A 223092-nucleotide genomic window follows, 5' to 3' on the forward strand; every position below is an offset into this window, starting at 1 on the left:
GGTCCACCATCTCTTTGGTCCGTCCAGGCACCCTCCTTGAGGCCAATAGCCGAGTTTCCGAAATGTGGGCCCCAACCAACACCAAATTGATGTCAGTAACTGGAGAAAAGTTTAAAATTTTAGGGAAAAAGATGGTGACAGTTCGAGCGGTTGGAGCATGAGTTTTGGCTTGCCAACATCCATGATCCGTGTATCATTGGGCTGGACCTTTTGAGTCGTTGGGAAGCTCAAGTCGACGTAGTAGGAAAGACCATAATCCTGGGCAAGGAAAAAGTGGAGCTCAAGTCTAGTAGGGAGGAGAAGGCACAGCCTGATCATCGGAGGATGACAGCAGCAGTTCAAAAGATGCCAAGATCTTGTGCTCCACAAACGGCATTAGCACCAACCCTTCCAGCTTCTTCCTCTGCAGAGACTGCGGAAGCCATCCACCAACTTTGGCAGCGCAGTAGTGACGGCATGGAACCTCAGCAAGGCCAGCAGTTGAAATGTCTGCTTGACGAGTATAAAGACATTTTTGCTGCCAGGGATGAGGACTGTGGGCAGACTGGACTTGTCCAGCACGCTATTGAGACTGGTAACGCTCAACCCATACGTCTACGCCCCCATCGGTTAGCCCTCTCCAAGCGGAAGGTCGCAGTTGAAAAGATCCAGGAGATGTACAATGCTGGAGTAATTGAACCATCAGATAGCCCCTGGGCAGCCCCCGTTGTCTTGGTCAAGAAGAAGAACGGTACTTGGAGGTTCTGCGTGGACTATCAGCGCCTGAATGCAGTCACCAAGAAAGACTCGTATCCTCTTCCTCGCATTGATGATGCGCTTGACAACATTGCTGGGTCCAGTTGGTTCAACTCCCTTGACCTCGGCAGTGGATACTGGCAGGTGGAATTGGCCCCGGAGGCAAGACCAAAGACAGCCTTCACCATTGGACAAGGACTGTGGCAATTCAGGGTTATGCCTTTTGGACTCTGCAATGCACCTGCTACGTTCGAGCGACTGATGGAGAGAGTTCTGGCTAACGTGCCCCGTGACCGCTGTGTGGTGTACCTGGATGATCTGCTGGTGCATGCCGCTGACTTCGACAGAGCCCTGGCTAACCTAGGTGAGGTTTTCACGGATATAAGTCAGGCTGGGTTACGGTTGAACCCTGCAAAGTGTCATCTGCTGACCAGAGAGACTGAGTTCCTTGGCCACATTGTCAGTACTCGTGGGGTCGCCGCCAACCCAGAAAAGATAGCTGCAGTTCGTGATTGGCCTACCCCTGCAAATGTCGGCCAGTTGCGAAGCTTCTTGGGTCTGGCTTCGTACTACCGACGGTTCATCCAGGGTTTTGCCACCATTGCCAGCCCACTCCATCGTCTCACAGATAAGGGCAAAACATTCAACTGGGATGCTGACTGTTCCGCTGCCTTTACTCAGCTCAAGACTTCCCTCACTGAAGCTCCCGTCTTGGCATATCCTGATGGGCAGCGGCCCTTCATTGTGGACACGGATGCCAGTAATGTTGGCGTTGGGGCTGTCCTTTCACAGCAAGGGGAAGATGGAGAACGAGCTGTGGCCTATTTCAGCCGGGCACTTAGCAAGGTGGAGAAGAATTACTGCGTCACCCGTCGTGAGCTGCTGGCCGTGGTCCTGGCCCTGCGTAAATTCCGGCCATACTTGCAAGGTAATCACTTCCTTATTCGAACTGACCATGCTTCGCTCACCTGGCTCTTGAGTTTCAAGAACCCTGAAGGTCAAGTGGCTCGATGGCTGGAAACGCTCCAAGGTTTTGACTTTGAGATCAAGCACCGTGCAGGAAAGCTCCATGGAAATGCTGATGCCCTCTCACGTCGCCCCTGTGCTGAAGCTGAGTGTCGGTACTGTTGCCGAGAGGAAGAACGGGACCATGTGGCACAAAGGGTGATATCGGTGCGCGCCAGCAGCAGGGAAGAGGATGGGTTGGAACTTACACCTCCAGAGCTGAAGCAACAACAGGCCGCTGACGCAATCTTGGCGTCGGTGAAGGGTTGGTTGGAGGCCGGACAACGTCCAAGCTGGTCGGAGGTGTCGGCTTTAGGACCCGAGGTGAAGGCATACCACTCCCAATGGGGCAACTTCGAGGTCCACACTGGTGTGATGTACCGGCGGTGGCAAGCACCAGGGGGAGGAAGAGACCTCCTGCAGCTCATGGTGCCCAAGGCTCTCCGGCCCAAAGTTCTTCTGCATGTCCACGGCTCGGTGGGGGCAGGACACTATGGAAATACAAAGACCCTACATCGCCTTCGGAGCCGGTTCTACTGGCCAGGATGCAGACAAGATGTGGAGCTGTATGTCCACTGCTGTGATGACTGAACTGCCCAGAAGGGGCCAACACAGCGGTCCCATGCCCCACTCCAACAGACTCGCTATGTCTTGGTGGCCATGGATTATTTCACCAAGTGGCCAGAGGCCTACGCAGTACCAGATCAAAGTGCCATCACAACAGCAGAGAAGTTGGTTGACGAGATGTTCTCTCGGTTTGGAGTTCCTGACGAGCTCCACAGTGACCAAGGGCAAAACTTTGAGTCCCGGGTGTTCCAGGAGGTCTGCAGACGGCTGGGGGTGAGGAAGACAAGGACCACGCCGCTCCACCCACAGAGCGACGGTTTGGTGGAGCGATTTAATCGCACTCTTGCCACTCAGCTTGCCATCTTGACGAGTGAACATCAAAAGGACTGGGATCGTCACTTGCCCCTGGTTCTGTGGTCATACCGATCTGCAGTGCAGGAATCCAGCCAATGCACTCCTGCTGCTCTGATGTTCGGGAGAGAGCTGCGGACACCAGTGGATTTGGTATTTGGTGCCCCGCCAGAACCTGAGATTGCTGGAGGAAAGGAGATGGATTACCTCCGCAGACTGAAGGACCGACTACAGGTGGTACACGACTACAGTCGGCAGTCTCAAGACAGTGCTGGCGCCCGGCAAAAGAGGACCTATGATACACGCTGTCGAGGGCGTGCCTTTGAGCAGGGAGACAAGGTGTGGGTTTACTGTCCGGTCCGCAAAAAGGGAGTTTCCCCTAAGCTCCGCAGTCACTGGCAAGGACCTGGTGAAATAATTGACCGCTTGTCTGAAGTGGTGTATCGGGTGCGGCTGCCAAACAGAAGACGCATGGTGGTACTGCACCAGGACAGACTTTCACCATACCGTCCCCTGAGTCCTTCCCCAGCCGGTTGTGATGTTCCTGAAGACGGCACCTTGAGCCCCATGGACCCTTACTCTCCATCTACACCTGTCGCACCTAGACGGCCTACCCGACAGCATCGGCGACCTGGGAGGTTTAGAGACTTTGTGCTAGATGTTGGGGTTGTTGGGGACGACTGACCCCTCAGGTGGGGGCTATGTAGCGACTGGTGCATTATGGGTCCTCAAGTTCGGCACCATGAGTGAGAGGTGTGGGAGAATTAGTCCCACTCACCATGTTTTACATGTTTAGACAAGCTCTGTTAAATAAAAGGCACCTGTCTGTGGCAGTGTGGGAAAGACACCCATGTTCTTCTTGCCTGACGCTCACTGAAGCTTGCTACAGTATTGTAACGTTGTTACGCAACATCTGACACCTCTAGGTTAGCAAAGAAGAAAAGTTCAAAAATGACTCCGTGCCTCAACTCTCTGGACCTGTTGTCATCGATCTGAGATTCCATTTGTTCGTGGAAAAATATTCCCATGTTTCTCTTGAGTGGACGTTTTATTCCTCGTCACGATGTAACCAGGCTACATTTATATTTGTATTTTCTTGCCAGTGACTCCGCAGAGCAGAGTGGCGCAGCGGAAGCGTGCTGGGCCCATAACCCAGAGGTCGATGGATCGAAACCATCCTCTGCTATTTTGTTTTCGTTGTTTTAAAGGTTTGCAAACAGAAAAAGAAATAAATTAAAAAACACTTATTCACATTTGAAACCCTCTGTCCAAAATTATTTTAAACTGTCGAAAAAGATGTACACTAACAGGTTAGTGTTTTGTTTTTTTCAATAAAATAAAGTTTTGCAAACTTTTTGCGATAGTTTGCGTCAAAAAAAGAAAGCTCATGTTAAACTCTATCATACGTTTTTAATTTAACGTAACACTTTACCATTACTTTCTTACTTACCTCTGCTACTGTTGACCTGGCGTACATCGCCCCCTGGCGGCTTCTTGTATAATCGCTTATAGAGTGAACTCAAGTGCGTAACTGTATATGTAACTATAACTACATATGTATTTGTTGACACCTTTAAACGGCACTACATGTGTTCGCATAATCATGATCCTTCATGAGACACATGATTACTATACATTTAATAATTTATTTATTTTTGTTTAAGATAGTAAATTAGGTGTTAAAAAATGATTATCCGACTGCAGATCCAGGCATCTGAAATACTTCGGTGCAGGGTGGTAGAAATCTCTTTCAACAGGGTGAGGTTTGACCTTCTTAACTTTTATGACCACCCGGGACAAGTGATCCTCAAATAAGAAGATGGATGGAAACAGAGACAACCAAATCTCCACATCAAGTTCTTTAATTTCTTTTTAAACGCATTGTGGTCTGGTTAAACAACGTAATATCTTCTGTTGCGAGGAAACTCATTCTGCTTCAGTAAATAGTGTTTACAACAAATCATTTCGGTTTCAAGTAAATATCGTCGACGTACATTTAATACAGTAAACAGGCAGAGCAGCAGCCTGTGGCCATGCATTGTTTATCAAACACACCAATATTACAAAGTGTCCACCGTTATCATAGTGTTCGTCTTCATTTCAAGTCATATTTTGCAGCTTATTTGTTAGTTTTCTACTTGTTTATAACACAGTGTGGATCCAAAAATAAAGCCAACGTTTAACTGGAGAAAGAAAAAGTGGACTCTCGAAGAAGATGACAAGCCCGTCCTTAGAGAACCCCTAAAGAATCAGCTGTAATATGTAAAGCTCCATCAGCTTTTCTTCTTTACGACCACGGGAAAAATTTAATAACAGGGATGATAACTCATCATAGTTCAGAACCTACTGTTAGTATTCACTATTTTTGAGTTGCAAACGTAAATTATAAGGGATTGTTTTTTAATATAAAAATGATTCAATTATATCTGATAGAACAAAGAAGACACATTTCCATGTAGTACAACTTCTAAAGAGTTCCCACAGCTCAGCGACATTTAGCCACGTGTCCCGAGAGATGGTGCGAGCGTGCAAACCTCCTGAGGCAGTTGGGGCAGGAATAAGGTTTTTCCCCGGTGTGAGTCAACATGTGGGTCTTGAGGTGCCCCGACAAGCGGAAGCTCTTCCCGCATTCCTCGCACGTGTGGGGTCGAAGGTTGGAGTGAATCCGCCGGTGCTTGCTCAGGTCGCCGGAGGAGATGTAGCGGCGCTGGCAGTCGGGACACTCGAAGGGTTTCTCGCCGGAGTGAGTCCTCTTGTGCTTGGCCAGGTCGCCCGACTGAGTGAAGCTCTTGTCGCACTCGTCGCACTTGTAGGGCTTCTCGCCGGTGTGCGTGCGCTGGTGGTTGCGCAGGTGCGAGATCCGGATGAACCTGCTGCCGCACACAGTGCAGTGGTACGGTCGCTCCCCGGTGTGCGTGCGCAGGTGGATCTTCAGGGCTCCCACGTCGGTGATCTTCAGGCCGCAGTCTCCGCACTGGTGGGGTTTATGGACGGCGTGGATCTTGGTGTGAACCCTTAGGTTCTTCCTAGTGTTGAAGTTCTTACTGCAAATTTTACAAACAAACGGTTTTTCGTCCGAGTGCGTCTTTAAGTGCAGATTCAAACTCGCCTTCAGTCCAAATTCTTTCCCGCACTCCGGACACGAGAAATCCTTGTGCCCGGAGTGGGTCGTGATGTGGTACTTCAGGTGGTGCAGTCGTAGGAAGGCTTTGCCGCACACGGGGCACTTGTGAGGCTTCTCGCCGCGGTGGATCTTCATGTGCTGACTCCAGCCACTCCGCTCCATGAACTTCCGGCCACAATCTTTGCAGACGAACGGCTTGTCGCCCGTGTGCGTGCGCATGTGGATCTCCAGACTCTGAGGCGTGGTCACTTTCTTACCGCACTCTTGACACTGCACACCCACGTCCAGGCAGATGGGCTTGTCCTCCGTCTCTCCGTGATCCGGTTCGTGACACAGATGCGGCCCTTGACCCCAAGTGGCTTTGAAGTCCTTCCCGCATTCGGTGCAGGCGAGATGTCCGCCCCTGATGCCCACCGACATGTTGTGCCAGCGCTGACAGTGATTCTTCAGGTTCTTTAAATACTGGAAGCTGCGGGCACAGGTCGGGCAAGGGTGGAGCCTCCGTGGGGGGGCGGCGGGGTGGACTTCTCGGATGTGCGCCCTCAAGTCGACCTTGGATTGGAAGCTGCTGCTGCAGACGGTGCACACGTGTTTGGGGAAAAGGCCGATGGTGGAGATGCAACTTTTCAGCTCGGAGAGATACTCCTTCTGGTGGACCCACTTCACGTGGTTCTCCAAGAACTCCAGGTCCGTGAAGGAGACGTCACAGTGAGGGCACGGGAAAACGTCGGCGGATGCGTCTGAGAAGACAACAAGCGGATTAAAACTCATGACTGTGCTCTTCTGCGAAGACAAGATGGCGCTTCTCGTTGCAAAATAATAAAACAATTTACAATATTAATAATGAATTTTTTAATTCAATAATACATATGTAATCGCAATATTGTTTTTCTTGGTACTGTGGTTTTTTTTTGCTTTAAAAGCATATTTTATGTTTACCATAATTATGTTCAGTTTATTTAAAATGAAAATGTTTAGTTCCATTAAAAAGATGCTGCACCAGATTTAACAAAATCCATCTGTAGTCCTCAACAGAGATGCAGACAGTTTACATAAAAAATCACATACAAATAAAGCAAAAACACAATAATATACAAAAACACAGTACAATCTAATAATGTCCATGACGGCCGTGTGGTACTATCAGTGCGAGCAGGACTTGTGGTCTAAAAGCCAGTCTCTGACAGCCTGTGAAAAGCGATGAAAATCTGCTTTGTTCCTTAGATTGTCTGGTAAAAATCTTATCTTTTACTTTTCAATAAATGTATTCGTTTTTTTTTATTACCATGCAAATATCCAAAGTGTTCTGGCTGCTAGATGGCAGCTGTCAAAATAAAATCCCACTAGACCCCAGCAAGAAGACTGAGGACAAGAGGATACAGTCGACCCCAGCAGCTTTTGAAGCTGATGTTTGGACATATTTGAACGAAAGCTTAAAGTTACAACATCGTCAAGATCCCAGTACAATACAATATATTGTTAAATATATTGGTAGAACAAGGATACATTTGTAGTCTATTGTACAGCCAGATTCTTGCAATACACCCCACCCCACCCCCCTAAACTTTGGACCTTTCGTTTTTATTGACCATTGTTCTCAAACAAGTAAAAGAGCAAATATTTTTCACACCACTACCAAACATTTAACCCTCATGTCCTCGGGGTCAAGGTGAACGACCTCCCTGGCTTCCAGAAATACATATGCAGTGGTGGGGAGGTTGATCACCTCTACACAGAACACAAGGGATACAACAAACACATTCGTCGTCAGGCCTCCGGGACACTTGGCGGTAGAGTGGTTGACTCGTGGTCTGAGAGGTTGCGGGTTCGATCCCAGTTCCGGACAGGATTGTGGCGTTGTGTCCCTGAGCAAGACACTTGACACTGAATGGGTATTGTAACTTAGTGTAAAGCGCTTTGAGTGCTGAATAAGCATAGAAAGTGCTATACAAGTAAGAGCCATTTACCCAGAGGCATCACAACATTGTGACACACAATGAAAACGTTTCCAGGTATTATTCGATCAATCAAAACCACAGATCTCTGCCTACATCAGATGCTTAAAAATCCCATTAAAAGGGTATGAGTGACTCAAAATGTTTTTTAGTCAAAGGTTTAGAATTTTAAAAGTTGGGCATTTTAGCTTCTGAACTACAAAGGAATAGATGACAATCCACCATAGGTACTTTCCACCTCTGTCCAAGGATTCCCCAGTAAAGATCAACAGGTTATCAACCAGGTGTGTCTCACCTGTACACGCCTCTTCCTCAAAACCGTTCGCGTTTCCTTCATCTTCCTTGATCCCGGTCTCCTCTTTGACGGCTGTAAACTCACACTCCTGCACACAGTCTGACTCGATCTCCACCTTCAAATACTCCACGTGTGTTTGTGGTGAATCTTCCCAGTTTGACTTCAGTCCATTCAAGGCGGTTCCATTTTGCTCTTCACTGATCTGCAGTGAAAAAGGTTCTTCTTTGATTCGGACAAGACTCTCTTCCTGAGATTCCTGCTCCAGGACAGCATTATCCGAAGCACCATTCTCAGCGTCTGTGACTAAGGCGGTCATATTTTTTGGAGAATTCATTTTCAGTTGACAATAAAACGGTTTTTTCCGAAGATGATCGTCGGCTAGCTGTTAGCACATGTTAGCATCGTCATCGCAGCAGCAAAACCCTCGTTATAACGTAGCGTTTCCGTAGAAGTAGGTTGACGTCATTGGAACTCCTCGCGCCGCGCATAGAACAGATTCCATTTACACATTTTTCCGACTCGAAAAACGCCGTGTTTACAAGCGGGCTACATTTTTCATCAACAGCGATTGTAAACACAGGAAGTTAACGAGACCGCTTCCGGTTCTCGTCATTCACTTTGTAGCGGCGGCAGCCATCTTTAAATAGCCAAACACACGTGAACTGAATTATTATATCAACAATAAATTAATTAATACACAAATATTTATTATCTTTTAAAAGCTTTTTATACAAATTAAAGGAATACTGTAGCAATGTAATATTTGTAGGAATATAAAGGGGATAATGTTATTCTATGTTAGTCATTGTCCTTTGATCTGTGCTCTTTATATTTGCACTATGTTCTTTTTCATTTGCACCTTGTTCATATTGAACTTGATTTACCTTTTACTGTCTGCTATGTCCTGGAAACCTAATGTACCCAAGGAGATCTCCAGCGGTACGAATAGCTTTTACTATCTAATCAAACTATATTCAGTTCTTAGATGTATGTAAAGGGTGTGAAAATAACAAATATAAGGTAAGGTAAGGTATATAATATATATATATATATATATATATATATATATGGTATATAGTGTGTGGATGGAGTGTCTTCATTACTAACAGGATTCTTCGCTGCAAACATTTTTTGTGACATTCACAACACTCATGGCAAGATCTAATACTTGACAGAGGTATGGCTCAGAGTGTATCACAGATGTCGTCTGTACGGCTCATAATGAAAGTATCACAAAAAGACATTCTCACAGATTTATTTCAGCCATCTCAACACAGGTAATCTGACACAACCCTCTGTACAAACTGTTCCCTTCTTTGAAAGCAAATTCAACACAAATTATGTACAAAATAAGTGTTTTTTAAAATAAGACAAAGCAACACAAAATGTTTGTTTTTGCAATTTATCGGCTATAAATAGTGAAGTGTGGAATTAAGCTAGTTTAAATATTCTGAGGACTCGTGTTACAACAAAGTTTTTTTTTGCACAATTGATAAACTCCAGTAGCACCAGTCTGTGTTTGGCTTGTGACACCGTGTGCCATCCATCCACTGATTTCGACTCTTAAAAGTGTTTCACTTGAAACTGGGACACGTTGCCTCTATGCAGTGCAAAACAAGAACACATCTGAAATGAACAAGATATCCACTCTCAATTGTTACCTTTCACCAGGAAATGTCCTACCACTCATTCTTCTACTTTCATTCTTGTAACATATTTTCATTTTTAACACATTTTGAGTTTAGCAGAAAAAATGAAATTACATTTTTTCCATGTATTCATACAACATCATATCTAAATCTTGTATTCATGAATATTTAAGTGTAGTATAATCTGGCAGGTCCCATACTTTTTTTTAAAATCTGCACTTGACTTGACATGACAAAACATTATCACATAATGCAAAGAGACATCTCGACCTTAATAATTCCTCAAGTTTGATGATTCAGAAACAGGGGGACATAACATGAACTACAACCTCCTTCACATTTGGAAAAAAATAATAATAAACAAAATGCATACATATGCTTAAGCCAACATGTGATCCAGTCTCGTATAGCAAGTATTAAGTGAACGCTTGACAACTCACAAAGAAGGCAAGAAGTGAAGGCAGAAGCAGAAATGTAAAAGCATTTACATGAACCAGTAACATATTTATGTTAATTGAATAGTTGTTAAAAACCCGCAAACACAAACTAATAGAGATTCAATTTATGTTTTTGTATTAAAATAATTGGACAAAACATTTTTTGTGGGCTCCAAGGGAGAATATCGAGCATTAGTTATACTAACTAGACACCGTTTGGTGACTAGTCAATGGGTCAAATGGGATTTTATAGAATGCAGTGTCTAACATTCTAGAATACAAATATATTTCGCACTGCTTACATAAAAACTAAATCTTCGCGGTTGTCCGTCCTAAACGTTTGCCTTCTACTTCAATTTGAACTGAGAAACAGATGAATACGTTGGTGGTATTAAATACTTTTAAATGCTTCATCTCATGTTGACCTAGATACAAAAACAATCTACCAGGCAACCTCGTTTCTCAGCACTGACTCTGTCGGCCTGTGATTGTCAGCCTCTGTGGTTTAAAGCACAAGTTGGTTCCAAGAGTGAATAATTCCCTCACAGAATTAGCTTCAGTCTTCGCACAAGACCGACTGTCGGGTCCGTGTCAAGACTGGACACCGGTGTTTTGCGTGTTCTACTGCATTCTAACAACAGCTGGCCAAGTCATGTGACGCACCAAAATACAGTAGAGCAATAATGAACACAAAAAGACGCTTTGCAACACACTTATGTACAACTCTGGTTCGATCTGTGCGGGTGACCTTGTAACTGCTAAACTTTTTTTTACAGCTGCATCTTCAAAATACATTTTTTTTCAACCATATTCTCAGTAGTTTGAAACAATTCATGATACGATGGCGTTCATGGTATAGCTTTAGTTTCATGGCATTTTGCAATATCGTCACTGAGCAGAGAGAACCATGTTTGTTTTTCTTTTTTTAAAACAATTCTAACTCTGCATGTTTTCTTTTCATTTATCAGAGTTGTATCAGGTTTTCGACTCTAAAAGCTGCAGGGAAACTGTTGTAGAATCTATGAACTAGATAAGGTGCTTGAAAAACATTTGTGGAAACAGAATTTAGTCTACATGGCCATAGTGGTGAGGTGTTGATGCAGACCTTTGCGCCCCGCACTCGTGCCGGGATGCCCCCCTCCGTTACCATGACCGCAATATTCTTGGAGGTTCTGACGCAACGTCACCAGTGCAGAGCCCAAACAGGCGCGGTTTGGAGCCAGAACTCCTCCGGGCAGCTGGAACAGCACCGTGGCCACCCCTGCCATGCCGTCGTCGGTGGGTTCCAGGGTGATAGGTCCCACTTTAAAGGTGGAATAGGAGAAGCCGATCAGCTGAGACAGAAACGGGTCGGACCGGCAAAAGTGCTGATAACCGCTGTAAGTGGACGGATGGTGGTGGTGGGAGGACTGGGTGCCAGTGGTGGTGCTGGCGTAGTGGTGGGTGTTAAGGTAGTGCAGCGGCAGGTGCTGACCACTGTTACCGCTCCCACTCATGGTCAGGTGGTGGTGGTGGTGACCGGTGGGCCCCGAACCCATTTCATGTTTGTAAGACACAGCACCGGCTCGGCCCCTCTGTCCAACCAACACTCCCCCTAATTTTCCTGTGCGGGTGTGTGCGAGCGACACGGTGCCGCCGCCTCCTCCTCCAGAAGTAGGCAAGTAGATGAGCTGTGGCTCGTCAGGCTCCAAGTATATGGTGAGTTTGGCAAAGGGCCTCGAGGCCATTTTGGTCATCTCCTGGATGTGACGCCTCTGCTCCCGACGGAAATCCAGGAACTGCTTGACCTTCCACAGCAGGACGCAGACGGACAGAAAGAGGAAAAAACAGGAGAAAAAAACGGAAAAGAATACAAAGAGGTCTATGTGGGCTTGGTCTTGTCGCAGAAAGAGCAGTCCCTGGGACTCCCCCTGCCTCTCCTCCGTGCCCACTCCTCTGAGAGCGATATAGAAGCGGCTGGACTTCAGGGAATGCACTTCGTGTGGGAACGTGATGACCACGCGATCCCGGACACTGTGTACAATAAGCACAGTCTGTGGTTTCCACACCGTGATGTAGGTGATCAAGGCTTTGGAGAACTCCTTTCTGATTTCTCTTTCAGGACTCTGAGTCTTGGCCTGCAGCTGCAGTGGATTGTGGGGGAACATAGAACCTCCCAGGTTGGACGTAGAGTTAACATTACCCTTGATAGGGGAAGGCGGCGAGTCTTTCTCTGCTCCGGTGGTTGTTCCCCGAGTCACGGATTCTTCCTCGATTTTAATAGTGTGTATCCCAGAGAGCCGGTCCACGTCGACAATGAAGGTGTCGTGCGAGTTGGACACATAAACTTCCACCTCGCCGAAGGTCACGTCTATGGTGACCCGGATGTCTACGTTGGTGAATTTGGGCTGAGCCATAAAGAAGACGGTGCGGCCTCTGGGCAGGTTGCGAATTGTCGGGTCGTGGAAACAGTTGGTCTGAGACGTGGGGTCAAAGCAGTACTCCGTGTCTACATTTAACTGCCGATAACACTGGCGGCCGTTCACCGGGGTTCCATTGAAGGAGTCTTTGCACTTGGCACACTGGAGGTATAAAAGAGGGGGTCATTTGGTTAGACAGGCAAATTGTTTCGTGTGATCAATTTCTGCACCGTTGGCTCACCTGTTGTCTGTAGCAGTCTTTCCGGTCGTTTTGAGGACTGCTGAGACAGGATGAGGTTTCTGTGTTGTTTTGGCAGGGACAGCCTGTGCCATCGTGCTCATTGCAGGTGTCGGCATGACCGTTACACTGACACCTGAGATGACACACACTCTTAGGAATAAGAATACATTCTAAAACATTAGACCCAAAGGCTTTTGACTATCTTTTACCAATGGATTCCATCAATTATTGCCTCATCACAATTCAACCTGGCTCTCTGGAGTAGTCCTTTATATTCTATATACACCAGGCGGTCTTTGAACGTCTCTTTTTCCCCGCCCATCATCTCTACACTCTAACTCAGTTAGCACATCATCATCATGATTTGTTGGGTATTTGTTTTGGAAATACAATTACATTTAATTTAACTAAAACACCCCTTTTTAGTGGATGCATTTATTTTATATTTGAATTGTATCAATTTCCGATCTATGCTCAAAATAATCCGTCATTGAATGCATCACTGTTGTGTCTGACTCACATAATCTCAAATTGTGAGTTGATTGTCGCTTGATCAACCAGTAATTGTGAATAAAAAAAAGAAGAAGAAGCAATTATTTCTTCGAAGAATAGTCAAAGTGGGATTTGATCCCATTCTCTTCCTGGAGATTTCATTAAGATCACTTTATGAACAGATTGTTTTATTTTGAAAGGTTAACAGATGTTTGTTTAACTGATACAGTTCTTTACTTCCCTCATGATTTATTGTGGTCTGACTGTGACAACTATAACAGCCTTGATGAGCTGCAGCATAGACGGATCACAAACAGGCGTAAATTGCTTAATTGATCAGAATATTAGTGGATCTGTTGCTATTGTGACTTAAAACAATGCAGATGCAATACAGAAGCATCCGGTGAAAGATGCTAAACCAAGAGAAACAACACCGAACAATAAGGTTTCACTTACTTATCACACTTCCCCTGCAGCAGAAAGTAGCCACTGAGGCAGCTCTCACATTTGTCGCCAACACTGTTGTTCTTGCAATTCACACAAACGGCATTCTCCTCTGTGGGGCCTTCTAACACCCACTCTTTAATCTGGTGAAGAGGGGAAGGAAAATCACATACAGAAGAATACTCAGAATCTTTGATCACAAACAACAAACCTTGTTAGGGTCTAGTGAGAATAGTCCTGGATTGTCAACAGCTTTTTTGTGTTCTTCTCTAGACAGGCACACGCCACTATTTCCTTTGCAGAACTCTCGACATGGGCGACAGGTGCCTCCACCTTTGGCAGAACCCACAAAGAGTGGCTTACACTTCTCACAGTGCTTACCCTGGTGTGCGAGAAAAAAACAAACAAATACATCAAACCAATTCATATAAAAGCAATAATTTTTAAGGTGTGTTGATAAATACTTACGATGGTGTTATTGTGGCACTCTATGCAATCATCTGGTTTGTTGACACCTGCACAGTTGCTGTGCTTATTACAGCTACACTGTGAGGAACAGTTGTCCCCTACGAAGCCAAAGTGACACTGGCAAACTCCAGGAGAGACACAAGTGCCATTGACACAGCCTTGAGCACACACCGGCTCACACTGTCCGGACATACTGAAAATGAAATAAGGAAAAAATATTTTTAGTGGACAGAAAAAATGTACTTTATGGTAATAGAAACAAGAAAATCACACAGAGAATGCAAGCTACCACAAGCAATTCATTTGCACCAATGATTTTCACTCAATACTTTTGTTGTCTGTCTATCTATTCTTTAGGATGTTTTTGTAACTTTGAAAGCATTAACTCTCACATACAAATGAGCTTTGATTTGATTTAGATAGCAGTGAGCAGTAGCGTCGAGGGACACACACTGAAAGAAATGAGCCTAACTTGTACTGCTGCTCTCTCTGAACTGTGGAACAAATTTATTAAAAGATTCTTGAATCCAGATGACAATATCAAACACCACAGTTCGCTAACAGACGGATGTTGACAGCTGTAGTACTTGCAGTTGGTTTTATTATTTCTGAAACCTAATAAATTCATGGACATTCGTGATTTTAACTATCATTAGAGTGTAAATTCTCCTTCTACAAATTTTTTAGTCAGACCCAGTAATAGTTTTGCATCATAAAATGTCAACTGATTATTAATATGCATGTGATTTTCAAGTGTTGAACCATACCTGCTAAGGATGTATCCGTGTTTACATGTGCAGTGGTAACCCTGTGAGAGGTCGTGACAGTCTTGGGTGCTGTTGCAGTGGTGATGGCCATTAGCACACTCGTCCTCCTCTGGACAGTGAAGGAATGACCAACTGCTGTTTCTCAGCGGACAAACTCCCTCACTCACACCTGGAAAATGGGTAAAAAGCATGCAGTTGTATAGTTGTTTTTATTTAGCCGTCGTAATTATGTATTTTTGATTCATAATATTAAGGTATTATGGTTGATTTATAGAACGTTAATTATTTTTTTCCATAATTGAAACAAAATATTAATAAAATTATATACGCCTGTTCATCTTAATAATAACATATGTTTTATAAATTATACATTATTATACAATAGATTCAATATAAAGTGCAGGCAATAGAAACGTTTTTACCATCAAGACCTCCTTGCATGCATCGTCCAGCACCATTTCCCCCTCTTGAAGCGCACCAGCCACACTGAGGCCTGGCAATGCACTGGGAGCACTGGGAAAGCTGGGAACACTGAGGGGAGCAGGAGTCTCCTCCTGCTAGAAGACGACCACACTGACCCGCTTCACATCTCAATGGAACAAAGGATGGACTCATGCACTGCATTAAAATGAAAGGTTAGTTTTGGCAGATGTTTTAAAAAAAACCTCATTAAAAACATTTAGTGAATAGACATGTGTTCACCTGCTGAAGAGCCATGCTCCACACACAGTGCTGCCATCCTCCATCGGAGCCTCGTGAGCCCAGACAGAGGCTGCAGTTTGAAAGAGTGTGGCAGGGAGGAGGGCAGGGCAAAGGTGGCGACGACTCCACTTGCATCGGTGACACATTGAGGAGGGCATAGCTAAAGCACGTCCAGTCATAGGTGGGATTCACACTTAGAATCCGCCTCGTCTCCCCTGGAAAAAAACATTTTGTTCTTTAATAAAACCTTGTTTGAAGAAGTTTACTCCAAAAAACAACAACATTATCACTCCTATAGCTTAGATTATATAACCTAGATGGAATAGATTTCTAAGAACAAGTTGCATCTTTGGCAGGCACCCACCAGAGAGATTTTGAGATCCCTGATGTAGATGCTTTAGTAACTGAAGACTAATAGGAACACTAAGCTGCACATAATGAAAGCACACAACAGAGGAGAGGCTGGGAGAGAAAATAAATAATAGATAATATTGTATTAATATCATTGAGATCATGTTTAGGGTTGTTGATAATTCAGGTGTGAGCTTCAACTGAGAGGGTCTTGATGGATATTTTATTTTTCATTTATACCATATTTTCAGTGTCATCAACCATCATAATCATAGAAGAGTGTACTGTTACACAAACACACCTGTACGTTTGAACTGCCGTGTCCACATGCATTTCCCAGAAGCAGTGCACTTGGGGCAGTCAGAAGCCTCACAGCTGGTTTCAGTACAGTTGCTGGACAGGAAGATCTCCCTCTGGTTAATGCGACAGTCATGTTCAGATGTACAGCTGACGGAGCTGCTAATGCACGCCCCCTCTGGACAGTTTGTGCACCATTTACACTGCAGTGCCGGCTGGAGATAAACAATTGAATAAATATTCAGGTTAAAATATCATCATCTCTATTGGATGTTTCATTAATGATTGTTCAGTCAAGCAAGTAACCTGTAACGCATTGCTGAATGTCCTTGGATGTCGTGCAAGACATTCACTGCATGTCTTCAGTCTGCGGCATTGGTCAGGCTGGCGAGGAGTTGGGGAGCACGGGGATGGACCGGTGAAGCAGCCAAGTCTGAGGAAAGAATCCGTGAGAATATTAAATTGTATTGTTAATAAAATGTTGAGTCATTACCTCTCAGCAAGGTCAGAAGAGGCACATGTTCCCCTGCACCACACGCAGCTGCCAGTTGTTGTGTTGCATGTTTCTGGTGTGGGCATCAGTGAGCAGGGGTCAGACGGGACAGTAAGGATGAGAAGGCGACCTAATGTCACCCCATTGAAGCCCCCTGATATAAACAGACGACCATCCCAGTTTGCCATGGCCAGAGAAACGGAGCGATTCACTGCATCACCGACAGCAGAGACTGAAAAAGAAAATAAATATTTATTTATTACGTTTCACTTTGGTCCACACATCCTGCACATGTGCCCTATATGAGAAGAGGCTGCGGAGTACCCGGGACCACCAGACTGTGGTCCTGCTTTGTTGGCAAACCATTTATTATTACCTATATTATTTATTATTTATTATTAAACCTGTATTATTTGTCTAATGTTAATTGGTTCAAGATGGTGAACGAGTATTGTTACTTTATTATTCCCACATATGTTTGTGTATAAACATATTACGCCCATTCCTAGTACTAAATGGAATGATGAAAGAAAAAATCCTTGATTTCCTCACCTGGTTGTAACCAGGTATTACAGTTCACCTGGTACAGGGACACCGAGTTACTGTAGTCTTCCGTTTCAGTTCTTCCACCAATAATGACCATGGTATCTTTGATCAGAGCAGCTGCGTGGAAGAACCGAGAAATTGGCTATTCAAAGAAGAGAGGGGAAAAGATTAATGCTTGCTTGTAAGATCCCACTACAATTGTCTGGAATATTTATAATGATTATTTTACCTTATTTCCCTGTGATGGGACCAGTAGAGACCAGGTCAAGTTGGGGTAGTACAGGCTGTATAGCTCTCCCGATGGCTCCACAGTCTCCACATGGAAACGATAACCACCAAAGACAAAGATGGCATCCGTTTGTTCATGGTAGACAGCAGAGTGACCATATAAACCTGTGCAAAAAAAGAAAAGGTGTTTGATTAGTTTGATGTTCATTGTCCTACAAATGGAACATTCAGACCAACATGTTTCTGTGTTATTATTATCAATATTAAGGATTTAAAGACTAAAATAAAACTATTTTTCACAAAGTCATTACCAACCTGTTGGTGGCGTGCCCATGTGTGGGGCAATTGTCCAGTTTCCAGTTTGGGGATTGAATTCCAACAAGTGGTGGTTAAAGCCATTTTCAGGTGAGTAACCGCCAATCAACAACACCGAGGTGTCACGACGCACTGTTAAAGTGTGGCCAGCTATGGGTGGCAATACTGTGCTCTGTTGGACAAAATGATAAAACCACGTTACAATGAAACATTTAACATGCGACTATTAACTCAAACTCACCTTATGTTCTTTCCACACCAAACTGCTGAGATTGAGACTCCAGGCGTCCATGGCGACAGAGTTCTGAGTGACCCCACCAACTACTAGCATGAAGCTGTGGCTTGTTGCATGATTGTCAGGGTTAAAGGTCGTAAGGAGAGCAGAAGCGTGGTGGTATCGTGGACTGGGAGTGGAACCTTCTTCCACAGTGCTTGTCAACATTTGTGTCCACCGCCTCTCAGAGACAGAATATCTACAAAGTAATAAGGCAAACATCATCAGGACTTGAGCAGGAGAAATGCTAAAGGTACAGTTTTTAAAGGTACACTTCTTTGCGCTTGATGGAGTCTACTGACTCCTTTAAGAAACATCTTACAAGACGTTTCTATTTGTTCAGGCTTTTGCTTGAATTTCTCGTGTGAACTCCTGTGTTGTTCTCAGTATTATCTTGATCTTTAAAGTATGTACTTTTTTGAGTATTGTTTTGATTGTTTAAGCGCTTTGTGACCCTGGTCTCGAAAAGCGCTATATAAATAAATATTACTTACTTACTTACAGTACCACTCAGCTTTAAAAAGTTACTGGTAAAAGTAGTAAAATAGAAGTCTAGTTTTAAACATTTAATTAAATGTTTTATTAAGTACATGCATGGTACTTTAGTGTTGCAAGTAAAATCTTTTATGAAAATAAGAAGAACAAAATGGTCATATATTGAAATATCTTTCACCACCACAATAACTTAATAAATAATCATTTTAGCCTACGTACCTGTAGACATTTCCTAGAATTCCTTCAGTGAGGGAGAGTCCACCATACATCCAGAGGTTTGCCTGAGGGCCAGACACCAATGAATGGCCCATTCTGTGAAGGAATCTGTGGGCCTGGTTCTGCGTTTAAAAAAAGGTTCATAAGTTTATTGTCTTCTATTAAATATTAAAGTCTAGTTTTGTGGTAAGTTTTTCTCCTACCACAGTCATCTGTGTGTCCAGCAATGTTTCCCAGATGAGGCTGTTGGAGTCCCGAAGAACTGAGCAGTCAGACCCTGTCCAGTTGCTTTTACAAACACACACTCCAAGAGACTGTGGAATAGAAAAGACATGGTCAATTTACTTTAGATTTCAGTACACAGAAGGGGCACATTTATTTATTTATTTTTTAATCAGAGGTAACACACTTACGACATTACAGGTGCCTCTACCCTCTGTGATGCCACAGTCCTGTGGACACATCACCCTGTCACAGTGTGGGCCACTGTATCCTTGAGGACACTGGCAAAGACCAGCTATGCATTGGGAAACACCAGGACACAACGGGGAAGAATCATCATCATCCGAGCTTCTGTGACATCGGCGCACCCAGAAAGATGCATTGAAGCCTTGAGGTTTGTTTGAAGACACATTGGCTTCAAAGTAGACCGAGATTACTCCTGGTGGAGAAACCAATGGATACAAATTATTTTCTGCTAATCCACCATGATGGGGTTTTTTACAGCAGCTGTTTACAGATAAACTGGAGGCTAAAATGATTCTACCTGAAGTGGCCTCCACAGTAACTTGCTGTGTCCGTGTAGTTCCACAAAATGCTCCAATCAGATTGTGATCCGAGTGAACGACTCCATTACTCAGAAAGCGAGGAAGGCCATCAAAAACATACACATATGAGCTCTGTGGTGGAAAAACCACAGGTTATGATTTTTCACAAAGAACAGAAGTGTCTGTACATGTGACATACTTTGGTGAGCACTTACTTTACAGTTCGTATGGGAATCTGGGTGCAGTGTGAGAGCTATAGGGGGACAGAGCTGTCGGGGCATACATGGAGAGAGTTTGTCCGTCACAGAAAGGACCCAAAGACAATGGGAAAGTCCCCCCTTTCCTTCGGTTCCACTTCTCCAACCAAGAGATGAGGAAAGAGGAATGGTCAAGGATGATGTCGAGGAGAGAAGCACAGAACGTCCCTGGCATTGGCGGTAGCATGTTCCATTGTTCCTGATGAGAAATAAGCATGATGAAGGGAGAACATCTTCTTCTTCTTTAAACATATGTGAAAAGGACAAACTAATATTAGGGTGAAGAACTTCCCAATCCCTTTTCAAGTAATAAAAAATATTTAAAGTATTTTTGGCATTTAAAATGGTACAGTGTACTGTAAAATGTTTCTAAAGGGAAAATAATTAGCATATATAGAGAATCAAATGATATTTGATATGATAAACAATAGCCAGGTACAAAAATACACAAATTCCCCTTTTAAACTAAATGTTTACCTGGGGTCTCCATAGTAACCAGGTAGACAGGAGTCGCAGTGAGGTCCGTGGGTGTTATGTGTGCAGTAACACTGGCCAGTCTGGTTGTGACAGAAACCTCGTAGTGGATCTCCATGGCCATTGCACTCACATGACACGCAGCCACTGCCACCAGCGAGTGCTGAACCAAAGCTACCTGGACGGCAGTGTTCACAGTGAGGCCCTGTTGTCCAGTCTAAAAATGAGGGAAAAAAACATTATAAAATCTTTGAACTTTAAATGTACTCCTTATATTTAAAAAAAATATGGCCTTACCTTGGCATTCATCACAGATACCAGGTGCAGTGATGCAGGTGGAATGGAAGTTACATCCACAGTCCACATCACATTCAACACCACTCAGGACCAGAGTTGCAGGATCAGATGTCCAACCAAGAGAGCACTCGCACTCAAACCTTGGGCTGCCGCTACATTGGCCTTCACGACACTCATTATAGCAGCTAGAAACAAAACATGGTGAATTTAAATGAGCCTTGTTTTTACCAAGTCATCATCTTAGAACATCTTCTTACGTCTGGTTGCAGTGCAAGGTCCCGTCTCCCATGTAGCCCCTCTCACAGTGGCACTCATATGACGTAGGAGTGTTAATGCAAGTGGCAAACAGGTGGCAATTATGGAGACCCAGTCGACATTCTTCTACATCAGGGCAGGTGGGGTAAGACCAGATGGCATCTTGGTCTCCATCCTGGATGTGCTCAAGTTCCAGCTCCATTTCAAGGGGACGAGGTGGAGCAGAGGTTTGTGGCTCAGGACTGAGTTGAAAAAAGAGCCTTTTTTGTGATCCTGGGCTCCAGTCAGTGCTATTATGGTTCTTCATTTTTAGAATGAATACGAAACGACATCCCTTAAACCCAAGTAGTATACTGTTGATGAAATCCAGCCTTTCCCCTGATACATGTAGCGAGACAAGTTCCCATACAAAGACAATGATATAAACCCTGCTAATCAAACTATTCAAGCTTATATTCCTAAATATCAGAGTATTTTATGTTATCACCATCATTGATGAAAAAACTATATTCATACTATACTATAATCAACAAGACAGTTGGTTTCACAAGGAAAATGATAGCTTCAAAATAAGAAAGCATTCCAATCAGTATTTTACTTTATCTCAGAATAGGTTCACAAGACAGACATATTTTCATAGAGGCAAGGATTCATTGGGAAGCTGGAATAAAAAGAAAAGTCTTACTTTGCTGCACGAACTTCAGCGACAGCCACACTGCAGTTATATACCGAAGAGTCATCAATTCCTGCCCAGTCTCCTCTCAGACATCTTAGATGGGAAAATGCAACGATTAGCCTGTGTATTTCAGCCATAAGCCACAAATATTATTGTCAAATGGACTTTAATACTTACTTTCCGATTGTGGGGTTGTTGTAGTCGCCACACCAGCCGCATTGGAAGGTCTTCAGGCACTCGGTGCAAGTGTTTATTGATGAGCATTGTTTACACTGAGGAACTGAATGAACACTAAAACAAAGAGGAGATCACATTGTTTTTATATATCAGACTGACATTTTATAGCACTTTGTAATAAGTACTGTTTGCGTAAGAGACATTTTCAACAAAAATAAAGAAGCAAGAATAAAACACCTCATATTACCTGTCATACCAATCCCTGCACTCTCCAAATGGGTACTTGGTGAGGTATGCAGCAAAGTAGAAGCAGGCCTGTGCTGATTCACACCAAGCACACTGGCTGGAGTTAGAGAGGCACTCGCCGCACGTCTTCCTCCTTTAAAAAATGAGATAGTTAAAAATACCATAAAATAACAAGAAGAAATGTGATCTGCTGTTTGCTTGGTAAAACCAAAAAGTAGGCGTGTTCGAAGATCATTTTTAAAAAGATCATACTTGTAATTTTTGTAATTCAGTTCATAGGAGAACTTACTGATTGCAGACTTTTGGACAACCCCTCGGTTCACGGACGGATCCATCTAGCCTTCCTCTTCGGCTGCACTGATAATCACCCTTTTTGCTGGAATTCATCTGCCACTCACAATATGGGTCCTGAGGGTTAATAAAGCATTCAATTAGTAAAAAATAACTACAAGCAAAAACACTTTTTTTTACATTACTAACATAAATTACAATTTAGAAATAACAACAAACAGGTGACACAGAGTCACATATACTCCTATACCTAATTCCAGTGAGCGAATAATACATTTGTAAAATGATGGTAACCTACCATTATTTAGTGATTACTTCATAAACAATAAAATATTAAGCCTTAATAATGCTGTTCAAAGAGAAAGCAATAAATTACATGACATAGTCATGATGTACCTGAGTGCAAGTTGTACAGTCTCTATATTCTTCACACAAGGTGCAGTGCTGGGGTGCAAGCAGCAGATGGCGCTGAGATTTCTCTTTTCCATCTCCCTTTCCTTCTTCTGGACAGGGTTCAAGGTCTGGGTTTTCACGCCGTAGACAACGGGACAAAGATGGGCACCAGCCACACGACTGATCAGAGAGACACGCCAGACAGGACATGTACCCGGAACAAGAGGCCGAGCGATACGGTTCCAAGAACAAGAATGAAATCTCCTAGAGAGAGGGATAGTTTTTATATTAAAAAAAATGGATAAAGTCGACTATGATTGTGCCTCAACTTACACTTCCTCCAGACAGGGTTCTGTTCCAGGTCAGGGCCATCTCACTCGTCTGTCCTGAGCCAGAGTTGTTCAAGTAGCCCTCCGCCTGAACAAGGTAATGGTTTCCCCTGGTCAGGTTAGAAAACAGTCGGCTTCCATCAGGGCGAGTCAGGGGTTTTAATTCTTTTTCCTGTTGAGCTGCCCAGCGGCCAACAACTTCCTACAGAAAAAAAGGCAGTAGAATGAGGATGTTTGATGAATGGACAGCATGGAATAAAAACATAATACTTTAAAGACAAAAAGACAAAATATAGAACAGGAAATACGCTCTCCATTCCTCAAATAAGTACATGAAATAAATAGCAAGTACTCATGCAAAATCCAGACCTAGTCTTTTTAGTTTACTACAAGGATAACCAAGCAATATATAGGACATGAACATAAACACCAGCATAGGAGCATTTTTATGTTTATCAGTACAAACATGTTTTGGAAATATTGTGCACTGTGTTTTTCTAGACTATGAAGAAACAATGAATAAATAAATTCAACCATCAATTTATTATTTAATAATGGATAATCTCACCATTTGAGTGGAATTGGGGCCCGATCCCACTCGAGCTTCGAAGTGCAGTCTTTGGATCCGAGCCCACATCGACACAGTCTCGGTGGGAGGTGGAGTTGGAGGAGGAGCTCCCAACAATGGGTGGATGAAGCCCCTGAACTGAAGGGCCATATCCATTTCAGCTGCCGGGGTGAGGATGATGCTGGTGGTGCGGACGATAGACACCTGGCAGGAGGGGAGGATGGTGGAAGGGAGTAGAGGATGGGGGTGGATACACATCAACGCATTTCCTACAAATGCCTAAACAACTCTTACAAACTATAATGCAGGAAAGCCTAAAGCAAATACAACAGCAGAAGGAACAAAGAAAAAAAGACTATTATTAATAGCATGATTTAAAATGTTTATTTTTAAATAAAAACAAAGGGTGAGAGGTAAGACAGAAAACATTAGCACAAAGATCTTCATTAAAAGAAGCATTTATGATGCAAGAACTGATCTGAAGAACATGGAGAAATTAGGAAATATAAATGAGGAAGATCCTTTGAGCCCGACTTTGCAAAATAAAAGTTTTCATTGTGAAACGTTGACCGTTAATTTGTTGGAGCAAAATAAATAGTTGTTCTAACACTAAGAACTTTAAGATATGTCATTTACAGACATTACGCTTAATTTGTTATATTCAGATTGTTCTTTGATGATAACGAGCATTGAATACTCTGTATAATGGAATACATTTTCTAATTTCAGATGACTTGAGAATAGCCTTTACAAACACTTTCATGTTGCAAGAAAGAAGTAAGGAACAGAAAATATTGAGGTAGTCACACCTAGGAAAGAAGCATCTTAATAAGACTCCGTACCTTGTCAGGCTGGGAGTCGTTGCGGGGGTGCTGGTAGGTGAGCAGGTGCAGTCCTGGGACATAGTTCTCGGTGCGACAGGAGTGGAGGGAGGTTAGGAAAAGGGTACGCTCCCCCCACCAGCCATACGCCCCTGAGATCTGGTCCACACGGCACACACTTCGCTCTGTGAGACCGAGAGGAAGAGGTCAGCAGACAAAAATACATCTGACCTTCAAACAATCTGAGAAAACTAAACAGGAAAATGACCACTAACTGATATTGTACATGCGTTAGAGAGAGAAGAATTTTGTGATTTAACTCCACCAAAGAAATGTGATTCAACAGGCAGGAATTGCCAGTCAGGTCACAAACACGAAACTGGTGAAGCAACATCACTAATCAGCTCTGTCACATGGCCAATATTAGTGTATTCCCTCACAAAAAACTTGTTATCAGCACTTCCCACTGCCCTCCTTCTTGTGCCTCACCTGACACTGGCAAGCAGGATTCGTTCTGAACACACCATCCAAATTCACCAGGAGCCCGAGCCAGGGAGGCTGGTGTGCCACTGAATACCAGACAGGACTGACAGTCAGAGAGAAAGCGTGCCAGACCCAGACAGCCGGTACTGCCACACTGCAAGAAAGTTTAACAACATGGTGCATTAAATTGATGCGAGGAGTTTGAAGGTATATAAAATAGAAACATTTTGAAATCTTTTTTACCGGGTAAGTGGGTTGGTACTCTCGACAACGACCTTCACACCAACTGCACTCTGGATTCTTCAAACACATACTTTCATCCAATGCCTCAGAACACACAGCATCCTGGAAACAAAGCAACAAGTAACAGCCACTTTTAGACACTTCAAGCCTCTTTTTAGCAAAATACAAATTAGAAATCCAGTCCAGCATTCCCTTATTTATCACCCTGCACATTTCCTTTGTTTAGCTCTGCTTATCTGGCCACAGAAAATCTAGAGTCATTCTACAGTTTTCTTTAAAGAAATCTGAATTAAAATTTTGTTACTTTTTCAGTAAACAAACCATCATCATGGAGCATGAATTTGATGTCAAAAGGGGCGTTGATTAAGTTTCGGTGCTTACAAAATATTGAATAAATTCTGGTGATATGTACATAGTGATTTCTCTCACTAAAAAACTAGTAATTCATGAAATGATAAAATAAAACAAAAAGATTGACATAGTTTAGGTTATGGACAATATCTGAGCTATGAGTGAGAGTATCTGGATGTTCTGTTCCTGTTAGTCTTTGTATCTTTGTCTTTGTTGTTTTTCTTTCCTTGACCTATGTTCTTTGTCTTTGTCTTTAGACTTAGATTGTGTCATCTTGTTCTTCCTCTTTATGTTCTTCTTATTTTATTTTTTATGTATTATTTTTTATTGTTTATGAAAAATTGCTGGCTATTGTAAAAAAACAATTTCCCAAAGGAGACCTCCTGAGGGATCAATAAAGTTTTACCTTACCTTACCTTATGAAGTTGTTGACACATAATCAGAGACATTTAGATCATTTTAATCAGATAAGAATACACCTAAAAGCAGTTTTAACAAGGTCAAGCTCTGATATCCATGCCAAAAAGAGACCTTGTGTGTTTTTCCCTATTCTAATGTTGATTCATTCTTACACTTACCCTATCACCTTGATCACTACTGACAAACAAAGGAACTTTGAAAGCCATCAGGTCTCCACGAGCCACACCACTGTAACCAGATGCAATCAGGAGCACTCGTCCCTCCATCACAGCAGCTACATGCGAGTAGCGTCCTTTGACACGTTCTCCGCCTAAGAGTAAACCAAGCACGTTCGGTATAAAAAAAAAAGATAACAATGGAGAATGTGTTGATAAATGCAGAAAGAAAAATGTCACACCAAGTAGCCATCTTTCCCCGGCAGACACCCATTGATGGCAACCAAGATGGTAGAAAAATATTTCCTCATCATAACACTTCTCTTCTTGGTAGTGAATGTGGACATTACCCCCTAAAAAGGAAAATTAGGTTAATCCAATGATTGTATGTGGGTGGAAACAATACAATCATGAACACATGAACTTACCAAAGACCACCATGTAATTCCCAATGACAGTTGCTGTGTGGAAGGCTCGCTCCCTGGGGCCTGTCGTGGGAAACCGGGATCGGAAGGATGTCCAGAATCGCCTTTCCACGTGAAATACATCGGTGTTGTTTACCCGAACACTAAACCTTGAATATCAAAGAAAAAACAGGTGATTATTATCGCTAAATACCTAAATTGAACCAATTTCATTTTCTTAAAACCATTCAACCCAAAAATAACTTGAACTCTTTTATACACAAGAGCTTTAAATATATGTTTGTCTCTTGTGTACCTGGCTGTGGTGGGTCTGTGGCCTCCATAAACAAGCAGGGTCTTAGAAGGTTCATGATACACCATAGTGTGACCAGCAGTGGCAGGGGGCTTCCCACCAGTAGGCTGAACCGCCTCCCACAATCCAGAGCCACGAAGGCTGAACCGGTAAAGTGACGCAGAGAACATATCATCCTCAGTGCGTCCTGAAAGAAACAGAGACAACTTAGGCATGTTGATAAAAACTATTTCACATGAGGCTAATCTACAATAGAACAAGAGCCTTACCTCCGAAAACATACAGGTAACTGTCCACAATAGCTGCAGCATGATTGGCTAGTTTTGGAGCTCCGTCAGAATTTGAAAAGCCAAGCTGTTGCCAGTCATCCTGGAGTGGTCGGTACATCCATACATCACTGGCTAGGGAACGGTTTGCGAGCTCACCTCCAAATATCACCATGTTACTCATCCACTCCACAGCTGTGTGTGAATGACGAGCCACCTGACGGATAGAAGACACAAACCGTTTTAAAATATACACTTTTATGATTTGGAAAAACATATGTTTGATGATATGTTTTATTTAAAAAAATTTAATGAACAAGTAGTAGGCTAGTTTTCTTTCATGTTGTTCATAACCTTATTTGATTATCGAAAACAAAAGTGTACTTACAGGAGAGTGACCATATGATCGGCTTTCCCACTGATTGGACGTAAAGTTGTACTTGATCAAGTCTCCAAGTGCTCTGTTCAGGTCGAAACCTGCAAGAAAAGATGATGATTTAAAATGATTAAAAAAAAAACATTCATCAAAAAACATACGAGTGATGAGCGGTTAGATTGGTTTTAATCATTTGGTTGAAACGATGTTGCACTTACCTCCAAACAAGTACATTGCACCGGTGGAGGACAAGTACGTGCCAGCAGAACCCGTCCTTGGTGGGGCGTATGGGTTTCCCTCACTGACACGCCACCATTGACCTGCTCCACTATCATCCTGAAGACCAAGTTGGCAGCTGGAGCCCAGAAATCCTGAACTACACATACAGAACTCTCCTCTCTGAGATGAAAAAAAAAAGGCAAAAATTGTTTAAAAGTGACTTCACTTATGCTTTGCAGCGAGATCTAGTCTTCACACGTACTTTGTCACAATGGCCATTCGAAGAGCATGTCTGAGAGCAGAGAGGTGCTGTGCAAGAAGCTCCTCCCCAACCTTGATGACAGTGACACTTTGATGTTTGTGAATCGCATCGTCCGTGACCACCACATGCCCCAGGGCACAATGAGAAAGTGTAGGTTGCATTGAAGCCCAAAAGGTTATAATTGGCATCGCTGAAGAGATGGAGCAGCATCTATGATATCAACAACAAGAAATATTTCCTTTAAACACAAACACATCATTTTTATAATTTAAATATAAAGCGACAAAACAACCGTTTACCTTGCCAGACTTCGCTTCAATAGGTTGGGGCAGAGAGTTTCCACTTAGACTAGCTAAAAGCGGGCTCTGGTACGAGTCTCCATCATAAACAAACAGGTAGTCATAGGTACACTCCGTGTCCATGAAGGTGAAATTCAGAACAATGCGATGGCTGTTGCTTGGTGCTGTAGATCATATGTAAGGAAAACACAGAATAACTTGTATATCTAAATCATATTTGAGTAGAAGATTAAAAAAAAAATGATAGCAGGTGCATATTGTTATGGGTCTGAATGGTTTTAACTCTAAAACAAATATATAAAACGCAAAAGCAATGTCATACCTTTAATAAGCCACTCGCAGTTGCCATTGACGGAGTAGTTTCCAGGTCCATCTGTTATATAGCCCGGGGGTCCCCTCAAAACTTGCCTGTGGCCTTTGCAGTCACCAGCCTGGCAGACAGGTGACATCAATGCCAACAGGAGGAAGGAGACGGAGAGGGAGGAGGCCATCACTGGCACCACCTGCGAGCATGAGGGAAAATCAAATATGAAGACATGTATCCTTTTGTGTTGGTGCCACTTTTCATATGTAATATAGCAGGGCCGGGTCTAGACAGGCATGTATGAGGGGGCAGCCACAAATCTTGAGGGGGCATTGTGCTGTTACTTACTTACTTACATGTAAGTTTGAGGGAGCACAACATTTATTTGAGGGGGCCAGGCCCCCTCTGGCCCCTGCCTGGACCCGGCCCTGTAATATAGTGTTTAAGTATATTGTTCAAGTTTCTGCAGTGCAAACTGGTTACATTCATTAAGAACACTGACAACATAGAGGTGTAATTTGAGGGTAGACAGATAGCTGTACTTATGATGATTACGGTTATGATTATGATAGATATGCCTATTGCTTCAAAAGAGTTTGTTTTGTTTACATTTCACAAGGGCCTAAAGAAAAAATGAAATGTCTTCACTTACACATAAATGAATGCACAAAATGGAAAAGTTTATTTCTATCAAAGGTCTCTTAGATGAAGTGTTGTTTTCCAACTACGATGTACAATTTGTGTCTTTGAAAAATAAAATTAACTGTACAATTGTTTATATTTTATTTACAATTTTAAGTTTCAAAGTACATGTATTAATATTACGTCAATTGCTCTTAGAAATGTAAGTGTTGTTCCGTTTCATTCGTCATTGGTTTGTTAAATATGTGCTTATATTTGATTTAGGGGGAAAGTTCTAATTGAGTGAAAAATCTTTGTAAAATAACGGATTTTTATCGCTTTAGCATAGAACTAGAATCCCATACCTACTGTGTTGTCTCCTCGTAAATGTGAGGATTTAGATAGACGTAAATAGTATCAACAAACACCAATAAGATTATTATTAACCACCGTTTATGGTTTAAATTATAACCGATTTGTTACCCAATAACATAATATTAGAAATGCATCAACACTTGTTGTAAACGAGCAATAATAGCAGCACGGTGATACATTGATGCTAATGCAGAGATGCTAAGCTAAACTAGCTGGAGGAAAACCAGCACCGTTTGTCTCAGTACTCACCAATTCCCGTCTCTTCTGTTCCATGTCGATTTACATTTTCGTTTTCCTTAAAGACGCGACATACTCTCGAGCCAACTGATGCAATTTTTTTTTAAAAAACCTACTACTAGCTGGGTTAGCAGGACCTCAACAGACCGCTAGCTCGAATAAAAACAACAGCTAGCTACTAGCCTGTTAGCCGCATCCAGATGCGCAGTCGGTTGCTGCTGCAAGATCAGCCATTATTGACGCTAACCCTCATAATGGAGCGAGACCCGATCACAGCATGCGTCCCCAATACGGTCCCGACTCTTAGCAGGGAAGCATTTGACCATAGCGATGTCCACTCGATCGGGTAAGACGCACGGATGCCCGTTGTTTTGGTGCTGACGGTCTGGTCTCCAACACAAAAGCCTCCAGTGCCATCCAGTGGAGGAGAAACAGCTGGAACGAGTCAGAGGGAACGTTTGCTCTCTTCACCTGACTTCAGTAAACAAATGAAAAATTTGATTCTCTAAATATAACAGCAGTTTTCATATTCCCTTAGTGTGTAAAAAATCACATTTTATCCATTTTACTATTTCATTTTTTTTTTTTAGATGGATAGACTTTATTATTATCGCCTGCAGTTGATACAGAACTCTGCAGTGAGAATTCTGACCCGCTCTAGTAGAAGAACTCACATTTCTCCGATCCTTAAAACTCTTCACTGGCTTCCAGTTTCTTTCAGGATCAACTTTAAAATTCTGGTTCTTACTTTCAGATCTGTTCATGGTCAGACTCCTCCTTACATCACTGATCTGATCCAGCCTTACATCCCAGCTCGGGCTCTGAGGTCTGTGGATCAGAATCTACTGATGGTTCCTGAACACGGTTCAGGACCATAGGAGAGAAATCCTTCCAGGCTGTTGCTCCTAAGCTTTGGAACGATCTTCATCTCTCTCTGTGTTTGATGATCTACTGACTCCTTCAAGAAACATCTTAAGACGTTTCTATTTGTTCAGGCTTTTCCTTGATTTTCTGGAACTCCTGTTGTGTTATCAGTTTTATCTTGACCTTTAAAGTATATACTTTATTGAATATTGTTTTGATTGTTTAAGCGCTTTGTGACCCTGGTCTAGAAAAGTGCCATATAAATAAAAAATACTTACTTACTTACTATTAATCCCTCTGGAGATCTTCATCGGGAAATTATTTACAATTTTTTTTTTAACCCTTGTGTTATCTCAACCTCCATCAGTGCATCTATTTTTCTGTAAGCCAGGGAGGTCGTTCACCTTCACCCCGAGACAAGACAAAGGGATACCACAAACACATTTGTTTTGGGGGCTTCAAGTCACCCTGAGACAACACAAGGTTTAAATATATAATACCAAGTAAAAGATGCACATTTTTTTATACATTTCATAGAAAAATAAATTGAAAATTGTTTTTGTTTTTTTATATTAATTTATTATATTCCAGCCACTTATAAAAGGAAAACTCTTAACTTAATTACAGATCATTCAACTGTAATGTATTTGGCAATTAAATAACAATTTAAAAGGGCTTTCTGGTATGATAGGAAACAAACAACCAAGAAAGAAAGAAAATATAAAACGGAGAGCTTTTAAAAGTCAGCATAATCTTAATTCTTGTGTGGACAACACAGGTTGCAGTTGAGACATATTTATTGTATCATCGAATTTGATTTACATTTAGCGACATAACATTAGGTAGATAACATCATTATACTGACTCCGGATAAGTGGAAAGAGACAAAAGCAGTAGTGTGACACTATCAATTCAATTAGCTACATAAAATGTATTGGTGCTCAGTATCAGCAGAGTATGTTTTCTATGTAATGTTTAACCAAAAATTACTAATAAAAAGGCAAAGATGGCTTGCCAGAGAGATTTAAAGTGGACTTCTCCACTGTGCTCATTAAGAAGTGTGCACAGCTATTTTTCCAGGGGCCAAAGTCATCGGTTTGCTCTGTAATCCTGGCCCGAAAATGGGTAACATTTCTTCACTAAACTCCGCTGTTAAAGTGATGAGGTGCTCTTGTGTTCCCCCATCCCAAAATGACACCTCCCCTTTATCCATGTTCAGTTTAACGCGGATTCTCTCCGGACGCTTCTGCAGCTTCAGCTCGGTGCGCTCCGGGGTCAGGACCGTGTACACTCCCTTGCTGAACGCGATAGAAAACACACCCCGTGTGGTGCATACGGTGAACTTCTTCTTACGGGCCACCGACTTCTTACAGACTCCAACCATCCACTTGGGATGGTCGTCGACAATGACGTCCCACTTGTGCTTCCCGGAGGTGTAACCTTCAGCGCCGAGTAGAAAGACGCAGGGATTGAAGCGTTCATAGTTGTCCGGGGCGGTGAGTCGCTCTGGGCTTTCTTTCACCGTGGTGAGGTCGGCACTCAGACACAGCCACGGAGAGACAGAGTTGGGGTCGAGCAGCACTGGATCTGCAAGTCAAGGCAAGAGCATTAAACCTTCACTAGATGATGGTCACATTGAGAAAGTCTCATATAATTTACTCACAGTATTGGACATGGGCTTTCATGGCCAACCACACTTTGTAGCTCAAACAGCCCACATGCTTGTTGACATCTATTAATGAGCTCTTAGGGAAAATGGGGTCGTTTCCAGTCCATATAGAACTACAAATGCAGAATAAACAGATAATATATGTAGTTTAAAGTTAATATAGTTAAAAAGTTAAAATTAAATCAATATTACGTACCGTTTTTTTATTTCCTGGAAATTCTGCGATTAAAAAAAAAACAGCCCTTTGATTAACCAAATTCATAAAATGGTCCAAAACAAGAACTAGAAATAATGTTCTGTCTTACCTTCGTCAGTGGCAGATCCTCATTTCCCATTTCTTTCTTTAAGTTGGTTATTATTTTATTCAAGGCCTCGACATCTTTCTTAGTGGAGACTATCATATCATCTATGGCAGCTCTCTTTTGAACCCTTTCTGCTTCGAGAGCTTGTAGACGCAAGGCTTCTTCTTCTTGGAGGATTTTGTGAATCTTTTCAAACTCCTCCTTGATTCGACTTTCGGCCACCTCAACTTGATCCTAGTAAGATAAAAAAAATAAAAATTATAAACTGCTATAGCCAAATGATATGACACTGGTTACTGCTCCTGATGATAAGGTTCCAGGGTTGAGTCAGTACTTGGGTGACTTAGGTCAGTCTGTCAAACTGAGCCTGAGAAACCTGGGTGTTGTTTTTGACAAAGACATGTCTCTAGTTCAACACTGTAGAAAACTGACCAGAAACTGTTTCTTTCAACTGAGAAAAATCTCTAAACTTAGGAAAATGTTGTCACAACATGATCTGGAGCTTGTAATCCATGTGTTTGTGTCTTCTAGCCTGGACTATTGTAACAGTTTGTTTTCATGTCTTAACAAGAAGGATTTGTCTCGCCTGCAGTTGATTCAGAAAACTCTGCAGCAAGAATTCTGAGCCGCTCAAGTAGAAGAACTCACATTTCTCCGATCCTTAAAACTCTTCACTGGCTTCCAGTTTCTTTCAGGATCAACTTAAAAAATGTATTGAGTATTGTTTTGATTGTTTAAGCGCTTTGTGACCCTGGTCTGGAAAAGCGCTATATAAATACAAATGACTTACTTACTTACTAAAAAGGCAACTAATGTGTTGATTTAAGTGTGTCCTTAATATATCTTGGACCTCTATCGTTCTGTATGTGTCTGTTTGTACAAAACTGTCCTTTATTAAAATATTTACATTAGGAAATGTGCTTAAGCGCCGGCCACTGAACGATACGTTTTTCTGAAGATTTAATCTATTTTGCCCCAACCACACACAATCTGCTTTGACTAGTCAAGCATCAAGGTTTGTCACTATGTGTCATCAATCCAGGAAGTCTCCACATCCAATGTACCCCTTGAAAGTGGGGCGTGATTACAGCTGGCTGGAGGAGGAGTGAAGCCATTATTATGTCATAATGGACTCCTCTCTCGTAACCTCTTGTTCGCCCAGATTTCAGACATTGTCATGATGAGGAACTTAATGCATCTATGAGAGGAAGTCTTCAACATTTCAAAGATGTGAGTTAGTCAGGGGAGTTGGGTTTTCACATTAGATTTACACAAGAGAGAAATTGTTGGGTTGTAACTGAGGCTGTTCTAATCCGATACTATGAAAAAATTGGGGAAAAAAACAACTCCATCAAACACCAGCATTTTATTCTCAGAGGAGCAGAATGATTTTGTATGATGAATGTGATACTTTAGATGTTTGTACTCAATTTATCAATTACGATAAAAGTAGACATTATTATTAACTGAAGACTGAGACAGCAGTGTCTGTATTTGTTATGACAGAGCTCAAATAGACTCACCTGGATGTGTTTCCCTGCATCGCCAAGGTCATACATCAGTTTCTTGTGGGCAGCCATTTTTGTCTCAAAAATCTTGACGAAATAGCTCAGCTCCTTCTGCAACATACATGGCAATATACACTTAGCCAGATGGCATGATTCAGAAAATTTTAGTTAGTAAGTCTTATTTGTAAAGTGCCCTCACAGACCAGGGTCACAAAGCGCTTAAATAAAACGGCAATAAAAAAATACATAAACATTTAAAAACTTTAAAAGGCTCTGAAATTCTGAGAATTTGGGGGGGAAATGTCAGTCCTCCTACTAGAGCTTGTCGGAATTCTATATAGAATACATTTTTTTACCAGTACATATTTTATACCGAATAAATCTTCCTTACCAGTACATTTTGCCATTTCGAGAAAACCCAGGCCCTATCAACGCTATACTGCTGAGATCCATATTCAGTGCTGTGATACTACATTTTACCATATTCAGTGAAAACACACACACTGGCAGGAATGTGAGCAAAATACTTTCACAGCCACCACAAATATAGTTGACAATAATAGTATCTATAGTTATATAACTGTTATAGGAAGCTTACTGTAGATTACTCAAAAACCTTTTGTACAAGGACAGAGTGCAGCAATAACTTTTTGATCTTATTAATTTCAGGTATTTTTTATAATTATAATAATAACAATTATAATTGTTGTTGTTGATGTTATTATTATTATTATACAACACAAACAATTAAAAAACAACCGTGGGATATTTTAATCACCTTTAAACTAGCTTTGAACTTCGGCCTCATTTTTGCAGCCAAAAATAATGTCAAAGAGTTGAGCTGTGGAGGGAACGTCTACAATGGTGCACATTGGAGTTGTCGTCTTACTTTCCATCTGCATTGAGATGCGTGTCCTTTTTTTTCCAGACCAGAAAAGAGGGAACTTTTAGATACAATTGCGATTACAATAAATAGAGCACATAGTCTTGACTTTTGTTTTCAAAAGTATCGTTTCAACGTTCTAGTTACAACTCTGATGGCACCACATGTATGTCACTTATATAAGACCTCTATATCTTGTTACTTCCCTCATTACATGTGTATATCTTTCTTTGAAATCTATCTATCAATTTTCCTGCAATATTTCATTAACATTTTGTAATAACTCTTTAATTACAACTCTGATGGTCACCAAACTAATGTCACTTACAAAAGACATGTTACGAACTTCGTTACCTTTTCAAACGTATCTTTAAAATCTATATTTCAATGCAATATTTCACTTTCACTCATAAATGACCTCCATATCATGTTACTGCACTCGTTAATCTTCACTTTTCTCTGTGAAATATTTTGTTTAAAGGCAATACGTAGTAAACATTCTGTAATAACTCCTGAGTTGCAACTCTCGGGTTGTCAACAAACTTATTGAAGACCTCCATATCATGTTACTGCACTCGTGAATTATTGCTACTTCACTGTCTCTTGTTCAACACTGCAGAAAACTGACCAGAAACTGTTTCCTTCAACTGAGAAAAATCTCTTAACTTAGGAAAATGTTGTCGGAACATGATCTGGAGCTTGTAATCCATGCGTTTGTGTCTTTTCGCCTGGACTATGGCAACAGTTTATTTTCATGTCTTAACAAGAAGGAGCTGTCCGTCTCTGCAGCGAGAATTCTGACCCGTTTAAGTAGAAGAACTCACATTTCTCCGATCCTTAAAACTCTCCACTGGCTTCCAGTTTCTTTCAGGATCAACTTTAAAATTCTGGTTCTTACTTTGAGATCTATTCATGGTCAGACTCCTCCTTACATCACTGATCTGATCCAGCCTTACACCCCAGCTCGGGCTCTGAGGTCTGTGGATCAGAATCTACTGATGGTTCCTGAACACGGTTCAGGACCAGAGGAGAGAAATCCTTACAGACTGTTGCTCCTAAGCTTTGGAACGATCTTCCTCTTTGTGTTTGATGATCTACTGACTCCTTCAAGAAACATCTTAAGATGTTTTTATTTGTTCAGGCTTTTCCTTGATTCTCTGGAACTCCTGTTGTGTTATCAGTTTAACTTGCCCTTTAAAGTATATATTTTATTGAGTACTGTTTTGATTGTTTAAGCGCTTTGTGACCCTGGTCTGGAAAAGCGCTCTATAAATATAAATTACTTACTTACTGTCAATGGCAGTAAGAAGAATGCTGGCTCTGAAAGAAAAGATTAAGTAGTATCACTAGTTACCTTGCACTCCTGAGCCCCGTCTTTCAGGGGCAACAGCTCATGTCTGGAGTGTTGGGCCGAACATTCCACACACACTGGCACCTCGTCATTCCTGCAGAAGAGCTCCAGGGGCTTCAAGTGAACATGGCAGCTCCCCTCGGGAGGACGACAGTCGGTCAACAGGTGTCGGTGTCTCAGGTATTTCTCGCTGACCTCGTTCAGGAGGCGCTCCTTCACCGGCTGGTCCTCCTCGAATCCCTTCCGACACAGCGGACAGGAACGACGACCCGCTGCGCTGCTTTTTTGTAAACAACTGCGGCAGACGGAGTGTCCGCAGGGCAACAACATGGGCTCCCGGAAGATGTCTTTACACACCGGGCAGCTGAGCTCTTCCTCGAGAGGAACCGCCATCATGGACTCGGCCATCGCTTTACTTTCACTTTCACAAACAGTCCTTTTCTAGACAGAAAAAACAGGTAAATATACATTTCAAGTAACCCGATCATTGACCAGTCAGCGAGATGCAACGTAGCCTTTAAAAAGACAAAGAATAAGTTAAATAATCTTACTTTTAAAAAACAAAACAAGACGGGCACCTTTTCCTGCTCGGGCGCTTCAGTCAGTCACTTCCGTGTCACTCCTGCCCTCTAGCGGCAGATGTGTGCGTAGGTAAGAATAGAATAGAATAGAAAAGCTTTATTCATCCCCAGAGGGGAAACACACTTTTACAAGAGCGCAGTTTAAAAAAATAAAGTGCAAGGAAAAAAATAAAAATAAAAGAGATAATACAAAATAAAATAAAAAAGATCTTAAAAAGTGTAATAAAAAGTAAGAAGAAAGAGGGAGCTGTTGTAACCAGCTGCTGCTCGTGCGGCGCCATCTTGAGTTAAGTTAGTGTATTTATGTTTTCTTAGTTTATAGTCATGTTTCTTTAATATTCAAGCCAATAAATCACATCTCGCTATTTTTAAATTTGCTTCAATTAGAAAAACAATCAACACGGAAGTGGCTTTAATAAAAATAAAAAAAAAGAGTAAAATCCCCCCAAAAAACTTCCAAAACTTTTTTTTACTTTCAAAAAACGACTTTATTTGATAAATATGAGTTGAATAATATGATAATACATTACTTACAACATTAAATACATTACTTATATTTTCTTATTCTTCTATCTTCTTATTTCTTCTTATATTTAACTTGCCCTTTAAAGTATATATTTTATTGAATATTGTTTTGATTGTTTAAGCGCTTTGTGACCCTGGTCTGGAAAAGCGCTATATAAATAAAAATTACTTACTTACTTATAATTTTTCGATTTACATTTTTTCTTTTTATTAATAATAAAGAAACAAATATATCTCCATAGAGGCACAAGTTTAGTTTCAGCATGACCCTGAACATCATAATAAATAAAACAATCCAACTGAACCTATGTTTGAAAACTCCTTAAGGAGGGAAGTTGCTGCAGTAGATTTGGCATTTTGGGAATTCACTCAACTATGAAGATCATATCAATAAAAATACTGCTGTAAATGTGCTTTTTTTTAATTGTCGGAGAGCAGTGCCTCAAGAGGAAAATATGAACAGTGTTAATATTAAACAATAAAAGTACAACACACAGCGATTGTATTTCTAATCATATAGCTTTTCACAAAATGACAGACCTATAGTTCCTGTTTCATGTCCTCTTTGCTTGTAAACCAGTCTGAACCCTCGGCAGAAATAATATTATTCAAGTGCACAATGATTATAGCTATTTTATACTAAAATTGAAGTAGTATATTTAAAGGTTACTATTGACCTTCTATACTTCAAAGTATTACACTGATGTATAATGCATTCAGTATACTTATACTCAAGTATACTTTATATTCATGAGGGTTTGGCAGTTATGTTATTTACATAAACCTGTTGTTGTTATATATGTTATATCTAAATTAGAATTTTTCGTTTATAGTTTCACCACAATTTTAGCTCATTGGTAAATGATCAACACCAAATAAGCCATAAGACCCTCTGCTTAATATGGCACTTTTGACAGCAACTACAGGGATTTCCTGTCGAACAAATGTTAGCACCCTGGTGAAGATGTGACACTCCTGGCCACATCCTGACACCAGTTAACCTGCCCAGATCAACTTCTACAGCTAAGGTACACTTGCACAGAGCTGTGCCAAATCACTTTATATATTGGCTCAGTCTTGAGGCGTACCCTGGACTCTATAGAGGAGGTCATGTGTGGACTACAGACAGCACCTGTCACCTTGAACACAAGTGAATAAAAATGTATATCAAAGGTGAACATAAGAAGTTGTTATTTTTTACCTCAGACCACTAATGATCACATCTTTGATTTAGCTTTGAATTTTTTATTTGTTTTAGTTGTTGCTGTTCAATGTTACACCTGAAGAAGAGCATAACAGAAGGTGTAAGACTGTTGAACACTTTACCTACTGAAATTAAACACTTATTGAGCGTAAAGGTCATTCATTTGGAAATAAACATGAGCGAGATCATGTACTCACAGAATAGGAATAAAAAAAAAAAAATAAAACATCAAATTATTAACAATGTGAACAAAGTTAGCATAAGTAAAATACTGCTCCCATGAAACCCATTAATTATCATAATGCATACATTGTTCACAAGACATAAACACATGACACACATAACTATCACTTAAATAAACACATGATTTACATACTGTTCATGTGATAAAACAATGATCACATGATATACTGTGTAAACAATTCCCCGAAAGAGACCTCCAGAGGGATCAATAAAGTTGTATCTTTCTTTCTATCTAAATGATGTTAGGTCAAGTAAATAGTCTGCTCACTGAAATAAACACGTATGATGGGAGAGATAATAAGAACGGTTATTCTCTCTTCTCCTTTTTAATCTTAAAAAAACATCTTGTCTGACCAACAGTTGTTCATCGAGTACAGCTGTAAATTGTTTGAATACAGCAGAAAATCCTTTGATTTGATTTTTGAAATATAATTAGAATATGACAAAACAAAAATTGTGTATCACTAAAAGTGTAATATTGTGTAAAAAACAAATCATCTTAAATTGATGTAAAAGGAAAATCTGTGATCGACACAAATCAATATAAACAAATAACGTGTTCCGGCTTGTACATCTGGCTGTAAGAAGTAGTTCAACACAAAAGAGAACTAACAAATGTGATAAGGAAACAATGTTACATTTTACTGACAATGGTGAACAAAATCTTTCCCGCTTTAAGTTTTATAGTTCCGCATGTTATCGTGCAGGAAGATTGCAGATCAAAGTTTTGTGTCATTTCAAACCCAGATGCATTTACTTTCATCAGTCGCTTACTAGAGGAGACATACACATGTGCAACTGAAACTGGAGGTGCAAAGAATAGCAACAAAAAAAGAGGAACTTTGGAGTGAACTTTCAAGGTGCAAAGAAACACATTTTAATGCAGCGCTTTCCATAAACTACAAGTCAATTTATACAGAGCCACAGACATGATAAATAGAAATAATACTTTGCGTGATTCGTGGCCACTTGTTTTTTTTTTTAACTATGTCATAGGCTCCATAACTTAATGACTGAACAGTAAAACCTAATATCAAAACCAAAAGAAACACAACAAAAACAATAATTTTGATTTACTTATACACTAAGGATTGAGAATACAGAAAACAACAGAAAATACTATGCTCTTGATTTATTTCCTTTAAATAAATAATGAAATGTCGATTGCTAATTCATTAAAAACATGTCCCTGAATATATATTTCTTTTTCCCAATTAAATGTGGTTGAAATTCGAGAACATAAGTAAGTAAGTAAGTAATAGTTATTTGTATAGCGCCTTTCCAGACCAATCAAAAACAATACACAGTTCTAATACGTGCGTTAAAAGGCCAAGACACATAAGACAAACACAGGAGTCCCAGAAAATCAGGGAAAAGCCTGCATGAATTAAAGTTGACTTAAGATGCTTCTTGAAGGAGTCAGTAGATCAGTAGACCATCAGTAGATTCTAATCCACAGACCTCAGAGCCCAGACGGGATCAGATCACTGATATGAGGAGGAGTCTGACCATGAATAGATCTGAAAGTAAAAAACAGAATATTAAAATTGATCCTGAAAGAAACTGGCAGTCAGTGAAGAGTTTTAAGGATCGGGGGAAATGTGAGTTCTACTACTAGAGCTGCTCAGAATTCTTGCTGCAGAGTTTTGTATTAACTGCAGGCGAGACAGCACCTTCTTGTTTAGACATGAAAATAAACTGTTACAATAGTCTAAACGAAAAGACACAAACACATGGATTACAAGCTCCATATCTTGTTGTCACATAATTTTCCCAGATTTTTCTCAGTTGAAGGAAACAGTTTCTGTTCAGTTTTCTGCAGTGTTGAACATGTGTTGCTTCCTTTACTCTGATCACATCCTCTTCAGTCAGCTGCGGAATCGAGTTTTGTCTTTCTTCCTTTTACACGTTGTTTCACTCTACAACCAGTGAGAGATTTCAGAACCTCACATCGCAGCTCCGTGCTCTCCACCACAGCCATGTCAGACTGGGTGAGTCACTTTGGTCTTTAATTTCCTCAGGATAACTGAGAAAGGCCAGTCTTCTAGAATGTCTAAATGATTTGTGTTCATTAAGAATGTTTTTTGTAAGTTTAGTTTAGTAAGAAACAATTATATTTCCATTCAAAAATTGAAAAAACATGGTTAAAATTCAATATATACTTTCATTAAAACTTATTTATGTTAAGCGTTTAGTCACTTTGTAGGAGCCAATTTTTAAATTCATATTCCATTCCGTTATTATTTTTGAGGGAACAGTACAAAGAAACACAATAAATAAAAGAGGCACAGAAGATTACAAGTGTATTGTTATTTTCTTGTAGCAAATTGAATTGAAAAATCTCAATGATGTTCTTTTTTTTTCAATTTAGAACGACATCTTTAATGACAAAACTTCCATTTCTCTAAGTGGTGACCTATGGTCCTTGGAGTCAAATGACACTTTACCTGAAAACTCAACTACTGCAACAAACATCTGTGCGGGGGAAATGGGGGGCGACCATTTGGATGGTTTGCATTTCGAAGCAATCTTTATCCCTGTCATCTACTCATTGGCTTTCATCGTGGGTATCCTTGGAAATGGACTTCTTTTTGGAGTTTTGCTGACGAGCAGAAGAAACTGGAGTGTCACAGACACCTTCATTTTCCACCTGGCCGTGGCTGACATTCTGCTGCTGCTGACGATGCCTCTGTGGGCCGCAAACGCCGCCCAAGCTGGCGGTTGGGGGTTTGGATCTCCTCTGTGCAAGTGTGCTGAAGCACTTTTTGCAGTAAGTGCTCGTTTAGATGATCTCCTCCAGATGGCGCCACACTTTGGCATTACTAGTTCGCTTCTTACGCATTTACAACAGAGGCCAATGATACAGTAGGCACTTCTGTTTTGTTTGTTTGTCGAATATTGAATGTAAAAAAAACAAGGAAAAAAAAACAGGAGGAGTGGTTGTATTTAGGAGGGAAGGAAAAGTTCAATCTATTGACATAATTGACAAATATAATGCAGAACAGGAAAACATTTAAAAAGTAAGTGAGTAAGTAAGTAATTTTTATTTGTAGATCGCTTTTCCAGACCAGGGTCACAAAGCGCTTAAACAATCAAAACAATATTCAATAAAATATATACTTTAAAGGTCAAGATAAAACTGATAACACAACAGGAGTTCCAGAAAATCAAGGAAAAGCCTGAACAAATAAAAAGGTCTTAAGATGTTTCTTGAAGGAGTCAGTAGATCATCAAACACAGAGAGAGAGGAAGATCGTTCCTAAGCTTAGGAGCAACAGTCTGGAAGGATTTCTCTCCTCAGGTCCTAAATGCTGGTGAGAACAGGGATGTCCTTATAATAAAAGCAATAATAACAAAATATTATTATAACCCACAAAATGACGAGTCTGGACGGTAAATATGCTTACATTTAAAACACGTTTTACTTTAAACTTTTCAAAAATAAATCCATTAAAATCAGTTTCAGCTTCTTCTGGTGCCAATTAAGATGGCAGTGAAATTCTTTAGAGATTAGTTAAATATGTCAGAATAGAAATGAGAAAATAATTTAATTGATTGTTCGACTACAACTATAGCAACTTTTTAAGAAAACAAACAACAAAAATATTTTTATATTATCAATTCATATTGACTTCAAAATAGCGACTTGTGATACTACAGGTAATATACACAATCCAAAGGTTTTTCTATGGTAAATATTGCTGATTTAAACTATACAAAATACATGTTTTTTTCCTCAACAGATCAACTTCTACTGTGGAATCTTCCTTCTGGCCTGCATAAGTCTTGACCGCTACCTATCCATCGTCCATGCTACTCAGATGTTCTCTCGCAAGAACCCTCGGTTTGTCCAGGTCAGCTGTGTGGCGGTTTGGGTCCTCTCCCTGCTCCTGTCCATCCCAGAGTGGATATTTAAAGAAGCCGTGAAAGATGAAAAACGGGGCGTCACGCAATGCATCTATTCGACCATTTCTGGCTACCTTTCAATAAAAGCATACCAGGACTTGCGCTTTGGTCTGAGGCTGCTTTACCACATTGCTGGTTTCCTCTTGCCTTCTGCCATCCTGATCTTCTGTTACTCCTGCATCTTGTGGCGCCTTAAATGCAGCTCCCCTGGAATCCAAAAGCAAAGAGCTTTCAAGGTGACTGTGGGCATTGTGCTTGTGTTTTTCATCTGCTGGACGCCGTATCACATTGTTCTGATGGTAGACACACTTCAGTCACTCTCAAACGACCGTCTTTCTTGTGGAAGAAAGTCCTCTCTGCAGATAGCCATGCCCATCACCGCTTCCATCGGTTTCCTCCACTGCTGCCTGAATCCAGTTTTGTACGCCTTTATAGGAGTGAAGTTTCGACGTCAGCTCCTTGACGTCATGCGGTCTCTCGGCTGCAAGCTGCAGATAAAGTCTAAAAGACAACTGACCACAAGAAGCAGACAAAGTTCTGTTTGGTCCGAGTCAGCTGACACCTCTAACTCTCTTGCTATCTGATACACAACTACTTAACACATACTTCTTTAATATCCTTTTTAAATGTATTAATCTTGACTTGCATTGACTGGACTTGGTTCATAAACCTAAAAATATATTTCTTGGAGTTGATGTCTGTCAATTACCTCTGCCAAGGAGGGCATGTATTTTGGTTCTGTCGTTTACTTGTATGACTCCTATTCATCCTGGATTATTTTTTTGTTGATTTAGAGAACATTGGTCAAACGCCTAAATATGGCCAATTTTTATGTCAGTGTTTATGATAAAATGAGGTTCATAGGTTATAAATGTCAACAATTCAAAGACTCCCAATAACAGTAAAACTTTTAGATCACAAAGGAATTTGATGGGATGTTCTGATGAAGGACAACAAACAGATAATTAAGATAGTTGTAGCCAAGAATAAAGAGACAATATTAGTTAGTCAGCCTGTATATCTGCAAATACACAATGTAATCTGTTTTTCTGTACACTGTCATCATTATGGTCTGAAATAAAATGGTTTTCTTCCTCAATCACGTGACTCAACACAACTTTATTTGACATTTCTACAAGTTATTAGCTTTAACTAATTTAAAGGCGTGCTATTGTCATGTATATTTTTCTGATCATGGGTACTGGTACAATGTGAAAACTCCTTGTACCGTAAGATAAGAAGCCTTGTCTATCAATTTCAAATAATGCCTTTGCTTAAAGGGCAACTGAAGTGAAGATTTAAGTGTCTCTTAAATAGATCTTGGACCTCTATTGTACTCATCAGTATGTGTCTGTTTGTGTTTACATTAGAAAAAGTGCTTAAGCCGCGCCCACTGAAAATGCTTTTGAATTTTTTCTTTCTTTCTGGAGATAAAATCTGTTTAAACATAACCAAACCAACTCTGCTGTGGTTGGTCAAGGGTTGAGGTTTGTCACTGCATGTCATCAATCCCAAATCTCCACCTCCAAGGGACTCATTGTATTAACAAAGCGGGCGTGATTACAACCTTATAACCTTATATTTTTTTCGTAATGGGCTTCATCCCCATTTACTAAGATTTCAGACTTTGTAAAGTAATACATTCAAAATATGGTCATGATGAAGGACTTACTGCATGGAGAGGAAGACTTTAAAATTTGAAACATGTGAGTAAGTCAGGAGAGTTTTCACATTAGTTGCCCTTTACAAGCACCATACAAAATTGACCATTAACAGGTTTTCTTCAGGCACCTGTGGGTATATTGTTCACACCAATTTTTTATAATATAATTTTTTTTTCACTTAAATGTATGTTGCGCAAATGTCACAAAACTAAAGTAATGAATATGTACTTTCTTGTTAGTCCTATAAGGTATATTCAATTCAAAATGTTCCTTTGGGGAAATCAAGATCCCAATAAAAAAAGATATCAGGGGTTTCAGCCTCTGTTATTGTTACATCTGATCAAAAGTCGTATGTGATTCTACTGATTAAATCATTACAACAAAAAAGTGGCTAACCATATTTTGTTAGTACTAAGTCGTAGTGTGTATCAGATGAGGTTGTTTCATAGAGGAACAGAGAAAGCTTGTATCGGAACAGGAAATCAGCAGAAGCTATAAATTTAACTCTAACTATGGTGATGCTAGAGACACATTTGAATGTTATTTTCCTATTGATCTTTATGTCATATACATATATGTAAATTCAGTTTTCAAAGTAGGTGGTCACCTCAGAACTTCCAGCTACCTTCAAAAATGAAGTGATTTTCTTTTTCCAATTTAGAAAAAGATTGAGTTTTCTTGATTCAGGAAAATACACATTTGTTTTGTAATAAACAGAGCCCAAAAAGTTTGTATTAAAATAAATATCATTACTTTTCTCAATTTAAGTTTTTCAAAAGAGTTGTCAGTGGTCTGTCATTTTTCCAAAAGACAGATTGGGAACAGTGGTGTGTTACAGGAAACGCACTGTAAAAACAAACTTTTTACCCCACAGTCTCTCTTCATTCAAGCATCAAGTTAAAGACCTGTGTCCGGCTTCATCTGGCAGAGACAATGTATTCTCACGCTGGTTTTCATCCTTCTTTTGAGACTTTGCATGACCTTCACTGGACAAGCTCATGATGAATCGAACACTTTTAGTCGCAGGGTTTTGTAATTTCAAAAAATTCAAAGAATTTTTTTTCTTGTGAATCATCTCAAATTTAAGAAAGCTGCAAATGTTAATAGCTGTGTTTGGCTGGTGGGATCACGCATAAAAATTGATCTGAAAATAGATCCTCGTCAATAGACACTTAAATGCTGGTGTGAACGAGGATGTCAAATTACTTATAACTATGAGATAACTCACTCATCCACTAGGTGGTGTATTGCTCCTCATCAAATATTTATTTAAAAAGCCAGTCTCAACAAAACAAGCATTTACACAACGTTTATTTTATTACCACATTGTTCCTTTAGTGCAACCTGAGAAAGATTGAATTATTCTACAAGCATTACTTTATGACAATTTCAATACACAGGCATCATCATTCTGTATTAGGAGGATTCATTTGACCCAGTGTTGACATAACAAGGTTTCCTCTGCCTCTAACTGGATCACCTGACTGATGATGTAGGATCACCTGACCGATGATGTCACAGCTTGTCTTGGGTGTCTACAAACCTGTGTTGCAACAGTGAAGTGAAAACAGAAAGAATGTGGGATCCACAGACAGGGGAAAACCCACATGTGCACGGAATTTACACACATCCACACACTTATGGGAAGTGGAAAGAATTCACAGTTTCATAATAAGTGTTTAAACACATAATATGTGTGAAACGACACTGATAAGAACACAATGTAACGCTCGTCTTAATAATGTCATCTGCATTGCAATGATTGCGTAACAGCCACACACGACCCACATGACCCAATCGGCGAAAAAACTCTTTATTTTTTCCAAAAAGAAACACACTTGTGAACACCAATGAAACATAACATAGAAAAATAAAAATATGACCTCTATTACAAGGGTAAAATAAATAATTAAAACACAGTGTAAAGTGACTTAAAAGCAACGCTAAATTTAAAACCAGACAGTTGTTTATGTTAACATATTTGTCTTTATCAGCCGTTTTTAATTTTAACGTGAAAGCCTTTACACTGTAAAAAAAGGAAACTGTTTAAATGATCTATATATACAGTGTAACATATTGATAAACTGACAAACCATTTTAAATTCATTCATTCATTCCTTTAAAACCAAAGTATCCCTTTTTTCTATGTTCAGTTAAAGAAATTCAAATTAAGTTTCTTAGTTCTTTAAAACAGTTAAATGCAACGTGAAATGCTTACATAAAAATAATAAATAAACAAACAAGAAACTTTTTATAATAGCTACAAAAACACCGTCCACAAGTGTAAATTGCAACTGGACCGCAACGATGTTACATCTGCTACATGGTAACTCACTTGACTCCTCATGAAGATATCTTTCTTATACATCCTTCCTTTCTTAACAGACAGACATCATAAGCATCTGCAAATGCAACACCTTCCTAATTTAATGCAACGATTTTTCTGTCACATGACCGTCAAACTGTTAAACAGCAGAGGGTCAGAGACAGTGTTTACATATGAAGTTCTGACAAACTTCTTGAAGTAACCCGAAAGATAAAAAAATTTGGCAACGGCAAATAGGAGACATTTTCAGATGCATTTTTACATCAAATGTCACCTTAAAATGTTTACTGTAGTGTCCTATTCAACTGGGAGACTTGCAGCCCCCTCTGACAGATGACTGAGCTCAAACATGTGAAAAACATTTTCAGCTGGTAGTTCACTTGATTGTATCATCATGTGAATACAAGCTGATTAAAAACTTTATCATAAGTTAGCTGCGTAGATTCCACTTAACATGATTCCTATTGAGGTAATGTCCAAGGATAATATTGGACATTATAGTGGTCTTTATTCAGGACCTAAATGAACCTGAGCCCTACGATAAAGAAGTGTTGGGGTTGTGTGAATGCCCATAATATCCCAAACTCACAACAAAAGCAACTTTCTGAAACTTGCGTCAGTGAGTTCACCACTTCCTTTGCTTCAGTTTCTTCATCACACTGACTTTGACTTTTGCGACCTATTCTGCAAATAGTTTACACTACGATTTATCAACATTAACCCCTCATCTCCTCAACTTAAAAACACTTTAAGATGAAATGATTCAGCTTTTTAAATACATGAAAAAAATGAATTAAAAATAACCAGGAAAGAAATGATAACCCAAGAGACCCTGCTGGTTGGTCGACAAACAATGTTAAACTGGAGATTAGGAAATTAATCTATGATTCAGTGGAAAGTGTAGGTGGCTGACCTTTACATGACAAGCTATTGTTTCCCACAAACCCATTAACAAATTGAAGAAGTACTGTGTGACAGTGACCAATTCCCCAAAAGTCCCCTTTGTCATGATGACACAACACACTTGCACTACAGAATGAGCACAAGACACGGAGTAACACTGAGTGAACGATGATTAAATGTTTCCATCAGCACTGAGTCGCCTTCACCGGACTCTCCACATTCATCTGCTCGAGCTCTTCCTTGTCCACGTTCTGGCACACCAGCGGCCCCTCGCTCAAGCCCAACTCCCACAGAGAGCCTTTGAATTCACCGCACCGGTGGATAGCGATGGTCTCCTCCCTGAAGTTCTTGCAGAGGCCGAGATACAGTGCAGGTCTAAGGCATGCGTGGAGACAGCCGAGGGCGGCGGTGGCAGCAAGATGCTTTCCGAGGGAGCTAAAAGTTTCTTGTTGGTCCTTCGCACCGTTTCTGGACGTGTCGAACAGGAGCAGAATGTTGTAGGGAGTCCAGCAGATAATAAAGACAAGCACCGAGGCGTGAACGATCACCACGCTGCTCCGCTTTACTAGACTTTTAGCGCTTTGCTGAACCCAGAGCAGGATGCTGGAGGAGCAGACGACGAGGGCGGCTGCAAAGCTCAGGACGTGATGAAACAGGCGAGAGGGTCTCTGCCACTCAGGGAGATAAAAATTGGGTACGCACAGGGCTCTACTGTCGTCCACTGGATCTTTTTTGACTTCGGTTGAACCCAAATCCGGGACGGTGAGAAGCAGGGAGACCAGCCAGGCGACCAAGCAGCCGATCAGTGCATTCCGAGGGGAATTGAGAACGAAGAGGCGCTTTGCATAGATGATGGATAGTACTTGGTCCAAACTGATGCAGCTGAGAAGCAAGAATCCAAAAAAGTAGTTGATCTGTGTAGAACAACAATGAAGATGTAGTTAGGTCAACATTAGCATTCTTAGGCGCCTGAAAGTCTCAGGAACACTAGAAAGTCCACAGAAGCATCGCTTTCTTGTAATTCTTTAGCCACACTTGAAGGTTATAAATCAGGTTTGCTTTTAAAAGACAGTTTTTAATCAAAAAGTTTATTTAGATTTAAATGTATTCAACTGTACTGTGAAAATGACCAAAGTTAAAAGCAAAAAGGTAAATTATTTCATTTTTGTACGAGTCTTTAAATGGGTGTAGTCGAGAGAAAACTGATGAACACATAGTTACTATTAAACATAAAGGCATAAAATAAGGTGTATATACTTTTTATTTCAAGTTAGTTATCCCATAAATTAATATTAAGCTTTTTTTCTGCTGAGTAAACAATAATGTTCTTCAAATGTTGCTCATACTCAGCAACCACAGAAAGCTTCATGGAATTTGTAAAGCAAGATGTTGCACGAAATCCATTTCCTTAAAATCAAGTTAACAATGAGACATTTTTACTGAGCAAAGGTTGCACTTTCATTTCACATTCTCTGCTGAGCAGTTCAAGGAAATAATGTGTGCCAGGATTAACCGACAGGCTCAATCATGTCAAACACTAAAAGTGAAAGTGAAAGTCTGCACCATCCTTTTAATTGAATGCAGTGGAATATGTTCCTCAACATGTCATCCAAGTACTGAACAGAAACACATCTATTTCAGACAAAAAAATAGGAAATCCTATTTGACTTACGTTAAAAACGGCTGCGATGAAGCGGCAGAGAGGGAGGCCGAAACACCAGCCACAGCTGTGAGAGGCCTGGGTGGCCCAGAAGGGAAGGGTCAGCAGCAGAAGGAGGTCCACCAGACACAGGTGAAGGACAATCGTGTCCGACATTCTCCAAGCTCTCCTCTTCTTCACGAGAACGGCCAGAATCAACCCGTTTCCAAGCAGACCGACTATTGTTATTAATGAGTAGACGACCGTGAGCCACACTGCCATTCCCTCCGGAGCATCATCTTCAGGATTGTACTCGTAGTCTTCATAGTCAATGCTGTGGTTTTCCCGAAACACTCCATCGGTGTCCACATCTATGCCGCTAAAATTCATGTTCGTCGCCTGTGGAGAGAAGAGACCACACTGGGATGAAGAATGCTGAAAATGCCTGAACTCAACCCTCGTTGAGGAGAAGCTCCACCCAGTCAGCAGCTGTGGGAATCCTGCAAAAACCTCAACTTGAGGCTTTTATCATCCAGTACGAGTCACATGGTATGATGTCAACGTGTGAGGCAACACAACGACGGGAAACACAGAATCAATGATCTGTGGGGAGTTTTTTTTCTCTTCCCTTCTTTTGAAATGTACTTGGCAAGAGTACAGAGTAGAACAGTGATAAAAACAAGGGTTGGTCATGTTTAATCAAGAGAAGTAAAGACTGAGAATATTCAAAATGAAGTTAAATTACAATGTTTCATCTTAAAGGAGTATCAATATTTAAGTTGATATTATTAAAAAAAAGAAAAAACAATCAGTTATACATAAAGAGAGGAGAAAGCCATCAATTTGACAAAGTACAGGAGAATTAAAAATAGTAGTTCCTCAGTTTTACAGTACTTCTAAAGATGGTTAATTTATACGTGACAGTGGATATGGACATTGAAACTGCTGTTTCCGTCACACTATGGTTCAACTGAAACAGATGTTTTAAGATTTAATTCTGTGTCATAAATTTAGAAAATCTTCTGAGAAATGCTGCATCATGACAGTATTTAATTAGTTTTATGAGTCATATGTTCAGTACACAAATACATTGACTATTCAACACTATTTCTGAACTACATCTCTTAAACTTAAGCTCAAAAGACGGAGAATTTGTACATTTCCTTTTAACATTTTCCAGTTGAGATCGTGTCAGATACGGTTTCAAATCCTCATGTTTGTAAGGGTTCAACTCCTGCCTATGTATTGCTCATTTTAATTACATTTGTGATTGAAATTAAAATGAAAATGATTTAAAATGAAATGAAAAATGCTAGTGGTGATAGAGATCAGATATGATATATTCTAAAGTGTTTCCCGGGCCTTCACTGGTTCCTAATGACAAGTCAAAGCAAGGGAAAGCAGTGACCCAGAAAAATGGTGTCATTGTCAGCCAAGTCTAACTAATGAACTTTGGCAGACATGATGGTCTGTTGCTTAATTCAGTGCTACATGCTTTGTTATGCAGACCTTGGTTACTTGACGAGAGCGCCAACCAACAACAAGTGAGTTTCCCAGTAGAGCCACAGAGCACTGAAGGAACAATTGTGTGCAGTGACTTGAATCACATCTTCTTTTATGTTGAATGAATATTGAAGGTGTTTTCATCTTGGGGACAGTTAATGGTTTGACCCACACACAGCATAATCTAAAGCTTTTATTTAGTAAATCAGCTGCAATTGTTGAACCCGTGACAGATTTTTGGCCTCATTACACATGTGATTAAGAAAATGTTTCACACAACCACATCACAGTGAATCAGACTTTAGTTCTTTTTTAACATCCTAAAAATCAATTTGGTTTAAAATATGTTATCACACTAAAATGGGATTTGAATATGTGTTTATTAACCGTGATCATGAACAAAAGTAATCCAGCCCTCGGTGCTCTCTTGTCCTTCTATGCATCTTTTGTGAATCACATTCAGACTTGTTTTTAGATTTATTAACATAATTTGTGTTGTTCTAATATATGATTATACTGAGTGTGATTTATACTAAAAATGTTATTAATTTTAAAGCAGGAAAGACTCTAAGAACATTTTTATTTGCAAAGTGTTATTACAAAAGTATTATTATTATTGAGTTCTGGACTTGTTGTGATCACTAAATAATCGTTACACTTGCAGAGTTATTTGTATTTTGTTCTTAATGGTCACTCTTAGTATTTTGTTTCACCAAGTTCACTTCAACTTCTTCTTATTTTTCAGGTTATAGGGAAACAAAGTTTAACTTTTATCTTTTTCTTATTTATTGTATTGTTGTATTGTTATTATTGTGGTTATACCTTTATTGGTATGTGATGTGACAGGATGGTGTGCGAGGACTAGTACATTTTATAAATTGATTGATATACTTATAGTTGTAGTAACACAAGGGAGAGGGGGATGAAAGACCAGTGGAGATATCAGGGAATAAAAAAACGTGAACACTGAAATTAAAAGTAGAGTTAGAGAATAAAGAGTTACAGTAATGTTATGGGTTACAAATCTATATATGATGTAAATCTAAGCATAATTAGGTTGAAAAGGTCGTAGGATGGAGGTTGTGGTATTTTCAGAATTTATTTTCAAATTGCAAAGAGCAAATTTTTGACAGTCTGCAAAATTGCAGAACAATGAAACCACTCTTTTTGTGTGTGTGAAGAAAAGTAAATTCATATTCATTCTTTGTTTTATTACTTGAGAAACATTATGATCTTGTAAAATGACTGAGATCTTATGGTCAAATACATCTTTCCTGCACTTCACAGATGTTTTTGTGGTGTTTCTAACATTTTTTTTTTCAGAATCAAAGACAAGCTTTATTGCCGGTAATGTACGAACCTAAAGTACAGTATTTTGTTGTAGTCAAGTAGAAAAACGTTTTTAATGTAATGTTTAAACGTTACCATGGCAACTAGAAACCCTTAGGGGTAAAGGGGCAAAGAGTGTTTTTTGTTGTGCTGAGGACGCTGTTAATAAAGTTGCTTACAAGGTGTATTATTTTTTTTTTTACAAATAAAAACATATACTTGCTATAAACTATATAACATTTTTTTAGGCCGTTTGTTTTATATATTTTATTTCTTACACACGAACTAAAACACAAAGTGTGTATTTCAGACGCCAGGTTTCTATTTTACTGAATTGAAACGGGCTAGAATGACACAGAAATTGAAAGATTCGAGCTAATATTGATCATAAATATACGTTGTTGGATACTTTAGATGTGTCTAGTCAACCTTCTTGTCAACACAGATGTGTCCATTGACGGACAGCTTTTCAATCCCTCCATACATTTTTGTGCGCTGGCTAGGAAAATTAAAAATCGATTCCCAACCAATATTTGGGTATTTAACCATATATTCTGTTCATACATTTATGGATATTTATAAGAATAAATGGACAGAGAAGCTGTCGTCTTGAGAACACGAAAACACACAACAGGAACAACAGGAACTACACGCAACTCACAGGAAAGAGTCATGCGACTAATACACAGAAATGACTCAGGTTTATCCATTAAAAGGCTTGAAATAAACAAGAACTCGCTTACCGTGTTTGGGCTTTTATCGCTGTTTTGGTTTCTGCACGTCACGTCGTGCCGTGCATTGCTCCGTCGACGAGATTTGTCAGTTTGAAATGATCAACTTACAGTTCCGGTGAGTATCTCTTCAAAATAATATATATTTGTATTTATTGTAGCACTGAGTTTAAATACATATATATGTTAAACAGTGGTTAAAAAAATGGTAATATATATTTTGTGAATCACCCCAGTTTCCACCAGAATGACATTCGTTTTAAAACAAAAGCGGATATGCCGTACTCTTGCACACATTAGCTCTAACTTGACTACAGTAACGCGCCACACAAAGAAAGACTGTGGTGCAGTAACACCTACTTCCACAAGATGGCGTAACATACTGTCCTTGCCAGTGGTAGAGCTCAAGTCGTGTTAATAGGGTTTTCATTAAAATATATATATATATATATATATATATATATATATATATACATATATATATATATATATATACATATATATATATATATATATATATATATATATATATATATATATATATATATATATATATATTTATATATATATTTTTATATATATATGTATATGTATAATTTTTTTTTTGGGGGGGGGGTTTGGACAAAAAAAAAAAGAAAACACTATTAATATATATATATAATATATATATTATATATATATTTATATATATATATATAAAATATAATAAATATATATCAAACCTAAAACTCATTCAATGAGACAGTTTGTATCCATACATACTTTTGTTAGTGTTGAACCCATTGAGTACATACATACGTCATAGGATACTTACTACATTTGATGAAAACAAAGTTGTTTTTTATCTAGTCAACCTTTTAGTCAAAACACAGATGTTTCCATTGGCGGACATATTTTTCATCGCACTTTCTCAAACAACCCATTAGCTGCTTAAAGTGTATTTTTAAAATAGATTTATCTCGCATGTGTGTGCTGGCTGACCATAGTGAGTTTAATGAGAGTTCCAACATGTTTTTTAAAAGGACATATTATTTATATTACCAACGTCTAGTCGTTCAAGGATGAGACTTAATCGATTGTTGAGGGTTCAAACTTAATAATAATAATAATAATAATAATAGTAATGTCTATTTGTATAGCGCCTTTCTAGACCAGGGTCACATAAACTTAAATCAACATCACAGCGGATGTTAACATGAATTTCACGAGAAAATGACGGTTGTCAAATTCTTCTCCCTCTGCAAAGATCATCTTCTAACGGAAATGTTGACTTAATAACCGAAAGCCAGGTTTAACACTGTGATATCGGAGAGGTTAAAAAACAGGAAATAACACCTCTCATGCAAGAGGGAGATAGCAGTAGAAAGAGTAAAAAAATATTTATGTAACTTCAATTCTGTTTAGTTAACAGAAAGTGGACATGTTGGGTAAAAAAAATGCTGAATGATTTTTTTATTCTGTAGTGATTGGTTTAAACTTTGTAAAAAAATAAATAAAAAAATCTTAAAACTCAGGCATAAAACTGTTATTTCAATGATGTTCTTCACTGTACATTGTTTTTTATATTAAGTACCAAGAGACCTTTAGCAGGAATATACGATCAGACACTTTATTTTGGTTTGTAGACAAATGTACACGCGGAAAAAATGGCAACGGTGACATATATAATATATATATAACAGTGTAGTTAGACAATTCTGACACTAGAGGGCAAACCACTAGATCCATGAATACATTGTTTTGAATTAAACCTCTTTTAATGCATGATTTCTTGCTCCATATCAGATTAAATAATTGTTAATCATTGAAAAGCAGATGCAAGTCTTTGATTTTTAAGCATTAGCGATATATTAGAAAGTAGGGAAGTAATAATAATTATTTGTAAAGCGCTTTTCACGGACCAGGGTCACAAAGCAACCTTTGATTTTTGCAAAATGAGTTTCAAACCATTGGTTGGTGACCCCTAGTTTTAATCTAATAATTTAAAATATTCAATAACTTCATGACGCAGGCAATTGTGTGCATTAACTAAGAAAGTAGCTTAATTTAAACCTAACCATTTCTGTTTTGCCCAGCTCCCCATATATGTGAGTATCTGCCTTCTTTCTGCACACACTATGAGATAATACTTCATATTATGTGTGTTAAAAATCTAACATGTATTATTTTAATGCATTTTTAAAGAAATTTAAATATTATAACCGAGTGTTTTGAAAAAAAAAGGTGATTTAAATACATTTAGCAATGTTCGAGTTATATGTAATATGTTATTTAATTATTTGTAATAATATGAGTTTTCAAATAAATGCTCAAAACAGATAAAAATACAGAACCTCTGCTGGCACAGATAATGTAAAGTGACTGTTAATAGATAATAAATATAAGTCAAATAAAACAGACCAGAGTACACATTTTATTATTAAAAAAACCCACAAACGAACAATAAATCAGCATTTTCCATGCAGCATGTATAAATGCAGCATTTATGGCATCAGACAAGCAAAAAATGTGATTAGGAACTGTTTTTTTTTTTTACAAGAATGAGGAAATCAGGCTATTTCTACATAACCTCAAACACACTCTGCCTTATCAGCACATTGGATATGATCTCACCCTATTTACAAGATTGAGTCAAATGAGACACGATAATACTACTACACCCTTATAGTATCATATTGTTTGTTGTCGTCTGTTATCCTGACATTTCTACCTAAGTTCTGATCAACATGTATTAATGTTAACAATTGTTTGCCTGTATATAAATTCACAGATTTCAGAGTTACCTAAATGTAACTTCACTATTATGAGTACGAGCCAGCCTTCTTAACAAGGTGGGCTTCAGATAAATCAATGTTTAAAAACTCATTAATACAATGTACAGTAACGAAGGATGCCTGGTGTATGAAAAAAGGCGTTTTTTAACCACTTAAACCATGACTGAGTACGTGTTCTCACTCTCCGCAGAACTACACGACCCGGTGGATTTCCGAAGCCTCCTCTGCTTCCATCCCTCCATCCCTCGCCTTTTTCCCAGAAGCCCCTTGCACATCCTGACCAGCTCCCTGCGGAACTTGATGCCCACGAAGCCGTAGAGCAGAGGGTTGAGGGCACAGTGTGACAGACCGACGCTCTCCGAGACCAGAGTCCCGATGTCCATCACGCGGTTCCACTGACAGTGTCCGCCCACCAGGTCCAAACGCTCCAGGCTGTCGAGGAGCTGGAAGCCGGTGTAAGGTGCCCAACAGATCACGAACACCGACACGAGGGAGACGATGAGGCGGAGGGATTTACGTTTCTGCCGGCGGGTGGCGTTGCACAGCGACCTGAAGATGCGTATGTAGCAGTAGAACATGATCAGCAGGGGCAGCACGAAACCTAAGACCACGCTGACCAGCTTCAGGCCCACCTGCCACTGCCGGGAGTTGTCGGTGAACCAGATCTGGCACAGAGCCGGCATCGGTCTGTTTAAGGTGTTCCGGGTCACCACCTGCTTGAAGGCGATGTCGACTCCGCTGAGCCCCAGGCAGCCCACCCAGATGAGGGAGCAGGCGATCTGTGCGTGGCACGTGTTGCGCTTCCAGCCGGAGCTGACCGCGTGGACGATGGCCAGGTATCGGTCGAAGCTGATGCAGGCCAGGAAGAGAATCCCACTGTATCGGTTCAGAGAGAAAAGGGCCCCGGAGATCTTACACATGGTCAAACCGAACACCCACTCGTGACTCCACTGCACGGCGAACAGCGGCAGGGTGAAGGCCAGCAGCAGGTCAGAGATGGCCAGGTGAAGGAGGAAGGTGTCGGTCAGAGAGAAGGCGCATGCGCCGCTTTGAGATTTTCGGTATCGCCTGATCACACAGAGCACCAGCAGGTTGCCCACCACGGCCAGGATGAACACCAGGATGTACACGGGGGGTGAATATCTGCGCGCGAAACTGTAGATTTCCTCCGGCAAACACGGAGATGAGAGATCGGTTTTGCTCGTCTCGGGGGACCAGGTGACGTTGTCCTCATAATCGAAGTCCTAGAAGAGACAAAGGTATTCCTTAGAGTCCGGTCCTGAATCATGAAATTTTAATAAAAAACGATTCAAAGTAAAAATAGTATAAAAAAAAGAAAACATAAAATGAACAAGATATGAAAAACAAATAATTATCAGAGGAAATAAATCAACAATAATAATCTAAATATATAATCTAAATTATACTGACAGTAGGTAATGTATTGTAATAATGACAATATCATGTATTTTTTTATTATAATATTTTCCATTAGCGTTTTGTGGGCTTAATGAAAGAGAATTTTTAGTTGTTCAGACATTAAATGCATAAATCACTTCCAATTCAACCCACTCACCCAATAGTCTTCTGTCGTGGTCATAATGGGATCCATGTTTGCAATAACACCGTCTGCAGCATCAACAGAACACCGTAACGCTCTAAACCAAAACGTCCTCTTTTGCTCCCGTCTATCTGAGCCACTAATATGTGAGGATGAGAAAGAAGAAGTTTGAAATACAGGAACTGATTCCTGAGACACACTTTGAACAGATGCAGGCAGAACTGTAGTGGGAATGGATGAGTGTCTCAAGGAAGTTGTGACATATATTTTAGAAAAAACAAACCAACCCCAGACACATTTAAAATGTTGAGTGCGACGATTGTTTTCTGCGGATTTTGAAAAATGCAGATCATAAGAGAACTGAGAAAAAATAATAATTGTGGCCTTAAAAGTAGAGATAACAATGTTTTTAGGAAACATTATAGAAACACATAGTTAAAACGTGGTAAAGCATACAGCATAATAAATAAAGTGAAAATCTTGTACATTTTATTTCAGAATTAAAAAGGGTGTTCACTCTTTCACATCAAGGAGACATCACATCTCTACCAAGTTAACTTTGAACTACAATAAATGAACAATAACAACCACTTTTGCCAAGAAATGTGCATGAACGTTTTCATGTTTGACCATTTTTGCATGAGCAGTAACATAGTTGGAGGACAAACAAGTGAATGATGATACCTTCAAAAGCTTTCTATATCCAGATGGAACTATAGAGCAGTACTCGGGTGACTTAGGCCAGTCTGTCAAACTGAGCTTGAGTGTTGTATTTGACAAAGACATGTCTCTAGTTCCACACTGCAGAACAATGACCAGAAACTGTTTCCTTCAACTAAGAAAAATCTCTAAACTTAGGAAAATTATGTCACAACATGATCTGGAGCTTGTAATCCATGCATTTGTGTCTTCTCGTATTTTAACAGTTTATTTTGGTGTCTAAACAAGAAGGAGCTGTCTCGCCTGCAGTTAACACAAAACAAATTCTGACCCGCTCTAGTAGAAGAACTCGCATTTCCCCGATCCTTAAAACTATTCACTGGCTTCCAGTTTCTTTCAGGATCAACTTTAAAATTCTGTTTCTTACTTTGAGATCTATTCATGGTCAGGCTCCTCCTTACATCACTGATCTGATCCAGACTTACACCCCAGCTCGGGATCTTAGGTCTGTGGATCAGAATCTACTGATGGTTCCTGAACACGCTTCTGGACCAGAGGAGAGAAATCCTTCAAGACTGTTGCTCCTAGGCTTTGGAACGATCTTCCTCTTTCTTTGCGCTTGATGGATCTACTGACTCTTCGAAGAAACATCTTAAGACCATGCAATGTTTTTTGGTTTAAAAAAGAACGCCAGGTTTAAACAACTGGCCAACAAGATCAATTTGTTTATCCCTGTATGACAAATGGTGTTGGAAGTGTAATGCGATGAAATGTCGGTCGTACGATGACAGAAAATCAAAGGTGGGGTCAAAAGGTTTTTAGATTCTGCTCTTTTACGAATGGTGTTAAAAGTATGATAGCATTTTTAACATTTAAATGTGTGTATTTACAGTATGTGAAGGAGATCCAACGCACATTATCTCAAGCTGACAATTAGATTAAATTTAACTGGAGTAGGAGCTTGACAGAAATTCCGATGATAAGCATCTATAAAACATATAATGAAAGGTAATAAATAGCCATATATATATATATATATACAATTTATGACTGCCTTTCATATCATATAAATAATATATCATTTTAGGCACTAAACACATCAATATAAAGCGTCATTAGTACATTAGTACAAGTAGAGTAAGCATAGCATAGCAAGAAGATATTTTGTCCCACAAGTTATTTCAAATCATTTGGATTGAAATGTAATACATCATATTATTGCCTTTTGAAAAGACATAAAGCTTTATTTCTTATCAGGATCTTTTACCATTGTTTTGAAAATGTTGAGGACTTTACAACATTTTAAATAAACCAAAACTGAACTTAACACAGATGGACACAAAAGCATACATAGCATGACTATAAAAATCACAACCAAAAACAATTAAATAAACCTGTCTTTACACAATTAAAAAAAAAAAATTGACCTAACTCATCAAGGGAAAGCTTGACCTTTGAAAAGACAAAATGTTGTTATGACATCAAAATAAGAATGATTCCTTATCCATATATATTCATCGGAAAGAGTTAAAATAATCAACGTTTAGAATCCATGCTGAGTTTTAGATTCAGAGACGAAAAAAAGAGGAACAAGGATGATTCACTCAAACTCGTTTTAGCAACTTCAACAAAAGTTAGTCGAGTCCAAATCCCAACATTTGATTTGAAGTGAGGAACTGAAAAGTATTGTGGTCACGTACCAAGGGTCTTCTTGTAAATCAGACACTTGTGAAATATCACAAATGTTTTCCAACTTCTGCTCTGTTCAGGCATCAGAAGGAGGACAGCGTGAAGAAGGGCACGTTCTTCTGAAGCGTCGCTTTTGTCAGCCTCTGTTTGGACAATGAACACTCCATCTTTATGTCACATGACCGTTGGTGACAGCAGCAGTGTCGTGATGCAGAGTCGTGAAGCAGAGTCGTGAAGAGTTTAAGACACGTCTTTGTTCATCTACAGCAGTTGGGGACTTTTTTTTATAGGGGCTCCTTAATATGCAGGGATGCAGCCGTCCAGCCAAACAAAACTAGAAGCGAATGAATATAAAAATTATGATTCAAAACTATATTCAGCGCATCCAAAAGATGAATGTTTAACCTGTGTATCTGACTGATCTTGAGGACAAACTTCTCGCCAAAGCTTTTGAAAATTACCTTCTAGACTATTGACCTCTCAGTGAAGGTTTAAGGGTGAATGGTCAACTTCATAAGGTCAAGGAAAAGAAGGTTCAAGGGAGGCTCAAGGGGGCAGACGATCCCCAGTAGTTTACACATGGCATGGTTGCCTTTCTTTAGAAGCTTAACGGGCTTTCCAGATACTTTTTTTTAGGATGGAAATCCTAAAACATGTTTGTTGGTTTAAAAACACATTCTATTTGCATTTTGGATTAGTGTGTGCTTGCATGATTTGAAATGAGAATGATAGTCAGTGAGGAACTGAAAGTAATAGCAACATAACAATTAGTTGCGTGTTTTCAATAAGTTCTTGCGACAATTTCGGACACAACTTCATTTTCGTTTACGTGATTTGGCTCAAGAGAGAAGGCAAACAGCACCATCTGTTGACGAGAATCAGGAACAACATTTACAATAAGGCCATCCAACGTTTAACCAAAACTGTTCATTCAGTCTGAGGACTTTATGAATTTATATTGGTGCAATCGGAAAATAGAAATAGAATATTACATTTTCAAATGTTGAAACTTTAAATTTCCTTTTTGAAATGTTGTTGTTTCTTTTGCATTAGTTCCTTTTTGAAGAATGTAATTCCACTTTTTTCATATGGAAAGGTTTACTAAATTGATATTGGTTAATTAAATTCAATGATTAGTTTATTGAAATGTGTTCAAGTAAAAAATGTAAATACTTTCAACAATTCAACTTTGTTTCTAAATTTGTATCCTTACAAATCCAAAACTATTTATATTATTAAAAGATATAATAGTGCAACCATGATTGACTGAATGTTTGATCAAATAGCTCTGTACTCTTGTGGTGACACTATTTAAGGTCAACTAATGTGAAAGTGAAGACCCAACTTTGACTCACTCACATGTTTCAAATGTTGAAGTCTTCCTCTACAAGATGCAGTAATTCCCTCATCATGACCACGTTTTAACGTATTACTTTATAAAGTTGTCCCCCATCTGAAATCTCAGCGAACGAGGGGTTACGAGACAGAGTCAATCATGATGTTAAAATGGGCTTATGTGTTCCTGCTTCCTTCTTTATACAACAAGTATCTTGGAGGTGAAAGTGGGATTGATGACGCTGTGTGACAAACCTTGGTGCTTGACCAAACATTTTCTAATGTAAATAAATCAATTTAAAGAGATGTTTTGTACAAACAGACATATACTGATGAGTACAATAGAGGTCCAAGATCAATTCAAGGCATTTAATCAACACTTTAGTTGCCACAATAAAACAAATTCAACCTTAAATATATAAATTATTGGATTAACCACATTGCAATTTAAAAAAAACCCAACAAGTTTCAACATTTGAAATGTTAAAACCTTAAATTATTCTAATGGCACAGATAAACCTCCCTTACTTTAATGCAAAAGAGAAGAGAAGTTAAATTGATTTTTTAGTTTGTGGAATCTCAAGATAATGGACATCAATCAAAGTCAATGTGTCAGGGAGGGATTCAGCATAATTATAATTTTAACATTTCATTGCAAAAAAAAATGTGTCGGTCACTGCCTGAAACCTTAGTTGTGGTTGCACAATTTTAAATCACACTTTCCAATAAAGATCTGGGGAGAATATGAGAAGATCACGAGGTCTTTGGTTGACCCTATGATGACATCTACTGTCCAAATCAAAAGCCCTTGCACGTGTGCAAGGGTCTGTCATCAGGCCTGCATGTGCTCAAGTCTCAATAGTTTAGACTCAAGAGGGTCAAAGTTCTACAAGATCTGTTAAAATCAGCCTATTAATATTAGTGTTCTTAGTTGAACTTGTCGGGTGCAGTCGTTAACCATACAAAAGATTGAATCAACACAAGCTGGTATCACACGTTTCACTCCACGTGTGCAGCCTTTAATTACACAATGTATAACATCTCATCGTTGGAATCCCATCTATGGCTTCCACTGGGAAGCGCCGCACCCACAAGGGATGAAAACGCCATAAATGTAAACATCCAGGAACACAGATTGGCACAGAGTGCCTGGTATTGTTCTTACATTGAAAACACCACCAGTTCTGCACTTGCTCTCGACTCTCCTATTTGAACAGGGTGGAACTCCCCAAAACCAAACATTTGACTCATTTCTTTTATGAGGCTTTTGCACCTGCCCCAGTGGTCATTGTTTGTCACTTTATATAAGTGAACTTGGATTGGGCGAAGGAGGGAGTTTAGAGGGTTATAAGAGTAGGAACACAAGCTACATGTTAAACTGCCTCCAAGGGCCGATGAACTTCTCTAGGTGAGACCCTTTTTTGTCATTTCTAATGATATATTAATTTTCATTATATTACCATAAACAAAAGATTACAGTTGGGGATAAAAACAATGCATTTCTTAATGCAGTATACACACAGATCTTGTATATGGAAATTAAAATGTATTGAAAAGTTGCTTCAAAGTCATGGGCAGGATCATTTTCTAAATTGAATTTTAGGAGTATGTGAACATGGAGTTACCACTTAACGAAAGAGGGAAAACCAATGGATGCAGTAAATGAGGAGAAGATGAGTATAGATGTGACGACGCACAAACTGGACTCGCCGCGGCTGCTGACACATAAAATAATTCAGGAAAACTACCATCGTAACTACAGAGCTCATCAATTCAATTTAGACGTATTCTATTTCACATGGAAAACTTACTTAACGCTTTAAACAACGATGACAAATCAGAGACGCATTTTGATTTGTAATTACAATGAGAGAGTTTCCATCTCTCTCTGTCTGAATACTTTCTACTTACTTATACTTTAATTCAACATATATAGGTAAGGTAAGGTAAAAACTTTATTGATCCCTCCTAATAATACCTTATTATTCATGATATATATACAGTATATATCTATATATCTATATATTTATTGGGATGTGGGTCTGAGGAGACAAAAATGGTTAACCTTGACTGGAGTGAAGTGAAACTTAAATTTGAGCTGCAGCCACAAACATAAAATTCAAATGAATTGGTGGTTTTGTTTGTTTTATACCATAGAAATGGCGTTCCAGTCCAACGTCATCCACTCCCAGCCTCAGGTCACCATCACAACCTCACAGTATTCCTCTGCAGCATCTGACTGGAGCACAGGTTTATGCGACTGTTGCGACGACTGCGGAATCTGTAGGTGTCAATGTCGGGGGTTACGATAGGAAGGTTGGCAAACACTTTAAACTTCCACTGCTGCTGGTTCTTTCAGGTATTTGTGGGACCTTTCTTCCGTGTATTCTGGGCTGCCAGGTGGCTCAAGAGCACGGGGAGAGCTGCTGCCTGCCCTGCCTTCCCGGCGCCATGATTGGTCTACGGACCAGCCTGCGCCACAAATACCACATCAGCGTAAGTTCCTATTTCGTTGTTGACCAGAGACACTGGTCCCACATCTGCATTCTTAGGAACAAGAACAGACAAAGCTTCTCCATTTCTTCACGAACATTGCGTACTGCATTTGAGTTTTATAATGAATATTCAAAAAATTCCACCATTGTCGAAGAAACGCTCATGACGGTTACCCTTTTAACTTTTCTTCAGAAACATTTCAAACAATATTTATTCATACTTTTTATACCTCCTTAACCAGAACACTAATGGAAAAACTTTTATGATACTATAGGGAAAATTCCCATGATCTTATTACATGTAAACATTTTAGTCAAGAAACATTTTTCTGTAGTATTTTTCATGTAATCTAATTTTAAAATAGTCCATCCTACAGTTGGGCACCACTGGATCAGTTACCTATACACAATATATCTTACAACACTGATACATCTACAGATTCCCTTCGTTAATATTTGGAAAAATATTTTCATGACTACTTTATCAACACTGTTGGGAACCAGATTCAAGTCACATATTGAAACAGCTTTATTCAACGGTTTTAAATGTATTGTAAAATTCTTGTTTTATACATTTTGTGTGTTATTTGTACATTTTGATATTCACCAATATAATCGCAATATTTTCCACACAAACGGCACATTTGATTCATAATAGATGAATAATAGGACATTCAAAATGAAATTATTTGCTATCAAACTTAACTTATTTTATAACAATGTGCAGGTCTGTAACTGACTGACTTACTTAAAATATTAAATATTTTCTATGTAGGCTCAACAAAATTATAGTTCATCAAGTCTTGATTTTTTTTAAGTCTGCAGAAATTGGAAATAACATTTTTCAACAAACTAAAGTAAAATTCTACAAAGTTGTTGTGCGTGTTACTGTTCCTTTTCTATTTAGATCGCAATACAGTATTCACAAACGGGGAGTGACGGTGTTTTGACGGATGTGACGTATCACGTTAAAAAATATAACTTTTTCGAAAAAAGAAAAAACGATTTAGTGATTAACGATCGTTTTGTTTAATTTTATTAATTTACAAAACACAACTTTAAAAGCAATTGGAAGAAAACTATTAACTGAACCAGTAGCTTAATAATTAAATGTTAAGTACTTAATGACATGCAGTGAGGTTCATGAATGAAGTCAAATATAAGAAGTGGAAAATAGCATATTATTTAATTATTCATACAACAACATGCAACTCATAATAGTTAATATTAAACCATCATAATTCTCTTATATTGACACTTAAACAAACACACACAGGAACACATTTGTTCGACAAACGTTTATGTGAATATTGTTGACCTAATGAGACTCCACACATACAACAACAACAACAAACAGTGGAAACAAAACTCATTGTCACAATAATGTCTAAATAAATTGTTTCTTGTAAGTAAGTAAGTACATTTTTTTGTATAGCGCTTTTCCAAACCAGGGTCACAAAGCGCTTAAACAATCAAAACAATATTCAATAAAGTATATATTTTAAAGGTCAAGATAACACTGATAACACAACAGGAGTTCCAGAAAATCAAGGAAAAGATGTTTATTGAAGGAGTCATATCACTCATAAAGTTGTGTTTTAGAATGAATGCACTTGTAAAAAACGGTTGCCAACACTATAAAACAACGTTTTACTTTAAATTAAAACATCTTCATCTGTGACCGGATGTCTCTGCCTTGTTGCTGACGGAGTCAGAGAGGCCAGTGCGCATGCTCTTGTGAATACTGTAATTGTGTTAATCCTGTAATGACAGTTCTTATATCAGCAAAGTTACGCTTTCTCGGGAAAGAGAGAGAGAAAGAGAATAAGCCAGCGGTGCTTCCAGCTGTATTGCCGATATAATAAACCGAGTCAAATTTTTTTAAATCGGGCCATCGACCGATTCGTGGTACATTAAGATCAGTCCAGGGGCTTGTGTATCGATGCACTCACATCTTTTGAATCAAAACCGATTTGTATTTGATGTGTGTCTCCTATCAGGGCTCTGTGTGCGAGGACTGGGTGGCGATGGCCTGCCTGCCTCCGTGTGGACTCTGTCAAATGGCACGAGAACAAAGGATGAGAGGGTGAAGAACAACGAAGAATGTAATTGAAAAATGAAATGATTAAAGATGCACATCAAATGAAGTCATTTGTCTTGAAACTAAATATATTGTTCAGAATTGACGAAAAATAAATATCAATTGTATAATGAGGCAGAATTGTGTATATTTCATTATATATTTATATTTTTGGAAAACCAAGTTCTTCATTAATAAAATCATTAGTGATGTAAATGGTGCTTTGCTATTGTATATATAAATGGACAGAAAACAAACACTTATATAATAATTGCCTTGTATGCATGTGTGATTGGTATTGATGCTTCCTAAATACTTGGTGGTTTTGGACTCAAACCCTTGTGTTATCGCAGGGTCAAGGTGACCTGAAGGCCTGAAAGAAAATGCGTTTGAGGTATCCCTTGTGTTGCCTGTGTTGTCAAGGTGAACAACCTCCAACACTGCATGTGACAGATAGGTCGTTCACCTAGACCTAGAGGCAATATTACCAAGGGTTAATGTACCAGTCTGTCCATGAGATATGAAAATCAGTTGGTCCAACACAGTGACATTGTTATAGATCACGTCCCCATGACCAGGTGTGTGGCTTTGATCTTTGAGTTACATTATTGTGTGAAGTAGCATGGTCTTTGCTATTTAAAGTGTACGTAAATTTGCTACATTTCTTGTCCCGGGAAGTATATCTGTTTCAATGGCAAACATTTTCGATTATTTACAATGCTAAAGAAAACGCTTACCTTCGCTCATTCAAAGCCCTGCATCTCCAATATTTGGGAGAATGACGAATGCTTCGTAGGTTTGTGACCTGAACACAGACAATTCCCAACAAAACAAAGAACACTCAATGGAGTTCATGACTCCACATTGCAGGCACTGAAATCAGTTTAAGGTTATCCAAATATAGAATATTCACTTATCAGATTTCAAAGATTGTCTGAATTGTAATAAGTAAAAATAAAAAATTAATGAAAGTGTAGCATAAATGAGTTGAAAGAAAATAAGACTTATGACACATCAAAAAGTCAGAAACAATATAAGTTCTATGTTAACTTTTTTTATCATATGCTTTGCCATGTAGTTTTTGTTTATTTTGACAGGTGTGGAAAACACCTCTGCTACAATCTCTACTTTGATAAGATCTTCAGTGAAAGCTTCTCTGTATTCCCTTATTAGACAATAAATTATCCAAACAGTAAATCATATCGGAGCAAGTAAAAATCTTGTGCAGCACTTCAGTCTGTTGTACGATAACAAATCTAAACGTATCGTCAACTCCTGAGTTTGAAGCAGTCGATTCACCTGCACTTTAAGATCGTATACAACAATATTAATATAGTGGTATTGTTTTAGCCGAACATAAGCCGTCTTTATTTATATTATAATGAATTTAAGCAATATATCCTAGGGACAGAAATTTGACATTTTACCTTAGTCTTTCATTTGGAGATTTCAATGTGTACTTTAAGGGTATAATATAATGGTTGCTGTCCAAGAGTTTTTCTCTTTAAGGAAATGTGACTTGCTCGAAAGTGGTTCTGTTTATGCTTCTGATAATGAATCTGGTAAATTACCAAAAGATGAAAAACATGAAGTCAAAAAAGGCGGTTTACCAAACCCAGAGTAACGTGCTTAAATAAAGGAAGTAATACAAGCATTGCCTCCTCCTTAACTTAAGACCGAGGTTCACATCCCAGCCGGAGGCTCAACATAGAAGGTTCTGACAAAAGAAGGTAAGACTTTCTCGGCTAAAGCATATTGCATTTAATGTGACTCGATTATGATAGAATGGTTATAATAATAGATATAATAGAGGAAAAACTTTTCTGTTCTTTGAAGTAGCTAATGGTTTTAGACATAACCTTGAAAGTAATAAATTATCATCATAATTATTTGACCTCAAAAGTTCAACTGGATTCTAATTTTTAATGTAAAAATAAAAAATGTAAAAGTCAAAATGCAATTTATTTAAAATATCATGAACTTTGTTTGAAGTAATGGAATCGTCCCATAGAGAAGTGAAAAGCTGCTTGTGTAACAACTAAAAACGTTTTTATCCATTGCTGAGGCATTGACACACAATTTTTAACAAAGGTATTAGAAAGTTCTTAGTTAAGATCAGGCCAAGTCACAGGAAGTACTTACAAGTCTGATTTTCATTTTCTCATTTCATTCTTTAAGGCTCAAATTATCTTAATTATTTCTGTAATTGTCCTCCTTTACCAAACAAAGTCTAGTATTACTCGTACTGTAGACATTTATATTATGTGTATTATGTATAATATTGTTTATACACATCCTTTACAGGGGGCTAGTTGTGTATTTAAACTAAACCAAGTGGAACAATATTGGAGATGAACCATTTGAATAGTAGATTGTACGTCTCATGGGTCAAGCATGATGAGTTTGGAGTGAGAAAGGAAAAGAAAATATATTACCTTTCTAACATTACTACTACTACTACTACTACTACTACTACTACTACTACTACTACTACTACTACTACAACCAAGGCTACTGTTCAGATTGTTCTTTTCTCAAGTTTCCTGTAACATATGTATTTCTCTTGTTGCCGTCTACAGACTTGATTCAACTCAGTAGCATTAGGGGAAAACCTACCCAGTGGAAATCAGACGGCAGCTTCAAGGTCAGTTAAAGCATTACCAGCAACTTATATCTACCAAATGTTTGTTTGACAAAATGTATGTTGAGATTAATGAGCCACAGCTGCGGATCTGATCTTTCATTTTTTCCAAATTAAATAATGTAGACCTTACACAAAACTTTTCTTCAACCCTCAGACATCTCAACAGCGACTTAAGAGGAAACATTTCTAAGGACGTGTTCCGACAGCAACAAGGATCCAAGATGGCGGCTGTTGACTGGCAGCTTTTTCTGGCAGTTCTTCTAGCTGTCATCCAAAGTGCCACATGTTACGGATACAGGAATTGCATCGAGGTGCCGTTGTCAAAAGGAAAAGCATTCAATTGCTTCAAGCGACCAGCAAGGCTCATCTCCGACTACGTTGAATACCTACCAGCGTCCGTCATCAACCTCACCATCTCACTGACACCTGTGAAGAGTATCCCCAACAGTAGCTTTGTGACATTAACAAACCTTCAAAGTCTACAGTTGAGTAACAACAGCATTGGACAAATAGATCTATACGCGTTCAAAGGTCTGTTCCAACTGCAAAACCTCTATCTATCTTGTAACAACATTTCTGAGCTGAAGCCGGCTGTGTTTGAGGAACTTCACAACCTCACTTTACTGTTGCTGGCAGGTAACAAGTTAAAGAAGCTTCCGGAAAGAATTCTCTTCAAGCTCGTCAATCTTAAAACATTACATTTGTCTCACAATCTTCTCGATGATTTCTCAAACATTGCAGGTTCATTATCCACTCTGAGAAATATCACCACGGTTGATCTTTGTTTCAACAAACTAGCTAATCTAAGGCACGCTAATTTCTTTTTACCAAACTCTCTGGTTTCATTATACATCTGTCGGAACAACCTCAATACATTGGGATGCCATGCCAACTTCCTAGGTGCGGTCCGGGTCTTAGATTTGTCGTATAATTCCCAACTCAACAACCAAGCATTTTCGGGTTTGGACTTGAAACCCTTGAAATATCTTCGAATACGCAACACCGATGTGAACATTGTGGATTTTCTGAACACTACTAACATTCATGTGGACAGTGTAGACTTCACCAACACAGGTATCAAAAATGACAGTCAGCTAAAGAAGCTCTGCTTAGCTCTCAAAAGCAAAGTTCAAAATATCAGATCCCTCCTTCTTGGTAACAATGGGCTTGGATATCCAAGTAACAGCTCACTGTACCATTGTCCGCCAATTGAACAAACTTTGGATGTTTCTGGCAACAAAATACAAGATACAAAGTGTTTGAAGTTCCTTGACAGACATCAACAAATTCACAGCTTCATAGCAGAACATAATTACATCACAAAGCTCCAATCATGTGAAAAAAAGGGACCAGTTTTCTATGATATGGAATTAATGAGTTTCCGTTATAACCGCATTATTGAGGTGAAATATTGTTCTTTCTGTAATGTTCCACGATTGAGGACTCTCAACTTGAACATAAACAAGATTGTAACAATAGACTCTGAGGCACTTAAAGGACTGAAGTGGCTTCAAACCCTTCGTCTCGACAACAACTTCTTGGCCGATCTGGGAAAAACAACTTTTCAAGATTTGGTCAACTTGACAGTCCTGAATTTACGCAACAATCGCATTTCAGTTATTTTCGAAGAGACCTTTAGCAAACTTGAGAATCTTGTTACGTTAGACCTTGGTGGTAATAAAATAACCCACAGTTCTGATAAAGGTTTTGATGGGCTTAGGAGTCTGACACATTTATATCTCAATGGAAATAATTTAAATGATTTTAAAGGTACACTTAACCAGGCATTCTTCGACACATTGGGAGTGCTGGATTTGGAAGGTAATAAAATTTCCTTTCAAAGCCACAAAACATATTCACCGTTTGTTAATCTCAGCAAACTTCAAGATTTGAAAATGGGTAGACAGAGGCCTCATGGCCTTACATATGTACCTCAAGGATTTTTCAAAGGTCTTCACTCATTGACATCTCTGTATATGAACGAAAATCAGATCATAGACATATCTCCGGATGTGTTTGATGACCTGACCAGCTTGAAATTTCTCACTCTGTCTGCCTGCTGCACTGTCGACGTACAACTTAAACAGGGGACCTTCAAAAATCTAAGGAATCTATCAAAATTGATAATAGAAAATACAGGCATGGAGTACTTGTCCCAAAAGGTTTTTGGTAATCTTACCAATCTAAGTGTGCTTCAGATAAACCGCAATGGGATAAAAAGCATTGAGGTCACAACATTAGAGAGTTTAACAAATCTTCAGTACTTGGACGTTCGTAACGTCCCCCTTAGTTGCACGTGTAAAAACAGTTTGCTGCAAAACTGGACATTGAATAACACCCAGGTGCAGGTGGTGGATCTCTACAGTCTCCCATGCCAAAATGATGAAAAACACAAATTCAGCAACTTCGACACAAAGGTCTGTTTTAAAGATATTGGGATGCATCTTTTCCTCTACACATTTGTGGCGATTGTTCTGTTCACTCTCACCCCTTTACTCTATGTCAAACTCTACTGGAAAATCAAATTTGGCTTATATGTTTTACGATCCTGGATCAGTGAACAGTGGCGCAGAATAAGGGAGGAAGAGGAAAACTGTAAATATGATGCCTTCATTTCCTATAACTCTTCTGATGAACATTGGGTTATGAACCACTTGCTGCCCAACTTGGAAGGAAACGGTTCATCTTTTAAACTTTGCCTACATCACAGAGACTTTGAACTGGGCCGTGACATCGTGGACAATATTGTCACTGCCGTTTACAGCAGTCGGAAAACGATATGTGTTGTCAGCAAAAGCTTTCTTCAGAGCGAGTGGTGTTTGTTGGAAATCCAACTGGCCAGCTATCGACTCTTCGATGAGCACCGCGATGTTCTCCTGCCAGTTTTTCTGGAGCCCATTTCTGAGCGACAAATGTCATCTTACCACCGCATGAGGAAGGTCATGCTGAAGAAGACATATCTACAGTGGCCTGGGTCGGACTGCACAAACCCCGATGAAGCGCAAAACCTGTTCTGGACAAAGCTACGGAGGGCAATGAAAACTGGTAGGCAACTCATGGCAGAGGAGAGTGACGACAATCCGAGTCTGGGCAGAGAAGAAAATGACAATTTTGAGTATTCCCTGTAATCTTAAAAGAAATGCCTTTATATTGAGGTGACAGAGGGCAAGACGCAAGGCGACATCATGACATAATCAAACTTATGTGTGCAGCTTTTTTCATGAATTCAAATTCAAACATCAAGTGCACTGCTATAATTTGGTAGGACTATTGAACAGCTGCTTCTATTGTAAATTGGGATTCATTTCACATGACTTTGTATAATTCTCAAGCAATGTTCCATTCAAAAACATTCTCATCTTAAAAGAAATATTACATGTTTGAATGATGTCTTTAATACTATAGAGTATTATTCCGATACGATCCCCACAACACAATTTACTTCCTCTTAAAATGCTTGATGATGTTTGCGGTTGGTTGAATGGATTATGGTTATTGAAAGTAAGCGTCTATTAAAGCAATATATTATACGGAGCATCTTTAATAGCTTTTGTGTTGTCGAGTCAGCCTTTGTAGGAGCAAATATAACAGGCAACCCTCAAAACAGGAAGACACTCCGCCAATTTAAGGTTTTTATTTTTTTATTTTCTTGAATCACCATGTGACAATTGTGATTTTCTTTTACAGCCACAAAACGAAATGTCTTAACATTTGGCATCTGGTTCATTATGCTGCACTTAGATATATAATAATGTGTGTTCATATTTAGCATGTTTCAAAAAAAAAAAGATACATAATTATTTCTTCTTTTCGGAATTCAAATGATAAATCTATAAAATTAAAGCTTATGTTCTGAATTGTATTGATTGAATAATAAATAAAAAAAATTCTGTGGACTGTTGGGTATTTTTTAATAAAGTCTCATTTGAGGGAAAGGCCAGGGCTCTGGGCTCAGGGGGGAAGTGAGAGAATGACTATTTTCCAACATGGATTGTGTTTAAAAATGATTATACACTCTACGTATACGCCATACTTAAATTAATGCTAAAAGATAATCAAAATATAAAGTATAAATTACTAGCTTCATCTAAGAGCTTAAACGTTTGAATAGAAAAAGAGAAAGTGCGTTCGATCGATCGTAAAGCTTGTATTTTGTTTGACTTGAAGTGGTGAATAAATGACCCGTGACACTGTGCATTGACCATTTTTCTCCACAAAGCGAACAATTAAGACCCGGGAACAGGAAGTGATGGCGTGTTGGAGCGACCGGAACGGACTCCAGTTTTGACCGTTTTAAATGGTGCCGTGACTCGGATTCGTAGTGGAGTCTTGGACGAAAAGAACAGCGACTGAAGTTTTCTCAGCCAAACGAACGGGCCCAAACTAAGGTAAGCAGAAAACCTCTTATATAAATTTCTGCATTTAGTTTCGTCTGGCTGAGTTAATCGATGTCTGAAGCTGTGTGAGTGGAATGGGTTGTGAATTGGTTCCGCTTGTAAGGCAAACAAAAAGATAGCTTGTTGTTGTTGTGGTGTGGTTTGGTTTTCCATTACTACTCTCGTCTATATAGTAACCATAGATTGAAATTGTCATGTTTTGGTGCTTTCCTGTTTTATTTTCGGTTTCCTGTTTTGGTTCGTGTTTTATTTTGTGTCTTGACAGACGCTGGCAGGTGCGCGGCTGGGGGTGATTGAATGGCGGGTTTTTCCCACAGAAAAGGAGCGTCGCGGACCTGAAGAACTCGCCAGAGAATTGAGTTTCCAGACTAGGTTGGCATTCATAGATTCTCTCTGCTCGTGTTTCCTATGAACGTTTTCCTGAAGACCCCTGACGTTGTCAGCGCCTTGTTTTGCTCACGTGAGTCTTTTTCCTCTTTTGTTTTAGTTCCGGATCTGAGATCCCGATCTCCAGCCGCGTCCTGCCTTCGTCCCGAGTTCCTGATTTGTTTTTTGTTTCGGTCCCTTCCGACCGCCTGGAATATTAAAAGACTTTTGCTTGAACATTTGCTCCGGGAATATTTGTCCACTTCCGCTTCTGGGTCTCCTGCCGAGTTCCACCCGTGACAGAAATTGGCTTGGGATTCTTTCGAGTGGCAATCTAAGCTCCATTGGCACGTTATAGAGGCATTTATTTCACCCCTTTAGAGACCGCTTGAACCCCGAGAGTATGAATGGAATGTTTCCTTTAAAAAAGCTTTTCTTAGTTAAATAATCAGGTTTTTAATAGGTTACGCTGCCTTATGAGTACTTATATTATGATAAAAAACAAAAACAAACTTTCTTGATTAATGCAATGTTAATGCTAATGTGTGTTTTTATAAATAAATAAATTTATAGTTAAGCTTTCTTGAATTTCTATTGGCTAAAAAAGAGAGTTTTTTTTCATGTAAGTTTGATGCTGCGAGTTTATTTTAAAAAAGAGAAAAAATGGCTTACTTGGTCTTTACCAAGTTATATGGAAAAGTAGTTTTACGGTCAACTACCATAGACTTCTATTGGTTAAAAAGGCGTTTTTTGCTTGTGAATTCATATTACAAGTTTTTTTTTAATAAAATTTTTTGGTCATTATAATATAAATATTCAAGCGTGTTTTGTGAAAAAAGCATTTCTTGCGAGGGTTGATGCCGCAAGTTTTTTGAAAGGGTTGAAATACTCTTGTTGTTTCTTATGTTACGTTAAGTTTTCTCGCCATTCTGAGACCAGGTGAGGGCAAGGAGCTTTCGCCCCTTCTGGTCGATCATCTGGAGAGCTGCGTGGCGGTCGGATCTCACGAGTGATGAGCAGGTCAGGACCGCCAGCGGAGCTTGAGAATGTACTGGTCGCGGTGAGTGATGCGGTGCCGACGCGTGCGCAACCTGTTCTGAACTCACATCAGCTCCGGTTAGATTCTCCAGCACATTCCTCCACATCTCGGGTTTGTCAGCTCCTGTGACACTAAGGAGTGCTCGGGGAGCTGGGGAGACTTCCGGGGGGGAAAGGGTACAGAGCCAGATTTTTATGTATGAGAGTGGGGGTTCTAGTGAATCCAGCTCGAGTACATGCTCTGTTCATTCAAGAGATAGAGAAGCGGCTTGTGTGATGCCCTTTCGTCTACGGCCCGCTCTGGGACATTCGCGGGGCAGGCCAGAGGACAACCCAAAGTTCGTCAGGGCTGTGGTTCTGACAGAACATTATTCGGCTTGGAGTCCCCTGGTTTTACCTAATTTCAGATCTCAGAGGGAAGTAATCAGGCGGGGCTATGCGCTCCAATTTGCCCGGCAACCCCCGCGTTTTTCAGGGATTCTCTGGACACGCGTGGCGGAGCAGGAAAAATTATCCTGTCTAAGAAACGAGGTCTCTACTCTGCTGCAGTAGAGCTGCTTCCTGCAGCAGAGATGATGACAGGGTTTTACTCCCGGTACTTCCTTGTGCCAAAGAAGTCCGGGGGTTGGAGACCCATACTGGACCTCAGCTATTTGAACAAATTCATAGATACCCGCCCGTTTCGCATGTTGACGGTCAAGAAACTGCTCACAGGTGTTAGTCCAGGATATTGGATGACATCTATCGACCTGACCGACAGGTACTTTCACATCGAAAGTACTGGCTTTTTGCCCTCGAGAATCGTGTGTTTCAATACACTCGGCTGAGTGGGGTGAGGATCTTGACCTATCTGGACGACTGGTTGATCCTTGCCCGGTCAGATAGCAGAAAGTTACACTCACACACAGAAGGTGTTGAGCCATATTGCCACCCTGGGGTTCAAGGTGAACTTCAGCAAGAGCGCTCTGACTCCAGTTCAACAGTTAGTTTACCAAGGGGTACTGTTGAACACGGAGGAGGGATACGCGCGCCTCCCGGACATGCGTATCCAGCCCATTCTCCGACTGACAACACAGTTGCTGGAAGCTCGGCGTCATGTGACGACAGCAGGCACTGTTATGTCCCTCCTGGGGCTCATGGCAGCAGCTCACGCGGTAGTTCGGCTGTGCTTGCTGCATATGAGGGAGCTTCAGAGATGGTTTGGTCGTTTCAGGCTAGACCTGAAGCGGGAACAGGGTCGAAAAGTGCGCCTATCCGCTCGGGTTTTGCAGGACATCCAGTTTTTGGGACTCTCTAGTCAACCTCAGATGGAGAGTTCAATTGGGTTGCGTCTTTCTTTACACTCAGGTGTTCACAGACGCTTCTCTGACAGGTTGGGGAGGCACCGCTCGAGTCAGGCCTACGCCAGCGGGGTAGACTTGTGAATCTGGCTAGAGCTAAAGGAAATTTACAACGTCCTGCTTCACCTCTCTCCCCAACTGTCACGGTCCAACGTCCTAGTGCTATCCGACAGCTCCACCGCCGTGGCGTACATAAATCGCCAAGGTGGAGCCAGATCCCCAGCCCTTCTGAGTGTGTCAAAGAAGATTTGGCTGTGGGCAGACCGTCACTTGCTTTCTCTCAGAGCTCAGCATGTACCGGGCGAGCTGAATGCAGTAGCGGACAGACTGTCGGGTGGGGGCCGTCCACGACAAATGGGGTCTGTCCGAGGCAGTGGAGAGCCGAGATATGGTCTCGGTTCGGTCACCCGGTGGCAGACCTCTTCGCCAGCACGGAGAACTTCAGATGTCCTCTCTGGTTCTCCCTCAGGGCATCGGATTGCCCCCACTAGGTGTGGACGCTTAGCCCACTTGAGTTGGCCGGCCGGACTACTGTTCGCCTTCCCTCCTCTGCAGCTCCTCCTCCCCTTAGTTCGGAGGTGTGGTGTGCAGACAGGTCCTTGGACCCCAGCTCCTGTTTGGTCTCTGCTGTCCTGTCTTTCCTGCAACTTTTGCTGGATAGCGGACGGACTTCGGCGACACTGAGAGTGTTCGCATCAGCCATAACAACGAGGCATGTCGGGTTGAGGGTGATACGGCTCGCGCCCACCCTCTGGTGGCGCGCTTTTCTGCCTGCAGGCTTCGACCTCCTGCAAGGCCTTCCAGCCCTCAGTGACATCTCCAGTTTGTACTGGACTCTCTCACAGGCCCGACCTTCGAGCCTCTTGACCAAGTCCCACTGGATATCTTGTCTTTCAAGGTATCGCTCCTTCTGACACTAACAACCACGAAGAGAGCGAGTGAGCTTTGTGCTCTCTCCACTAGCCCTGAGTGTCTTTTCTTGGCGTCGAGGAGTCTTCGGTGTCATTGCTTCGGGTGGCTGTGTTTAGGCACTCTGATGCCCTATTCATCTGCCGACAGTAGATGCCGACGGGGTGAGGCGATCTCTTCCCAGAGGTTTTCTCATTGGGTGAGATCGACCATTATCCGGGCTTACCAAGCAGCGGGTGGATCTGCTCCTAGCGGACTGAAGGCACGTTACACCCGTGGTGTGGCAGCCTCAGTGGCTCTTCACTGGGTGTGGCAGCAGAGGACATCTGCTCAGCTGCTTCTTGGGCGTCCACGTCAACCTTTGCTAACGCCTATCTCCTCGACGTGACGGCGGGATCAGTAGCTCATACGGTTTTGAGCGCTGATGTGCCCCCTTCGAGGCCCACGGCTCCAGTAGACTTGGATGCTGCTTTAGGAGCGGCGTCCAGCTGGGGGTACATTTATCCCGTCAGGCTTCGCCTTGGGTGTAAACCATAGCGAAGCCGTTAGAGGGCGGAGCACCAATATGAAGTAGAATCCCTGCGTTATCTATCATAACCTCATCTTCTACGAATTGGTGCGAAGCCCTCTAACCTCGTCGCCCAGCGGCCGCCCTTCTCGCTAAGTTTTCAGTTGGAGGAAGTGTGGCGGGTGTTTCCCGCCTTTATAGGAAGTGGACTGCCCCCTGCTGGGTGGCGAGTTCATTAAGCTTTCTCAGAGATGAGGCAGTGCCTCGGGGTAAACCAATAGCGAAGCCGTTAGAGGGCTTCGCACCAATTCGTAGAACATGAGGTTATGATAGATAACTCAGGGGTTTTATTAGGAGCAGGCAGAGGCATCGTCAAAAGCAGTCCAGGGAATACAGAAAACAGGAACAATATCCAAAAAAACAGGTCAGGGGCACAGGCAGGCAGAAAGGCGAGAAAACGTACCAGGGTCAAAAACCGGGAAGGCAAAAGAATCTTGAATCAAGAGTCTATACCGTGAAACACACACTAGACAAACACGGGAGAGCGAGTGTGACGAACCGACAAAGACTGAGGGAGAGTGAGCAGAATAAGAAGGCAGCCAGCAATCAGTGGAGCAGGAGAACACAAGACATATAAGATGAAAGATGATGAATGAAGACAATAACTAATCAGCAGGAGAAGGGACCGGAAAGGAAACTCACACAGACGCAGAAGGGAGCAGGTTTCAAAATAAAACCAGGAAACACCAAGAAAGACACACGAGATATAACACAATATATCCTTGGGACAGAAATTTGACATTTTACCTTTCATTTGGAGCTTTCAATGTGTACCTTAAGGGTAAAATATAATGTTTTTTCTCTTTAAGGAAAAAATAGTGAATCCCTTACATTAACATCTTTAAGACCATGCGACTTGCTCGAAAGTGGTTCTGTTTATGCTTCTGATAATACATGAATCTGGTAAATTACCAAAAGATGAAAAACATGAAGTAAAAAAAGGCGGTTTGCAAAACCCTGAGTAACGTGCTTAAATAAAGGAAGTCATACAAGCAGTGCTTCCTCCTTAACTTAAGACAGAGGTTCACATCCCAGCCGGACACTCAACAGAAAAGTTTATGACAAAAGAAGGTAAGACTTTCTCGGCAAAAGCATATTGCATTTAATGTGACTCGATTATAATAGAATGGTTATAATAATACATATAATAGAGGAAAAACATTTCTGTTCTTTGAAGCAGCTAATGGTTTTAGACATAACCTTGAAAGTAATACTGTAAATTATCATCGTAATTATTTGACCTGAAAAGTTCAACTGGATTCGAATGTTTAATGTAAACATAAAAACTGTGAAAAGTCAAAATGCCATTTATTTAAAATATCATGAACTTTGTTTGAAGTAATGAAATCGTCCCATAGAGAAGTGAAAGTAAAGGTGCTTGTGTAACAACTAAAACCGTTTTTATCCATTGCTGAGACATTGTACGCACAGTCTTTAACAAGGGTATTAAGTTCTTAATTTAAGCTCGACACTTTTAGCGAGGCCAAGTCACAGGAAGTACTTACAAGTCTGATTTTCATTTTCTCAATTTATTCTTTAAGGCTCAAATCATCTTAATTATTTCTGTAATTGTCCTCCTTTACCAAACAAAGTCTAGTATTACTCGTACTGTAGACATTTATATTATGTGTATTATGTATAATATTGTTTATACACATCCTTTACAGGGGGCTAGTTGTGTATTTAAACTAAACCAAGTGGAACAATATTGGAGATGAACCATTTGAATAGTAGATTGTACGTCTCATGGGTCAAGCATGATGAGTTTGGAGTGAGAAAGGAAAAGAAAATATATTACCTTTCTAACATTACTACTACTACTACTACTACTACTACTACTACTACTACTACTACTACTACTACTACTACTACTACAACCAAGGCTACTGTTCAGATTGTTCTTTTCTCAAGTTTCCTGTAACATATGTATTTCTCTTGTTGCCGTCTACAGACTTGATTCAACTCAGTAGCATTAGGGGAAAACCTACCCAGTGGAAATCAGACGGCAGCTTCAAGGTCAGTTAAAGCATTACCAGCAACTTATATCTACCAAATGTTTGTTTGACAAAATGTATGTTGAGATTAATGAGCCACAGCTGCGGATCTGATGTTTCATTCTTTCCAAATTAAATAATGTAGACCTTACACAAAACTTTTCTTCAACCCTCAGATGTGCTCCCTTTTACCTGTATGAGAATGTTTGGCTAACATCTCAACAGCGACTTAAGAGGAAACATTTCTAAGGACGTTTTCCGACAGCAACAAGGATCCAAGATGGCGGCTGTTGACTGGCAGCTTTTTCTGGCAGTTCTTCTGGCTGTCATCCAAAGTGCCACATGTTACGGATACAGGAATTGCATCGAGATGCCGTGGTCAAAAGGAAAAGCATTCAATTGCTTAAACCGACCAGCAAGGCTCATCTCCGACTACGTTGAATACCTACCAGCGTCCGTCATCAACCTCACCATCTCACTGACACCTGTGAAGAGTATCCCCAACAGTAGCTTTGTGACATTAACAAACCTTCAAAGTCTACAGTTGAGTAACAACAGCATTGGACAAATAGATCTATACGCGTTCAAAGGTCTGTTCCAACTGCAAAATCTCAATCTATCCTATAACAACATTTCTGGGCTGAAGCCGACTGTGTTTGAGGAACTTCACAACCTCACTTTACTGGTGCTAGCAGGTAACAAGTTAAAGAAGCTTCCGGAAAGAATTCTCTTCAAGCTCGTCAATCTTAAAACATTACATTTGTCTCACAATCTTCTCGATGATTTCTCAAACATTGCAGGATCATTATCCACTCTGAGAAATATCACCACGGTTGATCTTTGTTTCAACAAACTAGCTAATCTAAGCCACGCTAATTTCTTTTTACCAAACTCTCTGGTTTCATTATACATCTGTCGGAACAACCTCAATACATTGGGATGCCATGCCAACTTCCTAGGTGCGGTCCGGGTCTTAGATTTGTCGTATAATTCCCAACTCAACAACCAAGCATTTTCGGGTTTGGACTTGAAACCCTTGAAATATCTTCGAATAAGCAACACCGATGTGAACATTGTGGATTTTCTGAACACTACTAACATTCATGTGGACAGTGTAGACTTCACCAACACAGGTATCAAAAATGACAGTCAGCTAAAGAAGCTCTGCTTAGCTCTCAAAAGCAAAGTTCAAAATATCAGATCCCTCCTTCTTGGTAACAATGGGCTTGGATTTCCAAGTAACAGCTCACTGTACCATTGTCCGCCAATTGAACAAACTTTGGATGTTTCTGGCAACAAAATGCAAGATACAAAGTGTTTGAGGTTCCTTGACAGACATCAACAAATTCACAGCTTCATAGCAGAACATAATCACATCACAAAGCTCCAATCATGTGGAAAAAAAAAAAGACCAGTTTTCTATGATATGGAATTAATGAGTTTCCGTTATAACCGCATTATTCAAGTGAAAAATGGTTTTTTCTCTAATGTTCCACGAGTGAGAACTCTCTACTTGAACATAAACATGATTGTAACAATAGACTCTGAGGCACTTAAAGGACTGAAGTGGCTTCAAACCCTTCGTCTCGACAACAACTTCTTGGCTGATCTGGGAAAAACAACTTTTCAAGATTTGGTCAACTTGACAGTCCTGAATTTACGCAACAATCGCATTTCAGTTATTTTCGAAGAGACCTTTAGCAAACTTGAGAATCTTGTTACGTTAGACCTTGGTGGTAATAGAATAACCCACAGTTATCAAACTGGTTTTGATGGGCTTAAGAGTCTGACATATTTATATCTTGATGGAAATAACTTAAAAGATATTAATAGTACACTTAACCCGGCATTCTTCGACACATTGGGAGTGCTGGATTTGGGAGGTAATAAAATTTCCTTTCTATACCACAAAGCATATTCACCGTTTGTTAATCTCCGCAAACTTCAAGATTTGAAAATGGGTGGCCAGAGGCCTCATGGCCTTAAATATGTACCTCAAGGATTTTTCAAAGGTCTTCACTCATTGACATCTCTGTATATGAACGAAAATCAGATCATAGACATATCTCCGGATGTGTTTGATGACCTGACCAGCTTGAAATTTCTCACTCTGTCTGCCTGCTGCACTGTCGACGTACAACTTAAACAGGGGACCTTCAAAAATCTAAGGAATCTATCAAAATTGATAATAGAAAATACAGGCATGGAGTACTTGTCCCAAAAGGTTTTTGGTAATCTTACCAATCTAAGTGTGCTTCAGATAAACCGCAATGGGATAAAAAGCATTGAGGTCACAACATTAGAGAGTTTAACAAATCTTCAGTACTTGGACGTTCGTAACGTCCCCCTTAGTTGCACGTGTAAAAACAGTTTGCTGCAAAACTGGACATTGAATAACACCCAGGTGCAGGTGGTGGATCTCTACAGTCTCCCATGCCAAAATGATGAAAAACACAAATTCAGCAACTTCGACACAAAGGTCTGTTTTATAGATATTGGGAAGTATCTTTTCCTCTACACATTTGTGGCGATTGTTCTGTTCACTCTCACCCCTTTACTCTATGTCAAACTCTACTGGAAAATCAAATTTGGCTTATATGTTTTACGATCCTGGATCGGTGAACAGAGGCGCAGAATAAGGGAGGAAGAGGAAAACTGTAAATATGATGCCTTCATTTCCTATAACTCTTCTGATGAACATTGGGTTATGAACCACTTGCTGCCCAACTTGGAGGGAAACGGTTCATCTTTTAAACTTTGCCTACATCACAGAGACTTTGAACTGGGCCGTGACATCGTGGACAATATTGTCACTGCCGTTTACAGCAGTAGGAAAACGATATGTGTTGTCAGCAAAAGCTTTCTTCAGAGCGAGTGGTGTTCATTGGAAATCCAACTGGCCAGCTATCGACTCTTCGATGAGCACCGCGATGTTCTCCTGCCAGTTTTTCTGGAGCCCATTTCTGAGCGACAAATGTCATCCTACCACCGCATGAGGAAGGTCATGCTGAAGAAGACATATCTACAGTGGCCTGGGTCGGACTGCACAAACCCCGATGAAGCGCAAAACCTGTTCTGGACAAAGCTACGGAGGGCAATGAAAACTGGCAGGCAACTCATGGCAGAGGAGAGTGACGACAATCCGAGTCTGGGCAGAGAAGAAAATGACAATTTTGAGTATTACCTGTAATCTTAAAGGAAATGCCTTTATATTGAGGTGACAGAGGGCAAGACGCAAGGCGACATCATGACATAATCGAACTTATGTGTGCAGCTTTTTTCATGTATTCAAATTCAAACATCAAGTGCACTGCTATAATTTGGTAGGACTATTGAACAGCTGCTTCTATTGTAAATTGGGATTCATTTCACATGACTTTGTATAATTCTCAAGCAATCTTCCATTCAAAAACATTCTCATCTTAAAAGAAATATTACATGTTTGAATGTTGTCTCTTTAATTATATAGATTTTTATTGAGATACAATCTCCTCAACATAATTTACTTCCTCTTAAAACGCTTGACGATGTTTGCGGTTGGTTGAATATGTTATGATTATTGAAAGTAAGCGTCTATTAAAGCAATATATTATACGGAGCATTTTTAATAGCTTTTATGTCAGCCTTTGTAGGAGCAAATGTAACAGGCAACCCTCAAAACAGGAAGACACTCCGCCAATTTAAGGTTTTTATTTTTTTTAATTTTCTTGAATCACCATGTGACAATTGTGATTTTCTTTTACAGCCACAAAACAAAATGTTTTAACATTTGGCATCTGGTTCATTCTGCTGCACTTAGATATATAATGTGTGTTCATATTTAGCATGTTTTAAAAAAAAAGATACATAATTATTTCTTCTTTTCAGGATTCAAATGATAAATCTATACAATTAAAGCTTTTGTTCTGAATTGTATTGATTGAAAAAAAATTAAAAACAAATTCTGTGGACTGTTGGATATTTTTTAATAAAGTCTCATTGGAGGGAAAGGCCAGGGCTCTGGGCTCAGGGGGGAAGTGAGAGAAGAAACGTTTTCAAACATGTGAGAAGAAGGAAACATGTGGCTTTCCTTAGAGCTGAGAATAGAATGGCCTGAAGTTTGACGAATCCCACTTTGTTGAGTACTAAAAGAATTTGCAAAAATTGGTTTGCTACTTGGGAAAAGCTGCCACAAATCTGTTCTATAATCTGATGGATAATTAGAATATTCAAGAGTAGGAATAGTTGGCTCTGTGCTGGGAGGTTGAACTCTAAATCTGCCCCCTAGGGGTGACCTTTTGTTATTTATGAAGCAGATATTAGACTGAGACATTTGGGGCACTTTAGGCCAGACATCCATGTTGTCAAACTCAAAGGTCTTTTGAGCCATCGGTGAGTTTGGAGAAATCTTGAACGGCTGGTCACTGGTTGAAGAAAGGGGATCAAAGCTGAAGTGAAACTGAGGGGGGCTTTTTCTGAAGAGATCTTCCGAGGCAGGAGCATCCTTGCTAAATAACCAACCAGCCATCTAAACGAAAACCTCAGTTAGTCAAAACAAACAGGGGAATGGCAAGAATAAGTCATGAGCGAAAAGTAATATTTAGAAACTGCTCACCTTTTTTGAACCTTGAGAACTGCTCCTCTTCCAGTTGTCCTTCTGTTTTTCTTTGATTTTGAATGTTCCTTTTTCCCGGCTTCCAAGAAATGTTTGAGGAATTGAGCCACACACAGCTTGTGTTGACAATTGATCTAAAATTGAGGGTACAGGTTAAAAGAATTAATTAATATTTGTAAGTCTTAATATCTTAGTTTCATTTATTCTTTTCCCATTTATTTTATTTGTAAATATAATCTAATATACTTATTTTACTATGGTATTCTAGAACAAAATGACCAATTCATTTGATATGTATTGTTCCTTATCGATGAATGCAGTTCATTTATTCACTTTCTTTATCATAAGGGAATCGTTGGGCTTTAATGTATCATTTTATACAGCCAGATTGATTCCCCAACAAAGTGATTGACATTTAAATTGATGGATATTTTAATCATTTATATATTAATAATAATAATAATAATAATAATCTCTATTTATATATATTGTGATCGACATTATTGATTTAGATATTTGTGTTATTAGTAATTGAATAATAATAAGAAATAACTATCAATAAAATGAGTTGCCAATGTGGAAATATAACTAGCCGTCTCTTGTAGGGGGGGCAAAAAACTGATTTGTCTGTCTAAGGATCAGAATCTACTGATGGTTCCTGAACACGCTTCAGGACCAGAGGAGAGAAATCCTTCCATGCTGTTGATCCTAAGCTTTCGAATGATATTCCTCTGTGTTTGATGATCTACCTACTACTTCAAGAAACATCTTAAGACATTCTTATTTGTGCAGGCTTTTCCCTGATTTTCTGGGACTCCTGTGTTTGTCTTGTGTCTTTTATACTTGTATGTATTTTTAACTTTGTATTGCTTTTGATTGTTCAAGGGCTTTGTAACCCTGGTCTAGAAAGGGGGCTTTAGAAATAACTGTTACTTACTTTATTACTTACTCTTACACAAGTGGTTCAAAAGCGAGCTAACTGGACTTTTGTAAACACTTGGATAATCATAAACTCTACAGACACAGTATGTCACCTCGAGAGACATGAAATGTTTTCCTGTGAGAGGGAAAAGTGTGGACTCTGTGGGAGCAGTGCTGGATAAAAGGATGAAGGATCTATCCATCCATCCATCCATCTATGACCTGGATGAATGAGAACCTTCACGGGCAGTCTATCTTACAGCTTCACTGACCTTTTGGCTGGAGTTCATATTCATTCCGTGTTGCTCTTCCCTGGCTGGAATTTTGACTAAATCCTCCATGTTCATGTCCATACTTGAAGCATCGCTGCAGCTTCCTTAGGTTCTCATAAAGATGTGGTCCATGTCTCTCTTGCAGAGCTTTCATCAAGTTGGCTCTGCTTTCTGCCTCCAGGTCTCTTCTCTTCAAAAGTGGAAAGTGACAAGTGCCACATAAGCGCCCGACCGCCGCTCTGACGCACTCCGACAACTGATCGTTCCTCTTGCTGCCCTTTTCACTCAACGACGAGTTATCTGGATTAATGAGACGAGGGCCAGAGTTGATCTTCTGGACCGGACGTGAGGTCACCTTTGAGATGTTCTCCGTCGACGCAGGGGTCACGTTTATTCTCCGCGTCATCGCATCTTCGTTCAAACAAGATGGGGTTGGTTGAGATTCAGGAACAGACAAAGATTTAATTATTTTCTCCGCTTTCTCTTTCGTTTCATGTTCAAATTGTAGGTATACATCGGCTTCGCTAGAAGGTTCAGGGTTCTCATTTCTTTTCTCTCCTAGCATTTCGTTGTTTGACTCGTGTTGTGTCGCAGGGGTTTCACCAACTGTCTCCTGACAATCATCGTGCGACTCTGCACTTGGATGGAGTTGCTTTTGAAATGGCACAATACCACCGTCGTCACTAGCTGGAAGATCGCTGACGCCGACGGAAGGAGAGCGAGGTTTCAACGGTAGAAGATTCAACATGCAGCCCTTTGTCGTTTCTTTCCTTCTGTCATTTGTCATCCTCATATTCTCTGCCAATAAGCGCTCGATGTCAACTGATTTCACCTCATGGTTGAATCCACTGGGCTGTCCAATCAGACGGTTGGCTGTGATGAGGCTGGGCTCCTTAGTAGCCATGGCTACACTTGAAAACTCTTTCTGTGAGGAGCAATGGCACCTGCTCTGACAGCAGTTATGAAAGAAGTCTTGGCTATTTCTATGACCATCATGGTGATGCAACTTTACATTTGGGTGATCCACTCCACTGTGCCATCTCAGACTTCTCTCCTTCCGTGTCTTCATCCTTTTCATTTTTTTCGGTACATATTCGTGGGAACATTTAAAACACTTGTTTCTAGCGGATCTTTTCCGTTTATCCTTTTCAATCGATATCTGGTCCATTCCGAAAACCTGGGAAACATTAAAATTGGTTAGTAGAATTCTCTAAAAATGAGTCAGCAAAAAGACTTATTTTCAATGATCACCATTAAATGTTTAGAGAATTACTGATTGGACAGACTGCAGTGGAAACAACTGTGCACACTAGTGACCAACTAGGGAATTAGTTATCAGCAATATACCAGTTGAGGTCAACCAGGCATGTTATAGAGATTTTATCCTTTTACCCTAACCACGTCCACCCACTCTGCTGTTATTGGTCTAACATCGAGGTTAGTCACCCTGTGTCAACCATCTGGGAAGTCTCCACCTCCAAGGAACTATTTGTACAAACAAAGCAGACTCGATTTCAGCTGGCTGGAGGAGGATTGAAGACCATTATTCCGTCAATATGGGTTCCACTCTTGTAACCTCTCATTTGCCGAAATTTTATTTTATAAAGTAATAACTTTAAAACATCATGATGAGGGAATTACTCCATCTTGGAGAGGAAAACTTCATTTTGTTTTATTTTTCTAAAGGGAGTAAAGGCTCTTTAAAGTGTAGATTTATATACTCTATTCCTTGAAAGTGACTCATGCAAATGTCATCACTTTTTAATGCCAGCAGCCTCTGATCTGGAGCTTGTAATCCATGCGTTTGTGTCTTCTCGCCTGGACTATTGCAACAGTTTGTTTTCATGTCTTAACAAGAAGGATCTGGCTTCCAGTTTCTTTCAGGATTAACTTTAAAATTCTGGTTCTTACTTTCAGAGCTACTCATGGTCAGGCTCCTCCTTACATCACTGATCTAATCCAGCCTTACACCCCAGCTTGGGCTCTGAGGTCTGTGGATCAGAATCTACTGATGGTTCCACGCACACGGTTCAGGACCAGAGGAGAGAAATCCTTCCAGACTGTTGCTCCTAAGCTTTGGAACGATCTTCCTCTCTCGCTACGTTTGATGATCTACTGACTGCTTCAAGAAACATCTTAAGACGTTTTGTTCATTTCCTTGATTTTCTGGAACTCCTGTTGTGTTCTCAGTTTTATCTTCACCTTTTAAGTATATATTTTATCGAGTATTGTTTTGATTGTTTATGCGCTTTGTGACCCGGGTCTGGAAAAGCGCTTTATGAATACAAATAACTTACTTACTTACTTACATACTAGAAAAGGGGCATGAAGACTGACTTTGACTGACCCCCTAACTACCTTCTCTATGATGAATTAAAGTAAAGATTTTTGTCACCGAAATGTGCAAAACATGTCCGTTACATGCCATTAAGTAGTCATTAGACATTTCATGTATCGATTATTTTCCTTCTACTGTTACTGCTCTGTAACAGCTACATTTCCTCTTGAGAAGATCAATACACTTCAATGAAACCGTGGGGTGTTAAAAGTGTGCATAAGTCACATCATACTATAGTTACATTTTCAAATTTACATTAAATTCCAACATTACATCCATATTCCTTACATTATATCCCATTTACATTTACAAGCATTGTTAAAATGTTGAAACGTGTAAGAAATTTAGAACTATGCTTAAAACGTTAGACACTGGACTGGAACCTTTTTTTTAAACTTTATGAATCAAAGTTAAATGGTTTTAAAATATATGGATTACACACATCAATACTGTTTTATTAGTAAACAAGATCGAGGGTTTCAAATAAAAGGTAATGGCTGTTAGCACAGCGTTAGCGCATCATACACTGAGGATACACACCTGGGACAGAATATAATGTTTTTTTGTAGAAACATAAACTGTTACAAAATCGATTGCATTTGATTACAGAAATGTTTAATTGATAACATGTTGATAAAATGTTTTTACATTACCTCGCAGAAAACAAACGTGGAAAATCAACTGCGCGTTCATCATCCGTTGCTCAGTAACAGTTGATGCGCCTTTCTTGCGCAGCAAGTTTCCTCACGAACGCCAGACTTCCGGACGATTCCATTATAAACACCCATGGAATATCACTCTCAATTCTAAGCGTGTTACCGATAAAATGTTAAATACATTTTAAGAAATAAAGAAAATGAAGGCTCATAGTGGAACTAGATTTGGGTTTCATTCCATCGTTAAGGGAAAATAATTGACGTGAAATGACCCAAACCCCCTTAAGAGGAATGGTACACACGGCTAGTGAAATCCCACTTCCTGGTGCCAGATTGGGAGATATTTTTTGATTTTCATGGTAAACTTCATTCAATAACATTTAAAACAAATTCGTTAAATCAACATGCATCCACTATGTGTGTCTGAATAGATCTAAAAATGTCAATTCTATATTTGTATACACCCGGTTTCTGTTTACGTAGTTCAAGCGTCAGGTTAAAGTTGTCGACTAGCTGCTCATGCTAAGACAACACAGTTTAGGTTAGCAATGGTTTGGTCTAATGTTGAGCCTTGTGTCCGCAGAAACAACCAGAAACCTTTGCTGACCACCTCACAACCCGAATAAAGCCAAGTCATGAGCGCAGGGGAGCCAAACCCGGCCGCCACACCCACAGCTTGTGTGGACACTCAGGGTGACGGACGATGGATGTCTTTGGTGAGTCTTCAGAAAAAAATGGATTCGGTTTGTAAAAGTAGGGACAATATATCATGGATCAAACTTTAACTAGTCTCTAACTACACTAAAAGGGATCTTTTAATTGTCATACATAAAGAAATGAAGACATTTGACTTACTGCCAACTCCAATGACACTACACAATCTGGATGTAACTGGATGTACGATTATTTAGATGCAGTATTTTCTATGAATTGTTATCTTATCTGATATCTAATTGACATGGATGTAATCCCGCGTGAAATGTTTTGATGAATGTATTTATATACTTTTCTGTATGACTTGTTAATATCTTGGATCTTGTGGCTTTCAGAACAAAAGTGCTTTTATGTAGCGAACCCCTCGTGGGACAATTCTCAATACAATCTAAAGTATTGTTGTTGTTCTGTTGGGCAAGTTAAACTGTAAAATACTCGCTGTCTTTTTCTTCTTTCTGTCTCCGAATTTAGCACAACCGCTTCGTGAGTGACAGCAAAGACAAAGAACCTGAAGTTCTGTTTGTCGGTGACTCTCTTATCCAACTCATGCACCAGTTTTCGGTATGAAACATTTTGTGTTTTTTTTTTGTTTTTTTTAATCTAGTGCTTTATCTGAAAACGATGATTACATTTTTGTTCGCAGATCTGGCGCGAGTTGTTCTCCCCCCTTCATGCCCTGAACTTTGGGGTGGGAGGTGATGCAACACACCATGTGCTATGGAGACTGAGCAACGGAGAACTCGATAACATCAGCCCTAAGGTCTGAACTAATAGTCTGCTAATTGTTATAAAAAAAAATATTCTTGGCTTGAGTGCGTTGTCAAGTTTTTTTTCCCCCCATATATCTTTCGGTCATTCTCTCTCTCTCTCTCTCTCTCTCTCAAGGTTGTGGTGCTGTGGGTCGGGACAAACAATCACGGGCACAGTGCTGAGCAGATCTGTGGAGGAATCATGGAAATTGTTCAAGTAATCAAGAACAAATTGCCTCACGCCCACACTCTTGTTCTGGTGAGTTATCACTTCATTCGTCCCAACTTACTGGCATGATATGGATCGTTTAACATGTTTTCAGGGAGTGCTACCCAGAGGTAAATTACCAAACCCCCTCCGAGAGAGAAACGCTAATGTCAACCAACTGGTCCAGCAGGCCGTCTCCTCTCTTCCTCACGCCTCTTTCCTCAACGTCGATCCCGGCTTCGTCCACTCCAACGGAAGCATTTCCCACCAAGACATGTATGATTACTTGCACCTGACACCTCAGGCCTACCAGGCGGTGTGTGAGCCTTTGCATGCTCACCTGAAGTCCTTGTTGGAGAAGCCTGCCGAGAACTGAAGGGTTAAATTGTAACACTGCACAGGTCCTTCTTTTAGAGAACGAAGCTCTGATGTTATCGTCTTGAATTGATAAAAATCTTATTTAAGGGCTAAATCCTTTGTGATGTTTACCTCCTCTCCTCACTTCATGGATTCATAATCGCCGTCATAAACTTGTTGATCTTGTTTTGTGTTGGTTTATGTTCTGTTCTTCAGAGAAAATTTGATCTGTTCCAAACTTGAGCATTCCAAAGCGAAGGATCACACTTAAGGCTTCATAGATATCATTAAAAATGTGTCCCAACATTTTTCCTTCTTTCATCGACAGCAAGTTCATCAGTCACATAAGTCTGTTACAGATGCATAAGATGTTTAGTTTCCAAATGGATGAATCTGTAATAATAAAAAAAAAATACTATGCTAAGAAAACCGCTGTAACCCCAATGTGTTTTGCAACATAGCTTTCTTCTAAAGTCTTTTTCAATGACCAAAATTTGAAGTGATTGCAAACTATAATCTTTCCACCTCTTCAAGTGTGAAAATATTGATGTTGTGTGTCCACTTTTTCAATTGATTCTTCTTCAATGCTGCTTCTTGTTGGGCTCATAGTTTACTACGAAAGCTTTATTATTTTCCTTGAAGGGTCAAAATGTATTACTTGTTCTAGCTAAAATGTTCTTTAAGGTGTCTGATAATTGAAATAAATGTTGATGCAACAAATTGATTGGAAGTCTGAACTTGTGTGTGTCAACTTTTTAACTGTAAATGATGTATCACATACTACAGTTATTCCCAACCTGTGCGAAAGTATTGCAAGTGAGCCACAAAAAATCTTTTCCAAAATGGTATCATTTTTTTGTGGGAGGGTGGATGTTATATCAAAATAAAAATACACAATGTTTTAAATGTTAAAAGTCGTTAAGTTTAAAAGGATATTAAATATTGTCTAATATTCTTTTAATTATATTTTTTTAATTATATTATTATATTATTAGTCTAATACTGAAGTTGTAACAACATGTTACAGATGCTGTGTTAGTGACTGTGGAGCTTCCAATATGTTTCTCCTTTATTGATTACAGTCCTTTATGTTCAATCTTCGATTAAAAAGAGTGCTCTGAGTACACATTATAATGCCTTCGTATTTAAGGGGTCTGAGGTGGGCCTCAAAGGTTTTTGAGACTTAAAAGTGGGCCCAGAGTTGGAAAAGGTTGGGGACCACTGTTATACAACATTAGATTGATAGATAAACTTGATTGATCCTAGAAACCACAGGATTGTTTTGTTTTTCTCATTGACTCCTCGGTTTTCATTTTAGAGTGTAATCTTCAGCTGGGTACCACTGTGTGTTGATAGGAGGTTTACAAGCCAAAGCTAAAAGGAAATTGTTAGAAACCCCAACAACCTTCTATATTTAAGGTGTTGTGATGAGACAAATGACATTCTTTGAACCCCAAATGTTTTAAGTAAATGTAAAGTAGCTGTTTTGTTAGTACTTCTTAAATATGTAAGAAACATTATACTAGAAAATTTAACTGTACTAAGAATAATTGCATTGTGTTTATGTGCCTTCTTTCCTATGAATGTTGTCAATATCGTAATTCACATTTTTATTACCTAAAAATACTATAAAACGTGTGTCTTGAGTCTTGATATACGTTGGAAAAAATGAAAGATTTGACAAAAAACAGTCACAGGATTTTATTCAATCTAAAATTAAAAAAATAAAACTTATGTTAAACATAAAACACTGGAGAGAGAAATGTTGACAATCATATCGACTTTTATTTCAAGATTTTTTTTTCTATATGACAGAAATTAAATACATAAAAAATGATTCATTCCATTTAAATATTTCCAGTAAGAAACATTACTTTATCTAATGATTAAACATTGCATGGTTCTCAAATCATTCAGACAGAAAAGCATTTGATAATTTCACCTCTTCAACAAATCTAAGGTAAAAAAAAGTAATAAGATGAAGTAGATAGTTGATCAAATATTTTCTGATCACCGTCGTCTGTGGTTAAATAAAAGCTCCTTCACCCAACAATAAAACATTTCCTAAATGTTATATCTTTTAAAGAATAAAAAGGCATAGTTGTGCTTCTAGAAGGAAGTTGGCTGATGTTTATGAAGACTTAAAAATCAGAAATGTTTCCCATATCAATCTGAATCCAGGGGATTTATTGAAGTTATGTTTTGGCAGAACTATGATGAAAGATGAATAAAATAAAGATCCCCTTTATCAACCATTCTATGAGAGCAACAAGGTGAAGTATGAAGACATCAGGCCCAATAGCATCACAAGTTTGTGGGTTGTGAAGTGGGAAACAGAAGCGACACCTGGAAGAAAATAAATCAATACAATTATGAATGTAGACATCTTAATCCCGCTAATATTCCACCTTCTTCTAACATTTCCAGGGATGATTTAGACTCACCAGACAAGGTGAATGTTTTGCTCCGCATCATACTCATGTTGGTCACATGGTTTCTTGCCTGACAGCTGTAGTTCCCTTCCGTAAGTTTGCTTGCTGTGAAAGTAAAGGTCGGCTCGTTTCCTGGGATCGTTGGTTTGTTGTCCAGGAACCAGGAAAAGTCAGAATCGGGTCGGGATTCTGCAGAACAAGTCATGGACACAGTGCTGCCTTCTTTCGCTGAATCTGGACCAGTGACGCTCATGTTGAGTGGGCCGTCTGTAAAAAAAAAATATATTGACAGTCATATTAATTCCTGCTTAATTACCATTATATGCAGTAGGAAATATGTTAAAGTAGCATTTCTTGCTCACAGAGACTCTTGATTTTCCAGGAACCCTGTAATGACGTGACCAATCTGTTTCTGCTTGATTTAATATATTGAGAGAAAAATGTCTTGATATTTTCCAAGGTGATTTTTATTATGTCTCTATTTTGTTTTAAAAACTCATGATATTTTACACAAATTGTTGTTCCTCCATGTCAATAAAATCTTGCAAAATTCTAAAAGAAGTGGAAAAAAAGTTTTTCATGTATCCATTGATATAAATGAATAGCTTAACGTCGGACTAATTGTTATAAAGTATCTGGTAAAGAATAAAATAGAGCAAAAGCATATGTTACAATAAGTTTGTTGTATTGTTTTTGAAACAGTGTTTTGAAACAAACAAAATGAAGACACTCACAGTTTACCAGTAGGTGGTATGAAGGGCTTTGATGGTGCCGCACCTTGTTGGTAGCCACGCACTGGTATTTCCCATCATGCCAAAGTGTTAGTGTTCTAAAGAGAAGTGTGTTGTTAGTGTCATCAGACACCTGCGGGTCAGAGCTGTTCATTCCCAGGCTAACGTTGTCCTTCATCCAATAAATTGCGTCATACGGTCCAACAACATCGCACGTCAGGCTGAAGTTTTTCCCGTTGATTGGAACGGTTTGGTTCGTAAGCGTCACAGACCTAATTCTTTCTGTAGAGGCACAATCAAACCAGGGAATAAAACACTATTTGTTTGCGACTATTTCAATTACTCACCAATGACTGTCAACTTCTTGGAGGTTGTGCTGTTCAATCCTGTCACCTCATTAGAAGCCATGCAGGTGTATTCCCCACTCATGTTCACAAACAGACTTTCAGTTGTTAGCTGTGGGGAACTGGCTATGCGAGTCCCATTAAAGCACCAGCTAAACTTACTGGGAGGAACCGATAGAGCAGAGCACTCGAAGACAGCATTCTGTCCTGTTTCGGCAAATGAAGGTCCATCAATAACGGGGGTGTCTGGTCCATCTGCAACATCAACAGAGTAAGTTGATCAGATTAAGCACCTTAATAGCCATCTTTCTTTAACGTTTTTATAACATAGCTAATAACTTATCCCAATGAAATCTGGATTTCAAATGCTTTGAGCATATCGTTTCATAGTTAGCTGGGGCCAGAGGTGAGGGGCACTCTGGACAGGTCAGTCTTTAAATATAAAACACTTAACAAACGATTGATTTTTGTCTATTTGGATGAAGACTAAATGGGAGCAAAATTTTATGACAAATTAGAGTCGCCATAATCTGATTTACAGCAAGTTCCAAATCTGTATTTTGGTTCCCAGATATAGATAAAGATACAGATATGGATAGAGCCAGAAATAATACATGGCTATAATAACACAAGGGCCACGAATGACCCGTAGCCCGGACTGTGGACATGTCTGCTATACAGGTTTTGTGGTGAAAGGCTGTTTTGTTAAAGAGTAAAAAAGAAGCCAACGCTGCAATGAAGCATATCAGTAAGGGTTGGCCAAACCGGTCTCTAAAGTGGTGCAGGTTTTTGTTCCAACCGATCCAGCATGTACGGTTAAACCAATTGAGTTTCAGCTGACAGTCCACTAATTACTCTCCTAAACACCTGATTGGTAAAAAATAAAAAGTCCTCCTGATCGGTTTGAACCAAAACCTGCTCCCACAGCAGCTCTTTGTGAAACACTTTATACATCCCTGCATTATACCGTTCACCAGACCAATCAATGTCCACTTCAGGGTGTGATATACTGTATATATACTTACAGTTCACCACAAGTTTGTAGGGGGCGCTGGTCATGTTGCTGACAGCACTAGAGGCCCGACACCGATAATCTCCAACATCTGTGACCTGGACTGGGTTCAGGGTCAGGGTTTTGTCGCTCATATACGTTGTGTTGTCAGCATAAACCGGAGAACCATTTCTCCACCAGTCAACCTGGGCAAAGGAGCCTTGCACTTCGCAAGTCAGAGAAAAGGACTTGTTTTCTATTGCCAAGTCGCCAGAATCATTCACCATCACTGCTGCGACCGGACCTGAAGGGACAGAGGATGTAAGAGGAGGGATGGGTGATCTTAAAAAGATTTTTAAATTGTAAAATACTAGCCCCTTTTTTGAGAATAGTTTTGGTTAAAATTATTAGATGGTTACAGTACAGCAATATAGTTTCTAAATTGTTTCAGAGAGAAGAATTTACAAAATAACGGCCAACAATCTATGATCGTTTTGAGAATATAAATTTATACGTACCTAAAATCCGTATCATCGCACTTGCGCTGCTGAACCTCGACGTGACAGTGTTGTGAAAGACACATTTGTAATTCCCAGAGTTTTCTTCCTTGACCTTCAGTAGTTGAAGTTCTTCATTGGGATGGTTGAGGTTCATCTCGTTCACCATCCACTGGACAGTTGCTGTAGGGTAGGAGGAGGCAAAGCAAGCCAGCGTGATGTTTGACCCGGTTCTGTACGTGTGCTCTTCAGGCATGATGTACATTGAAGCGCTACTTGGTCCATCTGATGAAGCAAACCAGGTATATTTCATGTTTTGACAGTAGCTCAGACCTTGGATTTTAAAGGGCATCTTATGTGTTGATTTAAGTGTCTCTTATATTGATCTTGGACCTCTACATCAATTTAAGGGACACTTAAGTTAACGCTAAACTTCATTATCTTGACTCACAGCTGACGCTCAGTCGAACAGCCGAACTCATGCCTTGGCTGATATTGTTGGACACTTTACACTCATATGGACCAATGTCACTACGGGTCACATTGACAATCATGAGGGTGGAGCCCCCATCACTGATCTGGACTCTTCCCCCTGCCCCGATGACGGAGCTGTTGTGTAACCACTCGTACTCCAGAGATGTGCCATTGGACACAGAACAACGCAGAACAGCCGTGTCATTGAACTCCACCAGTTCAGTCTCATCAGCCACCAGGGTTGTATTTGTTACTGGAACTGAAAAGAGACAGAGTAACAGTTTCAAGAGATGTGTAGCTGATTTGAAAATCAGTAATAAGTGGCTGTAATTGTTGGGCAATATAGACATGGCTGCCTTGATTCTGTTTTGCTATTGCTTATTTTGCGTTATCAAATTATTTTTCTTTTATTCTGTACGGACAAAAAAAATCCCATTGTTGTTGTGGTTACAACACAAGCTTTGATTCTGATGATGTTGTTTTTAAACCATGTATCTTTATCTAAAAAGGGCACTTGAGTCAGCTTACCCTCTCACAGGTGCCACAGGAGTTCTACAGAATTCTTTTGGGCTCAAAATGCCATCAACTGCTCAGTTTTGGCTCACGAAGGCCAAAAAGGAAGAAAACAAATGTGTACTAATTGTACTACTTATTATGCTACAATAGACTAAATAGGCTAACTTTGAAGGGTTAAATTAAGATAGAGTTATGTAGCAAAAAATTTCAGAATGTGTCAGAATCGTCCCAAAAATATGCTAGCACCCTTTAAGCCAATGCAAGCATGGTAAACAGACCAGAAAATATTTTAAACTCAATTATGGCCTTTGCATCTTACATTTAAAATATACTGTATATACATGTAAATGGAGCTGCTGTGATCATGTCCTCTCCCCACTTTGGGATTAGTAAAGTAATCTTAATCTCAATCTTAATGTATTTAAATGAAAGTAGGTCTGTCTTTGTCAGTCCGCCTGATCCTAATGTCTTAGATCCTAAAGTTGCTTGAAAATCTTAGCATTTAGACTTTTGACCTCTCTACAATGTTTTGGAAATGGTCAGCCAGATCAGGTCCAGGGAAATGGGGCACAAGGGGAACCGAAGACCCACATGAAAAGTCAAAGATGTCCAATTTTGATGAAGACAGAATTACTTGAAAATGAGTATTACTCATTTTTCACCTCTCAGTGAAGGGGAAAGGGCAACAAGAAGTAAAGGGAAAGGTAACGTGAAAATTGTAATAGATCCAATATTGTTGACATTTTAAACATTTGCATTAAATGAATTATAAATAAATATATGAATAAGGAAATGGAGGTTACCAGAATGTTAGGGTGTGGGTAAGGGAGTTAAGACTCTCATTAAAATTCGAATACATCCCATCCCAAAGGATACAAAATTTAGTTTAGTTTTTTTCAGAATTCTACTGAAGTAGGTAAGCGACTATGGTGGCCTGTAAGATGTAATATATAAATGCAGTAATATTACAAGTCATCATTCAAATCAATTCAAATAATCAAGACAGATGGTGGGTCACAAGCTCACTTCCTTTGCAATTGGCATGCAAATAAAATCTTGGTGCTGACAGCAGGAAATATGTGGAATATGCAAACACGAAGAGTGATGAAGTTTTTTACCTTGGACAGAGAGTTTTAACGCGCCGTTAAAAGTATCAACCAATGACAGTGTGTACTCTCCAGAGTCTGTCAACTGCACTGAATGTAATGTCAGCGCCAACGTTGTGTCATTGAACACAATGCGATCCTTCCAGTCTTGGTCCAAGATCGGGATTCCTGGCAGGATTACGACAATTACACGTCCCTCAAACAGCCACGCGCCTGCAGAGTTGTTTGAGGTGCTGAAGAGCGTGACATCACTGCCCACTGGGACTGGATTACGAGAGGCATAGATCTGCTGACCAAAAACATCTAGACACAAGTCAACACATCAACATGCATCATCGTACTTAAAGAAGATTATTTAAAGTATTAATTACAAATTAATACAGCCAATCCCTCCTTCATTTATTGGTTACATTCCCGAACTCCCTTTAATTGGGGTTTGTATTCTAAAAAAACCCATTTATTTATTTTATTATTTCAATAAAGATAAACCTCTAAACATGTGTAATGTTGTCACTTCCTCTAACAGGTCAAGGTGCATCCCTCTATGAGAACTTTCCTCTTAAAATATGCTGAATTAACCTACAACCATAAGACTTAATAACACATTTTACACAAACAACCATGAATCAATGGATGCAAGCAGACACAGGCAGGATTTTGAAGCATGAGGTAGGTGGGTCATTAACATTTTACTGCTCTAGTCTGCTCAGTGGCCGCGTTTTTTTTTTCTTTGTTTAACCGATACGTTGGTGACGAACATTTAAGAAGGATTTTGTTTAATGGTTATTGCTTCTCATCAGCCATATGGTGTCGTCACAGACTTGGTGGGTGTGGAATCCCAAAACCGTTTAGTAGCTAAAGTCTGTTCACCACCTGCTAATAACTGGCACTATATATATATATATATATAATATTATATATTTGTTTTAAAATATCTAAACATACAGTATATGACGACGTGAATATAACAGTACAAAAACACAACAAAAACCCTTAGTATATGATATTATTATATTTCATTTCAATTCAATTTGTTTTTAAGTATCAAATCGTAACAACAATAACAAGTTATCTCAAGACACTTTACAGTTTAGGTAGGACATTATGGGAGAAATGTAATTGACATTTAATGTATTAAACATTGATCTAAGTTATCCTTCAAAATTACTTCTAAAATGTTAGTACGGACTTGTAAAAGGTATTTTATGTATTTCTTACCTTTTTCGGTAGAAAATAGGTTAAAATAAATCTTTGATAAGTTGGTAGAAATACCCCTAAATGAAAGCCTGTATTTTTTCAAACAAAGAAAACTAAATAAAATAATATAAAATTAAAACCATTTTTAATAAATATATTACAATCTATTGAGAAAAACACTTACCTGTGGTGAGAGATAGGATTATTTGAAAGAAGATAAACACTGCTGGAGATTCCATTGTCCCTGGATGTGGATCTTCCTGAAGCTGGACTTGATGTGAAATATTGTTTGATCAGAACCTTCTTATCAAGAGTTAATATTTGTTCTTTGTTGGTCAAGCTCTGTGCTTGACTGATGCAAATCCTCCCACCATCATGTCACCACGGACACACCTTGTTACGAGCCGGGTCCCTCCTGGCACCGAGGAGTGTTCATTTACTGTAAACCTTCGTCGTTTGGCAACTTTTGAAGCCAGTAACTACACTTACTCGTCATAGCTGATCGTCTTTTCTACATCAGGGTCTTCAACTACATCAATTGATCTTATATTTGTACAAACAAGATTACACTTTTACCACAATGATTTGCTCATATTGATTAACCACCAAGTTTCATCTGTAATATGACTGTTGAGTTGAAAACCTCACCCAATCCTCACTGACCTTTGATTCCCACAACGCTTTGAAATTGTTTTCACCATGTTTACTGTAACCAGCCCCACAGAGAATAATGAGTACATCCCTAAACAAAAGAATGTGCTTTCAATACGTCATCTAAAGGTAATATTTCACCAATCGTTTTAGAGCATAAACAATATGTATTATTATCTTGTAAAATAAATAATATGAACACTAGTTAAAGGTTAACAATGATGTCAAAACAGTGATACAATGTTTATTTATATATGTTCAAAAAAGGACATATTGGATAAATTGTTATTTGTACAATTTCTCTTTCAACATGAATTGCAAAAAGTTTATTAAAAGTAACTTTGAAAAAGGATATTTATTTTCATCTTAATTCTGAGTTTTGTAGATATTGATGAACACACTGACATTTCCAAAACTATTTTAATGGATTTTTTTCAATTTGCAGATATGTATAAGAACGTAGAGAAATGTATCGAATTGTAGTTAGTAACCCACAAATCAAACAATCTGCTGAAATGTGTTTTAATGATGCTAAAATGTTATTTATCGTCATGTAATAGTTTTTCTTCCAAAGATGCAGAATAGTGAACACTTCCTGATTTACCAAAATTCTACACAGTCCAGTTGCCTCACAGCGGAACCTTTTGGACTGAGGGAGAATCCATGACAACTTTTCGCATTTGTAATTGTGAACACATGGCTGAAGTGATTGGAATTTGATTTCTTTTTTTTCACAAAGGAAAAAAGCAGTATTTTTGAGATGTATTCAAGGCTGGCATGTTCTCTGTGTCGTTTTTAAGTTCTGCCAGTGTTGCGTGGGTTTACTCCGGGCACTCTGGTTTCCTCCCACAATCCAACTCATACAGATTTTGAACTTGGGTATTAGTGTGTGAATGGTTGTATGTCTTTGTGTGTCTTGCGACAGATAAGCGTCCTGTCCATGGTGTCCCCTGCCTCTCATCTATAGAATCTGGAATATTCTATAGGTGAATATTCCGTGACACCCACAAGGTATTAAGCAGTAAAGAAAATGAATGAGTCATTCATATTCCATATAATAATAATTACAGAAAATAAAATTATAAAATAGTTGAATATTGATTACAGTGACAATTATTTGAGCTCAAACGAATACAATCATTGATGATGAAACTATCTTAAAGAGGTTAACCATTTTTATTATTTCAAGAAAACTGATGATTCAGCAAAGTTAACATTCAGAAAATATCTGTTAGAGTGAAAAGTTTCACAGTCATTCAAGCACATTTGGGAGCTGATGACTAAGTAAACACACACCGTCAATGATAAACTTTATGGCCGTGTTTAAATTAAAAACCAAAGTGTAAATACATATAATGAGGGTTACTGTGCAAATATGTAATTTCCCAGTTCAAACCTCTAAATACAATTGTCACAAACTCACTCAAGCATGTTCTGGCTTTCATACAAAAACAATTATTGCAACATTTGGTTGACTCTTTTGAAACATTTTCCAACACTGTTATATATGGTGCTTAAATCAGGAGATATGATCATTTATTTATCAGTAACACTATATATTATTATATAGATATATTTTATACATGCTATATTTCCACATTTTTGTTAAGTTTGTTTCTTTGAAATTTGGTAAATTTAGTAATGCTAGGCTCAACCTGGAACAAATTAATACAAAGATAAATATGAAGATAAATCATTATTTGTGATTCTTCAAAATTAATAATGAATATCTTTGGCAGCCCTCTTTGAGCTGATGGAGTTGTCAATATCTGTAAGAGGAAAAAAAGGAGAGAATTTTTTTTGTATTGTTAAACTATAATGTATATATGTAAAAAAAATAAAATAAATAAAGGTCCAATTAGTAGATGAACATTACCCTTATTAAGCATTAATATAACCTTATTTATTTCAAGTTTCATTTGAATTATCTATCAATTTAAAAATTAGACAAGAGTATATTTTAAGCTTATTTTTTAGCAAACTTTCAGTATCTCATGGCAATACCTGTTAGCATGCATATTATTTTACGCTTGTAACCTAGGAACTTCCCCTACAAACAAGCTAAATATAATAATACAGCCTTGTTTAATGTTTTCAAGAACATCTTGAGGCTTCATTACAAATGGGGCGTTACAGACAAGCAGTATGGAGTTATTTGGATGTTATTAAGTATGTCTTTTTGGACAAAGAAAAGTGAGCACCGGGTGCTACCGTCAAAAGGAAATTTTACCTTTATGGCTGTAATGAATTACTCTGGAAAAACCTTGGGTGAACTATAACTGCGTTATAATGGCTGCAGTGATTGTTGAAAAAAATATAACTTTTGTAATCATTTTGATGGTTGAGTTTAACTGTTCTGCATAATAATACGAAATTGTACTGTTGTTTTTTTCTTGCAGACGATGCATTTTGCCACACTGACAAATGTTGTAGTGAAGAAAGAAGGCTGTCTATGCGTGTAATGCAATGTAATCACAAACAATATGTGCCTTTTCATTTTAATATCTGTGACCTTAATAAATTAATTCTAATATTTTGAATGATAAGTTGATTTTAGCATCCAGGTTATTTGTGTCAGACTCTTAACTTTAAACTTCATAAAAGTCTGCTCTGATTGGTAGACTACACCATTCCCATCATTGCAAGTCCAAGTACCACCAGAATAAAGAGAAGACCCAGGTTTAGAGCATGTGGTCCAGCTGCTGCATCTATAGATAAAAACAAAAGTAGCTTAGTTTAGAGATTCTTTTACCGAATGCAGCATCAACTCACTGCTGATCCAGACGTTGGCCGTCAAGTTGCTGCTCAGCTTGGTTTCATTGTTGAAGGCCAAACAGGTGTACGGTCCAATGTGACCATCGTTGAGGTTGAGGAGTTGCAGGTCAGGGCCTGTAGCGTTGTTGATCAATTCTCCTTTGAATGCCCACTGGAGCCGGGCGGGCGGACTGCACTGGGCCGAGCAGAGCAGAGAGAGATTGGAGCCGATCAAAAAGGAAGTGGAATTGTGTCCATTTATGGTGAGCGCCATGTTGTCAGGACCGTCTGTTAGAGAAGACGGAGAGAAACCATATTTATTTCTTTGTTACGTTGATTATTGTTACAATAGTTTGACTCACAAAGAACGGTGAAGTTCAGTGCGTCGCTGGAGCCGTTACTGACGAGATTTGACGCGAGACACACAAACGGGCCCCGGTCGTAGCGAGTCACATCTACTATGGTGAGAGTGGAGTTTCGGTCGGTGAGTTGAATCCGTCCAACGGCCGTGACCTCGGAGCTGCCGTTCATCCAGACGTAGGAGAGAGACGACCCGGACGAGACAGAACACTTGACAACAGCAGAAGATTTCAGTTCTGTCAGCAAAGTGTGATTCACCTGCAGGGTCACGTTTACAACTGGTTCTGTGGACACGAGAGACAAGTTGTGTAAGAATACTTTCATTCATTCTCAATCATGTTAGTGAATTCAAACAAGGGAACACATTATTAACCAATTAGCCTTCCCTTATTTAGGATTTCCTTGAACTACTATCACCTAAATGTAGAAACTTTAGATTATTTATTTAGCAAAAAAAAAAGACCCAGCATTAAATAAGAAGTAGAAAAATGAACAAATGTGCTGTGAGGTTAATGAGGCCAAAAAACTCTTACTAAACATAACAAACAATAAGAAAATCAAGGCAGTGTAGACATGTACCAAGAAGTTAATTTACAACTTTATTTTGATTACTTTTTTATCAGTATTTTAAAAATCGGTGATAGCAAAGAGAACATCTGTAGAGCGGATGGGAGTGTTGCTGGTGCATCTCCAGTTGGGTTTGCGAACCACCGATAAAAATAAATCTGTTCTCTTCTCAACCTCTTTTTAAAGTTTAATTGAAATCCAATGGGTTTTTTTTAAGTTATGTAGCAAACAGGCAGAAACAAAGACAAACAGAAATAAGGAAGGTTGGCGGATAAAATAGATGGACAGACAGACAGACAGACAGACAGAAAAAAAGAAAGAAAGACAAACAGACAGACAGACGGACACAGAGAAAGGCAGACAGACAGACAGACAGACAGACAGACAGACAGACAGACAGACAGACAGACAGACAGACAGAAAGAAAGAAAGAAAGAAAGAAAGAAAGAAAGAAAGAAAGAAAGAAAGAAAGAAAGAAAGAAAGAAAGAAGGAAGGAAGGAAGGAAGGAAGGAAGGAAGGAAGGAAGGAAGGAAAGAAAGAAAGAGAGAAAGAAAGAAAGAAAGAAAGAAAGAAAGAAAGAAAGAAAGAAAGAAAGAAAGAAAGAAAGAAAGAAAGAAAGAAAGAAAGAAAAAGACAGACAGACAGACAGACAGACAGACAGACAGACAGACAGACAGAAACAATGACAAATGTTTTGGGTTGTGAGTTCAATATGATTGAAGGTTATTAAAAAAAAATATTCTTGTGCGGTGAAGAGAGTGAAGACAGTACGGCGAGGGTCAAAACGATGTTTTGAGGGGATTATCAATTAATGAATTAAATGGTTCGGCCACATTCTAGGATCAGCCTCTTCAGGGATGGGTTGAGTCTCAAGATGAAAGAGGTTCATCATCTCATCACATCAGCGTCTTCTCACCTAGAACACTCAGGACCGTGTTTGCAGAGAGATCGGGTTCGGTCCCGTGAACCTTGTAGACTCCAGAGTCGGCGGCGGTGACCGACGACAGAGTCAAAGCTCCAGTGGTGACGTTGACGGTCGCTCTGTCGGTGTGACTCGGAAACACGGCGAGTTGGTCTCCGACCCAGGTGACTATCAACGCTTCTCCCACCAACCAGCGTCCATTGTTCAGGGTGGTCGGAGGAGACAGAGACAGAATGACCGTGTCCCCGACCACAGCCGGATTGATGGACGGTACCACCAGGACGGATCCACACACACAAACCCCTGAGGGAGGGAGCAAATCAGTACTGTACATTTGTTTTAATTAATGTTAAAATCATCACATTAATATCAGTTCAGTTGGACATTTATGAAGAGAGACAGTCAGACGGGAGGAATATTTGAATGTAGATAATAAAATCTGCAATATTATTTTTCACTTGTTATATATACAAACTCAATTAAAAATAAATAGCAATTATCCTAAAATAACAGATCATCCTAAAGGAAATAATTGTTTTTTTAGATGAATGTACAAATGTACAAATAACCCAGAGCCATTAAAACAAGTGCAATACATTTAGAAATGATGATGAACATGAATCCGTGAATTAACCTGGACAATGATTAAATAAATCAACCTCAAGATTGAGAGTATAGCTCTTTGGATTTCAGGTCACTTGTCAAATGTATGGCATTTGACAAGTGTTTGAATATGATCCCATTGAGGAGTCACAGACATTATTGCCTTCAAATTATTATTTTTACTCCCAGAAAATCTTTTGTAGAATCCTTTATTTTTCTAAAGTAAATTCTGTTTTTTCATCAGCAATAATCACGTGAAATATTATGATCAACTGTAGCACATCTTTGTGGCTGTGTTGCCAATCAATCAAATATATTTAAAAAAGAACAACACCATTTTTTTGATAACATAACAATGAATATAAAAACAAATGAAAAAAAAACCCTCCAGCCCTCAAATTATTTAATGTATGTCAAGTAAGTTCATCCTTTATCTGTGTTTCATCGAAAGTATCAGTGCATTAACCAACCAAACTTGTATTAAAAGGGTTAAATCTTAAATGTTCATCATTGCTTTTGATTAAAAGGATAAAGCGACTTAAAAAATACCTTGAATAAAAATCAGCAGCGCTAATATTCCTTCCTTTTTCCGGTCCATTTTGGTCAGTGCTCAGAAGGTTTGTTGTCGGCTCGCTATTATAGCGACAGGACGTCCAGCCTCCCCCACATAGATACCCAACACAAGCCTCTTATCTTCGGGGGCTCCTGCTTATTTGGCGTTCTTTCTTGACAAACTTACAAAAGGCACGACAGTTTTCGTTTGCCAAATGATAAATTCTGACAGATGGAATGTATGAAAACATGGAGGTGATGGGAGGAGGAGGAGGAGAGGGGGGGGGGGGGGCACAGCTTTCCATGATCATGAATTATAGCAGAATTGTGAAGAGACATCACAGAAGAAGAAGAATAAAGGAGATGTTTGTGAGAGTTTGTGATGGGACATTTCAAGTCTGGTAAAATATAAACTTCCACTTGTATATAGGGAATACTGCTTTTAATCTGAAAATGAATGTATTTGAACAATAATTCATTCATAATTTTTATCTTTAATTCTTTAATCATTAGAATTATACATAAAAAAAGGCAGTAAATGTATATACTTTTTATGTGCACACATTTTATTTTAGTGACATGGACCCTAAATGCATTTTGTCTAGTGTATTTTTTTCTCATCCTTCCCCCCAAATGTGTTGCTTAGTTACTGGTTGTTACTGATTCCTTACTGCTGAGTCATGAGTATTTGAAGAAGATAAGACTGTAGACTGAAGCTAACGTTGCTTTGGTTAACCTGAGGCTTTACATTATCCTGTCACTGATGAAGAAGTCACTTGTTGTCTTGACTTTTACGAGGAGATTAATCAATATGTCTTGATCAGGACAGATTTTAGTCGATTTGTGTCGATGAATTTCTACATATTTGTTACTTTTTTTTTTCTATTGACATCCTCAGTGACTTACTCGAGGGGCCCTAAAAAGATGAGAAGTTAAGCTGAACTGTAAAATCAATACGTTTTTTATTGTCCAATACAAGCATAACATTTGGAAAAAGTCCGAAAAGAATTGACTCTTTAGCGCCTCTGAGTGGGTATTATTCAAAACATACGTGTTTAGGTGTGTGTGTGTGTGTGTGTGTGTAAGAGAGAGATATTTAATGTCAATAATCCCAATGTTTCCTCTTTTACCACCTCCAGGTGTGTTTGTGTTTACTCAGTGTCGGCCTGGATTCAAAGCAGATGAAAACCGACATTTGTTGTACCTTTTGTCGTCCAATTACTGCCACAATTAATTTAGTTCCAGAACATTGGATGGAAGATGAAAAGAAAATGGATGTCTTTACATCGGGGGAATATTGCATATGTCAGTGGAGCAGAGTTCAGGCTGCGAGCGCACCTGTGTGATATGCCTGACACACACAGGTGATTGATGCAGAGGCCGGTCTGTTTGCTCTGGATGACTGTGTGAGTGAGTATCGGTGACGGCTGACCTCTGACCCCACACTTGTATTTTTGACAATGAATCACAGAGAGAAAATATTTGTATTTATATAACAAATCTCATGCCTTGTGAGTTACTAACACATGGATAAAAAAAAAAAAGAAAGAGCTGTGAAATATTCAAGTAGGGCCATAAGGAAGTCTATTGAATTGTTTGAAATGTTGTATTTTTGTTTACATGAAATTATTATTTTTTAAATAATTGCTTCTTTTTTTTTTTACACACAGAATTTGATATTCTAATTCTAATAATTTAAGTTTCTTAATTCAGTTCTTTTAATTAGTAGACTTTTAAATTCAATAATTAAAGATTAAATATAGAATATTGGTATAATTGTTCGGGCTTTTCCTTGATTTTCTGGAACTCCTGTTGTGTTATCAGTTTTATCTTGACCTTTAAAGTATATACTTTATTGAATATTGTTTTGATTGTTTAAGCGCTTTGTGACCCTGGTCTGGAAAAGCGCTATATAAATAAAAATGACTTACTTACTTACTTACTTGAAAAGGCTTTGGAATTTTTAATTGAAAAGTTTATTAATTAAAAAATATTGAATTGTGAATAATAATGTTAAATTATTGGAATAAAAAACTCTATGAGTACAATAAAAAAAACAAAACATTTATTTTGAAAATTCAATTATTACAATTTTTTTCTTCACATTCAATTCTTCAATTAAAAATGATTGAATTTAATAATTCCAAAAATTGATGCTAAAAAGAAAATTAAATAAAGCAATTAAAAGTGACAACATTTGACATTAATGATCTAATCCATTAAATAAAAAAAAAAGGTTGGTGGCATCATACTGAGATTAGGGATTATTGGATGGAACGATTGGTTGTTTGAATTTAAGGAGTCCTTTATTTATGGTAGGAAAGGCATAACAACACACATCTGGCAGCAATATACAAATGTATATTTAAAAAGAAAATCATCACGACCATGCTTTAAAGTTATTACATTATAAAGTTCTACCCCGTCTGAATTCTCGGCGAACGAGAGGTTACGAGAGCGAAGTCCATTATGATGTAAAAATAGGCTTCACTCCTCCTCCAATCAGCTGTAATCACTGCCAGCTTTGTTTTTACAAATAAAGACTTCCTTGGAGGTGCAAACCTCTATGCTTGACCAATCACAGTGGGCGGGGCTTAAGAACATTTTGTAATTTAATATTTCAATTAAAAAGAAAGAGTTTTGTACAAACAGAAACATACTGATGTTCAATTTAAGTGACACTCAATTTAACACATTAGTTGCCCTTTAAACACATATACTAAGTATCTGCATTCAGTATTTTTGCAAGTTTGTAAATGTGTTTCAGTAGTTTGTTGATGTTTCATTAATATGTATGAATCCTTTAAGATGATAAAATAAGTATGATAGTTAAGGAACAAAAATGAGACTTTTGAGTTAATTTAAAAGTTCGCTTCACAGAAGTCTTGATTTTCTTGGGTTTTTTTTTTTTTGCTAAGAGATTCCCAAAGATAATCAACTAACCTTCTTGACTGACTTGGTGAAATTATGTTCAACTTTAAAGTGATGACATTGTAATAGTGTAACTGTTTGATGGATGGATTGGAATATTTTGAAGGTCTCGTCTCGTCATTTTCACTCACAGAGATCCTTGACTGTTCTTTACCTTCTATGAAGGAATGAAACAAACAAGCTTCTAACTCGCTACTGCCACCCAGTGTTCAATTGTGTTCCTTGTTTCATATTGTATTCCCTATTTCAAAAGTGGCTCTTCTTTATAAAGTAGACCGTGTTCCAAATTATTACGCAAGTGTTATAAAGATGACTTTTTTTTTTTCAATTAAACTAATGGACGGTATTGTGTCCAAGGATGTCTTTGGATCACTGAAATCAATCTCAGACACATGTGACCAATTAGTTTGACGCGTGATCCCAATTATGGAAAAACTACTTATGAAGGGCGTTCAACATAGTTAAGCAGATGACTATTTCAAAGCAATATGGTAAAGAAAGATGATCTCTCTGCTGCCGAAAAGCGTGAAATAGTTCAATGCCTTTGTTGGGGTATGAAAACCTTACATATTTCACGAAGACTTAAGCAGGATCATGTGGCTGATTCGGAGCATAAAGTATCAAACAGATATTTGAAGTTCCTCGTGCCTCTGGAGTCCCACGAACATCAAGGTGTAGGATCCTCCAGAGGTTTGCAGTTGTGCGTAAACCTTCTATTCGGCCACCCATAAACAATGCTCACAAGCAGAAACGGCTGCAGGGGCCCCAGAAATACATGAAGACTAATTTTCAAACTGTTTTGTTCACTGATGAGTGCCGTGCAACACTGCATGGTCCAGATGGATGGAGTAGTGGATGGTTGGTGGACGGCCTCCATGTCCCAACAAGGACAATGTCAGCAAGGAGATGGCGGAGTCTGGTTGGCCCCTTTAAGGTCCCTGAAGGTGTGGAAATGACCTCTGTAAAGTATGTGGAGTTTCTGCCTGACCACTTTCTTCCATGGTACAAAAGAAAGAACTGTGCTTTACGTAACAAAGTCATCTTCATGCTGCAAGGAATAGCTTTGCATCATTGGCTGCTCCTCCCCTGACCTCAACCCTATTGAGAACCTCAAGCAAAAGATCTATGAGGCTGGAAGGCAGTTCACATCCAAACAGCAGCTCTGGGAGGCTATTCTGCAAAGAAACTCAAGCAGAAACTGTCCAAAAACTCACAAGGTCAATGGATGCAAGAATTGTGAAGCTTCTATCAAATAATGAGTCCTATGTTCAAATGTAACTTGACCTGTTAAGATGCTTTTGATTGAAATAGCTTTTTATTTCTGTAACTATGACCTCCTAATGCTGAAAATAAAATAAAAAAAAAATGCATTTTCAGTTATAAAATGCTATAAAACTCTGACATGCGTAATAATTTGGAACAGTGCATTTTAAGTTTTTTATTCTTAAAAAAAAACATTCTAGTTCCTTAAGTGACAGTTGATGACTTGAAAATTATACTGACTGTCGTGCATTGACTTTATAGAAAAATCTGAGAAAAATATAATTTGCGTAATCATTTGGAACACCGTGTATATGTATATACATGTATAAATAACTAATGAGCCACTTGGCGGAGGTTCTGTTATTAAAATGCCTTTTTAATTCATTAGTCAAACAGATTTGAATATTCAGATTTGAAAAGTAGCAACATGATTCAAGGAAGCTCATTTATCAGGAAAAAAAATATTAAAACTTCAAGTTTTTTTTTATTGTGGTATTTTTACAAATGCTTATCAATAACATTATTTCTTTTACATACAGTATATATACAAAAAAATATTGACCTGGCATCCTGGCGTCTTTTTTTTTTAAACGATCAAACACTGTAAAACATGAAGATCCTTAATATAATGCATTGGTGTTTTAAAATGAAACAATAGCTCGAATCCAAACCAAACCATACTAACATTCTGGAATACAGTATCTCACTGTCAGTCTCAAAAATGTGAAAGATTATGAATTTGAGATCAAATCTCCTCAATGTACTTTATTACCAACTATTCAAACACGTACTTTCACCACCAGGGAGCAGTATTGGACCAGCATCAACTTCCTCTCGTTGAGGTCAGGTGACTTTGAGTACATGACCAGGAGGGTATTTTTAAAAGTTTAAAATATTTAAGTAAGTAAAGGTTATTTCTAAAGCGAATTTCTAGACGAGGGTCACAAATCAAATACGCAGTTTATGACTGAAAGACAAATTTCATGACTATTTATGTGAATTTATTAATCAAAATATAAAAATATACATTCACTCCTCAGTCATGAAAACACGCAGGATAATGATAGGAGTGTATTTGTAATGCTGGTAAATGCTGATAAGAGTTAAACGACAGCTGTAATACATTTAAGAGATGCTTTTTAAATAATACATTTTGTTACATTATTTGTTTTCACTTTATCTTCAGCGTGTTGAGTAAAAGACTCACGGCCACACGAAATAAAAGAAGTCTGACTCGTCTGAAACAGATATATTTTTAATCATTTTAACATAACAGACAATGACAAGAAACGTATAATTTCCTTCGACAACTGCCCCAGTTTGACTATTACAAAAGTACACACAAAAAAAATACATGTCGCTCAATGAATGTGACATTTGGTTTGTTTCATTCTTGTTCCCGGTCAAATATATTCAGATAGTTTCATAAATATGACACAAGTCTCATGACTTTATGAGTGTCGGTACAGCAAACAATGCTGTAAAATAATTTAAAATATTTTGACTGATACGCTGACTCATAAAATGTGTTTTTATTACAACACATTGATCACAAACATGGACAAAAACCCAACTGACCAAAGTATAAGAACTAAGAAAAACTAGGCCTGTGATTTATCCATCATGTATAAAAACTATTAATATATAATCATACAAAATACATTACAAAGTCTTTCCGCACATGAGTGACAAAAGCAGAAGTTACAGCGTTAAACACTTGCAGCATTGACAACAAAAAATTAAATATTAACCTCAGTTCAAAGTCCAAGTGAGTTCCTATTGAAGGTGAGCAGAACTTGACTAGTGCGGGTTTGTGTTTGAGAAGTAATGTCAATGTAAAAGGGAAATTCAAGTCAAGTTTCACTTGTTTTGCTCTTTGTATAACGATAAAAACATTTAAAAAAAAAGAAGAAAACTTCACCTGTTTAGCTGCTAAGTTCATACACTTTTAGCGTTAGCAGTTAGCCAAATGCAGGTTTTCAAAGTGGAACATTGTTTCATTAATAGTGCTTAAAAAGTGAAGGGCTGAAAGTTCACTTGAGTTGGAATATATTTCAATTTTGTTTAACCCTTGTGTCATCTCTGGGTCAAGGTGACCCGAGCCCTGAAAACAAATGTGTTTGTGTTATCCCTTCTGTTGTCTCTGGGTTAAGGTAAACCACCTTGACACCACTGTATATGTATTTACTTGCTTTTTTATCCAGGGACATTGTTCACAGAGACGACAGAAGGGATACCACAAACACACTGGTTTCAGGGCTCAGGTCACCTTGACCCTGAGATAATAGGAGGGTATCCAGACTCCAGATCCAGATCAGGAGGGATCAATCAAGTTGTATCTATCTATCTAAAGGCAGTGATGTGTATAGTTGTTCACTCTTTTGTATGGCTATGATCTTTTCCCTGATGTCCATATTTAAAAAGAGTTGCTGAGGAGTACATCATCAGTAATTCACGTATGAAGAAGGAAATTCATCAACATTTTTTTCTAAATGTTCAGCTGATTTAAGTGCTCATGAAGTCTCCATGAAGGAATATTGGCTGAAGATCTGAATTCTAAAAGTGTAGCAATCATTTAGATTTTAGAAAAAGTCTCCACATTAGAATCAAGTTGGGATGATGTTTTATTTTATTCTAACATTATCCTGAAAGGATTATATCTTTTGGAGTGTGCTTGTCATGAATTCTATGTTTTCTGTCTGTCATATGTCAAAAGACAGACAAAAAAACAACCCAGAATTTCAGGAGAACATCATTTAAATTAAAAAAACTGGAAAAAAAAGAATGAAGAAATCCAGCAGGAGGTCGTATCAACAGTCCAATCAACTAGAGGCGTGAGCAGAACCAGGCAGTGGCGCTCGATTCTTCGTTCTCTTAACGTGAGCGTCGTAGGTCGGGGGGGTCTTGTTTACTCTGACCTCGGCGTATTCTGTTGAATTATCCGATAATCCAAATTGGACCGACTCACCATTTGCTTTCTGGTAAAAACTCAACTCTGCATAGTTCAGGTCCTGGGACTGAGGAGAGGAATGACAAAGCTGGGATGAAGTACTTGGTAAATATCAATGCATTTACTTATCGTCTGCTTCTTGAGGAAAACGATCGGGGCAGAATAACCAAGGTTAACTATTAAAGTGTAGACACTGGCATCAGAAAATAAACCAAAAGATCAGAACTGGATACAGAGTGTTCTTAAAATTAAGGCTGAAATGTTGAAACATCCGTCCTTCGTCTAGTGAGGATGAAATTTATGTTGAAGTATATTGGTTAGTTATTAGTAGGTATCTTGGGTGGTCCAAGGCCCATCGTTGTATTATCTATTGCGACTCTGTATCTGAGCACTAGAATTTGATTATAGATTAACTGGTAGCAAATGGATGGTTGGAAAGATACAAAAACAAGTTCAGTATCAATAAACATTTTTTCCCAGTTAGTTTACCAACCTGAACAGAGACAGCAGAACCTTAATCTTAACCCTCAAAGGTCCAATGAAGAGTCTCCAAATTAATGATTTCAAATTTTAAAGTCAAACAGAGAAAAAGTCTGTTGACTATAACTATGTCTAGAGAATATTAATGTGTGAAAAAATCTTACTTGACTTTCGGCAAAAGCTTGATTGTTTTCCCCTTCAATTCCTAGAGACACACAGAAAAAAACACATAAATACAGGCTGAAAATATGTTAAAATAATTGATTTTAGAACTTTACTTACCTCCTCTGCTGCTAGGTTTATTCTGACGTTTTCTGTTGAGGAAAGAAATATATTTAATTAAATAACAATTCATAATGTAAGAATAGAACAGAATTCCACTGTATAAATGATAGATACATTATTAATCGCTGGAGATCACCTTCGATAAATTGGGTTTCCAGCTCACAGGTGACAATAGTTTCATAAAAGCAAGAACAAGTACATAGTGCAAATATAAAGAACATAAATCAAATGAAATAAAACAAAGAAAAGGATACAAAAAAATGAATGCAAAGATTAACATAGAATAACATCATACTTTCACTCTACTTGTGCCCCCAAACTCAGAATTATACAGCCTAATCGCAAGAGGAATGAATCCATGAGTCTATTAGTGTTGAAAATATTGAAAATGATTAATTAAATGTCTAATATAGACATTTTTTTGGACTTTGAAGAAAAGAGAGCGCTCACTGGAGACAGATGGAGAAAAAAAGGAAGACGAGCCAGAAAATGTTCTACATCTAGTTTGAGTCGTTTGTTACCTTGTGAACTCAAGATCAGAATCAGAATGACTTTGCACTTAAACGTTAAACTTGCCTTCTCTTGCAGAGATAAAATCCTCCCACAACAGCTGCGATGACGACGACAAGACTCACGACCACGATTGCAGCAATGCAGCCAGAAGAACAAGGACTTATCTCTGTGAAAGAAGAACACGGGTTGCATGATTTTTGGGGAAGTCGACTTTAATTTACAGCTGTTTAACTGGAACATTATTGAGTCAGTCGACTATTGTTTTTTATAAGTTATGGTGCCACACATGGAACAGTTCAACCCTGCAGACTTCCATACCTGTGACAGACAGCTGATGTGTGGCCTTCAGTGTCTTCTCAGTGACATTATTTCGTGCTTCACAGACGTAGCTGCCACTGTCTGAGCGTTTAGCTTCGTTTATAGTGAAGACAGAGGAATATTCTTTGACTGTTCCGTTCACTGTCCAAGTGAAGCTGGAAGCTGGAGTGGACGCAGCAGTGCAGGTCAGTGTGACGGACTCTTGGACGTCCACCTCAGCTGGTCCTGTGATTGTCACCTGCTCTGGTCCAACTGCAGGACAGGAAGTGACATCATGTCTTGTCGTAGAAAGCAATGAAACAAGAGTGTCAGAGTGTTACCTACAGTTAACCACCATCGTGTAGTCCACCCGGCTGCTCTGGATGGGGTTACTCTGTGTACATGAATACACTCCGTCATCCGTCGTCCTCACTGAAGTGAAAGAAAGTGTTCTGTTGTCATGGTCAAGCATCATGTTGTCGTCTGGAGTCAGAGCGCTGCTGTCCTTCATCCACGACCTGGAGTAGACGGAGCCAGCAGAGTCACAGCTCAGGTTCATCCTCTTCCCTTCGATCGGCAGCTTTGTTGATGCATCGATAGAAGCTGCTGTTATTTTCTCTGTCCAAGGAAAGAAATATTATTCAGGTACAACGTTTTATTTGCTGAGTCAGCAACTATTTGTCCATATTTTGAATGTCAGGTGACACACAACCTCCGGAGGGAGGAGGTGTAAAGAAGGCTATGTTGTCATTTCTTGTCATGTTCTTTTCATGATTAAGGATTTGCCTTTAAGTGCATTTCAACAGTTAACATATAGAACATGACTCTGAATATATGTTTTGATTCTGATATAAAAGTTGTACAGTACACACTTCCTTTACACAGGGATATTGTTGACCCCGACACAAAGTAGTAACAACAAACCAGCTAGTAAATCGCTAGTTGTTTTTTGTGTCGAGGGTTGGAAATAAAAAGAGAAAATCTGATCAATGTTTTCACTGTTTTCAAAGTGTCAATTTCTTAGTGAACAGACCTTGATCGATTCTTAGAGAATTAAATGGCAATAAGAACAAATATTGTGATGTCAAAACCTGTAGTAACTATAGAGGAATAAAGTCGATGAGCCATACAATGAAGTGTAGTAGAAACTAGATTGAGAGCAGAAGTCAGCATTTGTGAGCAACAGTATGGTTTCATGCCTAGAAAGAGTACTAGAGATGCAGTATTTGCTTTAGGAATGTTAGTAGAGAAATACAGAGAAGGTCAGATGGAGCTGCATTGTGCCTTCGTAGATCTCGAAAAAGCCTATGACAGGCTGCAGAGAGAGGAACTATGGTACTGTATGAGGAAGTCTGGAGTAGCAGAGAAGTATTTTAGACTGTTGCAGTACATGTATGTTAGACTGGTGCAGGACATGTATGTTAGACTGGTGCAGGACATGTATGTTTAACTGGTGCAGGACATGTAGGTTTGACTGGTGCAGGACATGTATGTTTGACTGGTGCAGGACATGTATGTTAGACTGGTGCAGGACATGTATGTTAGACTGGTGCAGGACATGTATGTTAGGCTGGTGCAGGACATGTATGTTAGACTGGTGCAGGACATGTATGTTAGACTGGTGCAGGACATGTATGTTAGGCTGGTGCAGGACATGTATGTTAGACTGGTGCAGGACATGTATGTTAGACTGGTGCAGGACATGTATGTTAGACTGGTGCAGGACATGTATGTTGGGCTGGTGCAGGACATGTATGTTAGACTGGTGCAGGACATGTATGTTAGACTGGTGCAGGACATGTATGTTAGGCTGGTGCAGGACATGTATGTTAGACTGGTGCAGGACATGTATGTTAGACTGGTGCAGGACATGTATGTTAGGCTGGTGCAGGACATGTATGTTAGACTGGTGCAGGACATGTATGTTAGACTGGTGCAGGACATGTATGTTAGATTGGTGCAGGACATGTATGTTAGACTGGTGCAGGACATGTATGTTAGACTGGTGCAGGACATGTATGTTAGACTGGTGCAGGACATGTATGTTAGACTGGTGCAGGACATGTATGTTAGGCTGGTGCAGGACATGTATGTTAGACTGGTGCAGGACATGTATGTTAGACTGGTGCAGGACATGTATGTTAGATTGGTGCAGGACATGTATGTGAATATTTTATGTGTGAATGAGAGCAACCCAAGTGGAAGCATGAGGCTACAGGGAGTGGAGATAAAGAAGGTGGAGGATTTTAAGTATTTAGTGTCAACAGTTCAGTGGAGATTGTGGAAAATAGGTGAAGGCATGTGTTCAAGCTGGGGTGAAATAGGTGGAGAAAGGTGTCAGGGGTAATGTGTGATAAAAGAGTATCAGCCAGAATGAAAGGAAAGATATACAAGACAGTGGTGAGATGGTCTAGAGTCTAGACTCAGAGGCACTGAGGATAAAGCAGGAAGCAGAGCTGGAGGTAGCAGAGATGAAGATGTTGAGGTTCTCTTTGGGAGTGAAGAAGATGGAAAGAATCAGGAATGAGTCAATCAGAAGAACAGCACATGTTAGATGTTTTGGAGATAAGGTCAGAGAGGCCAGAAGGAGATGGTTTGGTCATCTACAGAGGAGGGATAGTGAGTATATTGGTAAAGGAAGCTGGGGTTGGAAGGCAGGAGGTCTAGAGGAAGACCAGAGAGAAGGTGTATGGATGTAGTGAAAGAGGACATGAAGTTGGTTGGCGTGAGAGAGGACGATACAGAGAAAAGGGTGAGGTGAAGGAGGTTGATTCGCTGTGGCGACCCTTGCAGGGAGCAGCCCAAAGGAAAAGAAGAAGAACCCTTGTGTTATCCCAGGTTCAGGATGACACGAAGGCCAGAAAACAAAATGTGGTGTCTTTTGTGTCAAGGTGATAGACCCCCACCGCTGCATATGTATTTATGGAATTACACATTTGTTTTCAGGCCTTCAGGCCACCCTGACCATGAGATAATAACAAGGGTTAAAAGTGTGCTCTAGAATGTACGGTTTATTTTATCAAACATAATAGTTTCTGATTATGAACATATGTTAGGTAGATATTCCACAATGTAACCTTGGTTATAGATACATTTAGAATTGATGTCACCTGTAAGTTTTCCTTTTTTTAATTTTACTGACGTAAGATGTAACTTATCCACCACTGATAAATAAGTTGACCCTATCAATGTTATCCTCTTATGATCTATTTAGGAAGGACTTTGGTCTATGCATTTATGACTTCATGTTTTAATGTAGCACTTCCTGGATTTTTCTCTTGTGGAAGATTTAATGTTACTCACAGACAATTTCCTCAATTTCTGTGAATCATAATCAGCCAAAGGTTTTATCATTTTGCTTACTATCCTACCTTTTTACAATCATATTTTGTGTTTCAACCGTATGTATTCCTTTAGTTATATTATTATACTGCAAAATGATAATATTAATCTGTAGAAAATTAGCTGTTGAAAGTGTGACCGAAAGAAAAACCAAACTGTGAATGTGGTCTGCAGATAGAATATAAGTGCAACTGAAATCTTTAAGTAACTTAAAAAAAACAACAGCAGTTTTCGATTATGCTGTATTGTTCATTAATGTATGCAGTATTGTTACTTACCGATCTACTGAGAGTTTTTGACTATGTCACATTATTAACTATTAAACACATGTGTTATGGCTCCGATGTACCTTCTAACTGCCATACTGAGTCTCTCCTTTTCTTGGTTAATGATAACTAATGTGCATCATTGATTGTTTTCTTTTATTTACTCTTGCACTAGAATGCTGGTCAATCATTAAACCAAGCTTATTCATTCAGTCATGGTTGGTCAGCTGTAAGTAAGCTATGAACAGACAACAAGCAGATGCACTTAAACATATTATTTCATGAATTGAACTTAATGGAAAAGGTCGAAGATTAAAGTAAATTGAAAAGTGAATAAGACTCTCACTGTGTGTATTAGTATGTTTGTGCATGTGTTTTATGTGTGTGCTTTGCTGATTTCTGTGTGTAAAGAAAGATTCAACGAAGGAAACTTTGGCAGCAGGCGGACTAAAGAAACTCATTTTGAGTTCCTCCCTGTTGTGTTTGTGTGACTTAACTATTAAAGAAATGTCAAATAAAAAAAGATTTTTAAAAAAGTTAAAGAAACTTACCCAACACAGTCACAGCTGCTGTGCGAGATGTTTTGTATCTCAGAGTTTTGCTGTTGAAGGCCTGGCAGCTGTAATGTCCACTCTGCTCCTCAGTTACAGAACTCAATAGAAGTTCTGGTCCAGTGTAGGGCAGCATGGTGTCGTTCAAAAACCACTGAAGGCGTGCAGGAGGTCTGGAGTCAGATGAGCAGTTCACCCTGATGTTGGACCCCTTATCAAAGTATTCCTCTGATGGTGAGATCTGTAGATCCACATAATCAGGTCCATCTGGATATGAGGAGAAAGAAGTTCTTATGTTCACTTTTTTTTAACTATCACATGAGGAAACATAAAAATCTTCTCACAGCTGATGGAGAGAGTCTGTGGACCACTGACGTCCTGGCTCACTGGATTGAAGACGGTGCATGTGAAGGGTCCCTGGTCATAGCGGGTCACATTCAGGATGGTGAGATTGGCTCCTGCGTCACTGATCTGAACTTTATCACTGTCAGAGATGTCTGAGCTGATGTTCCGCCAGAGGAAGGAGAGCGAGGACCCAGAGGAGACTGAGCAGGACAATGTGACAGAACTGTTGAACTCCAGCAAGTCTTCAGAGCTGATGGTCAGTTTAGCACCAGTTATGGGATCTGGAAGAACAAGACACCAACATGATCATGATGTTACACATTGATGTCAGTGAAGATGATGCTCACCATGAACTCCTAGACTTGTAGACCCAATTTTGGTGTTTGCACCAGGTAACAATATATTAACTCTGTAAGTTCCACTGTCATTGTCAGCAACATTTCTCAGCTCCAGAGATCCAGTCGACCTGAAAAGTGTGATCCTGTCTGCATACTGAGGGTTTGTTTTGTTGGCTTCAGGTGTTGAGGTTATTATAATAATCTCATTCCCTTTAGACCATGTGATAGTATTTGGTGTTTCTGTCTGTGTCAGTGAAGTGTTGAACATCACTGTTCCTCCTACTGCTGCGTGTATGTCATCTGGTAACACACCAGTTGCTTCAGACGAACCTGGAGGAAACAAAAGAAGTGAAGATCTGGTTTATTTTTTAATTTTCACAAAGTCACAGTTAAATAACAAACTGATCGTAAAATCAAGTAAAGGGTCAAGAGTTTTTTGTTTGTTTTTTTAATGTAGGAGAAGGTTACAGTCATGAGCTCCTCTTCAGTTGTGTGATATATGAATTATCATCGTGAAAATTAAAATGAGTGACAACAAATGCTACAAATGAAGACACTTAATCAAAGTTTTGATTTGGCAAAATCAAATCAAATCATAATAATAAAAAAGGAAACATTAGGTTATACCAGTGCATTCAGAGGATTTTATTTTTTACAAATTATAAATCTATAATCAGACTTCTGTTCTGTAAACAAGCAAGAAAAATAATATATATATATATATATATATATATATATATATATATATATATATATATATATATATATGTATATCATTAATAAAATGAAAAAAGTGTGGACATTGTCATTTGGGCTTCTTAGTTGTGGTTTTATTTTGACCATTATCTGTTTTTTAGAAAATTAAATGACAGATGAAAAGCTATACATTCTTTCCTAAAGATATATGGAATATTGACAAAACACTCTGAATAGTACGAAAATGTGTCTGTCAGTGTGTAGAATTACTACACAATATACATTTAATGACATCCTAAAACTACAGTATGACCACAAACAATCACTGATGTATTTACTAGTGTCTCCTGGTCCCAAAGTAACTTGTCGTCTTACCTGTGAAAAACACAGAAACTATTCCAATAATGGTTAAAAGATCCATTGATCAAGCTGGTGAAGTTGTGACGAGCTCAGATGAAACTGGAACTGTCCTTATTAGACTTCAGGGTCAGGGTGATATGAAAGGCTCCTCCTCTTTTATGGACTCACACAAAAAAACTGGAAAGCTGAAGAAGTGCGCCCTCTTGTGGTTGAGGAGGTAGGTTGGAAGTTCAAGTCCTGGCTTCAAAATAATCCCATTTTTGTCACAGCCAGTAATCACATGATCTATGGTCAAAAAATAGTAATTTTGAGAAATGGTTGTGACCAAGTTGAGCGAGTCTACAGTCCGATATGTGCTGTGATTATTGGATGTTGGGTGCTTCTTTTTTCAGGTCTACCTGAAGGAAGTTGTTCTTGAACAAACATATGTATTACCTCTGCCATGGAGCTAATGATTTACCCACTGAACTGTCTGTATTTCCATTATGTTTTTAAATTGACTTTTATTTTATGGTCTGTTGTAGCCGGTCTTCGTTTGTCATGTAAACACATACCTGAGGTATGAAGATGCAAAAGGTTTTTATTTACAGGCAGTTTTTATGGTCAAAATACATCTTCTAAGATGCATTTTATTCAGCCAATTTACTGTTTATGTTGAGAACATATAGGAACCCTAGTGTCCTTCATGTGTGAAAGCTGGTATCAGGAGTGGGATGGTTATGCGAGCCAATGAGAAGCATCAAAGTGTGTTTGCACTTTGATGATTCTCAACAACAAGAACCACTTTAGTGGAGGTTCCAAAAGAAGGTTGAGTCATACATGAGGTGCTATGATGGAGAAATAAAAATGCTAGCTTTCACACAGTAGTAACTTCCCCTTCCTCGTTTTTTCTGTATAGGGAAGTTATAGCCTTTTTTGTTTCTTAACATTCATAGAGGTTTTTATTTGTTTATGGGTTTTGTCTTCTTCCTCTTTGGAGTGATTGTTGTTGCCAGTGTAGTTTATTGCAATTTTGTTTACCCTCCGTAGTGATCAAAGCTTTTGTTATATTTTGTCTTTGTTTTGGTGATCTTTTTCCTCAGTATGTTTTGTGTTTGGTTAATGCTCAATGCCCAGCAGTTTAGTGCTTGTGATTTGTAGCATATTTATTTAAGTGACATTTCTTAAAAGTCCAGTAAAAAGAAAATACTGGGCAATAAACTTGATTGAATTGCTTTAATTCTGCATACGTCCACTATTTTTGTACAGGAAAGGAAAATTAAGTGTGGGTTGTTGAATATCTGATCCCTGTCCTCAAAAGCTGCACTCATTAATGAACTCATATCATATAAAACCATTGACTTATTCTGCTTAACCGAAACCTGGATGTCAATCAATGATTACCTTTCTTTAAATGAATCAACACCACCCGACACATTTACTTTAATGCCCCCTCGACAGTCGAGAAGGTGGAGTCGCAGCCATCATGTCTGTCAACCTTTACTACTACCACAATATGATTTCATCTCTTTGGAAAGTATTAAACTTGGCATATTTATACAACCTTAAGATCAGGTAAGTCACTTCTCTTTGTTTGACTCTATCGTCCTCCTGGACCATATTCTGAATTCTTGTCTGAGTTCCCTGAGTTCCTGACCAGCCTGGTGCTTGAATCAGATACAGCGGTTATTGTTGGTGACTTTAACATCCATGTGGATATGGTCCATGATAGCTTAGCTAACACATTTAACTCTACCCTGGAGTCATTTGGTTTCTCTCAGTATGTACATGAACCGACTCACTCCTTTAAACACACATTAGATCTTGTCCAAGCATACGGACTTGAAATTAAAAATGTTATTTTTATGTTTGTCCTCAGATTTCAGTTTTTTCTGACCATCAATTAATAACTTTTGATTTTATCTTAAATGACCCAAGTCTACAGAGCAGGAGCACTCTCAAAAGATGTCTGTCTGAAAGTGCCATAACCAAATTAAAGGAATCAATCCCATCAGTGCTCAGTAAAATGTCTAGTCTCAGTGTGTCAGGAAACTCTACCCATAGTCACCTTGACATTGATAACATTGTGGACAGTTTCACAGACTCGCTACATAACACGCTTGACTTCCTTGCACCACTTACTCTAAAGACTGTTAACAGAAGTAGAACCTTGCTCCCTGGTATACTCAGGAAACACGTAAATTAAAACGACTAGAGAAGAAATGGCGTTCATCCAAAAAAGATGAATTCTCCCAGGTCTGGCAAGATAAGTTAAAAATATACAAGGCAGCTCTTCGGACAGCCAGAGTCAGCTATTACTCATCACTTATAGAAGTAAATAAGAATAACCCCAAGTTCTAATTCAGCACTGTAGCCAGGCTGACAGAGAGCCAACAGTCCATTGAGCAGTCCATCCCTCCTCATCTCAGTAGCAGTGACTTCATGAACTTTTTTAATAAACAAAAAAATTTGTAACTATCAGAGGAAAGATTCAAGACCTGCTAATACAATAGGTGCAGCTTCACCGGACACAGACACTAATACTGATATATATTTTGACTCCTTTTTACAAGTTAGTCGTCGACAACTGTCCCTGATTGTTTCCTCTTCAAAGTCCACAACATGTCTTCTCGATCCTTTTCCCACTTGGCTACTTAAAGAAGTGTTCCCCTTACTTAGCACTTTATTTACATTATTAACTTGTCAAAGACATCAGGCTATGTGCCTCAGATTTTTTAAAGTTGCAGTAATTAAACCTCTGCTCAAAAAGCCCCCTCTTGATCCAGAAGTTCTCACTAACTATAGGGCTATCTCTAATCTTGTCTTCATTTCAAAGATTCTGCAAAAGTTGTGACGAGTCAGCTTGTGTGGTTATCTCCATGACAATGATCAATTTGAAGTGACACTGAATTGAACACCACAGCACAGAGACCGCCCTGGAAAAAGTTAGCAACGACCTGCTAATGGCCTCTGATCAGGGCTGTGTTTCAGTTCTTGTTCTTCTAGATCTCAGTGCTGCATTTGACACTGTTGACCACCAAATCCTTCTACAGAGGCTAGAAAACCATATAGGCATACTTAGAACTGCTCTAAACTGGTTTAAATCCAACCTGTCAGATAGAAAGCAGTATGTACATGTCAAAAACCTCTCATCGACACACACTAAGGTCAGCTATGGTGTCCCACAAGGTTCTGCACAAGGTTCTGTTCTTGATCCAATCCTATTCACAATCTATATGCTCCCCTAAGGGACTTGATCAGAAGACACTCTATAAATGTTCACTGTTATACTGATGACGCCCAACTTGTCAATGAAGCCAGATGAAAAGAACTAGCTAACACAACTACAGTCCTGTATTACAGATATCAAGTCCTGGATGACCAAAAACTTCTTCCTACTGAACTTGGAAAAAACTGAGGTTTTATTAGTTGGTCCGGAACTTCTCAGACAATTGTTAACTAATGATCTAGCTTTCCAAAATGGACTTGCCCCTGCTGCTAGCACTACTGTAAAGAATCTGGGTGTCTGCTTTGACCAGGATTTATCATTTAACTCACACATAAAACAAATCTCACGGGCCGCCTATTCCACCTGCGTAACATTTCAAAAATCAGGCACTTCCTTCCTTTAGATGCTGCTGAGAAACTCATCCATGCTTTTGTAACCTCCAGGCTGGACTATTGTAACTCTCTTCTGTCAGGATGTTCTAAGAAGAACTCTTCAGCTCATTCAGAAATCTGCAGCATTTGTCCTTACTAAGACTAAGAGGCATGAACACATTTCCCCTGTGCTGTCTTCCTTACATTGGCTTCCTGTAGAATTTAGAATACAATTTAAAATCCTTCTCTTAACCTATAAAGCCTTACATGGTCTAGCACCAACATACATTCAACATCTAATACAAACTTATCAACCCTCTAGGACCTTACGATCCTCAAACTCAGATCTATTAGTTATACCACAAATCTCTAAATGTAGATTTGGAGCCAGGGCTTTCAGTTTTCAAGCCCCTCGGCTGTGACACCAACTACCGGCTTCAGTCCGGAGGGCAGACACCCTCTCTATGTTTAAAAACAATCTTAAAACCTTACTTTTCCATAAAGCCTTACTGTTTATCTTAGCTGCTATAGGCTGAGAATGTTGGAGGAGTTTTAGACACCAAGCTCTGTATATCCTTCTTTTCTGCATTACATTCATCACCTGTGCAGTTTAAACCCACACTTTTTTATTTATCTCCCAGGGCCCCAGGGCTCCACCTCCAGAGCTGCTGCTGATCCAGGATTTCCACCACGTTATCAGATCCCGAGTTCTCTCCAGCAACTCCATGGAATCTCCTATACTCTCCTCTTTTCTCTCACTGTACCCTCCCTCCCTCGTCTCTTTATCCATCCTTCCTCCCAGCCGGTTAAAAGCAGGAGGCCATCGACAATGAGTCTGGTTACGCTCAAGGTTTCTGCCATCTAAAAGGAAGTTTTCCCTCGCCATAGCTCACTGCAGTGTTTTGCTTACTGCTTATTGTTGAATTGCAGGATCTGTTTTTCCTTTCTTCGCTATAGTCTGACTTCAACTGTAAAGTGTCTTGAGATAACCTTGTTATGATAAGACACTTTAAATAAAACTGAATTCAAATGAATTGAACTGGAAATTTTCCTTACTTTAAAAGTAACACACATGGTTTAAATTTCATAAAAATGTGTTAATTATCATTTTCTTCTGCCCTCATTATGTCCCCTTTCTCTTGATCTGATGTAGTGAAGGATGTAGTTCTTCATTACTAAAACCTTCACTGAGAGGTCAGTAGTGTAGTGATAAGGTTTATAATTTCATAACATCTAAGTAGATTTAACTTCAAATTGCCTATAGGTAAGTATACCTGAAGTCGGAGAACCACCTTTGATTTATAGCCCAGAGAAAACAATTAAATAATTAATTAAATTATTTTAATGTTGTTATTAATTAATTATGAAATAATATTTTGATCAATCTCATGATCTGAAGCACTAGCTTAGCAAGATCTTAAATTTATAATTACAACACTAAAAAGAATATGCGTAAAACGACGAGACGTTTTATAGATTTATTAGAGAAATAGAATGATGGATGATCACTTCAGGGATAAAACATGAGAAAGTGATGAACTTATGGCACGTTTGGTAACGGATAGAATAAGGGAAAGAATCTTACATAAAGTCCTACTAAATTACACAAACAGATTCGGCGATTAACAGCGTTTGCTTTCTGAGTCAGAGATGTAACTTAGAGATGAGGGCAGCGTTGAGATCCACGAATGCTCACGTCGCACAACCTTGGACGGAGTTGCAGATTGCTGGGACGAAACACTTGCTTCTCGCCAAAGAGATGAGGATGACCTGAGTTCAGCAGGATGCTTCCTCGGACGGGTGCTTGCTTCTCGTCAACGTTTTGAGGATGAGAAAACAGGTGGACTTGGCAGGAGAAAAAGTCAGCAGCCTGGAGAACTTTGAAGCCCAGGTGGTGAAAGCTTCAGTTGTCTTGAAGCGCACCCGTAGAACAGGTGGGTATAGCTTAGTGTTGTTGTGAAGCACACACTTTGACACTTGCCGAGTTTTTATTGACAAACCCGTGCGGTTGACAAGCGTTTCAGTGTTCCTATTGGCTGCTATGGTCCTTCTTTGCTGTCCTTCTCATTCCTCCTCCATCACTCCTCTGCAGCTTTTCAATACTTCATGTCTTATGTCTCATTATCCTAGGATAATTTAATACTTCATGTCTTATGTCTCATTATCCTAGGATAATTTAATCTACTCGTTCCATCTAGATTCTTTCCTACCGGTACACTGGACACTTCTAAACACATCAATTTTAGTATAACCTCTTTCATGTATTATGGGTTTAGGCATCATACCATTGATGTTAATCAGATTAGTTCTCATTCTTTCGTTTTTTTTTTTTATTAGGTAATCCAGCACTTTTTATACAAAAATCCATACACATTTACAAATGTTCATACATAAGGACATATCAATGAGTCTCATCCAAGCAGTGCTTTGGTCAACAAATTAGTTCTGGCATCATTGTACATTTCTTCAGTCCATCTGTTTATTCTCCTCTAAGGTGGATGACATGTGACTTGTCTCGGATGGTCAAAAGGATCAACCCATATTTACCCTGTTGTCTAAACTTTCTCCATGGCACATGGCCATAAATAAGTTAAAGCATGTAACAAACGTCTGTCCACGCCGTCAAACTGCCAAGGCATCCCATCTTCAGTCTTCAGGTGTTGAATCTCATTATGTTTTACTTGCAGACTCAGTTGTGTTTGTTTCAGTCAAATTAGGGAAACAAGGTCTTTGAAATGTGGCCTGATCAGAGAGGGTTGAGTCAGGAAACACACTTTATTACAGTAGTTAAATCTCAAGCTAATTTTTTGAGCTGTTTAAGAGTCTACAGTATAATACATTAGGATTAGGCAGACACACACACACACACATACACACTAGTACAAACTAAAGGTTGCAGCAACACTAGATTCTTAAATATAGCAGGATAAAATAGACGAGAACTGTTTACAACTATAAAGGACTTTTTCTCATAAATCCATTTTTTTTAATCTGATACAATGATGAAATAAAATACAAATACTAAAATTGACAATTTAACAGCTATTGTAGGTGATATTAACAATAGATTAATTAAAAACATTCAACACAGATCATTATTACAGATCATTATTCGTTCTTTTATCGATATTTTCACAGCACTGATTATATAAACGTGAACACACAACAGCCATTTTATGAGACATGTACCTTGAGCAGGGACTGATCCATCCAATCATGTCCTCCTGTTACTCTCAGTATGTCTGTGGTTCTTCCTCCTGGAATTATTAAGTATGGAAAACAATCGTCATAATGACAAACACTCACTTCTCTGGCAGGAAGTAAGTTTGAATCTGAACCTTTTACCTGACATTTTCATAATGAGGAAATTCTTCCAACACATGATCTTAAAAATAAAAACAACATTCGTGAAAATAAAATGACATTTCTGATGTGATACTTTACACACCTGGTTTTTCCTGAGCATTTTCCCTGAAGGAAGAAAACAAGAAACTACAAACTGCACTACTTTGAAACAACAAAAACTAGAATAAAATAAAATACACTCACCTTCTCTTTTTGAGATAAAATCCTCCCACAACAGCTGCGATGACGACGACAAGACTCACGACTACGATGGCAGCAATGCAGCCAGAAGAACAAGGACTTGATGTTTCTGTGACACAAAATATATTGTATCACCTAACTTTGAATCTACACATTAAAATGTGGACAAAACTGAAACTCTTGTGATTGCTCCTGATGATAAGATTCCAGGGTTGAGTCAGTACTTGGGTGACTTAAGTCAGTCTGTCAAACTGAGCCTGAGAAACCAGGGTGTTGTATTTGACAAAGACATGTCTCTTGTTCAACACTGCAGAAAACTGACCAGAAACTGTTTCCTTCAACTGAGAAAAATCTACTGACTCTTTCAAGAAACATCTTAAGACGTTTTTATTTGTTTAGGCTTTTCCTTGATTTTCTGGAACTCCTGTTGTGTTATCAGTTTTATCTTGACCTTTAAAGTATATATTTTATTGAATATTGTTTTTTTTGTTTAAGCGCTTTGTGACCCTGGTCTGGAAAAGCGCTATACAAATAAAAATGACTTACTTACTTACAGATGAAGTTAATGTAAATAAAGTACCTGTGACAAGAAGCTGATGTGTGGCCTTCAGTGTCTTCTCAGTGACATTATTTCGTGCTTCACAGACGTAGCTGCCGCTGTCTGAGCGTTTAGCTTCGTTTATAGTGAAGACGGAGGAATTTTCTTTGACTGTTCCGTTCACTGTCCAAGTGAAGCTGGAAGCTGGAGTGGACGCAGCAGTGCAGGTCAGTGTGACGGACTCTTGGACGTCCACCTCAGCTGGTCCTGTGATTGTCACCTGCTCTGGTCCAACTGCAGGACAGGAAATGACATCATGTCTTGTCGTAGAAAGCAATGAAACAAGAGTGTCAGAGTGTTACCTACAGTTAACCACCATCGTGTAGTCCACCCGGCTGCTCTGGATGGGGTTACTCTGTGTACATGAATACACTCCGTCATCCGTCGTCCTCACTGAAGTGAAGGAAAGTGTTCTGTTGTCATGGTCAAGCATCATGTTGTCGTCTGGAGTCAGAGCGCTGCTGTCCTTCATCCACGACCTGGAGTAGACGGAGCCAGCAGAGTCACAGCTCAGGTTCATGCTCTTCCCTTCGATCGGCAGCTTTGTTGATGCATCGATAGAAGCTGCTGTTATTTTCTCTGTCCAAGGAAAGAAATATTATTCAGGTACAACGTTTGTTGTTTGCTGAGTCAGCGGTTACACGTCTGGTCAGGAGTGACACAACCTTAGGTGGGAGTGATAGTATTTAGAAAAATATATTCACTCAGAAAAAAAGTCACAGGTTTGGCTAAAAAAAATGTTTTCACTTATATGTCTTTTGTCCAAGATAACTAAAAAAAACAGTTTAAAAAAATGCAGAAACATTATGTGATCATCTTTACTTTTAGTATGCTCAACGACGTAAAACATTAATAAAAGATTATGACCAGGTGAAATGCAGAAATGTCATGATGTTGATAATATATAATGTAACCTTTGTTACATTTTAGGTGTTGTTCTCTTTTTTAAAAACTTTTACCAGAGTTGATTTATGTGAGTTTTTTTAATTTTAAATATTACTCAAATAACATGTGACTGGACTCCATCCACCTCTAATAAATACATTGACAGCATCAATTTATCTTTTCTGAATAATCTCCTATTATGATCTTCTTAGAAAGGACTTTGGTCTCTGACTTTATGATTCCATATTTTAATGTAGTACTTCCTGGTACAGTTTTACTCAAGGAAAATGTCCTTAATTTCTATGACTCACGATCAGCCAGATGTTGTATAAGTATATGAAATGTTCAATCATTACTATTAACTGTTCTTTTGGTATTTATTTTTCTTCTTCTCCATGGTTGTCTCTACCGACATGGCAGCAGGCGAACTAAAGAAACTCATTTTGAGTTCCTCCCTGTTGTGTTTGTGTGACTTAACTATTAAAGAAATGTAAAATAAAAAACATTAAAATAAAGTTAAAGAAACTTACCCAGCACAGTCACAGCTGCTGTGCGAGATGTTTTGTATCTCAGAGTTTTGCTGTTGAAGGCCTGGCAGCTGTAATGTCCACTCTGCTCCTCAGTTACAGAACTCAATAGAAGTTCTGGTCCAGTGTCGGGCAGCAGGGTGTCGTTCAAAAACCACTGAAGGCGTGCAGGAGGTCTGGAGTCAGATGAGCAGTTCAGTCTGATGTTGGACCCCTTCTCAAAGTATTCCTCTGATGGTGAACTCTGTAGATCCACATCATCAGGTCCATCTGGATATGGAGGAGGAGAAAGAAGTTCTTTTGTTCACTGTATTTTTTTTAATCATCACATGAGGAAACATAAAAATCTTCTCACAGCTGATGGAGAGAGTCTTTGGACCACTGATGTCCCGGCTCACTGGATTGAAGACGGTGCATGTGAAGGGTCCCTGGTCATAGCGGGTCACATTCAGGATGGTGAGTTTGGCTCCTCCGTCACTGATCTGAACATTATCACTGTCATAGATGTCTGAGCTGATGTTCCGCCAGAGGAAGGAGAGGGAGGACCCAGAGGAGACTGAGCAGGACAATGTGACAGAACTGTTGAACTCCAGCAAGTCTTCAGAGCTGATGGTCAGTTTAGCACCAGTTATGGGATCTGGAAGAACACGACACCAACATGATCATGATGTTACACATTGATGTGAGTGAAGATGATGCTCACCATGAACTCTCAGAGTTGTAGCCCCAATGCTGGTGATTGCACCAGGTAATAACATATTAACTCTGTAAGTTCCACTGTCATTGTCAGCAACATTTCTCAGCTCCAGAGATCCAGTCGACCTGAAAAGTGTGATCCTGTCTGCATACTGATGGTTTGTATTGTTGGCTTCAGGTGTTGAGGTTATTATAATAATGTCATTCCCTTTAGACCATGTGATAGTATTTGGTGTTTCTGTCTGTGTCAGTGAAGTGTTGAACATCACTGTTCCTCCTACTGCTGCGTGTATGTCATCTGGTAACACACCAGTTGCTTCAGACCAACCTGGAGGAAACAAAAGAAGTGAAGATCTGGTTTATTTTTTAATTTTCACAAAGTCACAGTTAAATAAACTGATCGTAAAATCAAGTAAAGGGTCAAGAGTTTTTTGTTTGTTTTTTTAATGTAGGAGAAGGTTACAGTCATGAGCTCCTCTTCAGTTGTGTGATATATGAATTATCATCGTGAAAATTAAAATGAGTGACAACAAATGCTACAAATGAAGACACTTAATCAAAGTTTTGATTTGGCAAAATCAAATCAAATCATAATAATAAAAAAGGAAACATTAGGTTATACCAGTGCATTCAGAGGATTTTATTTTTTACAAATTATAAATCTATAATCAGACTTCTGTTCTGTAAACAAGCAAGAAAAATAATATATATATATATATGTATATCATTAATAAAATGAAAAAATTGTGGACATTGTCATTTGGGCTTCTAAGTTGTGGTTTTATTTTGACCATTATCTGGTTTTTAGAAAATTAAATGACAGATGAAAAGCTATACATTCTTTCCTAAAGATATATGGAATATTGACAAAACACTCTGAATAGTACGAAAATGTGTCTGTCAGTGTGTAGAATTTCTACACAATATACATTTAATGACATCCTAAAACTACAGTATGACCACAAACAATCACTGATGTATTTACTAGTGTCTCCTGGTCCCAAAGTAACTTGTCGTCTTACCTGTGAAAAACACAGAAACTATTCCAATAATGGTTAAAAGATCCATTGATCAAGCTGGTGAAGTTGTGACGAGCTCAGATGAAACTGGAACTGTCCTCATTAGACTTCAGGGTCAGGGTGATATGAAAGGCTCCTCCTCTTTTATGGACTCACACAAAGGAACTGGAAAGCTGAAGAAGTGCGCCCTCTTGTGGTTGAGGAGGTAGGTTGGAAGTTCAAGTCCTGGCTTCAAAATAATCCCATTTTTGTCACAGCCAGTAATCACATGATCTATGGTCAAAAATTAGTAATTTTGAGAAATGGTTGTGACCAAGTTGAGCGAGTCTACAGTCCGATATGTGCTGTGATTATTGGATGTTGGATGCTTCTTTTTTCAGGTCTACCTGAAGGAAGTTGTTCTTGAACAAACATATGTATTACCTCTGCCATGGAGCTAATGATTTACCCACTGAACTGTCTGTATTTCCATTATGTTTTTAAATTGACTTTTATTTTATGGTCTGTTGTAGCCGGTCTTCGTTTGTCATGTAAACACATACCTGAGGTATGAAGATGCAAAAGGTTTTTATTTACAGGCAGTTTTTATGGTCAAAATACATCTTCTAAGATGCATTTTATTCAGCCAATTTACTGTTTATGTTGAGAAAATATAGGAACCCTAGTGTCCTTCATGTGTGAAAGCTGGTATCAGGAGTGGGATGGTTATGCGAGCCAATGAGAAGCATCAAAGTGTGTTTGCACTTTGATGATTCTCAACAACAAGAACCACTTTAGTGGAGGTTCCAAAAGAAGGTTGAGTCATACATGAGGTGCTATGATGGAGAAATAAAAATGCTAGCTTTCACACAGTCGTAACTTCCCCTTCCTCGTGTTTCCCTGGTCTGACTTGACACTGTTTGTTTCCACCTGTTCCTCTCTCCTCGTGTCAAATAGTCTGGGTCTTCCTTCACCTGCATCTCCAGCCCTTGTCCCAAGCCACAACTAAGCTAAGATACCAAGTTTGTATTTGGTTTTCTTGATCCTCTTAAGTGAGTGACTTTTTGTTTGTATATTTTTTCTGTATAGGGAAGTTATAGCCTTTTTTGTTTCTTAACATTCATAGAGGTTTTTATTTGTTTATGTCTTCTTCCTCTTTGGAGTGATTGTTGTTGCCAGTGTAGTTTATTGCAATTTTGTTTACCCTCCGTAGTGATCAAAGCTTTTGTTATATTTTGTCTTTGTTTTGGTGATCTTTTTCCTCAGTATGTTTTGTGTTTGGTTAATGCTCAATGCCCAGCAGTTTAGTGCTTGTGATTTGTAGCATATTTATTTAAGTGACATTTCTTAAAAGTCCAGTAAAAAGAAAATACTGGGCAATAAACTTGATTGAATTGCTTTAATTCTGCATACTTCCACTATTGTTGTACAGGAAAGGAAAATTAAGTGTGGGTTGTTGAATATCTGATCCCTGTCCTCAAAAGCTGCACTCATTAATGAACTCATATCATATAAAACCATTGACTTATTCTGCTTAAACGAAACCTGGATGTCTATCAATGATTACCTTTCTTTAAATGAATCAACACCATCCGACACATTTACTTTAATGCCCCCTCGACAGTCGAGAAGGTGGAGTCGCAGCCATCATGTCTGTCAACCTTTACTACTACCACAATATGATTTCATCTCTTTGGAAAGTATTAAACTTGGCATATTTATACAACCTTAAGATCAGGTAAGTCACTTCTCTTTGTTTGACTCTATCGTCCTCCTGGACCATATTCTGAATTCTTGTCTGAGTTCCCTGAGTTCCTGACCAGCCTGGTGCTTGAATCAGATACAGCGGTTATTGTTGGTGACTTTAACATCCATGTGGATATGGTCCATGATAGCTTAGCTAACACATTTAACTCTACCCTGGAGTCATTTGGTTTCTCTCAGTATGTACATGAACCGACTCACTCCTTTAAACACACATTAGATCTTGTCCAAGCATACGGACTTGAAATTAAAAATGTTATTTTTATGTTTGTCCTCAGATTTCAGTTTTTTCTGACCATCAATTAATAACTTTTGATTTTATCTTAAATGACCCAAGTCTACAGAGCAGGAGCACTCTCAAAAGATGTCTGTCTGAAAGTGTCATAACCAAATTAAAGGAATCAATCCCATCAGTGCTCAGTAAAATGTCTAGTCTCAGTGTGTCAGGAAACTCTACCCATAGTCACCTTGACATTGATAACATTGTGGACAGTTTCACAGACTCGCTACATAACACGCTTGACTTCCTTGCACCACTTACTCTAAAGACTGTTAACAGAAGTAGAACCTTGCTCCCTGGTATACTCAGGAAACACGTAAATTAAAACGACTAGAGAAGAAATGGCGTTCATCCAAAAAAGATGAATTCTCCCAGGTCTGGCAAGATAAGTTAAAAATATACAAGGCAGCTCTTCGGACAGCCAGAGTCAGCTATTACTCATCACTTATAGAAGTAAATAAGAATAACCCCAAGTTCTAATTCAGCACTGTAGCCAGGCTGACAGAGAGCCAACAGTCCATTGAGCAGTCCATCCCTCCTCATCTCAGTAGCAGTGACTTCATGAACTTTTTTAATAAACAAAAAAATGTGTAACTATCAGAGGAAAGATTCAAGACCTGCTAATACAAGCGGTGCAGCTTCACCGGACACAGACACTAATACTGATATATATTTTGACTCCTTTTTACAAGTTAGTCGTCGACAACTGTCCCTGATTGTTTCCTCTTCAAAGTCCACAACATGTCTTCTCGATCCTTTTCCCACTTGGCAACTTAAAGAAGTGTTCCCCTTACTTAGCACTTTATTTACATTATTAACTTGTCAAAGACATCAGGCTATGTGCCTCAGATTTTTTAAAGTTGCAGTAATTAAACCTCTGCTCAAAAAGCCCCCTCTTGATCCAGAAGTTCTCACTAACTATAGGCCTATCTCTAATCTTGTCTTCATTTCAAAGATTCTGCAAAAGTGGTGACGAGTCAGCTTGTGTGGTTATCTCCATGACAATGATCAATTTGAAGTGACACTGAATTGAACACCACAGCACAGAGACCGCCCTGGAAAAAGTTAGCAACGACCTGCTAATGGCCTCTGATCAGGGCTGTGTTTCAGTTCTTGTTCTTCTAGATCTCAGTGCTGCATTTGACACTGTTGACCACCAAATCCTTCTACAGAGGCTAGAAAACCATATAGGCATACTTAGAACTGCTCTAAACTGGTTTAAATCCAACCTGTCAGATAGAAAGCAGTATGTACATGTCAAAAACCTCTCATCGACACACACTAAGGTCAGCTATGGTGTCCCACAAGGTTCTGCACAAGGTTCTGTTCTTGGTCCAATCCTATTCACAATCTATATGCTCCCCTAAGGGACTTGATCAGAAGACACTCTATAAATGTTCACTGTTATACTGATGACGCCCAACTTGTCAATGAAGCCAGATGAAAAGAACTAGCTAACACAACTACAGTCCTGTATTACAGATATCAAGTCCTGGATGACCAAAAACTTCTTCCTACTGAACTTGGAAAAAACTGAGGTTTTATTAGTTGGTCCGGAACTTCTCAGACAATTGTTAACTAATGATTTAGCTTTCCAAAATGGACTTGCCCCTGCTGCTAGCACTACTGTCAAGAATCTGGGTGTCTGCTTTGACCAGGATTTATCATTTAACTCACACATAAAACAAATCTCACGGACCGCCTACTTCCACCTGCGTAACATTTCAAAAATCAGGCACTTCCTTCCTTTAGATGCTGCTGAGAAACTCATCCATGCTTTTGTAACCTCCAGGCTGGACTATTGTAACTCTCTTCAGTCAGGATGTTCTAAGAAGAACTCTTCAGCTCATTCAGAATTCTGCAGCATGTGTCCTTACTAAGACTAAGAGGCGCGAACACATTTCCCCTGTGCTGTCTTCCTTACATTGGCTTCCTGTAGAATTTAGAATACAATTTAAAATCCTTCTCTTAACCTATAAAGCCTTACATGGTCTAGCACCAACATACATTCAAGATCTAATACAAACTTATCAACCCTCTAGGACCTTACGATCCTCAAACTCAGATCTATTAGTTATACCACAAATCTCTAAATGTAGATTTGGAGCCAGGGCTTTCAGTTTTCAAGCCCCTCGGCTGTGACACCAACTACCGGCTTCAGTCCAGAGGGCAGACACCCTCTCTATGTTTAAAAACAATCTTAAAACCTTACTTTTCCATAAAGCCTTACTGTTTATCTTAGCTGCTATAGGCTGAGAATGTTGGAGGAGTTTTAGACACCAAGCTCTGTATATCCTTCTTTTCTGCATTACATTCATCACCTGTGCAGTTTAAACCCACACTTTTTTATTTATCTCCCAGGGCCCCAGGGCTCCACCTCCAGAGCTGCTGCTGATCCAGGATTTCCACCACGTTATCAGATCCCGAGTTCTCTCCAGCACCTCCATGGAATCTCCTATACTCTCCTCTTTTCTCTCACTGTACCCTCCCTCCCTCGTCTCTTTATCCATCCTTCCTCCCAGCCGGTTAAAAGCAGGAGGCCATCAACAATGAGTCTGGTTACGCTCAAGGTTTCTGCCATCTAAAAGGAAGTTTTTCCTCGCCATAGCTCACTGCAGTGTTTTGCTTACTGCTTATTGTTGAATTGCAGGATCTGTTTTTCCTTTCTTCGCTATAGTCTGACTTCAACTGTAAAGTGTCTTGAGATAACCTTGTTATGATAAGACACTTTAAATAAAACTGAATTCAATTGAATTGAACTGGAAATTTTCCTTACTTTAAAAGTAACACACATGGTTTAAATTTCATAAAAATGTGTTAATTATCATTTTCTTCTGCCCTCATTATGTCCCCTTCCTCTTGATCTGATGTAGTGAAGGATGTAGTTCTTCATTACTAAAACCTTCACTGAGAGGTCAGTAGTGTAGTGATAAGGTTTATAATTTCATAACATCTAAGTAGATTTAACTTCAAATTGCCTATAGGTAAGTATACCTGAAGTTGGAGAACCACCTTTGATTTATAGCCCAGAGAAAACGATTAAATAATTAATTAAATTATTTTAATGTTGTTATTAATTAATTATGAAATAATATTTTGATCAATCTCATGATCTGAAGCACTAGCTTAGCAAGATCTTAAATTTATAATTACAACACTAAAAAGAATATGCGTAAAACGACGAGACGTTTTATAGATTTATTAGAGAAATAGAATGATGGATGATCACTTCAGTTTGGTAACTTTTGGTCACTTTGGTAACGGATAGAATAAGGGAAAGAATCTTACATAAAATCCTACTAAATTACACAAACAGATTCGGCGATTAACAGCGTTTGCTTTCTGAGTCAGAGATGTAACTTAGAGATGAGGGCAGCGTTGAGATCCACGAATGGTCACGTCGCACAACCTTGGACGGAGTTGCAGATTGCTGGGACGAAACACTTGCTTCTCGCCAAAGAGATGAGGATGACCTGAGTTCAGAGGATGCTTCCTCGGACGGGTGCTTGCTTCTCGTCAACGTTTTGAGGATGAGCAAACAGGTGGACTTGGCAGGAGAAAAAGTCAGCAGCCTGGAGAACTTTGAAGCCCAGGTGGTGAAAGCTTCAGTTGTCTTGAAGCGCACCCGTAGAACAGGTGGGTATAGCTTAGTGTTGTTGTGAAGCACACACTTTGACACTTGCCGAGTTTTTATTGACAAACCCGTGCGGTTGACAAGCGTTTCAGTGTTCCTATTGGCTGCTATGGTCCTTCTTTGCTGTCCTTCTCATTCCTCCTCCATCACTCCTCTGCAGCTTTTCAATACTTCATGTCTTATGTCTCATTATCCTAGGATAATTTAATACTTCATGTCTTATGTCTCATTATCCTAGGATAATTTAATCTACTCGTTCCATCTAGATTCTTTCCTACCGGTACACTGGACACTTCTAAACACATCAATTTTAGTATAACCACTTTCATGTATTATGGGTTTAGGCATCATACCATTGATGTTAATCAGATTAGTTCTCATTCTTTCGTTTTTTTTTTTATTAGGTAATCCAGCACTTTTTATACAAAAATCCATACACATTTACAAATGTTCATACATAAGGACATATCAATGAGTCTCATCCAAGCAGTGCTTTGGTCAACAAATTATTTCTGGCATCATTGTACATTTCTTCAGTCCATCTGTTTATTCTCCTCTAAGGTGGATGACATGTGGCTTGTCTCGGATGGTCAAAAGGATCAACCCATATTTACCCTGTTGTCTAAACTTTCTCCATGGCACATGGCCATAAATAAGTTAAAGCATGTAACAAACGTCTGTCCACGCCGTCAAACTGCCAAGGCATCCCATCTTCAGTCTTCAGGTGTTGAATCTCATTATGTTTTACTTGCAGACTCAGTTGTGTTTGTTTCAGTCAAATTAGGGAAACAAGGTCTTTGAAATGTGGCCTGATCAGAGAGGGTTGAGTCAGGAAACACACTTCATTACAGTAGTTAAATCTCAAGCTAATTTTTTGAGCTGTTTAAGAGTCTACAGTATAATACATTAGGATTAGGCAGACACACACACACATACACACTAGTACAAACTAAAGGTTGCAGCAACACTAGATTCTTAAATATAGCAGGATAAAATAGACGAGAACTGTTTACAACTATAAAGGACTTTTTCTCATAAATCCATTTTTTTTAATCTGATACAATGATGAAATAAAATACAAATACTAAAATTGACAATTTAACAGCTATTGTAGGTGATATTAACAATAGATTAATTAAAAACATTCAACACAGATCATTATTACAGATCATTATTCGTTCTTTTATCGATATTTTCACAGCACTGATTATATAAACGTGAACACACAACAGCCATTTTATGAGACATGTACCTTGAGCAGGGACTGATCCATCCAATCATGTCCTCCTGTTACTCTCAGTATGTCTGTGGTTCTTCCTCCTGGAATTATTAAGTATGGAAAACAATCGTCATAATGACAAACACTCACTTCTCTGGCAGGAAGTAAGTTTGAATCTGAACCTTTTACCTGACATTTTCATAATGAGGAAATTCTTCCAACACATGATCTTAAAAATAAAAACAACATTCGTGAAAATAAAATGACATTTCTGATGTGATACTTTACACACCTGGTTTTTCCTGAGCATTTTCCCTGAAGGAAGAAAACAAGAAACTACAAACTGCACTACTTTGAAACAACAAAAACTAGAATAAAATAAAATACACTCACCTTCTCTTTTTGAGATAAAATCCTCCCACAACAGCTGCGATGACGACGACAAGACTCACGACTACGATGGCAGCAATGCAGCCAGAAGAACAAGGACTTGATGTTTCTGTGACACAAAATATATTGTATCACCTAACTTTGAATCTACACATTAAAATGTGGACAAAACTGAAACTCTTGTGATTGCTCCTGATGATAAGATTCCAGGGTTGAGTCAGTACTTGGGTGACTTAAGTCAGTCTGTCAAACTGAGCCTGAGAAACCAGGGTGTTGTATTTGACAAAGACATGTCTCTTGTTCAACACTGCAGAAAACTGACCAGAAACTGTTTCCTTCAACTGAGAAAAATCTACTGACTCTTTCAAGAAACATCTTAAGACGTTTTTATTTGTTTAGGCTTTTCCTTGATTTTCTGGAACTCCTGTTGTGTTATCAGTTTTATCTTGACCTTTAAAGTATATATTTTATTGAATATTGTTTTTTTTGTTTAAGCGCTTTGTGACCCTGGTCTGGAAAAGCGCTATACAAATAAAAATGACTTACTTACTTACAGATGAAGTTAATGTAAATAAAGTACCTGTGACAAGAAGCTGATGTGTGGCCTTCAGTGTCTTCTCAGTGACATTATTTCGTGCTTCACAGACGTAGCTGCCGCTGTCTGAGCGTTTAGCTTCGTTTATAGTGAAGACGGAGGAATTTTCTTTGACTGTTCCGTTCACTGTCCAAGTGAAGCTGGAAGCTGGAGTGGACGCAGCAGTGCAGGTCAGTGTGACGGACTCTTGGACGTCCACCTCAGCTGGTCCTGTGATTGTCACCTGCTCTGGTCCAACTGCAGGACAGGAAATGACATCATGTCTTGTCGTAGAAAGCAATGAAACAAGAGTGTCAGAGTGTTACCTACAGTTAACCACCATCGTGTAGTCCACCCGGCTGCTCTGGATGGGGTTACTCTGTGTACATGAATACACTCCGTCATCCGTCGTCCTCACTGAAGTGAAGGAAAGTGTTCTGTTGTCATGGTCAAGCATCATGTTGTCGTCTGGAGTCAGAGCGCTGCTGTCCTTCATCCACGACCTGGAGTAGACGGAGCCAGCAGAGTCACAGCTCAGGTTCATGCTCTTCCCTTCGATCGGCAGCTTTGTTGATGCATCGATAGAAGCTGCTGTTATTTTCTCTGTCCAAGGAAAGAAATATTATTCAGGTACAACGTTTGTTGTTTGCTGAGTCAGCGGTTACACGTCTGGTCAGGAGTGACACAACCTTAGGTGGGAGTGATAGTATTTAGAAAAATATGTTCACTCAGAAAAAAAGTCACAGGTTTGGCTAAAAAAAATGTTTTCACTTATATGTCTTTTGTCCAAGATAACTAAAAAAAACAGTTAAAAAAATGCAGAAACATTATGTGATCATCTTTACTTTTAGTATGCTCAACGACGTAAAACATTAATAAAAGATTATGACCAGGTGAAATGCAGAAATGTCATGATGTTGATAATATATAATTTAACCTTTGTTACATTTTAGGTGTTGTTCTCTTTTTTAAAAACTTTTACCAGAGTTGATTTATGTGAGTTTTTTTAATTTTAAATATTACTCAAATAACATGTGACTGGACTCCATCCACCTCTAATAAATACATTGACAGCATCAATTTATCTTTTCTGAATAATCTCCTATTATGATCTTCTTAGAAAGGACTTTGGTCTCTGACTTTATGATTCCATATTTTAATGTAGTACTTCCTGGTACAGTTTTACTCAAGGAAAATGTCCTTAATTTCTATGACTCACGATCAGCCAGATGTTGTATAAGTATATGAAATGTTCAATCATTACTATTAACTGTTCTTTTGGTATTTATTTTTCTTCTTCTCCATGGTTGTCTCTACCGACATGGCAGCAGGCGAACTAAAGAAACTCATTTTGAGTTCCTCCCTGTTGTGTTTGTGTGACTTAACTATTAAAGAAATGTAAAATAAAAAACATTAAAATAAAGTTAAAGAAACTTACCCAGCACAGTCACAGCTGCTGTGCGAGATGTTTTGTATCTCAGAGTTTTGCTGTTGAAGGCCTGGCAGCTGTAATGTCCACTCTGCTCCTCAGTTACAGAACTCAATAGAAGTTCTGGTCCAGTGTCGGGCAGCAGGGTGTCGTTCAAAAACCACTGAAGGCGTGCAGGAGGTCTGGAGTCAGATGAGCAGTTCAGTCTGATGTTGGACCCCTTCTCAAAGTATTCCTCTGATGGTGAACTCTGTAGATCCACATCATCAGGTCCATCTGGATATGGAGGAGGAGAAAGAAGTTCTTTTGTTCACTGTATTTTTTTTTAATCATCACATGAGGAAACATAAAAATCTTCTCACAGCTGATGGAGAGAGTCTTTGGACCACTGATGTCCCGGCTCACTGGATTGAAGACGGTGCATGTGAAGGGTCCCTGGTCATAGCGGGTCACATTCAGGATGGTGAGTTTGGCTCCTCCGTCACTGATCTGAACATTATCACTGTCATAGATGTCTGAGCTGATGTTCCGCCAGAGGAAGGAGAGCGAGGACCCAGAGGAGACTGAGCAGGACAATGTGACAGAACTGTTGAACTCCAGCAAGTCTTCAGAGCTGATGGTCAGTTTAGCACCAGTTATGGGATCTGGAAGAACACGACACCAACATGATCATGATGTTACACATTGATGTGAGTGAAGATGATGCTCACCATGAACTCTCAGAGTTGTAGCCCCAATGCTGGTGATTGCACCAGGTAATAACATATTAACTCTGTAAGTTCCACTGTCATTGTCAGCAACATTTCTCAGCTCCAGAGATCCAGTCGACCTGAAAAGTGTGATCCTGTCTGCATACTGATGGTTTGTATTGTTGGCTTCAGGTGTTGAGGTTATTATAATAATGTCATTCCCTTTAGACCATGTGATAGTATTTGGTGTTTCTGTCTGTGTCAGTGAAGTGTTGAACATCACTGTTCCTCCTACTGCTGCGTGTATGTCATCTGGTAACACACCAGTTGCTTCAGACCAACCTGGAGGAAACAAAAGAAGTGAAGATCTGGTTTATTTTTTAATTTTCACAAAGTCACAGTTAAATAAACTGATCGTAAAATCAAGTAAAGGGTCAAGAGTTTTTTGTTTGTTTTTTTAATGTAGGAGAAGGTTACAGTCATGAGCTCCTCTTCAGTTGTGTGATATATGAATTATCATCGTGAAAATTAAAATGAGTGACAACAAATGCTACAAATGAAGACACTTAATCAAAGTTTTGATTTGGCAAAATCAAATCAAATCATAATAATAAAAAAGGAAACATTAGGTTATACCAGTGCATTCAGAGGATTTTATTTTTTACAAATTATAAATCTATAATCAGACTTCTGTTCTGTAAACAAGCAAGAAAAATAATATATATATATATATGTATATCACTAATAAAATGAAAAAATTGTGGACATTGTCATTTGGGCTTCTAAGTTGTGGTTTTATTTTGACCATTATCTGGTTTTTAGAAAATTAAATGACAGATGAAAAGCTATACATTCTTTCCTAAAGATATATGGAATATTGACAAAACACTCTGAATAGTACGAAAATGTGTCTGTCAGTGTGTAGAATTACTACACAATATACATTTAATGACATCCTAAAACTACAGTATGACCACAAACAATCACTGATGTATTTACTAGTGTCTCCTGGTCCCAAAGTAACTTGTCGTCTTACCTGTGAAAAACACAGAAACTATTCCAATAATGGTTAAAAGATCCATTGATCAAGCTGGTGAAGTTGTGACGAGCTCAGATGAAACTGGAACTGTCCTCATTAGACTTCAGGGTCAGGGTGATATGAAAGGCTCCTCCTCTTTTATGGACTCACACAAAGGAACTGGAAAGCTGAAGAAGTGCGCCCTCTTGTGGTTGAGGAGGTAGGTTGGAAGTTCAAGTCCTGGCTTCAAAATAATCCCATTTTTGTCACAGCCAGTAATCACATGATCTATGGTCAAAAAATAGTAATTTTGAGAAATGGTTGTGACCAAGTTGAGCGAGTCTACAGTCCGATATGTGCTGTGATTATTGGATGTTGGATGCTTCTTTTTTCAGGTCTACCTGAAGGAAGTTGTTCTTGAACAAACATATGTATTACCTCTGCCATGGAGCTAATGATTTACCCACTGAACTGTCTGTATTTCCATTATGTTTTTAAATTGACTTTTATTTTATGGTCTGTTGTAGCCGGTCTTCGTTTGTCATGTAAACACATACCTGAGGTATGAAGATGCAAAAGGTTTTTATTTACAGGCAGTTTTTATGGTCAAAATACATCTTCTAAGATGCATTTTATTCAGCCAATTTACTGTTTATGTTGAGAACATATAGGAACCCTAGTGTCCTTCATGTGTGAAAGCTGGTATCAGGAGTGGGATGGTTATGCGAGCCAATGAGAAGCATCAAAGTGTGTTTGCACTTTGATGATTCTCAACAACAAGAACCACTTTAGTGGAGGTTCCAAAAGAAGGTTGAGTCATACATGAGGTGCTATGATGGAGAAATAAAAATGCTAGCTTTCACACAGTCGTAACTTCCCCTTCCTCGTGTTTCCCTGGTCTGACTTGACACTGTTTGTTTCCACCTGTTCCTCTCTCCTCGTGTCAAATAGTCTGCGTCTTCCTTCACCTGCATCTCCAGCCCTTGTCCCAAGCCACAACTAAGCTAAGATACCAAGTTTGTATTTGGTTTTCTTGATCCTCTTAAGTGAGTGACTTTTTGTTTGTATATTTTTTCTGTATAGGGAAGTTATAGCCTTTTTTGTTTCTTAACATTCATAGAGGTTTTTATTTGTTTATGTCTTCTTCCTCTTTGGAGTGATTGTTGTTGCCAGTGTAGTTTATTGCAATTTTGTTTACCCTCCGTAGTGATCAAAGCTTTTGTTATATTTTGTCTTTGTTTTGGTGATCTTTTTCCTCAGTATGTTTTGTGTTTGGTTAATGCTCAATGCCCAGCAGTTTAGTGCTTGTGATTTGTAGCATATTTATTTAAGTGACATTTCTTAAAAGTCCAGTAAAAAGAAAATACTGGGCAATAAACTTGATTGAATTGCTTTAATTCTGCATACTTCCACTATTGTTGTACAGGAAAGGAAAATTAAGTGTGGGTTGTTGAATATCTGATCCCTGTCCTCAAAAGCTGCACTCATTAATGAACTCATATCATATAAAACCATTGACTTATTCTGCTTAAACGAAACCTGGATGTCTATCAATGATTACCTTTCTTTAAATGAATCAACACCATCCGACACATTTACTTTAATGCCCCCTCGACAGTCGAGAAGGTGGAGTCGCAGCCATCATGTCTGTCAACCTTTACTACTACCACAATATGATTTCATCTCTTTGGAAAGTATTAAACTTGGCATATTTATACAACCTTAAGATCAGGTAAGTCACTTCTCTTTGTTTGACTCTATCGTCCTCCTGGACCATATTCTGAATTCTTGTCTGAGTTCCCTGAGTTCCTGACCAGCCTGGTGCTTGAATCAGATACAGCGGTTATTGTTGGTGACTTTAACATCCATGTGGATATGGTCCATGATAGCTTAGCTAACACATTTAACTCTACCCTGGAGTCATTTGGTTTCTCTCAGTATGTACATGAACCGACTCACTCCTTTAAACACACATTAGATCTTGTCCAAGCATACGGACTTGAAATTAAAAATGTTATTTTTATGTTTGTCCTCAGATTTCAGTTTTTTCTGACCATCAATTAATAACTTTTGATTTTATCTTAAATGACCCAAGTCTACAGAGCAGGAGCACTCTCAAAAGATGTCTGTCTGAAAGTGTCATAACCAAATTAAAGGAATCAATCCCATCAGTGCTCAGTAAAATGTCTAGTCTCAGTGTGTCAGGAAACTCTACCCATAGTCACCTTGACATTGATAACATTGTGGACAGTTTCACAGACTCGCTACATAACACGCTTGACTTCCTTGCACCACTTACTCTAAAGACTGTTAACAGAAGTAGAACCTTGCTCCCTGGTATACTCAGGAAACACGTAAATTAAAACGACTAGAGAAGAAATGGCGTTCATCCAAAAAAGATGAATTCTCCCAGGTCTGGCAAGATAAGTTAAAAATATACAAGGCAGCTCTTCGGACAGCCAGAGTCAGCTATTACTCATCACTTATAGAAGTAAATAAGAATAACCCCAAGTTCTAATTCAGCACTGTAGCCAGGCTGACAGAGAGCCAACAGTCCATTGAGCAGTCCATCCCTCCTCATCTCAGTAGCAGTGACTTCATGAACTTTTTTAATAAACAAAAAAATGTGTAACTATCAGAGGAAAGATTCAAGACCTGCTAATACAAGCGGTGCAGCTTCACCGGACACAGACACTAATACTGATATATATTTTGACTCCTTTTTACAAGTTAGTCGTCGACAACTGTCCCTGATTGTTTCCTCTTCAAAGTCCACAACATGTCTTCTCGATCCTTTTCCCACTTGGCAACTTAAAGAAGTGTTCCCCTTACTTAGCACTTTATTTACATTATTAACTTGTCAAAGACATCAGGCTATGTGCCTCAGATTTTTTAAAGTTGCAGTAATTAAACCTCTGCTCAAAAAGCCCCCTCTTGATCCAGAAGTTCTCACTAACTATAGGCCTATCTCTAATCTTGTCTTCATTTCAAAGATTCTGCAAAAGTGGTGACGAGTCAGCTTGTGTGGTTATCTCCATGACAATGATCAATTTGAAGTGACACTGAATTGAACACCACAGCACAGAGACCGCCCTGGAAAAAGTTAGCAACGACCTGCTAATGGCCTCTGATCAGGGCTGTGTTTCAGTTCTTGTTCTTCTAGATCTCAGTGCTGCATTTGACACTGTTGACCACCAAATCCTTCTACAGAGGCTAGAAAACCATATAGGCATACTTAGAACTGCTCTAAACTGGTTTAAATCCAACCTGTCAGATAGAAAGCAGTATGTACATGTCAAAAACCTCTCATCGACACACACTAAGGTCAGCTATGGTGTCCCACAAGGTTCTGCACAAGGTTCTGTTCTTGGTCCAATCCTATTCACAATCTATATGCTCCCCTAAGGGACTTGATCAGAAGACACTCTATAAATGTTCACTGTTATACTGATGACGCCCAACTTGTCAATGAAGCCAGATGAAAAGAACTAGCTAACACAACTACAGTCCTGTATTACAGATATCAAGTCCTGGATGACCAAAAACTTCTTCCTACTGAACTTGGAAAAAACTGAGGTTTTATTAGTTGGTCCGGAACTTCTCAGACAATTGTTAACTAATGATTTAGCTTTCCAAAATGGACTTGCCCCTGCTGCTAGCACTACTGTCAAGAATCTGGGTGTCTGCTTTGACCAGGATTTATCATTTAACTCACACATAAAACAAATCTCACGGACCGCCTACTTCCACCTGCGTAACATTTCAAAAATCAGGCACTTCCTTCCTTTAGATGCTGCTGAGAAACTCATCCATGCTTTTGTAACCTCCAGGCTGGACTATTGTAACTCTCTTCAGTCAGGATGTTCTAAGAAGAACTCTTCAGCTCATTCAGAATTCTGCAGCATGTGTCCTTACTAAGACTAAGAGGCGCGAACACATTTCCCCTGTGCTGTCTTCCTTACATTGGCTTCCTGTAGAATTTAGAATACAATTTAAAATCCTTCTCTTAACCTATAAAGCCTTACATGGTCTAGCACCAACATACATTCAAGATCTAATACAAACTTATCAACCCTCTAGGACCTTACGATCCTCAAACTCAGATCTATTAGTTATACCACAAATCTCTAAATGTAGATTTGGAGCCAGGGCTTTCAGTTTTCAAGCCCCTCGGCTGTGACACCAACTACCGGCTTCAGTCCAGAGGGCAGACACCCTCTCTATGTTTAAAAACAATCTTAAAACCTTACTTTTCCATAAAGCCTTACTGTTTATCTTAGCTGCTATAGGCTGAGAATGTTGGAGGAGTTTTAGACACCAAGCTCTGTATATCCTTCTTTTCTGCATTACATTCATCACCTGTGCAGTTTAAACCCACACTTTTTTATTTATCTCCCAGGGCCCCAGGGCTCCACCTCCAGAGCTGCTGCTGATCCAGGATTTCCACCACGTTATCAGATCCCGAGTTCTCTCCAGCACCTCCATGGAATCTCCTATACTCTCCTCTTTTCTCTCACTGTACCCTCCCTCCCTCGTCTCTTTATCCATCCTTCCTCCCAGCCGGTTAAAAGCAGGAGGCCATCAACAATGAGTCTGGTTACGCTCAAGGTTTCTGCCATCTAAAAGGAAGTTTTTCCTCGCCATAGCTCACTGCAGTGTTTTGCTTACTGCTTATTGTTGAATTGCAGGATCTGTTTTTCCTTTCTTCGCTATAGTCTGACTTCAACTGTAAAGTGTCTTGAGATAACCTTGTTATGATAAGACACTTTAAATAAAACTGAATTCAATTGAATTGAACTGGAAATTTTCCTTACTTTAAAAGTAACACACATGGTTTAAATTTCATAAAAATGTGTTAATTATCATTTTCTTCTGCCCTCATTATGTCCCCTTCCTCTTGATCTGATGTAGTGAAGGATGTAGTTCTTCATTACTAAAACCTTCACTGAGAGGTCAGTAGTGTAGTGATAAGGTTTATAATTTCATAACATCTAAGTAGATTTAACTTCAAATTGCCTATAGGTAAGTATACCTGAAGTTGGAGAACCACCTTTGATTTATAGCCCAGAGAAAACGATTAAATAATTAATTAAATTATTTTAATGTTGTTATTAATTAATTATGAAATAATATTTTGATCAATCTCATGATCTGAAGCACTAGCTTAGCAAGATCTTAAATTTATAATTACAACACTAAAAAGAATATGCGTAAAACGACGAGACGTTTTATAGATTTATTAGAGAAATAGAATGATGGATGATCACTTCAGTTTGGTAACTTTTGGTCACTTTGGTAACGGATAGAATAAGGGAAAGAATCTTACATAAAATCCTACTAAATTACACAAACAGATTCGGCGATTAACAGCGTTTGCTTTCTGAGTCAGAGATGTAACTTAGAGATGAGGGCAGCGTTGAGATCCACGAATGGTCACGTCGCACAACCTTGGACGGAGTTGCAGATTGCTGGGACGAAACACTTGCTTCTCGCCAAAGAGATGAGGATGACCTGAGTTCAGAGGATGCTTCCTCGGACGGGTGCTTGCTTCTCGTCAACGTTTTGAGGATGAGCAAACAGGTGGACTTGGCAGGAGAAAAAGTCAGCAGCCTGGAGAACTTTGAAGCCCAGGTGGTGAAAGCTTCAGTTGTCTTGAAGTGCACCCGTAGAACAGGTGGGTATAGCTTAGTGTTGTTGTGAAGCACACACTTTGACACTTGCCGAGTTTTTATTGACAAACCCGTGCGGTTGACAAGCGTTTCAGTGTTCCTATTGGCTGCTATGGTCCTTCTTTGCTGTCCTTCTCATTCCTCCTCCATCACTCCTCTGCAGCTTTTCAATACTTCATGTCTTATGTCTCATTATCCTAGGATAATTTAATACTTCATGTCTTATGTCTCATTATCCTAGGATAATTTAATCTACTCGTTCCATCTAGATTCTTTCCTACCGGTACACTGGACACTTCTAAACACATCAATTTTAGTATAACCACTTTCATGTATTATGGGTTTAGGCATCATACCATTGATGTTAATCAGATTAGTTCTCATTCTTTCGTTTTTTTTTTTATTAGGTAATCCAGCACTTTTTATACAAAAATCCATACACATTTACAAATGTTCATACATAAGGACATATCAATGAGTCTCATCCAAGCAGTGCTTTGGTCAACAAATTATTTCTGGCATCATTGTACATTTCTTCAGTCCATCTGTTTATTCTCCTCTAAGGTGGATGACATGTGGCTTGTCTCGGATGGTCAAAAGGATCAACCCATATTTACCCTGTTGTCTAAACTTTCTCCATGGCACATGGCCATAAATAAGTTAAAGCATGTAACAAACGTCTGTCCACGCCGTCAAACTGCCAAGGCATCCCATCTTCAGTCTTCAGGTGTTGAATCTCATTATGTTTTACTTGCAGACTCAGTTGTGTTTGTTTCAGTCAAATTAGGGAAACAAGGTCTTTGAAATGTGGCCTGATCAGAGAGGGTTGAGTCAGGAAACACACTTCATTACAGTAGTTAAATCTCAAGCTAATTTATTGAGCTGTTTAAGAGTCTACAGTATAATACATTAGGATTAGGCAGACACACACACACATACACACTAGTACAAACTAAAGGTTGCAGCAACACTAGATTCTTAAATATAGCAGGATAAAATAGACGAGAACTGTTTACAACTATAAAGGACTTTTTCTCATAAATCCATTTTTTTTAATCTGATACAATGATGAAATAAAATACAAATACTAAAATTGACAATTTAACAGCTATTGTAGGTGATATTAACAATAGATTAATTAAAAACATTCAACACAGATCATTATTACAGATCATTATTCGTTCTTTTATCTATATTTTCACAGCACTGATTATATAAACGTGAACACACAACAGCCATTTTATGAGACATGTACCTTGAGCATGGACTGATCCATCCAATCATGTCCTCCGGTTACTCTCAGTATGTCTGTGGTTCTTCCTCCTGGAATTATTAAGTATGGAAAACAATCGTCATAATGACAAACACTCACTTCTCTGGCAGGAAGTAAGTTTGAATCTGAACCTTTTACCTGACATTTTCATAATGAGGAAATTCTTCCAACACATGATCTTAAAAATAAAAACAACATTCGTGAAAATAAAATGACATTTCTGATGTGATACTTTACACACCTGGTTTTTCCTGAGCATTTTCCCTGAAGGAAGAAAACAAGAAACTACAAACTGCACTACGTTGAAACAACAAAAACTAGAATAAAATAAAATACACTCACCTTCTCTTTTTGAGATAAAATCCTCCCACAACAGCTGCGATGACGACGACAAGACTCACGACTACGATGGCAGCAATGCAGCCAGAAGAACAAGGACTTGATGTTTCTGTGACTGTCTGAGCGTTTAGCTTCGTTTATAGTGAAGACGGAGGAATTTTCTTTGACTGTTCCGTTCACTGTCCAAGTGAAGCTGGAAGCTGGAGTGGACGCAGCAGTGCAGGTCAGTGTGACGGACTCTTGGACGTCCACCTCAGCTGGTCCTGTGATTGTCACCTGCTCTGGTCCAACTGCAGGACAGGAAGTGACATCATGTCTTGTAGTAGAAAGCAATGAAACAAGAGTGTCAGAGTGTTACCTACAGTTAACCACCATCGTGTAGTCCACCCGGCTGCTCTGGATGGGGTTACTCTGTGTACATGAATACACTCCGTCATCCGTCGTCCTCACTGAAGTGAAGGAAAGTGTTCTGTTGTCATGGTCAAGCATCATGTTGTCGTCTGGAGTCAGAGCGCTGCTGTCCTTCATCCACGACCTGGAGTAGACGGAGCCAGCAGAGTCACAGCTCAGGTTCATCCTCTTCCCTTCGATCGGCAGCTTTGTTGATGCATCGATAGAAGCTGCTGTTATTTTCTCTGTCCAAGGAAAGAAATATTATTCAGGTACAACGTTTGTTGTTTGCTGAGTCAGCGGTTACACGTCTGGTCAGGAGTGACACAACCTCAGGTGGGGGTGATAGTATTTAGAAAAATATGTTCACTCAGAAAAAAAGTCACAGGTTTGGCTAAAAAAAATGTTTTCACTTATATGTCTTTTGTCCAAGATAACTAAAAAAAACAGTTAAAAAAAATGCAGAAACATTATGTGATCATCTTTACTTTTAGTATGCTCAACGACGTAAAACATTAATAAAAGATTATGACCAGGTGAAATGCAGAAATGTCATGATGTTGATAATATATAATTTAACCTTTGTTACATTTTAGATGTTGTTCTCTTTTTTAAAAACTTTTACCAGAGTTGATTTATGTGAGTTTTTTAAATTTTAAATATTACTCAAATAACATGTGACTGGACTCCATCCACCTCTAATAAATACATTGACAGCATCAATTTATCTTTTCTGAATAATCTCCTATTATGATCTTCTTAGAAAGGACTTTGGTCTCTGACTTTATGATTCCATATTTTAATGTAGTACTTCCTGGTACAGTTTTACTCAAGGAAAATGTCCTTAATTTCTATGACTCACGATCAGCCAGATGTTGTATAAGTATATGAAATGTTCAATCATTACTATTAACTGTTCTTTTGGTATTTATTTTTCTTCTTCTCCATGGTTGTCTCTACCGACATGGCAGCAGGCGAACTAAAGAAACTCATTTTGAGTTCCTCCCTGTTGTGTTTGTGTGACTTAACTATTAAAGAAATGTAAAATAAAAAACATTAAAATAAAGTTAAAGAAACTTACCCAGCACAGTCACAGCTGCTGTGCGAGATGTTTTTTATCTCAGAGTTTTGCTGTTGAAGGCCTGGCAGCTGTAATGTCCACTCTGCTCCTCAGTTACAGAACTCAATAGAAGTTCTGGTCCAGTGTCGGGCAGCAGGGTGTCGTTCAAAAACCACTGAAGGCGTGCAGGAGGTCTGGAGTCAGATGAGCAGTTCAGTCTGATGTTGGACCCCTTCTCAAAGTATTCCTCTGATGGTGAACTCTGTAGATCCACATCATCAGGTCCATCTGGATATGGAGGAGGAGAAAGAAGTTCTTTTGTTAACTGTATTTTTTTTTAATAATCACATGAGGAAACATAAAAATCTTCTCACAGCTGATGGAGAGAGTCTGTGGACCACTGACGTCCCGGATCACTGGATTGAAGACGGTGCATGTGAAGGGTCCCTGGTCATAGCGGGTCACATTCAGGATGGTGAGTTTGGCTCCTCCGTCACTGATCTGAACTTTATCACTGTCATAGATGTCTGAGCTGATGTTCCGCCAGAGGAAGGAGAGGGAGGACCCAGAGGAGACTGAGCAGGACAATGTGACAGAACTGTTGAACTCCAGCAAGTCTTCAGAGCTGATGGTCAGTTTAGCACCAGTTATGGGATCTGGAAGAACAAGACAACAACATGATCATGATGTTACACATTGATGTGTGTGAAGATGATGCTCACCATGAACTCTCAGAGTTGTAGCCCCAATGCTGGTGATTGCACTTGGTAATAATATACGAACTCCGTAAGTTCCACTGTCACTCTGAGCAACATTTCTCAGCTCCAGAGATCCAGTCGACCTGAAAAGTGTGATCCTGTCTGCATACTGAGGGTTTGTATTGTTGGCTTCAGTTGTTGAGGTTATTATAATAATGTCAACCCCTTCTTTAAACCATGAGATAGTATTTGGTGTTTCTGTCTGTGTCAGTGAAGTGTTGAACATCACTGTTCCTCCTACTGCTGCGTGTATGTCATCTGGTAACACACCAGCTGCTTCAGACCAACCTGGAGGAAACAAAAGAAGTGAATATCTGGTTTATTTTTTAATTTTCACAAAGTCACAGTTAAATAACAAACTGATCGTGAAATCAAGTAAAGAGTCAAAGTTTTTAATGTAGGAGAAGGTTACAGTCATGAGCTCCTCTTCAGTTGTGTGATATATGAATTATCATCCTGAAAATTAAAATTAGTGACAACAAATGCTACAAATCAACACACATAATCAAAGTTTGGAATCGACCAAATCAAATCAAATTTTAAAAAAAGAGGAAAATGTTTTACAAATTATAAATCTATAATCAGACTTCTGTTCTGCAAACAAGCAAGAAAATTAAAATATAAATATCATTAATAAAATGAAAAAATTGTAGACAATTGTCATTTGGGCTTCTAGGTTGTGGTTTTATTTTGACCATTATCTAGTTTTTGAAAACTTAACAACAGATAAAAAGCTGTACATTCATTCCTAAAGATTTATGGAATATTGACAAAACACTCTGAATAGTACGAAAATGTGTCTGTCAGTGTGTAGAATTACTACACAATATACATCTAATGACATCTTAAAACTACAGTATGACCACAAACAACCACTGATGTATTTACTGGTGTCTCCTGGTCCCAAAGTAACTTCTCGTCTTACCTGTGAAAAACACAGAAACTATTCCAATAATGGTTAAAATATCCATTGATCAAGCTGGTGAAGTATGAGCTCAGATGAAACTGGAACTGTCCTCATTAGACTTCAGGGTCAGGGTGATATGAAAGGCTCCTCCTCTTTTATGGACTCACAGAGAGAATCTGGAAAGCTGAAGAAGCGCGCCCTCTTGTGGTTGAGGAGGTAGTTAAGGTTGAAGGTTGTCCTGTAACAACAATTATCTTTGTGTCAAAATACTTCCCACTTTTGTTTTAGCATTTGGTCACATGATCTTCAGTCACGTAAAATTATTTTTTGAGAAGTGGGTGTGACCAAGTTGAACGAGTTTGCAGTCAGATCCGTGCTGTGATCATTGGATGTTGGATGCTTCTTTTTTCAGGTCTACCTGAAGGAAGTTGTTCTCGTACAAACAGATGTATTACCTCTGCCTCTGATTGAAGGTCGATTTGACGGACTTTGAACTTGGCTGTTAGGAGTATGTCAAAAACTCAAGGGATTTTCACTCAGGACTGTTTATATTGAATAAGACACTACATACTACATACTACATACTACATACTACATACTACATACTACATACTACATACTACATACTACATACTACATACTACATACTACATACTACATACTACATACTACATACTACATACTACATACTACATACTACATACTACATACTACATACTACATACTACATCTACAACACTTTGACCCGGAAGTAGGTTTAAATCAAATAATAGTTTACCTGGATTCCTTCATAATGAGGGGTTTCGTCTCACACAAGATATTGAAAACAACAATAAATTACTTGAAATAAATAACACATATCCGATACTTCACACACTTGTGTTGCTGTTGATGTCAGATGATCCCTGTGCAGGTTCACTAGTGTCTCCTGGTCCCAAAGTAACTTCTCGTCTTACCTGTGAAAAACACAGAAACTATTCCAATAATGGTTAAACGATCCATTGATCAAGCTGGTGAAGTATGAGCTCAGATGAAACTGGAACTGTCCTCATTAGACTTCAGGGTCAGGGTGATATGAAAGGCTCCTCCTCTTTTATGGACTCACAGAGAGAAACGGGAAAGCTGAAGAAGCGCGCCCTCTTGTGGTTGAGGAGGTAGTTAAGGTTGAAGGTTGTCCTGTAACAACAATTATCTTTGTGTCAAAATACTTCCCACTTTTGTTTTAGCATTTGGTACATACTACATACTACATACTACATACTACATACTACATACTACATACTACATACTACATACTACATACTACATACTACATACTACATACTACATCAACAACACTTTGACCCGGAAGTAGGTTTAAATCAAATAATAGTTTACCTGGATTCCTTCATAATGAGGGGTTTCGTCTCACACAAGATATTGAAAACAACAATAAATTACTTGAAATAAATAACACATATCCGATACTTCACACACTTGTGTTGCTGTTGATGTCAGATGATCCCTGTGCAGGTTCACTAGTGTCTCCTGGTCCCAAAGTAACTTCTCGTCTTACCTGTGAAAAACACAGAAACTATTCCAATAATGGTTAAAATATCCATTGATCAAGCTGGTGGAGTATGAGCTCAGATGAAACTGGAACTGTCCTCATTAGACTTCAGGGTCAGGGTGATATGAAAGGCTCCTCCTCTTTTATGGACTCACAGATTGAAACTGGAAAGCTGAAGAAGCGCGCCCTCTTGTGGTTGAGGAGGTAGTTAAGGTTGAAGGTTGTCCTGTAACAACAATTATCTTTGTGTCAAAATACTTCCCACTTTTGTTTTTAGCATTTGATACATACTACATACTACATACTACATACTACATACTACATACTACATACTACATACTACATACTACATACTACATACTACATACTACAACACTTTGACCCGGAAGTAGGTTTAAATCAAATAATAGTTACTTCCCACTTTTGTTTTTTGCATTTGATACATACTACATACTACATACTACATACGACATACTACATACTACATACTACATACTACATACTACATACTACATACTACATACTACATACTACATACTACATACAACACTTTGACCCGGAAGTAGGTTTAAATCAAATAATAGTTTACCTGGATTCCTTCATAATGAGGGGTTTCGTCTCACACAAGATATTGAAAACAACAATAAATTACTTGAAATAAATAACACATATCCGATACTTCACACACTTGTGTTGCTGTTGATGTCAGATGATCCCTGTGCAGGTTCACTGTTGATGAAGGAAACAACATAATTATAGTGCAGCAGTCGTTTGAGGGAAACTATTGAACTCACTGTGATCGTCGTGCTAATATAAAATGGTCACTGAAGATGCATCCATCACCACTGATGAAAAAGTTGACTACGTTGAAACAACAAAAACTAAAATAAAATACACTCACCTTCTTTTTTTGAGATAAAATCCTCCCACAACAGCTGCGATGACGACGACAAGACTCACGACTACGATGGCAGCAATGCAGCCAGAAGAACAAGGACTTGATGTTTCTGTGACACAAAATATATTGTATCACCTAACTTTGAATCTACAGATGAAGTTACTGTAAATAAAGTACCTGTGACAAGAAGCTGATGTGTGGCCTTCAGTGTCTTCTCAGTGACATTATTTCGTGCTTCACAGACGTAGCTGCCGCTGTCGGAGCGTTTAGCTTCGTTTATAGTGAAGACGGAGGAATTTTCTTTGACTGTTCCGTTCTCTGTCCAAGTGAAGCTGGAAGCTGGAGTGGACGCAGCAGTGCAGGTCAGTGTGACGGACTCTTGGACGTCCACCTCAGCTGGTCCTGTGATTGTCACCTGCTCTGGTCCAACTGCAGGACAGGAAGTGACATCATGTCTTGTAGTAGAAAGCAATGAAACAAGAGTGTCAGAGTGTTACCTACAGTTAACCACCATTGTGTAGTCCACCCGGCTGCTCTGGATGGGGTTACTCTGTGTACATGAATACACTCCGTCATCCGTCGTCCTCACTGAAGTGAAGGAAAGTGTTCTGTTGTCATGGTCAAGCATCATGTTGTCGTCTGGAGTCAGAGCGCTGCTGTCCTTCATCCACGACCTGGAGTAGACGGAGCCAGCAGAGTCACAGCTCAGGTTCATGCTCTTCCCTTCGATCGGCAGCTTTGTTGATGCATCGATAGAAGCTGCTGTTATTTTCTCTGTCCAAGGAAAGAAATATTATTCAGGTACAACGTTTGTTGTTTGCTGAGTCAGCGGTTACACGTCTGGTCAGGAGTGACACAACCTCAGGTGGGAGTGATAGTATTTAGAAAAATATGTTCACTCAGAAAAAAAGTCACAGGTTTGGTTAAAAAAATGTTTTCACTTATAATATATCTTTTGTCCAAGACAACTAAGAAAAACAGTTTAAAAAAATGCAGAAACATTATGTGATCATCTTTACTTTTAGTATGCTCAACGACGTAAAACATTAATAAAAGATTATGACCAGGTGAAATGCAGAAATGTCATGATGTTGATAATATATAATTTAACCTTTGTTACATTTTAGATTTTGTTGTCTTTTTTTCAACATTTACCAGAGTAGATTTATGTGAGTTTTTTTAATTTTAAATATTACTCAAATAACATGTGACTGGACTCCATCCACCTCTAATAAATACATTGACAGCATCAATTTATCTTTTCTGAATAATCTCCTATTATGATCTTCTTAGAAAGGACTTTGGTCTCTGACTTTATGATTCCATATTTTAATGTAGTACTTCCTGGTACAGTTTTACTCACGGAAAATGTCCTTAATTTCTATGACTCACGATCAGCCAGATGTTGTATAAGTATATGAAATGTTCAATCATTACTATTAACTGTTCTTTTGGTATTTATTTTTCTTCTTCTCCATGGTTGTCTCTACCGACATGGCAGCAGGCGAACTAAAGAAACTCATTTTGAGTTCCTCCCTGTTGTGTTTGTGTGACTTAACTATTAAAGAAATGTAAAATAAAAAACATTAAAATAAAGTTAAAGAAACTTACCCAGCACAGTCACAGCTGCTGTGCGAGATGTTTTGTATCTCAGAGTTTTGCTGTTGAAGGCCTGGCAGCTGTAATGTCCACTCTGCTCCTCAGTTACAGAACTCAATAGAAGTTCTGGTCCAGTGTCGGGCAGCAGGGTGTCGTTCAAAAACCACTGAAGGCGTGCAGGAGGTCTGGAGTCAGATGAGCAGTTCACTCTGATGTTGGACCCCTTCTCAAAGTATGGTGAAATCTGTAGATCCACATCATCAGGTCCATCTGGATATGAGGAAAAATAAGTTCTTTTGTTCACTTTTTTTTTTTTAATCATCACATGAGGAAACATAAAAATCTTCTCACAGCTGATGGAGAGAGTCTTTGGACCACTGACATCCCGGCTCACTGGATTGAAGACGGTGCATGTGAAGGGTCCCTGGTCATAGCGGGTCACATTCAGGATGGTGAGATTGGCTCCTGCGTCACTGATCTGAACTTTATCACTGTCAGAGATGTCTGAGCTGATGTTCCGCCAGAGGAAGGAGAGGGAGGACCCAGAGGAGACTGAGCAGGACAATGTGACAGAACTGTTGAACTCCAGCAAGTCTTCAGAGCTGATGGTCAGTTTAGCACCAGTTATGGGAACTGGAGGAACAAGACACCAACATGATCATGATGTTACACATTGATGTCAGTGAAGATGATGCTCACCATGAACTCCTAGACTTGTAGACCCAATTCTGGTGTTTGCACCAGGTAACAATATATTAACTCTGTAAGTTCCACTGTCACTCTGAGCAACATTTCTCAGCTCCAGAGATCCAGTCGACCTGAAAAGTGTGATCCTGTCTGCATACTGAGGGTTTGTTTTGTTGGCTTCAGGTGTTGAGGTTATTATAATAATCTCATTCCCTTTAGACCATGTGATAGTATTTGGTGTTTCTGTCTGTGTCAGTGAAGTGTTGAACATCACTGTTCCTCCTACTGCTGCGTGTATGTCATCTGGTAACACACCAGCTGCTTCAGACCAACCTGGAGGAAACAAAAGAAGTGAAGATCTGGTTTATTTTTTAATTTTCACAAAGTCACAGTTAAATAACAAACTGATCGTAAAATCAAGTAAAGGGGCAAGAGTTTTTTGTTTGTTTTTTTAATGTAGTAGAAAGTTACAGTCATGAGCTCCTCTTCAGTTGTGTGATATATGAATTATCATCGTGAAAATTAAAATGAGTGACAACAAATGCTACAAATGAAGACACTTAATTAAAGTTTTGATTTGGCAAAATCAAATCAAATAATAATTATAAAAAAGGAAACATTAGGTTATACCAGTGCATTCAGAGGATTTTATTTTTTACAAATTATAAATCTATAATCAGACTTCTGTTCTGTAAACAAGCAAGAAAAATAATATATATATATATATATATATATATATATATATATATATATATATATATATATATATATATATATATATATATATGTATATCATTAATAAAATGAAAAAAGTGTGGACATTGTCATTTGGGCTTCTAAGTTGTGGTTTTATTTTGACCATTATCTGGTTTTTAGAAAATTAAATGACAGATGAAAAGCTATACATTCTCTCCTAAAGATTTATGGAATATTGACAAAACACTCTGAATAGTACGAAAATGTGTCTGTCAGTGTGTAGAATTACTACATGATATATATTTAATGACATCTTAAAACTACAGTATGACCACAAACAATCACTGATGTATTTACTAGTGTCTCCTGGTCCCAAAGTAACTTGTCGTCTTACCTGTGAAAAACACAGAAACTATTCCAATAATGGTTAAAAGATCCATTGATCAAGCTGGTGAAGTTGTGAAGAGCTCAGATGAAACTGGAACTGTCCTCATTAGACTTCAGGGTCAGGGTGATATGAAAGGCTCCTCCTCTTTTATGGACTCACACAAAGGAACTGGAAAGCTGAAGAAGTGCGCCCTCTTGTGGTTGAGGAGGTAGGTTGGAAGTTCAAATCATGGCTTCAAAATAATCCCATTTTTGTCACAGCCAGTAATCACATGATCTATGGTCAAAAAATAGTAATTTTGAGAAATGGTTGTGACCAAGTTGAGCGAGTCTACAGTCCGATATGTGCTGTGATTATTGGATGTTGGGTGCTTCTTTTTTCAGGTCTACCTGAAGGAAGTTGTTCTTGAACAAACATATGTATTACCTCTGCCATGGAGCTAATGATTTACCCACTGAACTGTCTGTATTTCCATTATGTTTTTAAAATGACTTTTATTTTATGGTCTGTTGTGGCCGGTCTTCGTTTGTCGTGTAAACACATACCTGAGGATCAATGTAGATGCAAAAGGTTTTTATTTACAGACAGTTTTTATGGTCAAAATGCATCTTCTAAGATGCGTTATTTTTCAGCCAATTCACTGTTTATGTTGAGAAAGTGTAGGAACCCTAGTGTCCTTCATGTGTGAAAGCTGGTGTCAGGAGTGGGATGGTTATATGAGCCAATGAGAAGCATCAAAGTTTGTTTGCACTTTGATGCTCCTCAACAACAAGAACCAAAGGAAGGTTGAGTCATACATGAGGTGCTATGATGGAGAAATAAAAATGCTAGCTTTCACACAGTCGTAACTTCCCCTTCCTCGTGTTTCCCTGGTCTGACTTGCCACTGTTTGTTTCCACCTGTTCCTCTCTCCTCGCGTCAAATAGTCTGCGTCTTCCTTCGCCTGCATCTCGAACCCTTGTCCCAAGCCACAACTAAGCTAAGATACCAAGTTTGTATTTGGTTTTCTTGATCCTCTTAAGTGAGTGACTTTTTGTTTGTACATTTTTTCTGTATAGGGATGTTTTAGCCATTTTGTTTGCCTCTTTTGTTTACAATATATACATAGAGTTTTTTTTTTGTTCATGGCTTTTGTCTTCTTCCTCTTTGGAGTGATTGTTGTTGCCAGTGTAGTTTATTGCTAGCTTTATATCAAAGCTTTTGTTATATTTTGTCTTTGTTTTGGTGGTCTTTTTACTAAGTATATTTTGTGTTTGGTTAATGCTCAATGCCCAGCAGTTTAGTGCTTGTGATTTGCACCATATTTATTTAAGTCTAATTTCTTAAGAATCCAGTAAAAATAAAATACTGGGCAATAAACTTGATTGAATTGCTTTAATTCTGCATACTTCAACCTAATTGTACGGGAAAGGAAAATTAAGTGTGGATTGTTGAATATCTGATCCCTGTCCTCAAAAGCTGCACTCATTAATGAACTCATATCATATAAAACCATTGACTTATTCTGTTTAACCGAAACCTGTCTGTCTATCAATGATTACCTTTCTTTAAATGAATCAACACCACCCGACACATTTACTTTAATGCCCCCTCGACAGTCGAGAAGGTGGAGTCGCAGCCATCATCAACTCATGTCTGTCAACCTTTACTAGACCACAATATGATTTAATCTCTTTAAGTATTATACTTAGCATATCTAATACAACCTTGAGATCAGGTCAGTCACTTCTCTTTGCTGGACTCTGTCCTCCTGGATCATATTCTGAATTATTGTCAGAGTTCCCTGAGTTCCTGACCAGCCTGGTGCTTGAATCAGATAAAATGGTTATTAGAAAGGCGCCTTTAAATAAAATGCATTATTATTATTATTATTATTGTTGGTGACTTTAACATCCATGTGGATATGGTCCATGATTGCTTAGCTAACAGGTTTAACTCTACCCTGGAGTCATTTGGTTTCTCTCAGTATGTACATGAACTGACTCGCTCCTTTAAGCACACATTAGATCTTGTCCTAGCATACGAACTTGAAATTAAAAATGTTATTTTTATGTCTTCATGTCCTCAGATTTCAGTTCTTTCTGACCATCAATTAATAACTTTTGATTTTATCTTAAATGACCCAAGTGTACAGAGCAGGAGCACTCTCAAATGATGTCTGTCTGAAAGTGCCATAACCAAATTAAAGGAATCAATCCCCTCAGTGCTCAGTAAAATGTCTAGTCTCAGTGTGTCAGGAAACTCTACACATTTCACAAACTCCCTACATAACACGCTTGACTTCCTTGCACCACTTACTCTAAAGACTGTTAACAGAAGTAGTCGTGCTCCCTGGTATACTCAGGAAACACGTAAATTAAAACGACTAGAGAAGAAATGGCGTTCATCCAAAAAAGATGAATTCTACCGGGTCTGGCAAGATAAGTTAAAAATATACAAGGCAGCTCTTCGGACAGCCAGAGTCAGCTATTACTCATCACTTATAGAAGCAAATAAGAATTACCCCAAGTTCTAATTCAGCACTGTAGCCAGGCTGACACAGAGCCATCAGTCCATCCCTCCTCATCTCAGTAGCTGTGACTTCATGAACTTTTTTAATGAAAAACTTGTAACTATCAGAGGAAAGATTCAAGACCTGCTAGATTCTTCTAATACAATCGGTGCAGCTTCACCGGACACAGACACTAAAACTGATATATATTTTGACTCCTTTTTACAAGTTAGTCGTCGACAACTGTCCCTGATTGTTTCCTCCTCAAAGTCCACAACATGTCTCCTGGATACTTTTCCCACATGGCTACTTAAAGAAGTGTGCCCCTTACTTAGCACTTTATTTACATTATTAACTTGTCAAAGACATCAGGCTATGTGCCTCAGATTTTTAAAGTTGCAGTAATTAAACCTCTGCTCAAAAAGCCCCCTCTTGATCCAGAGGTTCTCACTAACTATAGGCCTATCTTTAATCTTGTCTTTATTTCAAAAATCCTGCAAAAGTTGTGAAGAGTCAGCTTGTGTGGTTATCTCCATGACAATGATCAATTTGAAGTGACACTGAATTGAACACCACAGCACAGAGACCGCCCTGGAAAAAGTTAGCAACGACCTGCTAATGGCCTCTGATCAGGGCTGTGTTTCAGTTCTTGTTCTTCTAGATCTCAGTGCTGCATTTGACACTGTTGACCACCAAATCCTTCTACAGAGGCTAGAAAACCATATAGGCATACTTAGAACTGCTCTAAACTTGTTTAAATCCAACCTGTCAGATAGCAAGCAGTATGTACATGTCAACCACCTCTCATCTACACACACTAAGGTCAGCTATGGTGTCCCACAAGGTTCTGTTCTTGGTCCAATCCTATTCACAATCTATATGCTCCCCTAAGGGACTTGATCAGAAGACACTCTATAAATGTTCACTGTTATACTGATGACGCCCAACTTGTCAATGAAGCCAGATGAAGAACTAGCTAACACAACTACAGTCCTGTATTACAGATATCAAGTCCTGGATGACCAAAAACTTCTTCCTACTGAACTTGGAAAAAACAGAGGTTTTATTAGTTGGTCCGGAACGTCTCACACAATTGTTAACTAATGATCTAGCTTTCCAAAATGGAATTGCCCCTGCTGCTAGCACTACTGTCAAGAATCTGGGTGTCTGCTTTGACCAGGATTTATCATTTAACTCACACATAAAACAAATCTCACGGACCGCCTACTTCCACCTGCGTAACATTTCAAAAATCAGGCACTTCCTTCCTTTAGATGCTGCTGAGAAACTCATCCATGCTTTTGTTACCTCCAGGCTGGACTATTGTAACTCTCTTCTGTCAGGATGTTCTAAGAAGAACTCTTCAGCTCATTCAGAATTCTGCAGCATGTGTCCTTACTAAGACTAAGAGGCGTGAACACATTTCCCCTGTGCTGTCTTCCTTACATTGGCTTCCTGTAGAATTTAGAATACAATTTAAAATCCTTCTCTTAACCTATAAAGCCTTACATGGTCTAGCACCAACATACATTCAACATCTAATACAAACTTATCAACCTTCTAGGACCTTACGATCCTCAAACTCAGATCTATTAGTTATACCACAAATCTCTAAATGTAGATTTGGAGCCAGGGCTTTCAGTTTTCAAGCCCCTCGGCTGTGACACCAACTACCGGCTTCAGTCCGGAGGGCAGACACCCTCTCTATGTTTAAAAACAATCTTAAAACCTTACTTTTCCATAAAGCCTTACTGTTTATCTTAGCTGCTATAGGCTGAGAATGTTGGAGGAGTTTTAGACACCGAGCTCTGTATATCCTTCTTTTCTGCATTACATTCATCACCTGTGCAGTTTAAACCCACACTTTTTTATTTATCTCTCAGGGCCCCAGGGCTCCACCTCCAGAGCTGCTGCTGATCCAGGATTTCCACCACGTTATCAAATCTCCAGCACCTCCATGGAATCTCCTATACTCTTTTCTCTCACTGTACCCTCCCTCCCTCGTCTCTTTATCCATCCTTCCTCCCAGCCGGTTAAAAGCAGGAGGCCATCGACAATGAGTCTGGTTACGCTCAAGGTTTCTGCCATCTAAAAGGAAGTTTTTCCTCGCCATAGCTCACTGCAGTGTTTTGCTTACTGCTTATTGTTGAATTGCAGGATCTGTTTTTCCTTTCTTCGCTATAGTCTGACTTCAACTGTAAGGTGTCTTGAGATAACCTTGTTATGATAAGACACTTTAAATAAAACTGAATTCAATTGAATTGAACTGGAAATGTTCCTTACTTTAAAAGTAACACACATGGTTTAAATTTCATAAAAATGTGTTAATTATCATTTTCTTCTGCCCTCATTATGTCCCCTTTCTCTTGATCTGATGTAGTGAAGGATGTAGTTCTTCATTACTAAAACCTTCACTGAGAGGTCAGTAGTGTAGTGATAAGGTTTATAATTTCATAACATCTAAGTAGATTTAACTTTAAATTGCCTATATGCAAGTATACCTGAAGTTGGAGAACCACCTTTGATTTATAGCCCAGAGAAAACGATTAAATAATTAATTAAATTGTTTTAATGTTGTTATTAATTAATTATGAAATAATATTTTGATCAATCTTATGATCTGAAGCACTAGCTTAGCAAGAATAATGTTATTTACTGAAGAAGAGGATCTTAAATGTATAATTACAACAACAAAAAAGAATAATCGTAAAACCACTAGATGTTTTATAGATTTATTAGAGAAATAGAATGATGGATGATCACTTCAGGGATGAAACGTGAAAAAGTGATGAACTTATGGCATATTTGGTAACGGATAGAATAAGGGAATCTTACATAAAATCCTACTAAATTAACACAAACAGATTAAAAACCCCACACACGATTTATCTGTATAAGGAATGAAATGTCCAGGTTCTTACTCTAAAGATTGATGGAGGAGAAAGAAGGTGAAGAGGCAATGATGAGGGCAAGGTGAAGGAGTTCTTTCTTCGAGGGACCAGAGGAAAAGGTTCTTTCGACGAGGGTTTCGACGATTAACAGCGTTTGCTTTCTGAGTCAGAGATGTGACTCAGAGATGAGCGCAGCGTTGAGATCCACGAATGCTCACGTCGCACAACCTTGGACGAAGTTGCGGATTGCTGGGAAGAAACACTTGCTTCTCGCCAAAGAGATGAGGATGACCTGAGTTCAGCAGGATGCTTCCTCGGACGGGTGCTTGCTTCTCGTCAAAGTTTTGTGCGGTGGACAAGCGTTTCAGTGTTCTTATTGGCTGCTATGGTCCTTCTTTGCTGTCCTTCTCATTCCTCCTCCATCACTCCTCTGCAGCTGTTCAATACTTCATGTCTCATGTCTCATTATCCTAGGATAATTTAATCTACTCGTTCCATCTAGATTCTTTCCCACCGGTACACTGGAGTACATCAAAAAACTTCTAAACACATCAATTTTAGTATAACCACTTTCAGGTATTATGAGGTTAGGCATCATACCATTGATGTTAATCAGATTAGTTCTCATTCTTTCGTGATTTTTTTCATTAGGTAATCCGGTACTTTTTATACAAAAATCCATACACATTTACAAATGTTCATACATAAGGACATATCAATGAGTCTCATCCAAGCAGTGTCTTGGTCAACAAATTAGTTCTGGCATCATTGTACATTTCTTCAGTCCATCTGTTTATTCTCCTCTAAGGTGGATGACATGTGACTTGTCTCGGATGGTCAAAAGGATCAACCCATATTTACCCTGTTGTCTAAACTTTCTCCATGGCACATGGCCATAAATAAGTTAAAGCATGTAACAAACATCTGTCCACGCCGTCAAACTGCCAAGGCATCCCATCTTCAGTCTTCAGGTGTTGAATCTCATTATGTTTTACTTGCAGACTCAGTTGTGTTTGTTTCAGTCAAATTAGGGAAACAAGGTCTTTGAAATGTGGCCTGATCAGAGAGGGTTGAGTCAGGAAACACACTTCATTACAGTAGTTAAATCTCAAGCTAATGTTTTGAGCTGTTTAAGAGTCTACAGTATAATACATTAGGATTAGACAGACACACACACACACACACACACACACACACACACACACACTAGTACTAACTAAAGGTTGCAGCAACACTGGATTCTTAAATATAGCAGGATAAAATAGACGAGAACTGTTTAAAACTATAAAGGACTTTTTTTCATAAATCCATTTTTTTAATCTGATACAATGATGAAATAAAATACAAATACTAAAATTGACAATTTAACAGCTATTGTAGGTGATATTAAAAATAGATTAATTAAAAACATTCAACACAGATTATTATTACAGATCATTATTCGTTCTTTTATCGATATTTTCACAGCACTGATTATATAAACGTGAACACACAACAGCCATTTTATGAGACATGTACCTTGAGCATGGACTGATCCATCCAATCATGTCCTCCTGTTACTCTCAGTATGTCTGTGGTTCTTCCTCCTGGAATTATTAAATATGGAAAACAATCATCATAATGACAAACACTCACTTCTCTGGCAGGAAGTAAGTTTGAATCTGAACCTTTTCCCTGACATTTTCATAATGAGGAAATTCTTTCAACACATGATCTTGAAAACAAAAACAACATTGGTGAAAATAAAAAGACATTTCTAATGTGATACTTTACACACCTGGTTTTTCCTGAGCAATTTCCCTGTTGGTGAAGAAAACAAGAAACTATAAACTGCACTACGTTGAAACAACAAAAACTCGAATAAAATAAAATAAACTCACCTTCTCTTTTTGAGATAAAATCCTCCCACAACAGCTGCGATGACGACGACAAGACTCACGACTACGATGGCAGCAATGCAGCCAGAAGAACAAGGACTTGATGTTTCTGTGACACAAAATATATTGTATCACCTAACTTTGAATCTACAGATGAAGTTAATGTAAATAAAGTACCTGTGACAAGAAGCTGATGTGTGGCCTTCAGTGTCTTCTCAGTGACATTATTTCGTGCTTCACAGACGTAGCTGCCGCTGTCGGAGCGTTTAGCTTCGTTTATAGTGAAGACAGAGGAGTTTTCTTTGACTGTTCCGTTCACTGTCCAAGTGAAGCTGGAAGCTGGAGTGGACGCAGCAGTGCAGGTCAGTGTGACGGACTCTTGGACGTCCACCTCAGCTGGTCCTGTGATTGTCACCTGTTCTGGTCCAACTGCAGGACAGGAAGTGACATCATGTCTTGTCGTAGAAAGCAATGAAACAAGAGTGTCAGAGTGTTACCTACAGTTAACCACCATCGTGTAGTCCACCCGGCTGCTCTGGATGGGGTTACTCTGTGTACATGAATACACTCCGTCATCCGTGGTCCTCACTGAAGTGAAGGAAAGTGTTCTGTTGTCATGGTCAAGCATCATGTTGTCGTCTGGAGTCAGAGCGCTGCTGTCCTTCATCCACGACCTGGAGTAGACGGAGCCAGCAGAGTCACAGCTCAGGTTCATGCTCTTCCCTTCGATCGGCAGCTTTGTTGATGCATCGATAGAAGCTGCTGTTATTTTCTCTGTCCAAGGAAAGAAATATTATTCAGGTACAACGTTTGTTGTTTGCTGAGTCAGCGGTTACACGTCTGGTCAGGAGTGACACAACCTCAGGTGGGAGTGATAGTATTTAGAAAAATGTGTTCACTCAGAAAAAAAGTCACATGTTTGGTTAAAAAAAATGTTTTCACTTATAATATGTCTTTTGTCCAAGACAACTAAGAAAAACGGTTAAAAAAATGCAGAAGGGCTGTTGAGCATAGCAATGGAGTAGACAGGTTTTTTGGAGCTCCACAGAACGACTATATAAAAGTAATTTTTTCAGCGCACTTTTTGGAAAACCTTCGAATTTTTCCTTTGCTAAGCCATATGCCTAAAAACCGAAACTTTGAAATGGCTGGTAAATCAAGCAAAGGTAGGCAAACAGCGACTCAAGCCACGAGGCCTTCGCGAGGACTTGGAGGCGAGGTCGCGGAGAAACAACGTAAGGATCATCGGAATCCCGGAGACCCGTGAATGCAACACCGAGTCTGTGTCCGCGCTTCTGCAGCGGGCCTTTGATCTGAAGGACGCGCCGCTCCTGGACAGAGCTCACCGTCTCTCCCCGCCTGGATCTACAGAGGGACGCCGGTCAAACACGATCATAGCCCGCATTCACTACTTCCAAGACTGTGCAAACATCCTGAGACTCGCTCGGATCAAACAACGCATCAGTGTGGACGGAGTCAGCATCTCAGTGTTTCCTGACTACCCGACGAGTGTTGCCAAAGCACGCGCGGCGTTCAATGACGTCAAGAGTCGGCTTCGTGGAGTTGACGGGGTTCGGTTCGGATTTGCTTATCCTTCCCGCTTCAGAATCACCTACAAGAATGTGGGGAAGTCCTTCTACTCCGCTGCAGAGGCGCGCGGGTATGTCAACAAAAACATCAGTGGAGACAAGTGTGAAGACACTCCGGTGAGACAGTGATTTAACAACATTATAACTGATTCAACTTTTTCTACACGTTTAATACAAGTTAATGTTATTTAGATGTTCTCGTCCATCCTTGTTGATGCTGGTTATTTAAATACCAATCATGTGAGTCGTTCTTATTGTCATTAGATGTTTATGATAAATAATACTATAATTGAAGTGTGCCTTAATTGTATTAAGTCAAGTTCTGTTGGAGCAACTTTAGCTTTCCTGAGCATGTTAGTGCAGATACCTTTTATGGTAGGGGTTGCGATCTCTCCTTTTTTTTTGGAGAAGATTGGCACGTGTGTGTGGGGGGTTGTTCTCTGTTGTTCAAGGGTATTATGCGTTGTTGTTGTTTTTTGTTTGTTTATGTTTACTCCATACAGTTACAAGTGTATTTACACCCATGTTAAAATATGAGTAGTCACAACCCACTGTCTTTAGGTTCAACACGTTTTATAAGCTGGAACGTAAAAGGAGTGAACCATCCTATTAAGCGTAACGAAGCTCTTACACACCTAAAGTCATTAGGTGGAGAGGTAATGTTTTTACAAGAGACACACTTACGTCCAGAAGAACACTCAAAGTTAAAGAGGGGATGGATAGAACATATTTATCACTCTAATTATGGGGATAGGTCAAGAGGAGCTGCCATACTTATTAGAAAAGGAGTCTGTTTTCAACTAAACAATTTCATATCGGACAACAAGGGAAGATATGTCATAGTCGTGGGTAGATTGTCTGGAACTGAGGTGGCACTAGTTAATGTTTATGGCCCTAACTGGGATGATCCTCAGTTCTTCTCTGGACTAATAGCAACTATTCCAGATCCTAACAAATATAACACCATTTTAGGAGGTGATTTTAATCTCGTACCTGAGCCAACGTTGGATAGATCCTCCACTAAACTTCAATATAATTTATCAAAATCAGCAAATACAGTAAATCTCATTAAACAATCTTATGCACTTACTGACCCCTGGAGGAAATTAAACCCCACTACCAAACAATATTCTTTTTTTTCACATGTCCACCAATTGTTTTCGAGGATAGATTTTTTTTCTGATAGACAACAGAATTTTGCCGTGTGTAACAAAATGCCAATACCACTATATAGTATTGTGATTTCCAATCATGCACCAGTCCAACTGGACATAGCATTTCCAGACAGTGTACCAGTTCAACGCACATGGCGTCTTGACCCACTCTTATTATCAAGCAAAAACTTTCAACATTTTCTCTCGGATCAAATTGATTTTTTCTTGACATCAATATTACTCCCGGAATGTCCTACACTTCAATCTGGGAGGCACTCAAAGCTTATCTAAGGGGACAAATTATTTCATTTTCAGCAAATGTCAAGAAAGAAAGAACTAAACGCTTCAATGAGATACAGCAGAAATTATTACAATTAGATAAAAAATGTGCATCTCAGCCTAATCCATCCTTATTCAATGAAAGACAATTATTACAAGCCGAATACAATAATTTAACCACTGTCCAAATTGAGAGACTCCTCCTGAAAACAAAACAAACCTACTATGAACACAGTGACAAAGTGGGTCGACTACTGTCACACCGAATCAAACAATCGGCAGCAAATCGTATCATTTCTGAAATTAATACAGCTAAGGGTTTGACATCCGTACATCCACAAACTATTAATGACCAGTTCAGAAAATGTTATAGTAACCTTTATACCTCTGAGACTTCTGCAACATCATTGGAGATTGAGGACTTTTTTAGAAAATATGCAAATTCCCCAAATTAATAAACAAGAACAATCTGTAATAGACTCCAGAATAACAACAGAGGAAATACCTCTAGCTATAAACTCAATGCAAAGCGGAAAAGCACCTGGTCCAGATGGATTCCCCACTGAATTTTATAAAATGTTTTCAAATAAACTTTCACCTATTTTAAGTAAATTATTTGAAGAAACACTTATAACTTTAAAACTACCACCAACAATGAATCAGGCAACTATTACAGTTATACCTAAAAAAGGAAAATATCCGCGAGAATGTGGCTCGTACCGGCCCATAAGCCTTCTCTGCTGCGACTATAAAATTCTCACTAAAGTTCTGTCTCGTCGTCTGGAAACAGTGATGACCAAAATAATACACCCGGAATGGTTTTGTGCCAGGTAGTCAATCTTTCTTTAACATGCGACGTTTACTTAATATTTTATATAATTCCCATTCGACTGAAATGCCAGAAGTTGTTATCTCACTTGACGCTGAAAAAGCATTTGATCGGGTGGAGTGGGAATACTTATTTACAGTGTTGGGAAAATTTGGTTTTGGTTCGAACTTTATATCTTGGATCAAAATAATAAATTCCACACCAGTGGCCGCAGTACACACTAACACAATAACATCAACGTATTATAAACTTTACAGAGGAACAAGACAGGGTTGTTGTCTCTCACCTTTTCTTTTTGATTTAGCTATTGAGCCACTGGCTTTGGCCCTAAGGAAAGAGGAGGAAATCTTTGGAGTGGTGAGGAACAAGGAAATTCATAAATGTTCACTATATGCTGATGACCTTTTGCTCTATTTGTCTAATCCAGTAGTTTCAATACCTGGAGTAATTGAAATATTAAAAATATTTGGTCACATTTCAGGTTACAAATTACATTTTTCAAAAAGTGCTGTATTTCCAATCAATGATCTGGCAAAATCAATCGACTATAATATCTTCCCCTTTCAGTTAACAAACAAATTTACCTACTTGGGTTTAAAGATTACACATGTATACCAAGATTTCTTCCATAATCACTTCAAAACTCTGTTTGAACCAAAAATGACCTTTTAAGGTGGAGCCACTTACCAATCTAATTAGCAGGAAGGGTGAACACTATAAAGATGACTGTTCTTCCCCGTTTCCTCTATTTCTTTCAAATGATTCCATATAATTTACCCAAATCTGTTTTTAAGGAACTTGACAGTTTAATTTCTGCATTTATATGGAACCGATCTGTGCCAAGAATGAAAAAATGTTTTCTGGAAATTCCAAGGTTGGAGGGAGGACTTGGTCTTCCTAACTTTATGTTCTATTACTGGGAAGCAAATGTGTGCAAATTTGCATTTTGGGTTGGTGCATGGCGGGAAAAACGAGGTCCACTTTGAGCTAATTTGGAAATAAATAATAATAATGCCATTTCTCTGCTAAGTGCTACACTACCAATAGGCCAGCACCAGATCTCCAACCCTGTTGTGAAAAATTCTATAAAGATTTGGAATCAATTTCAGAAACATTTTAATTTAAAAGATTTAAGTACATTCTCTCCCTTAATGAATAACCATCTTTTCCCCCCGTCCGAGATGGACACTGGTTTCCAGGTCTGGCACAGTAGTGGACTGGTATTTCTAAAAGACTTGATTCAAAATAATCATTTTCTAACATTTGAGTATCTACAACAAAAACACAATCTTCATAAAAGTAATTTCTTCAGATATCTCCAAGTCAGGAGTTTTGCCAATAAATATCTTAAATTTCCACTTGTGCAATCCAACAACACATGCAATGAGATTCTTTCCTTAAATCCACACATAAAAGGTAATATTTCCAAAATATATAGGATAATGCAAAATGTCAAACCTCTGTCATGGGACAAAACTAAGCTAGCCTGGGAACAAGATTTAAACATTAAATTATCTGCAAGTTTCTGGCAGCGTAGCTTAAGTGTATCCATTCATCATCTTACTGCATAAAGCAACGTCTCATACAATTTAAAGTGTTACATCATTTGCATTATTCAAATGAGAGACTTGCTAAAATCTACCCAGACGTCAGTCCACATTGTTTAAGATGTTCTCACAACCCAGCTACTTTGGGTCATATGTTCTGGCATTGTCCATCACTCAAAAGTTTCTGGAGTAGAATATTTGAATGTATTTCGAACATGTGTAAAAAAGCAATAACACCTTCTCCACACATCTGTATATTTGGAGTACCTCCACTTGACCTCTCTGTATCAACAGCACATGCAAACGCAATTGCATTTTCCTCATTTATGGCACGCAGACTTGTTCTTCTGCAGTGGAAGTCAGACAAGCCACCATCATTTAAGAGTTGGATTCAAGAACTTCTCTCTATGTTTCAGTTAAGAAAATAAAATACAGTCGGTCAAATTGTCTGGAGAAGTTCCATGAAACCTGGTCCCCTTTCATGCAGCATATTAAAGAGCTGAACCTTACATAATACTTTAACAGTTTGGGTTATATTTTTATTTTTACCATATTTTTTTTTTTTTTTTTTTTTTTCCATATGTATGGAGTATTGTTTTTTCTTTAGTTTTTTTTTGTTTTTGTCCGTTTGTATCAATGTATACTATTATGCATCATTGTTCCTTTTTGAGTTAATTTGTTTTATGTGTATGTATATATATACAAGAATGTTTTCACCATTGATCTGTCTTTGTCAAGCCCTGATTGTTAAGAGGTGGGTGGGGGTCTGAGGCCGCAGGGTGGTTTTCTACGGGGGTGGAGGGTGGGATCTTCCTTTGTTTTTGTATTATACCTTTTATTTCACTTATTTTGTGTGTGTGTTTCAAAATGTATGTCTTAATATCTGAAAATCAATAAAAAGATGTTTAAAAAAAATTAAAAAAAATGCAGAAACATTATGTGATCATCTTTACTTTTAGTATGCTCAACGATGTAAAACATTAATAAAAGATTATGACCAGGTGAAATGCAGAAATGTCATGATGTTGATAATATATAATTTAACCTTTGTTACATTTTAGATTTTGTTCTCTTTTTTTTAAACTTTTACCAGAGTAGATTTATGTGAGTTTTTTTAATTTTAAATATCACTCAAGTAACATGTGACTGGACTCCATCCACCTCTAATAAATACATTGACAGCATCAATTTATCAAATATTTAAATAAAGTTAAAGAAACTTACCCAGCACAGTCACAGCTGCTGTGCGAGATGTTTTGTATCTCAGAGTTTTGCTGTTGAAGGCCTGGCAGCTGTAATGTCCACTCTGCTCCTCAGTTACAGAACTCAATAGAGGTTCTGGTTCAGTGTCGGGCAGCATGGTGTCGTTCAAAAACCACTGAAGTCTTGCAGGAGGTCTGGAGTCGGATGAGCAGTTCAGTCTGATGTTGGACCCCTTCTCAAAGTATGGTGAAATCTGTAGATCCACATCATCAGGTCCATCTGGATATGGAGGAGGAGAAAGAAGTTCTTTTGTTCACTGTATTTTTTTTTAATCATCACATGAGGAAACATAAAAATCTTCTCACAGCTGATGGAGAGATTCTTTGGACCACTGACGTCCCGGCTCACTGGATTGAAGACTGTGCACGTGAAGGGTCCCTGGTCATAGCGGGTCACATTCAGGATGGTGAGTTTGGCTCCTCCGTCACTGATCTGAACTTTATCACTGTCATAGATGTCTGAGCTGATGTTCCACCAGAGGAAGGAGAGGGAGGACCCAGAGGAGACTGAGCAGGACAATGTGACAGAACTGTTGAACTCCAGCAAGTCTTCAGAGCTGATGGTCAGTTTAGCACCAGTTATGGGAACTGGAAGAACAAGACACCAACATGATCATGATGTTACACATTGATGTGAGTGAAGATGATGCTCACCATGAACTCTCAGAGTTGTAGACCCAATTCTGGTGATTGCACTTGGTAACACTATATAAACTCCATTGTAAGTTCCACTGTCATTGTCAGCAACATTTCTCAGCTCCAGAGATCCAGTCGACCTGAAAAGTGTGATCCTGTCTGCATACTGAGGGTTTGTATTGTTGTCTTCAGGTGTTATGGTTATTATAATAATGTCATTCCCTTTAGACCATGTGATAATATTTGGTGTTTCTGTCTGTGTCAGTGAAGTGTTGAACATCACTGTTCCTCCTACTGCTGCGTGTATGTCATCTGGTAACACACCAGCTGCTTCAGACCAACCTGGAGGAAACAAAAGAAGTGAATATCTGGTTTATTTTTTAATTTTCACAAAGTCACAGTTAAATAACAAACTGATCGTAAAATCAAGTAAAGGGTCAAGAGTTTTTTTGTTTTTCTTAAATGTAGGAGAAGGTTACAGTCATGAGCTCCTCTTCAGTTGTGTGATATATGAATTATCATCGTGAAAATTAAAATGAGTGACAACAAATGCTACAAATGAAGACACTTAATCAAAGTTTTGATTTGGCAAAATCAAATCAAATCATAATTATAAAAAAGGAAACATTAGGTTATACCAGTAACCTAATAGTAAACTGGACTGGTCCTGCAACACAGACCATACATGTATATAAGAAGGTTCAGAGTAGACTGTACTTTCTGAGGAGGCTTCGATCATTTAACATCTGCAAGAAGCTCCTCTGCATGTTCTACCAGTCTGTGGTGGCCAGTGTCCTGTTCTATGCTGTGGTGTGTTGGGGTGGAAATGTGTCCAAGAGGAGTGTCAACAGGTTGGACAGGTTGATCAGGGGGGCTGGCTTCGTGGTTGGCATGAAGCTGGACTCACTGGTGACAGTTGCTGAGAGGAGATCATTGAACAAACTACTGTCCATCATGGATGATGACAGTCATCCTCTGAACACTGTCATCAGTGAGCAGAGAAGCAGAATGAGTGCACAAATGCTCCTACCCAGGTGCAAAACAAATAGACTCAGGGACTCATTCATTCCTCGGGCTATTAAATTGTACAATTCTGAGTTCGGGGGCAGGAGTGAAGTGAGAGTATCTGGATGTTCTGTTCTATGTTGGTCTTTGTATCCTTTGTCTTTGTTATTTTTCTTTGACCTATGTTCTTTGTCTTTATCTTTAGACTTAGAGTGTGTCATCTTGTTCTTTCTCTTTATGTTCTTGTTCTTATTTTATTTTTTATTTATTATTTTTTATTGTTTATGAAAAATTGCTGGCTATAGGAAAAAAACAATTTCCCGAAGGAGACCTCCTGAGGGATCAATAAAGTTTTACTTTACCTTATCTTACCTTACCAGTGCATTCAGAGGATTTTATTTTTTACAAATTATAAATCTATAATCAGACTTCTGTTCTGTAAACAAGCAAAACAAATAATATATATATATCATTAATAAAATGAAAATTAGGGACATTGTCATTTGGGCTTCTAAGTTGTGGTTTTATTTTGACCATTATCTGGTTTTTAGAAAATTAAATGACAGATGAAAAGCTATACATTCTTTCCTAAAGATATATGGAATATTGACAAAACACTCTGAATAGTACGAAAATGTGTCTGTCAGTGTGTAGAATTACTACACAATATACATTTAATGACATCCTAAAACTACAGTATGACCACAAACAACCACTGATGTATTTACTAGTGTCTCCTGCTCCCAAAGTAACCTGTGGCCTTACCTGTGAAAAACACAGAAACTATTCCAATAATGGTTAAAAGATCCATTGATCAAGCTGGTGAAGTTGTGAAGAGCTCAGATGAAACTGGAACTGTCCTCATTAGACTTCAGGGTCAGGGTGATATGAAAATCCTATCCTGTACTGACTCCTTTCTTATCTGGACGTTCTGTTCTTTTCTGGATGTTCTGTTCTATGTTAGTCTTTGTATCCTTTGTCTTTTTTGTTTTTCTTTGACCTATGTTCTTTTTCTTTATCTTTAGACTTAGAATGTGTCATCTTGTTCTTTCTCTTTATGTTCTTCTTCTTATTTTATTTTTATTTATTATTTTGTATTGTTTATGAAAAATTGCTGGCTATTGGAAAAAAAACAATTTTCCTAAGGAGACCTCCTGAGGGATCAATAAAGTTTTACCTTACCTTAAAGTTTTACCTTACCTTAACCCCTTAACGCCGAGTGTCGCGAATTCGCGACATACCGCTTCCATTAAGAATGCGCCAGAGATTGTGCGCGAGTTTCCCTAATGTTGGTTCATGCCTCTTCGATAGGAACCTAGGAACGTTTTGCAATCACTAGTTTCTCGTAGGACCAATAACATTTAAAACCACGTCCGGTTTACGATCGTGTTTTCTTCCTGGTGTTGCGCAACCCATTCAAAGTTGGAAGCGCGAAAGGATCGTCTTGTTTGAGGTAAGTTACCGTAAAAAAAAAAATACACGTCTGCTTATTGTTTGACACATTTACTTTAATGCCCCCTAGACAGTCGAGAAGGTGGAGTCGCAGCCATCATCAACTCATGTCTGTCAACCTTTACTAGACCACAATATGATTTCAACTCTTTTGAAAGTATTATACTTAGCATATCTAATACAACCTTGAGATCAGGTCAGTCACTTCTCTTTGCTGGACTCTATCGTCCTCCTGGACCATATTCTGAATTCTTGTTTGAGTTCCCTGAGTTCCTGACCAGCCTGGTGCTTGAATCAGATAAAGTGGTTATTGTTGGTGACTTTAACATCCATGTGGATGTGGTCCATGAAAGCTTAGCTAACACATTTAACTCTACCCTGGAGTCATTTGGTTTCTCTCAGTATGTACATGAACCGACTCACTCCTTTAAGCACACATTAGATCTTGTCCAAGCATACGGACTTGAAATTAAAAATGTTATTTTTATGTCTGTCCTCAGATTTCAGTTCTTTCTGACCATCAATTAATAACTTTTGATTTTATCTTAAATGACCCAAGTGTACAGAGCAGGAGCACTCTCAAAAGATGTCTGTCTGAAAGTGCCATAACCAAATTAAAGGAATCAATCCCCTCAGTGCTCAGTAAAATGTCTAGTCTCAGTGTGTCAGGAAACTCTACCATAGTCACCATGACATTGATAACATTGTGGATAGTTTCACAGACTCGCTACATAACACGCTTGACTTCATTGCACCACTAACTCTAAAGACTGTTAACAGAAGTAGTCGTGCTCCGCGGTATAGTCAGGAAATTTAAGACAGGATTCTAGACGACTAGAGAAGAAATCGGTTTATCAAAAAAGATGAATTCTACCGGGTCTGGCAAGATAAGCTAAAAATATAAAATGCAGCTCTTTTGAAAGCCAGAGCCAGCTATTATTCATCACTTATAGATGCAAATAAGAATAGCCCGAGGCTCTAATTCAGCACTGTAGCCAGGCTGACACAGAGCCATCAGTCCATCCCTCCTCATCTCAGTAGCTGTGACTTCATGAACTTTTTTAATGAAAAAATTGTAACTATCAGAGGAAAGATTCAAGACCTGCTAGATTCTTATAATACAATCGGTGTAGCCTCAACGGACACAGACACTAAAACTGATATATATTTTGACTCCTTTTTACAAGTTAGTCCTAGACAGCTGTCCCTGGTTGTCCTCCTCAAAATCCACAACATGTCTTCTCGATCCTATTCCCACATGGCTACTTAAAGAAGTGTTCCCCTTACTTAGCGCTTTATACTTGACATTATTAACTTGTCAATAACATCAGGCTATGTGCCTCAGATTTTTAAAGTTGCAGTAATTAAACCTCTGCTTAAAAAGCCCCCTCTTGATTCAGAGGTTCTCACTAACTATAGGCCTATCTCTAATCTTGTCTTCATTTCAAAGATTCTGCAAAAGTGGTGACGAGTCAGCTTGTGTGGTTATCTCCATGACAATGATCAATTTGAAGTGACACTGAATTAAACACCACAGCGCAGAGACCGCCCTGGAAAAAGTTAGTAACGACCTGCTAATGGCCTCTGATCAGGGCCATGTTTCAGTTCCTGTTCTTCTAGATCTCAGTGCTGCATTTGACACTGTTGACCACCAAATCCTTCTACAGAGGCTAGAAAACCATATAGGCATACATGGAACTGCTCTAAACTGGTTTAAATCCAACCTGTCAGATAGAAAGCAGTATATACATGTCAACCCTCTCTCATCGACACACATTAAGGTCAGCTATGGTGTCCCACAAGGTTCTGTTCTTGGTCCAATCCTATTCACAATCTATATGCTCCCCTAAGGGACTTCATCAGAAGACACTCTATAAATGTTCCCTGTTATACTGATGACGCCCAACTTGTCGATGAAGCCAGATGAAAAGAACCAGCTAACACAGCTACAGTCCTGTATTACAGATATCAAGTCCTGGATGACCAAAAACGTCCTCCTACTGAACTCGGAAAAAACTGAGGTTTTCTTCTCAGACAATTGTTAACTAATGATCTAGCTTTCCAAAATGGACTTGCCCCTGCTGCTAGCACTACTGTAAAGAATCTGGGTGTCTGCTTTAACCAGGATTTATCATTTAACTCACACATCGAACAAATCTCACAGACCGCCTTCCACCTGCGTAACATTTAAAAAATCAGGCACTTCCTTCCTTTAAATGCTGCTGAGAAGCTCATCCATGCTTTTGTTACCTCCAAGCTGGACTATTGTAACTCTCTTCTGTCAGGATGTTCTAAGAAGAACTCTTCAGCTCATTCAGAATTCTGCAGCATGTGTCCTTACTAAGACTAAGAGGCGCGAACACATTTCCCCTGTGCTGTCTTCTTTACATTGGCATCCTGTAGGATTTAGAATACAATTTAAAATCCTTCTCTTAACCTATAAAGCCTTACATGGTCTAGCACCAACATACATTCAACATCTAATACAAACTTATCAACCCTCTAGGACCTTACGATCCTTAAACTCAGATCTATTAGTTATACCACAAATCTCTAAATGTAGATTTGGAGCCAGGGCTTTCAGTTTTCAAGCCCCTCTGCTGTGGAACCAACTACCGGTTTCAGTCCGGAGGGCAGACACCCTCTCTATGTTTAAAAACAATCTTAAAACCTTACTTTTCCATAAAGCCTATAATTAGCCTTACTGATTATCTTAACTGCTATAGGCTGAGAATGTTGGAGGAGTTTTAGACACCGAGCTCTGTATATTCTTCTTTTCTGCATTAAATTCATCACCTGTGCAGTTTAAACCCACACATTATTTATCTCCCAGGGCCCCAGGGCTCCACCTCCAGAGCTGCTGCTGAACCAGGATTTCGACCACGTTATCAGATCCTGAGTTCTCTCCAGCACCTCCATGGACTCTCCCATACTCTCCTCTTTTCTCACTGTACCCTCCCTCACTCTTCTCTTTATCCATCTGTCTACCCCCCCCCCCCATCCTTCCTTCCAGCTGGTTAAAAGCAGGAGGCCGTCGACAATGAGTCAGGTTACGCTCGAGGTTTCTGCCATCTAAAAGCAAGTTTTTCCTCGCCATTGCTCACTGCACAGTGTTTCGATTACTGCTCATTGTTGAATTGCTGGATCTGTTTTTCCTTTCTCCACTATAGGCTTACTTCAACTGTAAAGTGTCTTGAAATAATTTTGTTATGATAAGACACTTTAAATAAAATTGAATTGAACATTTTCCTTACTTAAAGTAACACACATTATCATTTTCTTCTGCCCTCATTATGTCCCCTTTCTCTTGATCTGATCCCTAAAACCTTCACTGAGAGGTCAGTAGTGTAGTGATAAGGTTTATCATTTAATCTAAGTAGATTTAACTTTAAATTGCCTATAGTGAGTAAGTAAGTAAGTAATATTTATTTATATAGCGCTTTTCGAGACGGTAAGTATACCTGAAATTGGAGAACCAGCTTTGATTTATAGCACAGAGAAAACGATTAAATAATTAATTTAATTGTTTTAATGTTGTTATTAATTAATTGTGAAATAATATTTTGATCAATCTCATGATCTGAAGGACTAGCTTAGCAATAATAATGTTATTTACTGAAGAAGAGGATCTTAAATTTATAATTACAACACTAAAAAGAATATGCGCAAAACAACGAGACGTTTTTTAGATTTATTAGAGAAAGAAAGAGAGAAATAAGGGAAAGAATCTTACATAAAATCCTACTAAATTAACACAAACAGATTAAAAACCCCACACACGATTTATCTGTATAAGGAATGAAATGTTCAGGTTCTTACTCTGAAGATTGATGGAGGAGAAAGAAGGTGAAGAGGCAATAATGAGGGCAAGGTGAAGGAGTTCTTTCTTCGAGGGACCAGAGGAAAAGGTTCTTTCGATGAGGGTTTCGACGATTAACAGCGTTTGCTTTCTGAGTCAGAGATGTGACTCAGAGATGAGGGCAGCGTTGAGATCCACGAATGCTCACGTCGCACAACTTTGGACGGAGTTGCAGATTGCTGGGACGAAACACTTGCTTCTCGCCAAAGAGATGAGGATGACCTGAGTTCAGCAGGATGCTTCCTCGGACGGGTGCTTGCTTCTCGTCAAAGTTTTGAGGATGAGGAAACAGCTGGACTTGGCAGGAGAAAAAGTCAGCAGCCTGGAGGGCTTTGAAGCCCAGGTGGTGAAAGCTTCAGTTGTCATGAAGCGCACCCGTAGCACAGGTGGGTATAGCTTAGTGTTGTTGTGAAGCACACACTTTGACACTTGCCAAGTTTTTGTTGACAAACCCATGCGGTTGACAAGCGTTTCAGTGTTCCTATTGGTTGCTATGGTCCTTTGGTGTCCTTCTCATTCCTCCTCCATCACTCCTCTGCAGCTGTTCAATACTTCATGTCTCATGTCTTATTATCCTAGGATAATTTAATCTACTCGTTCCATCTAGATTCTTTCCCACCGGTACACTGGAGTACATCAAAAAACTTCACATCAATTTTAGTGTAACCACTTTCAGGTATTATGAGGTTAGGCATCATACCATTGATGTTAATCAGATTAATTCTCATTCTTTCGCGATTTTTTTCATTACGTAATCCAGTACTTTTTATACAAAAATCCATACACATTTACAAATGTTCATACATAAGGACATATCAATGAGTCTCATCCAAGCAGTGTCTTGGTCAACAAATTAGTTCTGGCATCATTGTAAATTCCTTCAGTCCATCTGTTTATTCTCCTCTAAGGTGGATGACATGTGACTTGTCTCGGATGGTCAAAAGGATCAACCCATATTTACCCTGTTGTCTAAACTTTCTCCATGGCACATGGCCATAAATAAGTTAAAGCATGTAACAAACATCTGTCCACGCCGTCAAACTGCCAAGGCATCCCACCTTCTTCAGTCTTCAGGTGTTGAATCTCATTTTGTTTTACTTGCAGGCTCACTTGTGTTTGTTTCAGTCAAATGAGGGGAAACAAGGTCTTTGAAATGTGGCCTGATCAGAGAGGGTTGAGTCAGGAAACACACTTCATTACAGTAGTTAAATCTCAAGCTAATTTTTTGAGCTGTTTAAGAGTCTACAGTATAATACATTAGGATTAGACAGACACGCACACACTAACACACACACTAGTACAAACTAAAGGTTGCAGCAACACTGGTTTCTTAAATATAGCAGGATAAAATAGACGAGAACTGTTTAAAACTATAAAGGACTTTTTCTCATAAATCCATTTTTTTTATCCGATACAATGATGAAATAAAATACAAATACAATTTAACAGCTATTGTAGGTGATAATAAAGTTTTACCTTACCTTACCTTACCTTATTAAAAATAGATTAATTAAAAAGATTCAACACAGATCATTATTACAGATCATTATTCATTCTTTTATCTATATTTTCACATGACTGATTATATAAACGTGAACACACAACAGCCATTTTATGAGACATGTACCTTGAGCATGGACTGATCCATCCAATCATGTCCTCCTGTTACTCTCAGTATGTCTGTGGTTCTTCCTCCTGGAATTATTAAGTATGGAAAACAATCGTCATAATGACAAACACTCACTTCTTTGGCAGGAAGTAAGTTTGAATATGAACCTTTTACCTGACATTTTCATAATGACCTTACACATGATCTTAAAAACAACATTGGTGAAAATAAAAATACATTTCTGATGTGATACTTTACACACCTGGTTTTTCCTGAGCAATTTCCCTGTTGGTGAAGAGAACAATAAACTATAAACTGCACTACGTTGAAACAACAAAAACTAGAATAAAATGAAATACACTCACCTTCTCTTTTTGAGATAAAATCCTCCCACAACAGCTGCGATGACGACGACAAGACTCACGACTACGATGGCAGCAATGCAGCCAGAAGAACAAGGACTTGATGTTTCTGTGACACAAAATATATTGTATCACCTAACTTTGAATCTACATATGAAGTTACTGTAAATAAAATAAAGAAAGAAATATTATTCAGGTACAACGTTTGTTGTTTGCTGAGTCAGCGGTTACACGTCTGGTCAGGAGTGACACAACCTCAGGTGAAGGTGGGAGTGATAGTATTTAGGAAAATGTATTCACTCAAAAGGTCACTGGTTTGGTTAAAAAAGGTTTTCACTTATAAGATGTCTTTTGTCCAAGACAACTAAGAAAAACGGTTTAAAAAAATGCAGAAACATTATGTGATCATCTTAGTTTTAGTATGCTCAACGACGTAAAACATTAATAAAAGATTATGACCAGGTGAAATGCAGAAATGTCATGATGTTGATAATATATAATTTAACCTTTGTTACATTTTAGATTTTGTTCTCTTTTTTTTAAACTTTTACCAGAGTAGATTTATGTGAGTTTTTTAAATTTTAAATATTACTCATAAACATGTGACTGGACCCCATCCGCCTCTAATAAATACATTGACAGCATCAATTTATCTTTGACTTTATGATTCCATATTTTAATGTATTACTTCCTGGTACAGTTTTACTCACGGAAAATGTCCTTAATTTCCATGACTCACGATCAGCCAGATGTTGTATAAGTATATGAAATGTTCAATCATTACCATTTACTGTTTTTTCGGTATTTATTTTTCAACTTCTCCATGGTTGTCTCTACCGACATGGCAGCAGGCGAACTAAAGAAACTCATTTTGAGTTGTGTTTGTGTGACTTAACTATTAAAGAAATGTAAAATAAAAAACATAGAACAAGAAACTTACCCAACACAGTCACAGCGACCTTTTGAGTTTTGTATCTCAGAGTTTTGCTGTTGAAGGCCTGGCAGCTGTAATGTCCACTCTGCTCCTCAGTTACAGAACTCAATAGAAGTTCTGGTCCAGTGTCGGGCAGCAGGATGTCGTTCAAAAACCACTGAAGGTGTGCAGGAGGTCTGGAGTCAGATGAGCAGTTCACTCTGATGTTGGACCCCTTCTCAAAGTATTCCTCTGATGGTGAACTCTGTAGATCCACATCATCAGGTCCATCTGGATATGGAGGAGGAGAAAGAAGTTCTTTTGTTCACTTTATTTTTTTAATCATCACATGAGGAAACATAAAAATCTCCTCACAGCTGATGGAGAGAGTCTTTGGACCACTGATGTCCCGGATCACTGGATTGAAGACTGTGCACGTGAAGGGTCCCTGGTCATAGCGGGTCACATTCAGGATGGTGAGTTTGGCTCCTCCGTCACTGATCTGAACTTTATCACTGTCATAGATGTCTGAGCTGATGTTCCGCCAGAGGAAGGAGAGGGAGGACCTAGAGGAGACTGAGCAGGACAATGTGACAGAACTGTTGAACTCCAGCAAGTCTTCAGAGCTGATGGTCAGTTTAGCACCAGTTATGGGAACTGGAGGAACAAGACACCAACATGATCATGATGTTACACATTGATGTGAGTGAAGATGATGCTCACCATGAACTCTCAGAGTTGTAGCCCCAATGCTGGTGATTGCACTTGGTAATAATGTGTCAGTGAAGTGTTGAACATCACTGTTCCTCCTACTGCTGCGTGTATGTCATCTGGTAACACACCAGCTGCTTCAGACCAACCTGGAGGAGACAAAAGAAGTGAAGATCTGGTTTATTTTTTAATTTTCACGAAGTCACAGTTAAATAACAAACTGATCGTAAAATCAAGTAAAGAGTCAAAGACAGTTTTTTTTTTTCTTAAATGTAGGAGAAGGTTACAGTCATGAGCTCCTCTTCAGTTGTGTGACATATGAATTATCATCGTGAAAATTAAAATGAGTGACAACAAATGCTACAAATGAACACACTTAATCAAAGTTTTGAATTGACCAAATCAAATCAAATTAATTTAAAAAACAGTTTGGACAAAAGGTTATACCTGTGCAAATTATAAGTTAAACGACGATGAAAAGCTATACATTCTTTCCTAAAGATTTATGGAATATTGACAAAACACTCTGAATAGTATGAAAATGTGTCTGTCAGTGTGTAGAATTACTACACAATATACATTTAATGACATCCTAAAACTAAAGCATGACCACAAACAACCACTGATGTATTTTCTAGTGTCTCCTGGTCCCAAAGTAACTTGTCGTCTTACCTGTGAAAAACACAGAAACTATTCCAATAATGGTTAAAATATCCATTGATCAAGCTGGTGAAGTATGAGCTCAGATGAAACTGGAACTGTCCTCATTAGACTTCAGGGTCAGGGTGATATGAAAGGCTCCTCCTCTTTTATGGACTCACAGAGAGAATCTGGAAAGCTGAAGAAGCGCGCCCTCTTGTGGTTGAGGAGGTAGTTAAGGTTGAAGGTTGTCCTGTAACAACAATTATCTTTGTGTCAAAATACTTCCCACTTTTGTTTTAGCATTTGGTTACACGATCTTCAGTCACGTAAAATTAATTTTGAGAAGTGGGTGTGACCAAGTTGAACGAGTTTACAGTTCGATCTGTGATGTGATCATTGGACGTTGGATGCTTCTTTTTTCAGGTCTACCTGAAGTAAGTAAGTAAGTAAGTAATATTTATTTATATAGCGCTTTTCGAGACCAGGGTCACAAAGAGCTTAAACAATCAAAACAATACTCAAAAAAGTACATACTATAAAGATCAAGATAATACTGAGAACAACACAGGAGTTCGGGAAATACAGGGAAAAGCCTGAACAAATAGAAACGTCTTAAGATGTTTCTTAAAGGAGTCAGTAGACTCCATCAAGTGCAAAGAGAGAGGAAGATCGTTCCAAAGCTTAGGAGCTGCTCAGACACCACCTTCTCCAAGATCTTGGACAAGAAAGGGAGCTTAGAAATAGGCCTGAAATTACTGAGGTCAGTTGGGTCTAAGCCTGTTTTTTTGAGAAGAGGCTCCACAATGGCAAGTTTAAATGCATTGGAAAAAACCCCTGTGGAAAGGGAGAGGTTCACCATATTGGTAACCCAGGGGCCAATTACATCAAATACTTTGATAAAAAGCCTACAAGGAAGGACGTCATCTGAGCAAGAGGAGGGTTTCATCTTGTTCACTAGTGCCGAAATATCACCCAAAGATACAGCAGTGAAGGAGGACCAAGAGGAGGAGAGGGGCTCAGAGACAGTAGGGGTTCCAAACAAAGGGGGAGAGATTTTCTCTTTGATCAATTTAATTTTGTCAATGCAAAATCTCAACAATGCATTGCTGTCAGCTTCACAGAAGACAGGCGTGATTTGAGGAGCATATAAATATATATTACTTACTTACTTACTTACTTACTTACACAAGAGAATTAATCGTGTCAAACAAAACTTTGGGGTTTTTCCTATTTGCTGCTACCAGTTTTCTGATGTAATCAGATCTAGCAGTTTCTACCATCTCATTGTAAGAAGTCATCAGATCCCTGAGGTGTAGTCTATGCACCTCAAGTTTAGTGAACTTCCAGAGACGCTCAGTCTTTCGACAAAGTCTCTTCAGACTCAGGAGATCTTCATTTGTCCAAGGGCACCGTTTTTTCTGAATTTTCAAGTTCGATTTAACATGTGCCACTTGATCCAGTATTTCAACACAATGATCAGTGAAACAGTGAATCAAACTGTCCACGTCTGGACAGTCATCAAAGGAAAGACGGTCAAACATAGCAGAAAAACTGTCTGCAGTATCGGCTGAGATGACACGCCTCTGAGACCTAACTTTCAAAGGCTTAGGTTCAGGGATGAAGTCTAAAATGTGGCCTTTTTGATGAGTGGGTTCAGAAACATTATTAAAATTAAAGGCTTCTGTTAAAGTTAAAAGTTCTTTAGCAGAACAAGATGTGACGTCATCAACATGAAGATTAAAGTCTCCAAGAATAAGGACAGATTCCATTTGAATAATGGAAGATAAGAAGTCACTAAAGTCTTTCAAGAACATCGCCGCAGGACCAGGCGGACGGTAGATTGACACACAATAGAAAGGTCTTGTAGAACCAACCAAGATCATCTGAGATTCAAAAGAAGTGAATTCCTGTGTCTGAATCACTTTGCAAGAAAAACTCTTCCTAAAAACAGTAGCAAGACCTCCTCCACGACCAGAGAGGCGAGGCTTCCCCAGGACAGCGCTCCCTACTGGACAGAGTTCGTTCAGATGAATAAACTCTTCCTCTCTCTGCCAAGTCTCAGAAAGACATAATAAATCCAAATCAACTCTTGTGAAAAGATCATTAAGAATAAAGGATTTATTAGTAATGGAGCGAACATTAAGAAGTCCCACATTCAGCACCGATGACGTCACTGACGACGCCGCGTGAAGTTGTTCTTGTACAAACAGATGTATTACCTCTGCCAGGGAGCTCATGATTTACCCACTGAACTGTCTGTATTTCCATTATGTTTTTTGAATGGGTTTTTTTTCCGTGGTAGAGTCTTTTTTTTTTTCTTCTTCTAAACACATGCCCTCAGGATGAACTGATCGACAAAGATGAAAAGGTTTTTATACACGGACTGTTTTAATGGTCAAAATACAAGATTAAAATAAAAAGATTCAGTCATTTCACTTTTTTGTTGAGAAAGTCTAGGAACCTTATGATGTGTCTCAAATCGCATACTAGCGTACTCAAAGTTAGTGTTTTTAGTGCGTAAGTGCGTCTCAATTACTTAGTATGTGAAATTTAGGGCTATATATATTGTATATATATTGATATACTTACAGGTGTATTTTCAGCAGCAGTAGAAGGATGACACGTCTTCGGTGCTGATACCAGCTTAAATATCTCGCGAATATTTCGATACTCATATTTTTTCTTTATTTCTTCTTCCAAACTTGCAAAACGTGCTGCCAGCAGGTGTCGATAGCGTTCCTACAGCTGGTCAAACATCGTTAAAAAGAAGTAGAAGAAGAAGCTGTCGCGTCATTTGCTGTTAGTGCGTAGCAGCAGTGTTTTATTTGAGACATACTATCTGTTGAGAATTTGTTACTAGTTAGTACGTACACTATCCTGATGCATACTTACTTCTAGTATACTAAGAGAAGTATGCGATTTGAGACACAGGACTAGTTTCCTTCAACATCCGTTATTATTATTTATTATTTAATGTCTTAATTAATGTCTGTTTTAGTCTTTAATTGTTAAGTCTTTAGTTGTTTTAAGTGTTTAATGTCTGTTGTTAAGTCCTTTCAACCGTATTCATGTTTTTTATGTTTTTCATGTGTTACATCGTGGGTCAGAGAGGACCACAATTTCATTTATGCTGTATGTCTTAATACATCCATATTTGACAATAAAAAGAACTTGAACTTGAACTTGAAGAACCACTTAGTTATTTTGTGGAGGTTCCAGGAGAAGGTTGAGTCATACACGATGATCTATTATGGAGAATAAAAGATGATGGTTTTAAGCAGAGAAAAAAAAGTTTGAAACACACAAATGCTACAATGATCTGCCCCTGGAATAATTTATTGTCATGTGTACAACAATACATTCATACAATCATTTCTTTCAACAGAAATACAAGTGATGTAACAATTTAAAAACTTTAAAAGCGGCGAATTAACCATAACTGATGAAAGACGTTCAGTTTATAGAACAACCAAAACTCCAGTGATGTGTCAATGACGCTTCTTGAATGCTTGTTCTAGCAGTGAAGCTCTGTCCAAACCACTGAGTGGCGCTCACTTCTGCAGTGACGGGGACGTCTATGAGGTCGGATGGTTGGAGGGCTGACCTCAGGGAAGTCGTAAAAATTGTAGTTCCGCGCCTGTGGTTTAGGAGAGGAAGAATATGTTGATTTATCATCCACTGATGTGATAGAACAAGAGCCAAACAGCCATCAATAAATATCATTACAGGTTAATAATCAATCAAGGAAGAAATAAAAACAAGTTATTCATCTATAAAGTGACTCCATTTTACACAATATATAAAATTCATGGCCATGCTCAGGTATGTCAAGTGCGTAGGTTTGCTTAAGCAAGGGTTGGAAGGAAAGGAAAACAAGGAAATGAGAAACATATACATGAGAAAAGAATAGTGTGTCTCAAGTAAACCAGAAAACTCATGACCGTAAACGGAGCTAAAATGTTGTGGTATATGGTATAAACGTTGTTGTAATTGGACATATTTGAATTGACATTGGGATCTTCTGGACCTCTTCAATTCCCACACAGTTAGCAAACAAGATTTCTCCCCTACTTGGACCTTACTAAGAAACAAACACGGTAAATTGGACATGGGACATTATTACATTTTTGCCTAATTGAGGCCTCTTTGTCCTGACTAATATAGATAGATTAATACTCTATAGATCTCACAGAGAGAAACACACGCACGCACACATATACGCACAAACGCACATGCAAGCACACTATTAAAAAAAAATCTTTTGTGTCTACGTGTACCTGCCTTGATATGATTTTTATTTTCCAGTGATTCAGACAAAAGAATATGTATGCCCTCAGAAACTATAAGTTGCAGCAACACCTGAGTCTCAAATACAACTGCATGTGGTCCCAGGTTTGGACGCTCCACCTGTAATCACGATGTTAACCCTGTAAGTTCCACTGTCATTGTGAGCCACATTTCTCAGCTACAGAGATCCAGTCGACCTGAAAAGTGTGATCCTGCCTTCATAGATATCATTTATATCATGACCCGATACTATTGGGCCAATGGTATAATAGTTTTGACTCATTTACATGTAAAAAGGTCAAAGACACATCTTACCTGTACAGGCCAAAGAAACAATCCCAAAAATGTTGAGTAAATTCATCGATCAAGGTTGAAGACATTCAACGATCAAGCAGTGCTATAAGAACTCAGATAAAACTTTTACTGTCAGAGACGCCAGGCTCAGGGTAAGACGAAAGGCACCACCTTTATAGACCTAGGTCCAGTCTAAGACTGGCAACTTTAAAGTTGCAGGACACCGCCCTCTAGTGGTTAAAGAGGCGAACACAAGAGGCCAACATAAACAGATGATGGATTACCAGTGAAGACCGAGAAGACAATATTTCCTAGATCAACTAATATGACTTAGAATCGTCATATCACGTGTATTAATTGAAGTGGTAGTTAAAATTAAAGATAAAATAATACATCTGTAAAATGACATTATTCGACTTCAGGTGAGGTTCATGGTTGGTGAGGCAATGACTCTGACAAATGACAAAAGGAAAGCTTATTCAATTGACTACTGGTTTATTTAATATCTCATCAGCATTCTTCGCACACATATGAAGTTTAAAAAATATATGATTTTATTAATAATTTCTCAACAAGTCTATATTGAATTGTTGTGATATGTGGTGGGATATTAGTCTACATCCTCTAGATCTATGGCAGTCTTCGATTGTGGATAAATATTGATTCATTAAACCTTCATAAACCTGTCATCTTTGACATCGACATAAGAGTCAAAGCTGAAATATTATGTTTTAATTATCCATTTATTTAAATGTTTGTATTTTAAAATGTTAACCTGCCATATTTAATGATCTGAGACCTTTTAATTGGCTGAAAATCTAAATTCGTTTTAAACAATCAATGGATATAGAAAAAGATCAACAAACTAATAAATAATTTAAGGATTGGCAAACGTGGATTTAAACAGCATAGAGTATGACCGTGATAGTAAAGGATTACAAGGAAGACGCAACTCAATGCAATTTGAAAGCAGAGTGTTAGTTTATCCATATATCTATTTCCTCCTATTAAATGGCGTTTGGGGAATTTACTGTAAAGTTTAGCGAGAACTCTCCAGTCTTACGTTTGGCTCAAGAGTGAAGAATCCCAGGCACAGCGTTAGACAAGTGGTGCTGTAATGACAGATAGACACACCCTTTGTTGCTTCTGATTTGTTAATATTGCGTCAGGCTTTTCATGTTTGGCCAGATTTACGCAAACCGGAACAAAGTTCATTATGAATTTTATGAATTAATATTATTATGAAAAGATAAATATTGAGTATTAAATGGGTAAATATAAGCGTGAGAAAAACAAATAATGTTTTATTTTAGGCGAAAATGTCGTTTTTAAATATTCTATTGTATTTTTCATAGTCTTATCTCTTTTTTATATGATTGAAATTAAAACTGTTCTGGTCGTAATTTGATCTGTAGATAAAGTTCATGCGCCCGTCCTTCACCACACAAACCTTTGTTGTAAAAGTCCACATTATTTCCTTTAGTTTTAAAAGTGTCTTCGCCTCAATGGAGATGGGACGTAGTTTGAGGCTCATTAATCCAACATTTTCTCGGCTTGAAACGAATCATGAAAAGTAAAACAGCCTTACATTTCATTTTGCCAGAGATGCAGTAACCCAACAAAAAACTTGGGGTCACCAGCTACACACTGGCAGAATGCCAATCACACACTTATTTTTAATTGAGCCATCAATAGTTTTGTGTGTTTTCAAACCTACACAAGCAGATAAAAAGCATACAAACTGAAAACACAGAAAAATAAAACATACATCCTCTACAGAGAATAGATTCAAATTGGATTTAAATCCGTAGTACCATGTCAGCAGTCTTCTAAAACCTACTTAATATTAGAAATACAATTTTTATTGAATACACACAATTTTAATTCCAAAGCCCTGACTCATGATTCACTTGACATTCATCCATAAGTAAAGAGTCTCACATACTGTTGACCACAGAGAGTGGCCATTTAAGAGACTTACGTCACCGATACTCTTGATGTATGTTGAAACGGTGGGTTTGGTTCTGAATGTGTGTGTTCACCTTCAACATTCTTTAACATTATGGGTCTTTTGCAAACTTGAACGGTCGCCAACATTTCCATTAGATGCTCATAAAGAATTTAAAGAAAACCTTTTGTTAAAAGAAAGACTATTTACTGAATCAGCTTTACTTGCTTGTTTGGCTTTTGTGGACTTTCCAAAGTTTTCGGGATTTCTGGCTAATTTGGAAGAAAAACTAGACAAAGTTGCCTCAATATTAAGATAAAAAAAACTTGCTGGATCAATGTTACTTTACACACACTCATCAAATTGCGCAACACAGAAAGGATGTATATATTTTTTAAAGTTTGGGGTCCTTGTACGCCAACATTCCACGACTTTCACATATTGACTTTTCCTAGATTGATTTTTGTTGGGTTTTGCTGGGAAATTATACTATGAAGCTAAAGCTGTTTATATTTTTATTTTTTTCCCACTTTGGGATAAATAAAAGTAATTTTCTTATCTTATACTACTAAGAGATCAAATACTAACTTTAAGCTAAAATTATCACAATTTCTTCACATTTTATTAATGATTGCTTTAAAAGTCTCTACAGCAGTAGTTCAGAGAAAGAGTTTTATATGAATTACGAGAGACTTTTTTGAAGTTTTATTAAAATTAAACCAGAGACAGATACAACAAAAGCCTTTATTTAAATGTATCCAAGAGGTTCGAGAATCCAGCTGAAACAGAAAAAAAGCATCAGTGATTTTACGACATTGTAGTTACCCTTTTCAAATGCAAGGGGGTGCAAGACACAATATCTTTAATCCTACGTAGTAGGACTTTAATAGTCATACTTCACTTTTTAGCAAAATTGTTAACAACCATATCTTTACAGAGTTTATTTTCAATTCATTATCTAAATAGTTTAACATTTACAATTCAAACTAACCTTAAGAAGTTTGAGCCAACAACACATTCAAGTGAATTTTAGTTATATACAAGCTCTGACATTTTTAAAACCTTTCAGATTTCAACATGAGTGGCAGGTAGGTTTCAGAATTCAAGTGAACTTGGCTGGTGTCGCTGGTGAAAGACAGACTAAGGGTTAACAGTAATTCCTAAATATCTCATATCAGAAGTTTGTCTGCATTAAAAGTGTAAGAGAATCGTGCTTAAAAATGGGACATCTTGCATCATATCAGTAGTTGCAGTTGTTTTTTTTGTGGAAAGGCAATAAGGATATCAAACAAGCATTTGAAGCATTTTAATTTTCTAAATTCTGGCAGATTCTATCAGCAGTCTGACGGAAGTCTAGTGTCTCCATAGCGTTCGTGATCCTCCCCCTGAAGGAATGCGGCGGCTGCTGCACTTAAGAGCTCATAAAAACTTGCACAAAATCACCCCCTCTTCCTCCTCCTCCCTCAATCCCACCACCATCATCATCCTCGTGACTCAGTCGCACTGCTCTGAGCATGTCAGTTACTTTCAGATTTCTGGTAAACTGCCAACTTAATTTTCGCTGTTCAGTGAAATATAAATCCCTTCAAATGTTATCTGACGGTTCCCCCAGATATTAATGATGTTATATTCTTGGATTATTCCAGGAAAACATCTAAAAGATAATTAATAATCAAGCGGAATCAACAAGAGATTGTGGAAGGAGGCTTTGCTGGTGAATAGTGTAAAAACATCTAATCTAATTCTAGACGTCATTTACTTTACTTTGAAATATATTTTCATGCAAACATGCCTCATCAAAAGTCAGTAATGCGCGGGTCGGTTTTCAGAGAGTTTCTATTCACTATGTGACAGATGAATACAATTCTAAAAAAGCACTAACCAATAAAGTTTTACCTTACCTTACCTTACCTTAATAAGGTGGAGAGGCAAATGGGGTTTTACCGGTGCCGAACTACAACTCTTTGGTGGCCAAATGTCGACCGAAACTTTGATTATATAAGAAATACAAGCTTTTCCAATTATAATTATAATTTCAATATTATCGGCAGAATTTCTAAAGTTTCAAAGATACAATTTGAAGAACTTTTTTCTGGAACTATAACTGTAACTTTCAACGTTCTATTGGCTGAAGTACAGGATTAAACCATGTGTGAGTGCATGAGGCGCTTTGTCAGGTGAGTGAAGGTGCAAATGTTAAATTAAAGATAAAGGTAAAAATGAATCAGAAGCAAAAAAGAAGCAACAAATTGTGTAAAACTTTTCAATGTTGTTGCTATTGTATTTACAGGCCTGGAAAAGTTTCAGTGACAAGTTTGGTACCAATCCCTAGCTCAGTAACTTTAGTTGTTCTAGTTGAATCCTTGTAAATGGCTTCTGAAGCATCAAATCTTGGCGGGTGAAGCACCTTGATTTACAAGATAAACCTCCCTTGTCTTTTTGAACCCTTTGCTTGTTCAACCAGGTGATTGATCAAAGGCTCTAATTCAGCCTAAAAGCCGTTCAGCCAGGTGAACATACGCCCCCAGATCCACGGGTAAGAAGGTACACACTGCTGTCGTAAACAATGTTTGTGTTCTCCTCAACTGCGTCTGGTTCTGGGCGGGCGCCTCTGATAAAAGCAAAGCAGGACCAGGTTGCTGCTCACATGAACCGTTGGTTCTTCTGCCATGGACTTTGAGAGGATGCTCAGAACCGGTTTGGTGCTGCTTCTATCAGGTACATTATGGTTATATTAGTGTCTTGTCATCAACTTGTGTGACACATCTGGCTGATCTTTGGTTTAGGTTTGCAAGTGAGGGCCAACATTCTACCGCCAGGAACCATGAATGGGGTCGTGGGTGGGAAAGTCACGTTCACCACAAGCCTCAGACCCCCCGACGTACCCTTCGGCAACGTCATTTGGACCTTTGGAGCAGTGACGATCCTCACCTCCAGCGCTTCCGGCAACTTCAGCACGCCTGAATATCGCTCCAGGATCACGTTGAACCGAGCAACGGGGTCCCTGGAGCTCAGGAACCTGATCCTGACGGACAGCGGGGAGTATGAAGTCATCGTCGTACCTGCTGTCGGACAACAAGAATCAGGAACCGCAACACTTGTTGTGTATGGTGAGTGAAAAAATGACCTATAAACTATGTTATTATCACAGCTGTAATAAGGTCATTAATAAATAAAAAAATAAGTTGGCAAAAACTGCATTTAGAGTAAATAAATAACATTAAAAAAAAAAACTATTGAATATGTATTTACATGGCAAAAACTAAATGTTCATGTCCATCAACGCAGCTCGGATATCTGGAGTGATGATCCGCAGCCCAGCTGTCACCCTGATAGAAGACAGAGACTCCACCAACCTCACCTGCGATGCTTCCGGTTCCATCCAGACCAGGTTGTGGATGAAGGACGGAGCTTATCTTGCTCGCGGCGAAAGAATCTCCTTCTCCTCGGACAACACAACCATCTACATTGAGCCAGTAGAGAGCGCCGATCACGGAACCTACGAGTGTAAAGTCAGCAATCCGGTCAGCACCATGACCGGAGCCCACGACCTGGTTGTTAATTGTGAGTGTGATGTTGAGTTAGTTTGATGAAAGAATTAAAATTTAGGCTCAACATTTTCAAGCGCAAATAAACTGTGTTTTTTTAATTCAGTGGAAAATATAATTTTGTTAAACAAAAAAACTGAGCTTCAAAACATTCCTAAAGAAGATGGAAAAAGAAATCAATGTAGATTTTTTTTCTATTGTTCATTTCCTAAAACTTAACAAGTTGGATTATTGGTTCTTTATCAGCTGTTTAGTCAATATCAGCTGTGTTTTACTCTGAATTAAGTCTCAAAGATTTACAGTCAAGTGATCATTTATCATTTATTTATCTTTCAGTTGGCAAAATAACTCTTAATCTTGAGAAAATGTTGATGATGGAAGACAGATTTTGTTTTGTGTTCCGACTTACCATCCATATTCAGAAACATTTTAAACGTGTCGTCATTCTCTATGGTGTCGATTTTGTCGCTTTAACTTAAACAACTCCTCCTCGCCTACTCTGTGAGTAACTGCATCCCGCCCTCCGAATACTGCTCTTTGTTTTTCAAACACCAAACGATTCTGATAATATCAACTTTATTCTTCCCGCATTGGTTGTTATTGAGACAGTGTGTATATATGTATATCCTTATGTAACTAAATTCAGCGACCAGCAGAAACATCTATATCTTCTTTCTTTCTTTAAAATACACTTGGATAGTTGAACGTTTTTGGGCCACATCTTGGACATTCAGATGTCTTGTGATACCAGAATGAAACTAAAATAACATTTCATCTTTACTATTTTGTGCAGACGGTCCACACAACATGACCATCATCGGGCCGACGTCTGCACCGCTGGGCCGCACGGTCACTCTGAACTGCCGGTTGGACTCGGTCCCGACACCCATCTTCATCTGGACGCTGAACGACAACCAGACGCATGTGAACACGTCGACCTTCATCGTCGAGCAGTTGGATGAAGAAAAGAGTGGAAATTATACCTGCACCGCTTGGAACGTTGTGACCCGACGTGGAAATTCCACAGTGCACAATCTGAGAGGTGAGACGCCTCAGAATATAAGAAATGATCTGCAGCTCAGATGAAGTGACTGATGCTTTTCCTGAACTCCATGAAGCTTGTGCAGCAGCTCCGCTCTCGTTTCTACTCCTGTGGATCAGTGTGGCCGCCCTGCAACTGTGTTTGACACTATAGACCCAAGCAGTAAGTCATGGACTTTGTTATTCTCACTGTTATTGACAATAAACATTCAATCTTTTATTTCTTCTCCGTCGCAGATTCTCGATCAACACTTTCTTCCTGATGCGATACGCTTATGACGGAGGAGCAGAACTCCACCGACCACGGAATGTTCTCCATTTAACTCAAATAAAAAGCACTTTTCATTCCTACACGTAAAGATATAAATCCCACATATGTTATAACCTGTTGAATGTAAATGATTATGAAGGTTAATAATAATAATAAATTAAACAATATTGTTGTAACTTTTAACTTTCACCTGAGTCTGCAATATATGAAAACACATTTTGCACTTGAGAGTATCATAGTCTGTACTTCCTAATTATACATGAGAAAAATATTCTTATTTTTAGGAAATATATCTTGTGAATATGAAAGGATACACGTCCATTAAACCCCAGAGAAGGTACCATATTACATTATTGTGATATGCTTTCAAGTTACTTTATTTGAGAAATGATCTTCACTTAAACAGCAGAGACGTCATAAGGAGAAGAAAACATCACAATGAAAGTGTTGTTGACAGTTTAAAGGAAGGGTTGATGCTCGAAGACAAGTCCTCAGAGTGGTCGCTCCTCCAGGGTTCGCTGAGAACGTCTTAGAAATCACAGAATCATCATGAAGCTCGATGTCTTCAGAGCTATTTTCTCAGATGTCTTACAAAAGTTGCAGCTTCCTGTGTGTCAGTAGTTGTTCCCGTCATGCTCTGAGAGACGTTAATCTAAATGCAGGAAACAAGTTGGACCGACTGAAGCGAGGAAAGCGTTGCATCCCTGACCTGATTAACTTGTTGAACACCTGCGGCTATTTTTGCCGGGTCCCAGATTTGTGGGGATAATTACACATTACTATTCTGAGACGAAGCTTCCTTCAGCAGGCCCGACTTCACTGCGGTTTTAAACGAACACATTTGTTCCGCTTTTCTTGTTTTGTTTACACCAGCACAGGCGACTCCAGCTGTCAGTCATGGTGAGCCAAAGTCTGGAGGTCTATTCTTCCATTCGAAAGCAAAGTGAACATTTACTCCTTTGCCCTTCTTCTTGTGACTCACTGTGTTTGACTTCTTACTTCTTCATGTGCTGGAATTAAAAAGAAACATCTTTATTGTTTGTATTGTCTTTCGTGTCCATAGGAAAAAGAAGTATTTACTGTCAAGGTGCAACATTGGTCTAAGATCATGTAAATAATCATGCATTTGTCTTTTATTTTATCACTAGTCTCCATAAGACAAAATGTTTTTTAAGGGCATTTTTCCTTTTTTTGTCATTTTTGTGAATATTTTTTGCCCCTTCAAAAAATACAAGTAATATACAAAGTTAATATAAATCCTTTATTTTTCAAAGCTGATTTTATTCTTTATACCCTCCTTAATTTTAGCTTGATGGCCCCTCATAAAATCAAAATTAAAGTATAATGATGTTCTGTTCTATGTTAATCTTTGTATCCTTTGTCTTTGTTATCTTTCTGTGATCTATGTTCTTTATCTTTAGACTAAGATTGTATCGTCTTGTTCTATCTCTTTATTTCTCTTTGTGCTTCTTCTTATTTTTTTTTATTTTTATTTTTATGAATAATTGCTGTATTGCTGTGACTAATTGGAAAAAAAAAACAATTTCCCGAAAGAGACCTCCTGAGAGATCAATAAAGTTCTACCTACCTACCTATAACAGCCACTGCGCTAAATGTGGCTCCCAAAGATAGTTACCACTTAGGTAGTAGCAGTTTTTGAGTCTTTTGTTCTTTTTGTCCAGTATCTTGAGAGGGGGGAAGAACGGTACATGTCCACGGTGGGTGGGGTCTTTTAGGATAGCTCTGAACCACATGGATCAGCTGTAGGTCAGAAGGTTCTCAACAACGGCCCGGTAGAAGCATGGCAATATGATATGATCTATTTCAAATATTTTATTTTTATTTTCTTTCAATGTTTTTTATAAGACATGGAATTCTCTAATGCAAAACTCAAATCCTAAATCAAAGGACTTAAACATGTTAGTATAAAGTTGAACTAGTGATGAATAATACAAATTAAAAACATGTTTGTTCGCTGTCAAACACTTCTAATAATAATAATAATAATAATAATAATCTCTATTTATATATAATATATAACAATTTCTGTAATGTAATGGAAATAGAGGATGAAGGTCACATGTGTGTAACTGTTGTTAACATTGTTGCAGTAATAAAATTCAAATTAAGTTTATCGTGATGACTAAACTATTCCAACTTTTGGTTACAAACGTCACGATATTTCACATCTTTAATCTGAAGGTTGCCAAAAAACTAAAATCTTCCGGTTCTTGAAGGCCACACTGTCACAAGTTAAACACATGATGTCAGTGTTGCACTTCCAGGTGATATAACGAAAACACTAATTGGGTTACACATTCTGAACTTTGACCCAGTTCCCCTCCTGGTTCTCATACTTCGATCTGCAGAGGAATGTTCAGGCCTAGAGCAGTTTCTGTTTATTCCACAATTCAGAAACAAAGAAACACAAGCAGTGACGATGGACTGGGCGTCTGACCCAGCAGTTTAAGTTAGGTTAGGTTAGGTAGAACTTTATTGAACTTTAAAAAATAAATCAAAATAAAATAAGAACAATAACAAAGAGAAATAAAGAGAAAGAACAAGATGATACAATCTAAGTCTAAAGATAAAAAACATAGATCAAAGAAAAATGATACAAGACAAAGGATACAAAGACTAACATAGAACAGAACATCATGATACTTTTACTCCACTCCTGCCCCCGAAGTCAGAATTAAACAATTTAATAGCCCGAGGAATGAATGAGTCCTTGAGTCTATTTTTTTGCAGCTGGGAAGGAGCATTCGTGCTCTCATTCTGCTTCTCTGCTCACTGATGACAGGGCTGAGAGGATGACTGTCGTCATCCATGATGATGGACAGTAGTAGTAGTAGTAGTAGTAGTAATAGTAGTTTGACCCTCCAGGGACCATTTTGTTCTTGATCTCCATGATTGCCTCCTTTGACATTCGTAGGCAAATATATCTGTTTATCTGTTGTGGTCTTCAACTTCTTCTGCTTCTCTTAACCCAGGTTTTGATCAATCTGGTGCGTGTTGTTTGTTTTTGTATGTAGTGTTGTGTGACACTATTTAATATTTGAAATTATATAAAATCATAAAATAATAAAAGTGATCCCAAGCCTTAAAAGAAGGAGCTTCCACGTGTCGCATGAAAGCCATTCATAGCATGCAGCCATGCAGAAGGTACAGAGGTTTCATAAATGCAAGAACAAAGATCAAATAAAAAGAACAAAGGGCAAAGAGAAAACAGAGGGCAAAGAGCATAGATCAAAGGAGAAAACAAAAATACTTGATGTGTGTGAGTGTGGGACAGTCTAGTGGTATGCATTTCAAACATGTTCCTCTTTTCTACTTTTCCTGTTCGTGACAACATTCACGAGTCCTCAGCTGCGGCACTGCAAGGATCCAGCAGTTGAAAGGTGAGTTATTGAACTAGTGCTTCAAGTTATGATTGAACCTTTATCCTCACTGTTTCACCTGTTGTTCTGACTCTGTCGGGTTGTGGTGTGTGCGGTGCTGTTTTAAGTGGCCTGTCGGGTTGTGGTGTGTGCGGTGCTGTTTTAAGTGGCTTACATGATAGCTTTAACCAAACATTACCACCAGGATGATACATTAAAAAACACGTGTCTAGAAACTATCTTGATTTTTCGAGCGAAGTCGTCCCTCCAACATTTGTCAACGTCATTTTTGAAAGTCTCAGACTATGAGGCAAGATCTATTCAGCTAAAGTGTATGAACAATGACTGGGAAGACACCAATGAAGAAGTTAATTTTAGCACCTGATGATATTATTATTGTGTAGCTCTGTTGTATTTTGATTCTGATTCTGGGTGTTGATATTGAGGGTTCTCTTGAAACTCTCCTTCTACATTCGATGAATAGTTTTGTTTGACAACTCTTACTGAAGGTGTCCATGGCTGGTCAACATGTTTCATCAGTAATTTACTATATTGCCACAAAAATTTTGATTTAACTTTTCTCCATCTCAAGTGAGATAACGTGATGTACATTTCTTTCTGGCTGATGGTTACCTCGATTATCTTCATCGTGCTTCTTCATGTTCGTGTCCACAGAGCCAAGTTTCTACAAACATGGATATTCTCATCAAGCCATCCAAAGTTCTACTATTGCTCCCTCTCTTACTTCTTCCAGGTGGGTCATAAATACCTATAAAATGAAAATATAATGTATTGTAATTTGTCAAACATTTACCGTCATTTTCAGGCTATAAAACGTTATCACACTAACATACTATAATATATTAACGCGGGAGTTGGAGCCTTGAGAAGGGCAACAATGACAATGAGTGATAAGCGAGGGGATTGATTACAATTTCAGGAACATTATGTGGTGAAAAAGCTGGAAGCCAACCACTGATGCATTTGAATGATTTTGTTTTGGTCAAGGAACCGCACTAAGTAATACATAGTATTAATAATATTATTGGATAAGTGGATATTATAATATTAACATAACACATTTTCATGTCTTAACAAGAAGGATCTGTCTCGCCTTCAGTTGATTCAGAACTTCTCGCAGCGAGAATTCTGACCTGCTCTAGTAGAAGAACTCACATTTCTCCGATCCTTAAAACTCTTCACTGGCTTCCAGTTTCTTCCTTACATCACTGTTTTGATTCAGCCTTACACCCCAGCTCGGGCTCTGAGGTCTGTGGATCAGAATCTACTGATGGTTCCACGCACACGGTTCAGGACCAGAGGAGAGAAATCCTTCCAGGCTGTTGCTTCTAAGCTTTGGAACGATCTTCCTCTCTCTTTGAGCTTGATGATCTACTGACTCCTTCAAGAAACATCTTAAGACATTTTTATTTGTTCAGGCTTGTCCTTGATTTTCTCGAACTCCTGTTGTGTTATCAGTTTTATCTTGATCTTTAAAGTATATACTTTATTGAATATTGTTTTGATTGTTCAAGCGCTTTGTGACCCTGGTCTGGAAAAGCGCTATACAAATAAAAATGACTTACTTACTTACTTACAAACATATGCAGCAGCTTTTATGCTAAAGGTGTTGCCCAGGTTTACATGATGCATGTAAACTATACATCAATAAATTGATGGTGAGACGTTGGAGACGATAGCGTAAATGACTGACTCAATGTAAAATGACGAGAAAAGCTTCTACTGGGGATTAAAAGCACTGGATGCGAAATTGACAATGTTCTGGTACGGTGGTTATTTTTTTAACTAGTCATGTCACTGCAGTGTTAAAGCGACGTCCGTACAAAAGCATGTATTTAATTATATACACATTAATCTGTTTATATCATGTGACAAAGTAAATACTTGCAGGCTTATGTACAAATTATTTTTTTAATTAGATGGTGCAAATTATATTCGAGTGCACTCGATAGTCCGTAAATGATGGTATTTTATTCTAGATGAAAGAAGGTTGAAGAAGAATGAGCAACATAAAAGTCGATAAAGGTCAAGATTAAGTAATTCAAAAAAATCTGTTCTCATAATATTCTCTCCTAATATCTTTTGGCAGGTTTAAATTCACAAAAATTAGAAGTCTGGCCCAAAGTGATAGGCTACGTCCAAAATGATGTCACCCTTCATTGCCAATTCATTCAAGGACGTAAAATGTCCAACGTCACTGCATTACAATGGGACCTGGAATCCACGGACGATCAACCAAACCAGCAGATTTTAGTTTACAACAGAAACTTCGGACTGGATGAAAAAGAAACTCCTCTGAAAGCAAGAGTGAAGATTTTGGAACAGTCTTTGATTATCAAAGACTTGCGGATGTCAGACGCTGGGACCTACAAATGTCACGTGACCACATTCCCAGCCGGTTCGTTTGAGAAATCAATCCAACTTGAAGTTCGAGGTAAGTGACTTTGTACCATTTTGGTCACACAAAAGTTCATATACTGCATGTTCCATATGTCAATATGAGTAGTATAGTTTAAACACAAGGCAAGAAAACAAGCACAGCAAATGCCACAGCAACATAGTCCAAGTTGGAATGAAACGTAATCCAAATTACACTCAAACATGGTGCAAATTACACTCAAACATAGTCCAAATTACACTCAAACATAGTCCAAATTACACTCAAACATGGTGCAAATTACACTCAAACATAGTCCAAATTACACTCAAACATAGTCCAAATTACACTCAAACATAGTCCAAATTACACTCAAACATAGTCCAAATTACACTCAAACATAGTCCAAATTACACTCAAACATGGTGCAAATTACACTCAAACATAGTCCAAATTACACTCAAACATAGTCCAAATTACACTCAAACATGGTGCAAATTACACTCAAACATAGTCCAAATTACACTCAAACATAGTCCAAATTACACTCAAACATAGTCCAAATTACACTCAAACATAGTCCAAATTACACTCAAACATAGTCCAAATTACACTCAAACATGGTGCAAATTACACTCAAACATAGTCCAAATAACACTCAAACATAGTCCAAATTACACTCAAACATGGTGCAAATTACACTCAAACATAGTCCAAATTACACTCAAACATGGTGCAAATTACACTCAAACATAGTCCAAATTACACTCAAACATAGTCCAAATTACACTCAAACATGGTGCTATTACACTCAAACATAGTCCAAATTACACTCAAACATAGTCCAAATTACACTCAAACATGGTGCAAATTACACTCAAACATAGTCCAAATTACACTCAAACATAGTCCAAATTACACTCAAACATGGTGCAAATTACACTCAAACATAGTCCAAATTACACTCAAACATAGTCCAAATTACACTCAAACATGGTGCAAATTACACTCAAACATAGTCCAAATTACACTCAAACATAGTCCAAATTACAATCCAACCGTCAAAGTTTCAGTCAAACATAGTCCAAATTCCAATGAAACGTTCAAAGTTTCCGTCAAACATAGTCCAAATTCCAATCAAACCGTCAAAGTCTCAGTCAAACATAGTCAAAAAGACAATCAAACATGGTCCAAATTACAATCAAACATAGTCCAAATTACACTCAAACATAGTCCAAATTACACTCAAACATAGTCCAGATTACAATCCAACCGTCAAAGTTTCAGTCAAACATAGTCAAAAAGACAATCAAACATAGTCCAAATTACACTCAAACATAGTCCAAATTACACTCAAACATAGTACAAATTACACTCAAACATAGTCCAGATTACAATCCAACCGTCAAAGTTTCAGTCAAACATAGTCCAAATTACAATCAAACATAGGCCAAATTAAAATCAAACATAGTCCAAATAGTCCAAATTACAATCAAACATAGTCCAAATAACAATCAAACACATTCCAAATTACAATCAAACATAGTCCGAATTAAAGTCAAACATAGTCCAAATAACAATCAAACATAGTCAAAAAGACAATCAAACATAGTCCAAATTACAATCAAACATAGTCCAAATTACAATCAAACATAGTCCGGATTACAATCCAACCGTCAAAGTTTCAGTCAAACATAGTCCAAATTACAATCAAACATAGTCCAAATTAAAATCAAACATAGTCCAAATAACAATCAAACATGGTCAAAAAGACAATCAAACATTGTCCAAATTACAATCAAACATAGTCCAAATAACTATCAAACATAGTCCAAATAACAATCAAACATAGTCCAAATAACAATCAAACATAGTCCAAATTACAATCAAACATAGTCCAAAATAGTCTAGATTACAATCCAACCGTCAAAGTTTCAGTCAAACATAGTCAAAAAGACAATAAAACATGGTCCAAATTACAATCAAACATAGTCCAAATTACACTCAAACATAGTCCAAATTACACTCAAACATAGTCCAGATTACAATCCAACCGTCAAAGTTTCAGTCAAACATAGTCCAAATTACAATCAAACATAGTCCAAATTAAAATCAAACATAGTCCAAATAACAATCAAACATAGTCCAAATTACAATCAAACATAGTCAAAAAGACAATCAAACATAGTCCAAATTACACTCAAACATGGTGCAAATTACACTCAAACATAGTCCAAATTACACTCAAACATAGTCCAAATTACACTCAAACATGGTGCTATTACACTCAAACATAGTCCAAATTACACTCAAACATAGTCCAAATTAAAATCAAACATAGTCCAAATAACAATCAAACATAGTCCAAATTACAATCAAACATAGTCCAAAAGACAATCAAACATAGTCCAAATTACACTCAAACATGGTGCAAATTACACTCAAACATAGTCCAAATTACACTCAAACATAGTCCAAATTACACTCAAACATGGTGCTATTACACTCAAACATAGTCCAAATTACACTCAAACATAGTCCAAATTACACTCAAACATGGTGCAAATTACACTCAAACATAGTCCAAATTACACTCAAACATAGTCCAAATTACACTCAAACATGGTGCAAATTACACTCAAACATAGTCCAAATTACACTCAAACATAGTCCAAATTACACTCAAACATGGTGCAAATTACACTCAAACATAGTCCAAATTACACTCAAACATAGTCCAAATTACAATCCAACCGTCAAAGTTTCAGTCAAACATAGTCCAAATTCCAATGAAACGTTCAAAGTTTCCGTCAAACATAGTCCAAATTCCAATCAAACCGTCAAAGTCTCAGTCAAACATAGTCCAAATTACAATCAAACATAGTCCAAATTAAAATCAAACATAGTCCAAATAACAATCGAACATAGTCAAAAAGACAATCAAACATAGTCCAAATAACAATCAAACACAGTCCAAATTACAATCAAACATAGTCCGAATTAAAGTCAAACATAGTCCAAATAACAATCAAACATAGTCAAAAAGACAATCAAACATAGTCCAAATTACAATCAAACATAGTCCAAATTACAATCAAACATAGTCCGGATTACAATCCAACCGTCAAAGTTTCAGTCAAACATAGTCCAAATTACAATCAAACATAGTCCAAATTAAAATCAAACATAGTCCAAATAACAATCAAACATGGTCAAAAAGACAATCAAACATTGTCCAAATTACAATCAAACATAGTCCAAATAACAATCAAACATAGTCCAAATAACAATCAAACATAGTCCAAATAACAATCAAACATAGTCCAAATTACAATCAAACATAGTCCAAAATAGTCTAGATTACAATCCAACCGTCAAAGTTTCAGTCAAACATAGTCAAAAAGACAATAAAACATGGTCCAAATTACAATCAAACATAGTCCAAATTACACTCAAACATAGTCCAAATTACACTCAAACATAGTCCAGATTACAATCCAACCGTCAAAGTTTCAGTCAAACATAGTCCAAATTACAATCAAACATAGTCCAAATTAAAATCAAACATAGTCCAAATAACAATCAAACATAGTCAAAAAGACAATCAACCATAGTCCAAATTACAATCAAACATAGTCCAAATTACACTCAAACATAGTCCAAATTAAACTCAAACATAGTCCAGATTACAATCCAACCGTCAAAGTTTCAGTCAAACATAGTCCAAATTACAATCAAATATAGTCCAAATTAAAATCAAACATAGTCCAAATAACAATCAAACATAGTCAAAAAGACAATCAAACATAGTCCAAATTAAAATCAAACATAGTCCAAATAACAATCAAACATAGTCAAAAAGACAATCAAACATAGTCCAAATTACAATCAAACATAGTCCAAATAACAATCAAACATAGTCCAAGTTACAATCAAACATAGTCCAAATTACAATCAAACATAGTCAAAAAGACAATCAAACATAGTCCAAATTACAATCAAACATAGTCCAAATAACAATCAAACATAGTCCAAATTACAATCAAACATAGTCCAAATTACAATCAAACATAGTCCAAATTAAAATCAAACATAGTCCAAATAACAATCAAACATAGTCCAAATTACACTCAAAAATAGTCCACATTACACTCAAACATAGTCCAGATTACAATCCAACCGTCAAAGTTTCAGTCAAACATAGTCCAAATTACAATCAAACATAGTCCAAATTAAAATCAAACATAGTCCAAATAACAATCAAACATAGTCAAAAAGACAATCAAACATAGTCCAAATTACAATCAAACATAGTCCAAATAACAATCAAACATAGTCCAAATTACAATCAAACATAGTCCAGATTACAATCAAACATAGTCCAAATCACAATCAAACATAGTCCAAATTACAATCAAACATAGTCCAAATAACACTCAAACATAGTCCAAATTACAATCAAACATAGTCCAAATCACAATCAAACATAGTCCAAATTACAATCAAACATAGTCCAAATAACACTCAAACATAGTGCAAATTACAATCAAACATAGTCCAAATAACAATCAAACATAGTCCAAATTACAATAAAACATAGTCCAAATCACAATCAAAAAAAGTCCAAATTACAATCAAACATAGTCCAAATAACACTCAAATATAGTCCAAATTACACTCAAACATAGTCCAGATTACAATCCAACCGTCAAAGTTTCAGTCAAACATAGTCCAAATTACAATCAAACATAGTCCAAATTAAAATCAAACATAGTCCAAATAACAATCAAACATAGTTAAAAAGACAATCAAAGATAGTCCAAATTACAATCAAACATAGTCCAAATTACAATCAAACATAGTCCAAATAACAATCAAACATAGTCAAAAAGACAATCAAACATAGTCCAAATTACAATCAAACATAGTCCAAATTACAATCAAACATAGTCCAAATAACAATCAAACATAGTCCAAATCACAATCAAACATAGTCCAAATTACAATCAAACATAGTCCAAATAAGACTCAAACATAGTCCAAATCACACTTAAACATAGTCCAAATTACAATCAAACATAGTCCAAATCACAATCAAACATAGTCCAAATTACAATCAAACATAGTCCAAATAACACTCAAACATAGTCCAAATTACAATCAAACATAGTCCAAATTACAATCAAACATAGTCCAAAAGACAATCAAACTAGTCCAAATTACAATCCAACCGTCAAAGTTTCAGTCAAACATAGTCCAAATTACAATCAAACATAGTCCAAATTAAAATCAAACATAGTCCAAATAACAATCAAACATAGTCAAAAAGACAATCAAACATAGTCCAAATTACAATCAAACATAGTCCAAATAACAATCAAACATAGTCCAAATTACAATCAAACATAGTCCAGATTACAATCAAACATAGTCCAAATTACAATCAAACATAGTCCAAATAACACTCAAACATAGTCCAAATAACACTCAAATATAGTCCAAATAACACTCAAACATAGTCCAAATAACACTCAAATATAGTCCAAATTACACTCAAACATAGTCCTGATTACAATCCAACCGTCAAAGTTTCAGTCAAACATAGTCCAAATTACAATCAAACATAGTCCAAATTAAAATCAAACATAGTCCAAATAACAATCAAACATAGTCCAAATTACAATCAAACATAGTCCAAATTACAATCAAACATAGTCAAAAAGACAATCAAACATAGTCCAAATTACAATCAAACATAGTCCAAAAGACAATCAAACATAGTCCAAATTACAATCAAACATAGTCCAAATTACAATCAAACATAGTCCAAATTACACTCAAACATAGTCCAAATTACACTCAAACATAGTCCAGATTACAATCCAACCGTCAAAGTTTCAGTCAAACATAGTCCAAATTACAATCAAACATAGTCCAAATTAAAATCAAACATAGTCCAAATAACAATCAAACATAGTCCAAATTACAATCAAACATAGTCCAGATTACAATCAAACATAGTCCAAATCACAATCAAACATAGTCCAAATTACAATCAAACATAGTCCAAATAACACTCAAATATAGTCCAAATTACACTCAAACATAGTCCTGATTACAATCCAACCGTCAAAGTTTCAGTCAAACATAGTCCAAATTACAATCAAACATAGTCCAAATTAAAATCAAACATAGTCCAAATAACAATCAAACATAGTCCAAATTACAATCAAACATAGTCCAAATTACAATCAAACATAGTCAAAAAGACAATCAAACATAGTCCAAATTACAATCAAACATAGTCCAAAAGACAATCAAACATAGTCCAAATTACAATCAAACATAGTCCAAATTACACTCAAACATAGTCCAGATTACAATCCAACCGTCAAAGTTTCAGTCAAACATAGTCCAAATTACAATCAAACATAGTCCAAATTAAAATCAAACATAGTCCAAATAACAATCAAACATAGTCCAAATTACAATCAAACATAGTCCAGATTACAATCAAACATAGTCCAAATCACAATCAAACATAGTCCAAATTACAATCAAACATAGTCCAAATAACAATCAAACATAGTCCAAATAACACTCAAACATAGTCCAAATTACAATCAAACATAGTCCAAATCACAATCAAACATAGTCCAAATTACAATCAAACATAGTCCAAATTACAATCAAACATAGTCCAAATTACAATCAAACATAGTCCAAATAACAATCAAACATAGTCCAAATTACAATAAAACATAGTCCAAATCACAATCAAAAAAGTCCAAATTACAATCAAACATAGTCCAAATAACACTCAAATATAGTCCAAATTACACTCAAACATAGTCCAGATTACAATCCAACCGTCAAAGTTTCAGTCAAACATAGTCCAAATTACAATCAAACATAGTCCAAATTAAAATCAAACATAGTCCAAATAACAATCAAACATAGTTAAAAAGACAATCAAACATAGTCCAAATTACAATCAAACATAGTCCAGATTACAATCCAACCGTCAAAGTTTCAGTCAAACATAGTCCAAATTACAATCAAAGATAGTCCAAATTAAAATCAAACATAGTCCAAATAACAATCAAACATAGTCAAAAAGACAATCAAACATAGTCCAAATTACAATCAAACATAGTCCAAATAACAATCAAACATAGTCCAAATCACAATCAAACATAGTCCAAATTACAATCAAACATAGTCCAAATAACACTCAAACATAGTCCAAATAACACTTAAACCTAGTCCAAATTACAATCAAACATAGTCCAAATCACAATCAAACATAGTCCAAATTACAATCAAACATAGTCCAAATAACACTCAAACATAGTCCAAATTACAATCAAACATAGTCCAAATTACAATCGAACATAGTCCAAAAGACAATCAAACATAGTCCAAATTACAATCAAACATAGTCCAAATTACACTCAAACATAGTCCAAATTACACTCAAACATAGTCCAGATTACAATCCAACCATCAAAGTTTCAGTCAAACATAGTCCAAATTACAATCAAACATAGTCCAAATTAAAATCAAACATAGTCCAAATAACAATCAAACATAGTCAAAAAGACAATCAAACATAGTCCAAATTACAATCAAACATAGTCCAAATAACAATCAAACATAGTCCAAATTACAATCAAACATAGTCCAGATTACAATCAAACATAGTCCAAATCACAATCAAACATGGTCCAAATTACAATCAAACATAGTCCAAATAACACTCAAACATAGTCCAAATAACACTCAAACATAGTCCAAATTACAATCAAACATAGTCCAAATCACAATCAAACATAGTCCAAATTACAATCAAACATAGTCCAAATAACACTCAAACACAGTCCAAATTACAATCAAACATAGTCCAAATTACAATCAAACATAGTCCAAATAACAATCAAACATAGTCCAAATTACAATAAAACATAGTCCAAATCACAATCAAAAAAAGTCCAAATTACAATCAAACATAGTCCAAATAACAATCAAACATAGTCCAAAAGACAATCAAACATAGTCCAAATTACAATCAAACATAGTCCAAATTACAATCAAACATAGTCCAAATTACACTCAAACATAGTCCAAATTACACTCAAACATAGTCCAGATTACAATCCAACCGTCAAAGTTTCAGTCAAACATAGTCCAAAAGACAATCAAACATAGTCCAAATTACAATCAAACATAGTCCAAATTACAATCAAACATAGTCCAAATTACACTCAAACATAGTCCAAATTACACTCAAACATAGTCCAGATTACAATCCAACCGTCAAAGTTTCAGTCAAACATAGTCCAAATTACAATCAAACATAGTCCAAATTAAAATCAAACATAGTCCAAATTACAATCAAACATAGTCCAAATTACACTCAAACATAGTCCAAATTACACTCAAACATAGTCCAGATTACAATCCAACCATCAAAGTTTCAGTCAAACATAGTCCAAATTACAATCAAACATAGTCCAAATTAAAATCAAACATAGTCCAAATAACAATCAAACATAGTCAAAAAGACAATCAAACATAGTCCAAATTACAATCAAACATAGTCCAAATAACAATCAAACATAGTCCAAATTACAATCAAACATAGTCCAGATTACAATCAAACATAGTCCAAATCACAATCAAACATAGTCCAAATTACAATCAAACATAGTCCAAATAACACTCAAACATAGTCCAAATAACACTCAAACATAGTCCAAATTACAATCAAACATAGTCCAAATCACAATCAAACATAGTCCAAATTACAATCAAACATAGTCCAAATAACACTCAAACATAGTCCAAATTACAATCAAACATAGTCCAAATTACAATCAAACATAGTCCAAATAACAATCAAACATAGTCCAAATTACAATAAAACATAGTCCAAATCACAATCAAAAAAAGTCCAAATTACAATCAAACATAGTCCAAATAACAATCAAACATAGTCCAAAAGACAATCAAACATAGTCCAAATTACAATCAAACATAGTCCAAATTACAATCAAACATAGTCCAAATTACACTCAAACATAGTCCAAATTACACTCAAACATAGTCCAGATTACAATCCAACCGTCAAAGTTTCAGTCAAACATAGTCCAAATTACAATCAAACATAGTCCAAATTAAAATCAAACATAGTCCAAATAACAATCAAACATAGTCAAAAAGACAATCAAACATAGTCCAAATTACAATCAAACATAGTCCAAATAACAATCAAACATAGTCCAAATTACAATCAAACATAGTCCAAATAACACTCAAACATAGTCCAAATAACACTCAAACATAGTCCAAATTACAATCAAACATAGTCCAAATCACAATCAAACATAGTCCAAATTACAATCAAACATAGTCCAAATAACACTCAAACATAGTCCAAATTACAATCAAACATAGTCCAGATTACAATCCAACCGTCAAAGTTTCAGTCAAACATAGTCCAAATTACAATCAAACATAGTCCAAATTAAAATCAAACATAGTCCAAATAACAATCAAACATAGTTAAAAAGACAATCAAACATAGTCCAAATTACAATCAAACATAGTCCAAATTACAATCAAACATAGTCCAAATTACACTCAAACATAGTCCAGATTACAATCCAACCGTCAAAGTTTCAGTCAAACATAGTCCAAATTACAATCAAACATAGTCCAAATTAAAATCAAACATAGTCCAAATAACAATCAAACATAGTCAAAAAGACAATCAAACATAGTCCAAATTACAATCAAACATAGTCCAAATAACAATCAAACATATTCCAAATCACAATCAAACATAGTCCAAATTACAATCAAACATAGTCCAAATAACACTCAAACATAGTCCAAATAACACGTAAACATAGTCCAAATTACAATCAAACATAGTCCAAATAACAATCAAACATAGTCCAAATTACAATCAAACATAGTCCAAATTACAATCAAACATAGTCCAAATTACAATCAAACATAGTCCAAATAACAATCAAACATAGTTCAAATTACAATCAAACACAGTCCAAATCACAATCAAACATAGTCCAAATTACAATCAAACATAGTCCAAATAACACTCAAACATAGTCCAAATTACACTCAAACATAGTCCAGATTACAATCCAACCATCAAAGTTTCAGTCAGACATAGTCCAAATTACAATCAAACATAGTCCAAATTAAAATCAAACATAGTCCAAATAACAATCAAACATAGTTAAAAAGACAATCAAACATAGTCCAAATTACAATCAAACATAGTCCAAATTACAATCAAACATAGTCCAAATTACACTCAAACATAGTCCAGATTATAATCCAACCGTCAAAGTTTCAGTCAAACATAGTCCAAATTACAGTCACAAATAGTCCTAATATCATTTAAATATAGTCCAAGTTACAGTTGAACATGGCCCAAGACACAAACTAAGTGTGTCTAACTAAAGTTAACTGTTTAGACGAGTGTGTGTAGCAAAACCCACAAAGAAGGAACGCTGTAATCTTTGTAGGTCATGATGTGTACCTACATCGGAATAAGAATTTAGTGCCCTTAGGATGTGAGATGAGTGAACGTTAGCATAAGTGAATGATTTTTATTTCTCTCCTAGATGGTATGAAGCCTGGCCTGGTAGCTGTGATAGCCATTGTGGTCGTCCTGCTGTTCATCATCCTGGCAGCCACAGTCTACCTCTTCTTCATCAGAAGGTGCGCTTGTTATTTATTTTGTCAGGGCCGTAAAAACTGCCAAAGCAAAATTTGTGATCGCATAAAATGACACAGTGTGACGCTGATATTGGTCGTCAGCCATTCACTTCAAGTACGGCGCCAGCAAAACAATCAAGTTTGGGATTTCTTTCAGCTGGATGCTGGTTTCTCCCACTCCAGTCTGATGTTTACGTTAATGAGTCAGTCGAGCGTTCCAGGGTACTTGATGGATGTGTCTATTATCTTCGGCATGTTTTACAACTATGCGTGGAGCGGTAAAGACATTCTCCTGAGTCAGCGTATGTTTCATCAGAAATCATGGCATCTGAGACATGTGAACCACAAACAACGTCACCCCGCTTAACTGAACATTTCTGGGAGTCGATGGTTGCTGGTATTTTTGGAGGATTTTCACATGATGAATAAATGACGGATAGCTACATTCTATATTTGCAGTTTATAGACAGTGCATTTATTTTTGCAATGGAGGCTGTGCCTACATGTTGCCCTAAACACACATGTTTTGTACAAAAATGTGTTTATAAACCATAACAATTTTTCTATATCTAAATTGGATTCACATTTTTCCACTGATTCATTGTTGGTGTTACAGTTTGTTAACCCTTGTGATGCTTCTGGGTCATGATGAAGATGACAATTTGTTTTCAGGGCTTTGGGTCACCTTGACCCTGAGATAACACGACAGTTAAAAATGATCTCACAAGCTCTGACTTAGACAGTAGACACTGCAAGTTGCACAGAATTAACCCAATTCTTCCTATCTGTGTAACATGTTAGCCTTTTAGATTTTACTAGAAACAAGCTTATTATTTAGACTTGTTTTATTTTCGATAAACTGTTTAATGAACTTGAACAATGTCTCATGTCGGGTCTTCAATACAAGAGGGACATTACAGACGAGCAGTATGGATGTATTTGAGTGTTTTTTTGGTTTGTCTTTTTGGACAAAGAAAATTGATTGACCATTATATGGACATACAGTACATTTCTGCCTGTAAGACATGGATTACTCTGAAAAAAAGTCTTATGTCGACGAGAGAGAGAGTAAAAAGTGAAAATATTTGAAACATTTTGGGTGGAGTATCACTGTTTGTTTTTTATTTTTATTTATTTTATCAAAAAATGAAACAGAAACTAAAAGACAGTAGTGTCAATATGGTATCCTTGCTACTTGTCTACTCTGAAAAAGAAATGAGTGTTAGTTGGTGGTGTCTGTTTTGTTTTGACAGCAAAAAAACAAACAAGCTTGTACAAGATGATTCTTAATCAGGGGCTCAAGTCCTTCAGCGTTCTAATTCCTGGGCTAAACTGAATGTGTATATTAACCTACTAGGAATTAGTCTTGCTGCTTAACTCATCTTAATCATGTTTGTTTTATATTTATTCGTGACATCCATAATATCATTTTAAACACTGCCATCTCTATTGGTCACCTTATAATTATGAATAATAAAAATCATTTAATTTTGACCCGAACATCTAGTGGGCCACGTGTGTTTTAGATGATATGGTTTTATTATTTTTCTCTTGTTGGAAAAAAAAACAAGTCTGCTGGACTGTTGGCCATTTTTAATAACAATAATAATCATAAAGTATATTTAAAAAGTGGCTTTCATAGAACTCAAGATCCCAGAATACAATAAAATCCCAGAATACAAAATAATACAATAATAATCAGTAAAACGGTTAAAACTGGAGTCCGTTTCCGTCGCTCCAACACGACGTCACTTCCGGGTCTTAATACTTTGCTTTATGGAGAAAAAAGGTCAATGCAGAGTGTAACGGGTCGTTTATTCGCCGCTTCAAGTCAAACAAAATACAGCTTTTACGATCGATCGGGCGCTCTTTGCTGGCAGCTTTTCAGGTCGATAGCTCCAGGAAAGACGGTCCAGAACGATAGAAATATCGCTATATTTAAGGCAAATTTCTGGGCCGAGAGGTCCGCCCCCTATCACCCTATTGGTTCCTTCAAACTCCCTGTGTCACGATATCCTGTGGAGAGTTCTTCCTACTTTATTTCCTTTTCTAATCTTTCAAATGTTCTTCAGTGGGAGTTCCTGTCTCCTAGCCCACCCCTCACAGATGTTTCCCTGCTTCGTTCTTTTGATCCACGACCCAAGGCGTGAAAAGGGCAGACAAACACGTTTAAATAACCGTTGTCATGACTCTACGTCTGTTCCAAGCTTGCCTTGAGACAGTGTGTCAGTCTGTGTGAAATGTTGATTTTGAATGTGTATTCAAACGTTTAAGCTCTTAGATGAAGCTAGTAATTTATACTTTATATTTTGATTATCTTTTAGCATTAATTTAAGTATGGCGTATACGTATAGTGTATAATATTTTTTAATCTAACATCAGGAGTTATGAGGCGTATGCAAGGAAGTTTTAAAGTTGGGTTGAAAGAGAAGGAGTCACAGTTACGGAGGTCGGGTGGAAGAGAGTCCCTGAGTTCGGGAGCAGAGCGACTGAAGGCTCTGCTCTCCATGGTGCTGAGGTGGACAGATGGTATAGAGAGGTGGTTGGAGGAGGAGGAAAGGAGAGCGAGCCAGGATGAAGTCCAGCAAATAGGGAGTCGTGAGGTTGTGAATGGACTTGAAGGTGTACAGGAGCAGTTTGTAAATCATGCTGATTGATGGGGAGCCATTGAAGCTGCTCGAGGATGGGCGTGATATGATGGGATGTGGGGTTCTTGGTGATGATGCAAAGGCTGAAATGATAGCGAGCTGTTAAGAATGACTCCCGGACTCTTGACCTGAGGCCAGACAGAAACTGAGGACCTGTCGATAGTGAGAGAAACTAGAAAGGGTGGATTTGGTGCATATGGTGAGGATTTCAGTTCTTTTTAAGTTTAATTTAGGGCCGTTTTAGTTGAACCATGATTTCATTTTGTAAAGGCATGAGTGGGGAGACGGGAGTGAGGAGTTGGGGTTGAGTGAAAGGTAGAGCTTGGTGTCATATGTTTTATGTAGTCCTTGCCATAAAAAAAAGCTTCACATATTTTGATGCATCGCTAAATTATTTACTTTAAAACGACAAACAAATGCTCAAGGAAAGAGAATTTAAATCTTGTGCTACTTTATTGCTAATTCTGTCCTCCAGTTAAATGTATTAATTTCATTATTTCCGTATTCCACAGATATAGGTTCCCCTTCAGACAAAGAGGTGAGACCTGAAACATGCAATGATGCCTTCACTGCGATTACATTGTTTGATGCTCGGTGCAGGTCTCCAGAGGGTGCTAGTGACGACAGCGGCTCCGCGTGACCACGTAAGCTTTAGCCTCTTGACAAATGTCTTGGAAATCAGAACGATGGCGAGGTCAACGTTAATGTCTGGCAGGATGTCGTCTACGCCGACGTCTCTGTAAAACCAGCTGGTCCCCCGCCTCCAATAAGTCACCCCACGACACATGGGAAGGATGATGAAATCACCTACTCAAAGGTCGCACTGAGATGCCATCGGGACATTCGGGAAGAGGAAGAGGAGGAAATGAACATATGAGTACAGAGCGACTTGAGTTCCACTTGTTGTTGAGTTGAAATATTTAAGAACAATAGAAGCAACCCTTGAGTGTCCAATATACTTTTGAATCAAGACAAATCTCATCCAGGTATCCCAGCAACAGGCCATAAGATTATGACCACCTGTGACTAGATGAAAGATGAAAACAAGGTTAAACCATTACGGAGTGAGGAAAAAATATGAAAAGCAGGAACACGTTCAAGAACATGCAGACAGGTCAAGATTAACAATCTGAACTCTTCCGACCTTCTGACCTTGTTGGCAATACACTCTTTTTTCACTGCTAATAACAACAGCACACACACACACACACACACACACACACACACACACACACACACACACACACACACACACACACACACACACATGCATACAGACTAATATTTCACGATTAGGTCAAATATGAACCCATTATTTCACACAAAAGGTTCAACTTTGATTCTACACCATTTTCCTTTTCAGTTTTACGGCATTATCATTCCAACACTTAATAGTTGCATCGTCCACACGTTTCAATGTCAACAGTTAAATTACACCATTTGTATTTAATGTTACGTGTTTAAAATTTTCTATAATATTGCATAAGTGTACCGGAGCAAATTCCTAGATGTTGAAACCCTTCACCAACAACTCTAATAAAAATTGTTGTGATTTAAATCGGCCCTGAAAGGGCCAAATACCTGCGATATTCCACGTTCTTGTTATTTATAATACTTAGATTCTGAATATAGCGGTGGATGGCACAAACACTTTTCAAAGTTTGTGTTCCAGGAGAATAAAATAAATGTTACTAAACTTGAATGTCTAAAGATGAAAATGTATGGTTTGATTATAGTTGGCAGTTTTATATGTGAATGATGTATAAAATATAATTAAGTGTAAAATGTATAGTTTAAGTAATAGAAACTACTTACACACATAATTAAAACTGATGTAAAGTTCTTAGTCATTACTGGCTCGTCATTAGTTTCCATATGGTATTTATTGATTGAAATATGTTTTGAAAATCACATTTTCAAAATTTGGGAAACTGGGTTACGAATTGTTTTGTTCAAAAGATGTCCACAACGATCAAAAACGAGAATGAACACATTCTCTTGAAAAACACACACACGCACGCACACACACACACACACACACAAACACACAAACACACACACACACACACACACACACACACACACACACACACACACACACACACACACACACACACACACACACACACACACAACACAAAACACACACACACAAACCAAACTCATAAAGAGATCTTTCTGTCACTGTCTCTTTTAGGTGGACTGGAACTCAAACAACATCAATAATTTACACACATGCACCCACACACACCCACCCACCCACACACACACACTCTTCTGGCAGTCCATCGATAACGATGATGACGTTGCTCCAATTTTGATGAATAGACATTTATTGGGTTGTGTTGCGGCGGTGCATAGCCATGTGGCTGTGCAGGCCGATGCGGGATCCGCAGGTTTTGCCACAGGAGGGACAGAGGTACGTAGCACTGGAGGGTGTGGGCCCTGTAGCAGGCTGATGCCTCAGTGCACGTCGCCGTATCCTCCTCTCTGTGGCTTGCTCCTGAAGGTGAGCAGTTCCCTGGTGGCAGGAGGAACTCCAGGTATAGCGATCAGCAGCCAGGGACTCTAGTGCTGCAGGTGAAATTTTGCACTGCTTCAGGAGGGTTTTAAGATGGTCCTTGAAGCGCTTTTTTGGACCACCAGCAGATCTCTGGCCGTCCAGAAGTTGGCCGTAGAGGATTTGCCTGGGCAGGCGGTGGGCAGGCATACGGATCACATGCCCAACCCAGCGCAGGTGTTTCTTTGCAAGGGGCACGGCGATGGTAGGTGTGTTGGTCCGTTCAAGAATATCAGCATGTGGCACCCTGTCTTCCCAGGACACACCCAGGATCCTTTGAAGGCAGCGGATGTGGAAGGCCTCTAGTGTTTTTATGTGCCTCTGGTAGGGTGTCCAGGTTTCCGACCCGTACAGCAGTGTAGAGAGGCAGACCGCCTTGTACACAGCTGCTTTGGTGGAGCTGGTGAGGTTCCTGTTGTGGAATACCCTGGAGCTAAGCCTGCCAAAGGCAGCGGAGGCCAGACCGACTCGGACCTGGATGTCATCATCAATGTTGCAGGAAGGGGACAGAATGCTGCCTAGGTAGGTGAAGTGAGGGACGATGGCAAGGGGATGACCATCGAGGGTGAAGGTACGCACATGTGTTTGGTGGGTGAACTCCTGGACAACTATCTGTGTTTTCCTGATGTTGATTTGGAGACCAATGGCGCTGTAGATGGATGCGACCACGTTTAACGCACGCTGTAGGGATTCTGGTGAGTGGGCAAGGAGAGCACAGTCATCTGCATACTGTAGCTCTAAGATGTGTTGGTTGGTGGTTTTGGTGAAGGCTTGAAGGCGCCGAATATTGAAGAGGTTGCCATCCAGTCTGTACTGTATCTGTACCCCATCTGCTGGGTCCAGGAGTTTGTGAGAGAGGATGGTGACGGTGGAGAGGAAAATGTTGAAGATGGTAGGGGCTAGGACACAGCCTTGCTTGACCCCTACATCCACACTGAAGATGGGAGACTGCTGGCCACAAACACTCACACAGGCTTGCATTCCATCATGGAACTGCCGCAAGATGTTCCTGAACTTTGGTGGAACCCCCAGCTTCCCCAGCACATCCCACAGCAGTTCCCGGTTTACTGTGTCGAAGGCCTTGGACAGATCAATGAAAGCTAGGTACAGGTCCTTGCATTGTTCTCTGCATTTTGCATACACACGCGCACACAAACATACACACACACACACGCACACGCACACACCACACACACACACACACACACACACACACACACACCCTTGTGACAGTGAGGTGTTGAAGGAAGCTTTCTGTGAACTATTTCACTTGTAGGTGAGACAAGCAGCTTTTAAGTTCATTTACGTAAAGATGTACCAATGTGATACTTTATTTTTATGCCTATTTTGTACTACATGTTAACTTCTTCCCATGTTTTTACCTCACTGTTACAACTTGTATGAGGACGTCAAAGTTTGACATGTATTTCGTTTTTATTCCAATAGTGTGCACTCCTTATGCAATTGCTTCTAATTTATTATTATTGTTATTATTATTAAAATGATGACCTTGTCTTATGGTTGTTTTCTTTATCTTATTTTTATCAATTACCATTACTTTTTAAACAAGATTTTCAATTAAGTATAATTTTCTATCAAATCATGGTTCCTGTCTCTCTCACACCGCACCAGACACTGTTTATTTAAGTGTCACCAGAGACTGCAAATTACATCACTAAAGCACTGCAGGAGCCAAGGTCTGAAGCAGGCAAGTACCCACATTAGGATTTAATATGAGTTATAGATTATTTTTTTTTCCATTAGTTGGAAAGCGTAACAAGGGAAAAATGCAAAACTGAATGCTATACATGCTAGCCGAGGCAGTCGATATAAGTGGTTGCTGAACTAATTCTGTTCATAGGAAAAAGTCACCTTGGTAAAAAATAACTAATAGAAATAGAAATCTATATCTGACTACGGAAAATACAAATTTGCAGGACACATTTCACTTTCCTTAGATGTTTTATGCAAAGAGAAAATAACATTTTGCAGTATGGTCGAAAAGGCAACACATTGATGAACCAAGTAGTTGACTGGTACTGTACATATGATGATCATTGACAACACACACACACACACACACACACACACGCGCACGCACACAAACATACACACGCGCACACAAACATACACACACACACACACACGCACACGCACACACCACACACACACACACACGCGCGCGCACACAAACATACACACGCGCACACAAACATACACACACACACACGCACATGCACACACCACACACACTCACACACTCACACAAGCACAGTTGCAGCAGCACCTCTAACTAAGCCTGAAAACACCAGAAGAACAACCATATAAGGCAAGGATTGTACCACTATTCCGATGAAACGAAGATTGAAGATGGAAAATAATGCGTCAAGCCGGGATAACAAAACAACAATACTGAATCCTCATGTGTGAGATTTGGGTGTCAAAGCCAGTGGAGTTCATCTGCCAGCAGATTACAAATGTCTCGGGTCAGACCCCAACATGCTCCTAATCAATAACAACAGTCTTCGCTTTTGTCATGGGAAGATGAAAGGATGAGAACATGTGTACAAACCTGGAGCCAGGTGATCTCTCGAGGCCTATTCAGACACATCAAGGCAGGCAGGAGAGAGGGTGGGGGGAGCGTTGACCTTGCACGATGCAGATCTTCATCGCCTGCATGGCAATTAATCAACGTACTATCTAGGGTGTTTCATCGGCTTCTGTAGATCCTGAGACCATTAGCAGCTCTCCAGACTGAAATGAACCCAAAAATAAAAAGGAAATGGAGAATGATCAGTATCATCACAGGCTTCAAAACTGTATTTCTTAAAGACGTCTTTTAATGTACAATGTTTCCTTTTTTCCTCCTTGTGAGCCGGACCAGTATTCCTGTTGCTTCTGCTCGGATTGGCTGAATTTAGCCTCATGGGTCGACTGCCAACAGTGAGGTCGACTGCCAAAGCTGCTTCTACTATAATGTAGCAGCAGCAGACATGATGTCCTTCATGATTCCAGAATCTGGTTTTGTTAAGTGAATTAATGTCACTGCAAGCAGCTGCAGACCTAGAGAATGTGGAAGAGTCTCAGCAGGAAATGGATAAAGACCGGAGAGACATTTGAGGAAACGTTCAGACGCCGCTGCACATGACAAAAATCGGAATCATTATATTCACCACTTGATGTTTTATTCCTGACTCAACATGAAGTGCTGTTGGCATCAGTACGTCAATCCAGCCTTCATGATATCCATGAGTAAAAGCAATATTTTAATAAATGAATAAAAAATTAAGCCAATTGAAAGGTAAAAACTCTTGTGCTTCCAACAACTGTTGCTCAATTGTCTAGATGTATTATCATATTGTTTCTTATAAGGTTGTCCCAGTACTGAAGTTCTTTAATTTTTTAATTTGTACTTTTGTTTTAACATTTTAGTTATAAAACTTTTTTGAGTTTCAACACTTTTTTAACCCTAGTTTATTATTTTTATATTCAATTTTGCAACATTTGATTATTTATACATATTTATTCCTTTTAAATTATTTTAAAGTAATATTATAATCCCATAATCACACTTAACCACAATTAGTTTAGCTTTAAATGTTTTCCCATCCTTACATAAATAATTACAATAGAAGGCATGGAGATTTTTATTTTATTTTTTTTCTTTATGTTTCATGTCATAGTTATCTCAAGGCGCTTTACAATTTAAACTACTAAATGTTATAAAAGAAGAGAAAGTAACAACTTTAAACCTTTAACAGAACTAGACTTACATGGCTCAGTAATATATATACATATATATATATATATATATATATATATGTATATATGAAGTAAAACAAACAAAAATATATATATAATTTATTAGAATCTTGATTTCTGTCATAAAATAATTATAAATTATTTTTGCTTTTACGTTTTCTTTCTGCCCTTTTTTTTCATCTCATTCTCATATCATGGGTGAAAACAATCATGTTGCCCCTGCGAAGGGGCGAAGATTTAACTGCCAACTCCTGCTCTGGACCACCAGTGATGTTGGAGCATCTTAGATATAAGTTGTTTCATCACAGTACACTTCTTTGATTGATTTAATTGATCACATAATCTCCTTGGAAGGGGGAACAAAATATAGTTGAAGCACATTTTCTGATTCAGTTGAATTATTTCTTTTGGACGCCAAACTCATGAAGTCACGACAGAGAGAGTTTTTCATTTCAAATATGAAAAAGTCTAATGGGGTCGGTTCGGATTTCTGCATCTGCTAATGAGGTTCTGAGTGTTCAATAAACTGAGATCGTCACAAATCTCAGATTATAAAGAGATTATGTGAAATGATGATTCATTTATATTTATCAATCGGCTATTCCCTGGTTTCTGTTTTACCCTTCTAATTGAATCCAACAGTTTCATTATTATGATGGTGGATTTATTTTGAATCTTTAAAAAAAAAAAAACACTAATGTTAATAGAAAATGTGATGTTGTGCGCTAAAACAAGGTGTTCATTAATTAGTGTACGTGTCAGGGCAGTGATCCCTGTTTTAGTTATATAGAAAGTTAAGTAAAACACCCCAAAGAAAGCAACACCTAGAATTACCCCAAAAAATAAAGTTCCCTGAACATATCACAGCTCACACACAGATCATTGATGAGGACACAGTGAGGTACAACGTGTTTGTTTTGGAATATTTAAGGGTTCATTGAAAAACACAGGCATGAATATTAAAGCCACATTAAGTTTCTTTTAAATTGCCTTGTTTGTTCCTTTTTCACCTCTTTTTAATTTATTACTTAATTTTGTTTTCCCTAACCAAATTGGCTTCAATAGTTTAATGATGTGTCATGAATACATGATTTTAGGAATATTATTAAGACATAGTTTTGTCTGTACTTTAGTTTTCTTTTGATTTCATTTTATTCATTTAACACACATATGTTTTATTATTGATTGATTTGCTTTTTTTATGTAGAACATTTACAACATAAAAGTATGAATCATAAACAATAAACAAATAGACAAACCCACATATCCAGCGGCAGTGCTGCCAGGTTGGTGGCTTCTACGTGATTGTGTTTCTCTTCAAGAAAAAACATGCGTCTTAAAGCTTCTGTTTGATGGAAGTGGTTTTTGGCTATTTATTTTCTGCTGCGAAGGTTTTTTTTTCCACACTCGTTATATTTTTTCCTCATGCACTGCTCCTCTAAACTATGACTTTGAGACACTTAATATAGAGAATAAACTCTAAAATATATTTCCGAAAAAAAACCTCTCTATAGCTGGTGTTTAAAAAATAAACTTTTTTTTGCAAGGCTATGAGTAAACAGTGAGGAAGTCACTTCTTCAGGTGTTAAATTGATAGCATCTTCTTCCTTGATCAATGGATTCCTTACTTTTATTTTTTTACTTATTTGATATTTCTATCAATTTAAGACATTTTACATAAGAAAATGCTTGTTTTAATAATGAAAAACTCCACAGTTAAATCCAGGAAACTTGATAGGTGATGGTCGGGCTCTGGAAGAAAGGTTGAGGAATAACGTGTGGATTTTTTTCCGAACATGTCGTAGGTCGTGACGTATACCAAGGACGAGAAATAATTGTTGGTCATTTATACAAGAGAAGCACCTTCATCATCCACTCAGATATGAATCCAAACAACACAAGTGACTGTTTGACATTTATCTTTTATTCCAAAACAATTTTCTTTTTTTTGTATCTATAGATTTGAACAAGAGCAATCTCTCTCAAGAAACGTCATTCCGGCTCGCCCCAGTACCCCCCCGACCCCCCCATCCCACCCCCTCGAGTGCTCCTCATAGACCGTCTTGTTCTTCAATAGGAATAATATCAACAATTGAATCATAATATTAATCATCAGTTTCAATAATCCATTTAGCACTTGTATAGAAATATGAAAAAATATCAATGAAAAGAACATGAAGGAGAAACAAAAATGGTCGTCTTTGCAGAGTGACACTTGTTTTTTTTCCGGCCCCGACTCTCAACTTGTTTTTGTGTCCCTCCCTTTCCCCGTGGTTGCTCCACTGTCACGGCCTTCCGAGATGATTTAAAGCTGTTGATTGCCACTTAATGGCTAGATTTAGTCTTTTGAGTAGAGACAAAGACAAGTAGAAAAAACCGCCGCGAGACGAGACGGGGATCAGGATGCTTTCGCAACACAAAAAGACAAAGAGCCTTTCGTACATCTGCCGACAGTCATTCATGGGCACGGAATGTGAGCAAACAGTCTTATCCCTCATCAACGTGGAACAAGAGAACGTCAACAAAACCCTTATTTCCACCGCAGATCATGTTTCCATCCAGGAGGATTTGAGCACTGTGGTGCATGTTAAAGGCAACATGCCGCAGAAGTTGACGCGTGTTGATGGGAATAAAACATAAATAAAAACACCTGTTATAACCCATTGGAAGGGTTAAAACCAAACCAAATTTAGGGGCAAAATAATACATTCACAAGTGAAGGCCATTTAAAATCTGTGTTACGATCTGTTGTGATGTACAAAGATTGTGATGGTGACATCATATTTAGGTCACTGAGTTCACAATTCAGTCATCTGAACACTGACTCCTACAGGAAGTCAGGCGCGCATTACAGAATTAGTGAATATTCAGCCATCTTGCTTTCAATGCTTTCAGTGAGAGTGTTCCCATTAGCATAATATATTGTTGAACCCATCTATTCCACTCCTGATTTTTTCTGATTAAAAGAACACATTTTTGAATAGAAAAATGGCTTTTATATCAATGGTTGTTTTATTTTTTTACCCAAACTTCTTTTTACTTAATGAAAAACTCAGAAAATAATGGATTTCAGTACAAAATGTGCTTTAAAAAAATAAATCAACCAAATCTGTCCCAAGTTCTTTAATATTGTTTAAAAGTTTAATTCAGGAAGGAAATGACGGTCTTACACTCACTTTCTGAGTCTCATACAGAGGTGTATTGAAATTCAACACATCCAGTGTTTGTTTTTTACTGCCGACAAACTATTTTTATCCCTTGTTCGAGAGACTTTCAGAGCTGTCCTACGACCTGGCAAGCTGTAAACATAGGAAATGCTTTTAATCTCCACCATCTGTCCCATAATGTCAATGCAAGCCGACCACACTGAAGAGGAAATGTGTTGAGAGACATGCTTCAAACACAAGATTTCCATCGATGAAGAAAATGACATCAGTTATAATGAGAAAATGTGTTTTAAGGAATAAAGGTATAGGGAGATGAATGTTAGCGGCCATTAGACAACAATAGTTATTGTGTGCCTATAATAAAAATGAGGAAGTCTGAAGACAGGTGGCCAAAAAGAGAAGCTCATTCAGGTTGTGTCGAAACTCACAAATCATTTCTTCAGCTCAGCAGCTGCTGTGGCAAAATCAGTATTTAATCTACCTTATCTGTTGTGACCCTTATTGAGCATTTTTTTTTTAGAAGATTTGTCTGGAAGTCCTTTAATGAAAGAGCTCGGCCAAATCATCCCCGCTTGGTCATTTTTTTATGGCCAGCAAGAGCTTGAAATATGTGTATTGACTAAAAACAATTTAATACTCATGGCTTTAGTTTTGAGAGGATATCATGACCAGGCTGATCACAGCGTTTAAGACTCGTGGGTGGAAAATATCTTTCCAAACAAGCCAAGTAAGCATAAATCAATAAACAGACAGAAACTGTTTAGAAAATAAATTTTGCTTCCAAGGGAGAATTAAGACTGTTCTTCCTGTTGAGAATCATGTTTATAATTAAATACATGTATTTCTCTCGGTGACTTTTCTCAACTTAATATAAAGTATTTTTAGTTTCCGTCAGGTTTCATTATTTCTATAATTATTGAATGTATTAAGTTACTGTTTACTTCTAAATACATGTTAATGGAAATTTCATTTTATTTGACAATTTGTAAAAAATGTACCGGTGTTTTTTTTTAAGAAAATCAAGCTGTATTTGTTAATGGCGTTTGTGAGAATTCATAAAAA

The 223092-nt window shown here is 38.4% G+C and overlaps 19 protein-coding genes, 2 long non-coding RNA genes and 1 pseudogene across 27 annotated transcripts; 8 read left to right on the plus strand and 14 right to left on the minus strand.

Moving 5' to 3' along the window:
• Positions 1–4504: 4504 nt before the first annotated feature.
• On the minus strand, positions 4505–8590 carry LOC148067648 (uncharacterized). The gene is made up of 2 exons (XM_087806265.1): positions 8033–8590; positions 4505–6522 (listed from the first exon to the last, which is right to left on the minus strand). The coding sequence occupies exons 1-2, from the start codon at positions 8364–8366 to the stop codon at positions 5144–5146; spliced, it is 1713 nt and encodes a 570-aa protein (XP_087662391.1). The 5' UTR covers positions 8367–8590; the 3' UTR covers positions 4505–5143.
• Positions 8591–9271: 681 nt separating this feature from the next.
• megf8 (multiple EGF-like-domains 8) lies at positions 9272–30088 on the minus strand. Its single transcript, XM_087806559.1, has 44 exons — positions 29738–30088; positions 28511–28691; positions 28189–28352; positions 27890–28099; positions 27627–27807; positions 27421–27509; positions 27036–27249; positions 26770–26953; positions 26478–26623; positions 26292–26402; positions 26053–26204; positions 25124–25225; positions 24887–25034; positions 24419–24582; positions 23577–23780; positions 23013–23210; positions 22683–22943; positions 22285–22403; positions 21997–22128; positions 21750–21863; positions 21582–21665; positions 20899–21138; positions 20642–20826; positions 20348–20561; positions 19829–20069; positions 19613–19745; positions 19260–19507; positions 19050–19160; positions 18850–18968; positions 18103–18334; positions 17862–18033; positions 17548–17711; positions 17325–17460; positions 16773–17004; positions 16586–16712; positions 16284–16494; positions 15632–15846; positions 15352–15547; positions 14930–15098; positions 14163–14355; positions 13906–14076; positions 13707–13837; positions 12759–12891; positions 9272–12679 (listed from the first exon to the last, which is right to left on the minus strand). Exons 1-44 carry the CDS (start codon positions 29759–29761, stop codon positions 11189–11191), a joined length of 8646 nt encoding a protein of 2881 aa, XP_087662685.1. The 5' UTR covers positions 29762–30088; the 3' UTR covers positions 9272–11188.
• Positions 30089–31368: 1280 nt separating this feature from the next.
• Positions 31369–36948, minus strand: trim35-28 (tripartite motif containing 35-28). Of its 3 annotated transcripts, none has more exons than XM_087806460.1 (7): positions 36854–36948; positions 36306–36743; positions 34084–34179; positions 32564–32794; positions 32455–32477; positions 32253–32371; positions 31369–32176 (listed from the first exon to the last, which is right to left on the minus strand). In XM_087806460.1, the coding sequence occupies exons 2-7, from the start codon at positions 36708–36710 to the stop codon at positions 31641–31643; spliced, it is 1410 nt and encodes a 469-aa protein (XP_087662586.1). In that variant the 5' UTR covers positions 36711–36743; positions 36854–36948; the 3' UTR covers positions 31369–31640. The 3 variants fall into 3 exon arrangements, with proteins under 3 accessions (XP_087662586.1, XP_087662587.1, XP_087662588.1); XM_087806461.1 differs by having other exon boundaries at positions 36306–36738; positions 36854–36924; XM_087806462.1 differs by having other exon boundaries at positions 36881–36910.
• A 3814-nt stretch (positions 36949–40762) lies between these two features.
• cxcr3.1 (chemokine (C-X-C motif) receptor 3, tandem duplicate 1) lies at positions 40763–43860 on the plus strand. The gene is made up of 3 exons (XM_087805638.1): positions 40763–40846; positions 41227–41625; positions 42599–43860. The coding sequence occupies exons 1-3, from the start codon at positions 40835–40837 to the stop codon at positions 43343–43345; spliced, it is 1158 nt and encodes a 385-aa protein (XP_087661764.1). The 5' UTR covers positions 40763–40834; the 3' UTR covers positions 43346–43860.
• Positions 43861–45782: 1922 nt separating this feature from the next.
• Positions 45783–52940, minus strand: LOC148067652 (C-X-C chemokine receptor type 3-like). The gene is made up of 3 exons (XM_087806206.1): positions 52869–52940; positions 49327–49692; positions 45783–48568 (listed from the first exon to the last, which is right to left on the minus strand). The coding sequence occupies exons 2-3, from the start codon at positions 49681–49683 to the stop codon at positions 47840–47842; spliced, it is 1086 nt and encodes a 361-aa protein (XP_087662332.1). The 5' UTR covers positions 49684–49692; positions 52869–52940; the 3' UTR covers positions 45783–47839.
• A 2316-nt stretch (positions 52941–55256) lies between these two features.
• Positions 55257–57349, minus strand: cxcr3.2 (chemokine (C-X-C motif) receptor 3, tandem duplicate 2). Its single transcript, XM_087806346.1, has 2 exons — positions 57207–57349; positions 55257–56874 (listed from the first exon to the last, which is right to left on the minus strand). The coding sequence occupies exons 1-2, from the start codon at positions 57240–57242 to the stop codon at positions 55783–55785; spliced, it is 1128 nt and encodes a 375-aa protein (XP_087662472.1). The 5' UTR covers positions 57243–57349; the 3' UTR covers positions 55257–55782.
• Positions 57350–63021: 5672 nt separating this feature from the next.
• cnfn (cornifelin) lies at positions 63022–65468 on the plus strand. The gene is made up of 3 exons (XM_087806437.1): positions 63022–63158; positions 63235–63371; positions 65371–65468. Exons 1-3 carry the CDS (start codon positions 63035–63037, stop codon positions 65458–65460), a joined length of 351 nt encoding a protein of 116 aa, XP_087662563.1. The 5' UTR covers positions 63022–63034; the 3' UTR covers positions 65461–65468.
• A 2841-nt stretch (positions 65469–68309) lies between these two features.
• LOC148067655 (uncharacterized) lies at positions 68310–71730 on the plus strand. Its single transcript, XM_087806432.1, has one exon. It carries the CDS (start codon positions 68316–68318, stop codon positions 71220–71222), a length of 2907 nt encoding a protein of 968 aa, XP_087662558.1. The 5' UTR covers positions 68310–68315; the 3' UTR covers positions 71223–71730.
• Positions 71731–77709: 5979 nt separating this feature from the next.
• On the plus strand, positions 77710–81896 carry LOC148067656 (uncharacterized). Its single transcript, XM_087806431.1, has 3 exons — positions 77710–77783; positions 78664–78728; positions 78883–81896. Exon 3 carries the CDS (start codon positions 78987–78989, stop codon positions 81894–81896), a length of 2910 nt encoding a protein of 969 aa, XP_087662557.1. The 5' UTR covers positions 77710–77783; positions 78664–78728; positions 78883–78986.
• Positions 81897–82658: 762 nt separating this feature from the next.
• Positions 82659–87670, minus strand: prr19 (proline rich 19). 2 transcript variants are annotated; one of them, XM_087806433.1, is made up of 4 exons: positions 87485–87670; positions 84494–85670; positions 83301–83434; positions 82659–83213 (listed from the first exon to the last, which is right to left on the minus strand). In XM_087806433.1, exons 2-4 carry the CDS (start codon positions 85659–85661, stop codon positions 82671–82673), a joined length of 1845 nt encoding a protein of 614 aa, XP_087662559.1. In that variant the 5' UTR covers positions 85662–85670; positions 87485–87670; the 3' UTR covers positions 82659–82670. The 2 variants fall into 2 exon arrangements, with proteins under 2 accessions (XP_087662559.1, XP_087662560.1); XM_087806434.1 differs by having other exon boundaries at positions 83109–83225; positions 83312–83434.
• An 87-nt stretch (positions 87671–87757) lies between these two features.
• pafah1b3 (platelet-activating factor acetylhydrolase, isoform Ib, gamma subunit) lies at positions 87758–90239 on the plus strand. The gene is made up of 6 exons (XM_087806435.1): positions 87758–87846; positions 88071–88203; positions 88673–88762; positions 88845–88961; positions 89087–89209; positions 89274–90239. The coding sequence occupies exons 2-6, from the start codon at positions 88123–88125 to the stop codon at positions 89532–89534; spliced, it is 672 nt and encodes a 223-aa protein (XP_087662561.1). The 5' UTR covers positions 87758–87846; positions 88071–88122; the 3' UTR covers positions 89535–90239.
• A 1039-nt stretch (positions 90240–91278) lies between these two features.
• ceacam1 (CEA cell adhesion molecule 1) lies at positions 91279–98165 on the minus strand. Its single transcript, XM_087806296.1, has 9 exons — positions 97988–98165; positions 96619–96909; positions 94962–95243; positions 94532–94795; positions 94048–94317; positions 93026–93277; positions 92682–92960; positions 91960–92214; positions 91279–91861 (listed from the first exon to the last, which is right to left on the minus strand). The coding sequence occupies exons 1-9, from the start codon at positions 98040–98042 to the stop codon at positions 91773–91775; spliced, it is 2037 nt and encodes a 678-aa protein (XP_087662422.1). The 5' UTR covers positions 98043–98165; the 3' UTR covers positions 91279–91772.
• A 2970-nt stretch (positions 98166–101135) lies between these two features.
• LOC148067660 (cell adhesion molecule CEACAM2-like) lies at positions 101136–104259 on the minus strand. The gene is made up of 5 exons (XM_087806303.1): positions 104211–104259; positions 103053–103361; positions 101571–101852; positions 101207–101496; positions 101136–101162 (listed from the first exon to the last, which is right to left on the minus strand). The coding sequence occupies exons 1-5, from the start codon at positions 104257–104259 to the stop codon at positions 101136–101138; spliced, it is 957 nt and encodes a 318-aa protein (XP_087662429.1).
• Positions 104260–109646: 5387 nt separating this feature from the next.
• On the minus strand, positions 109647–118930 carry LOC148067661 (cell adhesion molecule CEACAM1-like). Its single transcript, XM_087806297.1, has 10 exons — positions 118846–118930; positions 117784–118104; positions 117436–117717; positions 117092–117358; positions 113278–113550; positions 112954–113205; positions 112699–112801; positions 112120–112151; positions 112002–112042; positions 109647–111424 (listed from the first exon to the last, which is right to left on the minus strand). Exons 1-10 carry the CDS (start codon positions 118889–118891, stop codon positions 111230–111232), a joined length of 1812 nt encoding a protein of 603 aa, XP_087662423.1. The 5' UTR covers positions 118892–118930; the 3' UTR covers positions 109647–111229.
• A 5606-nt stretch (positions 118931–124536) lies between these two features.
• LOC148067662 (hemicentin-1-like) lies at positions 124537–151143 on the minus strand (annotated as a pseudogene). Its single transcript, XR_015713236.1, has 19 exons — positions 151071–151143; positions 150110–150433; positions 149762–150043; positions 149409–149675; positions 148300–148572; positions 147941–148227; positions 147840–147862; positions 147737–147776; positions 147623–147648; positions 128669–128989; positions 128321–128602; positions 127969–128235; positions 126860–127132; positions 126536–126787; positions 125959–126064; positions 125858–125880; positions 125755–125794; positions 125599–125666; positions 124537–125151 (listed from the first exon to the last, which is right to left on the minus strand). The product of XR_015713236.1 is annotated as a hemicentin-1-like (transcript).
• Positions 135738–140762, minus strand: LOC148067663 (cell adhesion molecule CEACAM5-like). The gene is made up of 11 exons (XM_087806298.1): positions 140675–140762; positions 139660–139980; positions 139312–139593; positions 138959–139225; positions 137851–138123; positions 137527–137778; positions 136950–137055; positions 136849–136871; positions 136746–136785; positions 136590–136657; positions 135738–136146 (listed from the first exon to the last, which is right to left on the minus strand). The coding sequence occupies exons 1-10, from the start codon at positions 140718–140720 to the stop codon at positions 136615–136617; spliced, it is 1653 nt and encodes a 550-aa protein (XP_087662424.1). The 5' UTR covers positions 140721–140762; the 3' UTR covers positions 135738–136146; positions 136590–136614.
• A 1553-nt stretch (positions 151144–152696) lies between the features above and the next one.
• On the minus strand, positions 152697–156991 carry LOC148067664 (cell adhesion molecule CEACAM2-like). Its single transcript, XM_087806304.1, has 9 exons — positions 156876–156991; positions 155798–156118; positions 155450–155731; positions 155111–155368; positions 153997–154273; positions 153677–153954; positions 153503–153608; positions 153290–153330; positions 152697–152827 (listed from the first exon to the last, which is right to left on the minus strand). The coding sequence occupies exons 1-9, from the start codon at positions 156919–156921 to the stop codon at positions 152745–152747; spliced, it is 1692 nt and encodes a 563-aa protein (XP_087662430.1). The 5' UTR covers positions 156922–156991; the 3' UTR covers positions 152697–152744.
• A 704-nt stretch (positions 156992–157695) lies between these two features.
• Positions 157696–161621, plus strand: LOC148067665 (uncharacterized). Its single transcript, XR_015713235.1, has 2 exons — positions 157696–157890; positions 161244–161621. It is a non-coding gene; the product is annotated as an uncharacterized LOC148067665 (long non-coding RNA).
• Positions 161622–162078: 457 nt separating this feature from the next.
• LOC148067666 (cell adhesion molecule CEACAM5-like) lies at positions 162079–173336 on the minus strand. Of its 3 annotated transcripts, XM_087806301.1 has the most exons (11): positions 173195–173336; positions 171443–171766; positions 171095–171376; positions 170751–171008; positions 164630–164902; positions 164306–164557; positions 164132–164237; positions 164029–164051; positions 163919–163965; positions 163770–163837; positions 162079–163307 (listed from the first exon to the last, which is right to left on the minus strand). In XM_087806301.1, exons 1-10 carry the CDS (start codon positions 173238–173240, stop codon positions 163814–163816), a joined length of 1635 nt encoding a protein of 544 aa, XP_087662427.1. In that variant the 5' UTR covers positions 173241–173336; the 3' UTR covers positions 162079–163307; positions 163770–163813. The 3 variants fall into 3 exon arrangements, 2 of the variants coding, with proteins under 2 accessions (XP_087662427.1, XP_087662426.1); XM_087806300.1 differs by lacking the exon at positions 163919–163965 and having other exon boundaries at positions 173195–173335; XR_015713234.1 differs by having other exon boundaries at positions 163277–163307; positions 163770–163965.
• Positions 173337–178874: 5538 nt separating this feature from the next.
• On the minus strand, positions 178875–179822 carry LOC148067667 (uncharacterized). The gene is made up of 4 exons (XR_015713209.1): positions 179715–179822; positions 179612–179634; positions 179368–179435; positions 178875–178900 (listed from the first exon to the last, which is right to left on the minus strand). It is a non-coding gene; the product is annotated as an uncharacterized LOC148067667 (long non-coding RNA).
• An 11353-nt stretch (positions 179823–191175) lies between these two features.
• On the plus strand, positions 191176–195056 carry LOC148067668 (cell adhesion molecule CEACAM6-like). The gene is made up of 5 exons (XM_087806305.1): positions 191176–191224; positions 191293–191616; positions 191795–192070; positions 192848–193096; positions 195049–195056. The coding sequence occupies exons 1-5, from the start codon at positions 191176–191178 to the stop codon at positions 195054–195056; spliced, it is 906 nt and encodes a 301-aa protein (XP_087662431.1).
• A 1624-nt stretch (positions 195057–196680) lies between these two features.
• Positions 196681–214685, plus strand: LOC148067669 (nectin 1a-like). The gene is made up of 7 exons (XM_087806468.1): positions 196681–196767; positions 197422–197500; positions 198857–199201; positions 209800–209896; positions 213054–213079; positions 213142–213185; positions 213257–214685. The coding sequence occupies exons 2-7, from the start codon at positions 197440–197442 to the stop codon at positions 213416–213418; spliced, it is 735 nt and encodes a 244-aa protein (XP_087662594.1). The 5' UTR covers positions 196681–196767; positions 197422–197439; the 3' UTR covers positions 213419–214685.
• Positions 214686–223092: the final 8407 nt, after the last annotated feature.

Source organism: Callionymus lyra, chromosome 13 (assembly GCF_982586985.1).
Source record: "Callionymus lyra chromosome 13, fCalLyr1.hap1.1, whole genome shotgun sequence".
Taxonomy (NCBI): domain Eukaryota; kingdom Metazoa; phylum Chordata; class Actinopteri; order Syngnathiformes; family Callionymidae; genus Callionymus; species Callionymus lyra.

Coding starts and splice junctions, on each gene's coding strand:
- LOC148067655 (XM_087806432.1), top strand. CDS start 68,316: ATGGCGGCTGTTGACTGGCAGCTTTTTCTGGCAGTTCTTCTAGCTGTC.
- LOC148067663 (XM_087806298.1), bottom strand. CDS start 140,720: ATGGATCTTTTAACCATTATTGGAATAGTTTCTGTGTTTTTCACAG. Junction 139,594..139,659: donor TACAACTCTGAGAGTTCATG/GTGAGCATCATC, acceptor GTGTTCTTCCAG/ATCCCATAACTGGTGCTAAA. Junction 136,786..136,848: donor AAATGCTCAGGAAAAACCAG/GTGTGTAAAGTA, acceptor TTTATTTTTAAG/ATCATGTGTTGGAAGAATTT.
- LOC148067648 (XM_087806265.1), bottom strand. CDS start 8,366: ATGAATTCTCCAAAAAATATGACCGCCTTAGTCACAGACGCTGAGAAT. Junction 6,523..8,032: donor TGAGGAAGAGGCGTGTACAG/GTGAGACACACC, acceptor TTGTCTTCTCAG/ACGCATCCGCCGACGTTTTC.
- LOC148067668 (XM_087806305.1), top strand. CDS start 191,176: ATGGACTTTGAGAGGATGCTCAGAACCGGTTTGGTGCTGCTTCTATCA. Junction 191,225..191,292: donor TTTGGTGCTGCTTCTATCAG/GTACATTATGGT, acceptor TCTTTGGTTTAG/GTTTGCAAGTGAGGGCCAAC. Junction 192,071..192,847: donor CCACGACCTGGTTGTTAATT/GTGAGTGTGATG, acceptor TATTTTGTGCAG/ACGGTCCACACAACATGACC.
- LOC148067661 (XM_087806297.1), bottom strand. CDS start 118,891: ATGGATCTTTTAACCATTATTGGAATAGTTTCTGTGTTTTTCACAG. Junction 118,105..118,845: donor AGTTTCTGTGTTTTTCACAG/GTAAGACGACAA, acceptor TGTTTCCTCCAG/GTTCGTCTGAAGCAACTGGT. Junction 117,718..117,783: donor TACAAGTCTAGGAGTTCATG/GTGAGCATCATC, acceptor TTGTTCTTCCAG/ATCCCATAACTGGTGCTAAA.
- cxcr3.1 (XM_087805638.1), top strand. Junction 41,626..42,598: donor GTGCTGAAGCACTTTTTGCA/GTAAGTGCTCGT, acceptor TTTCCTCAACAG/ATCAACTTCTACTGTGGAAT.
- LOC148067660 (XM_087806303.1), bottom strand. CDS start 104,259: ATGGACCGGAAAAAGGAAGGAATATTAGCGCTGCTGATTTTTATTCAA. Junction 101,853..103,052: donor CACGGTCCTGAGTGTTCTAG/GTGAGAAGACGC, acceptor TCGTGTCCACAG/AACCAGTTGTAAACGTGACC. Junction 101,497..101,570: donor ACTGAACTTCACCGTTCTTT/GTGAGTCAAACT, acceptor CTTCTCTAACAG/ACGGTCCTGACAACATGGCG.
- ceacam1 (XM_087806296.1), bottom strand. CDS start 98,042: ATGGAATCTCCAGCAGTGTTTATCTTCTTTCAAATAATCCTATCTCTC. Junction 94,796..94,961: donor TGTTCGACTGAGCGTCAGCT/GTGAGTCAAGAT, acceptor TTGCTTCATCAG/ATGGACCAAGTAGCGCTTCA. Junction 91,862..91,959: donor CAAAACATTCACCTTGTCTG/GTGAGTCTAAAT, acceptor ATTTTCTTCCAG/GTGTCGCTTCTGTTTCCCAC.
- LOC148067669 (XM_087806468.1), top strand. CDS start 197,440: ATGGATATTCTCATCAAGCCATCCAAAGTTCTACTATTGCTCCCTCTC. Junction 213,080..213,141: donor GTTCCCCTTCAGACAAAGAG/GTGAGACCTGAA, acceptor TGCTCGGTGCAG/GTCTCCAGAGGGTGCTAGTG. Junction 213,186..213,256: donor CAGCGGCTCCGCGTGACCAC/GTAAGCTTTAGC, acceptor AATGTCTGGCAG/GATGTCGTCTACGCCGACGT.
- megf8 (XM_087806559.1), bottom strand. CDS start 29,761: ATGGAACAGAAGAGACGGGAATTG. Junction 16,713..16,772: donor TCTTCTGACCTTGCTGAGAG/GTAATGACTCAA, acceptor TTCTTTCCTCAG/ACTTGGCTGCTTCACCGGTC. Junction 12,680..12,758: donor AAGACTGCTACAGACAACAG/GTGAGCCAACGG, acceptor TTATACCTCCAG/TGTGCCAAGTGCAAAGACTC.
- LOC148067666 (XM_087806300.1), bottom strand. CDS start 173,240: ATGGATCTTTTAACCATTATTGGAATAGTTTCTGTGTTTTTCACAG. Junction 171,767..173,194: donor AGTTTCTGTGTTTTTCACAG/GTAAGGCCACAG, acceptor TGTTTCCTCCAG/GTTGGTCTGAAGCAGCTGGT. Junction 163,308..163,769: donor TGGATCAGTCCATGCTCAAG/GTACATGTCTCA, acceptor CTCTCTGATCAG/GCCACATTTCAAAGACCTTG.
- LOC148067664 (XM_087806304.1), bottom strand. CDS start 156,921: ATGGATCTTTTAACCATTATTGGAATAGTTTCTGTGTTTTTCACAG. Junction 155,732..155,797: donor TACAAGTCTAGGAGTTCATG/GTGAGCATCATC, acceptor TTGTTCCTCCAG/TTCCCATAACTGGTGCTAAA. Junction 152,828..153,289: donor TGACATCAACAGCAACACAA/GTGTGTGAAGTA, acceptor TTGTTGTTACAG/GACAACCTTCAACCTTAACT.
- trim35-28 (XM_087806460.1), bottom strand. CDS start 36,710: ATGGCCGAGTCCATGATGGCGGTTCCTCTCGAGGAAGAGCTCAGCTGC. Junction 32,795..34,083: donor ATGCAGGGAAACACATCCAG/GTGAGTCTATTT, acceptor TTATCTTACTAG/GATCAAGTTGAGGTGGCCGA. Junction 32,372..32,454: donor TTCCAGGAAATAAAAAAACG/GTACGTAATATT, acceptor CTGCATTTGTAG/TTCTATATGGACTGGAAACG.
- pafah1b3 (XM_087806435.1), top strand. CDS start 88,123: ATGAGCGCAGGGGAGCCAAACCCGGCCGCCACACCCACAGCTTGTGTG. Junction 88,763..88,844: donor AACTCATGCACCAGTTTTCG/GTATGAAACATT, acceptor TTTTGTTCGCAG/ATCTGGCGCGAGTTGTTCTC. Junction 89,210..89,273: donor ACGCCCACACTCTTGTTCTG/GTGAGTTATCAC, acceptor ACATGTTTTCAG/GGAGTGCTACCCAGAGGTAA.
- prr19 (XM_087806433.1), bottom strand. CDS start 85,661: ATGGACCAGATATCGATTGAAAAGGATAAACGGAAAAGATCCGCTAGA. Junction 83,435..84,493: donor ATATGAACTCCAGCCAAAAG/GTCAGTGAAGCT, acceptor CCTCAATTTTAG/ATCAATTGTCAACACAAGCT. Junction 83,214..83,300: donor GTTCTCAAGGTTCAAAAAAG/GTGAGCAGTTTC, acceptor GTTTTCGTTTAG/ATGGCTGGTTGGTTATTTAG.
- cnfn (XM_087806437.1), top strand. CDS start 63,035: ATGGCGTTCCAGTCCAACGTCATCCACTCCCAGCCTCAGGTCACCATC. Junction 63,159..63,234: donor TTGCGACGACTGCGGAATCT/GTAGGTGTCAAT, acceptor TGGTTCTTTCAG/GTATTTGTGGGACCTTTCTT. Junction 63,372..65,370: donor GCCACAAATACCACATCAGC/GTAAGTTCCTAT, acceptor GTCTCCTATCAG/GGCTCTGTGTGCGAGGACTG.
- LOC148067656 (XM_087806431.1), top strand. CDS start 78,987: ATGGCGGCTGTTGACTGGCAGCTTTTTCTGGCAGTTCTTCTGGCTGTC.
- LOC148067652 (XM_087806206.1), bottom strand. CDS start 49,683: ATGAATTTTAGCGGCATAGATGTGGACACCGATGGAGTGTTTCGGGAA. Junction 48,569..49,326: donor TCATCGCAGCCGTTTTTAAC/GTAAGTCAAATA, acceptor TGTTCTACACAG/ATCAACTACTTTTTTGGATT.
- cxcr3.2 (XM_087806346.1), bottom strand. CDS start 57,242: ATGGATCCCATTATGACCACGACAGAAGACTATTGG. Junction 56,875..57,206: donor CCACGACAGAAGACTATTGG/GTGAGTGGGTTG, acceptor TGTCTCTTCTAG/GACTTCGATTATGAGGACAA.